General features: G+C 59.1%; 1 protein-coding gene across 1 annotated transcript; it reads right to left on the reverse strand.

Moving 5' to 3' along the window:
* Window positions 1-25,164: 25,164 nt before the first annotated feature.
* Window positions 25,165-233,816, reverse strand: HDAC4 (histone deacetylase 4). Its single transcript, XM_036254080.1, has 29 exons — window positions 233,655-233,816; window positions 231,971-232,098; window positions 231,032-231,331; window positions 227,438-227,632; window positions 129,103-129,174; window positions 108,228-108,472; window positions 95,295-95,445; window positions 88,809-88,929; window positions 85,924-86,045; window positions 80,084-80,215; window positions 77,043-77,155; window positions 73,392-73,508; window positions 73,111-73,309; window positions 70,232-70,452; window positions 63,360-63,614; window positions 60,483-60,669; window positions 58,508-58,641; window positions 57,319-57,439; window positions 52,503-52,549; window positions 48,633-48,740; window positions 45,280-45,335; window positions 43,083-43,170; window positions 41,522-41,641; window positions 40,744-40,841; window positions 34,475-34,593; window positions 32,936-33,069; window positions 26,876-26,960; window positions 25,974-26,115; window positions 25,165-25,600 (listed from the first exon to the last, which is right to left on the reverse strand). Exons 4-29 carry the CDS (start codon window positions 227,457-227,459, stop codon window positions 25,561-25,563), a joined length of 3,249 nt encoding a protein of 1,082 aa, XP_036109973.1. The 5' UTR covers window positions 227,460-227,632; window positions 231,032-231,331; window positions 231,971-232,098; window positions 233,655-233,816; the 3' UTR covers window positions 25,165-25,560.
* Window positions 233,817-284,042: the final 50,226 nt, after the last annotated feature.

Here is a 284,042-nt window from a genome sequence, read left to right on the forward strand (position 1 = left end):
TTTGTTAAGTGTGAGAGATTTGTCTTCACAGAATCAGCCTGGCAACATTTCTCTCGAGAGACACCCGTGGAGGCTTTCGTGCCCTGCTGTCCGATGTCCACGTACGTCTCCTTCCGGTTACTCTCAACGGGGAGACCGTTTGCTGAGTGAGTCCCCTTGCTCCTCAGTCCACGAGACAGCCCAGACGCGTCACGACCCGCTCCTGGGCCTCGCGGGGCATCCGTGCCCCCTCTCCCCGCGCCGACCAGCTCCTGGGCCTCGTGGGGCGTCCGTGCCCCCTCTCCCCGCGCTGGTGCCCCCTCTCCCCGTGCCGACCAGCTCCTGGGCCTCGCGGGGCCTCCGTGCCCCCTCTCCCTGCGCCGACCCGCTCCTGGGCCTCGCAGGGCGTCCGTGCCCCCTCTCCCAGCGCTGGTGCCCCCTCTCCCCGCGCCTACCAGCTCCTGGGCCTCGCGGGGCCTCCGTGCCCCCTCTCCCCACGCTGGTGCCCCCTCTCCCCAAGCCGACCAGCTCCTGGGCCTCGCGGGGCGTCCGTGCCCCCTCTCCCAGCGCTGGTGCCCCCTCTCCCCGCGCCGACCTGCTCCTGGGCCTCGCGGGGCCTCCGTGCCCCCTCTCCCCGCGCTGGTGCCCCCTCTCCCCGCGCCTACCAGCTCCTGGGCCTCGCGGGGCCTCCATACCCCCTCTCCCCCACCAGCGCCCGCGGCCTCCTGTGCGTGTCCCCGTAAAGGTGCTGTCTCTGCTCTCCAACTACCCCAACTTCTAAGCAGTCGTGGCTTCTCAGTCACTCTTTTATTTCAGCGAATTTGAGGATCATTTAGAAGTCTTTTGTGAGGTTCCCTCTAAAACAAAAACAGAAACAAAGAATTCTGTGAGACGCTCCTTGGAATTTAATTCAACATGTACATTAGGAAACTGGAGGCGTTTTACACCTTTACAGTGAACACTTTTTTCATGTGGTGCTTCTCCGCGCACTACATTTCTCCTTTATGTTCCTCATAAAACTTCTATAATTTTCTTCTGAGACTGATGTCATTCCAATAGAATGAATTTCTATTTTAAGAATACTTTTTGCTGCTGTTGCCAATGTAATTCTTTTATTGTTTATTATAACATATTTTTCTGATGTAAGAGAACAGATGATTTCAATGTATTTAATATGTAACACGAAATTGTCTCGTTGGTCACCACAGGGGCCGGTGACGCTGGAGGGACCTGCCATGGGGATGGAGCCCCGGGCACAGGACCCCCTGCAGGTCCAGGGCTTCGTGGCGGCACCCGTGTTACTGACCAGCAGGTGATGGAAGCAGAGCTCACGGGCCCTGCCCCTTGCCAGGGAGGCCTGAGGACGCCTGACGTCACAGGCTACACGCAGCCAAGGGAAAGAGAGGCCACCTGGGCGGGGCAACCGGGAGCTGTCAGGGGCCAGGACAGATGTGCCAAGGGCCCCCAGGCCACCTGCCCTTTGTGGTGACGGGGCCGGGCTGGCCCAGCAGCACACGGGTGGGGAATGGCCCCTGCCCCCCACCTCGCGGGAGCTCCCGGCTGGCCGGCCAGCACGGGTTAGTTCATCTGAAACCACTGTACTGGGCTCGGCACAGTATCTCCCCCTTTGGGACTCAGATGATTCATGCGGGAGACAGAACTCTGCCCTCGACAAAGGAGACTTGTGCACGAAGCATTTGACTCATGCGGGGAAAAGCCAAACAAGTCATTTTTCTGCTAAAATTAGGGGTGGAGGAGGGTTGCGTGTGACCTCACGGTTGCTGCATTTTATTCCTCAAGAACATTCATTTGGCTGTTTTGAAAGTCTCTTTAAAAAAAAATAGGCCCTGCCCTGGCCGGTTTGGCTCAGCGGTTAGAGCGTCGGCCTGCGGTCCAGAGAGACCCGGGTTTGGTTCCCGCTAAGGGCATGTACCTCGGTTGCAGTTTGTCCCCGGCCCTGGTTGGTCGTGTGGGTGGCAGCCACTCGATGTGTCCCTTTCACATCGATGTTTCTTTCTCTTCCTCTCTCTCCTTCCCGCTCTATCTGAGTAAAAAATGGAAAAATGTCCTCGGGTGAGGATAAAAAAAAAAAAAAAAATAGGCCCTGGCCGGTTAGGCTCAGAGGTTAGAACGTCAGCCTGTGGTCCAGAGAGACCCGGGTTCGGTTCCCACTAAGGGCTCGTACCTCGGTTGCAGTTTGTCCCCGGCCCTGGTTGGTCGTGCAGGTGGCAGCCACTCGATGTTTCACGTCGATGTTTCTCTCTCTCTCTTTCTTCCTCTCTCTCCCTCCCACTCTGAACAAAAAATGGAAAAATGTCCTCAGGTGAGGATAAAAATATTTTAAAAAAGTGGAACGTTCAGGATGTGAAGCTCCCAGGAATCCGTGTGGACTGGAAACAATGTAAACTCGCAGCTTCCAAGGAGGTGATTCATGCTACAGAACCGCATCGCGCTGCTTAGGGAGGACCTGGGCGTCTGCGAGACCCGGGTGAGAGCCTGGTGGGGGTGTCACGTGAACCTGGGGGACCCAGCGGTCACATCCGACAGGTGCGGGGGAGTCGGGACTGAGCCTGGGCCCTGCCCCACTGCTTCCGGGGGAAACAGAGAGCTTGTCTGGATGGTGAGAGTCTGTCAAACTTACTTTCAATTTCCTGTAATTTTCCATTGATTTACTACCAAACAAGTGAGTGAAGATTTTTAGTTCTTTAATGAGAGAAGATGAGCAGAGCTTGCCCTTTGGAGTGGGTCCCGGGCCCACTGCCTCCAGGCCCAGGAGGGCTCCGGGGTGTCCGTGTGCTCTGCTGGCCCCGGGCTCCCTCCCTGGGGACAAACCCCACAGCAGCACAAGCAGGCCACCTGCTGCTGCACCCGCTGGCCTGGGCTCAGGTCCATGTTGCTTGGACCCAGCAGGTCAGATGGGTGACCTTTGGGATGACCACACTGGTGGGCACGGGAGGCCGGGCGGCCATGGCTCCAGCCCATCGCCCTCAGCAGCTTGGGCTCCTTCGTCGTCAAGGATCCTCTTTGAGGACGGGGTCCGCCCCAGGCAAATGCCCTTCAGGACCCGCTGCTGTGGGAGGACAGGCACGGGGCTCGGAGTCCAGAGACCGAGCTCCCCTCCGGCAGTGGGCTCCGGGCCGGCGCTGCCCCGTGGAGCCTGTGTTCTCTGTGACAGAGGACATGGGTGTGGGGACCTGTCGCAACCAGACTGGGTGAGGGAGGAGACCTGGGGACCCCTGCGTGTTGATACCAGGCCAGGACTTGGGACGGGGCACCTGCGTGGGGGCAGAAGGACGTGGCCTGCTGGTTGGTGCCGAGGGGCAGACGGGCAGGAGGTACCAGAGAGAATCCCGTCTCCCAGGCAACCAGAATGGACCAGCGCCGGTGGCCGATGGAGCGGAGCCGGGGCCAGGAGCTCCGGACGGCAGTGTGGACACGGGTGGAGGCGGGGAAGTGGGGCGTCTGGTGCAGCTGAACTTAATCCCTCCACCCTGTCCCTCTGCCTCATGCCTTGTGTTACCGCGGTGACCCTGGACCGGTGTTGGAGGACTGTTGCCCAGGAGCTGGGGCCGAGGGGGAAGGGCAGTTTGTGTCCTGTCTGTGCAGCACTGGTGGGCTTCTGGGATGTCCTGTACCCTCTTAGAGGAAGATAAACCTCGGGCCACGGTGCTCACAGGTGGCAGGGAGGTAGGGGTGGCCCTCAGGTCTCCTGTGGCTCCGCTGGGCCAGGCGGGAAGCCCCCCCACCTTAGTGAGTCAGGCCCTGCACTGCCCCCCGAGAGCCCAGCTCACCCACTGCCGTCCCCGCACACCGTCTCCGTGCCCACCACCCCTGCCACCCTCTCTCCAGGGAGGACCCGCCCTGGTCCTGGCTGTTGCTTTCACGCTGTCAGCAATCAGGCGGGAGGGCCGGCAGCCCCTCCGCCCCCGCCCTGCCGACGCCCTCGCCCCGCACAGCCCATCTGCAGGGCCGCCAGCATCTGCACCGGCCCCTCCTGACCGAACGCCCAGCAGAGGTGCCCCAGCCCCAGCTTGTGCTTGAACCTGAGGTCGGCCATGGGTGGCGTCCACCCCACCAGCCACCTCGGCGCTGACTCACCATCTTGCAAGGTTCCGACCCAATCAGGTCGCAGCCCTTATCTCTGCAGAGCGGCTGGAATCTGTCCGCCGTGAGGTCATCGCTTGGCCGGCAGCCCCCCAGCGCTGCGCGCTCAGCCTGAGCCTGAGAACACTCGGGAAGTCTCGTTCAATCCGCGAAGCAGCCCTGGCGGGAGGAGCCCACCTCGGCAGGCCAGCTTCAACACCGGGGGCAAAGCGGGTGGGCGGGGGCCCTGCCCAGCCCTGGGTAGGACCCGCGGGGCAGACCCTGTCACCCTCCAGACCGGCCCCTGAGCACTCTGGAAAGAGGTTGAGCCCGGGGCCTCTGCTGGCTTCTGCCCACCATCAAGGGTGGTCAGCTGCCCTCGAACCTCCCGCAGGGCCGGCACCCACACACTGCTGGGACCGGGCCCCGAACAGGCATGTTCGGTACCTGACCACGTGACTTCCATGTGACCCTCTGAGAGAGGCACAGGCCGCCCTGAGGATGAACACACCACCAGGGCCGGAAAGGCCAGAGGCTGGACAAGCCCAGACCTACATCTGCCCCCTGCCCCATGGAGAAGGGGGTCTGGAGCACCCCAGGGTATGTCTCCAAGTCCACTGGGGCCTTTGCTGGGTCCTGCCTCCTCCTAAGGGCACCCCCAGTCCACACTGAGGAGAAACGGGGCCCTTCCACTCTGTGCCCTCAGCCAGGGTGGGGAGGGGCACAGATGCAGGTTGGGGGGGGACTGGAAATGGGTGCCCAGCAAGGCCTCTGTCCTGGCAGAACTGTTCTCCTACGAAGGAGGCACACGAATCCCTCCCTCGGGACAGTCCGCCTCTGAAGGCCCTGGGTGAGGGGCACCTTGGGGGCCCATCCTGTGGATGGAGAGCTTTTGGGGGGAGTGTCTTTACTCTCCCAGCTCCAGGGACTTTGGGCAAACATGCTTCTCCTGCAGAGGATGGCCCACCTGCACACACACACACATGCAGTCACTTACATGCACACGGGCATTCACACAGACATGCAGTCACGTACGTGCACACGGGCATTCATACAGACATGCAGTCACGTGCACATGGGCATTCACACACAGGCACTTACATGCACATGGGCATTCACACACATGCAGTCACGTACATGCACACGGGCATTCACACACACATGCAGCCATGTATGTGCACATGGGCATTCACACACAGGCACTTATGTGCACACGGGCATTCACACACATGCAGTCATGTATGTGCACATGGGCATTCACACACAGGCACTTATGTGCACACGGGCATTCACACACACATGCAGTCACATATGTGCACATGGGCATTTACACACGCATGCAGTCACTTACGTGCACACGGGCATTCACACACATGCAGTCACATATGTGCACATGGGCATTCACACACAGGCACTTATGTGTACATGGGCATTCACACACATGCAGTCACGTACATGCACACGGATATTCACACACAGGCACTTACATGCACATAGGCACTGACACACATGATCGGTCACATCTGGGCACACACTACATACTCGCACATGTGTGTGCACACGCACACTCTCAGAACGTCGTCATTCCCAGAAAGCAAATCTTTCGGGTCGAAGCCCCCACGCCCACCCGTCCACCCACCTTCCTGCCTCCTTCCCACGCTGATTTATCACTCCCAAGACGGTTCCCCGCGGAGCATGAAGAAGCCCAGACTCCCCGTATTTCCTCATGGATTTCACTTCCTTGCCAGAAAAGTTCAAGGTTGGGTCAGATGCCTCCCCTTCCACTCTGAGCTGAGTTTTCCCAGCCCCCTGCCCAGCTGGGTCCAGGGTGTCCCTCTGGAAAAGGCAGACCCTTGAGGACAGGGTCCCAGAGCTGAAGGTGTCCGCTTGCCAGGTGACGAAGTCCCATCTTCTCATGCACCGCACAAATGTGGGGGGCGGGGAGAAGTGGGGGTGTCTCCAGTGAGTCAGTCAGCAAACATTTCTGATGCCCCTTCTGTGTCAGCCCAGGCTGGACACGGCGCCGACCCTGTGGGCACGGGGTCTCTGCCTGGGACCAGCCGTGGCTGCCTCTGCTGCCCTCCTGCACCGGTGGCCCTGGCTCTGTCCTTCCTGGACGCCCCTGGGACTGGACACACCCCGAAGGCAGGCTCCCCGGCCACGTCCCCACAGCTGTCTCTGGACTCCGATGCACTCGGCACCCAGAAGGCCATTCCCAACGAGAACCGTTGTCCAGGGAAAGTCCTCAGAGACGATCCCCACCGGGTGGAGGTGAACTTGGTCTCGCACTAGGTGGGGTCCAGTCCCAGCTCTGCTGTCCCCTCATTTTAACACTGTCATTGTGTTTTCATCAATCATCACTTTTTTTTTTTTATTAAAAAGCAATATTCAGCCCGGCCGGTGTGGCTCAGTGGACTGAGCGTCGTCTCGTGGACTGAGAGGTCCCATGGACTGAGAGGTCCCAGTTCGATTCCCGGTCAGGGCACGTGCCCGGGGGTGGGCTGGACCCCCAGCAAGGGGCGTGCAGGAGGCAGGCAATAGATGTTTCTCTCTCTCATTGAGGTTTCTATCTCCCTCTCCCTTCCTCTTTCTAAAAGCATCAGTGAAAACCTATAAAAAGGGCAACATGCCCTGAAGAAGCACCGTGAACCTTGAGCACACTCGGCAGGCGTGTGGAGCCCGCACGGGGCAGCGCTGCAGTCGCCTTGAGGACGACACTCGGACCGCCGTCGAGTCAGCGCGAACCGCTCTGCACAACTGACCTTGGCTGGGATTTCCCCGGCTCCCTTGTCTGCTACGAGGAGCGAGGAGCCACTAAGTGTCCTTCGGAGTGACCTGCAGCCTTGCTCTCCTGGTGTCGAGCGGCTGAGCTCCCAGCCTCTCCTGCAGGGCACGGGGTCTCAGTCCCGCCCAAGGCTGGGCCACCTTCCTTGCTCCGTTGGAACTGAGAGGCGTGTCCCCTGGCGAACGCTCCAGCCCGAGGCCCGGGGTCACACCCTGGAGGAGCCGGTCCCCGGAGCAGAGACAGGGACGGCCGTCCGCCTTGGAGCTGAGTCCACACATTTCCCTGTCCCCCTCCCCAACCCGACAGAGAAATTGGAATGAGGACCGGCCATGACTAGCCTGGAAGAGCCTCCCCGTCCGGGGTCGTGAGAAGCTGGAAGAAAGTAAATGGGACCAACTTGGAGACTCGAGCGGAGCCCACGTCCACGGTGCCGGAGCACAGCTTCTCCCCGGGGCCCCGCAAGCCCACGTTCCCAGGTGGTCAGGCCAGGAATGGGGGCGCAGGCCAGACTGGCCACCCGACCGTGAGAACCGGGGCGTGGTGCTGACTGAGGGGGACGGTGCACCCCCAGGAGGACCTGGAGCTGCCAGTGGGGGCCCAGGGCTCAGGGCCTCCAGACGAGGGCAGCTGGACCCCCAGGGGCTGCCTCCCAGCCACCCTCTTCCTGCCTCTGTCTGGGGGACTCCTGCTCAGCCCGTTCCCACCCTCATCCGGCTTTTCCACTTAGACACGCATTTCGTAAGGTTATAACCGCCTGTGGCACAAAGACGTGCCGAAAGCTACTGGGCTGTGGGACACGTGGGTGTCGGGGAGCAGCCTGGCTCACACCCTGGCCGAGTGACTCACCCACAGCCACAGCCACAGTGGACCACCCGGAACCCTGCGGGTGGCATGTGAGGGCCCTTCGCTCTGTCCCTCAGAGTTCAGGGACTGGCCCAGGTTTGGGGGCTCGACGCTGCTGCCTGTTTGTTCTCTGTCCTGAAATATTCCGGATACAATGTTTCTGTCTGTGTGCGTGAGTCACAGGTAGGAAAAGCCATCAGACCTAGGAAGGACAAATGCCCCAACCCTGCCTTGCAGAGTTCATCTGACTTCATCACACACTTTCCCGGCAGCACAGTTGGAGTTGGGGCGTCAGCCCCGCCCGGTCAGTCCCGCCAGGAGAGGACAGGGAGTCGGTGGAGACTCAGCACCACATCCATTGCCAGCCACTCGCCGGTCATCAGAGTGACCGGGGCTCCCCCCAGCCGGGCGCTGTGGGGGAAGGAGCCAGGCCGTCACCCACCAGCCCCGCCACACGCGCCCCGAGCACCACGGCCCAGGGCACTGCGGCCGGACAGAGCCGAGAGAATGCCACAGTGAGACTTGGCCGTGGCATCTTGGTCGCCTTTCGCGAGAGCATCGGTCCTCGTGGCTCAGACATTCCAACGCGCTGGCCATTCATCACAGTTTGAGAAGCAGGCGTCTGAAACACGTCAAACAAGAATCGACCCCAGCGAGTGTCCAGCGCCTCAGGCCGCCCACCCTGGACAGCACACCTGCCTCACGCGAGCACGGCGGGCCGGGACCCGCCTCCGTCGCCCTGACGTGCACCGTGGGAGCACCGCCGGGGACGCCCAGCCTCGTTTTCTCAACCATGATTCATAAAGACCAACTAGACATTTGGACAAAACAATAATGTTTACGTTTCAAAGAAGAAGACAAATGAACAAACAGATCCCGGTGCCGAAGGAGCACCAGCGTGTGCTTCCTGCCGACGGCAGGCTTGCCCGCGGGTCCCCTGTGGTGGGGGCGCAGCGGCTTCTCCTCCAGGGGGTGCACCTGCCCTCTTCGCCGTCCTCACGTCCTCCCCAAATCTTGTGGCAAAATGCTGTTCGGCGGTGGATTGGGCCCACATCATTGGACTGTCAGAAAAGGTGTTTGAGCTGAGACCTGGGTGGGACGAGGTTGGAGCCTGTTTGGGGGAGTGAGGTCCATAGTGGCATCTGAGGGGCACAGTGGGGCCCGTTAGGAGGTGGTTCAGACACACTGCTGACTGGGGTGTCGGCTGGGAGGAGGTGGGATGGAGAACACGGGGAGATTTATTTCCAGAAACATCTGTGGATCACTCATTGTTTGAGCGACATTGCGGTGACCCTGTGGGGTGCAGAGAGTTACAAAACGCCACCCTTTCCTGGGACTAGTTAGTCATGTTTCCAAGTTACAGAGTTTCTTTCCTTTACCAGTCCTTTATTTTAAATCCGAAATCTAAGAAAAAGGAGCTAAAACCCCAGGGCCCCCATGGGTCATCCTGGAGGCTTCTAGAGAAATGGGGCCAAAGCTAGTTTCCCTCTTTGCTCTGACCACTGGGAAGCTCAGAGCCTCATCTGCGGCTCCCTCCAGCGGTGATACAGGATCACATGGTGTGGGTTTGGGACTCTGTTTTGATTCTGGTCATCATCTTGATTTCCTCTTCTTTGCTGCCCTTTGCCCTGATGTCACTCAGAGTGTCAGAGCCAATAAGGTCTGGAGCTGGAGGTGGGACACTGCCCAGGCCCTCTGGCTGCCTCGGCATCCCTCCCCAGTGCATGAGGGTGTGGCCTCCCCGGCCGAGCTGATTCGGGGACCAGGGTCCTCAGTCTGTGTAAGCCTCTCTCAGACAGAGACCCAGGCATATTGTCATGGAAATTCCTCTGAATGGTGACTCCGGCTGCATAGAGGGTGGTGGCGAGCCAGGAAGTCCACTTCGTCTTCAACCCCAGTCGCTCCCGCCTGGCAGCTCGGGACCTTCGGGGAGCCCTGGTCCCGACTGCTGCTGGCCAGGCAGGACTGCTTGTCCTCCGAGGAACAAGACCGCGGGCCATGCTCTTCCCTCAAACCCAACCCATCAGCAGGACAGTGCTGTTTGGAGACCATCTGAGCACTCAGCCCGTATTTTAGGGACCCTCATCACTGGTGCGTGACTTGTCTGTGCCCAGAGAATCGACTGGGCCATGCTGACCTGCACCAGACCTTATGGGAAGGATGCTCAGAAACTCCCGCCCTTGGTGATGGTCAGAGCTCAGATTTCCTGGTGTTTCTGAACAGCCAGGCCCTGCTTCCTGTTGAGCTGCTCGGATATTCATGCAGCCACCCTGGAGTTCAAAACGCTCCATCCTCAGGCTCGGTGCCCCCGTGAGGCCTCTGTGGGAAGGACTGTGTCCGTCGCTGGCTGGAGCCATGAAGGCTGCCCTGCCTGCTCAGGCCGTGTGGGTCCTGCCCCGGGGAAATGAGGCTGCAGGATCTGAGGCGAGAACACGCGGTTGATTGTGGGGCTCAGTTGTATGTTTCAGAGTATTTGCTTTTCTGTGTAGTGCTTGGGAGTCGGTTTTCTCTGACCCCCTCGCCGAAGCTTTGCAAAGGCCCGTGAATTTCTGGGGTCTTCCTAAGACCCCGTGTCTGTGGGCGAAGTGTCGTTCACACTCTATTGCTGCAGACACACCTACTGCCGAGACTGTGAGGGCACATTGGCACACGTCTATAATATATCAGCAGAAGGAAGCCCATGTCTCTATGTCAATTGCTAGCCACAAAATCTTATCTTAACGATTGTGTTTATGATCCACACTTGTGATCCTCGGAGACAAACGAGCAAGTCTGACACAAGTAAAGTGAGGGACCGGTTTCTTTCCCTCGATATCACAGTGAGTCGCATGGGACCAATGGAGTCCAGAGGAATTTTGCTGAATCTGAGCTTCCCCCAGACCTGCCGCTCTGTTTCCGGAATCATTTCTCACCACCTCCTAAGGGCCTGCTGCTCCCCTCGTCGGTCTGGCTCAATGCCCCGGCCGGCGGGACCCAGGGCCGCCTGCTCCCAGGCCAGGCGCTGGCCCAGCTGGGCCTCCTCCACCAGCCCACCAGGCCCTCGGCCCAGTCCTGGCAGCGGGCGTCACCTGCGCCATCCGGGGCAACACTGGGCCCTCCTTGCTGCCCCTGGACTCGGCGTCGCTGCTGATGGAGAGACTGGGAAGCGGGTATTCGCAGCCTCACTCGCCTACCAGCCCCCCACCCTGCCCTCAACAGCTTATTCCCCCCAGTGGGGTCCTCCGCGGTCGGGGCCCACGTGGAGCATGGGGGAGGGGCAGCAACACAGTTTTCTGCTGCTTCCTGTGCTTTTCATAAAAGAGAAAAACACCATCCGCATCCCCATCTGTTTTCTTTTTCAGATAAAATCTATTTTAGGACAGAAGTATGCGCTCCCCTTCCCCACGCTCGCCTCCCCCAGCGCTTGGACCTGGCCTGCGCCGTGGGTGGTTGCAGCTGCGGCCGCGAGTCCCTCCTCGGACTCGGAGCGGGCAGGGGTCAGGCCCTGGGGCGCCTCCCGCTCTGGCGAGCCCAGGGGAAGCTCACAAATAGCCGTGGGTGAGCCTGAAGGTGGCCTGTGCTGCCCAGGGCCCCACCACCTCCCCACGGGCTCCAAGACCCTTGGCCACGGGTCCCCTGGACTCAGGTCCCACTTCTTCTCTGTCACCGGCCGCTGTCTGTCTCCCTGACACCGTGCAGGCTGGATCTGGGTCTCCAGTGAGACCAGTGGGGGACCCCGCGAGAGCCCACGCCCGAGGGCCGGTGCCCGGCTAGGCCCCGAAGCCACGCGAAACTTCAAGTGCCTTTGCCGCCCCCTGAGCTGGTCGCGTGTCCCGCGTGTTAGACGGGCCGGCCGGGTGCCCGTCAGGACGCCCCTTCACGTGTCCACGAGGGTGTTCCTCGGTCCCCATCGCCGGCCTCAGCCTCCGAGGGTCGCCTCAGGCCGACAGGCGAACGTCAGTGCCGTGCGGGTGCCCGGGAGAGGAGACAGCCGACTCCCCGAGGGAGGACGGCCCAGCCCCTCCGCTCAGAGGGCACACAGTTCCTGGTCTGTCAGTGCCGTGCGGGGGTCTGTCCCAGAGGCTGGCGACGGGGTGCTGGGAGCAGGGGGACCCCCACGCCCGGAGGACCTCAGACCAAGGCCCCTGCTGCCAGCCTCCTGTGCTCCTGGGACGCGGAGCAGCTGGACCGGAGCCAGGGGGCTGGAGTCTCATTCAAGGCGGCATTTTGAATCTGGCAGGAGGTTTAGAGCACGAGGAAAATAAGAAAAAATGAAGTAACAAAGGGTTTAGACAACAAGCGGGGAGCAGGAAGCACCGTCGTGAGCTGCCCAGAGCAGGCGGAGGCTGAGCGGAGAGCCCGGGCCCCCCGACCACAGGACGGGGGGCCTGCGGACCCCGAGCACGGCCATGGGGCTGAGGGGCCTCCTCCGGGCTTTCGGGGAGACCTCAGCACGAGAGGAGAACAGTCTCTGGGGCTGACCACCCCGGCCCAACCACGGACCCGCCTCCAACCCCGGTCCGAGTCCTGTCCCCTGGCCTGAGTCCTGTCCCCTGCCCCAAGTCCTGTCCCCTGGCCCGAGTCCTGTCTCCTGCCCCGAGTCCTGTCCCCTGGCCCGGGCGCCTTCGACCCCGGCAGGCCCTGTGGGTGGAGGATTCTGGTGTCATTTGGCATCTCGTGTGGCATCTCTGTCCAGATGTGCGGAACCGAACAGCTTCTCACTCAGCCGCCCTGCGGTGGCCCCCGCGCCAGGTGAGGTCCTGCGGGCAGGGGTGGCGGCACAGCGGTCCCCGCAGGTGGCCCTCAGCAGCTCGGCAAGGCCCCACACGCTTGGGGTGGGGACACCAGAGCGCCAGGCCGCAGGCCCTGCCCGTCACCCAGGGGAGTTTCATATTCTGGGTCGACACAATCAGAACCACATGTTCCTGCGAATGGGAAGGGCCAAGGCACGCCCTGCTCTGTGCACTGGGCGCCAGGCCCTGCTGTCGTCCGGAGGGGGCCTGTGCCACCCACACAGCCAGGACCGGGGCAGCCTGTGGACCCAGGCAGCGCCGCACGCAGGCTCGGCACCGGCGGCTCCACCGCGGCGTCCCCAGGCTCCTGTCTCTGCTCCTCTCTCTCCGCCCGTCACTCTGCAGGCCCCGTGCCCCCGGAGCCTCTGGAATCCTCAGCCCAGCTCCCCACTGGCTGGCTCAGCCCGTTCCCAGACTCCCAGCCCCGCCCACCGCCCTATGCCAGGCTACGGGCCAGACGGTCAGGGGTGCTGGCCAGCGTATCAAAAGGTGTCCTCCGAACAAGGGACCCATGGTCCAGAAGGGAGGCCCGGGTGTGGCAGAGTGTCCCTCAGCCCAGTGTGTGAGCCTCTGGTCTCGGCCTGTCCCTGTCCCCTCACCGGCCACCTTCGGTGCTGGCACACGGAGCCCACAGCAGCGACTGGCCACGCCCCTGCCGCCCTCCGGGCCCTCCAGCCCCCCTCCTCTGGGAGTCAGGGCCAAGTACCTGCTCTGTGCCCGCCGGTAAGACAGGCTCGCCGTCCCCACGAAGTTGCTTCCCAAAGAGCAGTGGACACATCGCAGCAGAGGACGCACGTCGTGCAGGGGTCTGTGGCCTAAACCTCCACCAGCTGGGGCTGCCGACAAGTTCCGATGCGAGTCGTCACGTCTACGGAGCGTGCTTTTGGGTCCCATCTAAGAACACTGACTAAGCCAAGCTCCCCCAGATTTTCTCCTAAGAGTTTAAAATTAGGCCTATATTGCCCTGGCCAGTTTTGCTCAGTGGTTGGAGTGTCGGTCCGCGGACCAAAGAGTCGCGGGTTCAGTTCCGGTCAAGGGCACGTACCGCGGCTGCCTGGTCAGGGTCGTGCGGGAGGCAACCAGTCGACGTCTTTCTCTCTCTCTCCCTCCCCTCCCTCCTGCTTTATCTGAAAACAAATGAAAAAATATCCTTGGATGAGGATTAAAAAATAAAGATTAGGTCTATAATCCTCTTAAATTTATTTCGGTGAATGATGTCAGGGGAGGGTCTAAATCCAGCTTGTTGCCTTCGGAGCGCTGTCTTCCCCTTGCTGATGTTTTTCTTGGCACCTTAGCTGAAAATCAGGAGATCACAAACGTACACATTTCTTTACGAACTTTAATTTGTGTTCCTTCGGGCTGATGCCCACCCTATGCCCACCGCCTCGGGGGCCGGAGTGCAGCCATTTCAGTGTCTAGCGGTAAACACGCCCCCGTTCTGTTCCATGCTCGAAGCTGTTTGAGACTGTGCGAGGCCTTCGTGTTCCCAGTGAATGTCAGGGTCAGTCTGCCCGTGCCCAACCCCCACGTCCCGAGATCCTCATGGTTTCACGGACTCTGTGACCACGCTGGGGGGTGCACCTTGCGTCTTGCAGTCACACTCAGGGGGTGTCTGTCAGTTCCAGGCTCCTCGGCTCCTCCGCGCAGTGTGCTCGTTGTCGATGGAGAAGCTGCACGCCCTTCGCTGGGCGTGTTCTTCAGCCTCGTGTTCTTTTCTGGGGCAGTTGTGAACGGAGGTGTCTCCTTCAGTCCGTGCTCTGATTGTTTGTTGCTAGTTTATGAAAATACAATGCTTTTTAGAAATGTTTTATTGACTTGCAAGAGAGAGGGAGGGGAGGGAGCGAGAGGCTGGAGCATCGAAGAGAAGCAGCCACAGGAGCTGCGGCCTGGAGAGGCCCCCGCGGGGGTGAGCGGGTGGACCAGTGGTGACCTCCCGGTGCGTGAGCCCACACTCCGCCACCGAGCCACACGGGCAGAAATACAAGTGGCTGTGTGTGTCCATCTGGCATCCAATACCCTTGCAGACGCAATTATTAGATTTATTAGTTTTTGTGAAGTGGGCTTTTCTGAAATTATAAACAATCTTGACCACAAACCGGAACATTTAACGATTAATATTTATTCTAGTTGTTCCTGGTAAAAACAGGAGAGAAAATAGCATCAGCAATATGCTGATGATGTTGAGCAATGAAAACAAGTACGCAAAACAATGTTGAGTCAAATACACGGAACACGCGGACGGGAAATTCTCAAAATGCACGTGTAGCAGGTACTCGGACCAGTGCCGAGTGGCGTCCCCGGGAAGAGAAACGGAAAAGCCTCCAGCAGCTGCGCGGAGCCGGGGCGATGGTTGAAAAGCGTCAGGAGCCCTGGGGACAAGCCTGCGTCCCTCCAGGGCTGGTGGCCACATCCAGAGGCCACGAGGAAGGGCAGGAGCTCCTAAGGGGCAGACTGGGCACCCTCTACCTTTCGAGTGTGGAAACGACCCCCACTCAAGAATGGAGGCTTCCAACACATGGCTGCTGAGCACCTCAAGGCTTTCGGGGCGGGAGACGGATCGCGACACCTGCCTGTGGAGGGACAGACCGGCTCCCACCCCCATGGACACGCCCCGCGAGGTTTGGATGAGGGGACCTGCAGTCGAAAGAAGCACGTGGAAAGCGTCCGGCGTGGTCACTACCAGCTGGCAGGTGCCGCTCCCCGCGCCTCCGCAAGTCTCTCCAGCGCACAGAGGTTCACCGACCCTGCGACTTGGGAGGCCCTGCGGTGCAAAGTTCTCCGATTCTGATACTGGAAGGACTTGTGAATAGGCCGTGAGAGCGAGCCTTGAGCATTTTTCTGTCCTTTGTTGATTTTGGAGAGAGAGGAAGGGAGGAGGAGAGAGAGATAGAAACATCGATGGGAGAGATCATTGATTGGCTGCCTCCTGCACGCCCCCCACTGGGGATCGGGCCCACAGCCTGGGCATGTGCCCTGACCGGGAATCAAACCGGCGACCTCTTAGTGCAGGGTCGACGCTCAACCACTGAGCCACACCGGAGGGCAGCCTTGAGCATGTCTAAAGTCTTCTAGCGCGAATGTTGCGGAGGGTGAGGCACAGCTGTCCGGAAGGTGGTCCCGCTGGGCACCACCTGGCACAGTGCAGCTGGGGTACCAGGGACAACTCTGCTGCTGGGAACCAGTGGGTGACACCCCATTCCTTAGCCTCTGGGAGCCCCGGGATGTTCTGCAAAGAAAAACGCCTACTTCTCAAGATGGCTGTGAGTTTTAACTGAGTCAATTATTAAAAAAATTTTTTTTTTCTATCCTCACCCGAGGACATTTTTTCAATATTTTGTTCAGATAGCGCGGGAGAGAGAGAGAGAAACATCGACGTGAAAGGGACACATCGAGTGGCTGCCCCACACACGACTCCACCAGGGCCGGGGACAAACTGCAACCGACGTACGTGCCCTCAGCGGGAACCGAACCCGGGTCTCTCCAGACCGCAGGCCTCGCTCTAACTGCTGAGCCACACCGGCCAGGGCTGATTGAGTCAAATGTTTAACCACAACCACAGCCCCTGGAACATCGACCCCAAGAAATCGCAGCTCTTACTACAATCTCAGGCTGACGTACTAGCAGCACAGGGTTCTGACCGAGGGAAGGCGGCTGGAGCCGGCTCGTGCCAGGGATACCAGGACCACGCCGTTTGAGGAGCCGAGGTCTGGGGTGCTCACCTTCCAGGAAGGGGCCCTGGGGAACCCATGGCCTCAGCGCTCACCCTGTGCCCACTTCATGGGCTGCCCGCCATGGTCAGGGGCTCCTCTGGCTCCGGCTCGCGCCTCCTCGCTGTCCTGTGCTCGCTCTCACTCCGCATGTCACCTTCCAGCTCCAGGACGGGAGCCCCTCCATCAGTGTCTCTCTGGTCACCCAGGCGGTGCCCAACATGTGGCCCGCACCCAGAAAATCCACATTGAGCAAATGAGAGATTAGCATTGACCTGCGGGGCCACCAGGAGCAGAGCGGTCGCTGGGGGCAGGGGCCACCTTCAGTCCAGAGCACCCAGGTGTCCTCGCTGCCCAGAAACCAGTGCTGCTTCCTGGAGTGGGGGGCGCCTTGGGGGCCTCCACGGGCCCTCCTGCAAGAAAGAGCTAGAACTCAGAGTACCCTCACGCTCCCCACCGGGTGAGAAGACGCCCCTTTCGTGTTTGATATCCTGAGACAGTGGGGAAGGGTTTGGGATGTCTGACACAGTGGCCTCCAGCATCTGCTAACCAGGGCCAGGCTCGGGGACTCGGTGTGTGAAGCCGCCGCAGTTCTGGGAAGCACCAGCAGGTGGCGCCAGGATTGTACCGGCCTCCTCAGGAATCTGGTGCAGGTGGGGGCTCGCACCCAGCCCCTGCTGTCCCATTGCCCCCAAACACTGCCCCCGCTCTGCCCTGTGGCGCCCTCTGGTGGATGAAGTCGCCCCAAACCTCAGAAAGCCCAGGTTGTCCAGTGTGTCGAGCATTTCTGGCTGCTGCCCTCTTGCCCTGGGTGAGGGTGGGGAGGGTCCCATGTCCCCACCCCCAGGCAGAGAAGCCTGGAGAAAACACCCTCAACAGCAGTGACTGTGAATCCGAGGATTATATGGACAGTGTGTGAGACTGTCTGCCACTGGGCAAAGGGACTGGACGTACTTAATGATAAAAGAACTGTCTGGAGCCGGTGGCATTGAGCCCACTGCCCGGAGGCCTACCGAGCAGCTTGGCCCCCACACCAGCGTTTACAGGGGTGAGGCTGGAACTGGGGAGCAGCAGAGTCCAGTCCAGGGAGGGGCTGTGGCTTCCCACAGTGGCCAGACCCGGGGGAGGCAGCAGAGACTGGGTCCCAGTCCCCGGAACACAGAACCTGCCAGGCAGCTCTCAACCGAGAGGCCTGAACATTTCTCACACCGAGGATGGCAAAGTGCTGTCCCTCCAAACAGCATATCACAGGTGTCTGCAGCGCCTCAAACAGGCCCTGGCCAGGGGTCGCGTGTTCCTGCTATTGGGGCCCCTGGCTTCTCCTGGGGGGGCAGACCCCAAGTTGGCCATGGTGCATCCTTGGTGCACATGCAGCCCAGGCCCGGCCTCTGCCCAGCGTGCAGGCTGCTCCAGGCTGGGCCCTCGGCAGGAACTCACAGCGCCCATGAGCAGGGACCCCAGCCACCAGGAGGGCCGGGACTGGCTGCACCCCCAGCTGGCTCCTGGCTTCTCTTTGGGCCGCCCTGCTCTTGCTTCTCCCTGGCTGCCACCTGTCACGTCACAGTCCCTTCAATGGGGTGGCTGCCTGGGAGATGAGCCTCTCAGTCCTGCAGGGGTCCTGGGCGGTATGAGCATCTCCATGCAGAAAACTTACTGTGATTAGACTGATGTCCTTGGTATGGGCTCCCAGAGAAGCTGCCAGATCTGGGCACAGCCATTTGCAAGGCTCTTAGCAAGTGTCTCTGGCTGTGACCATCCCGCCAACCATGTCCTGACACTGACGGATGGAGTCACTGAATGTTTCTCAGGGAAGTGAGAGTCCTCACAGGCTGACTCGTTTTCTGTGTATTTACTGAGCGATCGTGTCATCTTTGGTGACTTGTCTGCTCACGATTTTGACCCTCCGCTGTGCGGGCTTCTCGGGGTGTCTGGTGAGTCCATTGTAACTAGAGCAGAAGTTTTAATAATTTCATTGAGTCCTTTATCAATGATCTTCCTTTGTGATCTAATTTCTACTGCTTCTTTTATGTTTGACGTTTTCCATTGTGAAAAAAAAGGAGGGAGACTCTAAAGACAAAGAAGACATTTGAAGCGTATGATGGAAGAATTAGCACCAACATGTGTTTCAAAGCTCTCCACTTCCCAGCTCCGGTGACCGGACAGGTACATGCACTCAGCCTGCTCAAGGAGGGTCCCTCTTGCACTGTCTCCGGGAAGCAGGCATGAATCTAGCGGCCTCAAAGCCTGAATCCCAGTGGGTGCGGCCGACACGCCAGCAGGAAGTGCAGTCACGGCCGTGAGACAGGTGTGGGGGTGTGAGCAGGAGCTGAGAGAGAGGCAGGGTCCTTTAGGCTCCCGTGCTGAGACTGGAGAGGTGACAGGAGGGAGAGGGCACAGGGTCCAGGTCAGAGGGTTGGGCCAGGGGTGGGGCTGATGTACTGTGAATGCAGAACCAGAGCAAACACCCTGTGAGAAGGTGAGGTAGGTGAGGTGAGGTAGGTGAGGTAGGTGAGGTGAGGTAAGGTAGGTGATGTAGTGGGTTAGTGTTAGATAGTTAGGATAGGTGAGGAGGGATAGTAGATGAGGTGAGGGAGGTGAGGTGAGGAAGGTGAAGTAGATGAGGTGAGGGAGGTGAGGTGAGGTGAGGTGAAGTAAGGTAGGTGAGGTAGGTGAGCTCGTAGGTGAGGTGAGGTGAGATAGGTGAAGTAGGTGAGGTAGGTGAGGTGAGGTGAGGTAGGTGAGGTGAGGTGAGGTAGGTGAGATGAGGGAGGTGAGGTGAGGTGAGATGAGGGAAGTGAGGTTAAGGTGAAACATGAGTGAGGGGAGGTAGGGAGGTGAGGAGTGAGGTGAGACGGGGGAGGTGAGGTGAGGTTAGGGAGGTGAGGTGAGTGAGGGTGAGAGGTGAGATAGGTTGAGGTGAGTGAGGGAGGGGTGAGGTGAAGGCGTGAGTGAGGGAGGTGAATGATGTGAAGGGAGGTGAGGAGGGAGGTGAGGTGAGGTGAGGGAGGTGAGGTGAGGGAGGTGAGGTGAGGGAGGTGAGGTGAGGGAGGTGAGATGAGGTGAGGGAGGTGAGGTGAGGTGAGGGAGGTGAGGTGAGGTGAGGGAGGTGAGGTGAGGGAGGTGAGATGAGGTGAGGGAGGTGAGGTGAGGGAGGTGAGATGAGGTGAGGGAGGTGAGGTGAGGTGAGGTGAGGTGAGGGAGGTGAGGTGAGGTGAGGTGAGGTGAGGGAGGTGAGGTGAGGTGAGGGAGGTGAGGTGAGGGAGGTGAGATGAGGTGAGGGAGGTGAGGTGAGGGAGGTGAGATGAGGTGAGGGAGGTGAGGTGAGGTGAGGTGAGGTGAGGTGAGGTGAGGGAGGTGAGGTGAGGTGAGGTGAGGGAGGTGAGGTGAGGTGAGATGAGGTGAGGTGAGGGAGGTGAGGTGAGGTGAGGGAGGTGAGGTGAGGTGAGGTGAGGTGAGGGAGGTGAGGTGAGATGAGGTGAGGGAGGTGAGGTGAGGTGAGGTGAGGGAGGTGAGGTGAGGTGAGGTGAGGTGAGGGAGGTGAGGTGAGGTGAGGTGAGGGAGGTGAGGTGAGGTGAGGTGAGGTGAGGGAGGTGAGGGAGGTGAGGTGAGGTGAGGTGAGGTGAGGTGAGGGAGGTGAGGTGAGGGAGGTGAGGTGAGGTGAAGGAGGTGAGGTGAGCGTACATATGTGAGTTGAGGTGTTAGGCTTCCTTTACGAGTGTCCCTTGGTGCTGGTGGCAATGTCCCCTAGATCTCGCTGGCCTCTTCTGGTCTTTAATAACAGTGTGGAGTGGAAGTGATGGCACATCGCCCGCCATCGGTGTGAGGACCATGGCTCTGTCTTGGGGTGCTGTCTCTCAGGGGTCTCTGCATTACTAGTGCTATAAATGTATATGTGAGAAACACAAAGACTTCGTAGAAAAAGTTAGGTGGCAAATATGGAAAAACAGGGACAAGAAGTCCACGGGCTACGCTCAGGGTGGGCTCCTCCGGGGGAGTGGGGGTGGCAGGGGAGCTGCCACGTGGGCAGAGCAGCACCTGCCAGGTCTGCGTCATCATAACAGTGGAGGCTGGATGGGAGACGCCTTCCGTCTCCACGGTGGGCCCACAGCCTGTGACTTTCTCCCCTCAACGTGGCTGTGAGTTCATATTCTCAAAAGGTAAGAGTAGCAATGCTTTGTAACATGCATTAAAGTCACTTGCAGATAAAATGACCCAAAGAGGTGTCAGAGAAACCTCTATTCTAACAAAGTGAAGAAAAGTGGCCCCCGGGAACTCCTGGCTCCAGAGCTAGAAATATTCTCAGTCGGTTTCAGGAATGAGAAGTGTTAGAGTAAGAGCCTCTCATTCTGGTACATGGATAATATCTCAGGAATGTCCGCCTCAAGCCTGAAGAGGCCCTGGGCACCCTGGAGCCTCTCACCAGCTGCCATCCCTCCGTCAGCGGAGGGCACTGTGGAACCATCCCGTCCACCTCCAAGCACTTGTGGCCTCCAGGGCTGTGGCTGGGCAGCTGGGCCCGTGCCCGGCTGTCCACTCGATGGCTTTGCTCCACACGCCTCATTCTGCGGCCCAGGACAGGAAGGGGCTTAGGGACTGGACTGGAAGCGGGTTACGGGCAGACTGGTCATCAGGTGCCCTTGGATGGCAGCTGTGACAGGAGAGGCAAGAACCGGACTGGACAGAGCGGCGGGCGGGCAGCACCTTGGACAGGCTCCCGGGGTGGGCTGGAACCCGTGTCTGCCCCATGGCCGGCCTTGACCCACCTTTCACTCCAAGGACTAGCGACAGGACCCGGGAGCCCAAGCGGGCGGTGGAGTGGTCTGGGGTGGCAGAGTGTGGCTGGGCTGGGATCATGGGAGGGAGTTTGCAGACTCGTCTGGGGGGAGCGTGTGCCCAGCCGTGGGAAGGTGGCCCAGCCCAGGCCCTTTGGCCTCGTCCTCCACGAGGTCATTTCCAGCCCAGCTCACTGAAGTTGGGAAGTGTTTTGGGGGAGAAAACAGTGCAAGGACTTAAATTATTGGACATGTAAAATGAAGACACTGCTGTGGGGCCTGCAGTACGGGAAAGGGGTTCAGGCCACCCCATGCCAGCCCGGGTGCAGCGGCCAGTCCTGACAGAAACCAGAGGGAGAGGCGACGGACCTGCCTTACCGACACGAGTAACAGGCTGCACTGGCTCCAGGGGAAGTGGTGTGGGTAGGCCGGCAGGACACCGTCAGTGGTGAGATCCTCCCACCGAAATGACGAGAAACCAAGAACCAAACCTCCAAACCCACACCGAGAGAGACAGACCCACTGGGAGGTCCAGGCGGTGGGACGACGGTCACGTTGCAGAGGAAGGGGTGCCAGGCCCCGGTGGGAAGCCACCGCAGCGGGGCAGGCGTCAGGCAGGTGTGATGCCGGCACAGCTCGGTTTCGACCGCCCTGCCGGGAGCGAGCCCTTGGGTGCAGGTCAGCCCCCCTGCAGCCGCTCTGTGACCTCCGCTGCGGAGCGCACACACGGAAAACAAACAAACTGTTGCTTTTTCTTTCCATAGGAGACTTTTAATCATGTCAGAGACAAAGTGAGCTGAGCTGGAACAGGCTCGGCTTCATTACAAGGAAGAAATGGTTTCCTTTCGGTGCAAAGGAGAATCTGAAACCACAGTGCTCACAGTTCACGATGGCTGAGCTGAAAGTGACGTCTCAGCCATGCGTCATCTACAAGGAATAGAAACGCCAGCGCGGCTGCGCGGAGAGAGGCTCTGGGGCCCCCCGGTCCCCGGCGGGACACGCGGTCACCAGGGCCGGGAGGGCAGCCCCGCCGGCCTGCCCGGTGCAAGAAGATAAAGGAAACAAAGGAAACCAAAGAAAACAAAATCCCTCCGAACCAAATGGACAGACAGCGGTTCCCGTGAGTTCGGTGCAGCTCCCCAGAACACTGTTCCCACATAAATACAATAAACTCTATTATGGGTATGTCACAAGTGTTCGATAAACTTTCTTTCTTATGACAAATGTTTAAGTAGTCCTTTTGATTTTTCTTACAATAAAAAGTACAATTTCTTAAGAATAAGTTCAATAAGACGCAAACGCCCCCCTCCTGCAAGGGCTTGTTCTGTTACAGAAAAACTCCATCTTCCGAATGAGCAAATGTCACGAGAGGGGAGCAAAGGCATTTCTGCTCCCCAAGCTGCCGGGTGCGGCGTGCAAATCCGTGTACAATGTAAAGACATGCCAGCCGTCCAGTCATGCAACCTCCGGGTGTAGGAAGCTTAAAAAAATAGATTCATATATATTTATATATATATTTATATATGTATCAATGCCCATAAAACACGTGGGCCCAAAAGTCTACAAAAAGAAGAAAGGAATGAGCACGTGGCGTGGCCGGGCAAGAAGGAATGTCCTGATGGAAAACCGCAACCACCAACGCCAAGGCTGGTGCCGCCAACCCGGACTCGCCACGTCAGACCGGTACAAACGGTCTTTCCACTGGGAACAGACTTTTAAAAGGAAGAAAGAAACAAAAACCGAAACATGTTGACAAAGTGGCCCTGGGAAGCCGGGCGCGGTCCCAGAAGGCCGCCTGCTGGTGGGGCTCAGACGTGTTGCGGCAGGAAGACCGCGGGGCAGGCTAACACTGTCGGCCCCCATGAGCCCCGTGGCACCACAGGGTCTCCCTCGAAGGGACACAAAGTGCTCCCAGCCGTGCCCCAAGGCCTTGGCAAAGGAAGAAAAAGGCTAAGGTTCAAGACCAGAGAGGTGGGTGGGTCTTGCCCTCCTCGGCAGGCCCTCCACCGTCTGCCCTGGACGTGGCCGTGCAGAGGGGCCGAGCGTCTTCGCAGAAAGAAAGGCTACACGGCAACGCTTCCCGCACGTGACAGTGAACAGGCCCCGGCCAGGCCGTCTGAGGGTCTCTGTGAGAGCAGAAGCAAATCCCCAGGGAGACTGTGGCCACCGAGAGGTCGTGCGTCCCATCATCTGTAAAAATGTCAGATGACGAGTTCCTTCCCAAGGGCCCGGGCTGGCAGGGGCAGGGCATCCCCAAGTGATCTCGTGAAGGGGCTGAGCAGGCCAGAGTCCCCGGGGGGCCCTGCCACGGCTCTGCACCATGCTGGGGACGGATCTGCCAAGTGGGCCTCAGTGCAGAGCGGCCAGTAGGGAAGAGTCAAACGTACCCTCCGATTCCTGTCCTGCTCTCTGACCGTGCCCCGGACCTGACCAACAGCATCTCGAGGACCAAGCTGATCCAAGAACTGGGATTCATTTGGCCAGCACCCGACCATGTCAGTGGCTCTCTCAGAAGCTACCCTGTAAATGTCACTAAACTCAGAAACGCGGTGGGGGACCCTCCCGTGGGCGCAATGCGTCTGACTTCCTCCCCAGGTCTGAACTCAATGCACTTTGGAATGAAATCGGCTTCAAGTGCTGAGAAATCAGTTACCAGTAAAAGAGGCATTCAGCTTCTGTCAGAGAAAAGGAGCGAAGGCGGCTGTCCCGCTGGGGCTGGTGTCCCGCAGGCTGGCCAGGCAGCGAGGGCCAGGGCCACGTGGCTGCAGCAGAAACCCGGGCGTGCCGGGCCATGCATTGCTGACATGCTTGGAAGGTCTTTGGAAAACTGAAGCTAAAATCCTAGTCTGACGACGTGGTCAGAAGTTTAAATGAAAGTTTCATGAAAGCTGATGGCCAGTGGTGTCTGGCAACCCGCCCAGCTCAGTGTCACGCGTGACCTCTCCACGCCACCCCGCAGTGCTGGCGTGGCAGGGAGCGCCGGGCCTGCCGCTCACGGGACGCTCTGTCTGAAAACAGACCGGTGGCGACGGGTCTGCGCGCCACGGAAACTGCTCGCTGTACAAACAACAATGAAAACAACAAAAAACACCTTTGAAAGTTAAAAAATGTACAAGCAAGAATTTAGAAAGGAAAAAGATTTAGACAATAGTACCATTCAGAAAACCACTAAATGGTGAGAAAAAATGTGAAATTCACAAAACAATGCTTAGTTAGGATCTTTTTGTGAAAAATTCATAAAAAAATCAACAGCAAATTTATATTCTTTGCTATAAAAACTCATTAGGTAACAGGTGCGTGGAGGTGTGGAGTGGGAGAGGGCTCTGTTGGAAAGTAATTAAACGAAAGCACACACTTGTGGTGGCCGCCAGTGGCGAATGTGTTGGTGACCTGACACAGTCCAGCCTGGGCGTCGAAATCCATGAGTTTCCAACGAGGTCCCTTTCCATAAGCACCTTGATAGCTAATTCACAAGTCATTCTCTCGCTAGGGACCCTTACAATCTGCATTTAATATATATATATATATATACACACACACACATATATATATATATATACTTTTTCTATAAATGCATTATAAATATTTTATCAAGATTTCGTAAGAATCAAGTTTCTTAGCTTGGAATACATTGGAATATATATTATACATATATATATTTATTTATACCTAAAATTTAAGCAATACTTCATGCTACTTGCTTTTAATAAAAAGCATTCCCACCGTAACACTGAGTGTGCCTTGGACATGCTTCACGACCAATGGAGATGCTTGATTGTTATGGGATGTCTGAGAAAAGAACACTTTGGATTCATTTAAAATTTGTTGGACTTCAAAACCCCCAACAGCATTGGCCACGTTTGGGAACCCTCCACTTCTGCCCCACAGCAACAGGGCGAAGGAGCGGCCAGCACGGCAGCACGGCCTCCTGCCCGAGGGCACTGCCAGCCCCCAGCCCAGGCCAGTCCATCAATTGTCTGTTTTCTTAAGGCATTGTTCCTCGACTTCAAAGACCCCGCACAGAACCCATCAGAGCGGTAAAAAGGCACAAACTCACGTCTCCCCTCGGCTCTGAGCAAGCAAAGCCGGGCCTGCAGGCTCACACTTCCTTTTGTCCAGTTTTTCCTTAAACGCGTCCCCCGTCCTACCGGCTGCGCACCCGCCGCGGGCTGCCCGGCTCGGAGCACGGGGCCTTCGCGTGCGCTCTCTAAAGAAGCTACGAGATGAGTGGTTTACACGGAGACTGTGGAATTGTGGGTAATCAATCATCAAACGTTAAGCACCAGTTTTAATCAAGTCTGTGTTGTGTTATTAGATCTTTGATTTGCATTTTCTCTTCGTAGGTCCAGCTAAGTCGGGCAGCTCGGCCATGAGCTGCCGCAGGCTTCCTCCCTCTTCCACCCGCAGGGGCCGAGGGAGCCTGGTGCCTGGCTGCCGTCTGCTCATCCCGCCAGCTGTCCCGGGCCCCTTGCAAGGTGGCCCTGCGGTAAGACCCGGGTCTGGGCCCCTGGTGCGCCTGCGGTTCTGAGAACCCCTGGCAGGACGCAGAGAAACAGGAGCTTGTCTTGGCGGAGCTTCGAGACAGACAGACAAGTAAGACAGTCGCCACGGCGGCGAGGCTACAGGGGCGGCTCCTCCTCCATGGGCTCCTCTTCGGGCCTGCGGGGTGGCCGGGGAGGGCAGCAGACAGCCAGGAGAGGACGGACAGAGGGTGAGCGGCGGCAGCACTGTGGGGCCTTCCCTGCCCGCTGTCCGCCCCACAACAGACTGGGCCCCACCGGCCTGCCCGCCTGCGACCCCCAGCTCCTGACTAGGTGTCGCTGGGGCCACCTGCTCGGGGGTGAATGCTCCCCAAAGGCTTCCAAAGGTCTTCCACACTGGAAAGACGTGGCCACGCTGGCCGGGCTGGAGTCGGACAGGGACATCGCCCCCCACCCCACGCCCTCCGAGGGCCAACGTGGATCAGCCTCGGGCCCAGACACAGGAGCCGCCCTCCGCGCAGTGCTGGCCGCCGGGGCGCCGCGGGGCTCACCTCTTCTCGGAGGGCTTCACCCCCACGGACAGGGAGGCCATGGCGGTGACGGTCTCGGCTTCTTCATTCTCGCACTTCTGGGCCTCGACCAGCGAGTAGGCAGCGGTGGGCGGGAGGCGCCGCAGGGAGCGCCAGTGCCGGCCTGGGGGGGAGCGCGGGTTAAGGGGCAGGGCGGGCCCAGCAGGCTCTGGGCCCTCCCGACTCTGGGGGCAGGCGAGCACGGGGGGCTGTCACCCAGTGCTGAGGGGCTCCCTTCGGGACCCTCCAAGATGATGGCTGTGTCCTTACGGGGCCTCTATGTGAGGGGACATGCAGGGGCTGGACACGGCCCAGAGCCAGCCTCAGTGTTTCGTGGCACCGAGGGCTTCTCGGCAGGGCGGGGCACAGCTCCAGGGCCAGCAACCCGGCGCTCGTGCAGAGAACACGAGGGCCCTGCTCCGTCCACCCAGATGGGCCGTCTCCAGGACTGGGTCACCCTACAGACCCAGGGCGAACGGAGCACGTGATGAGGGCAGGGCACTGCCAGCTCACCTGACACAGGGGTGCTGCATGGGCACCGCCTGGCTGTGTGCCAGCGCCCTCGGTCCTCAGCTCCTGCTGTTTGAGGGGCAGTGCTAGGAAATGGGGGCCTGTACCTCTGCCCGAGTCTGTAGGTGTGTGGGGTTCTCTGGCCGGGAGACCAGACGTGAGGACACCGCTCACGCTCCGGCCCACCTGACCTAGTGGCTTCACAGACTCCGTGAGCCCAGCTCTTCTGTGGGGTGTGGGGAGCTGAGGGGGTGCAGTGAGGGTCCCCAGCAGCTCAAGTCTGGCTGGAAGCGAGGCCTGTCCTGCAGGTTCGGGGACACGGAGAGGAGCCCAGGGCGAGGGCACAGGGCAGGGAGGCCTGGCCAGGGACTCACTGTGGACTTCGATGACCTTCTCCATGGACCGGACGGCGTTGGCATTGGGTCTCTGTTGCAGAACCTTTTCTGGGAGAGGGTCAAGCTGCAAAACATGCGACAGCACGATGAGCAGGGAGACGCAGCGCCCCCGAGCTCCACGAAGCGGCAGTTGCAACGGGCACCGGGGGCTCGAGCGCACTGCTGACAGCGAGGAGCAGCTTCCGCCGGATGTGGCTTCGAGGCTTGTTATCCGGACTTTTACAGAAGTAGGTCTGTCTTCCTCAGGGGGCTCTCGGGGTGCTCGTGGCTCCCACGTGAGCAGGACGGACGGTGTCCGGAGGGTCAGATCGGGGAGCGACCATCACTTCCGGGAAAAGCCCTTCCCGCCCCGGTGCCAGCGGGAGGCTGGCCTGCTCACCGGCCACAGCCTTCTAGTAACGGTGGGAAAGGGCCACAGCCGGGAGAGGGGGCCGCACAGTCAGGGGACCCAGGGCCACTGGGGCCCTGCAGGCTGCACGGCGGTAAACTCAACAACCGGACAAACCAACAACCGGGGGGCCCACTCGGGCAATCAGACTCGCTGGGGACAGGCCTGGGCTGACGTCCCGAGCCGAGCTGAGCCGGGGCGGGCCGGCGCACACAGATTTGCCACAGACGAGTGTTGGCAGTTTTGTTCTTGGTCTCGGCTCTGGGCAGAGCTAAGAACAAACCCCGAGACCCTAACAATGAGGGTGAAACTCTTAAATGACACACCGACAAGGTCCGCACCGAGTCCCTCCCGGGAACTCTGGGCTGTGCTGAAGGCAGAATGAAAACAACCCAATGGCCGAGGAACGAGGCAGAGAGCCGCTTAAGCGCAGGATGGACAGACAGACAGGGCTGCAGGGCGGTCACAGTGATGCCCAATCAGTGAGACAGGGAGAGGAACAGACATAATCCCCCAAACTGCAGAGAACTCGGGAGGAGCTGGGGCTCTGTGTACAAACAAGCACACAGACATGTTACACGAACTGTCTGATGAGTGAGTTGTTCCAAGTGTGCCCACCTGGGTGTCCTGCATTTAATCGGCGACACCCCCATGGCAGACCTGCCAGGACCCTGGCTGCACAGGGAGGGTGAGGTCACTGACCTCGTCAAAGGCACACACTGACATTTTTTAAGGGTCCTGACTGAGAAACTGCAATCGGCTACACCCTCCCCGTCAGGAGCGGGGCGACCGAGTCGGGGAGTCCCATCAGGAGAGGGGCGACCGAGTCGGGGAGTCCCAGTCCTGCTGAGAGCGGGCAGGACAGAGAGAGCCACAGACAGGGACACACGCAGAGAAGGTGGAAATGAATCCAAACCAAACCAAACAACGCACAACCAAAGTCCCCGAGGCACACTGTGGTACTAGACAGAAAGGTGACAGGTCCCCCGCGTGCTGGGTACGCGACGTCGGGCGGGGGAGGCTGCGGCACCAGTATGAGGTACGACAGAGTTAACTGAGCTTTGTGATAACAATGTCAGTTCAGCCTGGCTGGTGTGGTCAGTGGTGAGAGCATCGGCATGCAGACCAAAGGGTTTGGGGTTCGATTCCTGGTCAAGGGCATGTACCTGGATTGCAGGTGTGATCCCCAGCCCTGGTCAGGGCACGAGCGGGAGGCAACCAGTTTTTTGTCTCTCTCTCACATCAATGTTTTTCTCTTCCTCTCCTCCTTCCCCTCTCCCTCCTACTCTCTCAAAAAATTTTTTAATTCATCCAAAGATATGAAGATTTAAAATCTGTACATATTCAGGAAAATTACTTGAAAATGTGTAAGGTAAACTTGATGGATCTAGGAGGAGACGTGGGGAGATGTGCCACCACAGGGGGACTTGAGCGTCCTTCCTAGACGGAGCAGACAGGCGTCAACAGAGGAAACCGATGTGGGCGACGTGATCAGCAAGCTTGGCTCAGTGGACATCCACGAAGTCCACGACCAGATACCCACTTCCACACACGCGCATGTCTGTGCGGCGTGGCCACGCACCAGCCACAGTGCGGTCCCCACCAAGACAGCCGCTCACCGGGCGCCTTTTCTTCCCACAATGCAATCTGTTAGAAATTGGTAACAAAGAACCATGAGCCCTTGTGGCCAGGAATTAAAAAACACACCAATCATGGGTCACAGAAAGAATCATAACAAAAAAGAAGAAATGCTTAGAACTAAAAAATATTGAAAATGCCACGTGTCCATGTGTGAGATGCAGCACTGTGCTGGACGTGGCCAGGGGAACAAGCAGCCCAGAGAAAGGAGGGGACAGAGGAAAGGGGCAGAAACACATTCCGAACAAAGATACTGTAGCTGGAAGTTACACTCCAGCTTGGCTTCCCAGCTCTCCTGTCTTATATATATGTATTTCTTCCTTTATTGGCTTTAGAGAGCGAGGAAGCGAGAGGGAGAGAGAGACAGAAACATGGACGAGAGAGAACATCGACTGGCCGCCTCCTGCACGCCCTGCACTGGGGATCGGGCCCACAACCTGGGCGTGTGTCCTGATGGGGAATCAAACCAGCGACCTCTTGGTGCAGGGTCGACGCTCAGCCAGTGAGCCACACCAGCCGGGCAGTGTCTAGTACTTTTGTAGTTGCCTCTTGGAAGACAATGAGGTATTTATAAATAAAAAAAAGAAAAAGAAAAAGACCAGTCATCAAGCTGAGCACTGTGACTACGGAGTTTCAGGCTGCTGGGACCCACAGTGGGAGCTTGGCGGTCAGTGCCCAACATAACAGAACCTGCCGGGCAAGTGGGGACAGGGCCCGAGAGGACACCCTGGTCTCCACTGCGAGCTGCCCCTGCTGAGCCAGGTGGCTGGCAAATAAGACGTCTCTCACCCGTCTGAGAGAGGGAGCCCAGGAGGGCCAGTTGTCATGGCACCCCGACATCCCACTGAACCGATGACGGGGTGGAGGGCCGCGTGCAGGTGCAGCTCCTTCACCTTGATGGGGCCAGGGCCTACCTCCCGAGGGTCATCAGCAAGGACCCAGGAGGCACCCACAGTCCTAAACCAGACGAATGTGCCCTGGGCCCACCCTGTGTCCCCACCACGGGCCTGCATGTAACTGAACCACAGCCACTGCTGGCCAGAAGTGTGTCCGTGTGTAAGCATGCATGAGTGTGTCCATGTGTAAGCATGACTGTGTATGTGCATGAGCATGGCTGTGTGCATGAGCATGACTGCAAACAGGTGCAAGCATGACCAAACATGTGCAAGCCTGACTGCATGTACAAGCATGACGGTGGGTGTGCAAATATGACTAAGCATGCATAAACTCACATGAATGTGTACATGTGCAAGCATGCCTGGGTATGCGAGCACGGCGAATGTATGTGCAAGCAGGAATGAGTGTGTGTGTGTGTGCGCGTGCACGTGAGGGGAGATGGCTGACTAGAAGCAGACGCGGCTCCCAGCCTGATGCCTGTGTGCTCAGACACTCACACACACTGGTCCGATCGCTGTGCTGCCACAGCTGCCCCTTCACAAAGTGTAGCACGGAGAAGTCACTACGCCCCCAGGGCACCCTCTTCCCCCAGCACGACGGCGGACCTGACGCCCCGGGACTCCTCCGCTGATGCCAGAGTGGGCTGAATGAGGAGGTGGCACTGGACCCCAACGTGCCACACGATTAGACAGAAAACTGGCCCAAACCAAACGCTGCCCTTGGGTGACATGAGAACGCTGGCCCCACCTGCCCGGAGGCCCCTGCTCACCTCTGCCTACACCCCTCCTGCAACACGCGTAAGCGACTTTTCACTGCCAGCTGTCGCCGCAGGAAGCTGAGCTGTTTAGTGAAAGGCCCGGGGCACCGTGGGCTGAGGCGGCGCTGGTCCCTAGCAGAGGCCCTGCTCCCCTCTCCCGGAGCCACCCACCAGGCTGCCTCGCTGGCCACAGCTGGCTGCCCGCTGTGCGCGCCAAGCCGCCCAGCACGCCGTCCATCAACCCTCATCAAAGGCCTGCAGGGCTGCATTAGGGAGATTTGTACGAGGCCTCGCGAAGCCGCGCTTCCTGCCCTGGGAGGTGAGTGGAGGCGGCTTTCCGCTTGAAGAGGGAGAGGAGCAGGAGAGGGAAGGGCCCTCGCTGAGCTCAGCTCTCTACTGCTACTTGAAATGACTAAGGAATCGAGAAGGCTGAGGACGGGCTGAAGACTTTAACCAGCAGGGAGGACTGTTTCATGTCAGAAGGTGTAGCTGAGACGCTGTGGACACCAGGCAAAGCAGAGGCATTTCCCTGGGGACATTCAGCACACGGCCGACTGGAGGACCAGACAGGACAGGACAGACCCACCATCCACGCCCAGCAAGCGGGCAGGGGTGGGGCTGGGCTGGAGCACCGTGGCCACGTGGTTAAAACTCTCCGGGAGCTGGGACCACGCTGCTCTCCCCTGCAGCCTGAGCCCCACCATGACTGCAGCCCCAGGAAGGTGCTGGGTGCCACCTGCCCCTAGGACTGTGCTCACCAGTCCACCCTTCTCAGCAGTGGCCCGAGTGGGCAGACAGAGCCACGGCCTTCCTCCCGGGTGCCCACTGCCCAGGGTTGCCTGCCCGGCTCACCTCAGCGAGCCATCTCGCAGGGAGGACACCCCCCATCAGGTCACTGTCACACTAGCTGGGCTGGGCTGGCCCTGGGTGAGACCTCACCTTGGCTTCCACGTGCCCGTCATCTGCCCCTGTGCCTGGCAGGACACTGCACCTCTCCTCCTGCCACAGCCCACCCTGTGCCAGTCCCCGCAGGGCACAGGGAAGGTGCAGAATACAGTGGGCACAGTGGGCATCACTCCCGTCAGGCCCAGCTGGAGCTGGAGCCCCTGCTCGAGCCCTCTGCGCCCACGCGCCTCGCGGCCCTGCCAGCTGTTTCCCTGGTGGGGGCGAGACGGGCAGCCCAGGCCTGGCCAGGATGGCCCCGCTGGCTCTCCGCCTCACAGGGTCAGACCGTTTGGGACGGCCCCACGGGCAGCACCCTCACCAGGGCACTGTGCACGAGACGGCCCAAGCAGGAGCCTTGCCCTCTTGGTGTGGACCAAGGCAGGTGGGTGTGGGGACGGTGCCCCAGCTGGACACCCAGGTCGCCCTGACCCAGCGGAGGGGTGTCCCTGTACCTCGTGGGCTGGGGGTGGGGAGCCCCGGGGGACAGCAGGAAGGCAGAGCTGACGTGCCCGCCAGGGGCCCTGTACCTCGTGGGCTGGGGGTGGGGAGCCCCGGGGGACAGCAGGAAGGCAGAGCTGACGTGCCCGCCAGGGGCCCTGTACCTCGTGGGCTGGGGGTGGGGAGCCCCGGGGGACAGCAGGAAGGCAGAGCTGACGTGCCCGCCAGGGGCCTTGTCCGGCAGAGGCTTCCCTGTGCCTGGCACACTGGGGCCCGGGCGCCTCCCCGTGCGATCGGCCTGTGATCTCGGGCCCCCACCAAGCTCCCCAAACACCAGCCAGGTTGTTCCTAGGACCCACGTGTGACATCACAGCAACAAGGGAGAGCTGCACTTGGGGATCCTGGCCCTGACCCCATATCCAAAGGCCTGTGTGTGGGTTTCAAGTTTCGGGAAGTTCAGACGCTCAGTGGGCTGGACACCATCCAGTCCCTGGGACGCTCTCTCCTCCAACCTCGGAAGCTCCCTCCCGGGCCCAGACACCGGGACCCTCTGGGCGGCCCCTGCGTGTCCTTGCTGGGGGCCTTGGGGGGCCACCCTGCAGAGCCGGCCCTGGGTGTCCGAGACCCGCACAGCGACACCACGTGGGATCCTGCCCTAGAACCCGAATGACGGTCTCTGAAGGGGAAACCGAGTCCTCTCCAGAGGACTCAACCATGAAGATGAGCACCTTCAAAATACAGGGTCCCAAACCACCTGAGAGAAAGGGCGATGACCCTTTAGCTCACAGCCTCACGGCCAGTCGAGCAGCGTTGTCAGATGTGCGCCTGCTCGGTGCGGGGGGGGGACATCCAACTCCCAGCAGGACGCCGTGGAGGGCCCATGCCGCCTGGGGGACAGCCAACACCCAGCGGGACGCCGTGGAGGGCCCACGCCGCCTGGGCCGAGCCCGCACGCAGGGCCCTCCTGTCCTCCTACCTCGTTTCCCAGCAAAGCAGAAACACATGCTTCTGAGGCGTCGCAAATGGCCGTGAGGTCGTGGCCCCCCTCCAGGGCCAGAATGATCCGGCCGCCAGCCAAGCCCATCAGCTGCTTCGTCAGGTAGCCGAAACCTGCAATGGGAGACGGGAGATGCACGTGGAGGGCAGGCGGCGTGGGCCGAGGCTGGCAGCAGATCAAAGCGCCAGAGACGCATTACATCACGTCACAGACCCCGGGGCTGGCACGCTGTGTGCATAATGGAAGCCAGGCCCAATCACATAAATTCATCGAGGAATTCGGTTTGGGATCCTGTTTGATCTGTGTGAGAGCAGGAATTATGGTTTCAGTGCTTTGATTTCATAATGCCGCAAATCACCCCGTTTGGGGGACGGGGAGGGGCCGAGGTAGGAGCCTCAGCTCTCACATGGGGACCAGAGGCCAGGGCAGGGCAGCTGGGCAGCCTCCAGGCCCGCGTGTCCATCCCCAGGCCCAGGGCCCTGGGCACACGCACACCCTCCAGCACATCACGTGTGCCCGGGGCTCTGGGCACACGCACACCCTCCAGCACATCACGTGTGCCCAGGGCTGACATCCTGTCCGCAGCGTCTGGCTTCCGTCAGCAGCCGTGCTCCCTGCTGCACCCACGTCGCCCTCCTAGGCAGATGCCCCGATGGGTGATGACGACCAGTCTGGGCCAGAGCAGCCTGGCGTCCATCGACGAGCAGGTGAGAACCCACCGTGCTGGTGGGCGCCCGCCGCCCGCCGGGCACTGGGAGCCGTGGCCACCCAAACCCTCGGTCTGTCTCTGGTGGGCACAGGGATGCGGGCCTCCAGGCTGCCGCGGAACCACCCGGGGAAGCTTAGCCTGATCCTTCCCCGGCCCTGGACCGTACCCTGGGCTGCGGCGGATCTGAGGCCTGAGCGTGGCCTGCCCTGGCTGTCCTGTTCCCCTTCTTCTCTGGTGACCCACACTCTCCCTGCGGGAGGGACAGACAGGCTCTCCTCGGCCATCTGTGCCCCCAGGCCAGCACGAAGGGCTCTGAGGGAGCCCTGGGTGGGCCCAGGGGCCTTGACAACCACAGTGGTGGGCGGAGGTGGCAGGGCTGAGGGCGCCCGGGCCTTTCTGTGGCCTGACTGGTTGTGGCAGCAGAGGCCAACCCCTGCCTGTGGCAGGGCGGTTTCCATAGTCCCTCCTGTCACTCAACACGAATCCTAGACCAGCCGGTGACCTGGGCCCCGTTCCCTCCGACTCTGCCGGACCTGCTCGGGCTCCTCCCTCAGCATAGCGACGTCAGGGACGAAGAGCAGGCAGAAGGCCCAGCGCTCAGGTGGCTGGAGAGTGGCCCGAGGCACCCACGCTCCCAGCTGCGTGCCTCCTGTCCACAGCGCCCGGCCCCCTGCTTCCTGGGGCCTGCCAGCACGTCAGGTCTGGTGAGGTGAGGAACGTGTCCTATCGTCATTGATGGGGAGCGTGCGACAGAGTGCACCCCTGACAAAAACAGGGGGCCCAGGTAGGACCCTGCACACCCAACTTACACTTGGCGGAGAGGTTGTAGCCGCCCAGGGGCGTGGGGTGGCCCTCCACGGCGTCGAAGCCTGCCGACACCAGCACCACCTCGGGGGCGAACTCGCTCGCGATCGGCAGGACCACCGTTCTGCAAAGAGGAGGAGGAAACGACGCTGACGTGGCCGAGGACATGCTGCACGGCCAGCGGCTGAGCGCGCCATGGGAGCTGCAGTCCGACAGCGGGCACGTCTCAGCGTCTTAGGAAGTCTACGCTAAATGCTCGGTGCCCGCTGCACATGGGTGGCTCCGGAGGCAGGGTGCTGTGACCCCAGCACAGTTGCAGAGGCAGTGGGGCCACTGCTAGAGCTGCCCAGGTCCTCCCCAAAGGCGCGGCGGCTCTGCTCGCCCCTCTGCTCGCTTGACACTGGCCCTGACTCAGGTGGGTGCAGCACGGCCCAGCACCAGGACCCAAGGCTGCGTGTGGACAAGGAGTTGGGAGGGCCCTTGGGCAGCCCTGGCCCTGAGGGCACCCTCCTGCCCCCTTCCGCTCGCCCACAGGCATGCCAGCATCAGAGGACCACACACCCCTGCAACGCTGCTGCATCGGCTATAAAAATTCTGCACTCAAGATTTTTAGAGGGAAAACTGATGGTCACATTTATGAGAATTGATAGTTAAAAACACACCGAGAGCTTTGGGGGTTAAGTTACATCAGAGAAACAAGGAACTGGTTGGCTTGAAAGGGAAGAAACTCCGAACACGACCCACCACCTGGAGCCGGCAGCGGAAGCAGGCCGTGCGCCCCGTGCACCCGCGCCCGCTCCACACCCCGCCAGCAGCCGAGCAGGGCCGCCTGCCACTCAGCCCGTTTCATGGGACTTGGAGTGAATCGCACAGACTCTCCCCTCCCTCTGGATGAGGAGGCAGGTGGCAGGGTCACAGGAGCTGCAGGAAAAGGGCCAGCCGCCTCGCATCTCACTTCTAGAACAGAATGTCAATAAACTTCGTCCACGAAATTACTAAGACCTGAGGATTTGCTGCAGGTCTCTCACTCCGCCACTTTATGGGGTGTCTACGGGGTCCCGTTTTGCACTGCAACCTGGAGGCAGAGAGGGGTGTGCTGGGAGTCCGCGCAGGGGTGGGGAACGTCCCCGTGCCGATACTGCTCCCATCACACATCAAATCAGCCCGACCAGAGAGCAGGCTCGTCTTTAAGGTGACAATCTTGTATGGGCCATGAATGATGTTATGAATATCCAAAGGGCCCTGGAAAAAGGCTCCCAGCCCTGCTGGAGGGAGAACGGGGGTGTCTGAGAGCAGTGTCCGTCTGTGGCGTGCCCCTCAGCGGAGGAAAGGGTCCAGGGTGAGGGGCTGGTGACCGGGCCAGCACTGCTGAGCCCCAGGGGGCCTGAAGCCCCGCAGTGAGCCCTGGCTCTGGGGCTCCGAGAGCACAGGGCAGGGCGCCCAGGGGCACAGCCGAGAGCACAGGGCAGGGCGCCCAGGGGCACAGCTCCGCATGTGCGATGGGACCTCCCTGCCACTTTTTTCTTACTCCTCACCCAAGGACATTTCTCTGTCTTCAGATAGAGTGGGAGGTGGGGAGGGAGAGAGACACATCGACTGGCTGCCTCCCATATGACCCTACCAGGGCCAGGAACAAACTGCAACCGAGGTACATGCCCTTGACCAGAATCAAACCCGCGACTCTGGTCCACGGGCCGACACTCTAGCCACTGCACCACACCAGCCAGGGCGAAACCCCTCTCGCACGCCGAGCGCACTCTTGCTGAGGAAGGTGCTGGCGCTGGCGCTGGCATCTGGAGCCTGGCCCTGTGCCCGGCGTGCCTCAGTGCCAGGCAGCTGTGCTTCGGTGCCATGGGTCATAGCTTTTGAGAGAGCCTCCGAAATCCGGTTTGCACCGGCAGTGGGCCGCGCAAGCACCTGTCCACCAAGTGCCCGAGCTCTGCTGAGAGTCGGAATCAGAGTGTAGAAATGATGGGGCCCAGCTGCTCTGGCCTGGCTGCCACCGGCCGTGAAGCCCTCGGCCCAGTCCCGCTCCCACTCACCGGCGGGCACTGCGGCCAGAGATGGCGCACAGGTGGCCAGGCACACCTGGACCCTGAGGCAGGTCTGAGAAGACCAGGTCTCCCCACACCTGCCCCCTAGGTCCTGGGTGTTGCACCCGAGGTCCCCCCTCACGCTCTGGGACCAGGGCAGCGCTCAGCCTCTCCACCTCCCAGAGACCAACGGTGGAGGTGGGCACCCCCCTCCCCCTCCTCACAGCCACTGTGGAGGTGCAGGGGCACCTTCCCTGGGCCCCTGTCCCTCTGACTTCCCCTCCCTGCCTCTCCTTGCTCTGCGGACTTCCCCACAGCCCGCCCGTCTTCACGACGGCAGGCCTGGGACCCACGCACGACCTCCCCCATGGCTCACAGCCCCACTGCCATCGTTCCCAAGGCCCCTCCACGGCCAGGGCCCTTCGCTGCTCGAAGCTGGTCTCGGCCTCTGCCTCAGCACCCCCTGCTGTCTTCTGGTCCCAGCCTTACTCTGGTCAGGGCCCAGCTTCCCCACCGGGGCTCACCTCCGAGCCTACGTCTCCCTGAGATGCACCACCCTCCAGCCAACCCAGACCTGCTCCTCCTGGTTCTCTGCAGTATTCCCACCCTCCTCCACCGCACCTGACACCTCGATGGACCCCTCCCACCCCAGCTCTATCTCATCACCAGTATTTCCTGAGATGGCCCCTCCCACCCTATGCCCCATCCTGGTCAGGGTTGTCCTTCCCTGGGCTTGTCCGTGGGACCTAGTGCAGTCCACCCATCCAGGAACCAACTCTGTCACCAAACTGCACAAGACGGCTGTCAGTCATGCAGAACACACTGCTCCATTCACCTGGTCAGAGCCCCTGGAGGTGGCCATGCACGGGCAGGTGAGCACCTGTGCCAGCTCACTCCTGCAGGACTTGTGAGTGGGCACGGTACACGCACCCGCCTCAGTGGCTGCACCACCTGCTGCAGCCCTGTGGTCCCCATCTGAGCCACCTGAGGGGCAGGCACCGCGAGGACCCCCTGTTCTATCCCACTGCAGCCCAGGGCAGGTAAAAGGAAGGCCGGCTGAACACGAGGTAGCCCACCTCTGAGTTTCCAGCTTACATCTTTACTAATAAAATCACCATAAAATGTCCTAAGATAAAATTCAGGGACATTCCCAGCCGGTATGGCTCAGTGGACTGAGCGTCGTCCACACACTGAGAGGTCCTGGTTTGATTCCCAGGCACATGCCCGGGTTGCGGGCTGGATCCCCAGTGAGGGTGTGCGGGAGGCGGCCGATCCATGTTTCTCTCTCACCTGTGTTTCTCTCTCTCCCTCCCTTCCTCTTTTCTAAAAAAATAAAAAATAAATAAAAAAAAAATTAAAATTCAGAGACATGTTGAAGACGTGGAGAGAACGCGGGGTCTCAAGGATACTTCGCCCGATAACAGAAAGCAAAGCACAGCTCGCGGACTAACACCACGGAGACGTCTCAACCGCACGCCTGCCTGGAAGGCGGGGAAGGAGACGTGACCCTGCCCAGCCTCCTGCTCACCGGTCACTGGGGTCAGCAGCGTGGACGTGCAGGTCCCGTGCCACCTCCGACACGATGCCACACGGAACCCACCACAAGCTGCCAGCCCACGCCCTCACTGCGGACGAACAGGTGGCCCGCTCGGCAGCCAGCCGCAGGTAAGCGGGGGCCGAGGAGTCGCCACCGCCTCTCCAGCGCAGGTCTTCAGCCCCCGGAAACTTCAAAGCCTCGCCCGCTGGTTTGAATTAGCCCTTTCCCCGCGAGCCTCCCACCCCAGGAGAGAGCCCGCCGCTCCTGGGTTTCATTAGGGCCGTTCTCTTATCTCTTCCTCGTCGTGGGCTTGATCTCCTGAAATGCAACGTGGCAGGCGGGCTAAGGACACGGCCCCCCGGAGGCATGCACCGTCCGCGGGCCCCAAGGGGGCGGCACAGAAGAAAGGGGCGAACGGATCCTGACCCTCTCCCCGCTTCGATCAATGCCCAGGGAACCATAAATCGCAAACTTCAAAGTGCTATTTTACATTAAAATCAATAAAAAAAAGCCTGAAACAATTTTCCTTTTCAAAGAAGCTATTTAGGCTTTAAAAAGCCCATTTGATAAGGTATCATCATGTACACACTTGGCAGGAGATGAAACGGAAGGTCGGCTTTGCTCCGAGGGAAGGTTCATCGGGAAGGCTGGCCGAGGGAAGGCTGGCCGAGGGAAGGCTGGCCGAGGGACGGCGGCCAGGGCCCGCCCGCCCGCCCGCCCGCCACCACGCAGTGCCACCGGAGGTGACGGCACGCCGCCCAGGGTCAAGTGCCCAGGACACTGACTCGTGCCCAAGGGCTGGCCCAGTCGACCTGACCCTAACGGTCTGAGAAGGAAAATACCCAGTTCTCAGCACTTCAAGCCTCTGCCCGGGACCGCTGCCCTCTGCCCTCTGCCCTCTGCCCGGGACTGCTCTGCCCTCTGCCCGGGACCACTGCCCTCTGCCCTCTGCCCGGGACCGCTGCCCTCTGCCCTCTGCCCGGGACCACTGCCCTCTGCCCTCTGCCCGGGACTGCTCTGCCCTCTGCCCGGGACTGCTCTGCCCTCTGTCCTCTGCCCCGGGACTGCTCTGCCCTCTGCCCGGGACTGCTCTGCCCTCTGCCCCTCTGCCGGGATGCTCTGCCTCTGCCCTCTGCCCCGGGACTGCCTCTGTCCTCTGGCCCGGGACTGCCTCTGCCATCTGCCTGGCTCTTGCCCTGCACTTGCCTCTGCCCTCTGCCCTCTGCCCGGGACTGCTCTGCCCTCTGCCCTCTGCCCCGGGACTGCTCTGCCCTCTGCCCGGGACTGCTCTGCCCTCTGCCCTCTGCCCGGGACTGCTCTGCCCTCTGCCCTCTGCCCGGGACTGCTCTGCCCTCTGCCCGGGACTGCTCTGCCCTCTGCCCGGGACCGCTGCCCTCTGCCCCGGGACTGCTCTGCCCTCTGCCCTCTGCCCGGGACTGCTCTGCCCTCTGCCCTCTGCCCCGGGACTGCTCTGCCCTCTGCCCTCTGCCCCGGGACTGCTCTGCCCTCTGCCCTCTGCCCGGGACTGCTCTGCCCTCTGCCCTGTGCCACACCAGATTTTGGCCGTGTTGTGCCCTAGGCCCCAAGTGGCACCAACATTCACTTGAGCACTGTCCACGCCCCTCACAGCACAACTGGACATTTCTTTCTCACGGAGCCTCCTGAGGGGGTTGGTTCTCAGGCGGGAGGTGAGGGCAACGCCAAGATGCTGCTCTGCACGGGCGGCGACACGGGGTGGGCGCCCATGGTTCAGACGCCACGAAGCTGACATTTAACCGTGGACACGAGCGCATCTTCAGATGCTGTGTACGAGGCCCGCTTCTCTCTTACATCCGGCAGGGTGATTATCCACACCCCTCGCACCCCACGGAGTAGGAAGAAACGTGAAGTTACCGACGAGCCCGAAGGGAAAGGGACTCGGGAAGTCAGGGCAGGCCTCCTAAGGGCCACCTGCCTCCTGTGTCCACAGACCACCCCGCTCAGAGGGGAGCTGCCAGGGCCGTGTGACCCGCAGCCAAGCTCTCCACGTGCCCTCCGTGGGCGTGGGCGTGGACGCACAGCCGCCGGAGGAAAGGCGCTGGAAAGGCTCCGGGCACCAGCTCCTGGACTTCCTGACAGGCTGAGGGCTCAGCCTTCACCACCGAGCGACTCCCCTCCCGAGCACCCCCACCTCCTCCTCCTCGTCCTGCCTTTGTTAAGTCGACAGGAGCCACCTGTGCCGGGGGAATGACTCGTCTGACCCAGATGAAGGCAGAAACCACCCTTGACGACGAAAGCCAACGCCGGATGGGGGTGCTCCCCGGTGGCTGGATTCCAGGGCCCAGAGTAAACACAAACCCAAGAACAGGGAGCCCTTCCCGCGACCCGTAAAGGAGGGAGATTTATTTCTGTCTCCCATCTTCTCACAGAGGATTCTGGAAGCCAAGTCAGGAGACTGCAGCCTTCCAGATCTGAGCACCCGCTTTTCACGAACACCCACCTGCACTGAGCCCGGGGCCCGGGGGTGCAGCGGACAGGCCCTGCGCCGGGCCTAGAGGGCGGCCCTCCACATGCAGTGCCGGGAACTTCCGACTGCAGGGTCCTCTGCCAGGCGGGTCTGGGTCTCGTGAAGGAAAGTGAGGGCCAAAGCCAGAGGAACTGGGACATAGGAGTGGGGTCCCGAGAGGTCCCTAAATGCCCTTGGACAGGACATCAGGACACATACCTGAAGGCTGCCAAGTACTCTGCGTCTCCCATTGGGGGGTCCAGGCCACCGGTGAAAGCCATGTTGACATTGAAGCCCACACCTGGCCCTGTGCCCACCTGTGCAAAGGAGAGAAACACCTGTCAGGCCCTGGACGGAGCACCTGGTGGCCAGCAGCAGAGCTGGGGATGCTCCTCATGGGTGTGTCACTGGTCCCCACTACCCTGGCTCACTGACTTGGATGACAACACGGTTTCACGGGCTCAGGGCTCCCGTCCACCTGACCGGTGGGTGCAGTGGGGCTGCCCTTCCCCTCGGCCCGGAGGCCTGCAGTTCTGCACTGTGACACCCAGGCAGCAGAGGCCACCAGGACGTGCCTGCAGGGGGCTGCCCTTTCGACTTCCTCTGGGAAAGAAGATCGGGAGGCGGGCGAGCTGCTTCCTCGGGTGGGATCCCCCCACGGGGCCTCTGCTCAGAGGGAGGGCGGGCTTGGCCGGGGCTCAGGGCACCACAGGTGACAGTGCAGCAGACACGCTGCGGCGGCGGAGGGCACCTGCTGCCCGCACAGGGACACAGCCGTCTGCCCAGCCGGGACAGACATGGTCCTGGGCTCCCATCTGCATGTCACACACATCCAGCTGCCGTGCACACGCAGGGCGGGGTTCAGGCCTCACGTCGCCTCCGGGCTTCCGCGAGGGGCAGCCTTGCTTCTGATGGGCGAGCGTCTCCGCACCTGCCCCTCGGCCCCGGCGCCCTGCCTGGGCCTGGGAAAGCCCTGCACACCCACGGGGCCCGGTACCTCGTCGGGCGCCCCGCTGCCCGGGAAGAAGTTGCCGTCGTCGTAGCGATGCAGCGAGATGTAGAGGACGCTGGGGTCGCTGTAGAAGGCCTGCTGGGTCCCGTTCCCATGGTGCACGTCCTGCGAGCAGGCAGGGGCTCAGCGCCGAGTGCCGGCTGCTCCCCGGCCGACGCGCCAGCACCCACCCCCAGGAGTGGTCCCAGGGGTCCAGGGACAAGAAGGAAGAGGCCTGAGGCCGTGTCAGAGTCCCCAGCACCAGGGCAGACCGCAGGCTTCGGCAACAAAAGGCTGGTGGTGAAACCCCGCCTGGGACCATGATTTTCTAGACCATTTACTTAATTTTTGGCCACGGTGTCTGACAAGTGAGCCATTTCCTCCACCTGACCACGGCTGCTGTTTCCAAGGTGTCAGCTCTGGCCTGATGCTGGGACAGGGCGAGGACCACCCCGCAGGGCTGAGCGGCAGGCGCACAAGGCACACAGCCATGTGGTCCCAGGCCCCAAACTAAGCTGACAAACCACTTCTCCTGACCACACAGCGTCGCTCAAGGAGCTGCCCGCAGCCAGGCATGGGGACACCAGAGAACTGCTCAGAGCCCTTTCCGTCACCAGGGCCACCTGCGCTCACTGCGGGAAACGGCAGGGCAAGGAGCGGCGAGCAGCCAGGCTGCGGCGGGGAGCACAGGCGGCAGGTGGCACGCCGCACCCCTGCCTGGGGCACTGCCCCGTCTGAGCTGTCACAGGGCACGTGGGATCAACTACGTAGCACCTGTCGCTTCCCCAGAATTTCTCATTACTCCCTTAGGAGCAACCGAAGGGCTCAGGGCCACGGGCGCCGGGCACACTGGAGCCAGCGCTCTGGTTTCTGATGCTCCCTGAGCCAGAGCCTCGGCCACCTGAGGGCCCGGACCTCCGTGACCAGCGCCCACACACAGCCGCGTGCTGGGTATCCTGGGTCATATTCTTGGCTTTAACCAAACTGAGAAGAACTTTGCATTACAAATGACACTCCCACCTGGTGTACCTAATTTTTTTCCTTAAGATATTATAAAGTTAATTATAAATACCAAAGAGAACATCCCTGACTCCCTCCCTCTCTATAGAAAGAGTGACACAATGGACGCCTTGACTGCCCACCCAGAACGGGCCACCCTGTTCGTGAAGCCCAGGGGCCGCGAGAAGCGGCATTTCCTACAGGGAAACGGGGAAGGAGGTCACAGCCGCACGAACCGGCCGCCGGGCCGAGGCAGGAGAGGGGCCAAACACAGCTGTGCGTGGGCCCGGGGAGCGGCCACGTGCTCAGACGGAGGCGCGCCGTCCAGGCCGCACTGCGTCCCGGCGAGGCCCTGCCCCGGGCACATCTCTAGACACTCTGGGAACTCGGCTCTTGGCAGGACCAGCGGACGGGAGCTGTTAAGTAGGTCCGTAACAGGCCTAGGCTTTCATTTTCCACATCTTGAGGTAGTTTCCAGAAGTGAAGGCCCCCAAATCAAAAGGTCTGTGGGAGCAGAAAGCCTGCCGCTCCCCACAGGGGCAGTCTTCCTGTGGGGCCCACAGCTCACCCAGTCCACTATAAGTGTCTTGCTCACGCTGAGCCTCTGCTGGAGGAGCTTGGCTGCAATGGCCACAGAATTGAAGTAGCAGAACCCCCTGCAGGTGAGAATCAGGAGAAACAGAAAAAATAAGAATTTGAATCAGTTTTGTTTTTGAAAGGTTTTTTAAAATTGATTTTTAGAGCGAGAGAGGAAGGGAGAGGGAGAGCGAAACACTGATGCGAGAGAGAACATCAATTGGCCGCCCCCTGCACGCCCCCTACTGGGAATCAAGCCCACAACCTGAGCATGTGCCCTGCCTGGGCATCAAACCGGCAACCTCTCAGTACACTGGACAACACCCACCAACTGAGCCACACCGGCTGGGGCTGGATCAGTTTTTACACAACTTGCAACGGAGTCACTGAGACTCTGAGAAGGTCTGGTGACTGTCATTTCTAATCAAGCAGTTTGAGAACCTCACTTGATGCTTGTGATCGACAGGCATACAGACAGACAGCGTCTGGCGTGCAGACGGCCAGAGGTGTCTGTTAGATGCTCTCACTGGCGTCTTAAGAGACACGATGGGCCACAGAACAGAAACGTGATCAATGTCAGTTGCTCACTGCCCATCCTTCCACATTCTAAGACCCATGGCAACAACACAGTCACCCAGTGACGGGCTGCAAGACCCATGGCAACAACACACACGGTCACCCAGTGACGGGCTGTAAGACCCATGGCAACAACACACACTGTCACCCAGTGATGGGCTGTAAGACCCATGGCAACAACACACACTGTCACCCAGTGACGGGCTGTAAGACCCATGGCAACAACACACACTGTCACCCAGTGACGGGCTGTAAGACCCATGGCAACAACACACACTGTCACCCAGTGACGGGCTATAATTCCAGAGTCTTACTAGAGAGAGCAGGAGAAGCTAAGAAAGTGATTCAGGTCCAAATAAAGCTCTTCTCAGTCTAAACCTGCCTTCGCCCGGGTTCCCACAGAACCAGGTGGCCTGGCTGTTTCCTTCTGGAACCCAGGCTACGGTCTGGGAGCCGTGACCCACGGCGTGGCTGCAGCTTGTGGCACCACAGAGGAACTGCACTAAAAACACTCCTCTGTCACCCACTGGTCATCAGGCTTACACTCAGAATATCCACCAATGAGACTCGAACCAGAAGTCACTCTGCTCCCAGGTGGCGTGGGGCAGCCAGCAACTGCTCGGGTGAGGCTGCAGACTCCAAGCCAAGTCCATGCCCTTCCTCCTACACGAAGACCATTCCCCTGAGCTTCTGCTCTGACCCTCAGCCTGGGTTTGCCATGACGGGCTCCACTGGGCCTCGCTGCTCAGTCTACGGCTCCACCGTGGCCCAGTGGATTCGAGAGGGTGCTGCCCGCCACGCGCCTCCTTGCTGGAATCTGCGAGTGCCACCCGCACCTTCCTTGCTTTGCCAGGGGCAAACCACTCCTCATTCTTCAAGGCACAGCCCTGATGGCACCTCCTCCTGACTTGCCCAGGTGTCTCTGGGCCGAGAGCCTGCTGTGCTCCCAGTGTGGTCTCCTGGGCCCCCCAAGAGGCACCTGGAGCCCAGGCGGCAAAGGCAGTCTGCACAGAACCCGAGGCTGACAGCCAGCGCTGTGCCCTGCCCAGGGCAGTGTGTACAGTCACTGGCTCTCCACGGACACGCAGACAGGACAATCCACATGCCACACGCGCTACCTCGGCCAATGCCTCAGATGTGCACAGTCAGGGGAATCCAGAACCCGAAACAGAGTCCAGAGAGCTGGCTGTATGGCCACGACCCTGGGACTTCAGCCTCATCATCAGCAAACCGTAAGCAGCTGGCTCAGGAGCCACACTGGGAAGCACGCGAGGGTGAGTGCCCAGCGGTGAGGACAGGCCGCGGGGCCGCCTGTGCGCGTCCCGTTTCCTCTCCCCTCTTTTTGCAACGAACTTAACAACTGAAAGACTCATCTAGACTAATTTTGTGGATGCCCGTGTTCCCATTCTCTTCTCCGATTCATCCCTTCATAACACCCGAGGCGGAGTCGACCTCTGACTCTAGGGCTGTGCGGATAGTCACTCGTGCTAACGAGGGTCTTGCGGGCACTGTAGACATGCGAGCACACTCCACTAACAGGAGGGCTGCATGTGCAACCACAGCCCTTACGGGCTCAGAGCCGGACCCCCCGTGGGGCCCCTGTGCCTACTCACATGGGCGTGCTCTCCTCCGCGTGATGTCCTGGAGGTCGGACCACGGCGAAGCCGTTCTAAACACACCGAACATGTGGGGGAAACGGACGGTAGGTTAGTTCCACATCAGTGCAAAACCGTACAGATCACACTACCAGCAGGCTCAGAGGACACGCGAGGACGGGCTCACACTGCACCCGGGCGCGAGGGGACGGAGCACCGGCTGTGAGCATCGCTCAGGGCCGGCCCGTCTGGTGGAGAGTGCGCAGGTGCTCGCAGCCCCTAAGGGAAGCTGTCCGAGACGTCCCACCTCTGCAGGCCTGCGCCCAGGGCTGACGCTGCTCAGTGCGGGGACCTGGGAGGCCTGGAAAAACCCTCCTTACCCTTCTGTTCAGGACAGTTTCCCCAGGCAGTAACTTGACGGGGACCCTGGATACAGATGGAACAGGGGCTTGGCTGTGGGTCAGATATCAGGCCCCAGTTTGCGGTTAACGTGAAGGTCTGTCGTTATCACTGCAGCACAGATCACGAGGAGTGGGCCACACGGGAAAGCTGGCAGCACTGGGAACAGATGTCTCCCAGCTGGAGGGAGCTGCACACGCTCCTGCCTTCCGTGAGGACCTCCACGTCATGTATGCTCTGGAGAACCACCCACTTCAAGAATGCTCTGTAGCTGCTGTATACAACATATGCACCGAGGAGAACCCCATGCACCGAGGAGAACCCCTGCATCGAGCAGAACCCCTGCATCGAGTAGCACCTCCGAACTGCACCGAGTAGCACCCCTGCACCAAGTAGCACCTCTCGCCTGTAGCAAGTAGAACCCCTGCACCGAGTAGAACCTCTCGCCTCCACCGAGCAGAACCCTTGCACCAAGTAGCACCCCTACACCGAGTAGAACCCCTGCACCGAGTAGCACCCCTACACCGAGTAGCACCCCTGCACCGAGTAGCACCCCTACTTCGAGTAGAACCTCTCGCCTGCACCGAGCAGAACCCCTGCACCGAGTAGAACCTCTTGCCTGCACCAAGCAGAACCCCTGCACCGAGAACCCCTGCATCGAGCAGAACCCCTGCACTGAGTAGCACCTCTGAACTGCACTGAGTAGCACCCCTGCATCGAGCAGAACCCCTGCACTGAGTAGTACCTCTGAACTGCACTGAGTAGCACCCCTGCACCGAGTAGAACCTCTTGCCTGCACGGAGTAGCACCCCTGCACCAAGTAGAACCCCTGCACCGAGTAGAACCCCTGCACTGAGAACCTCTCACCTGCACCGAGTAGAACCTCTCACCTGCTCTCACCTGCACCGAGTAGAACCTCTCACCTGCACTGAGTAGAACCTCTCACCTGCACTGAGTAGCACCCCTGCACTGAATAGAATCCGTGCACCAAGTAGCACCCCTGCACTGAGAACCTCTCACCTGCACCGAGTAGAACCTCTCACCTGCACTGAGTAGAACCTCTCACCTGCACGGAGTAGCACCCCTGCACCGAGTAGCACCCCTGCACTGAGAACCTCTCACCTGCACCGAGTAGAACCTCTCACCTGCACTGAGTAGAACCTCTCACCTGCACTGAGTAGCACCCCTGCACTGAATAGAACCCGTGCACCAAGTAGCACCCCTGCACTGAGAACCTCTCACCTGCACCGAGTAGAACCTCTCACCTGCACTGAGTAGAACCTCTCACCTGCACTGAGTAGCACCCCTGCACTGAATAGAACCCGTGCACCAAGTAGCACCCCTGCACTGAGAACCTCTCACCTGCACTGAGTAGCACCCCTGCACTGAATAGAACCTCTCACTTGCACCGAGTAGCACCCCTGCACTGAGAACCTCTCACCTGCACTGAGTAGCACCCCTGCACTGAATAGAACCTCTCACTTGCACCGAGTAGAACCCCTGCACTGAGAACCTCTCACCTGCACTGAGTAGCACCCCTGCACCGAGTAGAACCTCTCACCTGCACCGAGCAGAACCTCTCACCTGCACCGAGTGGAGCCTCTCGCCTGCACGGGTGGAATGTGTACATTGTATAAAAGTGGTCTCCACTAGCACCTCTAGGTCTCACCAATGACAGAAAGCTGTGTGGTGAGGGTCAGTACCAGCCCCCAGGGCCAGCTGACCACTACACTGGGCTACGGGCAGTAGTGTGCAGCCTGCTCAGGGAAGGACACACTCACGGGGAGCCCCTGCCCCACACATTCTGCAGGCCTGGTCCCCGTGCTCCTCTGGGACAGCTGTCATAATGACCTAACCTTTCTCACTGTGCTGGGCACTGTGCAGACGCACAGGAGGCCCCTGACAGGTCACAGCAGGACTCAGGCAGCGGCTGGATGACCACCCCGCGCAGCGTGATATTCACATCTGCGGGGGAAAGGCAGCATGTCCTCGAAGCAGCAAAACTCAACGATTTTACAGACTCTCGACCCTGAGCAATGCCCTCCGCACCCTGTGCGGGGAAGCGGGAGGCGTGTGAGCAGCTCTGCCACTGGCCGAGGCCTGGCTGCCCGCAGCCGCACCAGCCCCTCCAGGGCACTGCCGAGGGCACTGCTCACACTGGGTGCGCGGGCTCCCTCCCAGGTAAGCGGGCGAGCTGCCACCTCGGGGAAGCAGCACGCAGCAGTGCCGTCAGCGCTAAGGTCCGAGGGCTCAAGGGAAAATGAGCCGAGTGTCTGGGGAGCTCCCCGCGCCTCCTGCACCCAGAGCACCGCCCCGATGGGGTCAGTGCTGACTGTGAGTAAGGGGCAGGACGGGAGGACACCTCTCCCAGCAAGCCCGTTGCAAATGCCCAGCGCCACACTGCACCTGTGGACTCGGGTCTGAACTCACTGCCCGTTCAGGTGCCACACTGCAACTAAACTCAGAGACTTCCACTTGAATTCTGGTGCAGATTCAAAGAGTAGCCATGATGATCTAAAATAGCTATGAAAACATCCCCTCCCCTCAATCCTGTGACTGTGTGAGGCACTTTCTTCATGTACTTCAACCAAAACAGCACGTCGCTAGAGACCCCACAGCAGCAGCTGTGAGAACCCAGCTGACCTGAGCCAAACAGATCTTCTCACGTTCGGAAACATTTTAGACGTTTCTCGGTTTCATCTCTAATATGGTCCCTGCTGAGGACATGACTCACATGCACAAAAGTTCTTGGGGTGCTTCAACAACTTTTAAAGATTTTTACAAAGTGCTCCGAGCACTGGATCTTTGAGGATGGTTCCACGGTGTGATTTCACGGAGGGGGGAAGCTCCCTTCGATCCAGTGCTGGCAGACAGGCCCCCTCTCTGCGCCTCGCTGGGTCTGTCTGGGGGTCGCAGTGGCTGCCCCTCCCCCCCTGGAGCGTCCAGCCCACCCGCAGCGCGCCCTCACTGACCTTCAGCTCCCCCGTGGCCACCTTGAAGACCAGCTCCACCACGCAGCCCACCGCCAGGCGCGCCGCCCCCGACGAGTGCACCTCGTTCCATATGGTGTCACTGTCCACCTGTGGGGACAACACCGGGCAGTGAGCCGCGAGCTCAGCCTCCGAAGCTGCGCAGCAGAGCCTGTCCCTTCTTCGCAGTTGCAGAGGTGCCCACAAGACCGAGCAGGCGAGCACAGCAGGCGCCGGATGAGCCGGACCCGCCCTTCCGGAGCCCCGTTCCCTCGGCTGCTCCAACACGCCTGGAGCTGCGAGCGACGACGCCAAGGTCCCGGTCAGCTCCTTCTTATCTACTTTCACTCCAACTGCAGCTGAGCTACACTAACAATTAGCAAAATGAAACGTGAGAGGAATTAAAGGTCTCTCCAAATTATGACCTCATTTTGTGCTGAATTTATTTAGAAGCACCAAATATTTGATAAGTTCCACAGGAACGGAGGCGTGGAGTCGGGGGGCGAGGGGAGTGAGGGTCTCGGGCACAGCCTGGTGGACCCTGCATCACACTCTGCCAGGTGACGGCATGTCTGCCCATTCCACTTCACACAGTGTGTGGGGCACGGACATGTCAGAAACTTCCGTGTGTTGGCTTATTTATTGAGGCATACCAGCTTTTTTTAAGCCCTGGGTAGTGTGGGCGAGAAAGACTTGAGGGCTCGAGTGGGGGGCCAGGAGGAAGCGCGCAGCCCCTGAATGCTGCTCAAGGGCCTGCGGCCGGCTGTGCACACACCCTCGCACCCTGCCCGGCGGAGGCTGAGAAGTTGTGCGGTCACACCGCTGTCCGCCTTTGAGTCTGTGAGTCTATACTGGGACCTCCCGAAACCCACTGCCTCTGAGCACTGGGCCCTGGGGATCCAGAGACAGGTCCCAGCAGTTGACACAGAGGTGTCGTTGCCACACCCAAGCCCGGCCCCCGGCAGGAGCGTCCAGGCACAGGCTCGCCCGGCAGGAGCGTCCAGGCACAGGCTCGCCCGGCAGGAGCGTCCAGGCACAGGCTCGCCCGGCAGGTGCGTCCAGGCACAGGCTCGCCCGGCAGGAGCGTCCAGGCACAGGCTCGCCCGGCAGGAGCGTCCAGGCACAGGCTCGCCTGGCAGGAGCGTCCAGGCACAGGCTCGCCCGGCAGGTGCGTCCAGGCACAGGCTTGCCCCCGCAGGAGCGTCACAGTGCCGGAGAGCGTCCAGGGTCACGTGGGGCAGGAGCGTCCAGGCACAGGCTCGCCCGGCAGGAGCGTCCAGGCACAGGCTCGCCCGGCAGGTGCGTCCAGGCACAGGCTCGCCCGGCAGGAGCGTCCAGGCACAGGCTCGCCCGGCAGGAGCGTCCCGGCACAGGCTCGCCCGGCAGGAGCGTCCCGGCACAGGCTCGCCCGGCAGGAGCGTCCCGGCACAGGCTCGCCCGGCAGGAGCGTCCCGGCACAGGCTCGCCCGGCAGGAGCGTCCAGGCACAGGCTCGCCCGGCAGGTGCGTCCAGGCACAGGCTCGCCCGGCAGGAGCGTCCAGGCACAGGCTCGCCCCAGCAACCACACAGGTCGTCACGTGGGGCAGGAGCGTCCTGGCACAGGCTCGCCCGGCAGGTGCGTCCAGGCACAGGCTCGCCCCAGCAACCACACAGATCGTCACGGGGCAGGAGCTTTCCTGAAGGGAGCCGCGAAACTTCATCTTCGAAGACAGAGGATTTAAAATACGTTTCTGAGGGGGTTGAGCTGTGGCCCGATGAGTGTGACTCCACAACAGCTGTTCCCTGCAAGGACCGAACCTCTGTGTTCTCTGAATGGTTCCCAAATGTCACAGGAACGCTTGTGCTTCCCGCTCTCCACAGCTTTGCTCTCCGACTCCCACACCCGGCTTCCGTGCCAGGTCGCGGTGCTCTGCCCTCCGGGCCAGCCGCTCGCCCGATTCGAAGGTGCCGGCCCTGACCGGGCAGGTGGCCAGTGCCTGTGCCTTCAGGCCAGCACCGTCCCGGGCAGGCCAGCGCCGAGGCTGCGCCTCTAAGGCCTGAGGGCAGTCTGGACAGAACCACTCAGGCTATTTTTCTTCCACAGGCGACGTTTTGGGCTTCAGGGGAGGGAGACTGAGCCAGGTGCTTTGAAGGTCGAAGGTCTCTGTGCGCTGCTCTCCTGCTGCCCACCTGGGCCCTGCACCATCCTGTCCAGAGCCAGGGACAGACCCCAGCCCTTCCAAGGCTCCAAGGCCGAGTGCTAGAAGCACAAGGTTGCGGGGGGGAGTGCAGCCTGGACACACGACCCTGTGGGGAGGCCGCCCTGCTCAGGGTGAGGCGGCAGGTGGTGACTAACCAGGAGTGGCGAGTGGGTGTGGCACTCAGCGCCAGGGCCTTGCTAAGGTACACCTACAGTAATGAAGAGGGGAGCAATGCAGCTCCACTTGGTTTGCAAAGGTCAACCACTTTAACTTGTATTTCATACAGCTGAGGGAGAACGAGTTACACACCTAACACCAGTTTAAAGTAACTCGGGAAGATGGAGCAGCCTCTCCGTACTGCTTCATGATGTTCCCACCCACTGGGGCTCCGAGGGTGGGCTGTACTCTTGAAGACCTCTGGAGGCTGTCCCTGACGCTGGAAGGAGGTGCTGAGGCCCAGGAAGGTGCAGCCGCACCAGCAACTCACTGAGAGCCGGGCAGGAGGGCGGCACGATGCACTCTGCCCTCCTAGAACAGGTAATTAGGACGCCCTGTGGGTGGCACTTTCTAATTACCCGGACACACTCCCTCTTCCCAGACCCGTGCTCCAGAGCATCCCCTGCCGGCAGACCTGGACTGGATCTGGACTGGTACTGGGGGCGGGGGCTTGGGGGTGGCGCCTGGCTAGAGGCCCCACTTAGTTTTCATTTGCAAATTATAAGTCCCACCTTGCCCCTCGCTGGCTGCAGGGCTGCGAGGATCCAAACCTTTTCAAGTCTGGCCAAAAGCTTGCCCTGAATGAAGAGGTTGCAGCCTACTTACAATTCAGAATAAAACAACCCTAGGAGGCCTGGTGGTGGACAAGTAGATGCCGCTGATGCCCTTCCTGACGGGATAATGTTCAAAGCAGCGATTTCTATAACGACTCAGGAAGAAAACAATTTTGCTTCATTTCCATAACAGAATCCAGACCTCGGGCTTCACCCCGTGACCTGCAAACCACATGCACACCCTGCTACACAGCTCCGCCGACGGCCGCTGTCCACTCGGCCATTTCCGGGGCCATGGGGACCTGGTGGCCCACAGACCACCAGAAGGAGGCCCGGCCTCACCTTCAAACTGAAGCTCTGTTCTCGCCCCCGCCCTCCTTCGTCCAGGGGGTGCGCAGGAGCCCTGACCTTCCTGCCAGCCCAGAGAGCCGTCCTAGCTCAGCGCAGTCCCGAGTGTCTCCTGACCGGAAGCGCTCAGAGGCACGGTCACCGGTGGAAAAGCAGTGAGCACGGCCCGGCCAGCAGAACGTCAGGCTTCGCTCTGAGCTTCAGGGGTGATGGGCTGGACATCGGCACAGGACCCACCCATGCCCGGCACGTGATGTCTTTGCCACCAGTCGGGCGAGCGGCCCTTGCTCTGCAGTTGCAGACCAGCCGCACACCTGGTCCCGTTTCCTAGGCGGGCCCTGGTGCCAGACGACCCTCCCCGGGAAGGTGCCCGAGTTCAGCCATCAGACGCTTGCAGGCTCACCAGGCCTTTGAAGCCACACGTGTGAGCAGTGGGGCAGCCTGGCCGCCAGCCCGTTTATGGAAAACACCTGGCAGCCATTATCCACTCTGCAGAGAGCGAGGCAGCGGTTTCTGTGACCACTGGGACCCGGAGAACAAACAGGACATTATTTACACATTAAAGAAATACTTACCCCAACACCGCCGCAGGGCAGCCTGACAAACAGGGAGGTTAGCGAGCCTGTGGGAGAAGGAGAGCCAAGGTCAGAGGCCAAGGTCACAGAGCGCTGGCTGCAGTGAGCACAGCGGGCTCTGGAAGTGCTGCGGGAGCCACAGGCTGCTCCTGGGACACCGGCACCCCCACGGAGGGCGAGCCATTTCTAAGGCACCACTGCACCCCCGTGTGGCTGCCAGCAGGGTGGCATCTGCTGGGCAGTGGGTCCTGGGCCTGCGGGACCCTCCTCACAGGGCCGGGGAGGCACCCGCAGGCGGCTCCCTTCCAGCTGGAGCTGTGCAGCTGTGCATGGTGCAGTCCTGGCTGCTGTCTGCCCAGCCCTCAGCCTCACCGGCCCTCGCGCTGGGTTGAGTCGCAGGAGCAGACCTGCCCGGCCCACAGCCAGCCTCACTGCCTCACCGGCCCTCGCGCTGGGTTGAGTCGCAGGAGCAGACCTGCCCGGCCCACAGGGAGCCTCACTGCCTCACCGGCCCTCGCGCTGGGTTGAGTCCCAGGAGCAGACCTGCCCGGCCCACAGGGAGCCTCACTGCCTCACCGGCCCTCGTGCTGGGTTCAGTCCCAAGGCCCTAGCAGATCCCCCATCTGTAAAAAAGGGGAAGGATCTGAAATATGATGAGCCCTTCAGACATGAGGAATCTTTCTAGAATGTGCATAAAGACCAGCCCCTCCCCCGACAAACACTGAAGTTCCCTTGGACAGTGCGTGATGCTGGCCACCTGGGAAGGCCTGCCTGGCCCCCAGTCACAGGAGCAAGCTCCTCCAGCCCTTTCCGCGTCGCTGCCATCAGAAGACGACCCATCTGACTTCCAGGAACACCCAGGAGGGTGACAGCCCAGCCCCTCGAGTGTCCGCAGTGCCCTCCAGCCCAGCGAGCTCCGTGCCATCGCCAATCGGGAACGCGTGGACTCGGTCACGAGAGGAAGAGAAGCTGCCCAGCAGCGTTTGAACACGAGTCAGGGCTGAGCTGACCTCCGAGAGAGTGGCCAGCGACTGCTGCGTCTGGGACACCCAGACCAATGGCAGTGACGTGTCCGAGTGAGGGCAGCCGTCAGAAACTTCAAGGAGACCGAGCAGGTGTCCTCACAGCCATGTAAACAGAGTTCAGCGCACAGAGCTTGGTGAGAAGGCCAAGTGACTCCCAACGTCACGACTGTAAGCCGCACCCGGCCCGCAGCGGCTGTAGGCGGCTGGTTCCGCGCCGCCGCAGCACCAGGCACAGCAGGGACCTCGCTCCTCCCCAGAAGGACACTCCAGCGGTGAGCGTCGCTGGAAGCACATTTCCTGGAGGACCCTGGAGACTCCGGGGACCAGGCACTGCCCGTCACGCTGTGAGGCCACCTTCTGCGTGTGGCCTCCTCGTCCGTTCCTCCTGCTGAGGCCGCACACGGCCCCCACTGCCCACGGTCCTCACCCTGGAGGCTCTTTCTACAAAGCCTGGCCCTGCAGGTGCCCTTTCCTCTGGGGCCCCGTGGGCCGTCTCGTGCGTGGTCACGTTCTGCCCCTCTTGGCACCACAGCTCTGGCCTCCAGGCTCTCCACGCGCCATGTGTCCATCTGGAGCCCCGTCCCTATGACCTGGGGTGAGGGGCCTGGGCACCCTGAACTTGCCCCACAGCTGAGACAGCTGCCTTTTGGGGGTGAGTAGCAGGATTATCCACACTGAAGGTGTACATGACATCCATGCGGTCTCTCCCACTCCCGTGACCGAGGACAGACCACCCCAGCCCCCTCACGGCCCCCACACTTCTTTGCCTCCGAAGCCACGGGGCTGAGCTTGAACAAGCGTGTGAGGCAGCGAGAACAGTGCAGAGAACACAGTGCCTGCGAGCTGACAGCTCCTGGGCCCCGACAGCGGGGTCTCCCTCCCCCACGCCTGCTGCCCCAGATAGCGGGGGGCTCTGTCCTCCCCCACGCCTGCTGCCCGGACTGAGGGGGGCTCTGTCCTCCCCCACGCCTGCTGCCCCAGACAGCGGGGGGCTCTGTCCTCCCCCACTCCTGCTGCCCCAGACAGCGGGGGGCTCTGTCCTCCCCCACGCCTGCTGCCCGGACAGCGGGGGGCTCTGTCCTCCCCCACTCCTGCTGCCCCAGACAGCGGGGGGCTCTGTCCTCCCCCACGCCTGCTGCCCGGACAGCGGGGGGCTCTGTCCTCCCCCACTCCTGCTGCCCCAGACAGCGGGGGGCTCTGCCCTCCCCCACTCCTGCTGCCCCGACAGCGGGGGGCTCTGCCCTCCCCCACGCCTGCTGCCCCGACAGCGGGGGGCTCTGCCCTCCCCCACGCCTGCTGCCCGGGACAGCGGGGGGCTCTGCCCTCCCCCACGCCTGCTGCCCTGACAGCGGGGGGCTCTGCCCTCCCCCACGCCTGCTGCCCTGACAGCGGGGGGCTCTGCCCTCCCCCACGCCTGCTGCCCGGACAGCGGGGGGCTCTGCCCTCCCCCACGCCTGCTGCCCCGGGGCGCCTGGTGCGGATGAGAAACAGGCTCAGCACAGCAGAGCACCGGCAGGGCGGCCTGGAGCTCTCTGCATGTCCTTCTAAAGCCAGTCAGTGTGGAGCAGCTGTGAGGATGGCGTGGGCGCCCGCCCGTTCACCCGGCAGCAGCCTGGAGGGAGGAGAGGAGCTGCATGGCCAGGTGAGAAGGACAGACAGGGCCCTGGCTGGCCCTCAGAGTCCTGGTTCGGGCAACACGGAGGTCCAGTGGCACCTGGCGTCTCCGTGAAGACGGCCGGCAGGAAGGCTCTTGCCCACACTGACCTGTCCACTGCCTGGATGCTTCTGCTCAGGGAGCACGGCCGCCTGGTGGACCTGCTCTGCTGTCCTGTGGGGTCTGGCTTCTGATCGCTGCGACCAGAACGCTGTGTCTCCCCAAGTTCACGTGGGGCCTGGTGCCCAATGTGAAGGTGCTGGGTGGTCACTGGGTCGTGCGGATGGAGCGCTCATGCGGATGGATCAGAGGCCTTCTCCAGGGCACCCCGCAGAGCTCCCTCAACCATCTGCCACGGGGGACACCGAGAGGACAGCGTGTGCACGGGGGGGGCCCTGCCCCTGGAGGTGCAGCCTCCAGAACTGTGAGCAGCGAGTCCCGTCCATAAGCCCGTCTGTGCTGTGACGGCGGCCGCACCGAGCAGATGGGCAGAACGCCCTGCCCGTGGCCCAGCTGCCGCCTCTGAATCTCCCCTCACGATGGTGGTTCATCCACCGCAGCCTTGAGCAGAGGGGGAGACGGCCCTGCAGGTGCCCGTGCCCCTCACCGGCCAGCAGTCTGGCCGAGCAGACGGGGAGACGGCCCTGCAGGTGCCCGTGCCCCTCACCGGCCAGCAGTCTGGCCGAGCAGACGGCAGGCTGGAAACACCCCCCTCGGCAGCAGCGAGGCCTCGTGCTGACTCCCCAGCAGACCCGCTCTCTGGACCTGCTGGGCGGCCCCAAGGGCTCCCTGCCCCTCTCCTTGACTCCTCTGAAGCACGGCTGTCAGGGCACCATCCTCAGGGAAGGCCTTTGACCCTCCCCTCGCTCGTCCCAGTTCTCGTCACTCTGGCTCTGCTTCCTGGGGACTGCCCCACTGTCCTCCAGCCCGAGGTCTCCATCCCTGGGATGCCGGGCCTGGCGGCTCTCTCTGGACGCCGGCTCCGCACCGGGTGCAGCAGCGCCTCCGCGGGCTTTGCCAGGGCTCTGGTCCCCCACTGCGCCCGGCCTCCCCACAAGCCCACCCTCAGAGCTGTGGTGTCAGGCTGTCTCCCTGCCGAGCCCCTTCCCAGGCAGGATAATCCTGGGTCCTGTGCTGGTGCCTAAGACCAAGGACCTAGAAGCCCCTAGAAGCTCTGGGCAAATAGTGGGCTTATGATCTGTGAGCTCCACTGCTGGGGATCTTGGGGGGCGGTCTGTCAGGGTGCCCTCCCATGTTCTCAGAGCCCACTCCCACCGGTGGGGGCCCCGTGAGTGTGCGCGGGGGAGAAGAAAGGAGGCAGCGGCGGAACCCTGAGACTGCCCGCTGCAGGGCCCGGCGCAGGGCGGAGCAGACTCCCCGCTGCTGCCATGGCAACGAGTGGGAACAGGCCCAGCCCACCCCCTTCCTCCCTGCCCAGTGACCCAGTATCTGAAATTCTCAGGCCCGCTGCCTGCTTTTGCTCCAGATCAGGAAGGAACCCATGGGGGCGTCTCTCCCCGGGGAGAAGAAAACCCATGACCGGTGGCTGTCCCAGTACGAGGTGGCAGAAAGGCCAGAAGTCCGAGAAGGGTCCTGACAGGGTGGGACCTGCCTCTGGGAACCCCAGGGACTGTCCGTGCAGGACCCACTGTGGCGACTCCTCCCACCCCCAGGCAGGACGTGCCTATAGGAGAGTTCTTTCCGTCGGCCCAGAGCCCACTCCCGCATGCGCCGCCAGCCAGAGCCGAAGCCCTGGGCCGAGCACCGCACATCGCAGCGACGGGGCCCAGGCTGGAGCTCCTCAGACTCCAGGCCCATGCAGGCGAGGCAGGCGGCAGGCCGGGGCTCGAGCACCTAACCTCCACCGTCTCAGGTCCTGTGAAGCCGGAGGACACAGGACACAAGCAAGACGCTAGTGCCCGCCGACGGCGAGGGTGAGCGCCCCTGTGGCACCGCAGCCTGTGCGGGCTCGCAGAGGGCTCCCCTGCCTGTGCCCGGAGCCTGGCGGACGACACTGCCGGTCAGGCCGCAGCCTCAAGCCCGGGGCGGGCACCCTCCAGGCCCAGGCACAGAGCTGCCCTGAGCGCACCCAGGCCTGGAGAGCAACTCAGGCAGGCAGGGCGAAGCCTTGTAGTACCTAGGCGCTTCTGACTGTCCAGCTTCTGCCTGTTGAGCGGGTTTGTGCCGTAGAGCAGGGTGTGGGCCTCCGAATGCACTGTCTGCAGCTCCTCCAGCGTGGCCTTCCGTCCACGGATGCACTGTGGGGACACAAGGGGAGAGGGCGCTCACATCTCCCGTGTGCGTGGGGCTCAGGGTCATAGAAAACCGTCACCCAGAGGAAAGGAAACTGTATACGTGCAGAAAACTATTAGGTCTTTGAAAATAAAAAAGCAAACATCACCCAACACAGTATTTTTTAAATGTTTTAGAATATTTGAGGGTTTACATTTTAATTGTAACAGAAACACATTTAAAAAGCAATTCCCATCTTTGACGCTTTAGCCTTAACTGCCCCACACACCACCTGCCTCAGATCACTGCTCTGCGCCCACGCCTGGGTCCGGTCCCACAGAGGACTTGCCACGGGCGTGGGCTGCCTCCGTGTCCTCCCCGAGAGAAAATGGAACCCGAGTCCCCGGGCACCTCCCACGTCAGGGAGACGCCACCGCACAGGCCTCCTGGGGCCGTGGGGGGGACAGGAGCTATTCCTGGGGGTCTCCGAGGCCCCGGCAGCCCTGTGAGGAGCAGGGCCAGGGCTTTGGCAGGAGGAACAGGAATAACAGCTGCGTCCACTGGGGCGATGCTGCCCCCCAGTGGTGAGGTCTGGAGACTGGGAGCAAGTGCCCAGCTCTACTCACGAGTGGGCACTGCCCTCCCCCGAGGACACTTCATACTTGGTGAAGCGCTGGGAACATTGAAGCGAGGGCACTGAAGGAAAAGCACAGGCCCCTCGCCCTGGGGCCTCCCTCCTGCGGCAGAGACCCGCGTGCACCCCGGTGCTGCTGGGGCACAGCCTCAGCAGATGGCCCCAGGCAGCGAGCAGAACGAACAGCCACGGCTTCAGCGAGGGTGTGCCGGATGACAGCAGAGCAGGGGTGCAGGGGAGCAGGGGATGGAGCACAGGGGGACAGGGTACATGGGGAAGGGGTGCAGGCGGCCAGCGGATGCAGGTCAGAGGCGGGCCTTCCTTCAGGGAGGACTTGGGCTTCAGGGACAGTCTGAGCACCCCAAGCTGCCAGGCCTCACAGGGGACATGCTCACAGGCCCTCCCCACGTTGCTCCACACCCCACCCGACTCCCTCCCGCTGCCCTCGGCCCGGCCTCACCTCGCATCTGCTCCGGAGGCCGGTCTCCTGCAGCCGGGACCAGATGCTCTGGATCCTGCCGGCATGCTCGGGGTGGCTGTTGCTGTTCCCACAGGTGCACTGGTGCTTCAGCATCAGCGTGTCGTACACCAGGCCTGTGGGGAGGAGGGTGCCCGTCAGAGTGCGGCTGTGCCGCCGGCCCCGGGAGCTGCGGAGGCGGCCGCTTCTGCAGACATGGACGGAGGCTCACGGCGCGTGCCACCCTGCAGGGACGACTCATTGGAGAAGTCGAGGTTCACCAGGACCCCTCAACTGCTGTTCACAGCGACGGAACCCGAGGAGAGGCCAAGCGGGCGAACTGGCACTGGTGTCGGCGCACACCTGCCCAGCGGTGGCGCCGACAACTCTCCTGCCGGGGCGCCCGCCAGCCTGCACGGCGGGGAAGGAGGCCGCCCTCGGACTCCTGTCTCCCGGGCGGCAGTCTGCGTGCTGCAGAGCTCAGTCACTTCCAGGAGGGAGACTGGTCCCGAAATCCTGCCTCTCCACCAGCCGGCCCTCGAGGGTGGGTCAGAGGGTGACAAGGCGGGTCTCTGCTGGGCTGGGCCCCTGCTCACCTTGGCAGAGGCCAGGACCCTTCCCTGTCCCACAGCCACACTGACTACGGGAGCCTGTGGGGTCAGAGGGTGACAAGGCGGGTCTCTGCTGGGCTGGGCCCCTGCTCACCTTGGCAGAGGCCAGGACCCTTCCTTGTCCCACAGCCACACTGGCTACGGGAGCCTGTGGGCTCAGAGGGTGACAAGGCGGGTCTCTGCTCTGGGCTGGGCCCCTGCTCACCTTGGCAGAGGCCAGGACCCTTCCCTGTCCCACAGCCACACTGGCTACGGGAGCCTGTGCGGTCTCTGGTTTCCTCCTGGGCAACAACACTTGAACTTCTGGAAAACTGCTACTTAAGTTTTTCTCTGAAGTGAACAGTATCCTTTTAAGAGCTGACAGCCCTGCCGGTTTGGCTCAGCGGTTAGAGCCTCGGCCTGCGGTCCGGAGAGACCCGGGTTCGGTTCCCGCTAAGGGCATGTACCTCGGTTACAGTTTGTCCCCGGCCCTGGTTGGTTGTGCGGGTGGCAGCCACTCGATGTGTCCCTTTCACGTCGATGTTTCTCTCTCTCTCCCCCTTCCACTCTATCTGAACAACAAAATGGAAAAATGTCCTCAGGTGAGGATAAAAAAAAAAAGAGCCGACTAAAAGAACTTGGGCATACTCAGATGTAACTGAAAGAAACGAGACACGGCATAAGGACTGTTTGGAGAAGGATGAAACCACTGTGTCGAGATCGTTTCTTAGTGTATCACTGGAAAGAAACATCGGTGACAGAGCTGTCCCTGGCGGGGCGCCCTAGGCTCAGTGCCTTGGACCATCCTGGCTCACTCCTGGCTCGTGGGTGTGGCCTTGTCCCGACTCTGGCAGGGTGAGGGGCAGTGCAGGACGGCAGTCAGAACCAAGACCACTGCCGCAGCACAGCAGGGAGGAAGCAGAGTCCGGGGCTGGCTGGGGGCACCGCGCCAGGTGAGTGCACCGTGCAGGCCGCAGCCGTCACTGGGCCTCACGGCCAAAGCCCTGGATGCAGGCTCAGCTCCAGGGACAGACAAGACAGGGCAGGTTCCCTGTACCTGCTGCCAGGCAGGAAGCAGCCAGCCTCACGCTCATGCTGGCCTGGGGATGGCCTGTTCTCTGGAGAACACTGACTCTGGGAGGGGAAGGTGGGCTTCTGCGCCCAGGAGAGACGCCCCAGGATCACCGACGAAGGGTAGGAGGAGCCTCAGCGAGCCGTCCACTTGCGCCCCCTCCCCAGTTTGAGGCTGTCCAGCCCTCCAGCCCCGGGCGAGGCCTGTCCTCCACACCACGTCTGGCTGGACGCCTCGCCCTCTGGACGGTGCAGGCCCCAGGCGCACCTCCCAGACACTCGCACAGCCAGCCGCCCGCCCGCCCCGCTCACGTTACCTGTGGTGAACCTCGGCTTGCTGGGGGGCTCCTGCACAGACATAGGGAAGGTGGCCGAGGCGGGGGAGGACTGGGCCCGGGACAGCGGCCGGTGGCTGCCGAAGGACACAGGGATGCCGGCGGCGTCCATGGAGGCCTGGTAGCTCCTCAGCTGGTGGATCCGCTGCTGCTCCAGCAGGAGCGCTTGCTGGGGGGACACGTGTGTTGCTGGAGGGCTGGGTGCCCTCTCCTCCTGCATCGCGCAGCCCCCCATCTGCTCACCCCCTGCCGCACACGGTGGCAGCCGGACGGGCACTGATGGCCAGCAGATGCCCTGGCAGCCCCAGGCAGCCCTTCTGGTTGACTGTTGTCTGTTTTGACCAAGAGCACTTGCTCTGTGCCCAGAAACCTGGGTCGAAGAGCCCATCACAGAGGGGAATGCTGACTCGACATCACCTGCCGGTTCCCCGCCCTGGCCCCTCACCGCCCAGGTCCCTGCTCGAGGACAGGAAGGGCTGCCGGAGCAGAGGAGACGTGCCGTCGGGTTCCTGACGCCCAGCCAGCGGGGTGATGGGCCAGGAGGGTGTGGACGGATCTCTGAGGAGGTGGGGCCCACATGGACCATCCCAGGACCCCAGAAAGACCATCTTTCAGCAAAAACCCCAACAAAACAGAGTTCTAAAATGGGTGAATTAAACACAGACTTCCATGGAAAGTTTTTCTTCATAAAACCAGTTTGCACGTGGCAAGTGGCTCCGGTGAGAACAGACAGCACTGGGGCTCATGGCTCTGACCCTCTCGGGGCAGGTGCGTGGACGCTAGGCCCCCGGAGTCCACAGCTGGCTCATCACCTCTCCCCTCTGTGCAGTGAGCCAGGGGAAGGAGCGGCGGAGGCCGGCGGGGCGAGGGGCTCAGACCCAGGGCCACGGAGGGTGAAGTGCGGGGTCTGTGGAGTGGGCTGCTCAGCAGGGCCCGAGGGAGATAGGCCCCGATGGCACACTGGACAGGCCGAGGATGTGTGTCCTCCAGGAGGTGGAGGAAGCCAGAGGGACCCTGCGGCTAGCCCAGCCCCGCCCGAGCAGCTGCTGACCCGGGGGCCACAGGGACAGCACAGCTCCTCGCCCGCCAGGCCCGCCAGGCCCGCCGGGCCCACCGCGAGGTGCGCCTCCGCTTTCCCGAGCCTGGGGGGGAGGCAGGCGCACAGCAGGCTGAGGGCAGAGAGGAAGAGCCCCGAGGGGCACACAGCCAGCTTCACAGCTACCTACCACCAACCAGCCCTCTTCCCAGGACTCGGGGTTCCCACAAACTCAGATACGCCGTCTCACACTGACATCTGCAAGTTGCCACTCGCACCACTGAGTTCCCGGGTAAGGACTTCTGCTAATCACCCTCCAAAGGGCACAGAAAATAAGTGCTTCCAATGATCGTCTTGGGCTCGGGGTACAAGGCTATCCTAAGTAAATGCTGGTGGCTCTGCCATCTACGAGGTGTCTGCCCTAAAAACTCACATAAGTATTTTCCAGTCTCGTATCCGCATCCTAACGACACACTGAATTCCAGCTGTAACGAGATCTGCTTCCTTCCTAGACCCCAGGACTACACTGCGGGGAGCGAAGCCCAAGGAGCCCCCGGCCAGGAGAGCCGCCAGGCTCGTCCCCGGAGCCGCGAAGCAGGAACGGCTTCCTCTGGCCGAGCCTGTCGGTGCTCGTGCGTCCCCAGGGCACTCTGCAGGGCAGCGGTTCCGAGCCGGTGCCGACTGCGGCTGGGAGACGAGCGAGCGGCGCTGAGTGAGGGACAGCACGAGCGGCCGCCCGGCCCCCCGGGGCCCCGAGGGATCTGAGATCCTGTGTCCTAGGTGGTCCCCAGGTGCTGCTGGGGAGGCTGGGGGTCAGCACACTGTCACCTGTCCAGAAAGGAGGGGACGAGCCAGGGGACCTGCACCGGACAGAGCTTGTCGCTGGAGGGCACGCTCAGACGCCAGGTCTCGAGCCCTGGCCCCTGTCCTGCCGAGGAGCAGGCAGCCTCGGAGGAGCACCCAGGCCTCTCACACGAGGCTCCACCTCGCTGGCTGGCTGACCTGCAGTTTTATTTTCAGTGAACCGATAAACCGTTGATCAGACACATGCATCAGCCTCTTGTGAGTTTAGTTATTGGGTGGGTGCCCAGAACCATTACTGGCTCTGGGCACCTGAGTGACATTGTTTTTCTGGATCTGCAAGGACGGTCACTTCCACCTCCTTGGCCCCCAAAGGTCCTGCCTACCTTTGTGATCCGCTAAGAATTAATCTTGCCCTGGCCGGTTTGGCTCAGTGGTTAGAGCGTCAGCCTGCGGACCACAGAGTCGCAGGTTCGATACTGGTCAAGGGCACATACCTCCGTTGTGGTTCGGTCCCCGGCCCCAGTGGGGGTCATGCGGGAGGCAACCAGTCGATGTGTCCTTCTCATGTTGATGTTTCTTTCTCTCTCTCTCTTTCCCTCCTTCCCACTCTTTCTGAAGATAAATGAAAATATATCCTCGGGTGAGGATTAAGAAAAAAAGAAACGATCCCCTTCCCCCACTGTCAATGCCCATGCTGGGTCCTGCCCACACTTGCACCTATGCTGACCTCAGCCTGCAGACCTGAAGGAACCGTCCCCAGGGAGTGCGGGCCAGTGTTGGCTGGAAATGGCAGTGTGTCCAGACACAACCGAGGTAAACAGGGACTTCAGTCACCTCCCACACCACCCAGATGGGCGAAGACTGGGCAGGAGGGAGTGGGCGAGACCCTTCGGTTCCCACTGCCCACCAGGAACAGGGCCACCGTGTGAGCGGGGCCTGTCCCTCCCGCCCGCCCCTCCAGCTCCTGTCCACGCCCCTTCCCTGTGCGGCTTCCCCCCCTGCCGCCCCCGCGTGGTCACCTGTCTGAAGAGCAGCTCTTGCTCGGTGGGTGGGCGCTGGCCCGGCTCCGTGTCCCGGGGCGGCTCCTCCTCGCCGTCGCTCTCCGCGGGCTCCTGCTTCACCTGCACGGCGACCAGCTCGTGTGCCTCCTTCTGCCCGGGGAGCCGGTCCAGGTAGGGCTCCTCCAGGAGGGCCTGGTGCTCGCGGAGCTCCTCCTCCGTCTCCTCGGGGTGGCTCTCGGGCTGCCGGGCCGGCTCGCTAGCTTTGGGGATCATCTGCGGAGGTGGGGGTGACGTCAGGGCAGCCAGGGCGACTGAGACCATCGCAGCAGAAAAGTGCCTCCCTGAGACTGCCTCTCAGAGACGTGGACGACTCTGGATGGCCTGTCAGAAGCACAGGCCCCGGCCCCTGGCCGGCCACGCACTCAGACACGTGTGCCGGGCGCTGTCCGCGGTGCTGAGAGACGCCAAGGCCCCGACAGGGGAAGGAGACAGACTGCATTGGGCTTGAGCTCACGCAACTGTGTGCCAGGTGAGAGAACAGCAAGGGCAGCCAGAGGTGCCTGGACGCGAAGGGAGGAGGCCAGCGCCACACCACAGCTGCTGAGGGACGTCGCCTGCCCTCCTGCCCAGAGCCCAGTCACTCAGCTGGCCTAAGAAGTCCCCTTCCCGTGTCCGTCCTAGTGTAGCTGAGGTCCTGACAGGAAGGGATGGGCAGAGTGCCTGTATCCTCCTCCTCCTCGGTCTCCCCTAAATGACCAGGACCCAGACCCCGGCCCAGACTCTCAGAGCTCAGAGCCGACACAGCGACGGGCTCAGACAGAGGTCACGACACAGCGTGGAGGCTCCAGTGTGTGAACTTCGCCCTGCAGACCACAGGCACGAGAGGCTGTGTTATCTCAAAAGGGGGTTCATGCCCCTGCCTGTACATGGTCAGACTGAAGATGGGTCACTAGAAAGTGACACTCTGGGCCTCACCCAGGCTGAGTGGAAGACTAGCAGAGGAGCTGGGTCCAGAGAGAGGAAGGAAGGGCCGCAGCGGGGTGGGGGTGGTGGTGGTGGTGGTGGTGTGGACAGAGGGAGGGAGGGCCGCAGGGGGTGGTGGTGGTGGTGGTGGTGTGGACAGAGGGAGGGAGGCCGCAGGGGGGGGGGGTGGTGGTGGTGGTGTGGACAGAGGGAGGGAGGGCCGCAGGGGGTGGTGGTGGTGGTGGTGGTGTGGACAGAGGGAGGGAGGCCGCAGCGGGGTGGGGGTGGTGGTGGTGGTGGTGGTGTGGACAGAGGGAGGGAGGCCGCAGCGGGGTGGGGGTGGTGGTGGTGGTGGTGGTGTGGACAGAGGGAGGGAGGCCGCAGCGGGGTGGTGGTGGTGGTGGTGGTGGTGGTGCGGACAGAGGGAGGGAGGCCGCAGCGGGGTGGTGGTGGTGGTGGTGGTGTGGACAGAGGGAGGGAGGCCGCAGCAGGGTGGGGGTGGTGGTGGTGGTGGTGGTGCGGACAGAGGGAGGGAGGGCCGCAGGGGGTGGTGGTGGTGGTGGTGGTGGTGGTGTGGACAGAGGGAGGGAGGCCGCAGCAGGGTGGGGGTGGTGGTGGTGGTGGTGGTGCGGACAGAGGGAGGGAGGCCGCAGCGGGGTGGTGGTGGTGGTGGTGGTGTGGACAGAGGGAGGGAGGCCGCAGCGGGGTGGTGGTGGTGGTGGTGGTGGTGGTGTGGACAGAGGACAGCTGCTGCCCAGGAGACGGCTGCCAGGCGGCATGGGCAGGGCGCACCGCGGCTCAGAGAGGCTGAGATCCAGGTGCCTGTGGACCCGTGAGCAGCTGTCGCATGGGAAGGAGACCCCCGTGGGGGTACAGGAGACAGGTCCGGGCTGAGAGGGCTGCCAGGAGGAACTGAGCAGTTGGGAAGTCGAAACCTGGGAGCAGAAGCTCACAGATGGCTCAAGAGCCTGTCCTGAGAGCAGAGGCCACACAGACAAAGGGAAACTCGCCAGCACAGCCAGAGGCCGGGAGAGGAAGACGGACCACCGGATCCTGCCTGGCGAGGACTGGAGGACACTGGGCACCGGCAGGCTCAGGCTGGGACACTGGGAGGCATGCAGGCCGGAGGCCCTGATAGAGATGCTCTCCCACACGCTCTGCCGAGAGGTGTCTGAGCAGGTGGGAGCAGGTGTGGGGGAGCAGGAGGCTGTGGCCACCTGGGCGTGACCTGGGGGTGACTCCGCAGGGAGGTAACCAGAGACTAGGGTAACCCAGGGCCCATTCTGCAGCCGCTCCTGAGGCCCAGCTCTGAAGTGGGTGTGTCTGCAGACAGAGCGCTGGTCCCTCCGGAGGGAGGCCGGGGGACCGTGACCAAGGACCACAGGAGCACGCGGGGAGGCTGGTGCTGAGAACACAGCACTACACTGAGGGTGAGCGTGGCCGTGAGGACGTGAAGAGCAGACGCTCCGAACCTTGCCCTCTTCCCTCATTTTCTTCTAAATTTCAAACCTACAATTGTCCCTCGCCACTTCGCGTTTCGACTTTTGCGGCTTTCGCCCTATTGCAGTTTTTCAAATACGTTCGTTAAAAAGTTGATCGAGAGTGAAAATAATACAGCGCACGCTCGGCTGTCCGAGGCAATTATACACCCTGTATTGCAATTAAATTAAAGTTACTGTACGTGTGGGCTGTAGGCCCATGTATTCCAGCACCCCAGGACTCCTTCAACGCCAGGCGTACCCGCTAGAGTCTGGAGCTGACCAACCGCGGTAGATGAGGGATGACTGTACTATATTGGAAAAACCCGCGATAGAGTGAAGTCGCGAAAGTCGAAGTGTGAAGTGGGAGGGACGACTGTATCTAACAAAGAACCCACTTGGCGGGAACTCATTTACCGCAGCAGAGTCTGGACCTGATCAACCACAGTGCACGAGGGCCGACTGCAGACACATCTAGAATCACCCAGAGCCCACGTCCTCCTTGCACGGCAGTCAGCGGGCGCAGGGACAGAGGCGACCGCTCCGGCTGGCCTGCCCGAGGGCTGCTTGCGGCTGTGGGGTCAGCCAGTCTGCCCTCCGCACAGAGCTGGGAGCACCCTGGGGAGCTCACCGGCAGGCCCAGGGACTGTCTGCTGTGCTGTACGAAGTCAAGTTTTCTCAGTTGCCGGTAATGCCAAGAAATGGCCCTTCTTGGTCCAAACCAGGTCAGGCCACTGCTCACACGTGGTGCTTGGGTGGCCTGTCTGAAGCTGCTGTGTCCAGAAGAGTCCGCCGTGTCAAGCCCCCCCACACACCCTGTCTGGGGCAGGTGCTGAGGAGGCCGGTGGTGTGGGTGGACTCTCCGTGGGGCGGGGCTCCCGCTGCTGCCAGTGTGCACCTGGGCTGGCTCTGTCCCCCTGCCAGTGCACGTCCCGGGCTCCCTCCCACATGCAGTCACAGCTCTCCTGCGGGGCAGCAGTGTGGAGCCTTAGGGAGCCCCTGAGGCACGCCCGCTCCTGCAGCCCTCGGGAAGGGGGGGCGGCTCTGGGCCACTGGGGGAGGAGAGGGGCTGGGAGATGGCGAGGCCCCGCAGCAGCTGTGCCCGGAGGAGCAGAGCAGAGGGACACGCAGCCGCCTGCTCACGGGCAGGTGCCCAGGGCTCCCGCTGCCCCCTCCAGCGCCCTCAGGCAATGGGGGCGCCATGCAGACTGCAGGCCTGCAGAGCAGCTGGAACAGCTGGGCTTCCACGAGGTGCCCAGGCAGGCAGAGGCTCAGAAGTCAGAAGGCCCAGAACACTGAGACCCCGTGTCCTGAGGGGTTCTGGGCAGGGACACCTGAGCTGCCGCCAGCTCCTTAGAGCTCAAACAGAGGCTCCCGAGTGTGGCCTCAGGACAGAGGGTGCCCGGGAGGGTCACCAGCGTAGCTGCAGGTGGCCTGCGCCAGCAGCCTCACGGGTGCAGGAGTGTCACAGCTGCCAGGGCTGGCTCAGCGGTGACATGGGTGCTTGTGCAGCCGCTCCTTGGGCCAGGTCTGTCCCTCCCTGTCGATGACACGCTACTCTGCTTCCCACTGGCCACATGGCAGAGCCCGCAGTGGGAGGAACATGTCAGGCAACATACTGGTGGAGACGCTGGCGAAGCACGCTGTCTCCTCGTGGCCTCTGGGCTCAGGACCCCGCGCGCCAACAATTCTCTGAAGCCGGACTGCAGCTCAGGGCAGAGCCCCGGAAGCAGCTACGTCTCATGGTGTCGGCCATGCTGGTGATCAGACCACACGAGCAGCAGAGCCCCAATCTCCGTGCTCAGACCTGGGGAGGTCGGGTGCGAGGGAAGTGCTTCCAGCCCAGCTCCACAGGGCTCAGCTCTGCGCAGCTCAGCCAGCTCCACGGGGCTGCCGCAGCGCCGCCTCCCGCCCTCAGGGCCTGCGCGTCCCCTCTGCCCCGCACACTGCCCCGCACACTGCCCGACAGCCCTCGCCCGAGGCCAGCCATCCCCTCGCACGGCAGCGCTCTCCAGACCGGCCCTGCGCGAGCCTTTCCTGAGCTGACACTGCCAAGGCCAGGGCCACAGGGTGGCTGACACCGATCCAGAGCGCGGTGATGGCCCCGGGAAACCGGCTCCTCCTGGGTCCGGCTGCCCTGCCTGGCGGGTGTTCTCAGCCGATGGTCGTTCCCTTGCTGTGGACCTCGGGGAAACGACAGTGGTCGCATCGGCTGCTGCCGTCTCTCCAAGGGTGACACTGTTGACACCGCTGCCCTGGGGATGAGTGACAGCAGACCATGCAAGCAAGGCCACCCCCCCCACCTACAGGCGTGGTGCGGGGACCCTGCCAGGACCTGGGCTCCAGTGCCATTGGGCAATGAGCCCCAGGAGCAGCCCAGTCCAAGACAAAGGGCAGAGACTCGACGCCAGACGGCACTGGGCACGAGAAGATCTCGGCTCCCAAGTGCCGGGAAACGGAGCATGAACATGTCAGTCACGTAGCAGAACACAGGAGGGGACCCAGCTTCCGGATGGCTCTGTTCAATGACACACCTGAGAACAGTTGTTTCCTGCCTTCAGAGCCCCTACCCGGCCTCTCAGGTGACGACATAGCAAAGCAGCTGGCTGGACGAGGGAAGCCCAGTTCCCCAGGAGCAGTCCTCTCCTCCAGTCAGGGCGGGCTCTGTGCGGCCTGGTGGGAGGGCCCGGGGCCAGGGCTCTGGGGGTGGGGCGGAGCCCATTTCCCAGTGCCCAGCGGGCAGAGGGGTCTGAGCTTGGCTGCCCTGGGCAGCTGGCCATCAGGAGCAAATGCCCATGGCCCTGCCACAGGGCACACTGGGTGACTAAGGCAGCGTGGCTGTCATCCCCGCTGTGGGCCCTTTGGGGAGCAGCCCCAGGACAAGCTGGCATGTCAACAGCAACTCTTGACAAACCGCGCCAGCACCCGGCACCGTGCCAGGCAGCTGGGCCCGCAGGGAGCGCACCGTCCCTCCGCAGGGGCTGGCACGCCAGCGGGGAAGCAGACAGGACGCAGAGGGAGACGTGGGTGCTGCGGACAGCGGGCAAGGCGCCACGAAGGGCCTCACGAGTGGCCAAGGCCACGCCGACACAGGCAGTGGCGTGGGAGACGCTCCTCTTGAGACGAGCCTCCTGACCCGCTCCTGACGGCCGGGACGGAGGCTGGCGGGCGCAGGGCAGGGCGGGCTCCCTTCACCTCCCCCCTCGCAGCCGTGCGGACCCTTCCAGTCTCATCCTGGTCCCCCCCCACTCCTCAGGGAGCGGAGACAAGAGCCTCACCCTGTGTGACAAGTGGACTGATGACAGTCTCCCCGAAGGAGGGGACGTGACCGGGTTCAAGTCTGCCACTCCTCAACCTGCCCAAGTCCCCAGCGTTCTCCTCAGAAGTCTCCAAGGCGACCTCTGGCGCCTCATCCCTTCCTTCTAACAGCTTCCCAGACGCGTCCCTCCCGCCCCAGAGCTCACTTCACACTGTGGCCACCGGCCGCCGACAGCTACGCGCCACTGCCTCCAACTCAGAACGTCCTCCCCGGCCCTGGCGCCCACCAGTCTACCTGCCTGGGTGGGATCGCACCCGGAACCCCACGAGACAGCACTGCTGCCAGGCTGGTCTCACTCGGCATGTGTCTCGAGCGAGCACCAGGCTCCGCTCCGCAGCTCGAGCTGACGTGCAAGGCCCGGCTGTGCTCTTCTGTTCGACCGTCACCCGCCGTCCCACCGCCGTGTGCGGGCCCCCGTGTGTCCCGTGGTCAGCTCTCCTGGGCACAGGCCTAGCAGGGGCCTGCTAGTCACAGCGACTCTGTGCTGGCCCTGGGAGATCGGGACCGTGTCCCACGGGCTCGCCTCGTTCTCTGACACTGAAGACGCTACTGCAGACGTCAGCACTTGGGAAAGTGACTCGAGATCACTCTTCCTGCTTCACCCACGAGCACAGCCTTTCCTACCACTTCCTGCTGGGGCGGCCCTGCAGAGACTGGGGATTCCGGGAGCGAGGACCTCTGTGGGCTGGCCTGGGCGACACTCGGGCGATGTTATTGCACCAGGCAAGCACACTGCATGTGCCAAGTCATCTGGAAAGGTGCTTCTGGGTGCTTCTGGGAGCGTCGGGCACCGTAAGTTGGGGGCTTTCTGTTTGAGTTTGTGTAGAGACAATGGGTACGCTTAAGAAACACGTGTTGACGGAGTGAACTGACTGCAGTGATACACACGTGTCACATGCCTAACACTGACCAGGGACTCAGGCACTGGCCGTGCCAACGCCGGGCATCCCCAGGAGGACGGGCCGCTCCACGGGCCAGCTCCACACAGCCCCTGCCGCGGCGGGGAAGCCTGAGACCCGCGGCTTCTCTCTGGCTGCTGGCCTCGCGAGGTCAGGAAGGAGGGCTCCGGACGGCGAGGCCGCAGGGGACGCTAACGGGCGCGAGGCCGCGGAGGCCGGGCGCAGACCCACCTTGTTCATGTGCAGCTGCTGCTGGAACTGCTGCTTGTGTTTCTCCAGAAACTGCTGGTGCTGCTGCTGGACAACCAGGTGCTGCAGGGCCTGGGCGTTCTGGGGCAGCGGGGCCGACTGCGTGCGCCCCAGCGGGCGGTGCTGCCGCAGCTTGTGGATGGACGGGGGCACCCGGTCCGCGCCGACCAGAGGCTGTGTGTGCAGGGGCAGTGCGCCCAGGCCTGAAAGATACCAGTCTGAAGATAACACGGAGGGAGCAGCAGAGGAGAAGAGGAAGAGGAGAGGGGAGAAGGCTGTTGAGTGACTGAGGAGCCGCCTTGAGCTGCAGCTGCCAGCCCAGGTGCCCCTCCCTAGAACCCAGCAGGGGGTGGCCCCAGGCACACAGGGAGCGCCCTGAGCTGTCACTGGGAGGGTGCTGTCTCTGACACCCAGGTCAAAGCCATCCACAGGCACTGCACGTGACAGGCCTTGGAACAGTGCGTCCCGCATGATCGCCCTCCGAGGGGCCCAGGCCGTCACGGGCTTTGATCCGACAGCACTGCGGGCAGGGAGCATGGCACACGCGACCTGGGGAAGGCGTGGGGGCTCTCCCTGGACGGTCACGGGAACCCAACGTGAGACATGAGCTGGCCTCAGTGGGCAAGCTCTTTAGGGCCTCCTGAAGCGCTGACTCATGCTCAGAGGGCATCACCACTTAACATCCTGATGGACACGATCAAAATCTCTTTCCACAACTTTCTAAAAGGCTTTGCCAACTTCCAAGCCCGCTGGCCGCACAGGCCGGCGCTGCCCCACACCTACACCGGCTGAGTGCCAGACTTGAGTCTGCACTGCCAGGAGGCTCTGGCTTCATCTGCATCCGAATCTCGGCTGAAACTGCAACCTCTCCCCACGAACCCAGGAAGTCTGACATTTTTCCTTCTAGGCTCTTCATCCGACTTTTTGTTTGTAGACTGTTGTTTAGGTCACTGACCACTTTCCAAGATTCTGTGAGCAAAAGGGTCCAACAAACCCCTTCCCCTGCTACCTGGGTATGTTCCCCTGACAACTCGAGCCAAACAAACAGTAAACATCACTTAGGCCCCTGGTGAAGGGCATCCGGCCCAGAGAAACGGCAAATGAATTGAGCATACCAGCTCTTGGCTAGACTGACTCGCTAGGCACCTGCACCTGCTCCTCTCCGTAGCCTTCTTCCCACCTAGCCACCTGCTGAGTCCCACCTTAGGCCTCTTGTCCAAGAAGCATTCCCTGAAGCTCACCCGCCCCAGCGCCCAGACTCCTGCACACGCCCAGCTACCAAGCGTGGGGCCCATCTCTTGGGGCCTGGACCATAGGAGACACTGGTCTGAAGGTTCTACTCGCTGGCCACACTGGCACTGTGCTTGGCTGGGTAGCCAGGCCACGCAGAGCCCATGGTTCCGTGTGGAGCTGCCGAAACAACCCAGGGCCCTGCAAACAGTCTCCTTCTCGCCGGGAGTGCCCACTCTCCTGCGCTGCCCTGGCTGGCTGCTGGGCTCGGCTGGGGAAGCTGGGACTCTGCTCTTCCTGTGACGGTGGCACTGCGTGCGGCTGCCTCACAGGGGGATGATGATCGGGGACGGGCGGCCACACGGGGGCTGACACCTCAGGGCCCTCGGGGGGGGGCACAGCACTGAAGCCCGCACCTGTTCGCACGACCCAGCCAGCTGCTCCGCCCACAGGAGCCTGTTTCCAGAGCAATGTGGACAGAGCTGGCCAGTCGGTCAGCGTCCGTCTGTCCACTGAGATTATCAGCAACAAAGTTTATCTGTGGACCGACCACTCGGAGAAATGTAGATGAACTGACCAAGGGAACCTGCGGTCACTCTTCCTGGGTCTGGCTCAGATATAGTCACCTCAGAAATGGTGACTCTCAGGGGTTCAATCACAGAGAACATTTACTGCACCCCTGCTCAATGCATCCCACACTGTGGGAGCCGGGGGCGGGGACGGCAGAGCTGTGGGAAAACGCAGGTCTGGGCTCCAGGAGGAAGGTCCCACAGACAAAGGCCGTGCCACAGAGGCTGACAGGGAGCCGCAGTGGGTGCGGGCCCAGCACGTGGTCGTAGGACGGGACTCAGGACAGGGCTTCCAGCACTACCCTGAGGGCCACTCGGCAGGAAATAGCCTAGACACCTGGAGCCTTGGAGCTCTGGGGCCCTAGGCGGGTGGTGTCCAGCCGAGAGCTGGGCGTTACCCCCGCCAGCCGCCCAGAGCTCTGTGCACAGAGAGACCGGTGCACTGCTCCGCACCGGCAGCCGTGGGACACTCGCTGTACCCACGTGTGACTGGAGGGGTTTCGACCGAGTGCTCAAGAGGGACAAACGAGCACAGAACAGGGAGACACACCCAGTGCCCGCCAGACCCACAGGTGCCCGGCTCGGGCTCTGCCGCCTGTGGCTCCTGCGCTCCCCGAGGTCAGACTCTGGAGGTGTGGCATTGAGGTGACTTCTGAGCAGAGAGGTGCCAGAAGCGACATGGAGCCGGGGACAGTGCCCAGACGAGGATGGGCGACCACAGCCCGCGCACCCCAGCGCTCTCGCTGACCCTGCGCCAGCCCCACTGCTCTGGGTGCAGCTGTCCCTCAGCCGGCACTGTCCGCGCCATTTACTGCTCCCGGCTCGGGGCTGTGCTCCCGGCTCGGGGCTGTGCTCCCGGCTCGGGGCTGTGCTCCCGTCACGTGCTCAGCCTCCTCTCGAGAGGGCAGGACCCGAGACCCACATGTCGTCCACCCGGCTCTGCGAGGGCAACATGGTGCGCCACGTCACGTGCTCAGACGTGGGCAGCAAGGGAACAGGCTGGACAGGCCTCTGGCCGGGCCCCAGGAGCTGGCAAGGCCCGAGGCTGCACTCAGCGCTCACCTGTGACGAGGGCCGTCTGCGCGGGCTGCTGCTCCAGTAAGACCATGTGCTGCAGGAGAGGGCTGTGGGCCGCCCCGCCGTCCCGCTCCAGGGGCGCCGTGCTCAGGTAGGGTGTGAGGTGGGTGCCGGGGAAGAGGGACAGCCGCTGCTGAAGGGCTGGGAGAGCCAGTCGCTCGGCTTCCTGCTGGCCTGCTGCCCCCTGGGGAGGCATAACGTCGATGTCCAGGCTGCGTGCCCGTGACGGCCGCCCCACGCTATGCAGACCCTCGGAACCTACTTACAGCGGAAGGGCCGGTGGCAGGAAGTCCCAGAGTGATGTTGGGCAAGGATGGTGACGTGTAGAGGGGGAGTGGGGCCACGGAGCCTTCTCGAGTCACCAGTCTGTGTGCCAAGCTGGTCTGGGGACAGAGCACAGGACGGCCATCACAGTCTGCTCCCTCCAGGTGTGGGCAACCACACCAAGGGGAGGGACGACAGAAAACAAGAGCTGGGAAGGTCTTTCCAAACATAACCTCAGAGGCAGAAACCAAGGACTGAAATATAGATGGAAAAAAAAAATCTCACATTAAAGGCAAAGAATGGCGCCCACAGCGCTGGCCGATGCAGGACAGACAGAGGACGACACACAAAGAGCTGCGAATCGAGCACAGTTACAAGCAGAGGCTCCTGTGTGGGCCCCGGAGTCATGTTCGTGGGAGCCGTTAGTCAGAAGGAGCTGCAGACCCCGCACATCTCGGCAGCAGACACTGCCAAGTGCGTGGCGAGAGCGAGAGCGAGAAGGCACAGGGAGGGTGAGCGGGCAGCGTCTCCCAGGAGTGAGCACTAAGACATTTAACATCTATTTTTGCTTCTAGAATACATATACTTTGATAAAAAAAAAAAAAAAAAAAGGCTCTATATTAAGCAGCACACCCCTGCACAGCACTCTCAGCAAACGTCGCTGAGCCGGGAGCAGTGGGAGGTGACGGCCACGGGGCGGGAGGGAAGGTGGCAGAGTTGGCAGGACGGAAGCAGCAGGAGGGGTGAGCGTCCCGCCCTCCTTGCATCCTTCTCAAGTGGCTGCTGCGGCAGCAAGGGTGAGAACCCTCCCATTTCCCGGGGATCCCTCTGGGCTGAAAGCTGTGATGCTACTGCAGACAGTGGTGACTGCAGCCCCGTCGTCCTTCGGGGACAAGGGCCGACTCGCAGGGCCCATGAGTGGCCGTTCCTGCCCTGCAGACTCCCCAGGTGGCTATGCTGATGGTCTCGCATTTCGGCGGCATCGGGAAACACACACCCCTCACATTCTGTGTCGCTCTGCCAAAGGAGGAGCAGGAGGGCGGCCCTCAGGGGAAGGACTCAGCGCAGCCCCAAGACTGGCTGCAGCCGAGCAGTCACTCGCGTAGCAAGTGGTGCAGGGACGATGGGAGGGCGACTGCGACAGGCTCCCCCACACACGAGGTCAGGTGCAGGGACGATGGGAGGGCGACTGCGACAGGCTCCCCCACACACGTGGTCAGGTGCAGGGAAGGCCAACAAGCTACGCTCCGGGGAGCAGACTGGGATTGCCAAGGAAACCACGGCCGCTGGACCACTTCTCCAGGAACGGAGCGAACAGACGTCTACTGCTCCCAAGGTGGTAACTTCCTCTTTATAAACAGGGCTACTTTTTCTTTAACCTAGGTTATTTTTAGAAACAAAGCTGCCCTGAGAAATATCTGGTAGGTGGATTTGCCCTGAGTCTTCAGTGTCTCCACCAGCTTCCCAGTTCTGTGTCAAGTCCAGGGCTGGGTCAGAGAGCCTGATGCACCCCGCCAGACACGCCCCCTCCATCCCAGGCTGTCCTGTCACAGGCACGCCCCCACCGCAGGCACACCCCATCTCAGACACGCCCTCTTTGCAGGCACGCCCCATCTCGGACACACCCCCACCAGACACGCCCCCCTCCATCCCAGGCAAGTCCTGTCACAGGCACGCCCCCACCGCAAGCACACCCCATCTCAGACACGCCCCCATCGCAGGCACGCCCCATCTCGGACATGCCCCCACCAGACACGCCCCCCTCTATCCCAGGCAGGACACACCCCTGCCAGACACGCCCCCACCGCAGGCACGCCCCATCTCAGACACGCCCCCACCAGACACGCCCCCCTCCATCCCAGGCAAGTCCTGTCACAGGCACGCCCCCACCGCAGGCACGCCCCATCTCGGACACGCCCCCACCAGACACGCCCCCCTCCATCCCAGGCAAGTCATGTCACAGTCATGCTCATCTCAGGCACTCCCCTGTCACAAGCGGCCCCCATCACTGGCTTGCCTGGCCCGTTACAGGCGCACCCCAATCATACCCAGCCTTCTGAACTGGGTGGAGCTGCTGTCTGCTGAGCTCCGCGCCTCCCTGCCTCCCTCCCACACAAGGACCCCCACCTTCTGGGGACTGCTAAGCAGGAGGTTCTCAGGGAGCCGTCCGACCCCAAACAGGACACCCACGTACCATTCCATTTTCCAGGACTACCCTGCTGATCACAGTGAGGATCCAAGGCAGAGCATGAGCTGTCCTCACGTTTTTTGAGAACCCCCTCACATCTCGTATTAATTTGCAGTAAATTTATATTAACACGTGACTTGGAAAAATTAACACAAAAGTTAAGTGGGAACTGTGTAGACCCATCCAAATAAGAGGCCCTGACAACATGAAGCATGAGGCACACACCTGCCCACTTTAAGTAACGGTCAGGACCCAGGACTGATACTGCCCACACGTGGTGATCCTGCCGCCTCCTCCTGCAAGCAACTTCTAGGCTGACCTCTAAGCAATTTCAGATAACCCTGCACTGCGACCTCCTCTACCCAGGACACGCAGGTGCACAGGCAAGTTGAAAAGGAAAGGTCGTAACGGAAAGAGCTGCAGAAGAAGAAAGAATTCGGAGGAGGTGGGGTCAGGCAGACTAAGCAGTCATCTTAGTTTCCAAAACCCTGCTCATGCACCAAGTGTCTGGGAACCGGCCAGCCCTCTGGAGGGCAGGCTCACTGCTGAGCACCTGAGGAGGAGAGTGAGATGCTGTCTGCAACAAGGGCCGCCTCCTGTGGGCAGAGAGCGCACAGACCTCCCGCGGCAGAGCTGTCTGGGTGTGGAGCGGACGGTAGCTCTGCCCAGTTCACTGGACACTCGGTGCTGACGCAGTTCTCACGAGCTCCCAGCCCACATCCCACTCAGCAGAGTTCTCTGCCTTCCCCAAAACTGGTCCACTGGAGTCCCTCTCCCAGCCAGTATGGGTGGAGGTCCTGGCGCCTACTGCCAGGAAAGTCACTCTGACTCAGGTCTGGTCAAGGGCAGGGCAGGGCCGACAGCTGGCCCTGCGGCCCACCACCTAGCTGAAGAAATCGTCCACCTCTTCTCCAGGAGACCTCTCCTCTCTGCCACCCCTGCATCTGATGTGCCCTCCCCGTGGTCCCAGAACCCTCTCTGCACCCCACGTGAGGCCAGCTGACACCTGGACCACCTGCCAGCGTGGCTCCAGTGTTCCCTGAGACAGGGACATGTGGCCTGTGGGCTGACATTTTAAGTTGTGCATTTGTCAATACACAACAGATATGTCAATCCTCAGCAGGAACTCCAGTGTGCTCCTGCACCCAGCGCCACGCAGAGCCCATGCTGCACGGGAGTGGTGGCTGGCACATCAGTGTGCCGTTGCGTGAGGATGGACCTGACGCCCCTGACCATGCCCTCCCACGGGGAACACCCGTGTCCACGCTGGGAGGAGGTGGCCCGACGGCAGCAGGTGGACAGGAAGGTCACACGAGTGCTGTGCAGGCTGCTCGCCCCTCAGCTCCCCTCGCCACGACCTGGACGGTCATAACCGAAAGCAGTGTGAGCTGCCGTCACCACGAGCAAGTCAGCTCCCCAGTGCCACCTCTGGACGGCAGGAAAGAAACAGGAAGGGGGCACTGACCTCGGCCGGGATGCTGGGGACCGCGGGCGCAATCCCGTTCTCCGTGCTGACGCTCCCGGAGCTGTTGTTGGGCGAGCTGGGCGCGGAGCCGGGGGCGCTGCTGCAGGCCGAGTCTGGGCGGAGAACAGGTGCTGTCAGCCACGCAGTGCAGGCCCGGGACGGCCACGGGCACGCCTGCCGGCTGGGGCCTGGGCTGCGGGGCTTCGGCTCACCCACTTGTAGAGGAACAGAAAGCCCGGCAGGACAGAACATGGCACTGTGCACCCCACTTGCCATTTTCAGTTCTGTGGACACCGCACGGAAGACTTTTGAGCTGTGCACATTATCAACTTTTTTCTCCTTTGAATTTTAAGATGATCTTAAACACCAGAAAGGCAAGCCCTTGGACACTAATATTCTGACAACAAGGGTTACGAAAGCCCGGCCAGTGTGGCTCAGTGGACTGAAGGTCGCCCATGGACGGAGAGGTCCCGGTTTGATCCCTGGTCAGGGCACAGGCCCGGGAAGCGGGCTCGATCCCCAATAGGGGGCGTGCAGGAGGCAGCCAATAGATGTTTCTCACATCAATGTTTCTATCTCCCTCTCCCTTCCTCTCTGTCTTAAAAAAAATCAGTAATAACATAATTTTTTAAAAAGCCAGCCAGGAAACAAAGCAGTCACTGAGAGCAGAGAAAGGGCGCTGTGGTCACCAGGGACGCACCCACGTCAGTGACCACTCTGACCACACCCTCTCATCCTTCCTGCACAGCGTCCATGTCCAGGGAAAGCAGAGCTCAAGGCTTCTGACCAGCCAGTGCCCGTGGAGACACCAGGGCTGACCGAGTAGCCGTGGAGGCACAGCGGCTGCCCCTTGCTCGTGGGGACAGGGCTCGTGGGGACAGGGCTCGTGGGGACAGGGCTCGTGGGGACACCAGGGCTGACCGAGTAGCCGTGGAGGCACAGCGGCTGCCCCTTGCTCGTGGGGACAGGGCTCGTGGGGACAGGGCTCGTGGGGACACCAGGGCTGACTGAGTAGCCGTGGAGGCACAGCGGCTGCCCCTTGCTCGTGGGGACAGGGCTCGTGGGGACAGGGCCCGTGGGGACAGGGCTCGTGGGGACAGGGCTCGTGGGGACACCAGGACTGACCGAGTAGCCATGGAGGCACAGCGGCTGCCCCTTGCTCGTGGGGACAGGGCCCGTGGGGACAGGGCCCGTGGGGACAGGGCCCGTGGGGACAGGGCTCGTGGGGACAGGGCCCGTGGGGACAGGGCTCGTGGGGACAGGGCCCGTGGGGACAGGGCTCGTGGGGACAGGGCTCGTGGGGACACCAGGGCTGACCGAGTAGCCGTGGAGGCACAGCGGCTGCCCCTTGCTCGTGGGGACAGGGCTCGTGGGGACAGGGCTCGTGGGGACAGGGCTCGTGGGACAGGAGGGTGCTCTGTGCCGGTGGCCTTCGCAGTTCCAGGCACGGACCCTGAGCGCGGGGTCTTCTTCCTCTGCCCCAGGCCCTGACCACGGCCACCGCCAGCCCTGTCTGCTGGGAAGAGCTCTGCTCGGCTCTCCTCCAGCCCCTGGGCCTGTGCGCCCAGGACACCCGCTCGCGTCTCCGTGGCGCTGCGCCTGCCCCCCAGCTCTGCCTGGCCCTCGCAGCTCCTGCCCCTCCCGGCCTGGGTTCCTCGGGGCGCACTCGCCAGGGAACGCTCTCAGGGTCCTTCGGGTGCTGTGCCCCAGTCTGCCGCTTGTCTCATGGGTGACAGTCTGGTCTCTTGAATTAGACGGAAGTTCCTGGCCAGCGAGGACCTGTGTTGTCTTTGTGCCCAGACAGGTCCTGCCTCGGGAGCACCGGCAGCTGTGGCTGACGGCACATGCTCACTCAGAGAGCAGCCTGGGACAGTCCCGTCTCACCAGCAGCGTGGCCAGAGACAAAGCACGGGCAGGCGCTGCCCGAGGACACCAGGCTGCGACTGCAGGCGGACCAGCGCTTTAACGCACGGGGTGCCCGGATCCGCGCGAGAACCCCGGCTGGGGAGGCCAGAGGGCCTTCCGACAACAGTCTTCACCTCTGTGCACCAGACCAACCAAAGGACAAAGCCGGCGAAAAGGAACACGACAGACCCAGGGGACTGCCACTGATCGGTGCACAGAGGCAGGCCCGGGCTGGGGCTTCCTGAGGAGCCCAGCGTGGCGGGCAGGGCACTGGGCACACAGCTCACCCGCAGTGCTTGGACTCAGAGGGTGAGGTCTGGGTGAGGTCTGGCTGCTCACACAGGGAGGCCCAGGGCCAGAGGTGCCTCCTCCTCCCGAGCGCGCCTTGGTTTTCAGACCAAACACTGTACTTGGTGCAAATGTTTCCCAGCTGCCTCTGACCAATCCCTTTGTCCTGTGCTCCCAGGAACATGGACATGCGCCCTCATGACAAGGTGCGCCCCCAGAAGTGGGGTATGCTCTCAGGGTAGGGGTACGCCTTGAGGTGGGGTACATCTTAGGTAGCAGATGCACCCTTGGGAGGGGGTGCTCCTGAGAACTGGGGTGTACCTGGGGACATGGGGTACATCCTTGGGAAGGGGCTGCACCCTTGGGAAGGGGCCCTGCCCAGTGGGTGTATTGTGGGAGTATTCTGCATGTTCACCACCAGGTGGGGGCCAAGAGCAACATGCTCACTAGGAGGAAGTCCTTCTGGGCCTACCTGCCAGTCCCCTACAGGAAGACTTGGCTGCTCTAGCAGGGTCACTGGAGCAGGCTCGGCCACATGACTCCCCACCGACAGGCAGGGTTGACTAAAACCCTGCCTTCACAGCAACCTGAACCTGAATTCCTGCAGACGCTCCTGTCCCGTCAGCCTCGCTGTGCGTGCTGGGCCTGCTGACGAAGCCGGAGCGAGGACAAGCTGCGCAGGGACAGTGTTCCTCGAGGGCACTGCTGGCACATGGGAATGAGCACCCAAGGCCGAGCGGCTGTGCAGGGTGGGCTTCAGCCTCGGAGATGCTAAAGGAAGAGCCTCGTGCACAGGAGGTGGCAGGTAGACTGGTGGGCAGAGGGGTTTAGAATCTCCTCCAACATACCTGTGACATCCAAGGGACGCTTTTTCAGAGCAGCGACGACGGGCCCATCTTTCCTGCGCAACAGGGGGCTGCTCCGTCTCTCAGCCACTTTCTGCTTTAGCCGGGACCGTAATTTCAGGTTGGGTTCCGAAGCTGCGTGAAAAGGAGATGTCGTTACGGCCCAGCAGACACGGCCGGGGTCAGGCCATCTCGTGGTGGCTTTGAGCACACGCTGGGAAGTATGTGCCAACACTGGCTGTTGCTCCGGGGCTGGGTGCAGGCGCTGCCCTGAGGCCTGGAGAAGTTTCGTGCTCATCAGACAGGGCACAGCACAGAGGATGCCTTGGCTGCACGGCTCTGCACGGAGGTTATAGATCTGGGCTGGCGGTGTCACCAGGAACGACGGACACTGCTTCACCAGCAGGCCGGAGGAAAACTGATGACCCTGCTTCTCGGGGTGTTGGCCCCTGGACATTATGACCTCCCACACCTTCCTGCTCACCTGCTACGTGTCTGAACCCCAGAAGCAAGCTGCCGAGGCGAAGGCACTAACACCAGCCCCACCGTGAGGAGCAATAGCCAAGCCAGGTCTCAACACCTGAGTTTGCCTGAACACGGGCACAGGTGTTTTGGCTTGGTTTGGATGGAGCCATTTGCAAACCTGGGACTCAGCCCACGGTGGTTCCTAAGTCTTCTGCACCTAGAGCCCAGACCAAGCCCACACCAACCAAGTCACCTCTGTGGGAAGCCAGGGCACCCTCCACCTGGGCTCCAGACACAGGTGCCTGCAACTCCAGGGCCATCAGCACGGAGCCAGGACCGGGAAAAACCGCTGTGGCGGGCCCTTAGGTGCGAGGCTTTACTTCATGTCCGAGCTCCAACTACTTGTAGATTTGCAAACAAGCGTGTTTATACCTGTTTGTTTGTTTGTTTTCAATGAGCAACCCTGCTGTTCTCAGTGTTTCTGGGACAGGACGTTCACCCCTCTCAGGAGCAGGAAGTGCACTCTCTGTTTTCCCTGGAGCCAGGCGCGCAGGACTCCGGCCTCGGTGCACCTCACTGAGGGCTGCTGTGCTGTGCTTTGGGAAGCACGGGGGGACAAGTCCTGGGTGGCAGGGGACCCGGAGGAGGCTGCAGGCAGGAGCAGGGAGGAGCAGGGCCCTGAGTGAAGCTTCCAGAGAACTCAGACGAGCTCAGGAGGCCAGGCTTTTCCTGCTGCTCAGCGGGCGGGTCTCGGGAGAGGCCCCCACCCTGCAGCTCATGGCGGGACCTTCCAAGGCGAGCAATGGGATGCCTCCAGGGTGACAGCACCCCCTCCTGCCTGCTGCTCATCCTGAGGTGCCGCAGATGCATGTCCCAGTCCCTTCTGCTCTCACACGGAGCCCTCAGCGGTACTTGGAGGCAAAGCAGCAGACCCCACCTGATCACAGGCAAGGAAATGAGTTCTGCTCCCGCAGCAAGCTCTCGGCCGAGACAGGACAGGCTTCAACAGCGTCCGTCTGACCTGGACAGAGCTGGAGGAGACACTGCTTCTCCAAGCCCAGGGCGTGCAGCCCCCTGGAAGGAGTGTCAGCCCCTGACCCGTGGAGGGTCCCTCTCGGCAGCGACCCCCCTACCGCCCACACTGCTCTCTTTCTGCACAGCAGTGGCCCACTGCTGAGACGCCGTGGCTCGTCCCTCTCCTTCCTGCGCTCCCTCCCATTCCCCAGCACTTGACCACGAAGCGGCAAGACCGGAAGGCTCTGTCCAGCCCGCCTGGTTCCAGTGCCCATGGCAGAGCTCGGCCGCAGGGGCCCCCACACAGGCCTCACCCTGCTCCCTGCACCAGCCCCACCTGACCTGCGGACCCCATGCACAACGCAAACAAGGCCCAAATTAAACACTAGCCTCGTTCCAGCTGAGCAGTGGGCCACCAGGTGGGTGCTTCTCCTGCTGGGAGGGGCGGGGCTGCAGCCAAGGCCCCCCTCCCTCTGCCCCAGGAGGGAGAGGCGTGCTCAGCACAGTGAGCAGGGGCAGTGCGGCTCGGCAGGCACGCTCATGAGCACTGCAGGACACGCGCTCCGGCCCGACTCCGTCTTCAGGGGTCTGTCTACACAGACACTCACCCAGGAGCCAAGGTACCATGTTTGTTGGAAAATAAAAACTAGAGAAGTTACACTTTAAGTCACATCCACATATGGGAAGAATAGAGAAAAAGGTACTGATCTTTACACACCTATGTAGAATGGGACGGACAGTGTAACATTAACTGAAAAGTAAAGTTACAGGACAAAATGCAAAGTAGGCATTTCTGTTAACGAAAGACAGCTACACACACATCACACACACAGACACACCCGGCGCAGACACCAGCAGACCCCACAAGGTTAGCAGTCGCTGTCTCTGAGAAGCGAGACTCAGTGTGTACTTTCCTGTGTTAATTTAGGACCAGCACATTCTACTCATGTGGTTTCTCAAAGAAAAACGTCCTCTCCGTGATGCTTCGTGGTGCGTCCTCTAGGCCCCGGCCTGACTCCATTGGGCCCGGGCAGCTCTCCCGGAGCAGTGGGGCCTGAGGAGCTGAGAGCACCGCGAGGCTCTGCTGGGCTCCCGTGCTGGGCAGAGTTCCGGGCTGGGCAGACAGCCGGAGCAGGCGCAGGCCCTCCCAGAGCACAGTGCTCCACTTCAGAGAGGGGCACGGCGCTCGGTGGGTCCGGATGGGGCCGGGCTGGGCAGACAGCCGGAGCAGGCGCAGGCCCTCCCAGAGCACAGTGCTCCACTTCAGAGAGGGGCACGGCGCTCGGTGGGTCAGGATGGGGCCGGGCTGGGCAGACAGCCGGAGCAGGCGCAGGCCCTCCCAGAGCACAGTGCTCCACTTCAGAGAGGGGCACGGCGCTCGGTGGGTCCGGATGGGGCCGGGCTGGGTAGACAGCCGGAGCAGGCGCAGGCCCTCCCAGAGCACAGTGCTCCGCTTTAGAGACGGGCACAGCGCTCAGCAGGTCTGGATGGGGCCAGCTGCGTGGGGGTGCCTCCTTGCCCAGCACGGCAGCTTCACCCAGTGACGGAGGGAAGCCCGCCAGGTTTCCCAGCACAGCAGTCGGCCGACACTCCCGTGAGCACTGCGAAGCCACCTGTGGCGAGGTGCAGAGCTGGGTGCGGTCCCGGGAGGGAGGCAGCAGCAGTGACCCTGGGAGCCGTCTTGGGCACACTGCCAGGTCCAGCGCGGTGCAGGGACTCGGGAGCTGGGTCCTCACCCAGCCGGCCCCCCTCGCTGCAACAGTTCTGCACCAGGCTCAGGGGAGAAGCTCCGCACAGCCCTGGGGACGACCCTGCGACACCAGCGACAGCGCCCTGCTGGGAGAGCACTGCTGTGTCCCAGAGCCAGGCAGGAGCTGGGCGGGGCTCCGTGCTGACGCAGCGGGAGAGGGTTGTGGCGGGGTGCCGGCCGACTGCTTGTGGCTCTGGTCTTGTCTCATCAACGGGAAGTCAAGTTGGAGTCTTTACAAAAACTCTCGGCAGCTGACATCCTCAGAAATAGGAGGGCCAAGTGCTTCTGGACAAAAGTCACAGCCCGCGTCCCATCGCTGCAACGGAGCTCAGCTGCTTTTGACGGGGACGAGCCCCTCTCTCCAGAACCACTGTGAACTGAACGCTGCGCTTCACTGGGGTCTCGGGCCAAGGCAGTGGCTGCCCCACCCATGAGCCCTGGGAAGGCTCGTCCACGAACGCTCCGGGACCTCTCGGGACCTCTGTCGCTGCTGCACTTGAAGAGGCTCGGAAACCAGGGTCAGGGCAGCTTGAGGCACCACCCAGAAGACCCAGGGGGTGGGCGCCATCTCACCTGCTCTGTACCACTGCCCAGAAAATGACCCCTTTGCATTCCGGTGGAGGTGGAGGCCACTCCACTGTCAATCACCAGGGACGGGGGCAGGGCCAGAAGACGAGCCTACTCCCCAGCAGGGTGAAGCACACCTCGAGGCCAGACTGCTGGTGTAAGTGCTGGTGTTTCCTCCCATGAGGTCTTCCTGAGGGGTGTCCAGTGTTACCCAGGTTTCTGGCTGACGTATGGCATGGAGGGAAGGGCTGAGGGTGCGAAGTCGGCCAGACAGTTGCTGTCGGGGTGAGGGTCAAGGTCCCAACATCTCAGGGACGCACAAGCAGAGGCCTGTCGCCACGCTGACGGAGGGCACAGGAGGTCGAGAGCCCCCCCCTCACGAGGCCGCTGGGTGCAGGGGCAGGAGGGAACGCCAGCTCCCCTGGGGATGCAGAGGCTTGGCCGGGGATGAGTGTCTCACGAGACAGAACGGGGAGAGCCACCCACAGAGGCTGCCAGAGCACAGGTGCGGAGCGTGAGCCGACGGTGTGTCACATGTCACACGTGCTGGAATTGCCCCTTCCAGCCTGACAGGTGGACACACTGTGTGCAAGGTAACAACCACTCAAAGTAAAACCAGGACTACTGAGCACACATCGCACCTATCGAAGGTGGCCGTGTAACCAGCCAAGGCGCACTGCAGTGACCAGACATCCGTGCTCGAGGTCCACGTGCGGACGTGGCAGGAACAAAACGTCACTCAGCAGTGGCGACGGCGAGTGTCTGAACGCAGGCGCCTCTGGGACGGCACACGACAGACACCTCACTGCCCTATCCCTCACGTGGCCTGCACCCCTCCAGTGCACTGCCGGTACGTCTTGGGAACCCACTGCGGCATCAGCTCCTGCTCGAGGTCCCGGGCGCCGAGCACCCTCAGCACAGGAGGCAGGGCCTCCTTCCGGGTCTCCCTGCCAGCCAGTGCCCACTGCTCACCATGGACTCCGGCTTGGCGGGTCTGTTTGCTTAATTAGTGCTCCTAAGGGAATGTGGAGGGCAACTGGAGGATGGGCCTCCAGACACTTTTCTGTCCAGTTGGTGGGCTCTCTTTAGGGGAAACTCAAGACCACTCTTGGCAGAGAAGGAGAGAACCGCACCCTCAAGGTGAAGAGGAAGGACAGAAGCCCCAGTCCGTCTGCAGCAGTCAAGGGCTCACACACATTTGCAGAGCTCCCCCTCTGACTGGGAGGGGCTCTACCTCCCCCCAGTATCCCGGCAAGGCTCTGGAGTTAGCACCAGGGACATGGCCGCCCTGCTGTGGCCCCTCCCCCTCACCCCTGTCCTGTCTTGCTGGGCGGAGCTGCAGTCCCCCTCCCTGTAACTTCCGGCTCTGCATCCTGGTCTCCCCTGGTGCGGAGCCCTCTCGGGCACCGCTCTGCCCATGGAGAGGCCCTTTCTGAGTGGGGGGGCAGGTGCGCTCTGGGGTGTGACTGCTGCAAAGCGTGTCTTCCTGAACCCACCAGAATCCTCTGACTAAGTCTGTGCTGATGGAGACACAGCTGCGCAGACCCCTCCCGGTGAGCAGGGTGTGCAGCACCGCCCACTGCTCCGCCAGGCCGCCCACCTTCATCGCGCTGCCCCTGGAACCACCGCCACTGTGCCCGCCCTGCCAGTGCCCTCCCTCTCCGTTTCAACTGGGGGCTGTGCAGTCCCGAGAAGCCCCTCACTGTCCCTGCAGGACACTGAGCTTCCTCCGACTCCGGGGCCAGCCACCCCCACTGCCCACGCTCGATGAAGGCACTCGGCTGGGACAAAGCACAGTCTCCGACCTCAATAAGAGCAAGTCTGCACGTTTACAGACGGGTCGCGAGCTTCAGAAACAGGTGCACACGCACGAGGGTCACTGCCGGGCTGAGCCACGCGGGAACGTGCAGACACCGTCGGAAGCAACGCCCTGACACAAAGCAGCACGCACTGGAGGTACTCGAGGGCCTGGTAGGCCTGGGGAGGGGAGGTGCAGGCGCAGAGCCCCCCCCCTGCCCCCCTGTACCAGCAGGCCCTGGGCACTGACCTGTTTTTCTGAGAGGGAAGTCGTCTTTGGCATCGTACATGCCCAGGACTGGGTGGTTGTAGGAGGCCGACACCCCACTCTGGGGTGGGGAGCTCTGGTCCAGGGAGCTGTGCTGCGTCTTCCTGGGGATGACACGGAGACACGGCTGAATGAGCTCGGGCAGGGACCCGGTGCGGCCTGGCCCTTAGCACCAGCCAAAGCGCAGCCCAAGTCACTGTCCTGTGCGTGGTGCCCTTTGATACATCATCCCAGCTCAGCTGGTGGCCTCCTGGGCAGACCGGCCTCCTCTCTGGAGCAAGACTGAAAGGAAATCAAAACCAACGAGACCGAGGGCAGACACATGCAACCACGCCTCAGGGCCTGACCCAGAGTGGAGATCTCCGCCCGGCCGCTGCTGTCAGGTGGCGCTGCCCTGGTCTGCGCTCTGGCCGCCAGGGTCAACACCAGCACTGGGGCTTGTCCCAGGGGACAGGCCAGAGGCAGCAGGCGGCTCCAGGTGAGGAACCAAAGGTGTGTTGGGGAGCCTCGGGGACACCTGGGCCCTGGAGGGTGGGAGCCGTGTGGCCCTTCCCCCAGCTGAGAACCTGCAGCCCCACCTGCACCCCCTGGAACCAGCCCTTCTGTGGGGGGGCCGGGCCCCCTGGGGCTGTGCTGTAAGTTCACTTCCCTAGGGCCAGCCGGGTGGGACCCAGAACCTAGAGTAGCCAGCGGACAGGTACCACCAGGAGACTCGGGGGGGGGGGGGCTCGGGGGAGGGTGCTGGCCGCACCACCAGCCACTCTGTCCTGAGGGGCTGTCAGCGCCTGCGGCGTTCAGACTGTGAGACCTTAACTGGACTGTTAGACTGTTTGAACACAGTGCTCCCTGTCCGTGCACCTGGTGTGATCTGCACTAAGAACATGAGCTCCTCAGTGCCTCCGGGTGGAAAACCCAGTGTCCGAAGGCAGAGGGGTGTAAAGAAGGTGCTGCTCAGGAGACCAGCTCAAAGAGCACGGCCAGCCCCCAGGACGTCCAGCACCCGCCCCGCCGGCCGCACCGCACACTGCAGAGACACTCTCCGGCAGGGCGTGCTCCCAGGCCCGGGCCACCTATGGCTAGGGCGGGAGAAGGCATCCGTGGGCTGGCTGCACCCCTGTCACGGGTCACCCCCCTCAAGCACAGAGCCCTCCTGCCCACCTGCAGTGGTGCTGAGACCCGGCAGGCCTCCCCTCGGCGGGGACCGTCTCCCAGTCTCGTTCAAGGTCTGAGGGTCAGTATCTCCACCGAATCAGACTCACACGCACCCTCTGGGGCGCAGCCCGGACAGCTCCAATCTCAGGGCCCTGCCCTCAGGTGGGGAGCCCGGGTCCTCCCCGGCCCCTTCCTTACTGCCAGCCATTCCGTGTGGACCCCACTTGGACCCTCACGGCACCTGCGGCACCTCCTTCGCCACAGCACCCAGGACCGCGGTGACACGCTCCTCCAGCCCGCAGGGTGCACGCGCCCACCCCCGTGGCCACTACTCCCCCTGCCTGGTCTCCCAGCCCCATGCTGAGTCGCCCGAACCCCGTCCAGGGCACTGTGGCTGCCACCCAGCAACACGACTCCCACTTCCCACCATGCCTGCCTTGCCGGGCTCACCCCACGCTGCTCCTCTTCCGGATGGTTCTGGGGCTCCCCACCCTCTGGACTCTCCTCCGCCAGCTGTCTCCGCCTCCTCCAGCTGCTGCCCTCACAGGTCCGGGGTCCAGGCCCCGCTGTGCTCCCTGGTCCCTGCCCCGCCCCCAGACTTCCCTTGCTGCTGCCCTCAGCTCCGCACCGGGGCTCTGCCGCCGCCGCTCCCCAACTGCGTGTCACTGCAGTCCCGTCTCCCCAGCGATGGTCTTTCCTACGGCAACTCCCGTGACTGTGACTAGTGGGGAGACCACGGGTCCGACCGGTCCGAACGTGGGGTCTCGGGGTGCGTCGCCCCTCTCAGGTGGTTCTGGGCTCAGAGCTCCATCACGCTTCCCATGGGCCCGTGGCCTCCCGCCCCTGTGCCTGTCCTGGCCGAGCTACGACGCCACGGGCAGCCACGCGTGAGCACAGACGGGGTCCCAGCAATGAGCAGCCACAGGGGCCTCGGGAGCAGAAAGGGCCTGGAGGCAGACGCCTTTGGGTTGCACCGTGACTGTGACCACGGACGCATCGATGGAAGCAGGCAGGCCACCTCACAGGGCTTGGGGTTTCAGCGCTCTGGGGCCTGAGGACAGCAGTTTCTCCCAGTGAGACGAATGACGGCCACATCTGAGTTACAGAAACTACCCTACGGGCTCCTCCACGCGACGACATTACCCCGAGAGCAGTAGAAAACAAAACGTAGAGCAAACATCTGGGAAGCACCCTCGGTCAGTGTTTAAAGCCACAGGCTCGCCACGCCCTTCCAAATGCTGCCTGCGTCCACAGCCGGCCCCCTGAGCCCTTCGCCTGCGGAACACTCCCCGACTCCTGGCACAAGCGGGCTCGTTGGGGCGCCTGTGGCTGCGCGGGACCTGGGAGGGCTCCTGCGTGAAAACGATGGAACTGCGCAGAGGCTGGCTGACTTCCCGGAAAATCAAGACCGGGGGAAGAAATCCAGGTGCATGTGGGGTTCCAGCTCAAGTAGCTCCTTGCATGGTCTGAAAAGACCACAAGAACCTGAGAATGACGAGCAGGCCCCAGCCCCAGTGTCCCTTGGGCCACAGAGAGACAGGCCCACGCCCTCTGGAGACCGCCGTGCGCCTCAACCACCAGACCACATGGTTCACGCCATACTTGCTCCTTGCCTTGGGAGTGTCGGAGTCCACACCGCCCTGCCTCTCCCGGGGAAGAGCAGGTGCCCTCCATCTGTCAGGACCATGAGTCGGGCCCCGCCACACCCCACTCACCCGTACCAGTAGCGAGGGTCACTGGACAGGCAGTGGTTCAGGCTCCGGTGGGCCAGCGCCTTCTTCTTGTTGAGGACAAACTCCTGCAGCTTCATCTTCACCTCGGTGCTGGCCACGGCGCCTGCACGGGGAGAGCAGAGGGCGCTGGAGGTGCTGCCTGCAGGGCGGCCCACCCAGGGACGGGGAGAAGGGGCGGGGACGGACGTTCCAATTCAGGAGGCTACGCACTGTGGAGCTTCTCCAAGGAAGGAGAGGCCGGGAGGTGTGATAAGGGAACCGTTCTGAATGAAGCTCTGATATTCTTACAGAAAGGAGTCTGGCCCTGACCGGTGGGGCTCAGGGGGTTGGGGCATTATCCTGTACACCAAAGTGTGGCGGTTTTGATTCCCGATCAGGGCACACACCCAGGTTGTGGGTTCAATTGCCAGTCGGAGTGCATGCGGGAGGCAGCCGATCGATGTTTTTCTCTCTCTCCCTTCCTCTCTCCAAAATCAATGTTAAAAAGAACATTCTGGACAGAGCACTGGCAGCAGGGCGGCTCCCTTCCCATAGCAGCGCACGGGCAGAACCCCAGAGGTGCCGTGTACACCACACGCCCTCCCGCGGGGACATGAGGGAGGCCCGTGCCCGGGGCGGGCTGCTGTCATGCTCCTGCACCCACAAGGCAGCAGGCTCCTTCGCAGTCACCTTGAAGGTGCGTTCTGCTCCTTGCCACCTGCAGCTACTGGGGCAGAGAGCACGTCACCAGGGACTCAAGTCAAGGCCATGTGCTTTGTGCTGTGCTGAGGCTGCTGGCTGGCCACAGCCCTCTCCCACCCTGGAGCAGGTCACAGGAGTGACCTGCCTGGCCTCCTCTGCCACCATCAGCTGGGGGCTGAGGTCCAGGTCCCTCCTTACACGGGCTGGTGGGCATGACCAGAGTGCATGTCCTCACCCTCCCCACAGCCTGGCCTGCAGCCAGCACAGATGAAACACAGACACGCGACTCTGAGAGCAAAGGGAATCCTCTTTTCTTCCTCGTACTTTGTGAGGACAAGATTGAAAAGGAAGCTGCTGGCTCTGGTCCTCACCCTGGGGACCCAGCAGATGGGTGGGGGGGCCAGGCCAGGTGGGGCCAGCAGATGGGTGGGGGGGGCCAGGCCAGGCGGGGCCAGCAGATGGGTGGGGGGGGCCAGGCCAGGTGGGGCCAGCAGATGGGTGGGGGGCCAGGCCAAGTGGGGCCAGCAGATGGGTGGGGGGGCCAGGCCAGGTGGGGACACAGCAGATGGGTGGGGGGGCCAGGCCAGGTGGGGACCCAGCAGATGGGTGGGAGGGGCCAGGCCAGGTGGGGACCCAGCAGATGGGTGGGAGGGGCCAGGCCAGGTGGGGACCCAGCAGATGGGTGGGGGGCCAGGCCAGGTGGGGCCAGCAGATGGGTGGGGGGGCCAGGCCAGGTGGGGCCAGCAGATGGGTGGGGGGGCCAGGCCAGGTGGGGCCAGCAGATGGGTGGGGGGGGCCAGGCCAGGTGGGGCCAGCAGGTGGGTGGGGGGCCAGGCCAGGTGGGGACCCAGCAGATGGGTGGGAGGAGCCAGGTCAGGTGGGGCCAGCAGGTGGGTGGGGGGCCAGGCCAGGTGGGGACCCAGCAGATGGGTGGGAGGGGCCAGGCCAGGTGGGGACCCAGAAGATGGGTGGGAGGGGCCAGGCCAGGTGGGGACCCAGCAGATGGGTGGGGGGGGCCAGGCCAGGTGGGGCCAGCAGATGGGTGGGGGGCCAGGCCAGGTGGGGCCAGCAGATGGGTGGGGGGGCCAGGCCAGGTGGGGCCAGCAGATGGGTGGGGGGCCAGGCCAAGTGGGGCCAGCAGATGGGTGGGGGGCCAGGCCAAGTGGGGCCAGCAGATGGGTGGGGGGGCCAGGCCAGGTGGGGACACAGCAGATGGGTGGGGGGGCCAGGCCAGGTGGGGACCCAGCAGATGGGTGGGAGGGGCCAGGCCAGGTGGGGACCCAGCAGATGGGTGGGAGGGGCCAGGCCAGGTGGGGACCCAGCCAATGGGTGGGGGGCCAGGCCAGGTGGGGCCAGCAGATGGGTGGGGGGGCCAGGCCAGGTGGGGCCAGCAGATGGGTGGGGGGGGGCCAGGCCAGGTGGGGCCAGCAGATGGGTGGGGGGGCCAGGCCAGGTGGGGCCAGCAGGTGGGTGGGGGGCCAGGCCAGGTGGGGACCCAGCAGATGGGTGGGAGGAGCCAGGTCAGGTGGGGCCAGCAGGTGGGTGGGGTCCAGGCCAGGTGGGGACCCAGCAGATGGGTGGGGGGGGCCAGGCCAGGTGGGGACACAGCAGATGGGTAGGGGGGCCAGGCCAGGTGGGGACCCAGCAGATGGGTGGGAGGGGCCAGGCCAGGTGGGGACCCAGAAGATGGGTGAGAGGGGCCAGGCCAGGTGGGGACCCAGCAGATGGGTGGGGGGGCCAGGCCAGGTGGGGCCAGCAGATGGGTAGGGGGGGGCCAGGCCAGGTGGGGCCAGCAGATGGGTGGGAGGGGCCAGGCCAGGTGGGGCCCAGGTGGAGGGGCTGCAAAAAAGCTGTTGGACACAACAACCTGAACAGTGGGTCTCTATCCTCGCCTGCCTCTGCCGGGGACCTACTGTTTCTTGTGCCCACGCTCTTCTGAGGAAGGCACGTGGAACAAAAATTACTTCTAGGGTCAGGTGTTCCATCTTATGGACTGCAGCTGTCTGAGCCCCTTTCACAACAAGTGGACGCCTTTCCTCAGCAGCTGCACGACAGAGACGGAGCCGTCCTGGTCGCTGCGACCTGCTGGGACCTAAGACGTCGCTCGGATCTGCGTTCAAGACGGTGTCGCTCAGCTGCTCACAGGCCGTCCACTCAACTAGGATTTTACTAACTCAAGATGCTGTGTGGATGCTGACACCTAACTCCCACCAATCCTGAGAATTCACCGTTCCATCAAATGAATGGCATTAATGGTAACAGAAATAAAATAACTGCAGAACTACTTAAAGTTAAAAGTACTGTGTAAACGTTTACAAGTGCAACAAAACTCTGAATTAAATTTTTTTTTAAAAAATGTACTTTCTGCCCCGCAGGGACCACTGAGGCTGTCTCTGACTTGCAGGCAGATCGGAGGTGTCTCCTAAGGTCAGGTCTCGTCCTACTTCGTGAGGCTTAGCTGTGCTTCGCACTGGGAGGCCGTGGTGAGCGAGCCGATGCAGACAGCTCACTGCGTGCTGGCAGCTGTGCACAGGCCAACGAGCCGACACGCACAGGCTCAACTCGCACCCTTGGACGAGCAACAGGACTTCCTCACCCCAGAGAAGAGTGCAGAGGACCACTGAGCACCAAGCACAGCCAGGAGCATGCGGACAGAGAACCCCGGGGGAGCCCGTGTGCGCCAGCGCCCGGCACGCACGCCCCGTCCGGGTGCACGCAGGTCGACAGGCCCCGCGAAGCCCGTGCTGCTGTCTGTGGTGGCGGCTCTCTGAAGTGGAAGGCAGCCCCGCAGGGTGGGCCGCGTGTGGCAGGCCCCAGAGCCTCCAGGTGCTCAGATTCCTGACAACGAGCCGGAGGGCTCAGACTCCCACTCTCACTCTGGCCACACAGCACTCGGCCGGGACTGTCAGGGACAACAGCACTGCTGCCACACCCACTCCAGATGAACACATGGGCGCCTGCTCCACGTGCTGCGCCTTCACGGGGCCGGCGCCCTGGCTGCACCCGCAGTGTGAAAAAGTCAGCACCCAGAACAGGCAGTGGCGTGGAAGAAGGGTACCCTCTGAGCCAGCAGGCTGAGCAGTGAGAGCAACGAGCGAGGGTGATGGACCCTGGGTCCCAGCTAACCCCTGCAGGGCCATGCCTGCACTCCAACACTGGGGTGCCCCCCTGCGCTCCCACACGGGGTGCCCACCTTGCTCTGACACGGGAGTGCACACAGCCAGCCAGTCTGCAGTGAAGCATGCAGTGGCCTCGCGCCCTCACGCTGTGACAGGACTGAGCGGCTCCTTGGATGCAGGCGTTGTTCTCACGCGTCACTTGCAAGGCAGACCTCGCGGGAGCACCCGCTCTCCTGATGAGCTCTCTCTACTGACGCGCCATCAGGTTTAAGAAGATATTATTTTAAGAGTAAACTGCTGGCCCTAGCTGGTTTGGCTCAGCGGTTAGAGCATTGGCCTGTGGTCCAGAGAGACCCAGGATCCGTTCCTGCTAAGGGCACGTGCCTCGGTTGCAGTTTGTCCCCGGCCTTGGTTGGGTCGTGTGGGTGGCAGCCACTCGATGTGTCCCTTTCGTGTTGATGTTTCTCTCTCTCTCTCTCTTCCTCTCTCTCCCTCCCACTCTATCTGAACAAAAAATGGAAAAATGTCCTTGGGTGAGGATTAAAAAAAAGAGTAAACCGCTGTAATAACAAACACTTGCGGAAATATAAATTTTATGTATAGAAACAATCACTACGAGCTTACAAATAGCTCAATAGGTAAGTTAACTAATAATAAAGGAAATAAAAATAGATCTTTTCAGGACAAAAATAATCCCCGTTTGAAGAGATAAGTTCACAAAGTGTAGAAGACAATACAGGCATGATCATAGACTAGACTGCATTCTAACCCTGACTCGGGAAAGACGGGCGAGTAGCCGTCAGGGCTGAGCCTGGGCGAGAGGGGAGGGGCGGGGTGCGGAGGAAGGATGTGCTCTGTGCGAGCTGCCCGCGGCTGGTCCAGGACGTGGGCAGAGCCGCTGCACCCCACCCCCGAGAAAGGGACATGGGGGTCGGCTCCCCACACACTCACCTGGGGCACCCTCTGGCCCATCGCACAGCCCCCGCGCCCAGAGCCACGAGGAACTGCTGCGCCCAGCAGGACAGTGACTGAGGAGTCACTGCTGGCGGGACACGGACCACAGAACTGCTCTGCAGCTGGTGGCCGCGACACTGGCACAGCGACTTGGATAAGCACCTGGCATCGTGGACGACAGCTGAGCACCAAGTACCCGAGGTCCCGCAGCGCCCGGTCGCAGGGGCCGCCGCCCCAGGCCCGGCCCGGACGCGCACAGCGTGGCGGCCCGCACATCGGCGGAGAGAACACCAGTGAGGACGGCTCGGTGAGCCCAGTACAAGTGAGAAGGAAAGTGCAGGAGCCCCGATAATGACCCTACTCATTTCAGAAGCAAGAGAAGTTCCTGGGGTGTCAGGGAGCAGTCACCCTTGGGAAGGAGAGCGGGTGGTGACTGTCGGGGCCCCAGGGGCGTGCCTGGGGACAGTGACACAGGGTGGTCCTTGAGCTGCGAGCTCCCTGGACACTGCGAGCTCCCTGGACACTGAGGTTGGGGCTTTTCTATATGTCTGTCACATGCCAGTACAACTCTCTTTAAAAAAGCTTCAAATGGCCCGGCCGGTGTGGCTCAGTGGTTGAGCGTCGACCCTGCACCAGGAGGTTGCCAGTTCGATTCCCGGCCAGGGCACATGCCCAGGTCATGGGCCTGATCCCCAGTGGGGGGCGTGTAGGAGGCGGACAATCGATGTTCTCTCTCAATGTTTCTCTCTCTCTCCCTCTCACTTCCTCTCTCTGTAAAATCAATAAAAGAAAAAAAATTTTTTAAAAAAAAGTTTCAAATTGACTTCGCGAGAAGGCTGTAGTGCATACGACATTAATTTTAACAAGCGCTTGTTAAAATGACTGTGCAGATGGCCAGCCGTTTTCAGAAGCTGAAGCTGAAGGACCTTTGGGACTGTGAGGTTCTGTCTTGGTGAAGCACGTCAAGTCTTCTACTGCTCGTCGTGGGCGCCGGGCGGGCAACTCGCCTGACTGTCGGTGCCCAGGCCCTGCCAGGGACAGAGCCGTGCGCCACTCTCAGCGAGGCGGGGACAAGCGAGCGCAGCTGAGCACGGGCGCCGGGCGGCAGCGGGAGGCGGAGCCACGCTGCGGAAGGAAGCGGCACGACGCCCAGGGAGTGCTCCCTTCTCACGGTCGGGGGGGACACCGCTGCAGGGGACACACCGGCCTCACTCAGGCCCGTCACTCTGTCCAGTGGCCAGGCGGTCAGCAGAGGGGCTGTGGCCTCTTCCCTGAGATGTGGGGGATTTTTCGGAGGACAGGACAGCACCTAGAGTGGCCTCCAGGCTAAGACCAAGTCTGGCGTTTCTTAGGGTGACAGACCACACTGGTCTTCACACCTGAGCACAGCACGGCGCCTGCCGAGCCCGGTGTCCTACCAGCCAGCACCAGTCCCAAGGCACTCACACTACGCTCTCACAACAGAGCCCTGACACACGCGGGACGGAGCTCGTGGCTGAGAGGCACTGTCTTCTGTGCGCTGCGGCTCAGCCTCCAGGCCTCTAGCATCTGCCGAGCAGTCGAGCCAAAAGCCCTGCTGCACGCCCGCAGCCCCAGGAGGAGGAAGCCACGGTGGAGACAGAAGCTAAGGTGACTAGGAGAGCCCCTGGGAGGGGGGACACGGCACTCTAGGACCAGGAGGAAGGACTGGCGAGGGCCTGGGCGTGGCACTCACTCTCTTTGCCTTTCTCCTTGTTCTTGAGCTGCTGCAGCTTCTGCTCCCGGTGCTGCTGCTCCAGCTCCTGCTCCTGGCGGTGCCTCTCCAGCTTCCGCTGGTGCTCCAGCAGCTCCTGCTGGTGCTTCATGGCGAGCAGCTCCTGCTGGTGCTGGGAGGAGGGAAGGGGAAAAGAGATCAGAGCCGGGGCGAGACAAGATGACACGCACGACAGAATCAGCGAGGGGCCAGCTTGTCTCGGCGCAGGTGCCGCGGCCAGGGCAAGTCCTGTCCGCAGCCAGCGCTTCCACAAGCCCACCGACTCCGCTCAGTGTGCCGCAAACAGGCTACTTGGAGCCCAGAGGTCTCCTGACCTCTGAAGTGTTAGAATGACTGGATCCCCAGGAGAAAACAGGACGATCTCTGTTGCCTTGCCAGCTGGGAACGCCCTTCTGAGAACGACGGAAAAGAGGCGAAACTCGCAGCCAACCGCTTGTGGGGCTCACGAGACACGGGCGCATCTGCCCACAGCCCCGTCGGGAACGTGCACGACGGTCACACAGGACAGCCGCTCCACGCGCCCCGACGTGCCTCCCAGCGGAACACAAGTGGCGCCCACGCCGGAGCACTAGCTCGCGATGGCAAGGGGAGCAGCAGACACGGGGACGGCGGCAGACCGAAGAGCACGCCGGAGCAGCCCAGCACGCCAGCCTTCGACTGCTGTGCCGCTCGAGAGCAGGACACCCTAAGACCTGGCGATGCGAGTCAGAGGCTGCTCCAGGGCTGAGGCGAGAGAGGCAGGCAGGCAGGCAACTCCCAGTGTGGACCAGTCTCAGCTCACGAGGGTCACGCGCTCTGGAGAGAACACCCATGGGCACTGAGGGTCACGTGGAGAAAACTGACATCACAGTCGACTTCTTGAGCTGGGCACAGTGGGCATGAGCAGCACTTTCCATGCCCTTCCTCCCCGGTCTGCCGTCTGGTCAGTGGAGGGCCTAGGCCAGCCTACTCCATGGGGACCTGGTTCTGCCCCTCCCCGCTCCCAGGTGGCTGCTGTGACGACTGCAGGAGAGCCTGTGGGAGCACCTGGAGCAGTGTGGCACACGCCTCTTGCCGGTGCGCTGCTGCCCCCTGGAAGATGACACCCAGGGAGCTTGACTTCTCCCAGGCACTGCAACGTCACCCTAAGGTCAGGACAAGGCCCCGCGGGGACAGCACACACAGAACAGTGGGGCTGGATTCCAGGAGCGCTGACTCGGAGCCCGGCTGCACGCGCAGGATAGCAGGGGTGCAGGGGGTCCTGCTCCTGTGTCAGCCTCTACCCGACACCCGTGCTCAGAGCCGCATGTGCGCCAGGCTCATGAGGACAGGCGCACGCCAGGGAGGACGTCCGTCCGAAGGTGCGCTTGCAGATCTGAGCAGACGCCGGAGGGCCGCCGTGCCCTTGGTGGAGGCACGCCCCGCCCCGCCCCGCCCCGCCCCGCGTCCCAGGCCCTGCCAGCCCTGCTCTGGCGATCTCCGGAAATGGGCACCCAGTGGCCCGCTGCGGCTCTTCAGGTCAGGACAGCAGGACGGCGACATTCTGAACAATGGGTCCCCCCCATACTGCCTACACCCCAAGGGGCCGATGTGCAACTCGGGGTCCCTTTCAGTGGCTTAGCACTCATGTACTGCCTAAATGAGGGGCAGGCAGAAATACGCTTCACAGTCTCACAATATTTACTTTTGGGCCAAAAACCAGAAGGAAGCGAGATCTTTCAACTATTACAAAAAGACTGGAAACCACCGCCACAGACACCGTGACTGAAGTCCACGGCGCACAGCAGCCCTAGGGACAGTGTCATCCTGGAGTCCGAACGGCGGCTCAGGTCCCCGGGGCACCCACAGCGTCACTGCACACTCGCACCCGCCTCCCGTCTGGGTGGACACCATCAGCTTACATCACAGCCACAGAACAGAAGCACGGGGACGGTCAGCCCTGCAGCCTCTGCACAGCACCACGTCTCCGTGTCCCGTCGTGGGGCAATGCAGCCCTCCGCACGCTCAGATCTGGGGAATGAGGGCCGGCTGCTCTGCTCCCCACTCACACACCCGCTGTGCACCGCAGCAGGGACTGCCCGTCAGTGCCCAGGAAGGCTCCCGCTGCCCTCCATGGGGATGAACGAACGTGTCACAGGCTGAGCTCGTGGCTGCAAAGGTCTCTAAGATGAGCTGACTTCCATGTAAGGTACAATCTGAGTTCTCTGCACCCAGTATCTCGTTAACATGTGTGAAGAGCAAGACTATTCTATGAAGAAAGGAAAGCTGCTGACAAGCTATTTTCTGCAGATTAAAACTATTATGAGCAATTTAAAATAAAACGTCTACAACTTAATTTTTCTAAGGAAAAAAAAACACAGTAAGAACAGATCCCATACTCTGATGAGAGCTTAACATGGAACTGACCTGGAAGCAACTCTGAGCTCGGGTCCCTAGAACCCCGCTTCTCTGACTCTGGCCTCAGAACTGAAGACAGGGGTGTTCGAGCGGAACCCAGCCAAACGTCTACTTTCAAAAGTGAACTAAAATAAATCCTGCTACGCGGAAGGACTGAAATTGGGAACAGGTACGCACCCACAGCCCCGGCCCAGAACAGAGCCCTCCGGCCTGCAGGGTGCGGCCCCTGACCCGCTCAGGGCGCCTCTGCTCCGTCCCAAGGACCAGGGACCGCTGGCTCTGCGAAGCGGCGCAGTCAGGCTCCGTCCGAGCACGTCGACGCCACACAGGCCACTGCAGCGCTGCTCCCACGCCACTCTCCCTGGCCAGCTGCCACCAGCACTCACTGAGGCAGGAGCGGCAGGGGGGTATTTCAGCACGGGGGGGGGGGGGTTTCCATGGCCCACATGTGCACGGGAGGGTTTCCATGGCCCACATGTGCACGGGGGGGTTTCCATGACCCACATGTGCACGGGGGGTTTCCATGGCCCACATGTGCACGGGGGGGTTTCCATGACCCACATGTGCACGGGGGGGTTTCCATGGCCCACATGTGCACGGGGGGTTTCCATGGCCCACATGTGCACGGGGGGGTTTCCATGGCCCACATGTGCATGGGGGGGTTTCCATGACCCACATGTGCACGGGGGGTTTCCATGGCCCACATGTGCACGGGGGGGTTTCCATGGCCCACATGTGCACGGGGGGGTTTCCATGACCCACATGTGCACGGGGGGTTTCCATGGCCCACATGTGCACGGGGGGGTTTCCATGACCCACATGTGCACGGGGGGGTTTCCATGGTCCACATGTGCACTGGGGGGGGGGGTTTCCATGATCCACATGTGCACTGGGGGGGTTTCCATGGTCCACATGTGCACTGGGGTGGTTCCATGATCCACATGTGCACTGGGGGGGTTTCTATGACCCACATGTGCACTGGGGTTTTTTTCCATGACCCACATGTGCACGGGGGGGTTTTCCATGACCCACATGTGCACGGGGGGGTTTCCATGGCCCACATGTGCACGGGGGTTTTCCATGGCCCACATGTGCACGGGGGGGGGGTTTCCATGGCCCACATGTGCACGGGAGGTTTCCATGGCCCACATGTGCACGGGGGATTTCCATGACCCACATGTGCACGGGGGGGGTGTCCATGGCCCACATGTGCACGGGGGGTTTCCATGACCCACATGTGCACGGGGGGGTTTCCATGGCCCACATGTGCACGGGGGGGGGTGTCCCATGGCCCACATGTGCACTGGGAGGGGTTCCATGGTCCACATGTGCACTGGGGGGGGATTCCATGGTCCACATGTGCATGGGGGGGTTCCATGGTCCACATGTCCACCGGGGGGGGTGTCCAAATGTGCACGGGGGGGGGGTCCAAATGTGCACCGGGGGGGGTTCCATGGTCCACATGTGCACTGGGGGGGGGAGGTCCATGGTCCACATGTGCATTGGGGGAGGTTCCATGGTCCACATGTGCACGGGGGGGTTCCATGGTCCACATGTGCACGGGGGGTTCCATGGTCCACATGTGCACGGGGGGGTTCTATGGTCCATATGTGCACTGGGGGGGGGTCCATGGTCCACATGTGCATTGGGGGAGGTTCCATCGTCCACATGTGCACGGGGGGGGGGGTTCCATGGTCCACATGTCCACGGGGGGGGGGGTCCAAATGTGCACGGCGGGGGTTCCATGGTCCACATGTGCACTGGGGGGGGGGGGGTCCATGGTCCACATGTGCATGGGGGAGTTCCATGGTCCACATGTGCACGGGGGGGTTCCATGGTCCACATGTGCACTGGGCGGGGTTCCATGGTCCACATGTGCACTGGGGGGGATTCCATGGTCCACATATGCATGGGGGGGTTCCATGGTCCACATGTGCACTGGGGGGGATTCCATGGTCCACATATGCATGGGGGGGGTTTCATGGTCCACATGTGCACTGGGGGGGGGGGGCAAGACCCATGGTCTGCTAGGAGCCCGAGGATGTCTAACGGTCTCACACACAAGGACCCCACGGAGCAGGGTGTCTTCCTGAGCTTGAGCACACTACAGACTCGGCAGCAGCCGCAAAAGTGAGGGCAGTATGGGAGGACCCCGGCCCACACCTCAGCAAACGGGACCTGTGTCCAATGGTCCCTGCGTCCTCACACAGCTAGATCCTGGCTTCGGAGGAAAGCTAGCCCACCTGCCGGCCAAGGAGCACCTTCCGTGCTCTGGGGTACGGACCGGCCCCAACAGAGCTGGTCTTAGCTGGGTTGTCATGCACCATCGAGGGTCCCACCTGCTCTGTGCCGTCTGCCCGAGTTACGCTGTCGTCACTGGAAGCAACATGCCATGAAAGGGCCTCGGAGCCTGTCCTGGGCATGCAGTGGAGGGTGGCGGAGGGCATGGCTTCCGTGGCTCCTTTGGGACTGAAATGCTGCTCCTCACAGGGTCCTCGGAAGCCAGCCGCTCCCCGTCCCTCACCGGACGTGCTGGCGCACACCGAGGCCCCATCTCAGTGGGCTCCCAGTCCTTCCCTCTGCCCCGCCAGGCCCACCCTGAAGTGGCCACTCAAATGTTACAAGACAAAGGGTCAGCCTTCAGCACCACAGTCCACGAGAGGAGGGTGGGCCAGAGGCGCCAGCACGGCGTGGGGGCACTTCGGACACTTCTGAGGCCGCGGGGCAGCGCACTGAGGAGGGCGAGGCCGAAGGGGAAGGAGGGGCACTGAGGAGGGCGAGGGGTGAGGACAGGAGGGCCAACTGCAAGCATGCACCCCCCCGCCTCCGCGTGCCCAGGGAACTCTCCTCCGAGGCTGGGCTGCACAGCCGCTCCCTCCTGAGGACCAGCACCACGCCCGCCAGGAATCCTGGCCCCTTCCTTCCCGCTCCCAGCACCGGCACCCTCGTGCTGGGCCCAGGCTCTCTTCCGCCCTCAGCCCTGGCCACAGCGGATGTGAGGGACCCAGAGGGCAGGACCAGTGAGGAGGGGAGCTCACGCAGGCAGGACGCCTTTGGGCACACACAGAGATCCTTCTCTCCTACTACAAGCAGCCTACAGTCAACGGCACCGTCGGCAGCACTGTCAGGACACCTGCTAAAGAAGACACTCTGCGGCCAGCGCGCAGGGCCCAGCATGGCCAGCACTGCCCACAGCGAGTCCCAAGAACCGCGGCAGGGCCAGCAGTGCATCCCAGCATGCATGTCAGGCACAGACGGCTTTAGGGACGACACAGGGCTCTTGCATGCAGCCCGAGCTTTCCCAGGTACCACAGTCACGACAAACTGAGTGCACCCCACTGGCTCATTGATGTCTCCTCGGGTGACCTGGAAGCCAGGGCTCCGGGCAGCCTCTCTTCAGCCACCTGGGCAGGTGATCGAGAGAGAACATCCCAGCTGGGCTCCCAGTGCCGTAGAGCCAGGTTCCCTTTCACTGTCTCCGTCTCGGCAAGGAAAAGTCACACCCTCAACTAGGTACTTCCTGAAATCCTGTCCTACCCCTGGGAACAGCACAGCCATATGAGCAGACATGGGAGAGAGAAGCTCACCCTCCCCAGCAGCAAGCACGCAGACTCAGACGGCGTGGGCCGGTCCCCACTCCCGCGGCCCACCTGTGGAGGCGCCACTGCTCGGCACTGCCCTCCCGGCCTGCCATCACACCCACGAGGAGAGCTGTCCAGACACGCTCGCCACCGCTCACACGAGGTCCGCAGGCCGTCCTGTTTGCAGACAGACAGCCAGCCAGCGAGCTGGTGCCAGGGCTGGGTGGCAGTGTTCGCGGGCACAGCGTTTCCGTTCGGGCAGACGTGAGAACTGGCGATGTTGCAGACAGTGGTTGTGCCAGCAACACTGAACTAGGGCCCTGAGATGGCCTGAGGTGACAGCGTCCGGGCTGAGTGCAGTCGTCACAATAAGAAACAGCTGAGGGCGTCCTGCTGGTTTGGCTCAGCGGTGAGAGCGTCGGCCCACGGACCAGAGTGTCCCAGGTTCGGTTCCTGCTAAGGGCACGTACCTCAGTTGCAGTTCGCCCCGGCCCTGGTTGGGGTCGTGTGGGTGGCAACTGGCTGACGTGTCTCTCTCACGTTGATGTTTCTCTCTCTCTCTCCCTCCCGCTCTACCTGAAGGTAAATGCAAAAATGTCCTCGGGTGAGGATAAAGAAATAGCTGAGGGGTTCAGTGGTAATACAGCTACCATGTTACCCAGCAATTCTGCCCTAAACAACTGGAACCGGGCTCAAACAGAACCTGTGTGCGACCGCTCACAGCGGACAGCGCGACCGCCCAACGCCTGCCACGAGGTGATGGGCAAACCCACCTGTGTGCCCCAGGAATGCGCTCGTGCGACGAGAAGTGCAGCACCGCGTGGGCAAGCCTCGAGCACACGGAGCTGGGGGAAGGAAGCCGGCCAGCGGCACGCTGTGTCCACTCTGCACGCCCGCACGGGCACACGGGAGGCGGAAAGCAGGCGCGTGTTGCCGGGGTTGAGGAAGGGCACAGGGAGAGACTTCTCTTTGGGGTAACAGCATGGTCTGGACAGACAGTGGTCATGGTTTCACGACACTGTAAATGAACTAATTATGTTTCACTGAATGGTACGCTTTAAAATAGTCAAATGCTGAATTCTAAGTTACGTGATTTTTACCATGATAAAAAAAAATGGCTAGGAAAAAACTAAGAATTTCCCATAAAAGAAAAGGAAAAAGGCACAGCTTCTGTCACGTGGAGGCGCCCAGGTGACAGTCAGTGTGGCTCTTGAGACCGAGGACAGCAGTGTGACGCTGCCACCTGGGCTGCGCTCTAGAGGGTCCTGGCTGTTCGGGAGCGAGGCAGGAACGGGGACGGAGGAGGAGAAGGCCGAGTGCTCCGGGCACAGCCTGACGGGCCCTGGACACACAACCGGACCAGCACGAGGAACGGGGAACAGGAAGGCGCCCTGGCCAGGAGCAGACGGGTCCTGGGAGCAGTGGGAAACGGTGACACTGCTCTGAACAGCGTGCTCACCATTCACCTACTGCCGCCGGGAAACAGCCGTCCTGGGAGGAGGCCAGTCTCTCACACGGGACCCAGCATAGGCCTTCTGTCCTGGGGGACCCGCAGAGGGGGCCCGACTCAACCCCACAGAAGAACCAGGAGGGTGCTCCTGGTGACTCCGAGGCACACACTCCCCCCGAGCCCCTGCCGGAGACGAGGCCTTCAGGAGACAGCCTCAGCCTGCCAGGTCCCCAGGGCAGCGGGTCCCCTGTGCTGGGGTCCTGCCTTGACGGGAGCTCCGGCATGGAGCAGGCCGGCCCCGCCCAGGCTGCCAAGAAGACCGGCACAGATAACTTTTCAAGATCTCAGTGTGGCTAAGGAAGTCTGAGCCCCAGCAGCTAAGGGAAGGGGGAGGGCGCAACCACCCTGTGCAGACGGCGAGTCCGCCACCTAGAGGACAGGGAGCAACGACGTGAGTGTGTGGAGGTGCATCGGGCACTGCGACCACTCTGAAAACACACAAAACGAGGCTTTTAAAGACAGAGGAAGCCTCAGTCACCAGACTGCGCCACATGGTCTCAGAAAGAAGTTTATGCCAGGAGCCTAGCAGACGTGTTCCTTCATGAACTTGCTGCAACTTCCAGGAAGCTCCAGCCCAGGTCTGGAGGGCTCCAGGGAGATTCTGCAGTTCCCCTGGGAGAGTGAGGGACCCGCTGGCATGAAAGACTAACGCACGTGCCCGGGTCCTGCCAGCAGCCGCGTGGCACCAGCACGGGGCAGAGGGAGCGCTGAGACGCTCATGGGTGAGGAGGCCCTGGCGACACCTCTACCCATCCGGAAAGCTCTGATTCGCGAGTGAGGACAGGACGAGCACATGCTGCTGCGTGTGGGCAGAGAGACAGCCCAGGACCAAGGGAAATGACACCCCTGATCTGTGAAGAGCACTCCTACACCCACCAGAAACAACCAGCCCGGCAACAAGGACAGCGAAGAAAAGGATCATCAGTAGGAAAGTGCAGACAACCGAGGGGACATGGACACACCTGACACGGGAGCAATGGGGACAAGTCCAGCTAAGGCCTTTACCCCGCAGGCACAGGCATCCGCTCCTACAGGCTGTGGGTGCAAGGGAGGGTGCCTGGGCAGTGCCCAGCACCAACGGCCCCCGCCGGGACTACTCACTAAGGGCCGCCTGTCGTGATTACTGCTGCTTTGCTAGTTTGTCCACAAAGTAAGCAAAGTGTGTGTGTGTGTGTGTGTGAGAGAGAGAGAGAGAGAGAGAGAGGAAGAAGGGCAGACGCATGGACACTAAGGGCTAGTACAGGTTTTAGAGATAAAGGTGGGTAACAAAAGCCATGGAAAGGTACTTATCTTGGGTCAGCAATGCTCTTCCTACTTTGTCTAGAACCAGGAAGACAAAAACGCGAAAAACTGAAAACAATCTTAATGTCCCACTACTGAGCTGTTGGTGCTGGTTTAAGCGTGGCTCCGGGTGAGACGACAATGAACCAGCAGAATCAGCTCTGCAGGGCACGCCGCATCTAGGGAATGCCCACAGCAGGGGGTTAAACGCAGCGGGCGGGCCCTGCTCCGCCGGCCAGGCAGAGCGCAGGCCTCACAGAAGCCCGGCCCTCACTACGGCCCAGGCCCAGCTCCGAGGTCCAGCCATCACGCTCAGGCCTTCGCCATCAGAGATTCACGACGGCGAGAAACTCCTTGCGCGAGTGGCTGGCCTGGGCCCTGGGCCCTCCTCCCACTCACGCTCAGGCCACCTATCAGTGGGCTGTCCCTTGAAGCGTGCAGTGAATTCACCATCTGGGGCGCTGTGGGGAGGTCCGTGGGAACAGTCCTGAAAGCTAGTGGCTAAAGAGAAGGGCCGACATCTGGGTGAGCGTAGCTGACGGAACACAGGCCCGCCCTGCGCAGCTGCCCGAGCGCACTGACGGGGCAGAAGAGCGTGTTCAGGAGACACGGACCACAGCAGAAAGGGCTGGGCCGCAGCACCAGTGAGGGCAAGAGATGCCCCAACAGAGAAGGCTGTGCTGCCACCACAGAAATGAGACTGCTCCCTGTGCACCTGGCATTAGTGTCAACACCCCTGCCCACTAAACGCGCCACGTGCATCCCTCAGTGGAGCTAAATGCCTGACCAACACAACACACCAGCACCTGCAGACGCGTCACAGACATCGCTGCTGGCGCAGGGAGGCACCCGCCCGGGCAGAAGCAATGAGAAGGCGGCCGAGAAGGCGGCCAAGACGGCGACCTGTCTTGCACTGGGGGCTTCCAGGGTCCTGTGCCCCTTCTTCCTTGTGTGCACCTGGTCCTGGCACAGGCAGTGCTGCCCTGGCCCCGTCCCCTCTGGATCAGAGCGAGGCCCTCCTGGGTGTGCGTCTGGCGCTGTGTGCTGCATGCGCCCAGTGCAGCTCCCGGGGGTGCATTCGCATAGGATTCTCACATGGCTGTGAGACCTGCTGCAGCCAGCGAGGCGACAGCATCCTAGACTGAAAACTCCCTTCCCCTGCTGAGCCTGGAACTCTGAACCAGCCAAGGCCTGGCCCCACAGCCCTCCCACCGCCAGGGACTGAGCAGTCAGGGCAGCCAGCTGCGGGCCAAGGAAAGCCCACACCTGAAGAGCAGCTCAAACACCACGCAAACACGACGACGGCTGTGGTCGGTGCTGGGTTTCGGGCTGCTTGCTGTGCGGCCAGAGGGAACCGGGACCCCCTGCCGCAGCCTCTCGGTCCTATGAAGTGGTGGCCATCACCACTCACGCAGGAAGGACCTTGTAGGGCTCCGATGTGAAAGTTGTTTTCCCCTTCGTGTGAAATGAGTATTTAAATGAGTGATCCTGACCTGACGATGTAACAAATTCCACATGCCGGGAAAGAAAGCATGACGTGACTGTGTCATCATGCTCAGGAGTGGCCGCTGACACCACGGCCACCCCTCCAGTGAGCGGCCAGTGCGAGGAGCGCTGAGCCTCGGGCTGCGGGGCTGGCGTGTATGGAGAGGGCCCCAAGCCACCGGGAGCGAAGAAATGCTTCACTCCAGGGAAACCCCAGAGCTCCATCAGGAAGGGCACGCGGTCACTGTGTGCTGGTGTGAGCCACGAGACGGACACGGAGAGACTGAATAGGTCTCTTGGCAGACTGAGGGCTGCGTGTGTGTGGCCCGGAGGAGTGCGGTGCGCCGCGTGGGGAGGGGCAGGAGCGCAGGGCTTCCCTCAGTGGGAACTGGCTCCCTGGCGGCTCGGCTCCCTGCGAGAGGAAGCCGGCTGCCTAAACAGGGACGCGGCCTGACCAGGGCTGGGGTCTGGGAATCCGGGAGGGACGGCAGGGGGGCAGCTGTGTTGGCTAACCTCACATCACTTTCGATCTGAAACACTAAAAACATCTATTTCTTTGATAAATGTGCATGCAGCCACCCCCAAAGCAGATCTAGAGAACAGTCTAACCATCTGCGCCGTCGCAGTTGACCAGAGTTAACCATTTCTGGGCACAAGCACTGCCACGTCCTGCCTCGGGCACTGCTCACTGGGACCCCATTCTGGGCAGGACAAAAGCAGACGTGTGGACCTGAACCAGCCTGACTCGCAGAGACGGTCAAGGTCGCGGGCAGTGCTGAGCACCGAGACCTCGTTAGAAACCTGCACCCGACATGAACAATTTGGTATGTTATAAAAATGATTCCTTCCTTATTTACAAGTTTCTATTCAAACTCACTGCTGATCAGATGACACCATTAGGCTGTGTGCTCAAGCAATCCGTCTGGCAAACACTGCTGCCGAATGCCACTGACAGTCTGATAGCTTATGAGAAGTTTAAGTCATCAAACAAAAGCCGGCTGATGTGACGATACAATTACAAAATTTAAAAGGCTTTTATGATCTCCATTTTAAATAAAGAGGCAAATGATCACAATGCAGCAGCATGTAACCTTGAGGTTCTCCCTGCGTGTGGAGAGCCGGGCCTGAGCTCTCCTGGTGACACCACGTGAGGCGCCCCGACCACCAGGCCACCCCGCACAGGCTGACATGAGTGCTCAGGAAGGACCCTGTTCCGTCTCCATGGCAGCAACACAAACTCCCGAAGGGCCAGTGCAGACAGAATCGGGGTCAGCGAAGCTAGACCCACCACAGGTGGAGGGCCCAGGCCGGCGGAAGGCAGGCCCACGTGGCCTGTGTGGCAGCACCCACCGCCCTGGGGTCTTGATGCTTCCCGATGCCTGAGGACCTCACATACATGGAGTCTGTTAATTTCTCAATATCTCATTTTTTCTACAAGCTACACATTCAACTGACTCGTACATGACATGGACTCTACCAGCAGATTGAGGCAGGAGAAGGTGCGTCACTTCCAAGTTGAGGCCACAGAAGACACCGAGGCTCCCACCGTGGTGGCCGGCATCATCACTCTGGGAGGCCCGCTGCGAGAGGGCCCACGTGACCGGACCCAGCCTCCCGCCCAGAACCACATGTGAGCTTGGATGTGGATCCCGTGGCCCCGAGTGCCAGCTCGACCACACCCTTGGGAGAGCCTGAGGCCCGACTGCCCGCTGAGTTGTTCCCGGGCCCCCGACCCGCACAGCTAGGGGCCAGCACACATCTGCGGGCGCAGGCTGCTAGGTTTTGGGGTGACTTGTTACACGGCAATAACGACTTATAACCTGGGTCTCTGCCTGAAGGTGGTGCAGAGCTGGTGGCCTACCCACACCCTGCAGCCTGCGCACCACTGGGCAGCGCCGCTCGGTACATTGAGATCAGCACCACGACGGGCCTGCCAGCCACGGCTGTGACTTCGCTACATGTCACTAATCATGCGCCTCTCCCATGTAATAATTTAATTTTATTTTATTATTTTATTTTTTTTCATCCTCACCCGAGGATATTTTTCCATTTTTTGTACAGATAGAGTGGGAGGGAGAGAGAGGAAGGGAGAGAGAGAGAGAGAAACATCGACGTGAAGGGACACATCGAGTGGCTGCCACCCGCACGACCAACCAGGGCCGGGGACAAACTGCAACCGAAGTACGTGCCCTTAGCGGGACCCGAACCCGGGTCTCTCCGGACTGCAGGTCGACGCTCTAACTGCTGAGCCAAACTGGCCAGGGCTCCCATGTATTAATTTTAAAATCTGGGATCCAATTAGACATTTATAGAAAGTACCCCTCCAAAAGATCTATGTTAGTTTTTCTTATCTCACTGCAATGCAAGAACACCGTCTCCTCCCGGTTAAGAAAGGTCAGTGGGATGAAAGCAGACATCGGGAGCTGGTCGCTCCTCCTGCGGGTGCGTCTCCTGCTCCAGGATGTGCACCTCCAGGGGGACTGAGGTGGGACGTGTCCTCCCTGCCTTCAGTATGTCCTGCCCTGGGGTTGCAGACACAGCTCTGGCCGCACACTGCACCCGCCCACTTTACTCAGGCAGCAGGGGAGGCCCCTGCCCGGGAGGCCAGCAGTGCGGCTGGTGGCAGGGTGGCGCTCAGCGCGAAGCTGCGCCGGGACCCACCTGGATGTGCTCGTGCAGCTGGGCCTCATGCTGCCGCGACAGCTGCTCGTGCTGCCTCTGGAACTCGGCGATGAGGAGCTGCCTCTGCAGCTGCTGCTTCTGCTTGAGCGCCAGGAGCTCCTGCTGCAGCTGCTGCTCCCGGACGGCGGGCTCTGTCCCGGGCAGTGAGAACGGGCGGTCCAGGCGCAAGTCCATGGGCACTGCTGAGGGCGCCACCTGCAAAGGCAGGGCCGAGGCCACGTCCACTGCAGAGAGAGCACAGCACAGAGCGTGGTCACTGCAGGCCACAGCACCCTCCTCCCAGGCTGCCGACTCCTCTCCCACCCAGGCCCCGGGAAGCAGCAAGGGTCCCGGCATGCAGGACAGTTTACATCTCGGACACCTTTCCCCGACTCCTGCCCAGCAGGCTCACAGCGCAGGACTTGGTGGCCTCCGCAGGGATCCACTCCTCAGGTGCAAAACTCCCAGGCTCAGCCAGGGCCAGACCAGGACACAGGCGCACGCACGCTCCCTGCCCCCCTCCCAGCGGCCAGCCCTCCCCGAGGCCACTGCAGGCCTATCGCCTTTCCCGACAGCACGTTTGACAGTCACAAAGAGGGAAGGGAAAGAAGACTCTGGAGAGGATCAAACAGCACTAAGGAGGGCGGCGTGCTCTCCCTCCTCCTCAGTCACTGCAGAGCTGTGCGCCCGAGCCACGGAACAGTGTGTGCCACAGAGTGGTCCAGAGAGGCGCTCAGGACAAGGGCCCGTTTCCATGGCAAAGCGAGCGCCCTCTCAGCAACATGTTTACCCGCTGTAGCCCAGGGAGCGCCTCCCAGCTGGCCTGCACAGAGCCCGGTCTTCCCGGCTCACGTCGGCCGAGGACAGCACCAGTGATCGGGATTAGAAATAGCAGCGGAATCGATCTTAATGCCGACAAATCAATACCAAGTTAAAGCGAGAAAAGGAACGCGAGAAGAAAGTAAGTTTCCAGTTCTGGACATCACCAGACAGCCCGCTGCGGGAGCTCCTGCCGGGACGGGCTCGCACTGCGGCCCCGGGCCCTCCGTGGGGGCGCTCAGAGAGCGGCGGCCGCCCCCTGGGCTCCGCTCATAGAGCCCCCAGAGGAGCTGAGGGGAGAGCCTAGCACAGAGGCCACGGCTCCCTGTCCCTTCCAGAAAGGTCCCCCCACAATCTGCTCCAGGCCCGTCTCTTCATCAGCTAACAAGCAGCAGACTGGGGGCCAGGGCAGGAGACGGGTGCTTTGCCCTGCAAGGATCGCAAGACTCAGCAGGGAGCCCCGGCTCACCAGCCCAGGGCCACCAAGGACCGGCTGCCTCCCCTCAGGGCCACGTCTGCCTGGACCCTCACTCAGCACAGGCCACGCTGTGCACATGACCTGGTCCCAGAGTCTGCCTGGAGGTGGCTGACACCCCCACCCATGCAGGGGACCTCACCGCCAGGCCACGGAGCCCTCTGGTCACAACAGTTCCTGAGGGATCCTGAGCTCCCAGCCCCACAGCCCACAGGTTCTGATAAAAGAACCCACACGTGTAACCACCCCCTTAGCACGAACATATCTCTGTCACTGCCCAGGTGGCAGGCCCCACGCTGGCCGTTCCGACAAGGCTACTGTGCGGAGGCGACGCAGGCACTGTGCCCGGGGCCTTGCCGTCCTGATGGACGTGTCGCGGCTGCAGCGTCCAGACGCTGCTGGGACGAAGTGCGGCCAGGACACGCTCCCTCGGCCCTGCCCACCCAGAGCCTGGAGCAGCTGCACACAGGGCACGAAGAAGAGACAGGGCTGCCCAAGGGCGGCCGGCAAGGTTCCTACTTTCAATTATTCTAAGAAACTACCCAGCCCTGGCTGTCCAGCTCAGCGATCAGAGGGTCGGCCTGCGGACCAGAGTCGCAGGTTGGATTCCAGGCAAGGGCAGGTACCTTGGGTGCGGCGCGGCCCCAGCCCTGGTCGAGGTCGTGTGGGAGGCAGCCAGTCGATGTCTCTCTCACACGGATGTTTCTCTCCCTCCCCCCCGCTCTATCTGAAGATAAATGAAAAATGTCCTCGGTGAGGAGTAAAACAAAAGAAAGAAACTACTCAATCTCCTTTCTTTTAAGCACTGACAAAAAGGGGTAAACACCAGATGACTGTTTCCCTTCTGTCCCCCAAATTGGTGAAGTGTAACCCCAACTTCTAAAACGTACGCATTTTTGTCTGATCGGGTATTGAGCTTGACCGATCAAGAGCTTCTCATTTGATCTTTACGTGAGAAAATTCTCCACAAGTGAAGAGTGTTTCCGTGAAAAGGCCAGGGAACAGCGGTATGCATCCTACCCACCCCACTACAAAAAGCTCAGAAAACGGGCTTTCATTAATTACCTTGCTTCTTGATCATTTTTATTATAAAAATACAGCGAACTGGTCAAGCTGGGTGAGCAGCAGCAGTGATGCTGAAGCCCGTCCTCCTGTGGGCTGCAGGCGTCCCCTTGGGGAGCGCTGTGACGGGCAGGGGGGCAGGGCGCCAGCTCAGACAGGGCCACGCGTCTGCGGTGTCATCCCGCTGACACCTATGGGCAGTGCCGCGTGCACACCAGGCCTCACGGCCGTGCCTAACCAGGCTTCGTGGGCTCCCTCTGCACCCAGATGCGACTCGAGAGCTGTCCTCCATGGACCTGCTGACCTGCCCGCTACCTCACAGAGGACAGGGGGGTCTCCCTTTGCTTTCAAAGGACAGCCTGACCCTGCCTCTCTGGGCGGCACACACGGCCGCGGCCCACGGAGGACGTCCGAGTCTATGTCAGAGTGAGAGTGGCCGACGGTCTCGCTCGCGCTCTGCTTGCTGAGCAAAGCACTGCGGCTGTGGCTTCAGTGAGCAACCAGAGAATCAGTGGGTCACCGCGGCGCCTGCATTTGGTGAGCGGTGTCCCCGTGGTAGCCCCCTCAGAAGACCCACCAAGGGGACCTGGGGCCTCAGGCGGCAGCAAGGCCACCGTGCAGAGGCCAGGCCCGGGCCCCTCACTGCAGCGCGTCCTTCCCCGTCTAGCTCTGCACAGGGGGCAGGGGACCGTCCGGAATGCCCAGCAGCTCATCTCTCAGAACTGAGCACACCCTGGCCGGTGTGGCTCAGCGGGCTGAGCACTGTCCCATACACTGAAAGGGCACATGTCCCGGCTATAGGTCTGATCCCTGGTGGAGCATGTGGAAGGTGGGCTCACATTAATGTCAGTTTCTCTCTCTCTCACCCCCCCTTTAAAAAAACAACATAAAAACTTTGAAGGGGTGGTTTTCCTGAACTCAAACCTGTGCTGGCACATGCCCACGTGCCCCTCTGCGCAGTGTGCAGGCCACCTGCAGAGCTCAGATCCCGCCTTGTGGACCCCCGGGGGGTCCGGCAGTGTGGGGAGGCTGGGCCTCAGGCAGAGGGCGGAGCAGCCGCTCAGGTGGCCTCTGCCGTGACGACACAGACAAGCAGGGCACACCCATCAATGTGAGCCAAGGTTCGTCCTGTTAAACTTTCCTGGGCCTCCCAGTAGGGGGTCCCAGGGAACCGTCTAAGGACACCCTCCCTGGCAGCCGTCAGTCCTTCCGCAGACACCGAAGAGTGACGGCGAGGTGAGCAGTGTGCCCAGGTGGCTGGCCTGCAAAGGAACCTCCCCGCGCCCAGAGGGGACAGGGTGGGGTGTGGAGGTGCCTCGCTGGAGCAGAGCGTCCTCAGCGGACGTCCTCACTGTTCTGACTGCGGCAGTTTCTCCACATTTGCTAACTGTTAGGAAGGAACGGAAGTCCTGCCTCGGCCTACCTTTCTGAGGTATCACAAAAAACTTCTCTCTCCTGCTACAGAAAGTTAAAGGCAGAGCAGAGAATGAAAAGGCGAACATTACCTCTCAGACACACCCAAACCAGCTCCTGTGCCACGCAGACACCAGGCTCCAGGGCTGCCTGCTCGCCCCAGCGCGCCCACACCGACACGCCAGGTGGGGGAGCGGTGCGCTGTCCCGGCCCTGCCCTGCACCCCGGTACCGGGAGAAGTCACAATCCCCGTTCACCCCAGTCTCCAGCGGATGCGTCAGATATGACTGGCAGTGATTCAGGACCAGAAACTATGTGAAACGCCATGAGTTCCCAGCAGAAGCTGCTGGTGCCTTTGACCCAGAGCCGAAGAAAACAATAGCCCTTCTCTGCTGAAGAATGCAGCTGCGCAGAAGCCCGCACGTCCAGGGCTGCTTGTGGTGGGGCAGAAGCTGCCTCTGTGGACTGCGCCCCGGAGACATGCGGACACAATCAGGCTGCTGACGTCAGCAGAAGCACAAAGAGCGTGTTCAGAGCCCGCGGGCAACGCAGCCTGCATCGCGCACCCAAGCTGTCCCTCACGGAGGAGATCTGGGTCTCTTTATAGTAGGGATCACAAAGACGGTCACTGTCCTGTCCCGTCCGTGGGCAGCCCTGTCCCTGCACCGCGCCAGGCCACCGCCGAGACGGGACACAGAGGGGCACTATTCCCCAGAGAGCACGGCGAAGTTCAGGGTCTACGCGAGGAAGAAGGACTCATTCAAATCCCGGGGGGGCACCGATGCCTCAACTACGTGACCACCATTTCCTCTCACTGACATTTCGCCTGTGGCGGGGGTGGGGGGACGCACGGGTGCAGGGGGAGGAAGAGGAGGACAGGGTGAATGAGACGTGCCCAACTGACCCGCAGCACGTCCACACCCTGAAGAGCACGTGCTGGGACCGCAGAGTGATGATGAAGGCCGCGCGCCCTGCACATGGCGCCACCCCACACTCAGGCAGGCAGCCGCCTCTTCACGGCCTGAGCCCAGCGCTGCCCACGGCGGCAGTGGGCACAGGCGGGACGCTGCAGTGACAGTGCGTCCCGGGCCAGGTGAGACCTGAGCCCCGCCTGCCCAGTCTCCAGGGCAGTGGACCCACCAAGGGCCCCCCCACTGTGGCATCTGGCAGGGCGGTCACTGGGTGAGGACAAGGCCCTGCGCTCCCGCTTCGTGTCCACGGTGCCTGCCTCCTGTCCCCAGCTGTGAGCCACACAGAGGCCCGTGAGAAACGTGTCCCCGGGGGAGTGGGGCTGTGGGGACACAGGACGATGTGGTCCGGACAGGTCAGCAGCAAACAAGAGTCGGGCAGGCTCACAGGCACAGAGCACAGGCAGCCTTGGGGGCCAGCCCTGCTTCTAACACCTGCCTGAAACCCAGGGGCTTGGCTCTGCCGGGGCCCAGGGCCTCCGGCTCGATGGCTCGGCCTCCTCATCCTCTAGGAAGTCCCTTGTCTCTGTCCTTGAGTAGGTCACCGGGCTGCTTTGGCCCACTCATCTTTCTCGGTCCACTCTCATGCTGCGGGAACTCAGGCGCCGTCTGTGCCTGGGAGAGGGAGCACGGAGGCCCGAGTGCCCGGAAGTGCACCGTCTCCCGTGCTGCCCCTCGGCTGGCCAGGGCTCGCGCTCAGGGCTGCGCCTCCCTCGGGCGGAAGGCCCTGCTCTCGCCTTGTCCCCAGCCCGAGCACCTCTCACGCCACCCTTCCTCCGTCACGATGACCTGTCTTCTTTAACCCCGGGCACTCCCAGGTTTTCGTGGGACTCCCAGGTTTTCTCTGCACAGCAGGCCCTCCTCTTGCTTCGCCTGTTGTCCCGGCTGGGGCCTGGGTGGGTGCTGGGGTGGAGTGAGCCACGAACTCCCGTGGAAGCTGCCGGTCGAGTGGGAGCCCATGCTGGGCTTCAGCGGCGGCTGAGGGAGCCGACACAGGCCAGGGCCTCCTGCTCAGGCAGACACACGTCCCCCGAGGGGCGTCTCCCACCTCCGCCGGGGCAAGGCTGGGACTTCAGCTTACGGGGTCCCCGCACTCAGCCACCATCACTGCTCTTTCACAGGCCGCGCCCCCCACTGGCTGTCCCCAGGCTGGGATCTGACTGTCTTCTCCAGTGAAAGCACCTACGGCCGGCCGGCCGGCCGGCAGCTGGTGGGGCTCCATCGCCCAGAGCAGTGGGGCAGGCGGCCAGGGCCCAGCTGCGTCTGCTTCTAACCCCTCCTGCGGGCCACCCTCCTGCTCTGAGGAGGCCGCACTGACCCAGGGCCTGGGCGCCGCCTCGCTGGTGGTTGGCATTCTCTGGCCACGCCAGTGTGATGTAGGCTCTGCCTTCCGACTTCCCGGCTGTGGTTGATGCTGCTTCTTCCATTCTCATCTTTGTGACTTTATGACTCTTCTCTGGAATATATACTTTTATTTTTTTATGGAAAATTTCAAAAATACACAGCGGCAGAGAGAACAGCATAACTGACTGCCGTGGATCCATCACCTAGTTCTAGGGACTGTGCCCAGCCAGTCTCCGGCCCCGCCCCCGGCCCCTTCCAGGCCGTGCTCCGCAGACCAACCGTCACAGCATGGTCCCCACACGTGTTCACTTAGGTCCGGCTCTCTGGATGAACCCTTTCAAAAACATAACAAATACCATTGACAGACGCAAATAAACAAACAATTCCGTGATGTTATCAAAATGGCAGGAAGTGTTCCTATTTTTTAGAGACCCTCACGAATGATTTTTAAACTTCATTCAAATAAAGATCCAAACAATGTCTATGCGCTGCAGCCGGCTCACCTCTCAGATTCTCTCACCCTCCCTTCTCGCCTGCCCTGCACCCCTCCAATGTGGCCGCAGACCCCGGTCACCGCATGCAGTCGGCACCTGGGGAGCAGCGGGCTCCCTGTCCCAACGTCCTGTAAGCGCCAGGGGTCTGGAGGCCAGGCCAGTTCCGGCTTGATTCCCGGCAGGACCAGCCCGGAGGCTCTGCGCCGGCCCAGGGGCCCGTCCGCAGGCTTCTCCTGTGCTGCCCGCCACCCCTCTTCCGGTCAGCCCGCGTTCCCGCACTGCGGGAGGTCCCCACCTTTCTCAGGTAGCAGCCTCGGGAGGAGGGGGGGCAAGGGCTGGACTCTCCTGCCGCCTCGGACCCTCACGCGGCAGGGAGCCTTCCTCCCAGAACGGCCCCCAGTGGGACCAGTGCGCAGGGCCGCAGTCTGGGTGCTGGGAGGGCCCTGCTTCCGCCGTGCGCCTTCACCGGAGCCTCAGTGCAGTCAGGGGAGAGCAGAGCTGCAGCCAGGCGTCCGCGCTGCACCTCGCAGAGAGACCCCGAGTGCTCTGCTCACTGAAGTGTCAGTGGGGAGACCGAGCAGCCACGTCAGGTTGTACTCAAACTACTGCCTCCCAGGCACTGTCGCATGCCCCAGAGGAGGTCCTGCCTGAACCACCGTCACGCTGCTGCACACGTGCGGAGGGGCGAGGAGGGTCCTCGTGCTCCTCCGCGTGAAACAGAACCTGATTCTCCGGGAATGTCAGTGACTCCAGTGGCCCCACCGTGGCCTCGTTTGTCAGTGAGCACACATCCTCTCTCTGCCTATTCCCACGTGGATATGCGATGCCAAGGACACAGGCTCACGGAAACCATTCACCCTCATTTTAATTATCCTTGAAAAGTAAGAATAAAAATGATTACGGCACAAGAAAAGGCAGTTTCGCTTTACCCTGTTTTCAACTGAGACAACACAAATACATATATAGTTGACCACAGCCTTCGGGAAGGTGTCACCTGCGCGGGGCAGGGAGAGGCCTGTTAGCCGCCGTGTAAAGGGCCCTCGGCGTCCCGTGCACAGTGCAGAGACCCCGCAGCAGCAGCCTTCAGTCCCAGGCTCACCCCACGTGTCTGCCTTCCACACGGGAAGGGAGTGGACTGGTGCCCAAGCCAGCGCTCCGTGTGGCAGGCGGCAGGCGGCACTCCGCCCTCTGCACCCCCCACGCTGCTGCCGGGCATTGTGCAGGTCCTGTGGCTGCGCTGAGCCTGGCCTCGCTCCCCCAGTGCTCCTTCACGTAATGTACGAAACAAAGGCCCCGCAAGACGGTGAGGCACAGCTGTGCCCGTGTGACAGGTGGGGAAACACGCACTGAGTCTGAGCAGTTTGCCCAGGTCACCCAGCAGATGCAATGGCCCGGAACCGGGCGCCGGGCACCTCGCCACGCTGCCGTGGGTGCTGGTGGGCTCCAGCAGATGCAATGGCCCGGAACCGGGCGCCGGGCACCTTGCCACGCTGCCGTGGGTGCTGGTGGGCTCCAGCAGATGCAATGGCCCGGAACCGGGCGCCAGGCACCTCGCCACGCTGCCGTGGGTGCTGGTGGGCTCCAGCAGATGCAATGGCCCGGAACCGGGCGCCGGGCACCTCGCCACGCTGCCGTGGGTGCTGGTGGGCTCCAGCAGATGCAGTGGCCCGGAACCGGGAGCCGGGCACCTCGCCACGCTGCCGTGGGTGCTGGTGGGCTCCAGCAGATGCAATGGCCCGGAACCGGGCGCCAGGCACCTCGCCACGCTGCCGTGGGTGCTGGTGGGCTCCAGCAGATGCAATGGCCCGGAACCGGGCGCCGGGCACCTCGCCACGCTGCCGTGGGTGCTGGTGGGCTCCAGCAGATGCAATGGCCCGGAACCGGGCGCCGGGCACCTCGCCACGCTGCCGTGGGTGCTGGTGGGCTCCAGCAGATGCAGTGGCCCGGAACCGGGCGCCGGGCACCTCGCCACGCTGCCATGGGTGCTGGTGGGCTCCAGCAGATGCAGTGGCCCGGAACCGGGAGCCGGGCACCTCGCCACGCTGTCGTGGGTGCTGGTTGGCTCCAGCAGATGCAGTGGCCCGGAACCGGGAGCCGGGCACCTCGCCACGCTGCCGTGGGTGCTGGTGGGCTCCAGCAGATGCAGTGGCCCGGAACCGGGAGCCGGGCACCTCGCCACGCTGCCGTGGGTGCTGGTGGGCTCCAGCAGATGCAATGGCCCGGAACCGGGCGCCAGGCACCTCGCCACGCTGCCGTGGGTGCTGGTGGGCTCCAGCAGATGCAATGGCCCGGAAACGGGAGCCGGGCACCTCGCCACGCTGCCGTGGGTGCTGGTGGGCTCCAGCAGAGCTTGTGATCAGTTTCCCTGAAGCTGAGGACCCCTGCCCGAGCTGAAGCTCCAAGTAAACACCCCTGTGAGCACTGTCCAGCAGTGGGCCCGTCTGACCCCTCGCACTCTCCTGCGGCTGTGGCTCTGGTTTCAGTCTGCCCGGGACCGCTGGCCTGCTCGAGTGCCCTGCAGTCAGCGCTCTCCTTGACTCTGCTCCTGGCAGGTCCTGGGCCGGTGCGGCCCCGGGATCAGACCTGCAAGGCTCTGCTCGGGCTGAGGCGAGGCCCTGAAGCGCTGGCCGGCCAGGCTGGGCCTCGCCACCCACCAGCACCCTGAGGAAAGGGTTACAACTGCACCTGAGCCACTGCAGCCCAAGGAGCAGAGCTGGAAAGAAAACCCTGATAACCTCTTTTCACTGCTGAAAACAGGCTGCAATTCACGCCAGGTGCAGGCTTCACCTAAGGCAGCTGGCGCCTCCACTCAACTCCACCCCTGCCCAGACCACACGCTTCCAAAATGTTTCTCCCTGGGGACGTCTGAGATCCGTCAGCACACTAACAGGGCACGGACCTTGGCCTGTTTCGGTCCCCGAGGAGAGGGGCTTCCCACAACTGGTCAGGACTCCCCTCCGCCAAGGAGTCAGCACCGCAGCCGCAGGGCCTGGCACCCCCAGCAGGGAGGGCCGAGTCTGCCCGCAGAGCTGCGATCTCCCAGAACAGGGCGACATGGATGTGCAGGCGTGAACGCCCAGCCGGAGGACGGAACACACACCACGGCCACTGCGACGGGCGCCTGCAGACACCCAGGGCACACGCAGCCCAGGTGGGAGCAGTCGCCCCCGAGGGGCCGCAGAGACAGCCCGCCCGCCCGCCAGCCCGAGGTCTCGAGCCACATAGGGCAGCTCGCTCCAGGCGCCCGAGTCCTACTCCCTACGGCCCTGGCGCGGGGAGGGAGGCTGGCGCTCAGCTGCCAGAGAGGAGCCACGAACCACTTCCTTCCAGCGACAAGGTCCACGTTCTCCACGTGTTCTTCCATCTCTTCAGCAGGTATCGCTGTTAATCTCCTAATGTGCCTAACTGCTAGGTTAAACTCTACCACAGGTGTGTACGTAAGAAAAACCTGGTATGTGCACAAGGACCCACAGGCTTCGGTTCCCTCCGCGGTCTCAGGCACGCACCCTCGCAGACGAGGGACCACTGTGCTGACCGAGGAAGCCGACCCGGCAGAACGGACCCACCCGCGCTGTGGACAGAGTCCGCCCGTGCTGATCAGTGACGGCGAACACGCAGAAAGAAGGCTGCGGAAAGGAGGGTTTCCGAAACCAGTCTGCAGCGGTAAGGAAACAATCTTCCGTCATGGAAATCTCCGATGATACACAGATGAGAGAGGAACAGGGTGAACACCCCTGTGTCCAGCTTGAACAGCTATCAACTTTTTGCCATTTTGTTTTATCTATAAACATCCTTTTTTTTTTTAATTCCATGGAATAAAATAGCTCAACTTTAACTTGGTACAAGGATGGAAACAAGCCACACACTTTTTAAACCAGATCTTTCTCATTAATACTATGGGGCTTGTTTTTAAACGAAAGAGAGGCTAGTTGCAAAGAGTGCAGAGAGGCCCCCAGGGCCCCTCAGCCAGGTCCCAGCAGGGCTTCCTCTTGCGTGGACAGTGGTACATGTGGGGACAGGAGAGCCGCTGTGTCCACGTGTCAGCAGGATTGCTGCACACGTACGACCCCCAGACCTCCCTTTCGGCAGTCCCCCGTGGAGGGCCATCTTCTTGTTACCCGTACTATCTGGTCTGATTCTCTTCAGGGCATATTTTTTCAAAAAGTCCTATTAAATGACAAGCTGAAATGACTGGAGTTATACAGGCTTTTAAGAAACAAAACTTTTCTTAACGAACCATTTAAATACTTTTAACTCAGAGTAATAAGCTGTACACATGACGCAGAAAGCTTCCCTCAGAACCAGGTTCCAGGTCTGATTCCTGAAGCACAGAGGTGTGTCCCCATGGCCGCCTCCTGGGAGCCCCGAGGACCCGCCACACAAGGCACCAGGACGCCACCTGCCCCGGCAGCCCAGCCAGAAACACGGCAACATCGGACAGGTGCTGTCCGCGTGGCGCCCCGTGTGCCCCACTCCTGTGCGCGCTGAACGCCCAGGTCTCCGAAGGGAGCAAAGCCATCCGCACCGCGCACCACGGGACAAACTGTGACGCACGTGTTGGATGCCCCACGCCTGAGCCCAGAACCACCCTTAAAGCTCTTTGGAAAACGCCCTCGCTGTTCCTAACCCTGCCGTGTCCCTAGGAAGCAGGCTGTGTTCTGGAGATACCCGCACACCAGATGGCAACAGCGGTGCTGGAACCCCGGCAGCGCGGAGCTCGGCTTCCACGGAGTGCGCACTCGTGTTCCCAGAAACCGTGAACAGAACCCCCCGCGGTGAAGACTGCTTTACGTCCTCACAAACAGAGGCAGCCACCAAAGATAAACCCAGCCTCCAGAAAGAGGTGACAGGGCGCTCCTGTGGGGCTGCGACCGCACCTTAGAAACAGGGCACCGGCAGCCGGTGCTCCAGCGCAGCGCGAAGGCAGAGTGTGGCAGGAACGCTGCCGCGTCGCTGCCGAGCACCCCATGAGAGCTGTGCTGTGTCACCGGCTGCAGTCCTCAGCCCAGGAAGTGACCCCAAGGTGACGGACCACAGGCGGGAAAGCCCAGGCGGGGGGTCGCTAGCAGCGCGCCAGGGCATGCAGCCAGTGACTGTTAACTCTTGAGCTCAAATTCCATCACACCCCTGAAACACCTGCTCCCACCCCCTGCAGACCCACACCTGGGCCTTGGTGGTGCTCACACCTGCAAGTTCCTGTCTGAAAGCCATTTAATGGCCCTTACTCCATGGATAAAAAGACAATCTAAAAACTAAGGAGAGCCCAGTGGTCTAGGAAGGCACTGTCCTTCCACCTCGGTTACACAAGGTCACTTACGTAACAAAGAACACATTTCAGAACTTCCTTCTTAGCAACCTCCAGACTTCTCCTTATGCATTTTACCTAAGAGCTGGGCCGCAGAGGAAGCTATGTTACTCAACAGTAACAGCTGAAACATTTAAAAATAGAAGGTGTTTCTTCCACTCGGTGGCGAGCAGACGGGCAGCGAAGAGGCCACCCTGCAGCAGCCGCACCACTTGGGGAGCTCGGGAAGGGGGAAGTGGCCGCCTCCTGGCCAGAAACAAGCATTCCACCTGGCTTCCTGGGAACCACCTCGCCCCACGGACCTCGAATGTCCCACAAGGAATGCAGCCTCTTCCACGGCCTGGAGGGTCATGGGGGTGGGGTGGCGAATGCGAAAGCAGTACGTCTAGTGAGGGGCAGGGGCAGGTTCGGACTCAGGGTCTGGAAGACACAGCTGGGACGCTCGTCCAGCGTGCACGGTGCACACTTGGTGAGGCAGCCTCAGGTGCCCCGCGGCCTCCGAGGAGGAAGAAAGGAGGAGCACAGTGCTGGGTGCCCCTGGAGTGGCCCTTTGCTGTTCTCGCTGCACCGCTAGGTGGCCGTCAGCGGCCCAGGGCTGCAGCGCTAAGCTCTCCTCCCTGCTGGACACACACTCACCGCAGAACAGACCGTGTAGGGCACCTCCACTGAGGAGGGACACTGCACGTATGAGTGGGCAGAAGACTAAACAAACGCTGTCTGTAAACATTCTGGCTGTGCATCGAGGTCCGTTCCCTGGCGGATTCCGTTCCACACGGTCTTCAAGCCACCGACTCCCAGTGTAAAGGCCCCGGCCCCTCTCAAGTTGGGGCTCAAGCTTCCAATTGCCTACTGAGCATCGCCAGGGGCGCCCATTTTCAATCCACAGGTTGACACCTGCCCTCTGCTCCCCAAGGCCAGCTTCCTGTTCCCCCCACGGTGCCTGGCAGCTCCGCCTCCACGAGCTCTGAGCCCAAACCCGGAGCCTCGCTGGAGGTCTGTCCCCGTCTCCGAGTCCTCGGACACGTCTAGAATCACAACCGTTCTCACCACGTGGTCTCCCGAGCTGCTGCCAGGCCCCGTCCTTGCCCTGCCTCGTGAGGTCAGCAGTCGGTCTGCGGCACAGGTGGGGGTCACTCCACTCAGACCTGCGGGAGCTCCCCTTCCACTCAAAGACAAGCCTTACTGCTGACGGCGGCCGGCATGTCCTCTGGGCCCAGCCGGAGCCCGAAGCAGTGAACTCCCGTCCCAGGGCCCTCACTCCCCTCCCCTCCCCTGGTGTCTGGGCACCTCGCCCTGCTCCGCGCCTGCAGTTCTTCTCCACGGGCTCCTTCCCGCCCAGGGCCTCCCCCCAGGCCTCCTCCCCCACCCCGGATGTACAATCACCACTCCCGGGCCTCTGCCTGCTCCCTGTCTCAGTTCACTCACTGTCCCCTCCCCCACAAGGCAAGGATGTTTCATTCCTAGGTCTGTGTGTGCCAAGGACAGGACGGGCACCAGAGGCCCAACTGCCACTGAGGACTGAGCGAGCGAGGACGGAGCGAGCGAGGACGAGCGAGGATGAGTGAGGACGGAGTGAGCGAGGACAGGGCGAGGACGAGTGAGCGAGGACGAGTGAGCGAGGACAGGGCGAGGACGAGTGAGCGAGGACGGAGCGAGCGAGGACGAGTGAGGACGGAGTGAGCGAGGACGAGCGAGGACGAGTGAGGACGGAGTGAGCGAGGACGAGCGAGGACGAGCGAGGACGAGTGAGGACGGAGTGAGCGAGGACGAGTGAGGACGGAGTGAGCGAGGACAGGGCGAGGACGAGTGAGGACGGAGCGAGCGAGGACGAGCGAGGACGAGTGAGGACGGAGCGAGCGAGGACGAGCGAGGACGAGTGAGCGAGGACAAGTGAGGACGAGTGAGCGAGGACAGGGCGAGGACGAGTGAGGACGAGTGAGCGAGGACAGGGCGAGGACGAGTGAGGACGGAGCGAGCGAGGACGAGTGAGGACGAGTGAGCGAGGACAGGGCGAGGACGAGTGAGGACGAGTGAGCGAGGACGAGCGAGGACGAGTGAGCGAGGACAAGTGAGGACGAGTGAGCGAGGACAAGTGAGGACGAGTGAGCGAGGACAGGGCGAGGACGAGTGAACGAGGACAGGGCGAGCGAGTGACCACGTGAAGGCCTAGTGAGTGAGGCCTGAGTGAGCGCATGACCGACCTAGCCTGATGGACACTCATTTAAGATCGCAGGACCCACCCCTACAAGAATGCCTTCTGTCCTCTGTTGTTTTCTCTCCACAACTCTTATCACCTTCTCACATCTGATGTCCTGCGTCACTGACCCCCACACGTGTGAATTAACGCGCACACTTAGGACTCAGCTCTCTCCAGCACATGAAGAAGATTCATAAAAAATGGCTACAGAGCAAGTCTCAACAAAATTCAAAGGCTTAGCCATTTCCAACATAATACAATAAACTGTAAGTCGACAATAGGATTACTTGAAAAACCTCATATCTTCAGATAAAAAACACTTTTAAATATTTCATTTTTTCAAAAAAGGACCATCACACAAACTTAAAGAGGCTACAGAACAAACCTATAAATTAGAACTCGATCCTACAAGTGATCCAAAGCAGCTGCACTTGCGAAACGGTGCACAGAGCTCACTAGCACATCGGACAGGAAACGTGGAAATGCGGGCGCTGTGTTCGAATCTAGCTCAAATTGAGAGCCAGACCGCTGGCTCGCCTGGGAGAGCAGCGACAAGGACAAGAACAAACGAGGCGGAAAGTGAGGGGCAGTGCCGCAGAGGCAGGGCCGGTTCTCTGAGTTAACAACACAACGCCGGACAGGCCTGGCAGAGGCTCCCTGTCCCCACCACCCCAGAGCTGCGTGCCCCACGCCTGGAGAAGGGGCTGGAGAAACACAGCAGCATGCCGCCGCGCCCCACCCAGGGACCCTTCCCCGAGGCTGGCTGCACAGGGTGCGCAGTGGGCATTTGTGGGACCAAGGAACACCAGCCTCTTCCCCGGGCTTCTTCCTGCCTCTGCTGCCGCCACCCAAGGGCACTGGTGAGACAGTGGGAACCACCGAGGTGACACGGAGGTCCTGGAGTGGGTGCACAGCACGTGGGCCAGAACCCCTGCTGGGAGTCTCCAGAAATGGGAACTGCTCCCTAAAAGACAGCATTTTATCCTCCTAGATGGGGATTTGTGGACAGGACTGAAGCGTCCCGTGACATTAAGGTGCGACCACAGGAAACAAAAACCGTCTCAGCCTGACAGTAACAAGAGGACGGACGGCAGTCAGCCTCTCCCCACGCTGGCTCGGTGCACATTTAGACCTTGTTTCTGGGCACCCTGCCTGCAGGTGCAACACCCTCTGCACACACGGCACGCCCAGCGCAGCCAAGTGCAGAGCGCAAGGCTGGTCGTGCAAGAGGACAGAGACAAAGGCACTCTCCCGGCGGCTGGGGCCCCGCCGCCGCCCACCACATCGCTCACACACCTGTCATCTGGGCACCTGTGACGCAGACAGAGCACAGCGCTGACTTGGAAAGCGCTCTTCCCTCCGCCTAGTGACCACACAGCATGCCCCACGAGGACACGGGAGGGCCTGCGTGCCAGACCTCGGGGTCACTGCCCTGCAGCCACGTGTCCTGTAACAGGGAGACTCGGCCTGTTTCCGGCTCACCAGAGCACGGGGAGACATCAGTCACCGGCCACTGAAGGCCCACTGCGACATAGCCAGTGCGGGTCTGCTTCCCGATGCTCGCTCCCTTTCCCAGGGCCACGTGCTTAGAAGAGCTTCACAGCTCAGCGGCCGGGCAACACCACAGAATGTGACGGAACGGCTCGTGCTGGTCAAACGCCCCGGACAATCTGATTTCCACCTGGAGGGGGAAGGCCCTTCCCCTCCCTCACTCGGGACAAGACAGCACGCTGGGGTCCAGGCCGCCCCGTCACTGGCAGAGGGGCCTCAGCTGGGTGGCAGGCACAGGCAAGGCAGCCTGAACACCACCACGTGTCCCCGCAACCCAGGACCCCTCCAGGACAGCAGGAGGGCTACTGAACAATCACCCACACAGACGCAGAGAACACGTCCTCGAAGTCAGGGAACACGGTGAGAAGCGGGCACGGGCCTCACCGGACGCAGGGAACCGAATCACACCCAGGCCGGGGCAGGCAGGGTCGGGACCCCAGCCCCAGAGACGGAGCCCTGTCCCCTGGAAAGGCAGGGGACTGGCTGCAGTGCTCCAAGGGACACTTCCCTGGGCCTGGTCACATTCACAGTTGCAGGCTGGTGTCCACAGGACAAGCCAGGCAGCAGGTCCCATCGTCATCAGAGGGCAAATGCCACTCACTTCACAACCACGCCGGGGGTCACCACGCCCAGATAAGGACGGGCCGCAGGGGAGCGCTGTGGCACCCAGCAACACACCGTCCCCGCCACTGCAGTCACCTCGGCCCGCTGCTGGCAGGAGGCCTGTGGTGGGACGTGTCGCGTCCAGCAGTGCGTGGCCCTGCACCGGGCAGCAGACGGGCTTCCGGCCTGTGGGCGCACCTGCACGCCTGCGAGCTCCCAGCACAGCAGGGCCGGGCCCGTGAGAGGCCCTCACGCCGCGTGAAGGCGGTAGTTGCCGGGCGTCCCTGCGCTGCCCGGTGTCTGCTCCACTCTAGGCAGGGAGTCCTAAGTGGCGTCACGAAGGGTTCCGGGCTGGCGAGGGGAGGCCGAGCCAGAGGGCACCAGAAACACAAGAGGGTGGAGAGTCGCCTCGGCCAGGACAGCAGCTGCGCTTCCCAGTCGCCTGATGCCAGAAAGACAGCTGGGCTCAGGACAGGCCGCCTGCTAAAGCCACGCCACCAGTCGGAGGCAGGCCAGCCCTGCTGCCCGGGTCTGCTGACCGCCTGGCCACAGCTCAGCTGGGCCTGGCCCTGACCCTTCACTCACAGCTCAAGGATGGGGCGAGGGGGTGGAGCACGCCCCAGTGAGCGGGAGGGGAAGGGGCAGAAAAGCAGACCGCGGTGCTCAGGGGAGGCAGCCGCTGGCGCTGCCAGACAGCACCGCCCAGGGCGCTCGGCCAGGAGGGCGGGGAGGGCGTCTGACAGCGCAGGCCGTGCAAGGTCGCACCTTCACAGACCCTGGGCTCCTGGGCACCGCCCACGAAGCAGGTGGTGACGAAGCCGGCAGAGGACGGTACCCTCTAGTCCAGAGCTGTTCGCGACTAGTTCACCTGTTCCCCAAAGTGACTCGGGCATTTCCAGAAACTCATAAAGCACCCACAGACCGAGCTGCAACTGCACTCGGGTCCCACAGCCACATCTGCTCCAGACTCTGAACCAGCCTGCAGGTCACGGCTGTTCCCAGAGCCCCGCCCCACGCCCCGTGGACCTCGTGGAGGGAAGGGGAATTCTCAGTGCTCCGCTAGGCAGATGGCGCTGTGCTGCACACGCTCAGTGTGCACACGTGCCCTGTGTCCCTGCCCACACCCCCCCACAGCCAGTGCCGGAAGGAAGCTCCTTCCTGAGCGACAGCTCCTTCAGCCAGAAGCAGGTGGCGGCTCGGGAGCCCAGCCGGGCAGCAGCATGAGGAAACCATGGCATGCCCTCTCCCCGCCCACGCTGCCTGGCACTGCAGGGTCCCCCTCAGGAGCCATCAGAGATGGCCACTGCCCTTGACTGTGCCATCCAGGATGCAGCTCAGGCCCCATCCCCAGGGGTCTGTCTGAGGTCACTGACAGCTTCCGGCCCAGGGAGGAGGGTGGCCCAGGATTCCCGAGACCATGGTGCCGTCAGAGCTGCTGGGAGGCCACAGGCTCTAGAGCCAGCGACCCTCAAACAGCTCCTGCTCACACACCCGAAAGGCGTGTCAAGAAACAATAACCCTTTGACAGAGCGGTGGTCCAGCACCCTGTAAGGTTTGGGAACCCACGGCTAAAGCCAAACCTCACTTTTTTAATTAGTTTGGATACGTTTTCTAGAGTGTCTGTAGTGCTTTAAGATTCCACACTTCCCTTTTAACAACGGCCTGTCGCAGAGCTGGAGGGGAAGCCCCGCGCTCGCTGACAGGACACGCGTCACAGGGCACACGTGGAGGGCGACAGGCCAGCCCGTCGGACCCGGCCGCCTGCACGCGGCTTTCCCTGGGCGCAGCCGCCCGAAGCCAGGGCCACTTCCCCTCCTGCGCCAGGGGCAGGCCGTTTCCTGAGGCCTTCTTTCCCCAGAAGCACCCTGGACAGCGGAGATGGGTCCTGCCCACTGCACACCTGCCTGGCAGCCCTGGGACAGGGACACGCCTGGGAGGAGCCTGTGGTCCTCCCAGCAGAGCTGCTGTGGGTCCGCAGTGGCGGACGGCACCCTTGGCGTGGTGCCCAGTTACAGCAGTGCCCGGTGTGTGCCCTGTGTGTGCCCTGCTGCTCCTGAGGCTCTGCCCCGCCCCCGGCTCCGGGACGGCTGGCTTCTCCTGGAGCCCTTCACCCGTCAGGCTGGTGAGCACCTACACTGCCCGCGCCCCGCGGCTCCCGTTCGGTGCTGGAAACCAGCACCCCACACATTCGGTGCGATGTCTCTTTTCTATAATAAACATGGTGACTTTTATAATTAACGAAAAACTCTTACTTAAAAAAAATTACAATGATTCAGAAACAAAGGACTTAACCGACCGTTTTATGTCCCCACACCCAGCACACAGCGCAGGGGGTGTGGGGCCTGACCGTGTCTGCTCCCCCGGGTGACCATCGTCACCTCCTGTCCTGAACCCCGGCATCCCCCACCTGACTGAGCTGAGGACCTGGCTTCCACAGGACACCCACCCAGCCCAATCTGCCCCGGCCCCACTCGGGAGGGGTGATGAGTGGCCCCTGGGAAGAGGAAGGCTGCGGCCCACCATGATGTGCGTCACTGCTTCAAACCCAGGAAGCAAGACGCTCACCTGAAAGACTAGTGATGGGACAGCCGCCGCCATGCAGGTGTAGACACACGGGCACGTCTGCTCCCTCCAGGACAGACGCCTTTGTAGTAAAACGAGGAAAAGCACAATGGGGACCGAGGGGCATCTACACAGAGGTGGGATGGGAAGGGAAGGGAAGGCTGGTCAGCCCCGACCGCGCCGAAGCCCACGCTCTACCTCTGCAGGAGGCTAGGGGACAGCCCACGCCAGGTCTCAGGCCCACGCCAGGTCTCAGCCCACGCCAGCCCTCAGCCCACGCCAGCCCTCAGCCCACGCCAGCCCTCAGCCCACGCCAGGTCTCAGCCCACGCCAGCCCTCAGCCCACGCCAGCCCTCAGCCCACGCCAGCCCTCAGCCCACGCCAGCCCTCAGCCCACGCCAGCCCTCAGCCCACGCCAGCCCTCAGCCCACGCCAGCCCTCAGCCCACGCCAGCCCTCAGCCCACGCCAGGTCTCAGCCCACGCCAGCCCTCAGCCCACGCCAGCCCTCAGCCCACGCCAGGTCTCAGCCCACGCCAGCCCTCAGCCCACGCCAGCCCTCAGCCCACGCCAGCCCTCAGCCCACGCCAGCCCTCAGCCCACGCCAGCCCTCAGCCCACGCCAGCCCTCAGCCCACGCCAGGTCTCAGCGGTGGCTGCCCTGGTGCAGGTTCGCCTGAAGCCCACCTCTTCCAGCTACCTGGACACGACCCGCATTCACCACCTCCTCACAATCTGTCAGCTCCCTGAAAACCTCGCTCCGTCCCACACCTAGGTGGGCACCAGGAAACTGTCTCACAACGTCCAAGTCTCAAGGACTCTGCTGACACAAAGGGACACGGAGAAGCGGAATCGGCACCATCAAGGAGAGGACAGAAGTGGGAGAGCCGGAGAGAGACCAGCACCCTGCAGGACCCGAGCCCAAGCCCGAGCCCGGATGAGCACCTCCCGGGAGGAGAGGACGCCCAGCTCTGTGGGGAAAGGCGACGGCGACCCTGGCGGACCTCAGAGGACCGCGTGCCAGGAAGAAGCCCCTCGGACACTCACAGCCTCGCTCCGAGCTTCGCCTTCTCTTCAGGGGCCTGGGGGAGGCGATGGATGAGAGGGTCTGATGGGCAGGGCAGAGGAGGGGTCGGCGCACCCCCACCCCAGCCTGGCACAGAGCGAAGGCCACAGAGACAGGCCTCAGGACGCAGCGCGGCCAGGGCCGAGTGCCCCCAGCGCGCATGCGGGCCTTCGGGGCCCTTTCCTCGGGGTGAGGCCAGTGCCTGTGAACAAGCAGCGCCACTCAGCCGACACCTGTGGGGCACCACGGGGGATGTTTGCAGAGCAAGGGAAGAGGAAAGTCCCACGGCCATGTAGATTCGGAAGCCTTTTCTGAAAGCCCAGTATTTAGAAATATCATATACGGAATGAAAGATTTATCAACACCGTTGATGCTTTTTTGTTAAAGAATCAAAAGGAGCTTAGAACACAGTATCATGGCCCTGGCCGGTTTGGTTCAGTGGTTAGAGTGTCGGCTCATAGACAATAAGTCTCGGGTTCGATTCTGGTCAAGGGCACGCACCTTGGCTGCGGTTTGTCCTCAGCCCTGGCTGGGCCATGCGGGAGGCAGCCAGTCAACGAGTCTCTCTCACATCGATATTTCTCTCTCCCTCCCTCCCTCCCTCCCTCCCTCCCTCCCTCCCTCCCTCCCTAGTACTCTATCTGATGGTAAATGGAAAAATACCCTCAGGTGAGGATTTAAAAAAAGAGAAAACAAGGTCATGGACTCTTCACCACCACAAAGCCTGGGCGTGGACACAGTATCACTGCCCATGGCCCTGTGGCCACACCCGGCGTGGGACTCCTGGCCCAGCTCCAGCCCAGACACAGCCGCTGCAGCGACAGGACAGCAGGCCTCTGCCACCGGGCAGCCTCCGGCTGCGGCCCATTTCATTCCCGGGACAGGCTCCTGCTTCAGCCCAGGAAAAGGTCCCCCGTCTCATGGAGCTGGTAACCCCACCCCTTTCTCTCGATGCTCCCCCGAGAAAGCAGAGCCTCAGCCCTTGGGGAGCTGCACCAGGGGCTGGGGTGCCGACTTACCAGGGCTGGGCACGTGGTCCACGCGGGCAGGGCTCAGCAGCTCCACGGGCTGGCCTCGGCCAGAAAGTCCATCTGCAGGACAGAGAGAGCGTTGGGCTTCAGAATTGCAACGAGGACACTTTACACTCAGGCCCTCCACGGAGCAACTCCTCACTAACAATGAAAATGCATGTGTCCTTCTCACTTTAAAAGAAGATGGATTTAGTTCTATCACTTGGTAGAGTAACCAACACAGTCCCCAGGTGAAGTTCCCAAACCGACAAATGCCAATTTCTGGCCAGAAGTCTGGCTGAGCTGTCTGGCCAATTCCGTCAGCACCACACGCGTGTGCCCTGGTGTGCATCAGAGGGGAGCTCTCCCGTAGCCCACGAGCACACAGGTGAGCAGCCCCGGCACATGCGTGTGCCCTGGTGTGCATCAGAGGGGAGCTCTCCCGCAGCCCACGAGCACACGAGTGAGCAGCCCCGGCACATGCGTGTGCCCTGGTGTGCATCAGAGGGGAGCTCTCCCGCAGCCCACGAGCACACGGGTGAGCGGCCCTGGCACATGCGTGTGCCCTGGTGTGCATCAGAGGGGAGCTCTCCCGCCGCCCACGAGCACACGGGTGAGTGGCCCCGGCACATGCGTGTGCCCTGGTGTGCATCAGAGGGGAGCTCTCCCGCCGCCCACGAGCACACGGGTGAGCAGGCACATGCCTGCTTGTTCAGGGAAGCAGCCCAGAGGCAGCGTAGCTCAAGGCAGCGTGGGGTGCGGGTGGGCAGCCGAGGAAACGGAGGAAGACATGACCCTTTTGGAAAGCACCTGCCCAGAAACGGACGGTGTAAGGGACTGTTTCCGTCACATCCTGTTTAGAGTGGACTGTTTTGGGAATGGCGGCTGTGTTCAGGCCCCTGCGGAGCCGGGCCTGGAGCCCAGCACCACCCGACCTGCAGCAGGCCACGTGGAGCCAGCCTGAGATTTTCCTCATTCTCTCAGACAGAAACAAAGAAAACTCGGGCAAAACGTCCAGGAATCACACTTCCTTAAAATTAGCTCCTGACAAGTGCGTAAAATGGCCTGCGTATAGGCACCGTCGTCACCGGTTCAAGGGAGATCCCGCGAGTTGCAGAGAGCGGCCACCAGCTCCCTCAGGTGGACTTTCAAATCATGACAGAGCAACAACTTCAGGTTTACTGACCCCGTAAGGGAACTGTGCTTTTTACCCCAAACGGAAACACTGCGCAGCCTTCGCATTGTGTTACACAACACCCCGCGTGTCTTTGGAGACGTGCAAGACCCAAGAAGCCCTGAGAGGGTGCTCCTGGGAGCTGAAGACCGTCGAGGAAGGACAGAAGGCCTGTGAGGCTCCAAGGCGCCCTCCTCAGGGCCTGCGTGAGCCCCCGGGCCTCCGCCATGCCCACGGAAGAGGACGGAGCGGCTCTGACTGCACCTGCAGGGACAGCAGTTCCTGGCACATTCGGAGAACCGAATGCTGGTAAGTGAAGTTTCTCCCACCACCAGCACCCCAATTGTGACCACCTGAAGGTATCAAAAAAGTTATGAGAAGATGGGACATGTGGGGGTTAAGACAGCCACACCCCTGAGTCAGGAGAAGGGTGGAGGCCACTGCCAGCCCTCAGCAGGCCCAGCTGCTGGCATGGAGGGCGCTCTCCAGGAGCGCGGCCCAGCGGGCCCGACCGCTGGGGTGAGCTGCCTGAGGCCGTGAGCACCTTCCCTGCCACTCACACGGGCACCGCGGGACAGCGAGGGGAAATACGTCTCAAGTCTCTTCTGAAAAGAAATGTGAAATTGATTTCATTTATAAATGTAATGATTCATTTTCAAAACTGAAAAGTTCAGGAAAGCATGTATTTATTCTGACTTCTCACCCACTGTGAACACTTCAGAAACACCGGAGGCCCTGATCCTGAGCTCCCACCCGGCTGCAGCTCCCCACGGGCAGGTGGGGCCCAGGTGCAGGGACAGCACCTGCTCAGCGCCCTGCAGTGGCCCAGGGAGCTCAGGCTGTTCTCTCCGGCTCCCCCAGCCAGTGCAGGCCCCGGACTGTCCTCCTCCAGGCACTTCCTCCTGTCCGCCTGCAGCTTCCGTCTGAGTGAGACTCTTGAACCAGAAGTAGTTCAGATGCCCAGTGCCAGCCAGTCCTCATTTCACAAACGAGGGAGCTCCAGCCCCCGTGGCCCAAAAGGCAGCGTCCAGCTCAGGTAGAGATTCCTTGACTTGGGGCAGAGCTGCTGTGTGCCCCCATCCTGAAGACCCAAATGCCCCGCAGCCCATGAAGAGATGATGCCAGCACCACACTCTTCTGCCCAGGCAGGAGCTGGACAGTGCCTGGAACCTCGTCAAGCCCAGAGTGCAAGCTGACACGCGGCGGCGCGCTCGGAGCCTCCCACGGGCGTCAGCCACTGAACGCCAGCTGCCTCGGCCCACGTCTGTGGGCACTGGCCGAGGGCATGCTGCACGAGCACCAGAAGGACATGAGTCGTGTGCGTGGCCCAGCGGGCAGCCCAGAAAACACTGCCATTTGCCAGGAGCGTGACAGTTCCATACGCAAACCTGGAGCCGGGCACACCCCCGGCCAGGGCGAGGGGCTCTGCCTGCAGCTCAGCCCAGCCCTGGCCTGTGCACATTCCTGTGGAATGAGGCCCGACTCAGACCAGCGGGGAAGTGTTCTGAGCCCACACTGGTGACTCTTACGCGCGCTGCCTCTCCAGAAAGGAGCCCCGTGTGAGGCTGCCTGCGAGCAGCAAGAGGGTCTCTAGCACACAGGCCCCTCAGAGTGGTGAGCAGGGGGCCGGGGGCGGTCACCGACCCTGCAGCAGAAGGCGGGGCAGCGGCAAGAGCCCTGACAGCTGGAAGTACGGCCCATGGCTCCTCCCACCACTCACTCGCCAGGGCACTGAAAGCAGACCCAGTAGCCTCATCACTAAAGAAGGAAGACGAAAGCCAAAAACAGGTGCTTTCCAAGAAGGCAGTTGACAGGCCTCATGGGCAGGCATTGGGAGCTCAGCAGCACAGTGTTTGGGAGGCACCTCTCAGCAGAAGCAAAGAATGGAAGGCCACCAAGAACAGACTGGACACTGGGACAGGGACACATAGAAAGACATGCGGACAAGCAGTGCTCCCTCCACAACTGGCCCGGGTCCTGCCATTACCTGGTTCAGGTGCCCAGACTAAGTCCTGGGTGCATGATCCCGGGCACGTGGTTGATGAGAACACCAACATCACAGGGCAAAGACCCAGACCTGGGGCCACAGGGGACAGACAGGTAGGCAGGCAGGCACTCCCCGAGCCCCTGGAGGAGTCGACTCTAACGAGGAAGGACAGATGCACAGGTGGGAGGCCACACATACGCCATCGAAGGAAGACAAGAAAGTCGGCCTCTCGGACGAGTGTGGCACCGGCACCAGGACACCACCGGGCCCAGAGCTGGTGATGCACCCAACCAAGGGCCTGACAATCCAGTTCCATGTCTCAGTTGCCATAAAGCAGACTTCAGGGTGTGCAGCTGGGACCAAACCCTGAGACAAAGCGGAGACTACACTGAGGGGGAGGGGCTGCAAGGGCTGAGACAACAGTTTAGGACCCAGATCTAAGGCATCGCCAGCACGTGACAGGTGGCCAAGAGCAAAAAGCACACTTCACCAAGAAGAAATGGGACACGGTGGGCACAGCGCCACGTGGGTGTGCTCAGTGCCCCTGGAGACCCACGAGCCCGCGCAGGCTCAGACTTCAACGTCGTGCTGCTCCGGAAAGCGCGTGCCAGAGGGAGGGGGGGCCAGGAGTGCTCCCCACGTTTACGTCCTCTGCCGAGTTCTCAGCCTGGGAGGAAACAGTGGCAAGAACCTAACATGTCACAGGAAGAAGGCGACCCAAGTCCTTCCTCTCAAACCCTGGAACAGCCATGGCGGGCGGCTTTTCTCCTTTCCTCCCTCCCCCCTCCCTCCACGGGAGAGCCTACTGTGGAAGCCCACTGGAGGGGACTGGGTACTTCATGTCCCCAAATGGTGATTTAATGAGCCCGGGAACTGAAAATGAGCCACAGGCAGAAGACAAGCAGCAGGGAGCAGGCCTGTCCCCCGAGGCCCTTCACGGGCGACTCTCCAGGTGCCCTGCAGTCACCCGTGCCAGGCAGCTGGCCGAGCCACATTTGCAGACACACAGCATGGCCGGTCCCAGGTCCCAGGTCCCAGCTCAGAAATGCTCGTCTGCTGTCACTCAGGGTCACCCCGATGGACGGCAGAGCTGGCTCCGGAGCTCCATCAGGCGCGATGAGCCCCGTGGTGTCCGACTAGACACGGCCTTCGGAGCAAAGGAACCTCACTTTCGACTCGCCTGGCCTGCTCCTGCCTTTCACACACGGGGGAGGGCCCAGCGGGCTGAGCCGTGCCGGACAGCAGGCGGTTGGCACCCTGTAGCCCCAGTCGGTCCCATCTAGACAGTCACAAGCCTGAACTGGACCGGGGGCAAACACTCACTCACCAGGACCTGGGCCATTCCACCCAGGGCTTCGGTCATGAGCCGACTCCCTCACCGCAGGGCCTGTGCTAATAGGGGTAAAAAAGGAAGGGAGAAGGGAGAAAGCAGGAAAAGACAGACAACACGAGGAAAAAGAGAAGAAAGGGTGTGGGGATGGAAAGCACACCCCAGTTATGACTCGCCCTCTTTCACTTTTCAGGCCCAAGCTCCCCAAATTTCTAGAGAACAGAAAAGGGTTCACAGGGTCTTCCCGCCAGAAAACTCGGGCAGGTGCCAGGGACACAGGCCCAGGGAGGCCTGCCCCCAGCTGCACTAGAAGACCTTGCCCAGGGACAGCTCAGCCACCCCTCTGAAGGGCTCTCGGTCAGACCAGGCAGTCAACCAGCGGGTACTCAGGTAATGTGGACCGAAGCGATTTCTGGGACAACTCCCACGTCATCTACAAGATGACAAAGCCAGCCCTTCAGACACTTAACAAGAAGGCCCCGCCCCTTCCTGGATAGACATGTGTGTAGCACATAATCAGGAACATCTGGATTTCACTACCAACAAGGACATTCTGCTTCTTGGACCAATAAGGCAGTAAGTACAGGAGACACACACCCAGGTGCTACCTGTGAGATGGGGAGGGGCTGTGGGAAACAGCCCCCATACCCCACCCACCTACCCGGGTGGGGAGGAAGGGGCATCTCTGAGGTTCGGTTCGCCCCCTGGGAGGACAATGCACCAGGCACCGTCTCGCGTGCTCACTGCAACCCGGATTCGAGTCTGTCCGTTTCTCTGCCAGCTGTGCCGTCTCTCACCGCCTCGGGAACCCTGTCACCACACAGCGCAGAGCTCCCCTCTGGGCCCGACCGCGGGTCTCAATCCCGTCAGAGTGCACACCCCTGCGGCAGGTTCGGGAAAGCCTGCCCTCCCGGGACAGCGCGGATGCTCTGCCACGTGCCCTCGCGAGCCCCGTGTCCCCCCGCGCCTCCCAGCTGCCAGCACTGACTTCTGGAGAGGCACACACAGGTGTTCTGCTTTCATTTTTTCACGCCAACAGCCCAGTGTCCCACCCGTAACAAGTCTGACTTTCCCTGCTCATCAGCCAACTAGTTCTGACACTTGCCAAGTCCTGGTCCTACGGCCAATGTATTTAAAGCTGTGCAATAATCATACTAACTACCACAGCTTTACAATAATTCTTAATGCCCAGGAAGGCAAAAGTCCCCACCTCCTTCTTCAAAATTATCTGGGGCAGCAATGGTCCTTTATTCCATCACGTAAACTTCAGAATCAGCTGGACAAGGCCCACCGAAAAAAGAGAAAGCAAACTCTGGGACTGCACTGTGCCTAGAATTTGGGGGGAGGAGAACCTTAACAATATTACATCTCCCGGTCCATAAACACAAAATGTCAACCACTTTGCTTCACTTCTCAGAAGGTTTTAGAATTTGAGTGTAGAGGTCTTGGACTTCCTTAGATTTATTCCGAGATGTTTGATGTTTTAAGTGAAATTGACTGTCGGTATTTTAAACTCAGATTTGTGTCTGCGGGTATGTGGACACAATGAATTTTTGGACACTGGTTGTGAGCACCAGCATCTTGCTAGACTCGGACCCTATCACCCCGCTGGAGCTGCTCTGCATTCTCTGCGGCAGGCAGCGCCGTGAACGGTGCGTGTGCCTTCCTTTCCAGGCCGCGGGCCTGTCGCCTGCTCTGCCGTCGTCAGTGGGACTGAGGCGTCCTGCCTGGAGCACACGCACAGGCGCCTGGTCTCGCTCCTGAGCGCACCGGGCAGCGCCAGGCTGGGCGAGGGCTTCTGAGAGGTAGCTGCGCCAGGTGAAGGACGTTTCTGCCCATTCCTAGTTTACCAGGACTATTTTAAAATCACGTATGTGTGCTTAATGTTATTAAGTTTTTCTGTATCAATTCATGTTAATGCATAATTTCCCCTTCCACCTGGTAAGACGGTGACATTCCTTCTATCACATCCAACCAACTCCACATTCCTGGATGGAAGCTCTGGTTAGGTCCAGGGGCTTTGAGGCAACGGAGAGAACAAGGTCCTACAGAGGTGAAGAGCTTCCCACGAGGCCCCAGATCTTCGCTGCTTCTGTTCCAGTTGGAGTGCAAGCCTCCCGTGTCCACGTTACCTACCCCCACCTTCTCCCTGAACAGGAAAGGGCTGGATGGGTTCACGTTCTGCGCGGTGCTGGGGGGACAGGCCAACGCAGTGAAGTGCGTGCTGGGGCGAGGACGCTGCCTGTCACCCACTACAGAACAGCAGTGTAGGCCCCGTGCGTCCTCAGCGTGCTGTCACCCGCAGTAACAGGACCGTGGTCTTCAGCAGCACTGACAATTCAGGCTTCATTCCAGCCCGTCTTCCCATCCATTATTTTTACAAACAATTTCTACTACAACAGCTGTGAAAGTACTGAGAAATTAAAGAGTACAAGGAGTCCTCGCATCCTCCGCACCCCGCCTGCTCTACCACCAGCGCCCGACAAGGTGGTTCGTGTGCTACTGACCGAGGTCCACACTGTATTCAGGTTTCCTGGTTCCCCGATGTCCTTGTTCTGTCCCAAGAGCCCCTCCAGGACCCACGTGACCTTTAGGTGTCACATTTCCTTAGGCTCGCTGGGCTGTGACCGCCCCTCATACTTCCTTGGTGTGATGACCTTGACCGGTTTGAGAAATGGTCAGAATGTGTGGAATGTCCCTGAACTGGGTTTGTCTGATGTCTTCCCAGTGATTAGACTGGTTTTGTGTTTTCAGAAGGAAAACCCCGGAGGGGAAGTGCCCTTATCACCCATGTCCAGGGGCACCATCTCGCCATCCGAGCCAACCCTGGGGTGTCTGGCAGGCCTCTCCACGGTGAAGGTGCTCTCCCCCTTGCACACAGCACTCTTCAGGAGACGTGCGAGCACAGCCCACACCGGTGAGCGTTCTGACCTGCTTCTCAGGAGTCAGTGGGGGCTGCCTGTGGGCGGGCACGTGGACACCAGAGGCAGAGGCAGCCTGGCCGAGAACGGCAGGGCAGAGACCACCAGCCGCGGCCCTGCTCAGAGAGGCGCTGTGGGGCCTCAAGTCCCTGCTCAGTGGGCAGCGGCTTCTGCACCGAGCCTGGCCCAGGCTGCTCGGCTCAACCCCTCAGACTGAGCAGGACCTGCGGGCAGGAACAACCACCAGCCGACTGAGTCTCCAGGGTGACCCGGGCCTGGCGAGCCGTGAACATGTCCTCTGCAGTGAGAACACCGGTCTTGCTCTCCTTCCCCTGCCCGTCTCTGGTCTCTGCCTTGAACGCAAATCTGACAGAGAACCTGCCAGAACGGAAGCAAAGGAAGCAGGTTCCTCCCAAGGAAATGTCTGTGGCCCAGCATCTGAGTCCCGGCCTTCGCCCTCCTGCTCGGATCCTTACTGTCCCCGTGTCTGTGATGAGCAGGTTCTGGAGAGTTCGATGGCACCAGTCCCTAGACACAGGGACAGACGCTCTGCCAATGGAGGCACCTCAGACGGAGCAGCTGTGACATGCCATGTCCTGGATGGGAAGCCTGAGCTGAGGCGGCGGCAGCCAGTGCTCCCCTGGCCCTTCAGACCCGGAGTCCACCCAGACGCTCGGATGGGTGCTGGACAGGAGAGGTCGGTGTCCTGCAGGAGAACGCGGAGAAAAGGCGCAGCTCCTGCTGCAGGGCGTGTGCTGCGCTGTTGCGAGACTTGACGCAGGGACGAAGGTTTTTAAGCAGGTTGTCCTTTCTGCACGGACAAGGACAGGGCTCTGCAGCCTGGGGCGGGCCGGCTGCGAGTGGACAAGGACAGGGCTCTGCAGCCTGGGGCGGGCCGGCTGCGAGTGGACAAGGACAGGGCTCTGCAGCCTGGGGCGGGCCGGCTGCGATCGGCCTCCTGTCCGGGCAGGCCCACCTCTGGGCCCTGCACAGCAGGTGTCAGCGGGACTAATGCAGGTGGGGGCTCGCCCATGGACTCGACCCCTTTTGGAGGGCACAACCCCCTCACATATTGTGAAGTCAGTGCTGAATCAGTGGGGTGTCTGTGTAGACTTAGGGGTCAGGGGCCTCCCCACAAAGTCAACATGAAGCCAGTATTTCTGTGCACCTGACCTGAGTGACCTATGACCAATTTTACTGGGAATTTCACCCCTTATTCAGCTGACTTGTAACAGGGAGCACAATACCCTCAAGTGTCCTGGCTCAGAGGTGGAAAGGGTTCATCAGGTCAGCAAAAGTACTCAAATCCCCACTACGCCCTTAGCCTGGCATGAGCCACCCAGCGGGCAGAACTCCTGCCCCAAGCACGAAGCCTCTGGGCATCGATGCCCCCTCTCCCAGCCACATCCAGCAGCACCCGCTGCTCCACGAAGCCACACGGCGCGCCCCGGTGAGACCTCACAGCCTCGGGCCCCCAGTCCATTACACGTTTCTTCTCAGCACTCAAGTCGTTGAGAAGCACCAACGTTCTGTGACAGAGCTGCATCTGCCCATTAATGGGGGTTAAACTTGAAAGAGATTAAGTACTGTGTGTGGAAATGGTGTGGAAGATTGGGGTTCTGAAGGCAGGAGATGGGCACGGGGGTCACTATGTCAATTAGTCTCTTTTCTCGTATGTGTTCAACATTTTTCATAATAAAAGTTTTTCAAGAAATGCCGAGAATGGAGCCAGGCCCACGTGCTCCCGTGGCACTGCCCTCCCGTGGCACTGCCCTCCCGTGGTACTGCCCTCCCGTGGCACTGCCCTCTCCAGCCCCGCAAAGCACCATCCACTGCCCCTCGCCTGCTCCTCACAGCCTTCGGCACGTCCAGCCCCACCTCTGCCAGCCAGCAGCTGCAGGCCGGCCGTCCTGACCGTCCGGCAGACGGCACAGCCCAGTCCAGGCGCGACCCCACGGGCCGGGCCCTGGCCCACTGGGCACACGGGCTGGTGCGGCGTGGCGGCTGACTCCCCGTGCCCAGCGGAGCAGCGGGCAGAAAGGCTGGCGCTCAGGAAGTGCCCCTACTCGAGAATTCTCTTTGGGAAAACCCAGACGTGGGAGAAGCTGCCACACGCACACCTACATGGAAGCGCCGCAGCGAGGAGAGGACTCTGGCCACAGGCCACGAGGAGGAACGCTGGCGGAGGGCACGGTGGGGTCCGTCCTGCCCCATGGCCGGGCTCAAACACAGAGCTGGACAAGGCTGAGCCAGTGAGTGACAGGCGGGGACACGTGGGAGCGAGCAGTCAACAGCGTGGCGGGCACTGCTGGTGTCTGGGCAGCAGAGCTCCGGACCCAGACAAAGCCAGGCTCTGTTGTCTGGTCGGAGGCAGCGTTTCCTGGAGGGAGCTTCTCATCACGCCTTTCAGCTGGTCCTCCAGGGACCAGTCTGTCCCGCTCCCTGCCCGAGTGAGACAGCTCGAAGACCAGCGCTCAGCTGCTCCTGGCTGAGCCCAGCCCGGCTCAACCACTAACAAGAGATTCAGACGAGCCAGGAGACAATGTCCCAGCCACCTCTGAAAACAGATCCGTCCCTGCCCGAGGGGGCGTCCATCTGCCCCATGGGGACGACAGAACTGGGTGAGTCATTCCAAAGCTGTTTCGGGGCACTAGAGGCGTAGGAGGGGACATTACTTTGGGTGTAAACTCTGTAGATTTCTGAGTCTGTATGAGAAGCGACAGACAACAAAAGTCCCACAGCAGCGCCACAAAACCACCCGGAACCCGCAAGCACTCACTGACTCATTCAGAAGCGTCTTCTGCGCTGGCTCCCTGGACGAAATCGCAAGGACCAGCCGAGCCCTGCGCAAACACGAGAAGCCAGCTCTGAGCCCTGCCTTGGTCTGTGAATGACCCTTCTCCCGCTGCCAGGCTCGCCCACAGGTCTGTGCAGCCCGGAGCCCACTCTCCTCGGACCTACCACTGCATTTCCGCAGGAGTCCTGGAGGCTGCGGGGCCTGAGGGAGCTAGGGCTCCACCCCATCCACTAGCGGACGGCTGCTTCCCACCACAGTGAGCTCCACTGGAAAGCATGTCACTTACACTCGGACCTGGTGGCATCTGCTCAGTGGAGATAAGACTGACAAAGGGGACAAATAAAAGAACATGCTGTGAAGAGCCGGGCCCGACCGAGCTCCTCACCTCCCCTGCACACCAATGATGCTCCCGAGCTACCCCACCTGGACGCGTGGACACAGGACGTGGTTGCCTCCAGCCCAACGCATCTGATGGGGCAAGAGCATCTCCATGTGATGGACGAGCCCTCCTCCCTGAACACTGTCTGCACTGCCGAGCACTAAAAAATGAGCTCAAAGGTGTTTGTGGTTAAGTGACAGGAAGCTGACAACAGGTACGTAGCAATGAGCAGCTCAAGAGAACTGAGTCCCTACCTCCTAACAGAGCAGGAACAGCGGTCTGGAGCAGGTCCTCGCAGGCACGTTACCTGTGTGGCTGGCGAGCGTCCACTGTCCGCCCTGGACAGTGGACTGAAGACGGAAACAGAGCAGGGGCCTGCTCATCCTTTCCCAGCATGCTGGCCTCGCAGGCATGTCTTGTCCTTCGTGCGGAAGAAGGAGCCTCTGCCCTCTTCCTTCAATGCAACATTTCAGAAGTGACCAGCACACTCGGGGAATGCTTGACCCCACCGGCCACGGAAGGACCAAGTGCCCCAGGTCAGAAGTGACCCAGCATCCAGCACACTCGGGGAATGCTTGACCCCACCGGCCACGGAGGGACCGAGTGTCCCCAGGTCAGAAGTGACCCAGCACACTTGGGGAATGCTCACCCACACTGGCCACAGAGAGACCGAGTGCCCCCAGGCTGGCCACCAGCAGCAATAGCCAAAGGGATACTCAGCCCTAAAGGCTGCATCCGCAACCGTCTGCCGCCACCGTGCTGTGCCCGCAGCCAGCAGGCGCCCGGGTGGGAGACTCTCACCTCGCACTCCTTAGGGCAGTATTTGCTCCAAGTACTGAACGTGTGTTAGTTCTTCTAAACTCGCGTTCTGGCTAGATCTTGCCAGAACCAAACAACCACCACCAAGTTTACTTTCTACTTTCTAAATCAGAAATAAGAGCTCACTGGCACTTCCTATAGGTCCGGCGTTCATCTGAGAGTTTCCTGCGGTTCAGCTTGCAGAGGCCTCACCAGGAAAACAAATGGTGTAAGTACTATCCCTGCCCCCATTTTAAAGATGGAGAAAGTAAGCAAGATGCACAGTGAAGGTCAGCGTGCTCAAGGATGGAGCAGCTCTGCAGGTCCGGCTGTCCACACTGTCCACTCGACCTACAAGGTCCGCTTCGTTTGTTCTGTTTGTTCAACAGATGTTACTGAATTAGTTACTGAGCAACCATCATAACTCTGGGGGTAGAGTCTGCCCCGCCCCCAGTGGGTGGAGATGACACAGAGCAGACCATGCGGTTATCATGCTGGGAGTAGGAACCACGGGGTAGGATGTGACTGGGGGCCATTCCTTTAGATAAAGCGATGGAGGAAGCCCTGTGAGGGGGTGACATCTAATTAGACACCTGAATGCCATGGGAGGAGGAGCCTGGAACCCACCCCAGGCAATGTCCTTGGGAGGGGCTACAGGGCGAAGGCCCCGAGGAGCAGACGGATGGGCTCCAGCAGCAGGAGCCGAGGAGCCGGAGCAGCGTGAGGGGACAACGGCAGGCCACAGCCTGAAGGCTCATCTCCGCTGCCGCCAAGGACGTGAGCAGGGCTGGGCACCGAGAGGGTGGCTAACAGCAGGGAGAGCCGGAGGCTGTTCCTGAGGTCCAGGGTGAGGATGAGGGCCCCGCCACACAGCTAAGACGCGGTCCGAGGGGGCTGGAGTGTGCAGGACGTCTGCTGGGCCTTCTGGGCGGGTGACATGTGGCTGCGGCAGGACAAAGCACTCACCCAGGTGTGGCGAACCCGGAGAGCCCGGTGGCTGGACACTTGCTGGGCAGAGGCCGCGGATCCAGAAGGCAGGTGTCACTTGCCTGTTCATTCTGAAAGACCTGCCCATCATTTTGAAGAGAAAACGGAACTTAAAACCTCTGCTCATCATTACTTTATGACTTTCTCAGGGAAAAAAACATCAAAATGTTAGATTTATCAATGATTCAAAATGCAAAACAGCACATACTTCAGCGTAGATAAGCCACTCACTTATAGGGGCTGCCCCTCCCTGCCCACCCTGACACCCGTGCCCTCGCCCCCGCCATCGGACGCCCTGCATCCTGGGTGGGGCCCTCCTATTCAAAATATGTACGGGTCTGTAGCTGGGCCTCTAAGGGGAAACGGGGGACTTAACATTACTGGTGGCCGCTCTGCCCAGGAACTCTACCAGGAAACAAGTGCGCGGAGCGCCCGGGACGGGAGGGTGGCGTGTGCGTGGCTGGTGCCTCCTGCTGCTCCGCCTCGCGCCCTGTGCACACTCGCGTCCCTTCCTGACGGCACTGCCCAGACTGCGCCTCGTTGGGCACCTCCCTTCGCGGCAGCACCTGCCGCCGCGAGGCTGCTACACGTTCCCCATCATGACGCAAAGACATCCCCGGGTTCAAACGCCCTGATTTAGTTTCATGTCTGACAAACACTGTCGGGGCCAAGTGGGCTCCAGACATGGCATTCGGTTCTGGGAACCCCATGCTGGCGGAGGCACAAACCGCCCTCAAGGGCCACAGACCACAGAGACAGCGAGCAAGCAGCGGAACAGCACCACTTCGCCCTCAGCACGCAGGTCTCCGACCTGAAGAAATGTTCAAAGCCCCTGGAACCCCTGGGAATCACAGACCGGGCCAATGTGACAAGTACCATGTCTGTGTAGCCCAAACCACTGGGGCTCCCCGTGTCTCCCTGGGGCAGCACCGCACTGTGGCTGCTCGGCCCCAGCTGCGGCTCACAGGCTGTCGGCGGTCAGGAGCTCAGTCTCCCTGCAGCAGCTCCTCTAGGGGCAGGAGCAGCAGGCACAGAATCGAGGTCCCGTCCCACTGGTGTGAAAGCACCCAGCTGCCCGACCGTCTCAGTGCTCACCATCACAGGGACACGTGACACTGGGCTCTCCTGACATCTCAACCTTTCCCAGGGGAAGTGGATTTCAAGGGGTCCAGCCCTTAAGGTCTAGGAAAGGTGCTTCCGCCCTGGAAGCTGCCACGCTCCACCCACCTGCCGCCACCCAGATGGGATGGCGTTCTGCAGCCTGACACTGGACTGTCATGCTGCCAGAGGTGGTGGCAAAGGAGCCGGGAGAGGACATCTCGTGAATCCCACCAGGAGATGCGCTGCCCTCAGAAGGGTCCGTCTGCCCAGGCGCCCACGCACAGGTCTGAGCCTGCCCCTGCCACAGCAGACACAGGCACCGACCCGTCTGCAGGCCCCAGAGCCTCCCCACTGAGTCCGCGGGAGGGGGTTCCACAGGAGCAGCTCTAGTGTCCGAAGCTTTAAACCATTCCCAGTTTTCCTTTCTTTCATTTCTGTACTACCTAAGAATATGCAGAACCCTGTTTTAAAAATATCTATTTTGTAATATTTTTAAAACAAATTTTTTTTATTTTAAGAAAAGAGGGGACACACCAATCACGCTACCCAAATGCCACAGCTGTTGGCATGTTAGCAGACTTGCAGGGACACCCGTCTCCCAGGCCCGCGTGTGCGTGACCACACTGACCCACTGCACGACACAGGCCTCCCTAGAGTCTAGCACGCGCATGCCCTCTGCACAGGCGCCGAGTGCTCCGAGGCCTGCTGTGCTCAAGGTCACCCCATGACTACTCTGTCACTTGAGACCCCGCAGCACAGCACTCCCTCCAACAAAGCCAGCTTTCCTGGGTGCCCCCTGAAGAGTTGGCATGGTCTACAGAGCTCACACTCACATTTGTCACACACAACGTGGGCATACTCTACAGATCACAACTCCCCCAACAAGACTCACTGAACCTGACTGTCATTCCTTCTACAACCATTTTTATACAACACTAGCTCCAGTTCTAAAAATACAGTGATTACACTGTATCACGTTCTATTTTAAACTTCTAAAAATAGAGCTACTGGCAGGAGGAGCAATTTGCTGTTAGATGTTCATGATGCCAACGCCAGTGACAGGATGTGAATTTCTGTCCTTTTGACTCTTTCAGCCTGTGGTTTCCGCATGACTACTGAGGAGTCCAGGACACCTGTGGCTGGTGGTACAGAGGTTCAGCTGTGAGTGCAGACCCCTGGCATCTGGTGCCAGAACCCAGATCCACTCCTAGATGTCTCTGACCTCACACAAACGACCGGGCTAGTCTGGGCCTCGTTTTCCACATCTGTAAAATGGGTGACATGATACCGTTCACTTCACGGGACCAGGAGGATTAAATCAGGCCACGGTCTGAGCCCCCAGCCCTGAAACCTAGCTCACAAACATCAGGACCATGTGCCACCAAAGTGTGGAAGAGGGCCCCTGACTTTCTCCTCCCTCAGCAGGTGGGTTACTCCCCAGGTGTCAGCAGTCATGAAAGGAACACCAAGAGGCACAGGAAGGAGCCGCACAATGGGAGTGTTTATGTCCCCCCAAGTCCTTCTCAGGGATGGGCAACAGGCCTATGCATGCCACCTGCCTCACTGCCTCTCCTCAAAAGGACAGGCCTGGCCCGGGCCAGGCCCGAAAGTAGTAGGCTGTGTCCAGTTAGCCGGGTGGCTTAGTAATTCTGAAACCTTCATAGTTCTAAAAATATACGTATATTCTTAGATATCTCCAAATTTTTAGACTATTACTCCTTATCGTCTATGTTTTATAACAGAGTGATCTTTGAATTAAGAAAAGAGTAGAAGTAGCCCTGGCCAGTTTGGCTCAGTGGTTAGAGCGTTGGCCTGTGTACTGGAGAAACCGGGGTTGGGTTCCCACTAAGGGCACGTACCTCGGTTGCAGTTTGTCCCCGGCCCCGGTTAGGGTCATGTGGGTGGCAGCCACTCGATGTGTCTCTCTCGCATCGATGTTTCTCGCTCTCTCTCTCTTCCTTCCTCTCTCCTTCCCGCTCTATCTGAAGGTAAATGCGAAAATGTCCTCGGGTGAGGGTAAAGTATATATATATAATCCCAAACAGAAGCGAAGGGCCAACCTTCTGGCTCAACCACAAGCAAAGAGGAGCTGGAAACAGGAGCCGCCGAGTCTGCAGACTTGGCTGACAGGGACACCTGCGGCCAAATCAATGTCACACCCGGGAAACACAGCACCACGCGTGTCCACAACACAGAGTGGAACAAGTTACAGAGTCATCACAACCGGAGGTCCCTGAACCTAGCCAGACAGTCCATCCACCCCACTTCCCTCTATAAGAATACAGAAATGGTGAGTATAAGCAGAATAAAATCCTGCCCCAATTCTAAAAGAAAGAAAAGACCCAGTTACCAGGGACAAAACAAAAGGAGGGTGCTCTCTGAGCAAGTGTGCAAGACCCCAAGTCATCATTACTGGCTGCAGGGGTGAGCTGCAGGCCATGACCTTGTCCTGGCGGAGAGCTGGGCTGAGACCCTGCATAAGGGTAGAACTCTGGAGGGCTCTCCGGTCTATGAAAATGGGGCTGGGCAACTCCACCCACCAGGCCAGGGCTGCTGGGAAGTCTCCTAGGAGAAACTGAAGCCCTAAGCCTGGCCCAGGTAGGTGTGTCGCTTGGGCAGCTCTGGAAACCTAAGTCTAGAAATCAAGGAAAAACCTAGAACTCCAAGGAAGTCAAGAAAAATGGCTTTCATGGGAAACAGCCACAACCCAGGGTACGTGAGATGCCAAAGGAGGACGAATGAGAGGAAGGGAGGGGCGAGGGGAGGGAGGCGGGGAGAAGGAAGAGGCCTCCTGCTGAAGAGTTTGCTTGCAAGTGGGAAAAGGCAAGACACATGGGAACAAGCCTCCAGCAGAGCCCAAAGAAAGGACTTCGACGTGTCTGCAGATATTAGAATCTAGAAAAATCTATGAAGCACGCACATTTTTCAAAAGATGTAAACTAAAGACAAAAAACTATAATAAAAGATAGGAACCCTGGAAAAAGAAAAATAGAAAACCATGCAAAAGAAAAAAATCTCCCAGAGTGAAATGGATGGCAGGTCTGTAGAACTAAGCGGAATGCAGCTCCCAAAGGGGGAAAGCTAGAGGAGAGAAGGATGGATAACAAAGTAAGGTGGAGCTGGGTGACTTCCTGAAGCAAAGAATGAGAAAATGCAGAAAAGGTAATGTTCGAAAAGGTGATAAAGGTGGATATTCCAGAATTCCAGACAGAGGAGTCCTTAGATTAAAAAAGCATGCTAAATCCCAAGCAGAGTAACTGAGTACAAATCCACACCTGGACACACTGCAACAAAGTATCAGAATATCCACCAAACATGGAACAGAAGCACTGAGGTGAAAACACAACTTACCTAAGAAACAACACTGGACTGAGAGCTAACTTTTCCACAACAACACAAAAAGCCAGAGACCTTAAAACAGCTTCAAACCACTGAGGGCAATACATCACCTATAATTCTATACCCAGCTAAACCATCATTCAAGAAATAGGGCTCTTTTGGAGAGTTATCTACCAGCATTCGAAATGGTCCAGCATTTAACACACAGGCAGAGGCTGTCCTACAACAAAGCCTCTAACAAAACGAGGCTGTCCCAAACCCCTGGCAGTAGAATTGTTCCCCTCCCAGTGGTTCTCCACCTTCCTGATGCTGAGATCCTTTAATACAGTTTCTCACATTGTGGTGACCCCCCAACCATAAAATTATTTTCGTTGCTACTTCATAACTGTAATTCTGCTACTGTTATGTCCTGGGTGACCCCTGTGAAAGGGTCGTTCGACCCTAAAGGGGGTCGTGGCCCACAGGCTGGGAAGGCACCACAACCCGCAGGAGTGTGCCTTGCGGTCCGTGAGACCCGCAGTTCTCGCGAGGCTGTCTGAAATGGAAAGCCTTGTCCAGAGGGCCAGTGGTGGGTGCGCGTGTGCTGAGAGTGTGCGTGACAGGATCAAGCGTGCTTTCCTTATTGAGGGTGGAAAATGGTTGTGAAAGTGTGGGAGGCACAAGCACAGTCAGAAAGCTAAATTTAAAATATGAAGCTTTGAGTAATAAAAACAATTAAAAGGCAAACGAAGAAAAAAAGGAGACCCTTTTTTTTTTTTTTGGCAAAATTTGAGAATGTTCACCACTCAGAAACCATTGCTGAAATAACAACTGAAGGACTACTTCAGAAAGAAGAAAATCCTGGCCACAGTGAGAGTGAGATGCTGGAGGTGGAGGTGAGGTGCCAGCAAACCGTAAGTCACTGCAGATAAGCTCTGAGCACCAAGCTAACAGCTTCGTCTCGTCACCGAGCCCACTTCCGTTCTGTGTAATTCTGTGTCCTCAACCTTTCGTGTGTGTTTCAAAGCCATTGTCTAAACACCTCATTGGTTTCCTCTTAAGAACAACATAAATACTAAAAATAAACAAGGTTCCCTCTTCGCTCTGACAGCGAGGAAACTCTTGGCTGAATTTCAGTTCGTTTTTTTTTAATTATGCAGGATTGACAACATGCATTTCTGGGGTCTACTTCTCTTTGGCAGACCATCCTTTTTCCTTTGCTCTGATTTCTTTATCTTGATTCACATCGCCCTCATTATGAAATAAGAACTAAGAACAGATGTCTCTGAAACTGCACTGCACAGGTACGGGGGCCCTCACACCACAGCCTGGCTTCTCCTTATGAAGTGGAGGCAACCACTGAAACTGGCCCCGTTTGAGTAACTCTTACAAAGCTCTGCAGAAGCAGCGGAGAACAGGAACAGGATCAACCCTCCATTCAGCACAGAGAGCATGAGCGACAGCACAGCGTGCGCGGCACTTGTCACCACGTTTGCATGTTGGAGCGCCCTTCTCTGAAATCAGCTACCCTTGGGCAAAAGCAGCTATTTTGGAGAAATGATCAGCAAAGGTTCCTTTGCTGCACTCGGAAATTAGTTCCAGATAACAGCTCCTGGAGAGAACAAACCACTTCATGCGCACACTTTTGAAAAGCTCTATTAATGCAAATGTTGTGTTTGTCTTCTATTTGAATGCAAACAGCATCTGCTTCGCACAGTCCCCTCCCTCACTTTGTAGTCTGTGCTGAGCTGCTCTGGTGCATTCCAGCTGCCTTTCAGACTGGGAACAGATTCCCAGAGAGCCAGAGAGCCAGGGGCACAAAAGGAAGTTCGCTGAAGGGAGGAAGCGAGTGTGCTGGGTTCCTGGGAAGGCTTCTTCCCTCTGAGAGCAAGAGAGAAACAAATCCAAGAATGAATTCAGAACTTACTTCTGGAGAGGTTTAGCTCTGTGTGTGGGATTTTCTTTTTTTAATAGTTTTGAATAAGGAAGAAATTAGGATTGCTTTTTATATATTTCTTTGCTGGAAAAATATACTTGGAAAACACATGTTGGAAAGGAGAAACTGGGCGGCACCAGGCTGCCTGAGCAGAAGCCCTGACCTCACCCCCCAGACCCCGGCAGACCAGGGTGGTGGCTCCAAAGGCTCCTTGCTAACACTGACGTCCTAAATACGCTTTCTCCTCTGACATAGGTCAAGAGCTCCTGAGAGGGGCGAAATCTTGCTAGTTTTTATATCAGTGATCCTAAAACAATGACTAGTTCAGAACAGTAGAGACTGGACGGATGGGCGGACCATGCTATAAATAAATGAAGAAACAGTTCATCTGAAAAACTGACCTGAGGTCCTTCAGATTTCAAATATATTACACTTCCAAAATTTCTACCCAACCAAGATCACCTGGTAACAGCCTGACCCTTCCATTGCCCGGACGGCAGACATGCCACCAGTCAGACCCTCTACCCCGATTCATGGCACAGGCCGTGAAGAAAAAAGGGGAACATGGGTACTTTCAGATACCCCTCAAAATGAACTTGCCACTGAAACTCCAAATATCTATTTGAACAAATTATAATTTGGGTGAATAACAGGCTATTGACCTCTAATAACACCCTTTAATAATCAACTTAGTTATTAATTTTATTTCAAATTGACTACTTTTCCCACATACACTGCTTATTTATTCCTCTAAGTGATACAGGAAGGGATTTTGTTTCTGAAAAATACAATTTGAACATCGACATTTGATGATAAACATGACTCCTTAAAAACACAAGTGCAACATAATGGAGAATGAGGTCCTCTGACCTAGTCTCACGCAGAGAACCACCAGAAAGCCACGGACGTGCAGAGAAAAGGGGCCTTAGAATGCATATATTAGGTTCCATTTCTAGGGTTGAGAAACAAACCCCAAAATAAACTCAAAATAAGTTTTAAAAAAGTAATAAAGAACAAACATTATTGAAACAGGAAGATGTAAACAGGATGAACAAAACCAAGACTTGGCCTGTAAAGAGACTGATAACACGGAAGGGTCCCGGTGAGACTGACAAAAAGGTGGTGATGATCACAGCTGAACAGGGGCTGCTCCCGGCACCAGTGGACACCTCGTCCAGGGAGTGTGAGGGCCTTCACGCAGAGGAGTGGGCTCTGGAGCGCGCGTGCGCAGCCACAAAAAAAGCTCTGCTCCCAGTGTGGAGGGCGGGGCCCCTGGGCCTGGTCGGAAAAGGGCTGGCCCACCCCCTCCCGGGACCTGAGCACACCTCGGAGCCTCAGGCCCCACGCTGAAGCTCTGAGCCGGCACCCGGCCCTCCCAGGGATGCCTGTCTGTGCTGGAACGGGCGGGCGGGGTGAAGATAAGATGCACGCCATGCAGCCCCCACACAGGTGAACACACAGGAGGTGTGCACGTGAGGCGGGGACTGCCACATGGGAGGCGGTCCCCAGCTCCATGCACTCCAGAGCACACCTTCAGACCCAGGAAGTGTGCCAGAGACGAAGACAGGGAGGGAGGGCAGGTCTCCAGAACGGACATGGCAGAGCCCGAGTCCAGACCCACCGCCCAGACCACTGCTTCCACAGCTGAGAGGGCAGCACCACGCGGCACCACCCCGGGGGGACAGTGAGCCTGGGCCCAGCTTGGGAGACAGGGAGTCCCTGAAGATCCCTGTGTCATCTGCGGAACACCCTGCGACCATATGATGAAATGCTTTCCAACTCTTACCGAAACCCTGCCGCAGCTCCCCAAGGACAAGCAGGCCCACGGGGACGCCTGGTTTCTTCCATGGCCTGAGGAGCGAAGGGGAACAAGGCCAAGTGTGGATGTTGCTGTCCTTCCGCCTGAGCACCAGAGCCCGAGAAAACCAGGCGACCACTCCCACACTGGGGACAGCCCAGGGGCGGAGAAGGGTCAGGGTCAGGGTCAGGGTCAGGTGCTGATGGCCGCCCTCACAGGGCCGAGCCTTCCCACAGGGTGTGCGAGCCCCCGGGGGGGGACACACCTTCAGGGACCCCGCAGGCGCACCGCATGGGCCTCGGGGAAGCATTTCCCCAGGGAGCACCGCCTCCCCTGGCGTGTCCTCGGGGTCCTGTCCTCATGGAATCGCACAAACTCGGGTTTGATCAAACTCCTTGGAACTAGAGTAACATTTTGTTCTGTGCGGAATTAGAAAAGGAAGGGGTGCATTTTCCTTGCAATTTTTTAAACAATTAGGAGGAAGAGGAGAGAGGGAAGCTTTGTGGAGACGGAGATTACAGTCTAGCAGAAAGACTGGGACCCTCACTGGCCCGTCCCCGTGGCCTGGCTCACGCTGTCCCCGCCCAGTGCCCGGGCGCTGGGAGCCTCAGGAGCCGGGCAGGACACCTGCTGTCGGGCTGCCTTTGAAATGCCTGTTAAGAATGTGCTCATGCCAGACTCATCGGGGAGGTGGCATGGACGATGCCATGGTTCGCCCTGGAAAGCCCGTGCTGCCCACGGCAGGCGGGACAGCGGCCACATGAGGCAAGACGGGCGCGTTGCGGCTCTTGTCGTGCCGTGGGGTCAGCAAGGGGCTACGGACAGCTCTGCATCACCACGTCTGTCCAGCTGCAGAGGAGGCGGAGGCACCGAGAGCGCAGGGTCCTTTCTAGGTGGAACCTGGTGCGCTTCGCAGGCACCCGTCTCTGCCCTTCCCTCAGAAAAGAGGGCGCAGTTTCTAGGGCTGGCAGGGTCTGTCTTGTAAGAGGGCTGCACTCTGCTGGGGTCCCCGGGGACCCCCCTTCCTTATTTGGCGTGATGCTGACGAGACCCCCATGCTGTCTGCAGCACTGCTGCCCTGGAACTCGCAGGCTCAGAGAGCACCTCGACTGGGCTCCCCCTCCCCCCCCACGGACCACCGAGGAGGGGCGAGGCACAGGCCTGGTCGCCCAGGGCCCACTGAGGCCAAGAACAGAAGTGACCCTGCAGCCTGGCCACCTCCTCAGCTCCTGTGAGCCAGCCCCCCACGAAACCTGGTGTCATCAAGGGAAGGAACTGCTGCAGGGTCAGCCTGTGCACAAACGGCCCCTCCCACACAGGTGTGGTGACCCCAGGGTCAAGCACATCTCTCAGAGGAGAAATCACAGCTTCTAACAAAGTTCCAGAGGTTTCATAAACAAAGCTACAAAAGGCTTCCTTTTTAAACTTGTGATTTCTCAGTTAATCAGGAAATCACTCTGAGACAGTCAACGGGTGTGGTTCTAAAGAAAGTCACTCCTCCCAAGAAGCCAGGGGCCGGCACTCAGAAAGAGGCCTCCGAGAGACAGGGAGGCCTGCTGCCGGCCACTCCGCACCAGCCTTCACAGCCCCAGAGCCCAGTGCCTGGCTGTCCCCGGCTGCCAGGGTGAACGCGCTGGCCTCGCTGGCCTCAGGGGGCGACCCAGACCCCTCCTGCCAGAGCTGAGCCCTCATGTGGAAACGGATCAAGTCTGAAATGCATTGGTGTCCACAGCCCCTAACAGGCCACATCACAGCCTGGCCACCACCCAGGGGTCCACGAAGTCAGCAGAGACTTCCCGACCCACGCAGGACACTGTGAAGGCAGCAGGAATCTGACTGTTCATGGAGGCTCCCCACACGACAGCAGCTCCAGAGAGAGCTGTGCGCCCCAGAGACTGGCCACAAACAGGAAACGGCAACCACAGCTCAGGAGGGTCTGGGAGGGCGCAGGCGGCCGAGCAGCCCACCAGGGCGCTCACACAACAGCAGCCCACCAGCAGCCCTGTGCCATGTGCTCGTGGCAGGATGAGGGCTGAGCGCAGGGGGCAGCCGGCCGGGGGCTCCTCCCCGCCTCGGCTGCTGGGTGCAGGCCTCTCCCTCGGGGACACAGCCTGCTGAGGTCAGCGGCCGCTTTGCCCATGGTTCTCTCTTGTGGATTTCCAGATGATTCCAAACACGTGGTCTCTCAAATGCCATCCCATCGAAGAATGAAGGCATTTTCCTAAAAAGACAGAGACCATCAAGCAACATTTAAAAACCGAAACACCGCCCTGGCCGGTTTGGCTCAGCGGTTAGAGCGTCGGCCTGCGGTCCTGAGAGACCCGGGTTCGGTTCCCGCTAAGGGCACATACTTCAGTTGCAGTTTGTCCCCGGCCCTGGTCAGTTGTGTGGGTGGCAGCCACTCGATGTGTCCCTTTCACATGGATGTTTCTCTCTCTCTTTCTGTTCCTCTCTCTCCCTCCCACTCTACCTGAACAAAAAAATGGAAAAATGTCCCTGGGTGAGGATAAAAAAAAAAAAACGAAACACCACACTGTGAGCTACCCTGAGCACTATGTACACACCGGACTTCTCTCTCATCTAAATTAGAGCTAAGGGTCGCCAAAACAGTCAGACAACGTTTGTTCAACTATCATTTTCAAGTTTGTCTAATTCGCCACTCATTCCCTCTGCTGAGCCCCCTCTACAAGGTATGGCTGCGTCGGGAAGGGGCAAGAGCTCTCAGCGACCGGAGAGCGGGCAGCCCACCCAGGCCGGGGCCTCTCCTGGGCCATCCCGGACGGGGTACCCAGCTCTGCACCTCAGAAATGAAAGCAAGCCAAGAGATCACAGAGACTGGAGGGAGGGTTAGAATTTCTCGGGCAAAGTGTGAGTTTGAAAAGATGCTGAGTAAATAAGCCACATGTCCTGGAGAAAGATACTCATCATGACAGTGAACAAACATCTCTCCTCCAGTTCTAACTTATCATAACAAGGAATCAAAATACTTCCTCTGCACTGACTTTTCCCAAGTATTTCCACAAACAAACAAGCTCTATCTCAGAACTGCCTGGAGGCATGGGGCCCCACCCACTTCGTGTGGAAGCACTCAGAGGTCACGGGAAGGTGGGGGTCCTGGTGGTGGTGGGGTAACCAGCTGACTGCCCAGTCTCCTGTCCCAGACATGAGGGCCTCCGAATGAGATGTCCCAGGAAAATGTGTAAACCAGGTTACGAGAGCTAAACTTCTTTATACTTTTTCATCCACCATTAACCAAGACCAGGATCAACAGAGAAGAGAAATATAATGAAAGGTTCTGGGAAGAAACAGCCTCAGCCCTCCAGCAGAGGGGCCCATGGGGGACCCCTGGACACTGGGACCATGATGGGCTTGGGGCCAAGCAAGGGGCTGGCTGGGGGACAGGCACAGGAGAGCCCTCACTCACCCAGGGCTCAAGCAGACAGCTAAGGAGCCCCCCCTCGCCCGACAAGGAAAGGGGCAAGCAGCTGCGAGGTGGGCGATCTCAGCTGCTGTGAAGGAAGCTGCCAGCACAGGGCCCATCACCTGTGTGCCAAGCTCCAAGCACTGTCTTCTCAGCCGCCGTTGTGGACAGTTCCACGTCAGCACTTCATTTACTGAGTGGAACCATCCAAGCACCCGTCATCTGCTCTGTACACGCAAACATACCTGAGCGTGTGTGCACATGTGCATAACAAATATAATGGGGATTTGCAAGCCCGAGCAAGGGCTGGGAGACCTCCAGGCCTTTGGACTCAGTGCCTCTGTCCTGGAATCAGCAATCAGGGATGCCCTCCAGCCCACTCAGGACAGAGAAGCTCTCAGAAGCCCACAGGCCGGCCCCTGGGAGGGAGCCCTTTGCGGGCTCCGACAACTCTCCGCGTGCTCGGCAGGTTTTTATGGGAAGATGACTCAGACCACATCGACGTGCAGACAATGCCAATCGCTCGCATCAGCGATAAACAGGAAAGGACACCCTGCACATACAAGGGCAGTTGCAAGGACACACGCTGGGGTTGGGTCTGCGTACTGTCACCTAATTAATGGCTCATCGCAACTTGCCAAGGCCTCCTAGCACCCGCTCCTCAGACAACTCAGTGGTTGCACTTGATCTCTGCCCTTCACTGATGTCCTTGCACGATACAAATAGGTGACTCAGAAGGAATCAGCTCCTTACAGCTGGCCCTAAGGTCACAGAACCCCACAGCCTTCCTGGAGCCTGGACGTCCCCAGGGCAATGGACGGGCGGCTGGCCCCGAGGCGCTGCCTGTCCCACTGGTACGTGTGGAAATGCACGGCGACAAAGCAGAGGCCGGCTGGTGCTGAAGGCAGCTCAACGGGGGCAGACAGGCAGGTCCCTGGCCAGGAGAAGGCACGGACTGCTGCCTCAGGGGGCGCTCACGAGCTGCCCCCACCCGTGTCCCACTGGAAAGGGAAGAGCACGCTGACAACGTGTCAGGAACACTGCAGGGAAGGAGCCGTGCAGTGACAAAGGAGACTCCTGAGAGGAGAGAGGGGTGTCACGTCGTCGGGTGCTCTGACACTCAGCACTCACTCCCTAATTAGGGATGTGATTAACCTTTACATCACCTGAGACTTGAACCACTGCCCCCTGCCCCCCAAAGTAAGTCCTACTTTCACTGCGGAGCCAAGGGCACGCGGGTCTCTGTCAACCCCCAGCCCAGCTGCTGGCGGGAGAGGACGAGACGACCAGCCGACGCTGAGAGCAGCGCGTGGGCAGCACGTGAGAGCCGAGAGGCCCTTACTTCAGAGCAGTACACCGAGGAGACTTCGGGAAAGGCAGTCAACTCTGTGCTGGGGTGGCGGGGCAAGGGAAAGGCAAAGCGACACGTCCTCCCGGGAAGGGCGCTGCTGTGTGGGCCGATGCCGCACACCGACTGGTGAGACAGCTCAGGAAGTGCTTGCAAGTCAAAGGACTGGGCTTCTCTGACAAACCAAAAAGACTCAGAATTTAAAAGGTTGGTGTTCAGTATGTTTTCTCTTTAAGTGTCCTGAGACGGCAGCAGCCTACCCCAAAGCTTCCAGACCTCACGAGGTGCTGTCTCAGTCCCAATGCTGTCCCTTCTCAAGCTGCCAGGGCACGCACCTGGGCAGTTCAGAACTGCCTCCTCTTTCGGAGTGACAGCTTAGGAGAAACCCTTACAACCAGCAGCCTCCCAGGGGCTTCCACCCACCACAGCGAATCCTCCTCACTCTCAGGCAGGCGCTGCCGTCACCCCACTGTACAGACACTGGGTGGCCGAGACTAACGACAGCGGGTGACTGGGGAGCAGGTGTGCACCCCGCAGGCAGGCCGCAGAGTCCCGGCCCTTGCCTCCCTCCCAGGACACGGTCTCCACGTGGAGTTCCGAGGGCTCTGTGACCCCCAGGTGACCTGCTGACGAGGACAGGTCTATCTGCATGTCACCTGGAGCATTCTGAAGGGTGTGGAATTGTTCGGGGAGAGGCCTTTCTGATGCTGGGATATTCAGCGAGACCAGCAAAACCAATTCAATGAAAATTCACAACATGACGCCAAATGCCAACCAACTGCCCACAATAACGATGGAAAACCACGGATTAAGAATCAGCAAAGAAACTTGGTTCTCTCTGTGAAACCTTCCATCTCCTTGGCCATTTTCCACAGCTGTTCAATTAGGAACACTGTGGGAAAGTGGGTGGCCAGAACACTGAACCAGGCAGGAAAGCAGCCTCTTGCTAACAGCCCCAGAGCCCTGAGCGCGTATCCACATTCTGACCACACCGAAGCCAGCGGCCCTAGGAGACCTGTGTTGCCATTTTCAATCCAATTGGACTTTAAATGTCTCATGACACCAAAAACACAAGCAACAAAAGAAAAAATAAATAAGCTAGACTTCCTCAGAGTTAAAAACTTTGTGCTTCACAGGTCCCATCCAGAAAATGAAAAAACAAAATCCACAGAATGGAACAGAAGACTAGAAAATCACAGATCTGATTAAGGACTTGTATCTAGAAGGTAGAAAGGATCCTTCCAACACAACAATATAAAGGCAAATAACCCAATTTAAAAATGTCAGGCAAAAGATCTGAATAGACAACTCTCTAAAAAATAAAATACAAAAATGGCCAACAAGCCCATAAAAAATTTATCTGAGTGAGCACTCCATAAGATATATAAACACTGCATCACTATGTTGTACACCTGAAACTAACAAAATACACTATCGACTATACTTAAAATAAATTAATTTTTTTAACTACAAGTTGACACTTGAGCAACCAGAAAAAAATTGAAGCAATATCCATATAACTGAGTTTTTCAACAGTGACCCCCAAGGGCACTGCAGAGTCGACGCCCCAGTGAGATGACAGGATTGTAGCTGCACATCCAAGAGCCCTAGTCTTTCAGGCACATGACGACAGCAGGAATCAAGCCCGCAGATGGGCCCTGGCGGGGTGTGGCTGAAGCTGAGGATGGCCACCTGGTCATTCCTGGTTGTCTTCCTTCACGTTTGTGTCTGGAATTCTCCATAGTAAAGGGGGGAAAGCTACCTCATGACAGGGCTGGGTTTGGATTCGGGGTTCCTCTGTCCTGTCCAGTGGCTGCTGCTCTGGTGTTTACTGGCTGTCTGCCGGGTGCCCCCAGTCCCGGGAGGCCACCCACAGCCCACTCAGAGACACACATACTTCAGAAGACCTCACCGCACTTAAGTTTCTCGGATCCCCTGCGGCAGCCGCACCTACCCTGTTCTGGTCTCTGCCCGAGTACCCCGGGGTTTTCCCTCATTTCAAGGGCAAAGGTAAGGGGTTCACTGAGAGAGGATGACACTGGGAAGGCTGGGCGGGAGCAACGTCCTCCTCAGAGTCAACCACATAGCTGGAATTAGCCAAGTAACCAAGACATCAGCTATGACTTAAACTACTGTAACAACAAAAGTTACCTTTACAGTGAAAAATAAAACTTGCCTACTTCAAACAAAACAAACAGTAAAGTGGTAATGCCATGGGACTCGGGAGCTGTCCTTGGGGGGCGCGGGCAGAGCGAGCAGGGCCCACAGAGTGCACACCCTGACCCATGGATTCCCGGGCGTCCGTGGGGGGGGGTGCGGGCAGAGCGAGCAGGGCCCCCGAGGGCACACCCTGACCCATGGATTCCCGGGCTTGGGGGTGAGGGGCGCGGGCAGAAACAGCAGGGCCCCGGAGGGCACACCCTGACCCATGGAATCCCGGGCGTCCTGGGGGGTGCGGGCAGAGCGAGCAGGGCATCGGAGGGCACACCCTGACCCATGGAATCCCGGGCATGGGGTTGGGGGGCGCGGGCAGAGCGAGCAGGGCCCTGAGGGCACACCCTGACCCATGGATTCCCGGGCGTCCGGGGGGGCGCGGGCAGAGCGAGCAGGGCCCCGAGGGCACACCCTGACCCATGGAATCCCGGGCGTCCGGGGGGGCGCGGGCAGAGAGAGCAGGGCCCCGAGGGCACACCCTGACCCATGGAATCCCGGGCGTCCTGGGGGGCGGGCAGAGCGAGCAGGGCCCCGAGGGCACACCCTGACCCATGGATTCCCGGGCGTCCGGGGGGGCGCGGGCAGAGCGAGCAGGGCCCCGAGGGCACACCCTGACCCATGGAATCCCGGGCGTCCGGGGGGGGCGCGGGCAGAGAGAGCAGGGCCCCGAGGGCACACCCTGACCCATGGAATCCCGGGCGTCCGGGGGGGCGGGCAGAGCGAGCAGGGCCCCGAGGGCACACCCTGACCCATGGATTCCCGGGCGTCCTGGGGGGCGGGCAGAGCGAGCAGGGCCCCGAGGGCACACCCTGACCCATGGATTCCCGGGCGTCCGGGGGGGCGGGCAAGGAGCGAGCAGGGCCCCGAGGGCACCACCCTGACCCATGGATTCCCGGGCGTCGGGGGGGCGGGCAGAGCGAGCAGGGCCCGAGGGCACACCCCTGACCCATGGATCCCGGGTCATGGGGGGGCGCGGGCAGAGAGAGCAGGGCCCCGAGGGCACACCCTGACCCATGGAATCCCGGGCGTCCTGGGGGGCGGGCAGAGCGAGCAGGGCCCCGAGGGCACACCCTGACCCATGGATTCCCGGGCGAGGGGGGGGGGGGCGCGGGCAGAGTGAGCAGGGCCCCGAGGGCACACCCTGACCCATGGAATCCCGGGCGTCCTGGGGGGCGGGCAGAGCGAGCAGGCCCCGAGGGCACACCCTGACCCATGGAATCCCGGCGGGGGGCGGGGGCGCGGGCAGAGCGAGCAGGGCCCCGAGGGCACACCTGACCCATGGAATCCCGGGCGTCCTGGGGGCGGGCAGAGCGAGCAGGGCCCCGAGGCACACCCTGACCCATGGAATCCGGTCGCGGGGGGGGCGCGGGCAAGAGACAGGGCCCCGAGGGCACACCCTGACCCATGGAATCCCGGGCGTCCTGGGGGGCTGGCAGAGCGAGCAGGGGCCCCGAGGGCACACCCTGACCCATGGATTCCCGGGCGAGGGGGGGCGCGGGCAGAGTGAGCAGGGCCCCGAGGCACACCCTGACCCTGGAATCCCCGGGCGAGGGGGGGGGCGCGGGCAGAGTGAGCAGGGCCCCGAGGGCACACCCTGACCCATGGATTCCCGGGCGTCCGGGGGGGCGGGCAGAGCGAGCAGGCCCCCGAGGGCACACCCTGAAGCGGGTAGACCCGCAGTCCCAGCTCCGTGGGACAGACCGTCCACACAGTCTCCCAGGCATCCCGGTCTGCCCCTGCCCCTCCCCCTCTGGGACATCCCTCCGCCAGGCTCAGCTGTGGCGGGGGCAGGGACCCCCTTTTCGGGGTCTGTGTCCCAGGGAAAAGCTCGTCCTAACCCGACCCCAGGAAAGGTCAGGCCGCAGCTGAGGGGCCTCCTGCGGCCGGGAGCCGGCGGAGAGGGGCGAGGGGCGGAGAGGGGCGGGGAGGGGCCCTGATCCCCGCGGCCGGAAGCCACCAGGCCCGCGGCCCAGACCACCGCGAGCGGCGGCCCCTGTGGCCTCCCTGGAAGGTCCCCACGCCGGACGCCGGGCTGCCAGCGAAGCCGCGCTCACGGCCACTTTCTTCACATGTGGTTTGACTGACGCAAATCAGGAGGCGAGCCAGTAATTCAGCCCTGTCCCAGCCCGGCTCGCGCAGTCACCCCACACGTCCCGTCCCGGGGTGCTGGGGTCGAGCCTCACGCCAACGTACCGGCACCGAAGGCTCCCGAAGGCTCCCGAAGCGCGAAGTGCCCAGCACAGGCGACGCCAGGCACTGACCCCGCGCGGGGCGGCACCGCGGAGGCATAGCGAGCGGGGCGGCGACCTGCGCTGCGCCTGCGCAGCCGGGGCCTGCGTGCCTGCACGCGTGCATACCTGTGTGCTTGCGTACATGCCTGCGTGCGTGCGTGCGTGCGTGCGCGTGCTGGGGTCGCTGGGCGTGGGTGCTTTGTTCACCAGCGCGGACCTCAGACCTGGTCCCACTGCCAGCCCCGCAGATGCCATGCTGGCCTTGGCATCTGGATGGCACCTAGGATGGCAGGAGTCAGGGGCCCTGCCTTCCAGGGGAGCCTGCGGGGGTGGGGGTGGGGTGACACGACGAAGGGCCCCAGAAATCCCCCTACGGTGCCTAATGCCACCCCAAGGGGCAAAGAAGACACAGTCCCCCATCGCCTGCCTCGGTGGGAAAAAAGTCCCAGAGGAGGTGAGCCCTTGAAGTATGAGCAGGAACCTGCTAGGTGACGGGGGTGGGGTTCTTCCAGACAGACGGGGCCAGCGTGTGAGGGGCGCAGTGGGCTCGGAGAGGTGCCGTGCGGGGAAGGTGGCCCTGCGCATGAGGGACAGCGCGTGAGGCCGGAGGGCCACCAGCAGTCAGGAGGGGCCTGGATGCACTGCTCGGTGCAGCAGAATCATGGAAGGGCTTTGCCTAGAAAGCCACCCAGCCCACGCTGTGACGATCACTGAGATCGGAGACAGCAGACCAGTCAGGACTGATTTTCTGAGCTTCCCCGAGAATGGGCACAGCAATTCCTTTTCCGTTTCCTGTCTTGTTAGGCCCTCTTGAAGGCACAAGGGTGAGGGCCAAAGGCCGAGAGGCAAGGTGCACAGGATGAAGGGCCTCTGTCCAAGCCGAGCGCAGGTCCAAGTGGGCACAAGGGCCATACCCACCAGAGGCACACGCAGGTTGAGAGGGAAAGAGCAGATGATGGTCTCGCAACCCTGACACTAGTGGCACAGGAGTGACCCACCTCGGATCCCACCACAGGTCCCCAGGGCCATGCTGGGTCACACTGCAGGCATCAGTGGGTCCACTGAGGCAGAAGAGCAGCCCTGGCCTGGTCACCTCTGCACCTCTGTACAGACAGGCGACCCACGGCCCCTACAGCACGAGGCCGGAGGGCGGAAGCGCTGCTGCTTCCCTGCAGCTCCATCCAGGGCAGGAGCATTCCACAGGGAGCATTGACCTGAAGTAACTCCAAGCACTCAGGTCCTCAGGGCTGGAGGCACAAACAAGTACGACAACTCTTCTCCCAAGAGGACAACCTCCACACCGAGTTCCCCGCCAGCCAAGGCCACCTGGAGATGGATTCTCAGAAATAAATGTGTGCTCACCACCGGCTTCAGACCGTTCTGTCGTCAAACCCTCCACACAGATGGAAAACAGAGCAAACAGCTCAGTAAGAGCGTGGCCAGCCAAGGGGCGAGGAAGGCGTGGTCCACGTAGCTGAGTGAGTCTTCCAGGGCGGTCTGCCGAGAAGTGACTCCCCAGCCAGTGACTCCCCAGCCGGTATCCCTGCAAAGGAGGCTACCACAGCATTGATGCTTTCAAAAATACTTGACAGTCTAACTTGAAAAAAAAATTTTTTGAGTATGGAGACGTATCTCCTACCATGTATCAAAGTAACTCGCCAAGAGCTTTTTGACTTGCTTTAGCTAAGAAGTTTCTCCACCCTCCCTCTAAAATCACGCCCCTGCCCCTAGCATGTGTGCAGCAGTGTTCCTCCTCAGCCAGGAGAGACTGAGTCGGGAGCAACTCCAGAGAGGTCTGGACACCTGAGAGAAGGCCAGGTGTGTGGCCACATCCCCAGGCAGGGAAACGGGCTGAGAGGTGACTGCTCAGAAGCAGTGGCCCAGAGGCCCTGAGACCTCTCTAGACCTCAGAGCACTTTCAAATCCAAGAGTAAGAATAGCCTTTACTTGCAAATACAAAGCCATCATTTGCAATCCCCAGGAGACTTGCCTCCTGGAGGGTGAGGCCTGAGGTCCGCGCCTGCAGAGGAGACTGCTCTTATGAGCTGAAACGGTGACTAACTGAATTATTAACTGAATCAATGAACAAACTGTCTACCTGGCACCACGCTACAAGCTTACACTCAATCCCTTAAAGCCCTCGGATAAATGCACGAGGGGGTGTGTTCCCCCATCTGACAGAGGGAAAGAGAGGTACAAAAAACTAAAGCAACGTCCCACTATCTGAGCAGCACAGCGGGATGCAGACTGGCCGTGTGGGCGCAGTCAGTCTCCTTCACTGTGCCCGCAGAACCGGAGCCTTGACTCTCAGCTGGGGCGGGGAGGGAATGCCCACCAGAAGGGAGGTGTGACAGAGGCAAAGGGGAGGGTGGGCTTGGAAAAGAAGCAAAATCAGTGGCTGCAGACCTCCAGCGAAACATCCACTGAGCCTCCTGCCAGCAGGTGACAAGTGGGACCCAGCCTCGGCCCCTGCCAGCCAGGCTGCTGGGAGAAGGCTCTTCTGTGAAATGTTCTGACGCCCTCCCCAGAAGGGACAGGGTGGCAGAGGAGCCGACTACTTAACTAATCAGAGGTGTTCCTTCTGGGAAAAAGAACAAATGCAAATCCCTCTCCCTGGGTTTCCCCAGCCATTTCCAAATCCAGGGGTGCAGCCTCTGGAACTCCCCTCCCACACTCCAGAACCCGTACCGGGCCCGTGGACCGTGTGCAGCTCCCCACGGACCCACACTCACAGGGCCCCTGGGCCTCTCCCCAGAGCACACCTGTCTCCACAAGCCCGAGACTGCAGGCTTGTTGCTGAGGGGCGGTCAGTGTCTCCTACCACCTGGGGTGTGCACTGGCACTGTTCTGTAACACAGAAAAGACGCGGGTGGAAACACAGAACAGAAATTCACACTGAACAAGCTCTCATTCGTAATTACGCCCATGGCCCATGAGACGGCGACCGGGCGAGAAGCCAGTGTGTCTCACCTGAAGAAAGTGAGCCACAGCCCCTCAGACACACTGTCCCAGACTCCTCTGTGACATCCCCCAGCAGGCAGACGAAGGCAAAGCGTTTCAGGTCCCCAGCCGCCAGGGAAGGAGCATCTGGCACCCGTGACCAACCAGCCACAAGTGAATGACAGGGCAGTTGTGAGGAGATGAGCCGCACGTGGAGGCAAAGCTGAGCATGAACATACGGAGAGGCAGGAACATGCAGAGCAACACGGGACGGCGTAGCACCCTTTTACTCGGGGCACGGGGTGTGAGAAGGGACAAGCTGAGGATTTCTAGCATTAATAAAACTTGCAAATTTGCCCAGCCCGTGGGGCTCAGTGGTGGAGCGTCAACCCTGCACCAAGAGGTCGCCGGTTCAGTGCCCAGTCAGGGCACATGCCCAGGTCGTGGGCCTGATCCCCAGTGGGGGGCGTGCAGGAGGCGGCCAGTCGATGTTTCTGTCTCTCTCTCCCTCTCCCTTCCTCTCTCGAAAATCAATCAAGAAAAAAAAATTATTTTTGAAAAATAAAAGGATGCAAACTCACAAGCACAGAAAGAAAACTTATACCACGGGACAAAAGCATGTCCACACCTACGAACATCTGCACTGCGCTGGAGCGACACTGTGCGGCACCACACTTCACCGCACCACAGGGCCACAGGCCGGAAGGACACCCTGCCTTTGGCACAAGGAAAAGAAGGGCCATCTTGAGATTTTATAAAATCATCCTTCAAGAATGAAGGTGAGACAGAGACATTTCCAGGTGCACAAAACCACGTTAGCACCAGCCTCCTGGCGGCGTCCGTTCGGAGGGACGTGCGCCAGGACCGAGCGGAGGCCCGCGGGGCCGGAGATGCAGCCCTGCGCTGGGAGGCCGGGCGAGGGGCTGGGCGGAGGCCCGCGGGGCCCGGAGAGCAGCCCTGCGCTGGGAGGCCGGGCGAGGGGCTGGGCGGAGGCCCGCGGGGCCGGAGAGCAGCCCTGCGCTGGGAGGCCGGGCGAGGGGCTGGGCGGAGGCCCGCGGGGCCGGAGAGCAGCCCTGCGCTGGGAGGCCGGGCGAGGGGCTGGGCAGAGGGGCGAGGGGCTGGGCAGAGGCCCGCGGGGCCCGGAGACGCAGCCCTGGGCTGGGAGGCCGGGCGAGGGGCTGGGCAGAGGCCCGCGGGGCCCGGAGAGCAGCCCTGCGCTGGGAGGCCGGGCGAGGGGCTGGGCGGAGGCCCGCGGGGCCGGAGACGCAGCCCTGCGCTGGGAGGCCGGGCGAGGGGCTGGGCAGAGGCCCGCGGGGCCCGGAGAGCAGCCCTGCGCTGGGAGGCCGGGCGAGGGGCTGGGCGGAGGCCCGCGGGGCCGGAGACGCAGCCCTGCGCTGGGAGGCCGGGCGAGGGGCTGGGCGGACGGAGCCCTGCGGGAACACGTGTTCGCTACACCTGACGTTCGGACTGCCCGCTAGATGCTAACGAAGGGCAAGGGAACAAGGCTGGCTGAGCCTAATTAAGTCTGGAAGTCGCAGCGGGGATTAACATCGCTCTGCCCCATGCGGGAGGAAGGGCCAGCTTCCCAGGCTCCCCGGGACAGCCGGGCTGCTGGGGGCGGGAATGAAGGGGAATTCCTTTGCGGGGGGGGACCCCACCGGTAGAAACCAAGAAGGCGCAGGAGGAGCCAAATGGCAGCACAAAGTCAGCCTGGGAAAATCTGAGGAAAGGACTGGATTGGATAAGGGGCCGGAAACCCTGGAAGATCCAGGAAAGGGATTGGTCAGGAAGGGCCCAGCACAAGCCCGGAATGAATTAGGAAACCGATGGGTGGCTCAGCGGTGTCGACCCTGCACCAGGAGGTCACTGGCTGGATTCCCGGTCAGGGCACATGCCCAGGTTGTGGGCCTGATCCCCAGTGGGGGACGTGCAGGAGGCGGCCAATCGATGTTCTCTCTCATTGATGTTTCTCTCTCTCTCTCTCCTTCTCCCTTCTTCTCTCTCTAAATTCAATAAAGAAAAATAAATGGTTTTTTTAGAGGAAAAGAAAGCAAGCCTGCTCTCTCCCAAACCTGAGGTAATATAATCAAGCTCAACAAAGGCCTGCTGGGTAGCCCAGGCAGGGTCACCCACTCCTTCCTGCGCGTTCTCTCCGTAGCAGCCCTGCGGCCCCAAGTGTGAGTCCGAGCGTGGGCCTGGGTGTGGCAGCGGAGCGCAGGCCAGAGTGCAGCCCAGAGCAGAGGACGGGAGCAGGCTGTGCTGGACTAACGGGGTCCAGGGTGACAGCGGTCCAGTTCTGGATCCTGACCCTCGGGGTGGGCACTATGCTCACCAGGCCCAGGGACGGAGCTGAGCCACCTGTCATGGATGAGACACTGGGCACCGGAGAGTAGGCCTTTCTTCCTGCCCTATATAAAGATGTGTGTAGTGGTGAGAACTACTACACCTCAACCTGCTATGTGTGCCTCCCTGGAATGCTTTCCTAGTGACACCGGGGAAGAATCCTATTGCAACAGAAGGGCATCCTTGTCACAATTAATGAGCCAACAGTGAGACATTATCATTAACTAAGGTCCATGCTCCATTCAGATTTCTGACTGTTCCCTCTCTTCCGGGACCCCACCTGACACCTAGTGGTCACATCTTCCTTGGCTTCTCGGGGCTGCATTGGGCACGCACTCTGTGGACTGACCCTCACTGAGGATTTGTCTGATGTTTTCTCATGGGGTTATGTGCTTTTAGAAAACAGACCCCAGAGATGAGGTGCCCATCTCCTTACATCCTACCGAAGGTGTACACCTATCAACACGACTCTCACAAACCAGAATGAAGCACAAATGTTAGTGCCAACACCTGCTGGATACACCTCACACCGGACTTCAAGGAAACGTGTAGTTTATGTAGGAGAAAGGCTGAGATCTAACGAGCTCAGTTCAACAGAAAAGCAAAAATTTAAATATTTTTTCTTTATTGATTTTAGAGAGAGAAGAAGGGAGGAGAGAGAAACATCAATGAGACAGAACATCAAATGGCCGCCTCCTGCACGCCCCTCACTGGGGATCTGGCCCACAACCTGGGCATGTGCCCTGACTGGGAAGCGAACTGGTGACCTCCTGGTGCCTGGGTCGACGCTCAACCAGTGAACCAGCCGGGCCAGAAGAGCAAAAATTTAAAAACTAGAAAGCAAACTAACAGGAGAATCAATCAAGTCAAAAGTTGGTTCTTAAGACTTTAACAAAATACAGTCAAATGAAGGATATATAATGTTTGAAATAAAAATGGGTACCTAACTCAAAAACTAGCAACGATATCAAAAGACAAGAAAATATGAACAATTCCCAGCTATGAAAATAAAGATTTAGATGAAATGAACAAATTCCTAAAATATATCTTAAACTAATAGTACCAGATTAGAAACTCAGCCTACTAGTACCTATTAAAGACATTAACTAGTAGTTAAGAATAAATCCACTAAGAAAACCTGAAACCCAAATAGTTTTATAAGTGAATTATTCCAAACTTTCAAGGAATGGATCACTCTAATTTCATATAAACTCTTACAGAGAATAAAGAAGTTTAATATTGCACAAAGGAAAATTACAGGCCTATACAACTCAAGGACTGAGAGGGAGAAGAACTGAAGTACTACACCAAAGCTAATCTAGCCCCGTATGAAAAACGCAGCATCTATCACAAGCAAGGGGGGACCATCGCCGAGCACCTGAAGTCAGCAGTGTGGCCTCTTCGGGGCGACGCAGAAGCTCCACCTGCTGAAATGCACTTGCCGCGCACCTGGCCTGGAAGGGGACCTACCAAACCCTGGTAACTGGGAAAGGCCAGCGCCTGCCCTGCAGTGACGACTGCTGAAGAAAGCCCGGTACTCTGCTCCTGTCGGAGCTGAACTGGGATCCTCAGCCCGCCCAGGAAGACACGAGTAGGAAATACGAGAAAAAGTGAACAATTCCCAGCTATGAAAACAGGAGAAAGATGCAAAACTGCCGTCACTACGGTTAATGTTCTTTGTTTTAGAAATCCCAAAGATCCAAAGAAAAACTTTAGAAATGATAAAATTTTAGCATAGTGATTGGATATGAAAAAACAAAAGACAAACAAACAAAAATCACTCTATTTTCATAGACTAGCCACAGAAAACTCAATCTAAAAAAAAAGATTATCTACAACAGGGGAAGAAAACCCTAGAATCTACCAAAGACTAAATCTAGCCCAACGTAACATGTACAGGGTCTTTATGAAGAAAACCAGGAAAACAAATGGAAAGGCGCTGGAGATGCCCTCAATGGAGAGACAGCACAACAGAACATTGGGGTCTGGACTGCAGGGTGCAGTCCCCCAGTTCACCCACATACTCAGTGTTACTCTGACTCCTCGGAGGAGTCAGAGCCAGAGAGCTGGGACACTCGAAGGGGGAGGGGCAGAGTGGGGACGGAGCAGAGAGTGTAAGGACAGGCACATGTGCACCTGAGCGAGGCAGAGGGGCCAGAAGCAGACCAACCTGGACACTCGGCCAAGCTGGCCAAGCAGCCGTCCTGGGGGAAGGGTGTCCAAGTCCATGTAGTGTGCTTATCACAACGAGGAGAAAAAACTAATCTGATCCCTACCTTGGCACCATATACACAAATCAAAGACTTTAATATGAGAAACACAACTTGACAAGTTGTAGGAGAAAACACAAGGTCACCATTATGACCTTGAGGTATGGAGGGTTTGTTGTTGTTTTTTTAATAAGCACTAACTACAAAAGGACAGGTCTGGTTTCAGCTTAGGCAAGTTGTAAGTTTAGAGGAATGGTTTTTGCACCTAACCTTTTCTTCTTATTGTGTGCGTGTGTTTCCAGACAGAGTAGGCTGATACAGACGTTTTGAATAATGCCATTTTCCTCCTTCACCCACTAAGCCTTCACTGACCTCCCCCATGTGCCCAGCACTGTGCAGAGAAACGGCGCGAGGACACGTCCAAGGCAGGGCACAGGCACACGTGGGAGGGCTCGAGCTCCCCAGCCACCCTCTGCCAGGCGTGGCCACTCCACAAACAGGGCCCACTTCCGCCCGCGGAGCGCGGGCCTGCAGGAGCTGACGCTGCCAAGCTCACCCAGCGAGTGGGGCAGGGCCCCGGACTCCGTGCCCTGCCTAAACAAGGTGCAGAAACGCACACGGGCTCCCACCGTGCCCTCACCCCTGCCATCACTCCCCAGACCAGCCCTGGCGCTCACCACCTCTTGCTTGCACAAGGCTTCGTAGTCTTCCTTCACCACTTCAGCGTAGGTCTGTCAACTACAGCGAATGCATCATTTCCTGATCACAGAGCTTCAAACAGAAAACAGCTGTCGAGAGTTAATACGAATACAGACTCCAAAACTTGGCTTTTTCCACAGAAACTCTTCATTTAAAATCTCAAATGTATCAATAATTTTTATTAAATTTAATCCATTATTTCTTTTCCAAATGCAAGTGAACATTTTCTATACTATCAAACTCTACTCATTTATGGTTTCTATCTTCTGAATTAATTCCTTGACTATAACCAGGTCAGACAACGGGGACCCACAGGACCACTGACTGGGGGGCACACAGGACCACTGACGGGGGCACACAGCAGCAGTGAGCAGGTCCTTTACATTGTCGAAAGACATTGCTCTGAGTGAAGGGCGGGTGGGTGGCAAAACTGAGGGCCTGGGAGCCTTCAGTATCACCAAGAGAGCAGGCAGAAACACAGGCCCGAAAGGGTGACTCCTCAGAGCGAGCAGACAGACGGAGCAGGCTGCAGCCATGGAGGGCCACCTGCACGCACACCCACTACCATGCTGTGTCTGCACCACCAAGTGTGTTTGCGGGGCGCGGGGCAGTGGGTATACTTCATTAAGCAATTACCCTTCACACAGAGAGGGACGGGGTGAGGTTTATACTTACAAGTTTTATGCAGTCATGACTACGGAGTGAGTAAGCTAGGCAGCAAGAAAAATGATGACAAGAGGAAAAAACCACCTCAGAGGGTCGCTGCCTGCACCTGGTGGCACACACAGGACACAGCTGACCCCAGATTTCACCTGAGCACCTTCAAACAGAAACTCAAGCCACCAAGGAAGAAGAGCCGTAGCAGAACCATCCTGGGCTCGGACAACAGCATTTTACTGTGAGCCTCTGGCCTGTGCCAGGGGGCGCTCTGAGAAACCTGAGGCTGGCAAGGAAAGAGGTTTAAGGTCATCGCGGGCCTGCCAGAGCTGGCGCCGCTGGCCACAGCCAAGTGCAGGGCTGGGGGTCATGCGGCGTTGGCAGCGCACAGGCCGTGAACAGCTGCGATGCACAGGGCCACTGAAAATAGCCGAGATTTGTTTGTGTCGCCTGCGTTGACAGTGAGCCCTGCAGCCCCGCAGGAAGGGTGTCGGGGGCTGTGGACTTGTGCCGACAGCGGGGACTTCAGGAGAATGTCATCTGGAGACTGTGGCGCAAGAGTGGCCCGGGAAATGACCAGATTCTGCGGCTCCTTTCTGCGGCCTTGGCTCGAAGACGAGCAGATGCGCAGAGCGGCAGGGTAGGCCCAACGCCAGCTGCTGCTGAGCCCTCGGCACTGAACACGGCTTTAAAGGACAACCCACAATAGCACGGGAACAACTCTCTCCCTAATTTAGGTTAACCCTGCTGCACAGTGCTGGCTGGCAGGTGGGGGGAGTGCTGGAGACATCCACGTAGGGGCTTTTATTTCCTTCTCCCAAGTCCACACCTTTTAAATATCATGAAGAGTTAAAACATCCTCCAGAACCTTCTAGAAAGAGCCGAAGCTCCTGACAGCTCCTGATGCAGGCGAGGGCCTCCCCCTGGAAGCAACTGCCTGCATGTGCAAGGACACAGAACCTTCGTTCTGGGGAGCCCAGCCAGCCCTGTCTCAGCTCCCGTGCAGCCCCAGCAGGCCGGAGCGCAGGACACGCTCAGCCCAGGCGGCAGGGGCCCGGACGCGGGCGCTATGACAGGACGCCACGCCCACAGCCCGCAGCCCGGGAGGCCCCGGCCCAGCGATGCTGGCACTGCAGAGCGTGTGCGGGAACTCAGGCGGAGGCCCTTCCCGGAACACCCTCGAGGCCTCGGTGCGTCAGGGCGAGGCCCTGGGGCCCGGGCCGGCCCCCAGCTGACGGAGCGCTCCTGCCGCTCAGAGCGGGAACTCAGGCCTTTCGGCACTTGTTCTGTGTCCAAGGCCTGACGCAAGGCCGTGAGTGGCCGCGACGGAGCGCAGCAGGGCAGGCACTGACGGCCTGGGCTGGCCGGGAGTCAGCCAGGCGGCTGGGGCAGCCCAGCAGGAAACAGCAGCCTCAGCTGCTTGGCAGGGTCTGAAACACCACCCCTCCGGGGCCCTGCTTAACATGCGTCCCTTTACCTCCCGACGAGCAAACAGTACTATCCCATCAGCCTCGAGCGCCAAATCAGAGGGAAGGTCAGAGTGGGGGCATATCCCACGTGGGGGCAGGTGGGGCCATATCTCACGTGGGGGCGGGTGGGGCCATATCCCATGTGGGGCCTAGTAAGAGGGGGCAGTGGTGGAGACGAGACTTTTTCTTTTCTGGAATAGGGGTGGGAAGGGGCGCCCCCTGGAGCCGGGGAGGCTGTGCTTCCTGTGGATTTGGGGTGGGCAGACCCCTTTAAAAGCCATCCTGTCAGCACAGCCCATTCGGCCCTCCAGTGGGAAGAGAACATTTCAGCTTTAGTTACATCCAAACAATAAACAGGAAGCGTCATTAAAAGATTATTTTTAATACAAGGAGCTGCACATCCCTCTAGACCTGACATGGGACCACCTAGCGGCTGCCTGCAGCCCTCGCCTGGCCAACCTTCCTCCCAGGCCATCCACGCCCTGCACTGGGACAATGACCTGCGTCACCTAGACACACAGTTCAGCTGTGTCCTGACATGTCTCAGTGGGCGGCATGTACACCCTGCAGACAGGAACACGGGCTCCGCCTCCCTGAAAAGACCAGAGGGAAAATGTTGGAACAAGTCTGTGCTGAGCACCAGCAGGCCCTGGATGCGGGAAGCAACAGGAGGGCTCTCCACCATGCCCTGGCGTTGAGAAAAAGGAAGTAGCATTTACTAGAAGATGTTTCTAGAAAGAGCTGGGCCATCTGCAGCACCCTCCCTGCCACCCTCCAGCCCAGCGCGCACAGGGGTCCCCTGAGAGCCTGGGCGGCTCAGATCCCATTCGAGTCTCCTGCCACCCAATGGCTGGGATGAGGACCCACGACCGTGCACGTGCCCCGGGCAGGTGGGCGCGGCCCTGCGGCTGGAGAGCTGGGACCTGTCCTTGTTCCCAGGGGCGACAGCATGATGGGAAGTTGAGCTGCAGTGGGGTAAGAGGAACGCACAGGAGTTAAAAGATGTTTAGAAGACAGGATGAGTGCATTTGGAAAAATAGACATTGAGGAAAGAGTCCTGTCTGGGTTAGGGTTCCGGGTGGGTGGGCTGTCTCCCCTGGGAGGGGAAGAACAGAGGTAGGGACAGTTCAAGACACAGAGCAGTGTTCACAGGTGACTCAAAGGCCGTCGTGGGTGAGGCTGAGGGAGACAGCAGAGCTGGTCACAGAGGAGGCAGCTGCCGGACGGAGCCGCAGGGCAGGAGCACGAGGAAGGGGTGAGCCCTGCTCCGGCCCGCTGCTCAGCATCTCCCTCGGGGCACTGGGAGGGCTACCTGGTCCCTTCGTTCGCCTCAGGACAAGGCCAGAGGTCAGAAAGCTCTGCTCCTGTTCTTACCCACAAGATGGGGGTCATCAACAAGTAACCTCGGAGACTCTGCGCCCAGCCTGGAGCACCTGGCAGGTCCACTCTGGGACGACGCCCACCCAGGCGACACGCACTACCCAGTCCAAAGGGCTTCTTATAACATGGAATTGCAAGATATAAAGTGTAAAATGCAAAAAGAAGCTGAATCTCACATCCATGGAGCTAGCCCCACAGGAACCAACAAGACACGGCAAGGACACAGCAGTGGACCAGAGGGAACAGGGACGTGGCCACAGCGACGGCCGTGGCGACGGGATTAGGAGGGAATTTTTCCCATCTTCAGGTGTTTGTATTCTTTTCAACATTTCCACCAATAAACAGTTCCCCCCTCACGGTCAGAGACGAGAACACAGACCGGCCATCCTCCTCTGGAGCGGGCGATGCCCTCTGTGCCCGCTGCCCTCCCGGGCCACACTTCGTTTCTTGAACAAGAAGTTCTCACCAGAACCCAGAGTGGCAACAGAATCACTCCCAGCGATCCGTGTCTCCCACGGCCACCTCCTGCCTGCACTGAGCAGGAAGGGGCGGCTCAGGAGCCGGAACGCAAGGACCCTGGAGACGCTGCCCTGCCCTGGTGCCGACTCCTGCTGCCCTGGCTTCCCACGGGCCCACTGCTGGCCTCTCCCGAAGGGACAGCCAGCCGAGCCACGAGCACCGTAGGAACTGACCCATCTTCACTTGAGAACTAAGCTGGACACACCCCCTGTGCCCCTTCAACAGAGGAAGCGGAGAGGCTCGGGGACTGCCCGAGGTCGCAGGCAGGGAAGGCCGGCACACGAGCGACAGCCCGAGCCGACTGACGCCAGGCGCTGGGCGAGCCCACCTGTGCAGTCCGCACGTGCCCGTGTCACACACACACACACACACACACACACACGTGTGCCTGGGGGACAGACGCGGCTGCTGTCCTACAGAAGCCTTCCTCGTCGGCCGTCCCGGGCAGCACTGCCCAGCTCTCCTGCTGTCTGCTCGTCCTGCTGCTAGTCTCTCTCCAGACAGCAGACGGCCAGCTGAGCGCTGACGCTGGAGTATAAGGTCATGAAGTTTCCCATGGCCTCAGATGGGTTTCCTGGGGTCAGGGTCACAGCGCTGGCTGGCCTTTAAGAGAAGCCTCACTGTGTTCTTAGTGCTTACCATTCATCTGCTCGCTTCTGGCTCTTTTTCCTTGAACAGCCACTAAAGAACAGACTTCGGGGATACATCCCAGCCTGCCTGGGGCCAGTGACTGGTGCTTGTCAGACACCCAGACTTGAGTCCAGGGCTGGGCTCCACTGAGCCTGGAGAGTCTGGGTAGCAGATAAATGTAGAAAACGGGGCTCAGCGGAAACCTCGCTCACCAGGCCTGTCTAGACCAAGCCACCTGGAACGGGTGCTCTGACTCCCCGACATTCCGTCTGTGCTGGGTTCTTGCTGAAGATGTGAGAAGGTGACTTAGACGGCTTCCCAAGGATGTGCCCTGGGGCACAGGAAAGAAGTTACTAAGCTTTTGTTTTTTCATTTTAAAAAAGGAACTAGGTTTACATCTACTTAATATAAGGGCTGGAGGCATCCTCACCCTGGTCCCAGTCAGGGTGTCCCTCCCCACTGGGCCTGACCCAGCTGTGCTGTGTAGGCTCTGCTGGAAGTGGGGACCAGGATGAGCAACCAGGGAAGCCCTGTGTCCCCAGACCTCTGAAATGGGGACGTGAGGATCGTTGTTCAGCCAAGGCAGAAGCCTACTCGGAGGGTGGACATGCCAGAGAGGAAGCCACGCCACTCGGGGGCCTGAACTGCCACCATGTCATGGGGGAGCTGTGTGCGAGACGGGGCTCAGCACCCGGGGCCTCCTAAGGGCACAGCACCACCACTGTGGACCCCAAACCTCAACAACGCCGATCCGCCTCTGGAGCAGCGTGCTGCGGAAGGCACTGGCCCTCTGAGTGAGGCACAAGAGTGCAGAGCCAGGGCCACCTGAGGACAGCACAGCCTGTGCATCGACACAGTATCGGCTGCTGGGGGGGGCGCACACAGGGTGCTCTGCGGCATCACCTTGGGGCCGCTGTCACACTGAGGGCCCCTTCTGAAGCAGTGCCGACCTGCTCCTAGGAAAAGCCACCCCTCCTTGCAGTGGCCGCGGTGCCGCTGGAGGATGAGCCCACAGGTCACACTCAGCACCCCGATCTACAGTCACTTCCAGCTCAGGACAGCAAGACAGGCTGGAGAGGGCACAGTGGCTGGGAGCCAGGCCTGGCCTAGGGCACTACCCAGAAGTCTTTGGCTCAGACACCCCAGGAGAAGCAGGAGCAAAGCTCTTCCTGTTTTAGTCAATAACCACACACACTCACTCTCACTCACACATACACTCTCTACTCACACACACACACTCTCACACACACATACACATACTCACACACATACACACACTCACACACACATACACACACTCACACACACACTCTCACACACTCTCTACTCACACATACACCACACACTCACACACACACACTCTCACTCACACATACACTCTCTACTCACACACACACTCACACACACACATACTCACACACACTCACACATACACACACATACACTCACACACACTCACTCACACACACTCACACCCTCTCACACACACACTCACTCACACACACTCACACACTCTCACACTCACACACACACTCACTCACACCCTCTCACACACACACTCACACCCTCTCACACACACACTCACTCACACCCTCTCACACACACACACACACTCTCACACATACACTCTCTACTCACACATACACCACACACACACACTCTCACACATACTCTCTCTACACACACACACACTCTCACACACACACATACACACATACACACACACTCACACACACATACACTCTCACACACACACTCTCACACACTCTCTACTCACACATACACCACACACTCACACACACACTCTCACTCACACATACACTCTCTCTACACACACACACTCTCACACACACATACACATACACACACTCACACACACATACACACACTCACACACACACACTCACACACTCTCTACTCACACATACACCACACACTCACACACACACACTCTCACTCACACATACACTCTCTACTCACACACACACCCTCTCACACACACATACACACACACATACTCACACACACATACACTCACACACACACACCCTCTCACACACACTCACTCACACCCTCTCACACACACACTCACTCACACTCTCTCACACACACACACTCACACACACACTCAAACACACACTCACTCACTCACACTTTAAAAATGAAAGCCTAGCCCTGACCGGTTTGGCTCAGCGGTTAGAGGGTCGGCCCATGGATCAAAGAGTCTCGGGTTCAATTCCAGTGAAGGGCATGTACCTCGGTGGCGGTTCGGTCCCTGGCACTGGTCAGGGTTGTGCAGGAGGCAACCAGTGGATGTGTCTCTCTCATGTTGATCTTTCTCTCCCTCCCTCTCCCCCTCCCCCCCTCCTACTCTATCTGAAGATAAATGGGAAAAGATAAATGGGAAAATATCCTCAGGTGAGGGTTAAAAAAAAATAGAAAGAAAGAAAACCCAGATGTCCCTGGAGAAATCTGCTATACACGGAGTCACCAGTCATGACTGAAGGGAGGACAGCGCCCTCCCTGGCTCAAGCCCACAGACAGAGTTGGGCCGTGCCTGCTCAGACACGGCAGCACAGAGGCCCTTAGGAAGACTGTCACCACTCCAGAACTCTGGAGAAAACTGAGACCCAGTGAGTGACAGCTGATTTTCAAAGCAGAAAGGTACAAGGTGTTTCTCCAAAGACCACAGGCCAAGCCCCCAGCTGGCCGCTCTGAGTCAGGAGCACAGCAGGTGGCCGAGGCCTCACAGCACGGCCAGCCCCAGCACGCAGGGAGGAAGGACAGGTCACGAGGTCGCTGGGATCATGGTCTGTAGGTTTGTTGAAACCGTCATGGGGCCTGTACACACAATTTATTCACACAATTAAAAAACAAAACCAATGGACTAAATCAAACAAGCGCCAAACTGAGTGATGTCCCGACCCAACGTCTGGAGGAAAGCAAGCCCAGCTTGGCGGGCGACGTCTGCAGTCTGGCGGCACAGACCAGGGACCCCATCGAGGTTCCACACCAATCTGGCTGGTCTCCTGGCCAAGTGGTGGCTCCTCAGAGGCTGGCAGACCACCTGGGTCTCAGGGACCCTGACTCACAGTAGGGACCCAGAACACTCCCCCCCGGCATCTCGGGGAGACACTGGGCACTGCAGTTCAAGGTTCCACACTAAATACTGCCAGGCCAGCAGCCCCACGGTTGCAGGCCCTGTGCCACGGCGTCTCTGGAGCTCAGGGGTCTCCCGTGCCGAGCACCGCCTGGGAAAAGTCCTCACCACCTGGGAGGCCTCTGGTCCCGGCCCCACCTCCACTCCATCTAAGCCCCAGGGACAGCACAGTCATGACCACATGAGCAGAAACACGTGCCAGTCCCAAAGCCCCGAAACCAAAGAAGAGCTCGCTCACCCAGAAGCCAACAGGGCAGCATCACCGCCCTGCACTGGCCGGGGCAGGACACAGCATCTTCCTGATGGCAGTACCATCTTAGAATTACTCTCATCGTGTTGCTAAGAGCCTCCCAGACACGTAACCGTGTCCTACTATCAATGAATGTGCATTTCCTCAAAAATGTGCAGTGTCAGGAAACCTCCACTTGTCAAATATTTAAAAATTGGGCCCTGGCCGGTTTGGTTCAGTGGTTGGAGTGTTGACCTGCGGTCCAGAGAGACCCGGGTTCAGTTCCCGCTAAGGGCACGTGCCTTGGTTGCAGTTTGTTCCTGGCCCTGGTTGAGTCGTGTGGGTGGCAACCACTTGATGTGTCCCTGTCACGTCAATGTTTCTCTCTCTTTCTCTCTCTCCCACTCTATCTGAACAAAATATCAAAAAATGTCCTCGGGTGAGGATAAAAATAAATAAATAAAAGTAAATAAATAAATAAACATTGGGATTAAGTGACACCCTGCCATCATGAATAGTCCCCAAAAGCTGACACATCAACGGTCACTGTCTCTTAACAGCAGCGAGGCCCTGGGAAGCCCAGCCGTTTCGGAGAGCGCAGCACAGCACAGCAGCCAGGACAGGGCCGGTACCTGGGCGCTCAGTCCGCACGCACACGGTCTCATCCCAGACAGGAGCTCCGAGCCCGTCGGCAGCTAAGGGCTTGCACGCGGACCTAGCAGAAGAGGTGCCCCACCAGGAGAGGAGCCTCCACCACACGTGCACCTGAGGGTTCCCGGGCTAATGACCGACGCTGACTTCCCGGCTGTGACTCTCCAGTGTTTGCAGTGGCGGAAGAGAACTCCCTGCGGGAGTGGGTCAGGGTGGGGCACAGAGAGGCCCGTCCACACCGAAGGACTCCCAGGCTCTACAGATGCTGAGCTCAGGAAAGCCCATCTGGATGCCCACCTGCCTGTGTCTCTGGCGTCCCCGCTCTGATCGGGCCACCTGCTCCTGAACGTATGGCACGAGAGGGACACAACAGACAAGCCAAAGCCGCGACAGCCTCAGTCGAGAGCCTGCGGGGGCACAGCTGAGGACACTGCAGATGGGAGAAGGGCAGACAGATGGAAGAGCGGTGACTGCCCACAGGGCGCCCAGTAGCCTCCCCTGAGCTCTACCAGTGAACCCGCTCATCATGCCACAGGTCTGCTCCTTGCGACAAATGAACCCGCTGGAGCACTCGTGTCCCTGGGCACCACTGCCCCTCTGCCAGCAGCCGTGCTCTGAGGAGGCCCAGGCCGCCCACCGTTCACACATCCCGTCCCAACACATCACCGCACCTTCCCCCAACCAGGATGGTGAGGGGGCTGAGCCCTCTCTTCTGGAACAGCCGCATGAGGGGCAGGTCCTCCTGGGAGCCTCCGTGGTGCTCCGCCACCAGCCTCATGTGGCTTCTGTCACGCACCACAATGGGATGAAGCGTGAAGCTCAGTCCCTCAGTCACATGATCCGCATCTGAAGTGTTCGCCAGCCCGAGGCCGAGCAGGACACCTCTACTGTCCACCACGGGAGAAAGTTCTGGATTGGCCCAGAAGTCTCTTCTTCACACAGCAGCCTTTGTGTCCCATCCCCTGTCCCTGATGCGCTCCTAGAGCTGTGGACGGAGCCGGACTGAATTTTCCTGCAGACATGGAAATAGCGCAGTTCTGGTCCCCAGTGAACCCGGAGCCGTGAACACGCCCAGTTCCCCTCCACAGCTCTTGCAGAACTTTTCCAGGCGCCCCCCCCCTCTTTCCCCTGACTGCACACTGCTGGGGCGGGGGGGGGGGGCTAAAGCCCCAGGCTGTCCGGAGGGGCCATGGACCTGGACAGGGCTCTGCTCTGCGCCTCTCCTCTCTGCAGGTTATACTTAGAAACAGTGCAGAGCCCAAGGCCGGGCAGTGACAACCAAGGACCACTGCTGGGACCGGGGCGGGGGCCTTGGGGGCCCTTGGTTTGGACCCAGTGTCAGAGGTCGGGCCTCCACATTGTTTCAGCAGCACCCCTCTCATCAAGGAAGCACGGCGTCTGCCTCGCGGCCCTGACTCATGCCAACTCCAAAGAGGCCCCTGCAGGACAGCGAGTCTGCTGGTGCCCGACTGATGACTCCCCCACAGCCACACGGGGCCCGCGAACCCTGGGGTTTGAGTGCTCTTGTAGAGCGAGCAGAGTGGGCCGAGGACATCTGAGCCTTTCACGCTCTCTCCCTGGACCACGATTTAGGAATGGTCCCACACGTTCCTACAGCGTCACACTGTGTCACACTGTCTGCCCTTCACTTCCGACATTCACAGCAAACCAAACATGAGCCCCAGCAGCTACGTCAGTGAAGGCCCCTGGTCCACTCAAAGCCAATGGCCACAGCCACGAGCTGGGAGAAGACAAAGAAGGCCGGCCATCTCCTGTGGCCCAGCCTGGGCTGGACCCCAGCAGCAGCCCACCTGGGAGACGGCCCTGGGCAAGGCTCACCCTATCTGGGTCTCAGTTTCCTCTTATGTAAAATGTGGGTCATAAAAATACTAATTTTCATAGGTTATGTTTTAAGGATTATGTGAGAAATTTCATGAATTTCTCACAGCAGCCGAGTGCCCGTGCCCAGGGGCCGTGTTTATTTTAGCATGAGGACTAGCACCCAGAAAGCAGTCCATTAACATGATCATTTAATAGATGAGAGCGTGGGAACCCAGAGAGGGAGGGGTCCCCACTGGAACTAGAAACCACAGACCCTGCCCTCCTCATGGGGCCGGTTCCAGGGACAACAGTGACGGCAGCACCTGAGCGGCACACAGCACCTGCCCTCCCAGGAAGAAAGCAACACTTCCGTGAGGCTGTGCGGCAGCCCAGGAGGGAGGGGTCACAGCCAAGGCTGCTTCCGGAGGGTCTCCCTGGAGGAGGGTCTGCAAAGGAGTGCATCAGCAGCTGTTCACGTGGAGAGAGAGATCCGGGCCACTGAACCCGGTGGCTTCCGCGTCCAGCGAGAGGCACAGTGCTTCTGCCCAGGTGGGTCAGGTGAGCGCGATCCGCGTTCATGGTGCACCCGAGCGGAGCATGGTGGAGGAGGCCGCTGGTGTCCCAGGAGAGGCGAAGCACCTTCCGGCAGCTGGCGCAGGGCCGCATGAAGACACCTACAGCAGCCGAGTGCCCATGCCCAGGGAGCCGCTCGTGCTGGCCACGGCCTCTCCCCAGACCTACGCTCCCCATGGTCCACTCCCTGCCGGGAGACCAACCCCCTGGATGCTGAAACGCAGTCCTCCTTCTTCACTCTCAGACCCAAAACATTTAAGAGCACGGAGACCATGAAGGTGGCACGAAGCCACGGCTCAGCCCTCGCTGGGTTCCAAAGCTCTATAGGTTGATTCCAGGCAGCAAGGCACTGGGTTACTCAGAACGACACTGCAGCTAATAACAGGGCATGGAAACCCCGAAAGGTGTTCATCGCCCGAGTTTGTACTTCCCCTCAGCCAAGGCCTCGCTGCAGCTCCCAGAGGCCCCCATGCCAGTCCTTGGGGGCACTGAGCCTGCGTGCGGAGAAAAGCGAGGTGCGCCCTCCGCTCACCGCGCGAGCGCTCTGCCGCCCTGCCCGGCATCTGGTTTCTATTATCCCTGCTGTCGCATTACATAACAAGCAGATGCTACTCGGATCGCCAGACTCGGCCCAGGACTCCTGCGAACGCCCCAGAACTGCTGTCTGTCCCGGGCCCGTGAGTGCACACCCCACCAAATTCAGTGTGCAAGCTGCACCGTCCAAGAACCTCATCAGCACTGACAGCTGGCACCCTGGGCACGCCGGCTCTGCACCTCTGATGCGGGCAGCTCATGCCGAGCTTCTCCTCCGGCACCGCCCTGCATGCGGGTCTGGAAAGAGGCCTGGGAGGGACCGACGAACGAAGGCCAAGAGCCCCCTGCCACGGGCACGTGGGACCAGCCAGGGAGAAGGCCATCGAGGCGCCCAAAGGGAGCACACTGCAGGGAGTGTCCTGGGAGCTCTGGAGCCCAGCCGAGGGCAAGGCTGGCCCGCTAGGAACATGGGCCAAGCGCACCTCAGGCCACAGACCCGGCTACGGAGCACGGAAGTGAGGAGCCTCTTCCAGCACGTGCTCCTTCCTGAAGCTGCCCTCCCGGCTGCCAGCTGCGCCTCCAGCCACCTGAGCCGGGGGAGCGTGGCCTAGGCAGCGCAAGGGGGCCAGGAACCCCAAGTTTCTCCAGAGTGGCCTGGATGGCCCATCAGCCTGATCTAGAAGAATCCAGCTTCCCAGTGGAGGTGGGCACCTGATAGCTGGCCCCTGGGAGTCTCCGTGCAGCAGAAACTGAACCACTAACCACGGACAGTCTTAGCTGCCCAAGGGGAAGCGAGGGTTCAAAACGTTTTCTCACTAACACACAGACGCGGCAAGGCCACCAGATGAGAAGACGTCGTGCGCCAGTGGACCGGGGCTGCTCTGTCACAGCCACGCGGGGAAGGGCGTTCCTGTCTCCCTGGCTGGGTCGGGGGCCCAGGACACAGGGCACTCTAACTCAGAAGGTCTGAGATCCACGCTCTTGGCCACTCCAGGGACCGCGGATGACAGCCGGGGTGGAGCTATATCAAGTGTGACAGGAGAGGGGTGAGCAAACAGAGGTCCCCAAATAAAGCAAAGGCCGACCCTGCGGCCACAGAGCAGATGCGAGAAGGTGCAGGTGAGCAGGGCCTTCAGAGAGCTGAGCGGCGGTCAGGACCCTCTGCGCTGACGAGCGCACCCTGCTCCCCAGCCGGGGCTCCTGGAGATCGGCCTGCACACGCTGTCTCCCACCCTGGGCTCCTCCTCCCTCCTGTGCCTCGTTCTCTGTGCTGCTCTGGGCAGGGCGGGGCGGGAGGAGCAGCGGGAGGGGTCCAGGCATAGTCAGCAGCAGAGCCAGGCCAGGCTTGCGCGTGCAGAGCGGGACCCCAACAAACAGCTTTCTCTCAAACAGACCCAGATGAAGGGCCTCCGCCCACCCTGTGACCTGACATCAGGATTGCCCCATCCAAGGCCACGGCCCCCTGACTTTAATCTGCCCATGCCAACGTGGGCCACAGACTAACCAATGCTCTTCACCACTCAGTGGGCACCGACAGCCGCCTGGACAGGTAGGGACCAGGCACCACGGTGCACGCGGGCCCTGCTCCCACAGAGTGTTGTGTGCAGGGCAGTCGGACCAGAACAGAAGGTCCCGTTGAGACAAAGAGTGGACAGACCCCCTGCCCACACGGGCAGGACCCCCGCGGAGCTCTGCGGGCCGGAGAGCACGGAGAGCGTGTGTGCGCATCAGGGCCCCCGCAAGCTTGGCTCACACAGCGAGGTGGGGAGGCGAGTCCAGCCTGCTGAGCCTGCTCCAGGAGGCACTCCCAGGCCTTCCTGCCCAGCTCCCTCCTGGACCTCCCCTGGACTGCCTCCTGAGGCCCCCTGCTGACCCAACGAGGCAAGACCAACCCACGCTGGGGGCAGGCCACAGGCGCCCTCCCTTCCCGGTCCTGCTACAGCAGGCTCAGCCCGAGGCCGAGGCCTGTCTGGCGACGAGGATGGAGCCCAGAGCCGCACCTGCATGAGCAGCAGAGGCTGCCTGACACCTTGGGCAGCTCCCAGAAACCCAGAGCCCACGCCTCTGGGAACGCAGGCACCGGGCAGCTGGGAGCACCACCAACTTCCCAGGTCTGTGGCCATGGTCTGCCCGCTGGGCTGTGCCCTCTCCTTCCCAGGCACTCAAGCCTGAGTGGGCAGCTCCTGGGCCTCCCTGCCCCAGTTCGGCCTCGCCCCAGCCCCAGTGGAAGACTGCCAGGGAGGGCTTGGGGCCACGGTGGGCAGGGGCGGGGAGCGCATCTCCTCTAAACACAGACAGAAGCAGTGCCCAGGACAGACCCTCCGTGCCCGAGGCCGTTAGAGAGCACAGGCACCAGCTGGGCCCGGGTCCTCAGGCCAGGCCCGAGGAGGTGCCCACCGCACCACAGGTGTCTGACCTGCCGCTTCACACCCTGCTGCTGCCTATCACCAGGAAGCTGGCCCTGGGCTGGGCCACCAGGCAGGCCCCGGGGCTCGGGGCAAAGGTGACCATGACTGGCGTTCACCACTGCGGTGACTCAGACAGCTGCCGAGAAGGACTCCCTCCCAGGCCGCATGGCAAAGCAGTCCCTCTCGTCGCCGCCAAGATGCTGACGGTGTTTACCTACGTGGAGAAGCATCACCCGGGCCTGGGGTGAACCTCCTGGCTCGCAGTTTTCTGCCAGGTCAGGCAGTGTTTGTCCACGTTACCAAGAAGAACAGAGTCTCAGAGTGGGCGACCACTCGGCAGCCAGGGGCCACAGCCGGGCAGCGCCTGGCCCACCCAGGGCGGCCCGACTGCTGAGCGCCCGCCACCTTCACAGCTGTGAGTAAACACCTCGGTGTCAGCGGCATGCTGGCTCTGCTCCGTGTCGCAATGCCTGGCACCAGCCGTGCGGCACAGCCTGCAGCCAGCCAGCCTGACCGTGGTCTCGGGCAGCGTGTCCCGGCCACGCCCATGTGGGATGAAGTGTTCTGAGCCGCGTCAGCTGTCTGATCCCGACACCCAGCAGGAGCCTCCCCGGCACCTGGGGAGCGAAAGCCTGAGTGTCACCGCCAAGTTGGAACTGCAGGTTCAGGGAGGCTGACACTGAGGGCTCTGGGCGGGGCGGGCACCCGGGGCGGGCAGGCTGGGCCCCAGAGCCCCGCCGGGGGCTTGGTTCTCAGAGAACTCCGTGTTTCTGTTCCAAACCAACACTAAGAAGCACATTTTCACACCACAGTCCCACAGACGGGGAGCCGGCAGCCCCCCCAGGGTGGCGCAGCGGGACTGAGTCCAGGCCAGCCTCACCCCGCCCCCTGGAGGCTCTGGGCCTCCCCTGGAAACAAAGATTCAGAGACGGTTACTTTGCAAGTCCCCAGAGCCAAGGTCCTGTGGTCTCCTCCAGCACTAAAGTAATACTTGAGGGATGGAGGGGGGGTTCGATAAAAATCAATAAAATTCTTCATGAAAACTCCCAACTCAAGAATTCACAGCCAGGTATTCCCATTTTAGACTTGAGGGATCTCAGCAGTGAGATAAAACTGTCACCATCAAAAGCCACCGGAAGCCAACGCACCCTCACTGCTGGCCTGACGCAGCACCTCCTTGGTGCGGGCCAAGCAGGGCACCCTGGCAGGGCAGCTCTCTGGCAGAAGGGCGTGGTGCTGGGAGACACTCACCGGGACGCCGGCAATGGTTCCTCCTACGTGACCTCAGCACCACGGCCACCTCTGCCCTAGGCTCCAAGGAGGACGCTGTCACATGGCTGGGAGGCCCGCCTTCCCTCCCACTCGCCAGGAGGCCAACACGCAACCGCCTTCCCACGCCGTGCCTCGGGGACACGGCCCTGCGCCTCCTCTCCACGTGGCCACCAAGGGCACGGAGGACGCATGGCACTCCACACGCAGGCCTGCTCCCAGTTTGCCCCTTCCTCCTCGGCTGTCTGAAAGAAAGCCAGAGCCAGGCGGGAGACCCAGGAGAAAAAATGTCCCCTATTGTCCTCCCTCTGAAGCAAACACTCGGTGTCACTGAATTTTGTTAAAAAAAGGGAACCACATGCCCTGGCCGGTTTGGCTCAGCGGTTAGAGCGTCAGCCTGCGGTCCAGAGAGACCCAGGTTCGGTTCCCGCTAAGGGCACGTACCTCAGTTGCAGTTTGTCCCCGGCCCTGGTTGGTCGTGCGGGTGGCAGCCACTCGATGTGTCCCTTTCACGTCGATGTTTCTCTCTCTCTCTCTCCCCCTCCCACTCTATCTGAATAAAAAATGAAAAAAAAAAAGGGAACCACTGGCTGCTGCAGAGGAAGCCGAGTCCATCCTCTCCGTGTCACTACACTGAACCCCACACTCGCCTTCCGCTGGAACAGAAAACTGCACGAGGGACAGGACCGTGGGAGTTTCACCAGTGCGTCCAAGTACACGCAGTTAATTCTTCTGTGGTGGTCCCTCAAGGCCCTGACCCCAGCTCTGCCCTGCAGTGCTGACCCCAGGCACTGTCACTCCGTCCTGTCCCCAGGGACACGGGCGAGGTGGAGACAGGGCTTCGGTGGAAGGCAGGGCCCGTGGGCCAAGGCCCGGGGCTGACACAAGCTGGTGGCCGTGGGCAAACCAGGCTCCTTCTGGGCTTCTTCGTCTACAGGGTGAAGTGTCCTCTTCCTCCCAGCTCTGAACTGTGTGCGGAGGTACTGCTGCTGGCAAGTGCTCTGGTCCCCTGTGGGCCTCATGCTGGCCAGGCCAGAGGACACTCCCGGGTGGCCAGCCTGACACACAGGGGTACCCAAGGGCAGGGACGATGGGATGAGCTGATGGTAAGAAGCCCCTTTTATCCGGTGTGAGCTCTGGGCCTGGGGCCTTGAGTCAGGGAGGCTGGACTCTGCCCCACTCACCCCTGCCCCCTCCAGGCGCAGGGTGTGCTGAGTCGAGCCCCTGCACTCACTCGCACTCAGACACACACTTCCTGGGAGGCAGCACAGGACTGGAAGACCAAGGTGTGCGCGACCCCGCCACCGCCAGCAACTGCCTGGGAAGCACGGAAGTAAGGGGCTTAGAGCAGGGCCGGAGAGGACGCCCACACCCTCTGCTTGGGGTGTTCCAGGCAGGTGTGCCGGTGGTCACACCGGAACTGTCTCCTCTCAGGAGACAGAAAGATCGGGATTAAGCCGAACAGAGCTGCAGGGCCCGGCTTCATGTCGGTGTGGCCTGAAATGGGGCTGTGACAGCAGGGGGCCTGCGCAGCGTCAAGATGACAGCAGGAATGACTCGCAGGCTTCCACATCCCTCGGCAGATGCAGGGCCAGGCCCTCCGCAGCCCGTACCCCAGACCTTCCAGGCTCTTGCCTGAAATCATGTGCGGATAGTTTGTGGCTTGGGAGAAGGGCCTCAAAAGAAAGCCCACTCACAGTGCTGGCAACAGCGAGCGGAGACCTGTTCAAGACGACATGGCAGGCGAGCCCTAGCCTTCCCCGGAGCCGAGGGGCCCGAGGGAGCCCTCGGAAGGCAGGAACCCACAGGGGGAAAGGGCGTGGAGGCCAGGGCTGGTTCTCAAGCTGTCCTGGGGCCACGCGGCAGCGGCAGCTCACCGGGCCCCTGTGAAAGGCCACTGGGCCAGGAGACCTTGCTAGGGCCCAGCAGAGGGAGGGCCTGCGGCTCCCGGGGGCCAGCTGGAAAGCAGCACAGCTGGAGGGACGTGCCCAGGTCTGGGCCCCGCTGGGAGAAGGCAGGGCAAGATGACTCCCCTGAGAATCCACCACCAGAGGTCACCTGGAGGGAAACGGGAGAATCCAGACCAGCCTGGTCACACCCAGGCCTTGCCTTCCTGGCACCAGGCAGAAACACACACATCTGCCCTGCAAAACTGTGCTACCAACACCAAAGAATGTCCGCAAAACATGACCATGGCATAAAGTCACAATCGAAAATCAAAAAGCAGAAAAACTCAGAGTAGGAGTCCAGCCAGGACAGACTTCAGTCACAGGGAATCTGCTCTGACCACACAGCGTATCTCAGCCACGGGCTGGGGACATTAGGGCTGCGCAAGAGCCACACTGCAGCAGGCGCCGGCCTAGGACTGCGACTCGGCAGCTGGGGACAGCAGGGCTGCGCAAGAGCCACACTGCAGCAGGCGCCGGCCTAGGACTGCGACGCGGCAGCTGGGGACAGCAGGGCTGCGCAAGAGCCACACTGCAGCAGGCGCCGGCCTAGGGCTGCGACGCGGCAGCTGCGAGCCCGTGCCCTGGCCTCTGCGCTCGGCCCGCCAGCCAGGTGCTGCGGCAGCAGACCTTCCCCCGGGAGCAGGTGAGCAGCGGGTGAGACTTACCGGCTCTCGTCGCTGATATCAAAAACGGTCAGCCACATTTGACAAGATCCAAGGAGAACTTGTAGAAATGAAAACTGTAAGGATTAACATTTAAAGCTGCATAAATGAGTTAACTAATCAATTAGGTAGAGCTGAAGAGAGAATTGGGGAACGGTAAAATGACACTAAGGAAATAACCCAGAATGCACCCAGAAACACGAGGCGATGAAAAGTGAGAGGCTGGGGGCCGGGCCTGGGGCCGGGCCTGGGGCGGAGGAAGTACGCTAACAGGCTCTGTCAGAAGCCGGCAGAGACCACGGACAGAGACACGCGAGATAAAGGCATGGGGCCGCAGACGCAGTCAGGGGAAAGCGGGGGCTGCCCAGACCCGAAAACGTCCTAGGAAGCCCGTGCCGGAGAAAGTGCAGGACGGCTCATAACCAGGCCCACGGCCAGGCCACGAGCGCCAGTGCACAGCAATCCCCGGGGCGTGCACGCTGCTTCATCAGTGGTGCTCGGACAACGGGGCCACCTGGGAAAAAGTCCAATTGGACCCAGACCTCACGCACGCCAGAGCCCCCTCGGCCCAGCCGGGCCCGGAATGTGGGAAGGAAAGCACACCGGCAACCAGAAGAACACGTGGCCTGGGACTCCAACCCAGACGCTCCTAAGAGAAAAAAGATAGAAACTCTGAACCATGGCAGGTAAAGGCTTCCGTGGCAAAAGAAGTATTATAAAGAATTCAAAAAAATAACTGACAAAACTGGGAGAAATCATCTACAATGTATCTCCCAGACAAAGCTAATATTTCTTATGTAGAAAGACTCTTAAAAAGCGTGGAAACAAAGACCAAAATCCTTACAGGAAAACAGGCCAAACACATCAAGATAAAAACAGGCCCTACACTGCAACCGCACTTACCTATCGGATCAGCTCAGATCGGCAAAAAAGGACCCTTCTGCTCTCCGGACCGCGTGGAACAGGCACGCTTGTATGTTGCTGGTGGGAATGCAAACTGGCACAAGCTAAACACAGGAAAGTTTGCAGAATCTAACAAAATTATGTATCTGCTCATTGTCTGATAGAAGTCTCTGCAAAAGAAGTATGAAGAGCACCCACCAACAGGAAAGCGCATGGGCACAAGCTTACCCACTGAGCGCTGGTCTGGAGGCCAACACTGTCACCTGCCCTGATGTCCGAATGCAGGACAGAGCAGTGGGACAGTCAGTGACGACGGGAAGCAGCTCTGTGGAGGGAGGCGGTGGTTTCCAGGGCAGGGTCTGGTAGAGAAGCCAAAGGCAGAAGGAGCTACTGATAGGAAGTCCGTTTGTGCAGAGAAGAGGGCAAAATGGAGCACACGTTTGCTCAGCTGTCCAGAGGCGACTCCGGGGCCGAGCGGGGGCCAGGGGGGCACTGGCGGAAGGCAGAGGCATGGCACCATGGGGGCACCACCTCCCTGGGCCTAGTTTCTCACTCAGTTCAGGCTTTAGGAACCACACTCTTATCTCACACACTCAAAACATGAAAATAAATAAAATAAAAAGGTATGAGGAGGGAAAAACTCAAAAATGAAATAGAAACAGAAGCAAATGAACCAAACCACATTTTAAATGGATAGCAACCACACTGGGGCGGGGGGGGGGGGGGAGTAAGAGCTGTCCCAGGTGGCTTTGGGACACGGTTTTGGACTCTATTTGACCACATGCCCTAAACAAACGCTGAACTCTGGGTAGCGGGTTTTTCACAGAGGCATAAATTACTTCTGCGGAGCATTCCGGGCGATAAACATCTCGGTGTGGGAGGAGGGAGTACAGCATGCAGAGGAAAGACAGTTAACGGACCTGCCGACGCTGGGCTGAAACTGGAGGGCGAGCTCACGGGCTCACGTGCAGGCACAGCCACAGATGGAGATGGCAAGGTGTGGTGTGGCAGGTGTGCGAGGGTGTTGTGTGATGAATGTGTGTGCTATGTGTTGTGTGATGGGTGTGTGTGCTATGTGTTGTATGGCAGGTGTTGTGATATAGGTGTTGTGTGGGGATATTGTGTGGTGTGTTTTGTGTGGGGATGTGTGGCAGGTGTTGTGTTGTGTGGCAGGTGTTGTGATAGGTGTTGTATGGGAATGTTGTACAGTGGGTGTTGTATGGGGATGTTGTGTGGAGGGTGTTGTGATAGGTGTGCAGTATGTGTTGTGTGGGGATATGTGGTGGGTGTTGTGACAGGTGTGCGGTATGAGTTGTGTGGCGGGTGTTGGACAGGTGTGTGCTATGAGTTGTGTGGCGGGTGTTGTGACAGGTGTGTGGTAGGAGTCGTGTGGCGGGTGTTGGACAGGTGTGTGCTATGTGTTGTGTGGCGGGTGTTGTGACAGGTGTGTGCTATGTGTTGTGTGGCGGGTGTTGTGACAGGTGTGTGGTAGGAGTTGTGTGGCGGGTATTGGACAGGTGTGTGGTATGAGTTGTGTGGCGGGTGTTGGACAGGTGTGTGCTATGTGTTATGTGGCGGGTGTTGTGACAGGTGTGTGCTATGTGTTGTGTGGCGGGTGTTGTGACAGGTGTGTGGTATGAGTTGTGTGGTGGGTGTTGTGCTATGTGGCAGGTGTTGTAATGGGCATTATGTGGGGATGTTGTGCGGTGGGTGTTGTGTGGGTATGTTGTGCGGCGGGTGTTGTGACAGGTGTGTGCTATGTGTTGTGTGGCGGGTCTTGTGACAGGTGTTTCGTGTGAGTTTGTGTGGCGGGTGTTGTGACAGGTGTGTGGTAGGAGTTGTGTGGTGGGTGTTGTGTGGGGGGTGTTGTGTGGCAGGTGTTGTGATGAGTGTTGTGTGGGGATGTTGTGTGGTGGGTGTTGTGACAGGTGTGCTATGTGTTGTGTGGCGGGTGTTGTGACAGGTGTGTGGTATGTGTTGTGTGGCGGGTGTTGTGACAGGTGTGTGGTATGAGTTTGTGTGGCGGGTGTTGTGACAGGTGTGTGGGATGTGTTGTGTGGCAGGTGTTGTGACAGGTGTGTGCTATGTGTTGTGTGGCGGGTGTTGTGACAGGTGTGTGGTATGAGTTGTGTGGCGGGTCTTGTGACAGGTGTTTCGTGTGAGTTTGTGTGGCGGGTGTTGTGACAGGTGTGTGCTATGTGTTGTGTGGCGGGTCTTGTGACAGGTGTTTCGTGTGAGTTTGTGTGGCGGGTGTTGTGACAGGTGTGTGGTAAGAGTTGTGTGGTGGGTGTTGTGTGGGGGTGTTGTGTGGCAGGTGTTGTGATGAGTGTTGTGTGGGGATGTTGTGTGGTGGGTGTTGTGACAGGTGTGCTATGTGTTGTGTGGCGGGTGTTGTGACAGGTGTGTGGTATGTGTTGTGTGGCGGGTGTTGTGACAGGTGTGTGGTATGAGTTGTGTGGCGGGTGTTGTGACAGGTGTGTGGTAGGAGTTGTGTGGTGGGTGTTGTGTGGGGGTGTTGTGTGGCAGGTGTTGTGATGAGTGTTGTGTGGGGATGTTGTGTGGTGGGTGTTGTGACAGGTGTGCTATGTGTTGTGTGGCGGGTGTTGTGACAGGTGTGTGGTATGTGTTGTGTGGCGGGTGTTGTGACAGGTGTGTGGTATGAGTTGTGTGGCGGGTGTTGTGACAGGTGTGTGGGATGTGTTGTGTGGCAGGTGTTGTGACAGGTGTGTGCTATGTGTTGTGTGGTGGGTGTTGTGACAGGTGTGTGTTATGTGTTGTGTGGCGGGTGTTGTGACAGGTGTGTGGTAGGAGTTGTGTGGCGGGTGTTGTGACAGGTGTGTGCTATGTGTTGTGTGGCGGGTGTTGTGACAGGTGTGTGCTATGTGTTGTGTGGCGGGTGTTGTGACAGGTGTGTGCTATGTGTTGTGTGGCGGGTGTTGTGACAGGTGTGTGGTATGTGTTGTGTGGCGGGTGTTGTGACAGGTGTGTGGTAGGAGTTGTGTGGCGGGTGTTGTGACAGGTGTGTGCTATGTGTTGTGTGGCGGGTGTTGTGACAGGTGTGTGGTATGAGTTGTGTGGCGGGTGTTGTGACAGGTATGTGCTATGTGTTGTGTGGCGGGTGTTGTGACAGGTGTGTGGTATGAGTTGTGTGGCGGGTGTTGTGACAGGTGTGCTATGTGTTGTGTGGCGGGTGTTGTGACAGGTGTGTGGTAGGAGTTGTGTGGCGGGTGTTGGACAGGTGTGTGCTATGAGTTGTGTGGCGGGTGTTGTGACAGGTATGTGCTATGTGTTGTGTGGCGGGTGTTGTGACAGGTGTGTGGTATGAGTTGTGTGGCGGGTGTTGTGACAGGTGTGTGGTATGTGTTGTGTGGTGGGTGTTGTGACAGGTGTGTGTTATGTGTTGTGTGGCGGGTGTTGTGACAGGTGTGTGGTAGGAGTTGTGTGGCGGGTGTTGTGACAGGGGTGTGCTATGTGTTGTGTGGCGGGTGTTGGGCAGGAGGGTGGTAGGAGTTGTGTGGCGGGTGTTGTGACAGGTGTGTGGTATGTGTTGTGTGGCGGGTGTTGGACAGGTGTGTGCTATGAGTTGTGTGGCGGGTGTTGTGACAGGTGTGTGCTATGTGTTGTGTGGCGGGTGTTGTGACAGGTGTGTGCTATGTGTTGTGTGGCGGGTGTTGTGACAGGTGTGTGCTATGTGTTGTGTGGTGGGTGTTGTGACAGGTGTGTGTTATGTGTTGTGTGGCGGGTGTTGTGACAGGTGTGTGGTAGGAGTTGTGTGGTGGGTGTTGTGTGGGGGTGTTGTGTGGCAGGTGTTGTGATGAGTGTTGTGTGGGGATGTTGTGTGGTGGGTGTTGTGACAGGTGTGCTATGTGTTGTGTGGCGGGTGTTGTGACAGGTGTGTGGTATGTGTTGTGTGGCGGGTGTTGTGACAGGTGTGTGGTATGAGTTGTGTGGCGGGTGTTGTGACAGGTGTGTGGGATGTGTTGTGTGGCAGGTGTTGTGACAGGTGTGTGCTATGTGTTGTGTGGTGGGTGTTGTGACAGGTGTGTGTTATGTGTTGTGTGGCGGGTGTTGTGACAGGTGTGTGGTAGGAGTTGTGTGGCGGGTGTTGTGACAGGTGTGTGCTATGTGTTGTGTGGCGGGTGTTGTGACAGGTGTGTGCTATGTGTTGTGTGGCGGGTGTTGTGACAGGTGTGTGCTATGTGTTGTGTGGCGGGTGTTGTGACAGGTGTGTGGTATGTGTTGTGTGGCGGGTGTTGTGACAGGTGTGTGGTAGGAGTTGTGTGGCGGGTGTTGTGACAGGTATGTGCTATGTGTTGTGTGGCGGGTGTTGTGACAGGTGTGTGGTATGAGTTGTGTGGCGGGTGTTGTGACAGGTATGTGCTATGTGTTGTGTGGCGGGTGTTGTGACAGGTGTGTGGTATGAGTTGTGTGGCGGGTGTTGTGACAGGTGTGTGGTATGTGTTGTGTGGCGGGTGTTGTGACAGGTGTGTGGTAGGAGTTGTGTGGCGGGTGTTGGACAGGTGTGTGCTATGAGTTGTGTGGCGGGTGTTGTGACAGGTATGTGCTATGTGTTGTGTGGCGGGTGTTGTGACAGGTGTGTGGTATGAGTTGTGTGGCGGGTGTTGTGACAGGTGTGTGGTATGTGTTGTGTGGTGGGTGTTGTGACAGGTGTGTGTTATGTGTTGTGTGGCGGGTGTTGTGACAGGTGTGTGGTAGGAGTTGTGTGGCGGGTGTTGTGACAGGGGTGTGCTATGTGTTGTGTGGCGGGTGTTGGGCAGGAGGGTGGTAGGAGTTGTGTGGCGGGTGTTGTGACAGGTGTGTGGTATGTGTTGTGTGGCGGGTGTTGGACAGGTGTGTGCTATGAGTTGTGTGGCGGGTGTTGTGACAGGTGTGTGCTATGTGTTGTGTGGCGGGTGTTGTGACAGGTGTGTGCTATGTGTTGTGTGGCGGGTGTTGTGACAGGTGTGTGCTATGTGTTGTGTGGCGGGTGTTGTGACAGGTGTGTGGTATGTGTTGTGTGGCGGGTGTTGTGACAGGTGTGTGGTAGGAGTTGTGTGGCGGGTGTTGTGACAGGTGTGTGCTATGTGTTGTGTGGCGGGTGTTGGGCAGGTGTGTGGTAGGAGTTGTGTGGCGGGTGTTGTGACAGGTGTGTGGTATGTGTTGTGTGGCGGGTGTTGGACAGGTGTGTGGTAGGAGTTGTGTGGCGGGTATTGGACAGGTGTGTGGTAGGAGTTGTGTGGCAGGTGTTGTGACAGGTGTGTGCTATGTGTTGTGTGGCGGGTGTTGTGACAGGTGTGTGCTATGTGTTGTGTGGCGGGTGTTGGACAGGTGTGTGCTATGTGTTGTGTGGCGGGTGTTGGACAGGTGTGTGCTATGTGTTGTGTGGGGGGGTGGTGCTGTGCTGGGTGCCGTGAGACGTGTGTGCAGACACCCAGGCCCCAGCTCTGCCTGGGAGAGGCCTACAAGCAATGAGCACGTCCAGCACCGGGACTTGCTTTCTAAGTACCAACCCCTGAGGAAGGAACCAGGCCTCCTGGGAGCAGCAGCAGACTGCAGGGTGGCACAGGGGGCACAGAAGAGGCCAGCCCATCTTCTTGTACCAGAGAGTAAAGAGGGGCTCCAAAATGTTGGGGCCCTGCCGGAGGAGCCAGCATGAAGGGGCAATCTGAGCCCCGAACAGATAAACGGACTGTAACCCAGGGGCGCGATGAGAATCCGGAGCAGACAGGGAAGGAAAGGACGCTGTGCAGCAGAGGCCCCGAGCTCAGCGAGATGGTGGCCGGGCCGCACTGTCGGGCACCACCTCCTGGTAGCAGACTCGTGGGTGTGAGCGGGGCCAGTGCTGCAGACTGTGGGGCCGGCACAGCCCCCGAGCACCTCCCCTCGAGATGCTGGTGAATGATGGAGGGAAGAACAGGAACTGTGCAGAAGAGAAGCCTGGCAGTACCCCTTAACCGAGTGGCAGGGTCAGCATCCCCAAAACAGGCCAGGTGGACACACGGCCCCCGGACGTGACGTGTGATAGCAGGTCACTTTGGGCTCCAGCCCCAAAGGCACCACACAAACCTCACCATGAGCAACACCAGAACATCCCAAGGGAGGGACATTTTACCAAGCAGCTGCCTGGACTCTGTTCCTCGCCAGGCTGTCCAGAGTGACAGGCATGGGGCAGAAGGTGGCACTGGGACCACAGGCCAAGCATGAGTGAGGCCTATGGCTGGAAGGCAGCACGGCCCACGGGTGGCCTGATTCTGGTCAAGTCCAGGGTGGCCGACAGGACGCTGCCCTTGCTTCTGGGTGGTACCTGCTGGATTAGCTGGGGGAAGGGCAGCATGTCACCCACTAACCTCCGATGGTCCTGAAAAAATTATTTGTATGAATAAATGTATAAAGTAATTCTTTGTGCTGTTCTTGCAGCTTTTCTGTAAGTCTGAAATTATAGCAAAGTTACAAGGAAAAACAGAAAGACTTAAGGGCTAAAAGTTCCCAGAATTTTTGAAAGACACAAATCTCTAGATTCACGAAGTCCAGAGCATCCTGACATGCGCGGAAACATCAGCGCAGTGCGTGGAAGACCGAGACGGAGCGAGCGCCTGCAGAGGGGCGGCCGGCACACCGACACAGGGCTCTGCGCCATCTAACGAGCCAGTGATGCCTTCAAAGAAAACACAAATGTCCACACAGAAGTGCCTGCCTGTGGCCGCGGCGGGAGCGCAGGTGGCCGCGGGCCATTTCAGACCAGCACACCCGAGGGGTCATGACCATGGCAGCTGCTCGGAAACCTCTAAGGGCACTGCCTTCAGCAGAAGAGGTAAGACCCAGAAAATGGCAAATCTCATAGACATAGGTAAATACTGAGCAAAACTACAGAAATAACAACGTAAGACTGGGAAATACATTAGAATTCAGGAGCTGTCTGCACTGAGAGAGGGCAGAGTGAAAAGAGATGTGTCTTTAAAAAGCAACATGTATATGGAACCAACTTTGTATCCAGCTGCTGCAGGGAAACACACACACACACACACACACACACGTATGCCCACACATGTGCGCACACTCAGATACACCAAGTCTACAAATCAGTAAGAAAATGAAACAAACATCCAAGCAGAACAATGAATGCGACACATGAGAAGATACAAGTGGCCAAAACAAGATGCTCAAGTTCCCTGGCAATCTAGGGCAAGTTCAGTGAGATCCAGTTCCACTCCCAGGACCCGTGTGGTGCTGGCAGGGGCTGGGATGAGGGCGGGGCAGCCAGGCAGGGCAGCAGGAGAGCGGAATGTCCCTGCCCACGGCCACACGCCACCCACAGGGAAGTGAGCTATGAAAATTCAAAAACTGGATTACTAAACACCAATCAAATCAGCCAACTCACAGCACAAACATGGGTCATTCTCCAAAATAGTTTTATTTTCTAAAAAAATCTAAAGTAGAAAACATACAGTCTGATTCCGTTTACATGACGTTCAAAGCCAGAGGGAACTGAGGACTCACACGGGGCCACGCGTGGCAGGCGCGGGGGAGGGGAGAGGGCACACAGCCGGGCTCCTTTTTGCTGCCTTCAGGGATGCCACAGGATCTAGACAGTCTTTAGCAGGAAAACTCTTCTACAATTAAATTTAAAATAAATGTGTGGCGAAAATAAAGAAAGAGTGAGTCAAGTGAGCTACGCAAGTGACGAGCCGTTTGCGCTAAGTGTGGAGGCGCGGCAGAGAACAGGGCTGGCCGCCACACCTCTGCGGGCCGGGGCAGTGCCGGCGGCCTAGGATGGATGGAAAGGGAAGCCGGGTCCTGAGGTCCCTCTGTGATGCAGAAACCGGGAATTTTACACCATCTTCCGTACTGAACTTTCCCATTAATTACTGGGAAATACAAAATAGACTGATGACAGTGGGTTTCGTCTAAGCTGCGAACTCACTGAATCTTGGGGGCCTAGTTCCGTCTGGGCCTTTCACGCCCGTGAACCCCGGGCCACTGGAAGCACAGGAAGGTCTGCGGAGCGCAGCGCATGGCTCCATCTGGACCAGGCCTTCAGCTCCCCGGCGCAAAAATGGTCTGCATCTGCCTTCACATAACCCTAACCTCCTTATTGAAGCCATGCTTCCTCTCAGTTTGGGGACATTTCTAGTTAATTATGAAAATGGGAGTCCGAATCTTTAAACATTCTCCCATGCTTGTTTTGTTTTTTATCCTTACCGAAGGGTATGTTTTTGCTGATTTTAGAGAGAGGGGAAGGGAGAGAGAGAAATATCAACGTGAGAGAGAAACACTGACCAGGGGTTGAACCCGTAACCTTTAGGAACACTGGACAACCGCAGCCCCTGCGCCCCCTGGCGGGCGCCCCCATGTGTACACGGTTCCACAGCTCCCTTTGCACCGCAGTGGGTCTGCAATGACACCCCTGGGACAGCCCCGGCGACACCCGTCCTGCGCGCTCATGGGCTTTCCAGCGTTCTGTTTAGGGTTTGACACCTGCGCTCACGGAGAGCCTGCTGTAACTTCTGCCCCTTGCTCTCAAGCTGGTTGCAGGGCGAGGCACCTTCACCCACACCTCACTGACGCTTTCCTCGGGTCAGAGGCAGTCTTCAGCAGGGCGACCTCGCGGAGCTTCGGGAGGACCCCGTGATGCCGAGGGGGCGGTGCTTCCTTCTGAGAGACGTCGGCTGGTTCTTCGCCAGCAACCCACGTCCACAGCACGTCGCGGTCACGACCGGTGCCCATCTCCCCCCGCAGAGGGGGTGCTTCCTTCCGTGGGGAGCTGGGGCGGTTCGTCACTCTGAGCTCTGACGCGCTTCTCACTGGGGCAACCTGACTCCATCGAAAAGCCGAGACCCTTCAAATGAAGACCCATTTCCCACGTTTCCCCTCAGCGTCGTCCCTCCAGGTCGTCCTCGCTGCTCCCCCAGCAGCCCCATTGCCACCCGTCCGCCCGCAGGTCACTGCTGTCTCGCAGTCAAGGGATCCCTCCTCTGAATGACACCAGCTCACGGCCGGTGTTCCCACAAGCCTGTGCTTAAATGTCTAAGAACAACGTGAAGTCTCCTTTTTATGGCCAAAACGCAAGTTCGTTTATTGAGAATGTTTCTACCTACACTTCTTACTGAATGGATTTTCCTCTTTGCCCTTGAGTTCTCCTGGCTCTTCCTGTTTGGTGTCCTCCTCACTCTGCACTTCTAACATTGTCATCGCTGGTCAGTGTGACTGCACTGACCCTGACAGTTGTGTGCAGAAGAAGCATCTGAAGACCCTGAAGGTGGCCTTTCTACAAAATGTTAAATGACAACAAAAATCCCGGCAAGTTCATTCTTCATCCTAGAATGTATCTATGTAACAAGCCCTCATAATTTGTAATTAACTGGAACACAAATACAATGCAGACATCAAGTCCTCAGTCCCTGGAAGCAGCTGCAAGTCCTGTTAGGCGGCGCCGGTGGGCTCTGTCGCCCTGCAGAGAAGCCCTCAGTGTCCCCGACGACACGGCACTGCCCCATGCAGCACAGAACACCGCTTGGCCCCAGGGCCTGCGACAGATCCAGGGTCAGGTGCCCCAGAGCCCGAGAGCCTGTGCCGTCCACGGCCTGCACTCTCACAGCTACGGCCGCGGGGCCCCCCACCCCGTGAAAGTACCGAGGACCCCAAGGGCTTTTCTTGATGTGGCTATTACTGTTGATATTTACCACCAGAAGTGAACACTGAGGATTTTTTAAACTATTTATTTAATTCATTTTTAAATGATAGTGAATGTCACTGAACGTTAACATAAATTCCCTATTTTTACCAGAAAGCAAGCACCTTTCCACCATGCAGACCGTCTGAGCGGTGGCACCGTGTGCGGGTCTCTGTGGCCCAGAGGAAGTCGGCAGGGTCACTGTCCGTGTCCCGGGTGCTGAGAGTGAGTGAGTGGAAGTGATGAAGACGCCCACCTCAGACCCGCACAGCCTGTGTGGGCACCTGCGGGTCACCTCGCTTGATTCCAGTGGAGCTCGGCCGGGTGCAGCCCGGCTGGCCCTGTGTGCGCCGTGAGCCACGCTGTGCGCCGTGAGCCACTCCGTGCGCCGTGAGCCACTCCGTGCGCGTGTGCCGTGAGCCACTCCGTGCGCCGTGAGCCACGCGTGTGCCATGAGCCACTCCGTGTGCCATGAGCCACTCCGTGCGCCGTGAGCCACAAGTGCGCCATGAGCCACTCTGTGCACCATGAGCCACTCCGTGCGCCGTGAGCCACACGTGCGCCGTGAGCCACTCCGTGCGCCGTGAGCCACTCCGTGCGCCGTGAGCCACGCGTGCGCCGTGAGCCACGCGTGCGCCGTGAGCCACTCCGTGCGCCGTGAGCCACTCCGTGCGCCGTGAGCCACTCCGTGCGCCGTGAGCCACGCGTGCGCCGTGAGCCACGCGTGCGCCGTGAGCCACTCCGTGCGCCGTGAGCCACGCGGGCGCCGTGAGCCACTCCGTGCGCCGTGAGCCACGCGTGCGCCGTGAGCCACTCCGTGTGCCGTGAGCCACGCGTGCGCCGTGAGCCACGCGTGCTCCGTGAGCCACGCTTGCGCCGTGAGCACTCCGTGCGCCTGAGCCACGCGTGCGCCGTGAGCCACTCCTGTGCGGCCGTTTTTGCCACGCGTGCGCCGTGAGCCACTTCCGTCGCGCCGTGAGCCACTACGTGCGCCGTGAAGCCACTCCGTGCGCCGTGAGCCACGCGTGGACTGTGCCTGTGAGCCCGCGATGTGCCGTGAGACACTCCGGTGCGCCGTGAGCACGCGTGTGCCATGAGCCACTTCCCGTTGTGCCATTGAGGCCTACTCCGTGCGCCGTGAGCCACAAGTGCGCCATGAGCCACTCTGTGCACCATGAGCCACTCCGTGCACCAGCTGTACCACCACCCCCGGCAAGGGCCTCCTGAGTGCGCCTGCGCCATTGGGACTTGGTGGTGGGGACAGATGGCCTCACTGAGACCGTCCCCAGGATGACAACATGTCTCACTTGGAAGCTGGATGTGGTCACTGGCCACACAGGGCATCGCTTCACTGTGTTTCAGGTGACGGCCTCGCTTCATTCCTGAGAGAATGTCTGGCAGGTACTCAAGTCCGAACAGCCATAGTATGTCCGTGAGTCATTCTTTCAGGTGAAACTGTGCCCCTGAGGAGCGTGGTTATCAGTTCAGCCGGAATGCGGCCACGGGAGCTGTTCCTGGAGACAGCCACACACGTCACCAAGCGTCAGCACCAGTGCATCCCGCGTCACACGTGGCATTAAGACGACGCTCGCCTCCAAGGCAGAGCCGGGCACGCCCGGATAGCCCTCGCTGTCCTGCTCATCAGGAGCATCCTACTGGCGTTCTCCGTGCGAGCAGCTGGCACTGAGGAGCCTCCATGCAGCGGGTGCCAGGGCCCCATGCCTGCCTGACACCCACACCTCTGCCCACAATGGCCCGCCCACCAGCAGCCGCGTGGACAGAGTGAAACAAAAGTGACATCTCAGCACGCGTACAGACGTGGTTCTGACCTCAGACCACTGAGGGTCAGGGCGCGGAAGTTGGCAGACCACACCTTGAGAGTAGTGGGATAAAGCAACACTATATATTGATTAGCATCACATAGCCCAAAAGGAGAAAACATCGTAACTCTTGCAATGAGGTTCAAAGAAAACAGCCCTTGCTAAAGCAAGAGATGGTGTGTGAAAGAAAATGCATTTCTGTTTTGGTACATGCCCCTAGCGAGAACCGAACCCAGGACTCTCTGGTCCACAGGCCGACGCTCCAACCGCTGAGCCAAACCGCCCAGGGCAAGAAAAGGTGTTTTTTAATGATTACTGCCTGGAAGCCTAGTTCCCTCTGTCACAGTCACTCACTGAGTCATGCGACACCTCGAGCGTGGAGCGGAGATGCTCCCGAGGCCTCGGCGCAGCAGACGCCAGCTGCCCTGCCTGAGGAGGGCAGCCGGCAGCGGGGAGGCACGCCGGCCCTCTGCCCTCCATGAGAAGATGCTCCATCTGCCCAACTTCTGGCCCTGCTGGAAAACAGGCCCAGGCTTCCCCAGCATGTCCCATGCCCACCTGTGTCCATGCCCAGCCCCTGCCAGTGCCAGGAACACCTCTTTCCTGCACATCCTGTCCACACGGGTCCCCTCAGCTCCACCTCCCAGCCACTTGTCCCCAGCAGCTCTCCCAGGCCAGCAGCCCTGCTGACACTCAGGGCACTCCTACAGCCAAACTGCCCAGCAGCCGGGTGCACACCGGGAAACACCCCTGTCCCTCCCCTGGTCCCACCCCAAAGCCTTCCCAGAATACCCCACTCCGACTGTGCCAGGCCCCCCATCCTCCCGGCTTCCTCATCCTCAGCAGCACCAGCGATACCTGCAACCACACACGGACGGTAAGTTTAAAAGCAGCAAAGCGCTACGATTAAAGACAAACTGCCTGCAAAATTCCTTGGGCAAGGGACTTCCTTTCTCAGTGCCTCAGTTTCCTCATCTGTGAAATGGGGACATCGCTGAGACCATAACCCACCCATTGCTTGTTAGAAGAATTTAATCCGCAAACACTCAGCACTTAGAACAATGCAGTTGCACAGCAGACTCACTCAGTGTAGCCATTTTTACTATCAGATAGTTATTTACTTATCTACTTTGTTCCCCGCGTGCCACTGGCTGGGAGCTTCTCTGTGTGGTCACCAGTAGACCCCGGTGCTCAGAACAACCTGGCAAAGAGGAGATGCTCAGCGAATGGCTCCTGGTTGAAAGATGAGAGATGTGGGGCGGGGGCAGCTGAGAAAGCATTCTTCGGAGTTCCCACCCTGCCAAGGTCTGCCTGGCCCCTGGGATGGACTCCTGTGGCCCTGGCCTCTCTGACCTGCAGGGAAAGAGTCTGTGAAGAAGCGCTGCTGCTGAGACAGAGGCCAGCACTACTGGTGGTGTGGGGCACAGTGGGTGGGGGGGCTCATTGGCTGTGGCACACCAGCCCCGAATCTCTTAGAGGGCAGCCTGATAACCGGCAGTATGCAGACAGCCCTGAAATTGCCATTTCTAGGGTTTATCTCAATAAAACAATAATGATAAACGCAATCAACCACAAACACGAAACTGCGTCCAAGAATGTTCCACTCAAGTGCTACCTTCCACAGAGGAAAACCTGACGCCTTCCCAGCCAGGGTCTCCAGTGCTGACACCGCTCAGCTGTCAAAGCACTGCCTGCTCTGTACCGCAGGAGCGGCTCAGGTGCACACACTTCCTGGCCGAGGGCCCTGTCCCTCTCTGTACCGCAGGAGCGGCTCAGGTGCACACACTTCCTGGCCGAGGGCCCTATCCCTCTCTGTACCGCAGGAGCGGCTCAGGTGTGCACACTTCCTGGCCAAGGGCCCTATCCCTCTCTGTACCGCAGGAGCGGCTCAGGTGCACACACTTCCTGGCCGAGGGCCCTATCCCTCTCTGTACCGCAGGAGCGGCTCAGGTGCGCGCACACTTCCTGGCCGAGGGCCCTATCCCTCTCTGTCACTGTTGAAAATTGGGGGAGGGGTGTTTTCCATTAAAGAAACTGCTCTCAGGAAACAAAAATCAGCACAGTAAGTCTGGCTGGGCCCGGGGCCTGTTGTGGCCAGGACACGGGGCAGCACACAGGGCAGAGGCGCAACACAACCTGCAGGAGCCGGGAGGAAGGCGACACTCGCCCTCTCCCCCAGCCCGCACCCCCACACTCACCCAAGCTCCCCAGCAGGCCCAGAGGAGAGGGAGCCTGTGGAGGCCGCATGGAGGAGCTCGGGGACAACAGGTGACGGCTGGCTCAGGGCCTGGGAAGGGAGTAAGTGCCTGTCTCCCAAACAGGCGCAGAAGTGTCACAAAACACCCAGTTTTGTTTTTTTTAAAGACAAGAACATGCATTGCTGTTACATTTTTTAACCTACAAAAGAAGGAAAATTTCAGAATGAATACCTTCTCTGTAGCTTCTGGATACAGTTATGAACAGTGTGTCTGCAGGTGCACACGGACACAGCCTGATGTAACTGTCAACACCAAGGAATAACCACTGACAGTGTGCATTGAAGGCAGAACAAAAACAAACAGCTGTAGCAAGACAAGAGTGAACTGCATCCGAGGACTAGGTCCAGACATAAGGTGCTCAGACAGCCCTGAACTTCAAACCCGAATTTTGCCTTTGCAAAGGTAAGAATTCAGCTAAAACGAGCTGAAAGAAACACGACCCTGAGGCATCCCGAGGGACACCAATTCTGCCGCCGGTCACGATATGGACGTGACCAGGAACACCTCCACGGCACACCCCGAGACCCCAGGGGCTGTGGGTGAAAATTAAAAGCAGAACAGCAGCAATTGGGGTCTCTAAGTAGTTTCAATTAAATATAGGAACAACAACATTTAGACAAATTTTAATTTAAAAATGCGCCATACACTAACTAAAGTCCCCGGGAGCTGTGGTGGGTCTGCTCTGGCCAGTACAGCCAGGCCCAGGGGTCTGCACACTGCACCTCTCTGCACAGCCCACCCCACCTGGTGCACCTCTGCGGCCAGGCCCAGGGGTCTGCACACTGCACCGCCCTGCACAGCCCACCCCACCTGGTGCACCTCTGCGGCCAGGCCCAGGGGTCTGCACACTGCACCGCCCTGCACAGCCCACCCCACCTGGTGCACCTCTGCGGCCAGGCCCAGGGGTCTGCACACTGCACCGCCCTGCACAGCCCACCCCACCTGGTGCACCTCTGCGGTCCAGGCCCAGGGGTCTGCACACTGCACCTGCCCTGCACAGCTCACCCCACCTGGTGCACCTCTGCGGTCCAGGCCCAGGGGTCTGCACACTGCACCGCCCTGCACAGCCCACCCCACCTGGTGCACCTCTGCGGCCAGGCCAGGGATCTGCACACTGCACCGCCCTGCACAGCCCACCCCACCTGGTGCACCTCTGCGGCCAGGCCTCAGGGGTCTGCACACTGCACCGCCCTGCACAGCCCACCCCACCTGGTGCACCTCTGCGGCCAGGCCCAGGGGTCTTGCACACTGCACCGCCCTGCACAGCCCACCCCATCTGGTGCACCTCTGCGGCCAGGCCCAGGGGTCTGCACACTGCACCGCCCTGCACAGCCCACCCCACCTGGTGCACCTCTGCGGCCAGGCTGAGGGGTCTGCACACTGCACCTCCCTGCACAGCCCACCCCACCTGGTGCACCTCTGCGGCCAGGCCCAGGGGTCTGCACACTGCACCTCCCTGCACAGCCCATGCCACTGGCGGCACCCCGGCTGCAGGTCCTGTGCAGACCAGTCAGAACTCCGGGCAGCACGCTGAGACAGTGGCCAGAGAGTCCCACTCGGGCAATGGGCAGCAGCAGCAGCAGTGAGCTCAGGCGCCGGTCTTGCCTTCTATAGACACCATGCAGCCGTCCTCCAACTCTCCATCCCCAGAGACGTGGGCAAAGAGAAGGGGTTGGGGGAAGGTGCCAGCTGAGGGACATGGCAACAGGAAGTGGAGCCAGAGAAGGAGAAACTGCAAATGTGGCTGTAACTTCCTGGCTGAGGAGGAGCAAGACGGACACCAACCTGAAGTGTTGCTCATCACACTTTCAGAGGAAAACTCGAGAAGCCAGCCAGGTCCTGTCAACACACGGTGCTGGGACAACTGGGGACCACAGGCAAGAAATAAAGTTGGCCCGGACCTGGCACCATATGCAAAAATTACCCTGCGATGGCCTGGTAACCTAAACACAACTAAAGCCAAAGACTCTTAGCAGAAAGCAAAGGAAAATCTGCAAGACTGTGGATTAGGCATGAAAAGGACAAAGAAAGATAAACTGGATTTCATGCAGTTTAACAAGGGTACGCGTCCGAGGACACTGCAGAGGGGACCGGCAGCACGCAGAGCGAGAGAGAATGTTCAAGAGCCAGAGCAAATGGAGAGCTCCTAAAGCCCCACCACAAACACAAACCCCTCAATAAAATCTGAGCAGAGAGCATGAGCAGACATCACTCCCGGAACGACACTCACAAGCGCGCAAGCCCATGCAAGACGCTCAGTTCTTCAGTCGATAGAGAAGCTCAAACCAGGGGCCAAGCAGATCCCGAAAATGGCCACTGGTTTTTCAAATGAGGAAATGATGAGTGTTGGTGAGGCTGTGGAGGGACGAGCCTCCTGCGCTGGCCAGACGTAAACCGGCACAGCCACTGTGGAAACAGCTGAGCAACTTCTCAGAAGTTCCACAGAGTCACCACGTGCCCCAGCAATTCCGCTCCCGCATACACACGGATGCGAAAGAGACTCGGAAGGAGACGCGGACCGGCAGTGACAGAGGCCCATGCACAGCTGCGGGAAGAAGGAAGCTGCCCAGGGTCAGCGATGGACAAATACTCCAAAGGTGGCAAGTCCACGTGCGGAAGACCAGTCAGCCTTGAAAGGAGGAAGATGAGATACGCACAATGTGGATGGACCCTGACATGCTGCACCAAGTGGAATAAGCCAGTGTTAGGACCAATGCGGTGTGATTCCACCTGTTTGAGCTCCCTGGAGTAGACAGATCCACAGACAGGCGGACTGGAGGTCTGCAGGGGCAGGGAGCAGGGAGGAGTGGGGATTTGTGTTTCTGTATGGGAAAACGAAAACCTTCTGGAAATGGACAGTGGTGATGATTATACTTAATGCCACTGAACTGTACACTTACGAATGGTTAAAATGGTAAATTGATGTTATTTATATTTTACCACAATAAAAGAAGAGACGCAGAGAGAACAGAGAAATCGATACATGCTGGTGAATAGAAATCACACCCAGGGTCAGAGAGTGAGAGACTGCGAAGTGGGCAGCTCAGGCTCTCCAGCCCAGAGCATCACATCCGCAGCACCTGGGTTCCCACGGCGACCTGGGGCAGGTGAGCAGGCGGCAGCCAACCCTGACCATACGGAAGACACTCCGGGCCTGCTCTTAAAGCCCGGACTCCACCTTCTCCAGCCCTAGGCATGAGATACAAAGAACAGGAGACCACGTCACTCACTCGGGGTTCCCAGCGGCCGGCACCTGTTTCTAGAGACACTGCACTCGCACTGTCACAATTAGCCGACGGCCTCCCAAACATCTGTTCCGCCATCTCCGGCGCAGAGGCCCGGAAGCCACGGGCTGGGCTCAGACAGGCCGGCCCTGCCCTCACCACCGGCCTCCAAGCACACGCTGAGCCCCCTGCCCGCCTGGCACGGAAGCTGCACTGTCCGCATTCAAGAGCGAGGGCGTGAATGAGGTCGTCTCAGGCCTCATGAGCACCGTCCCCTTCCCAAGGGGCCAGGTGCACCCCAGCAAGGTGGCATGCCCACCCCCTCCTGTAGAGGTCACACGGTCTCCAGACATCTGCTCTGCTGCCTGCTCTGTGGGGCCCGGGCTCAGGGAGCAGGGCTGGGCGCTGCTCCACTGGAACGGGGTGCGCTGCTCAGCTTTACGCAAGCCGACATCACAGATGCCTCGCATGTGTGTTTATTGACGGGTCTTCCTTAAAACCGTGGTCCCCACAGCTGTGTACACAGGTGGACACTGAGGATCCTGCAATCGGACCCTCGGCTCAGCTCCCTAGCCGGGCATGGCTTGACCTGGAGGCTGTTGTCCCACCTATGGGGGCGCTGTATGGGGATGGCCTGATTCACAGGATGGGGTTTGCCACAACTCCCCCAAGTGTATCCTGTGCCCTGCAGGTGCCCAGAAACTGAAGCGAGAGCGCAGAACCACTGGCCAAGTTCAAGGGCACGGCCAGGCCTCACTGACCCCCTCCCCGCCCACTCTGCCAGCTAGCACCCAGCAGGCCTCCCTGCCCAGACGCCTCCGCCCTGCCCTCTTCCAGCTGCTCCCGCATGCCACCACCAGACCAGGCCGCACAAGGGCCCGGCACATCCCCCAGTGCCCGCAGCCACTGCCTCCGTGCTGCCCTCTTCCAGCTGCTCCCGCATGCCCACCACCAGACCAGGCCGTACAAGGGCCCGGCACATCCCCCAGTGCCCGCAGCCACTGCCTCTGCCCTGCCCTCTTCCAGCTGCTCCCGCATGCCACCACCAGACCAGGCCGCACAAGGGCCCAGGCACATCCCCCAGTGCCCGCAGCCACTGCCTCCGCGCTGCCGCCTCACCGCCCCCGAAATGTAAGCTCCTGAGGACACCTGGAAGCCGGGATTTGTGCGCCGTCCACCTTAGCAGGGCTCAGTTTCCATCTGCCACAGCCTGAGTCACCATGAAAAACTAGAGGCACAAGCTGTCTCTTCCAGGAGCCCCGGAAGAGCCGGGACACGGGACGTCATGTTCCGTTTCGACCCCAGCACATCAGTGTGAACGAGGGCTTTGGACAGCAGTGCCAGTGTCCGGCCCGATGAGACACGCAGAGCACCACGAGGCACCTCACATGAAAAGGTTCTCCAAAAAGTTAGGCCCGGGGACCGGGAAGCTCCCCAGGGCCGATGGCACAGCTCAGCGCAATGACAGACGTGTGCTGCACCCACCTGGGCTCCACAGGGCCTTTCACTCCCTTCTGAAAGACCCAGTGGAAACAGGCACACTTCCCAAGACGGGGCAGCGGGAGGAAGCCCTGTGCCCGCACCCTCCTGACGACGGGGTGCCTGCCAACAGGGCCCTGGGAGAAAGGGCTTGTCATGAACACAAAGGCACTGCCCTTCCCCTCCGCTGCCCCGCCTGCAGCTCCCAGGGTGGCCAGCGCTGGCTGAGGGTCAGGGCGGTGGAGCTGGGTTTGGTGTTTATGTCTGATCCAGACAGCGGAGGGTTTATGACGATTTACTGACGCAAGAGCCCCAGCCACATGCCAGGAACTAAGCAGGGAGGAGGATTCTTTTTAAGAAACCACTTGGCAACTGCTGCCCGGCCTGAGAGGCGGAGAGTGTAAGCTGAGCTCTTCCTCCAGGCCCCAGGCCACCAGCAAGACTCACAGGCCTCACAGGCACAGGGTCAAGCTCAGGCGGAGCTCGCCGGAGGGAGGTGAAGGGCTCCTGGCCTGGGTGGGGAGTCCTGCTGCACGGCCCGCTGCCCACCTCTAACTGAACCTCCTGAGGCCGGGCCGCTGCAGGGGCCTCGTTCCAATGGTCAGCGTGGACCTGCGCCAGCTGTGCAGACCCTGCAGGAATGAGGGTGCCCCCAAACATTGTCACCTGTTGCAAAAAGCCCTTCCCCAAGAGGTGGGTTTCTAAGTTTACAATCACTAATCACCAAAGAGAAAAAAGTTAAAGTGCATGAGTTTGACCCTGGTCCCCTGTCTCAGTGCAGAAGGACTTGGGGGGCAGGGGAGCAACTCTGCACACCCCTTCTCTGCTGGGCTCCCACATCGCTCCCCCACCTGCACTGCCCGGGGACCATATGGCCCAGGCCAGCAGGTTCTCAGCATGTGTGCAAACACCTTGGCTGGAATCGGCCTGAGAAACGGCGTCATGCATTCTGGGGTCTCAGACGTGGAAGGGCACAGGGTATCTACCCACACTTCTCAAGAAGGGCATGAGTCTGACCAGGTCAGCTGCGCTTGCCAAGCGCTCTAGACTGGTCCTGGGCTACAATGGCTCCGGATTCCCGCCATGATGACAGCAGCTGACGTGCTGGGCGTGACCCGGCACTGGCCACAGGCTGCCTCAGGTACCCCTCGCAACGAGCCTGCAGGGTGAAGCCTCCATGTCGCTTTCCAGGAAGGAAGTCAGCCCCAAGGGAAGGCCCTGCTCACACGGGGAGGGCAGGTGTCTGAGCCCGGACACCCACGTCCAGAGCTGCAGGTGGAAAACAAAGGGAAGATCAGAGGGGCCCAAGGGACTCACATGGGGCTTTCCACAGGCACAGAGCCACACCCAACAGCCAAGCGGCCGGACTCCTGATCCTGCCCCCCCAACTGTCATGCACCTTTGCAGGGCTTCTGAGGGGAGGGCACCACCTCCACCATCGCTAACTAATGACCTAGGAACTGCTCGCTGCTCCATGACACGCAGTGGGGGAGTGGGGGGCAGCTTCAGCACCTCCCAGACCACAGGCAGGAGCTCAGGCCTGCGAGACAAGGCACGCAGAGGCCACGGGGAGAAAGGGTCATAGCCGGTGCTCTAAAGGGCACCCACGCGGGGGAGGGGCGTCATGCATGAGTGAGAGTGGCAGTGCTTTATTCTGCCCGGCCCCAAAGACCTGGACAGGACCGCTGGGGACCCCGGCCAGCGGCCTGGACAAGGGCCGCAGTGCCCACCCGGGCCAGCAGGCTGCAGGCCGGCAGGGAGAAGCGTGGCTCAGCAGCACTGCCGGAGCCTGCCCGCCACCGCCGCCGAGTGGCAGCGGGCCGAGCGACCCTGCGGAGCGGTCAGCTAACCTTCACACTGGGACTGTTCTGTTGTCTCTGAAGAGGGCCGGGCCCTGGACACAAGGCAGCTGTTTCACTGCCCTGCTGAGGTGGTCTTCTGGTCCCTGGGCCTGGCTTCCTTAAAAGTGAGTAATCCATGATTCAATTTGCAAGTAAAATTATATTTCTTCTTAAATGATTTAAATGACCAATTATATGAATAAAATGCACTTCAAAATGTAATAGACCAAACACGGCATTTATAACCTAACCATATTACATAAAACACGTGGGCTAGAAAACAGAAAAGGTAAATCTTAATGTGGAAAAATAGTTCCCACCCACAGCCTCCCCACCCCAAAACTGCATTAAAGAAGAGAAGCTGTTTGCACCCCCACCCCGAAGTATAAAAATTCCTAGAATGTTTATTGCCAGCCTATGGCTTCCTTCCAAGATTTCCGGATTTGGCTACCACTTGGATGTGAGGATCACGAAATCTCAAGAGTGGAAAGGAGTCAAGAATCATGTAATGTGGCCCCAGCTCGACACATGACAGACGTGAGGCCCAGAGAGTCCGCGTGTCCCGTCCGTGCTCCGCCCCACCTGGTACAGTCACATTAATGGCATGGAAAGCAATGTCCTACAAATGGCTCCTCAAGGTAAGTCTGGGATGAATTCTTCATTCATATTGGAAGAAGAAAAAAACAACGTGGTAAAAACCAAGGGGGAGGGGTGGGGAAGGCCGGAGGCAGGAAGGCGCTGAACAAGCGTGCCCTGCATTCGGACCTGGGAGGTTTGACCGTTTACAAGGTGCGACATAAACCACCTCGTAAACTCTGCGAATGAAAGTGCTCTAAGAGCAGCTCCAGGCTGCAGGTCTGCCTCAGTCACTTCCACACACCCGAGCGGGGTTCACGGCCACAGAAAGATCAAGATGGGGGGAACCGGCAGAGAGTGACACGGACGAGGGACGAACCAGAATCGCACGTCCCACCGGGACACGGCACGAGCCCGGCACTGCCAGGTCGGCGCCCCTTCCACTCTGGCTGCAGCTATCTAGCGACAGCGGCCTGGTTCCAACATAAATACACGGACAGATGTGTGTACCACGAAGGCTGGAATCAGAAAGCTACCAAGGCAGCCAGGAAGGAAGGAAGCAAGAAAAGGGCATCTTTTGAGCCCGTTTTCCCCTGAGACCTTTGCTGACAGCCTAGCCCCTGCCTGGTTGGGGTGAAGGGCTGAGCCTGGGGACGGGAGACGGAGCGGAGCCTGCCACGTGGAGGGGTCCGCGGAGACACGAGCTTCCACGGGGCTGGCGAGGTCGAGGAGAAGGCCCTCAGACGCTGAGATCGGCATTTCGTTATGAAAGTCTGAATCTTCACAGGCTTAAAACACCTTCAAATATGCAAAAGTAAAAACTGACAGGGGGCCCGGCAGGTGTAGCTCAGCGGTGGAGTGTCGCCCTGCACCAAGAGGTCGCCTGTTTGGTTCCCAGTCAGGCCACATGCCCAGTTTTGGGCCTGATCCCCAGTGGGGGGCATGCAGGAGGCGGCCAGTTGATGTTCTCTCTCATCGATGTTTCTATTTCTCTCTCCCTTTCCCTTCCTCTCTCTCTAAAATCAATAAGGGAAAAAAACAATTAAAAAAAAACAACTGACAGAGGTACAAGGAGACATAGTACTAACCCAGCACTGCACTGGGCATCCCCACCACCTCCCTCAGTACAGGGACACATAGTACTAGCCCAGCACTGCACTGGGCACCCCCAACACCTCTCTCAGTACAGGGAGACATAGTACTAACCCAGCACTGCACTGGGCATCCCCACCACCTCCCTCAGTACAGGGAGACATAGTACTAGCCCAGCACTGCACTGGGCATCCCCCCACCATCCCCTCAGTACAAGAGAACCATAGTACTAGCCCAGCACTGCACTGGGCATCCCCACACCTCCCTCAGTACAAGGAGACATAGTACTAGCCCAGCACTGCACATGGGCATCCCCACCACCTCCCTCAGTACAGGGAGACATAGTACTAGCCCCAGCACTGCACTGGCACCCCACCACCTCCCTCAGTACAGGGACACATAGTACTAGCCCAGCACTGCACTGGGCATCCCCACCACCTCCCTCAGTACAGGGACACATAGTACTAGCCCAGCACTGCACTGGGCATCCCCACCACCTCCCTCAGTACAGGGAGACATAGTACTAGCCCAGCACTGCACTGGGCACCCCCACCACCTCCCTCAGTACAGGGAGACATAGTACTAGCCCAGCACTGCACTGGGCATCCCCACCACCTCCCTCACTACAGGGACACATAGTACTAGCCCAGCACTGCACTGGGCACCCCCACCACCTCCCTCAGTACAGGGAGACATAGTACTAGCCCAGCACTGCACTGGGCATCCCCACCACCTCCCTCAGTACAGGGACACATAGTACTAGCCCAGCACTGCACAGGGTATCCCCACCACCTCCCTCAGAACAGGGAGACATAGTACTAGCCCAGCACTGCACTGGGCATCCCCACCACCTCCCTCAGTACAGGGAGACATAGTACTAGCCCAGCACTGCACTGGGCACCCCCACCACCTCCTTCAGTACAGGGACACATAGTACTAGCCCAGCACTGCACTGGGCAGCCCCACCACCTCCCTCAGTACAGGGACACATAGTACTAGCCCAGCACTGCACTGGGCACCCCCACCACCTCCCTCAGTACAGGGACACATAGTACTAACCCAGCACTGCACTGGGCATCCCCACCACCTCCCTCAGTACAGGGAGGCATAGTACTAACCCAGCACTGCACTGGGCACCCCCACCACCTCCCTCAGTACAGGGAGACATAGTACTAGCCCAGCACTGCACTGGGCATCCCCACCACCTCCCTCAGTACAGGGAGGCATAGTACTAGCCCAGCACTGCACTGGGCATCCCCACCACCTCCCTCAGTACAGGGAGACATAGTACTAGCCCAGCACTGCACTGGGCATCCCCACCACCTCCCTCAGTACAGGGAGGCATAGTACTAGCCCAGCACTGCACTCGGCACCCCCACCACCTCCCTCAGTACAGGGACACATAGTACTAGCCCAGCACTGCACTGGGCAGCCCCACCACCTCCCTCAGTACAGGGACGCATAGTACTAACCCAGCACTGCACAGGGCACCCCCACCACCTCCCTCAGTACAGGGAGGCATAGTACTAACCCAGCACTGCACTGGGCATCCCCACCACCTCCCTCAGTACAGGGAGGCATAGTACTAGCCCAGCACTGCACTGGGCATCCCCACCACCTCCCTCAGTACAGGGACACATAGTACTAGCCCAGCACTGCACTGGGCATCCCCACCACCTCCCTCAGTACAGGGAGACATAGTACTAGCCCAGCACTGCACTGGGCACCCCCACCACCTCCCTCAGTACCTGCCAGAAAAGGCAGACAACAAGACCGGTGCAGATTCCACAGTACGATGAACAACTTGAACTGACGCATCTTTTTTTAAATATGTTTTTATTGGTTTTTTAGAGAGAGGGGAAGGGAGAGAGAGAAACATCAATCAGCTGCCTCCTGCACGCCCCCTACTGGAGATCGAGCCCACAGCCCGTGCACGGGCCGTGACTGGGAATAGAACCAGCCCCTCTCAGTCCATGGGACCACGCTCAACCCACTGAGCCACACCGCTGGGCTGATTGACGAATATTAATGAACATGTTCTCTTCAAACAGACATGAAGCATTTACAAACTGACCACACAATGATGAAGCAAAACTCAAAGAATGTCCAAGATCTGAAATTGTGTGCAGTGAATTCAGTGACCACGGTGCAATTAAACTAGAAGTCAACAACAAAAGCAAAACCCTAAGAAATTCACATATGGCTAAAATAAAGAAATGCTTTTATAAGTAACCCATGGATCAAAAAGAAATCAGAAAGGAAATTAGATATTATTCTTAACTGTATTATAAGAAATGACATTAAAAAATGTGTGTAATCCAGCTAAAACCAGATACAGGTGAAAATTCTAGTCCTAAGTGTACATACACCTTAAGAAAGTCTGGAAAAAATCTAGTATACTAAATATTTATTTCAATTAGTTTTAAAAAAGCAAAGTAAAGCCAAATAATAAAAGAAAATTACAGCAGTAAAAGCAGACATTGATTTATTTAAAAACCCAATAGAGAGAATCAATAAACATAGACATGGTTCTTTAAAAATATTAATGTAGCAAGTCAATGAAGGAAAAAAGAAAGAGAACAAATAAGCACTATAATGAATGAAAACGATGTCACCACAACTCCTACAAACTTTACAAAGATGATGAGAGGTCATTTAAACAACTTTACACCAACACATTTAAAATTTAGAAGGAATGAAAACATTTCTGGAGAAAACTGAACACATGAAAACTGACACAAGAAAAAACCAGAAAATCTGAACGGCCCCCCATCAGTAGGGGGTGTACTTCTTAAGTCTTCCTACAAGGAAAACGCCCAGAGCGGTTCCCAGCGAATTCTTCCAGACATCTAAGAAGGAAATAGCATCGATCGCATGTAAACTCTCCAGAGAAATGCACAGGAGCCAGAATGATGACCCACGGCCCACACGACCTGCCGAGCCTGCGAAGAAAGGCTGGTTTTCACTTCTAAATGGTTATTTTAGAAAATAAAAAATATGTCCAGAGGCCACAAAGCTGAAAACGTTCCCGTCTGACTCTAAAGAAACTCCGTCGCCCCGGCACAGAGGAAGAGGACAACACCGTGGCATTTAAAGGCCAGCACGACCTTAGCATTAAAACCTCACGAGAATATTTCAAGACAAGAAAATGGCAGGTCAATCTCACTCCTGAATTTACATGAGAAAAATTACACCAAATATAAGAAAACAAATCCAGTAAGTACAGAAGAAGAAAACATTAAAATCAAGTTGGAATTACTAAAAATTGTAAGACTGGTTAAACATTAAAAAAATCTATCAAGAAAATTCATCATACAAAGAAAATAAAGGAGAAAAATCATATGATCAGCCCTGGCCTGTCTGGCTCAGCAGTCAGAGCATCGGCCCGAGGATCAGAGTCTTAGGTTCAATGCCAGTCAAGGGCGCGTACCTTGGATGCAGTTCGGTCCTGGGCCCTGATGGGATGTGCGTGAGGCAACCGATCGATGTGTCTCTCTCACATTGATGTTTCTCTCTCTCTTTCCCCCTATCTCCCTCCCTCTCCCTCTCCCTCTCCCACCCACTCTGTCTGAAGATAAATAGAAAAATATCCTCAGGTGAGGATTTTTTTTTAAAAATCATATGATTAATAGATGCAGAAAAAAAAACCTATGAAGCTGAACCAAATGAAAGTGTCCTTTTGTACACTGAAAAAGGCCCACAAGTTGCTCTATCTTGTGCTTAACCCAGTATTTTAGCACCTACTCATGAGAATGATCAGCAACCAGACAGAGGAGAAGGGCGCTGGTCTGACGACCCTGATCACACGGAGCGACAGCAGCTCCCACAGAATGGTGAGGGGCTAGGCTCTCCCTGTGGCTGTGGTACAGGACAGAGGTGTCCACTGGCACCGGTTCTGCGAAGAGTAGGCTCCAGACAAAGCAAGGAAAAGACAAATAGGTTTAAAATTAGTGCAGAAGAAATACAACAATCACTAGCAATATCCGCTAAAAATCCCAGAAGAACCTACAATTAAGCTAGTATCAAAATTAGCCGACTGTGCAAGCTGTCTAGAGAAAAGACAGCTACACAAAAATGGGCTACACTTCTAATTACAAACACGCAAACAAAAAAATAAAATTTTAAAAGCAATCCAGTATTGAAAAAACTACCAAGAAGTAAATCTAGCCGAAGAAATGAAAGACCTCTACACTGTGATCTACAAACTGTAACTGAAGAAATTAAAGAAGACCCAAACAAATAGAAAGATACATTCACGAATGGGACGATTCCAATCAAATTGATTTTATATGCAAACCAATGCACTTCCAATAGAGGTCCCAGTGTTCTGTTGAAACGGAAGAGCTGACCATAAAATTCATATGGAAATGCAAAGGGTGACGAAGAACCAAGGCCACCTTTGAAACGATCAGGAGCTGGAGGACCCACATTACCAGACATCGTGACTAATTACCAAGCTACACGTCAGTAAGACAGTGTTGTGCAGAAACAGGCCCATCCAGTGGACCACAATAAACTCCAGAAACGCACCCCGATACACAGAAACCTGCCTGCGGTGAGGCAGCACCTCGAGCCGCGGGGAAAAGGGGAATCGTTCTCATACACGTGTCAGGCCAACTGAACACCCTAACGGGAAAAGTAACCTCAGTTACCACGTCACACCATGTTTCTTAAAAAACCAGTTCCGGGCAGGCCGGAGATCCCAATGTGAGTGGCCAAACAACAAACCTCCCGGAAAATAACACAGAGCATCTCCATGACCTTCAAGGAAGCTTCAATGAAATGACCAACAAATTGGACGATGTTAAAATTAGGAACATCTGTTCATCAAAGAGCATCATGAAGACAGTGAAAAGGCAGCCCACAGTCAAAGGGAAACCATAGTCAGAGGGAAAATGGCAAAGGGAATAAATAACCAACAAAGAACTTCTCCCTCGTGCATACAAGTAACTGCTCTGGTCACTGAGAAAAATAAAGACAACCCATGTCTTTAAGGGAGCAAAAGCCTAGAACAGGCACGTCACTTCCCTGTCAGTCCGAGTGCGGAGATGCTCAGCGTCTTGAGCAATGAGGACAGTCAGAGGCCACAGCAGCCACAGTAACAAAGAACGAAGGGCCCAGCACAGCGGGGCGCAGCCCCGGGTCACTGTCCGTCAGAGCATCAATGGGGACATTCAGTGGGACCCGTTTGGCACACACACGCCTCATCAACAGAAAGGCGTACTTGCGCAGCCCCAACACACACACAAGAACGGCTTAGTAGCGTGAGATGTGCCACCCAAACTAGACACCACCCAAAAGCCCTCAACAACTGAACAGGCAGACAGACATGTCCACGTGGCGAACACCATGCACTCACCCATGGGAGTGAACACACGGCTGGAAGTCACTCCGCCAGAAACCCGCATAGGCATAGGGTCAAGTGAAGGAAGCCAGACAAAAAGCCCAAACCTCTTAGGAAGATTCATACCAAGTTCAAACACAGGAAATGCGAACCCACTTGTTAGAAGCTGGAAGGTGACTCCCAGGGCAGGGCGGGCGGTGTGGGGATCGGGCGGGGCGCATGGGGTCTCGGGTGCCGGACGCTCCGGTGGGCTGTGGGCTGGCGGGCGTGCCTTCCGTGAAAACGCGGAGGCCGTGCTCTCTCCCAGACCCCTGCCCGCATGGAAGCCCAGGAGGGTGCAGTCACGCCCGCACCTCACGGCGCAGGGGGGGCTGGAAACAAGGCTGTGTCCACCAGCGTGAAGGTGTGGCGACCATGCACAACCACAGAAACGGACCACAAACCAATTTTGCACCAATTTAGAAGAATCCCCAAAAGAGAGGCTTCAAAGCAGATGCGGATGCATCTCCGGGGCACCGCCACTGCGGCGGGAGCACCTACAGTCTCCTTTACTGTTTCTGCTCACTTGACCACGACTACTAGGAAATGAGCAGACAGTACAGTCCCACACACCCTGCCTCCAGCCTGCACCCAGTGCCCCACGTCACAGCTCACGATATAATGGCTCACGGGTCCCAGTGAATGAACCAGTTGTGACATGTCATTAGGAACTGAAGCTGGCATTTCTGCCAGGTTTCCTTGGTTTCCCGAGCCCTTTGCCCATCCCGGGACCCATCCAAGATCCCGCACTGTATTCCTGTCTCCGTGGGTCCTCTGAGCTGTGACAGCTTCTCAGGTTGCCCTTGTCTTTGGTGGCCCTGGCAGTACTGGGAGACCGGGCAGGGACCGTAACGGACGTGCCTCTCCTGGGACTCGATGTCCTTCTGGTCAGACGGGCTCTGGGTCTCGGGAAGGAAGAGCACGTGGGTCAAGGGCACCCTTCTCGCACAGGTGTGAAAATCATGGCCTCCCGCAGCACTCGGCCCGACTCCACTGCGGAGCTGATCCGTCACACAGCAGCCCGGGGAGGGCAGCGGAAGCTCTTCTCCAGGCCGCCTCCGCCAGGTGCCCCAGGACTCAGCAGAAACTCAGCCCTGGGGGCTGGGGGCTGGACCGGGGCCAGCACCACACTGCTGGGAGCACGGGCCCTCCCCGCCTCCATCCCCCCGCGGGAGCCCCTCTCTGGACAGCCCTGCCAGCTACCTCTTCTTAACCGGAAGGGACCAGGACTCGTGAGAGTCGGCAGAACGAGGCCCGCATTTGGCAGACAAGGAAAACAAATCAAATGCCTCTGTCTCAGTTACACGCGGTGGTGGAGCAAGTCAGATGGCCACTGCTGGGCCTGACATTTCCTGGCTCTTCCCAGATCCACCCAGAGCCAGTTTCTGCTCCCAAACATACGGCGACAGAGGGGACCGGATGCGCCCGGCCCTGGCTGTGTGAGGCCAGGCTTTCCAGGAACGGTGCGAGCCCGGCCACAGGACAGCTGCCGCGGCTGAGGGCTGCAGACCGCCACTGGGGAACAGACAAGCGGCCCGGGCCCGCCCAGGCGGGGACACGTGATGACCAAAGAGAACAAGGGCACGGGCTTGCGCCTGGGCACTGCTGTGTCTGCAGGGGGGAGAAACGGAAGGGAAGCCGCAGGTGCGCGACCACAGGGGCTGCGCCGGGGAAAGAAGCCAAGACGGCCGAGCACAGGCCGGCAGGCAGAAGGCGCCACGCGATGGCCGGAGTAAGGCCGGCCCAGCCCTGCCCACTGGCCCTGAGCCCAGGCGGCTCAGAGAAGAGCTGGGGGCCACAAAGAGCAGTGAGACCCCAGCCCTCAGCCAGGGGGTCCATGCCACTAGCCACATAGGTGAGACCTTGGTCCCCACAGGAATTGCTCCGAGACCTCCCAGGTCACCTCCTGGAAACCCAAAGCTGGTGTACCCCAGGGATCTGCCTGGCTCCCCTCCCTTACCTCTCTCCTGTCACCCTCTTCTCCCCCTTCCCCCCAGCCTGGCCACATCCCCCGCCTGGCTTTTTCCAAACAGTCCCTAAAACCCCTTTGATGTGACACCTTTCCAGCCTCTGCAGAGCACCCCAAGTTCTGTGTGACCCTCCAACGCCCCCGCCCAGTAACCACGGACTCGCTAACTCACGTGCTAATAAATAACAATGGTGCATTCAAGTTCAAAGTTTACTCATGTTTGATTTTTAAATCCCAAACTAAAAATTGATGTTCAAAATTCACATATCACTATATAAAATATGAGAAAATGACTTTGTGTTATTTTTCCAGGCGGTTTTCTCAACCTGCCACAGCTATCGTGGGTTCTCCGTGGATTCTAACATGTGTCACACAGCTGATGAAGCCACTGTGTTCCGTGGACTCTGAGCTCAGTCAACCCAGAAGAGTCCGTAAGCGTCCAAGGTCAGAGTGAGGCTCCACCACAGAGCACTGCACAGGCCCCAGCACGGGGCCTCGAGACGGTTCTGGAGTGGGATCAGCCTTGTGGCCCAGCCCCGGAGCGTGGCTTCCATGTCCCAGTGACACAGCCCTGCTTCTAGCAGGGACATACTGCAGAACTGATTTGAAAGGTGTCCAAAAAGAGCTGTGAGCATAGGAAACCTGTATTTAACAAAAACTTGTGAAAACGATGTATTTAGTTTACATAAACCAGAAACGTGGAGCTGGCTTGTAGAAACAATGGTAAAGATGTTATCTCGATGGATTTTAACCCATGTCTCAAAATGAATATAGGAACGAACTCAATGAGCTGCCTGTCCACGCCTGTCCAGATGAAGGCTTGGACCCAAAACTCCCCAGCTGAGAAGGAGTGTGCCCATCCACCCAGTGCGGGGGCCAGGCCCGGGATACTCTGGATGCCACCCCTTTCTGTTATACGGTCTGGGTCGTGACTGTCAGTACAGGGGCCATCCTACTTGGAACGCTGACCCCACGGCCCCAGTGGAGGCCTCCAGAGGGAGAAAGACACAAGATCAACTACTGGCCACACTGCTAACCTCTCTCATGTTGCGACACAGGTGCCACCTGAAGGCAAAACCCAAAAGCCAGGTGTCCTTCTGAAGGGCCAGGGCCTGCACAAGCCAACTTGGCCCCGCTCTTAGGAGGGAACCAGGCTAGGCCAAGAAATCCCAAAGACGTTCCTTCAGCAGAGATGGCATGGGCACACGCAGACGCCAACGAACACAGGGCTGCCTCTGCCCACTGGCTCACCCAGCCCCGCCCCCTGCCCATCCCCCAGGTGAAGCCCCAATATTTCAGAACTGGAAACTGTTGAGAAACATTAAAACAATGTTCTCTCTGGCAATTTAAGTAACTCGAGACAGACCCAAATTGTTCTTTTCTTCTCGTAAGTAGTACTGACGTTAGAAATAGTATCTCTCAGCCAGAGCAGGCCCAGCCCATCGGGTCACACACATGCCCAGAGTTTCCCAAACTGCTGGGCACAGCATTAAGAAAAAGAAAACACCATCTCCTCAGGAACCACAATCCAACGCTGAGGCCACACCTGTGCAAACAGGTACACCAACTCCACTCGTAACAGGATCAATGTAATATCAAAAGACATAAGGGCACCCCCAAACACAAAGAGTCCCCCACCCCCACCCAGCTCTGCATCAAGTCCTATGGCCCCATGGAGAGGTCAAGAAAAGCCCAGCCGAGAACCACCAAGTCAGCTTGGTCCAGGCCAGGGCCTCCAGGCTGTGAGTTTCACCCTGGACAGAGCTGCTGGCCAGCTGAGCACAGAGGAAGGAAGAGGGACCCGGCCCACAAGCGAGCAGAGTAGGAATCCCCGGTGCCTCTGAGCTGGGACAGTCACCGCAGTGTCCAGGGCACTGACCTCCTGCCAGGTGCTGCTGCTACCCCACCGGCAAGACACCCCAGCGCTCCCAAGAACCACAGCCATGCCAAGCTGGCCACAGAGCGACAGACCTATGCCACTCGCCTGCCAGAGGACACCCCCCCCCACCTTCCACACCACAGTGAGAAGTCATGTTCACAAAATACTACCAACCAGGGGTAACAGAAGGAACAGGGTCACAGAGAGATGTGAGAGCAGACAGACGACTGGACTTCCCAATGAAAAGCTCTGCCCAATGGCTCAGTGTCCCCTAGCACCTTCTCAAGTCCTCGGCACACTCGGAAACCACACGCCCCACCCTCCTCCCTCTGCTGATCCTTGCAACCAGGCTAAAGCAAAGCAGGTGGTGCCATGGACCCGAGTGAGAGGACCTGAGCGAGAGTGACCGGGAAGGGGTGGACCCGAGCGAGAGTGACCCGGAAGGGGTGGACCCGAGCGACAGTGACCGGGAAGGGGTGGACCCAAGCGAGACTGACCCGGAAGGGGTGGACCTGAGCTAGAATGACCCAGAAGGGATGGACCCGAGCGAGAATGACCCAGAAGGGAAGGGCATGCTGTCACACAGCCACGCGGCGGTGGGCACTCGGGCCTGGACGCGCTGGGCAACACCAAGCGCCGGCGGATTTGGGTTGTGTCGGACCGTGATGAAGAGTGACGCCTCAAGCTGGATGAGACCAATGTGAACCCGAAGAGGAACGTCGGAAACCCTCCATCACACGGTGTGACACCGGAGGCTCGCCCCTGGACCCCACTGTGATGGGCCTGAGCAGGTTAGGGGCTCTCGGAACAGTCCGTGGAAATGTCCTTAACAACAGCGGCACCGCACAAGTCATACTCGGTCAACAGGTCTGTGAAAAACACGCTCACAAAGAAAGTCCACTTTCTACAAAGGGTTTCCTGGGAAGATCCAAGTGTGCTTCAAAGGGATCCACGTGGCTGGGAATGCAGACGACCCAGGAGCGCCTCTGCTCCGAAAGCCCCGGGCTGCCTCTGGCTTCAGCCCCGAACACCGGCTCGGGAGAAGCCACCGTCTCAGAAACGGCCCAGGAGCTGAGAGCTCAAAGAACACATCGCCGACCGGGTCACAACAGGCCTCGCGCAGGCCGATGACAAGCCTGAGCATCGGTGCGTCGAGCCCTGGGCCTCGGGATGTAGGGAGCTGTGTGCAGAAAGCCAGCTCCCCAACCGTGACCGCACGGGTTGACCATCCAGACGCTTCCACCAGCCGGACCAACTCTTCACAAATGCGCCTTCAAATAAACAGATGTGAGAGCAGTGCATTGCATTTCATTTTAAAATAGATATCACTTTTAAATAAGCAGTGCAACTTTGCAGAAGTTTGCAGTATTAGTAAAAGTTAGAAAATGGTTGTACTGTTGAACATTGTTCTTCATGTAAAAATCCCAAAAGTTCTAATGCTGCATTTCAACATGGAACGTCCGGTTACCAGGTAGGACCAGGGGTAACAGCAGTGAGGACATGGGGGCAGTAAAGGGTAACGGAGCCTGAGTCCCGCAGGAGGGGGGGTGTCTGGGCTCATGACTCTGGCAGAGGCCCCAGAGTCACACCCTGAAGGTCTTCCCGGGAGGCACCTGCACGCGTGGGGGTCCTGCTGCCCAGGCTCCCGCCTGCCAACGCCTCAGCCCCAGGAGGCAGAGGTGGTCTTTTCCGTTTCTGTGGGTCGGCAGGACGGGGAGTGGAGGGAGGGGCGAGCAGGAAAAGAACAGGATAGATTTCTTTCTTTTTTCTTAATTGTTGAAAGTATTACAGGTGTCCACACTTTTGCCCCATTGACCCCCTCCGCCCTGCTCCCAGCCCTCTTCTGCTTTCCCCACCTACAATCTATGTCCGCTGGCTGTGCATGCAGGCGTGTAAGTTCTTTGGTTTATCTCTTCCCGTTCACATACTGCTTATCACTCCTTCATGAAGGCAACATCGTACTCAGTGCCTGAAAGCCAGTTTAACACGCGGTCAGATACCATTCTAAAAGGTCTAGCTATTTCCCTCATTTGTTTTTTTTCTTTATCATTATAATTCCCTAACAGTGTCCATTTTTTATCATGTTCTCATGAAATAAGCAACTAAAAGGCCGTTCAGTGGAAGTTTCAACCCAAACCTCCCAAATGAGCCTGGCACACCAGCTGCCAGCAAGCCTCGCTCCCAGCTTGCTTGGGACAGGCAGAGCGGTCAAGGGAGTTCCTAACACACTCACGACATGTCGCAAGCAGTGCAAAGCCGAGAAGTTCACCAGCAAAACCACACTCATCTAAACTGAGGGGACACGCACCCTGTGTGTCCCAACAAAGGGCACAGTGCAGGGAGCAGGGTATCAAGGCCCACAGTCCCTTCTCCACACCTACAGGGCCATGGACCACGTCAACCTACGTGGCAGCAGCCCTCCCTGCTCCCGACGCCCACCCTCCACTCTCAAGCTCCTTCCTCCTCCAAGCCAGCTCTCACCTCCAGGGGCTGGGCCCAGCCCTCGAAAGCCCACCTAGGGCAGGGAGCCCTGCTCCGCTGTCAGCTCAGTGTACCCTTGCCTGTCCCCTCTCAACACATGCATCACGCTGTACCAAGGGCCCAGGTGCCTCTCCCTGGCCTGGGAGCTCCATGCACACGGGCAGGACTAACTCCTAGTCAGGCCCAGTGAGCCCTGCATCTGCCAGCAGGGGGTTCGTGGCCCTTAAGGACAGATGACCCACTCTGGTTCCGGGTTGGCCTCTGATTGGCTAAGCACTGACAGCAGTAAACGCTGACTTATTTAGCTATAAAACGGGAATAATGTCATTAGAGCTCCCTACACAGGGTTTCGTGCAAAACAAATAAACTAACTAGAGAGCATGGCTCGGAACAAAGGCCATTCATTCTGGCCTCCGCGCAGCAGGCTCCGACCTGGGGCAGGCACCACCCAACGTGCTTCTCACTGCAAGTCCTGAGCACCGGGAAGGGAGCAGATCTGCGCACCAGCGCTCTGCCCCAGCCCAGCGTGGGGAGGTGGCGGCGCACCTGCACCCTGTTCGCGTGGACCTGCCCTGCCACCGGCGCCCCGATCACAGCATCCGGTCCCGGCCCCAAGCTGCACTCCACCGGCGCCCCGATCACAGCATCCGGTCCCGGCCCCAAGCTGCACTCCACCGGCGCCCCAATCACAGCATCCGGGTCCCGGCCCCAAGCTGCACTTGGCGGTCTCTGATGGGGATTTGTGTGTCGGATCCTACGGGGAACTCATTCTTAAATTTCAATGTCACTAATCATCCCACATTCAGCATCTCAGAACTCAGAAATTTGCATTTCTACAATGTGGCTATGGAAAAGGACAGAAATGCAAATGCTCCACAAACTGTAAGAATGTTCAGAGAATTGCCAAAACAAACCATCAATGCGCCACTGACAGGGAGTTTTCTGAGCTCTTCATAATGACTGAGTATGCGGGATTTTTAAAGACAAAACACAATTTGAGGATTAAAAAAAGCAGTGGGTTGAAAGAGAAGTCGCTCTGTCTCCCTGATTTCCAGAACAAACCCTGACTGATGAAGCTCCCCAAGAGTGGATGTCTCAGAGGATGGGGAGTGACAGCTCAAGCTACAAAGCATCCGAGGCTCGAGAGGGCCCCAGGCCTCGGGGAGGGCTCGGGCATTTCTGAAACCCTCCCTCCAAGAGCAGCAGAACCAGAGCGCGTGGCGAGTCCGCCCACATTCAAGTTCTGTCTTCCCTCCGATGCACCTGCAGGGCGGCCCGGTGTCAGCCCTGGTCTGCCCTCCCCTCGTCCTCCAGGCGGCCCTGCCAGGACTCCCCCAGCTCCCAGAGCCAGGAACTTTCTCCTGACTTCACAGAAAAGTCTGGAAGCTCTTGTCCAGCTGTCAGCGCTGCTCTGTCTTCTGCTGGGCGTGAACCAGGCCCAGCTCCTGGCTGAGCACCCAGCACTCCTGTGACCAGCAGCGCACCGCCCCTGCTCAGGCACGGCCACTGTGCACTCCCCAGCTCTCCCATCAGCCACTTCTTGTGACCCAAGGCCTCACTCAGGGTCCAGAAGCCGCCTGGCACCAGCAGCTTGAAATTGATGTCTTCTCTGTGCTAACTGCAGGTCCTCAAAATTCATTTTCTCTTTTTAAAGGCCTTAAAACTTTGCAGAATCTCTGAAACATTCTATCATTGCAAAGCATGATTTAAATGACAAAAAAAGTTTTCTTTCTAAGGTAACTTCTATATTAAAGTGTAATAATCTTGGCAGCCACTCTTTTTGCAATGAACAGACTCAAGACCAAGCACAGGAAGACGGGAGCACCAGACCGAGGGAGCCACCCCAGCTCAGACCAGCACAGGGCGGAGCCTCCTCCAGGAAGACCTCTGGGTGAAAATCTTACCAGGTTCTAAAGAAACCAAACCCTGTCAAGACTTAACCAAGCTATTGTTGACAGACTTTTTAGCTTTTGTGTGGATAGGGTATGTCAGACTCAACAGAATGTTAAGAAACCAGAGAATGGTCCAAATTAAAACACTGATCTTAAATATACAAGTTTCCCCCGAAACAGTCATTGACTTTTAACTAAACTCAGTACACACCTCTTCGCGAGATGCAGGGGGAGATAGGACACCCGAGTTTCCCGATTCCATCCTGCTCAACCAGTTCTCTATCAAGAGTCAGGTCGGCGTGGGCACATACAGGTCCTGAACGTCCGCCCATCATGGGCCCTGGCTGCTCCTCTGCAGAAATGGTACAAAGCAAGTGAACTGCAGGGCAGGCACAGGCGGTGTTAGAGGCAGCAGAAGGCTTCTGGTTCTCAGTAAGCCTGCCGGGCTCCCACTCCCAGCACAGCGCTCCCGGGCTCCCACTCCCAGCACAGCGCTCCCGGGCTCCCACTCCCAGCACAGCGCTCCCGGGCTCCCACTCCCAGCACAGCGCTCCCGGGCTCCCACTCCCAGCACAGAGCTCCCGGGCTCCCACTCCCAGCACAGCGCTCCCGGGCTCCCACTCCCAGCACAGCGCTCCCGGGCTCCCACTCCCAGCACAGCGCTCCCGGGCTCCCACTCCCAGCACAGCGCTCCCGGGCTCCCACTCCCAGCACAGAGCTCCCGGGCTCCCACTCCCAGCACAGAGCTCCCGGGCTCCCACTCCCAGCACAGCGCTCCCGGGGTCCCACTCCCAGCACAGCGCTCCCGGGCTCCCACTTCCAGCACAGAGCTCCCGGCCCACTGGGCTCCCACTCCCAGCACAGAGCTCCCGGGCTCCCACTCCCAGCACAGCGCTCCCGGGCTCCCACTCCCAGCACAGCGCTCCCGGCCCACTCCCAGCACAGCGCTCCCGGGCTCCCACTCCCAGCACAGCGCTCCCGGGCTCCCACTCCCAGCACAGAGCTCCCGGGCTCCCACTCCCAGCACAGAGCTCCCGGGCTCCCACTCCCAGCACAGCGCTCCCGGCACACTGGGCTCCCACTCCCAGCACAGAGCTCCCGGGCTCCCACTCCCAGCACAGAGCTCCCGGGCTCCCACTCCCAGCACAGCGCTCCCGGGCTCCCACTCCCAGCACAGCGCTCCCGGCCCACTCCCAGCACAGCGCTCCCGGGCTCCCACTCCCAGCACAGCGCTTCCCGGGCTCCCACTCCCAGCACAGAGCTCCCGGGCTCCCACTCCCAGCACAGAGCTCCCGGGCTCCCACTCCCAGCACAGCGCTCCCGGCACACTGGGCTCCCACTCCCAGCACAGAGCTCCCGGGCTCCCACTCCCAGCACAGAGCTCCCGGGCTCCCACTCCCAGCACAGCGCTCCCGGGCTCCCACTCCCAGCACAGCGCTCCCGGGGTCCCACTCCCAGCACAGCGCTCCCGGGCTCCCACTCCCAGCACAGCGCTCCCGGCCCACTCCCAGCACAGCGCTCCCGGGCTCCCACTCCCAGCACAGCGCTCCCGGGCTCCCACTCCAGCACAGAGCTCCCGGGCTCCCACTCCCATCACAGAGCTCCCGGGCTCCCACTCCCAGCACAGCGCTCCGGCACACTGGGCTCCCACTCCCAGCACAGAGCTCCCGGGCTCCCACTCCCAGCACAGAGCTCCCGGGCTCCCACTCCCCAGCACAGCGCTCCCGGGGACCAATCCCGCACAGACCTCCGGGTCCCAACTCCAGCACAGCGCTCCCGGGCTCCCACTCCCAGCACAGAGCTCCCGGGGCTCCCACTCCCAGCACAGCCGCTCCCGGGCTCCCACTCCCGGGATTCCCAACTCCCGCACAGCCGCTCCCGGGCTCCCACTCCCAGCACAGCGCTCCCGGGCTCCCATCCCAGCACAGCGCTCCCGGGCTCCCACTCCCAGCACAGCGCTCCCGGGCTCCCCACTCCCAGCACAGCCGCTCCCGGGCTCCCACTCCCAGCACAGCCGCTCCCGGGCTCCCACTCCCAGCACAGCGCTCCCGGGCTCCCACTCCCAGCACAGCGCTCCCGGGCTCCCACTCCCAGCACAGCGCTCCCGGGCTCCCACTCCCAGCACAGCGCTCCCGGGCTCCCACTCCCAGCACAGCGCTCCCGGGCTCCCACTCCCCAGCACAGCGCTCCCGGGCTCCCACTCCCAGCACAGCCGCTCCCGGGCTCCCACTCCCAGCACAGCGCTCCCGGGCTCCCACTCCCAGCACAGAGCTCCGGGGTCCCACTCCCAGCACAGCGCTCCGGGCTCCCACTCCCAGCACAGCGCTCCCGGGCTCCCACTCCCAGCACAGAGCTCCCGGGCTCCCACTCCCAGCACAGCGCTCCCGGGCTCCCACTCCCAGCACAGCGCTCCCGGGCTCCCACTCCCAGCACAGCGCTCCCGGGCTCCCACTCCCAGCACAGCGCTCCCGGGCTCCCACTCCCAGCACAGAGCTCCCGGGGTCCCACTCCCAGCACAGCGCTCCCGGGCTCCCACTCCCAGCACAGCGCTCCCGGGCTCCCACTCCCAGCACAGCGCTCCCGGCCCACTCCCAGCACAGCGCTCCCGGGCTCCCACTCCCAGCACAGCGCTCCCGGGCTCCCACTCCCAGCACAGCGCTCCCGGCCCACTCCCAGCACAGCGCTCCCGGGCTCCCACTCCCAGCACAGCGCTCCCGGGCTCCCACTCCCAGCACAGCGCTCCCGGGCTCCCACTCCCAGCACAGCGCTCCCGGGCTCCCACTCCCAGCACAGAGCTCCCGGGCTCCCACTCCCAGCACAGCGCTCCCGGGCTCCCACTCCCAGCACAGCACTCCCTGTACACTGCTCATGGGTCAACCTGCAGTCTGCATGAGAGGGAACAAAAGTGGGGGAGGAAAGGAAGCCTCCATGTGTCTGGCAATAGGCCCACATGGGGTCAATGTCCCTCCATCTCAGGCAGAGATGCGCCGTCCAGGCAGGAGCCCTGTGTCCTATGCATCTATCCTGATCTGTTTAGCACATCCCAACAGGAAAAGGTTTGGAGCATGGAATTAGGCAATAAACACAGTATTTCAGAGCCTCTTCCCAATCTTTACTGTCCAAGAAGAGTTCTGTGGGGCTGAGTCAATCCAGGCCCCTTGGGCAGGCTGCTCACACCAGTACAAGCATTGATTGAGAACGATAAAACCCCAGCAGTAGCGGCTTTACGTCAGGGAACCAGGGCCCGGCTCTGTGGCGTTCATAAAGCTCGGCAATAAAACCCTAATGCGCGCCTCACCCACCAGAGGGAGTGTGAAAGGAAAACAGAACAGAGAATCACACACATCAAATAAAAAGGTCATTTTATCATCGCAGCAAAGGCAAACTGCACTGAAAGTATGCAGGAGGAAGGGGACAGCAGCGAGGGTTCAGGGGGACAGTGAGGGCCTGGGGGGGTACGTGAGGGTTGGGGAGGGACAGTGAGGGTTGGGGGGGGACAGTGTGGGTGGGGGGGGACAGTGAGGGCCCCATGGTGAGTGAAGGCCTTGGGGGGTCAGTGAAGAGCCCCGGGGGGACAGTGAGTGCCCTGGGGTCAGTGAAGGCCTCAGGGGACAGTGAGGGCCTGGGGGGACCGTGAGGCCTCGAAGGACAGTGAGAGCCGCGGGATTATAGTGAGGGCCCCGGAGGGGTCAGTGAGGGTCCCCGTGGGGGGCAATGATGCTCCTGGGGTGGGGACAGTGAGGCTCCCAGGGGTCATTAAAGGCCCCGGGGGGACAGTGAAGGCCCCGGGGGGACAGTGAAGGCCCAGGGATGTGTGAGGGTCCCTGGGGGACAGTGAGGGCCCCTGAGGGCAAGGTAGGATTGGGGCACAGCCAGAGAAAAGACATTTAGATGATGAGGGAGATGGGGGCCCATGGCCAGGGAGGCTGAACAGTCTGGGTCCAGAGAGGATGAGACAGAGACAGGGCTCCTCCTTGGGTTGAAGAAGAGACATTAGAAACTTCCTGTTCAAAATGGCACACTAAGGAAGTGAGTATTAATTTCTCTAAAATCACTAAACAGAACAGAACTGTAAAAGGGTGCACTGCAATGCTAGACAGCGGGGACGGAATTAACTGACACAGACTCAAGGAATCGCCTAGAAAACAAACCTGATGTGATCAAAGAGACAGGAAAACAATCTCAACGATCGGTCCACCACCGGGCAGGACAGACAGCAGCCCGAACACGGGGAGGGCACAGGTCCACAGCCCAGCCCACCCTGTGGCGGGGCCAGCGCCAGCCCCTCTCTGCCTGCAGTCTTTAACCCATCGGAGGGACAGAGAGGCAGGGGTCAGCCGGTGGCAACAGCACACGCAACCGGACAGGTCGGCGACTACAACAAACAGACGGCAGACCCTTGGGAGGAGAGACGGCAGCGCAGCTCTGCTCCTCACGCAGAGGAGCCGAAAGGGAAAGAAGGCTTCGCAGGCTGGGACAAGCACCTGGGGACATGCTGGTCGGCCCCGCAGCTCTGGGCAGAAATGCAGAAATGCCTTCAGGAGACAATAAACTTCTGGGCAAAGGAACAGTTCACAAAGAGCAATGCGTTTCCTTTACTGAGAGACCTGGGCTACCCAGGGTAAGTCGACAGTTTCCAGAGCAGTCTGAGAGCAATCCTCCTGTTTTAAAGGCGCACAAAGAGCAATGCGTTTCCTTTACTGAGAGACCCGGGCTACCCAGGGTAAGTCGACAGTTTCCAGAGCAGTCTGAGAGCAATCCTCCTGTTTTAAAGGCGCACCCACCGTGCCCACCGACCGAGCGATTCTGCTTCTTGGAATCAATCTAGCACAGATAGATACTTACAGAAGTGCAAGGACAAACCATATGCATAATAATTGTCTGATGCCAATTTGGGGCTGCGATAAATAGTGCTGCAACCACATAAACACTCATCCACAAGCTACCAAAGAAGCTAGACTTACACACATACTGACATCGAAAGACGCTCATACTACATTGAAATGCAAGGAAAATAAAACAGAAGCCGCATATGGGATGACTGCACGTCATGAAAACATTCGCGTGTGGACCCCTGTGCGCAGACACGGAGGGAGGCCTGGCTCCCTCGGCGGGAGGGAGAGCGGGGCACCTCTTGAGGTCTGCTTGACACACTTTGATCCAGACACTTAATTTTGTTTCACACATGCTATCAATCAATACATGGACAACTCAGACCGTTAAAGCCTTCTTATCTGCATGTGACTGCGTCACCGCCCTCCGGGGCTTCAGACAGCTCCAGCTGGGCCGGGGGAGAGTGTGGGAAGGTTCTGGGCAATCCCAAAGGTGCAGGCCCCGACTCCACAGCCCAGCTGACAGAGGTGTGGGCAGCTGAAGGGGGTCCAGCTCTGCCCACGAGGTGGACACAGGACGGAACTGCTGCAGACCTGCCCCGAGGGCCAGGACTGGGAGTTGCGGAGGAGGACCCTAGGCTTTCGTCAGCAGCTGCTCTGGGCTGGTCCTAAAGGTGTGTGCCCACAACACACTTCTGAAGCAAGGCCACCCGACGTGGCTCCCAAAGCAGTTCCCAATGCCGCCCAGCCACTAACTCTGGGACCCAGACAAGGCACTGTTCCCTCCAGGCCTGAGGCTTCAGGGCGCTGGGAAGACCAACATGGGGACACGCCTCGTGCAGGGCCTGACAAACTACACTCCAGCAGCAGGACCTGCACAGATTCACCCGCCCAAGGCCCCCAGGAGCAAAGACACTGGGTAGGAAATGAACCCTCCAGATCACAAACTGACCTTTCAACAGCACCTCGATAAAGCGCTGAGGACACGCCTCTGCCACACGAGTCAGTGTGCCTCAGCAGAGCCTGCGCCCGGGACTCCCCAGGGCTCTACCCGCGCGTCTGTCCTGAGACGAAGGACAATCTACTCTGCGCCAGGCGCTGTCACAGACCACCAGGGGCCACTGTCCTGCAAAACCAGCCTACAAGCCGGAGACAAGCTGCAGCGCCGAGACGCCCTCCCCCCGCACCCCACGCTCACGTACCTGGATGGCTCTGGGAGCTCATCGCTGGCAGCGTCTTCCTGTCCGCGACTCAGTGGCTCGGAACTTCCACGGAGACAAGGCCCCACAGAGCTCCAGGGTCCCGCCGACACATCCAAGTACAGCGATGGGCAAGGGCCACGGCCACGTCAACGCCAGGTGGCCTGAGGCAGTGTGTGTACCGGTTCAGGGGAGGACCTGGGTGGGGAGACAGAATACAGACCAGTCAGGAGGTGAACCAGGGCACCGCGCTTGTTCGCACTCGTTTCTCCACCTGTCGGCAGGACAGTCATCTGGACGTTTCTGCTGACACGGGGCCCTTGGGCTTGGTAGTGAACACGCGTGAACACGGGTGAAAACAATCTGCAGGGCAGTGTTTCTGGCTGACACGGGGCCCTTGGGGCTTGGTAGTGAACACGCGTGAACATGGGTAAAAACTACCTGCAGGGCAGTGTTTCTGCTGACACGGGGCCCTTGGGGCTTGGTAGTGAACACGCGTGAACATGGGTAAAAACTACCTGCAGGGCAGTGTTTCTGCTGACACGGGGCCCTTGGGGCTTGGTAGTGAGCACGCGTGAACACAGGTGAAAACAATCTGCAGGGCAGTGTTTCTGCTGACACGGGGCACGTGGGGCTTGGTAGTGAGCACGCGTGAACACGGGTGAAAACTACCTGCAGGGCAGAGTTTCTGCTGACACGGGGCACTTGGGGCTTGGTAGTGAACACGGGTGAACACGGGTAAAAACAATCTGCAGGGCAGCGTTTCAGCTGACACGGGGCACTTGGGGCTTGGTAGTGAACACGGGTGAACACGGGTGAAAACAATCTGCAGGGCAGTGTTTCTGCTGACACGGGGCACGTGGGGCTTGGTAGTGAGCACGCGTGAACACGGGTGAAAACTACCTGCAGGGCAGAGTTTCTGCTGACACGGGGCACTTGGGGCTTGGTAGTGAACACGGGTGAACACGGGTGAAAACAATCTGCAGGGCAGTGTTTCTGGCTGACACGGGGCACTTGGGGCTTGGTAGTGAACACGCGTGAACACGGGTGAAAACTACCTGCAGGGCAGAGTTTCTGCTGACACGGGGCACTTGGGGCTTGGTAGTGAACACGCGTGAACACGGGTGAAAACAACTGCAGGGCAGAGTTTCTGCTGACACGGGGCACTTGGGGCTTGATAGTGAACACGGGTGAAAACAACTGCAGGGCAGCGTTTCTGCTGACACGGGGCACTTGGGGCTTGGTAGTGAACACGCGTGAACATGGGTGAAAACGATCTGCAGGGCAGTGTTTCTAACCACGGCACCATGGGTGGGGAACATGTCACAGGGAGTCACTCTGGCCTTCTCCCACAAGTTTCCATGCGTACACACCCCCGCCCCGCCCACAGCCACGCGCACCAGCGGCAACGCGTCCAGTCTGCATCAGCTCTCCTCTCCTCCATCATCCCTGCGTCCCCACCTCCGTCATCCCCCTTTCCTCAACTGGTTTCCATTTTCTCCTGATAATGTAGCACGCGTATCACAGGGCAGCATTTAAGTCACCCATGATGTCACAGCAGAGGCAGACGTTTGGTCACGTCCTGACAAGTTTTTCTTGCCTCTTGCCCACACCAGGTCCCAGCTGCATCTCCTCTCTGTGCCGACATCACAGCCCATTCTCCAATGTCCTTCACACCCCTGGCAGCACAGACTAGAAGGCTTTGTGACAGCAGCTGTCCCTCCCCCATCAAACTGTCTCTCTAAGACCACACTGGTCCACAGGTCAGAGACCGAGACAAGTCCAGGACTCCCACATCAAGCCTCTGCTCCACGCAGTGGCATCACGAGAGACTTTTTAAACTTTGTGATGAGCATGTATTACTTTTTGCATCAAAATATAGAAATACACTGGAAAAAATGGTACTTCTAAAAATTCTCCTCCTGACCCTGGCGTAGGCACTTCTGAGACCTCTGGCACCTGTTGCTTTGCTAGTGAGACAAATTCCTGCTCTTGATTAAATTACTTGAGGACCTTTTTTCCCTCTTCCTCATAACCAGGGAACTCAGGCAGCACACCATGGAAGGGATCCCTCCTCAAGGCTGCTAGTTAGGTGGTTTCCAAGGACTCGTATCTGTACCTCTGTGGTCAGTATCTTTATGATTATGGTTCTGTATCTGGTTATTTCCCTATGAAACAGTGACACATTTTTCTCAGGCTCAGAATTTTTATTCATCTCTTGGTCAGAAGGAACACTATTTTCTTAAAGGCAATGTAGATGGTATGTTTTGCAAACCCTTGCCAATCTCAGGTGGCACTGTATCCTTCACACAAGGCCACCTTGGCTGAGTATAAGAGTCTTAGCTCGCAGACATTTCTCGCTGAAATCTGTAGACATGCCCCACCCTCTGCGTTGCAGAAAACCTGTCAGCGGAGCAATGTTTTCTTCCCGGAGAGTCTCTGGGGCTGAGTTATGATGGTGCTGCTGTTATTGTTACTTTATTCTGTCTGGATTCCACTAGAAACTTTTTTAATCTTGAAATTCAAGCACGTTTTCAGAAGATGGCGGTAAGAGCCTCCTTTCATTTCTTCTGCTCCAAACAGGAACCTTTCAGTACACGTAGGTCTTTCCACTCAGGAAATGCTCCTCACTGACGTTCTTCAGGGACCCCTCCATGTCGGGCAGACCGCCCGTCACCCCGGGATGTCTGCTGTTTCTCACGCCCAGGCGCCTTCTCGAGCGTTCTCACGTCGCCCTAATCCATGCGATCAGCTGTGCTCCCGTGGCTTCCACTACAGGCTCTAACCACACCGTCTGTCCCCGCTTCCCTGTCCTCCATCGCCTGTGGTCTCTACTGACCCGCTCGCCATAGCCGCCTCTCCTACCCATGGGCACGGCTTCTCCTCGCCTACTGACCCGCTCGCCATAGCCGCCTCTCCTACCCATGGGCACGGCTTCTCCTCGTCTACTGACCCGCTCGCCATAGCCGCCTCTCCTACCCATGGGCACGGCTTCTCCTCGCCTACTGACCCGCTCGCCATAGCCGCCTCTCCTACCCATGGGCACGGCTTCTCCTCGCCTACTGACCCGCTCGCCATAGCCGCCTCTCCTACCCATGGGCACGGCTTCTCCTCGTCTACTGACCCGCTCGCCATAGCCGCCTCTCCTACCCATGGGCACGGCTTCTCCTCGCCTACTGACCCGCTCGCCATAGCCGCCTCTCCTACCCATGGGCACGGCTTCTCCTCGCCTACTGACCCGCTCGCCATAGCCGCCTCTCCTACCCATGGGCACGGCTTCTCCTCGTCTACTGACCCGCTCGCCATAGCCGCCTCTCCTACCCATGGGCACGGCTTCTCCTCGCCTACTGACCCGCTCGCCATAGCCGCCTCTCCTACCCATGGGCACGGCTTCGCCTCGCCCACCTTTGAAATTTGTTTCCTGATTTCAACCGTGAATCATTTCTAGAGGGCAGGCTGCCTTCGCATTTCAGAGGAGTCCCTCTCCCCGCCTCCAGGGACACCGGTCTGAGGCCCTGGTGGTGGTTCTTCTGTATTTTACCCTCGATGAAAACAGCTCCAGCCCAGAGCCGGGTTTTGCCCAGACGCCGTGCACACCTGCTCCTCGCCGGCGTCCCCGCGAGGCTGAGACCCTTCCCCGGGCTCCGCGCGGGCAGCCTGCATGCGGCCAGCTGCCAGGCACAAGCTGGGACAGAAGCGGCGGACTGGCAGGGTGCGGACAGAGATGCTCAGCGCTGGCAGAGCCGCACGGACAGCACTACCACGGAGACCTCCAGGCAGAAGGAAAAGAATCCCAGACGGAAACGCAGCTCCACCCACAGGAACGGAGAGCCTGCAGGTGGGAGCTCCACAGATCAACAGACGTCTTCTCTTGCGATGACTTTCTCTAAAAGAGAACTGTTTGAAGCAAAGATAATAATACACTGAGACATTTATATCGTAGTACTAAGAAATGCCAAAAATAACCCGGACTAGGCGGGGCATGGGACGCACAGCCCTACGCCCCAGGTGCGGAGCGTCCCAGGTGCGGAGCGCAGCACACTGTCACCTGCCGGCAGGCTATCCGCTACCAACCCGAAGCAGCCCGAAGTTCCAGTCAGCAAGTCAATAAAAATATACGCTCAGAAACATTACCCAAAATGAAGGCAGAAGAAAAAAGAACAAAAAAAGTGACAGAGAGAAAACAAACAGAAAGATGGTAGCTTTCAACCCACGTCTATCAATTACCGTATCCACTGGTCCACCCAACCCCCAGTTAAAGGGTGTACACAGGTTGTGTGATTGGATAAAAAAAGCAAGATCGATCTTTGCCAGGGTTCAAAGAGGAATCGGTGAGGCAGGGCTGAGGCAGGGCTGAGACCGATTCAGAGGAGGTCATGCACTTGGTATTGTGAAATGAATCTTCCCCAGGTTCACAGACCCGAGTATAATGCTGCCTACAAGGGACCCATTTTAAGTGTAAAGATACAAATAGATGGAAATTCAGAGACATCGTGCAAATACGAATCAAAAGGAAGCTGTAACAGCCACACTCACATGGGACAAAGGCGATGCCACAGAAAGGCTCTCCCCAGGGACAGAGAAAGCCGTTCCACAGGATGACGGGTCAATTCGTCAAGAGGACACACAATCCCAAACAGTCATGTGCCCGATAACAGAGCTCCCTACATGAAGACAAAATTAACAGAAGTGTACGAAGAAATGGACGAATCTAGTTACAGCTGGAAATTTCAACACCCTGCTCTTAGTAATTGCTAGAACAAGTAGACAGAAAAATAGCAAGAACAGAAAAGCTATGACAACACGATCACCCAGCTTGACCAGAAAGGCATTTATAAAACACTCTGTAAACAACATCACATTCTTTTTCAAAGCACCTAGAACATTCACCAGATACGCATCTTTGGGGCTATAAAATAAGTCTCGGTACATTTTAAAGGACTCAAGTCCAGCCGTTCAAATATGTTTTCCGACTAAACAGAAACTAAGCTAGAAATCCAGCACGAAGGGGTATCTGAAACACTCCAAGTATCTGGAAACTAACATACTCCATGAGGCAAAGAAGAAATCAGAACAGAACTCAGTCACGTGACAAACCTCCACCGACACTGATGAGAAAAAAGAGAGAAGACCAGTTAATATCAAGAATGAGGGAGGAGATCAACATGGACCGTATGGGTATTAAATGAAAGTTTATGCCAATAACTGACGATGTAGATGAAATCAACAAATGCCTTAAAGTCCCAAACTACCAACGTTCGCTCAGAGAGCGCCCCCGTCGGTGGCAGTCGGTGCCCTGGGTGGCACGTGGCTCCTGGGCCGTCGGGAGATCCCAGCAGCAACTCTTCAGGTTCACGTCCCTGTCTCATCCGTTTCTTAGAACTGCAAGGGGACCTGCCACGTCTCCACCTCTCACTGAATCAGCTGTTTATTCACATCGATGTGGGCTTGTGGGTGTTTACTTCTATCGTGTGAGAGTCCAGTCCTATCATTATTTGTTGTGTCACTCAAGCTTGGCTATTGAGAGTTCCTTTAGGTCAGCTCCTACATTTTTCTAACAAGCCCCCTCCCCCATCTTCTTTTTTAATTTTTTTTTTAAGATTGTTGATTGATTTTTAGAGAGGAAGGGAGAGAGAGAAACATCGATGTGAGAGAGAAACACTGATCGGCTGCCTCCTGCACGCCCCCTAACCAGGGATCAAGCATGCAGCCTGGGCATGTGTCCTGACCAGAATCGCACCGGCAACCTTTGGGTGCACAGGAGGATGCCCAACCAACTGAGCCACACCAGACAGGGCATCTTTTTCTTTTTTTTCAAAGCCTTCCTTACTTTCTGGTGCCACAAGATGGCCCTGTCACAGCCCTGGAGTCAACCACTTCTCCGAGGAGCCTGGTTCCTTCCTTTGGAGATCTGTGTTAGACACCAAGGTCTGGGTGCTCAGTGTGCCCCTCACTCCAGGTGCCACTGTCACGGGCCCTCCCAGCAGGCAGTGAGCACGCACGACTCCCACATTCACGCGTCTGCCTCTAGCTATTGGTCTGTATTTCCGAAATCCTAAGTTCACACAGATACCTCCTACTCCAACCCAACATCCCAGGTTGATTTCGCCCGTCTCCTGATCATTTCTCCACCAGTGAGAAGCCCTGGGTTGTATTCTTTCCAGCACCATTACTTCTTTGTTCAGTTCTAGCACAGAGTAGCTCAGAACTGCGGACCCACCTGCATGGGACACGTTCTCCAGGACGCTCCAGCCCCGTGCACGCGGTCCAGGCGGGTCTGCCCGCACCCCTTCAGTAGAACAGGTGCTGCATTCGGGGTAGAGCCGAGTCACTTGTCAGTACCTGTATTTCATTTTGGGCGCTCCCACATCCTGGTTGGTTTTAACTGTTTATTTTTGGATACATGTAAGAAATACAAACTTTAAGTGAAAAAAGAAATGTGTTCCTGTTGATATTTGCAATTTAAAATATCATGTTGATATTTGACACAGTTTCAATGCCAGTGTCTCTTCTTTATACGAAGTCTGTATTACGGGGCGCTTGGACACGTGAGGAGGATGAGAACAGGGCGCCCCGGCAGTCTCAGGAACTCCGCACCCCGCCTCTGCCCCACACCATCCCTCACAACGAAGCGCCCAGCACCCACGGTGCAGCTGTGCGAATGGCTACAACTGTGTCGCCACACGGGTGTTCTCACCTGAGCGCGCTGCCTAACGGGTGAGACACAGGTATCTTTGATATGATCTATTCAGAGTCCAGTTCTGTTATAAACAACAGGACTTTCGAAATAGCGTGTCCCTCGTCCCGTGGGAACAGAAGCCCCGAAGGTGTCTACACACAACAGAGTCTGGGGTGGGCTCTAGGACAAGCCAAGTAACAGGGCCTCCCCGCCAGGAGGGACCTTCCGCAGAGCAGGGCTCAGGCCCCGGAGGACACCCGCACTCAGCCTGGTCGGAATCAGCGCTGCCCTGCGCCATCGGCCGCCCCTGCCCGCCCAGAGATGCTCATTCCCTGGCCGTCTCAGAGCCGGGTCGTGCCAGGGCCCGCAGCCCCGAGAAGGCAGCGGAGCAGAGCCCTGGAGCAGCAGACACTGGGACACGGGAAGACACTGGCCTGGACTCGGAAGCTGAAGAACCAGTTCCAGAATCTGACAGACAGAACCTCAGTGCCCAGTTAGAGACTATCTTTCTAGAAACAAGTAACCAGAACAGTGTGTGAACCAAGGAGGTAAGAAGTCAGGGTCCAGCCCTGGCCAGTTTGGCTCAGTGGTTAGAGCGTCAGCCTGCGGTCCAGAGAGACCCGGGTTCAGTTCCTGTTAAGGGAGCGAACCTCGGTTGCAGTTTGTCCCCGGCCCTGGTTGGGTCGTGCGGGTGGCAACCACTCGATGTGTCCCTTTCACATCGCTGTTTCTCTCCCTCTCTCTCTCTCTCTCCCCCTCCCTTCCTCCCTTCCTCCCTCCCTCCCTCCCTCCCACTCTATCTGAACAAAATATCGAAAAATGTCCTCGGGTGAGGATAAAAAAAAAAAAAGGCAGGGTCGAGGCGAAGGCATGTTCGAATGAAGGTATGTGTGCCAGGGGCCCAGTTACAAGCGAGCCCACTGGGCAAACGAGGAAAGAAGCGGGCGCACCCAGGAGGGTCTTCATGCAGGAGTCGGGGCAGCCCTGCAGGAACCCTGGCCCAGACGCTGTTCCCAGGGCCCCTCTGCTGGGGGTGGGGGTCACACCGCCGGGCCAGGGCAGGACACCTTGCTCAGCAGCCCCACCACAGTGGCTCCCACAGGGAGGGGTCATCCCACAGAGGAGGACGGAACAGGACTGGGCAGACAGACGCCACAGAAGCTCGAGGGGCCGGAACGCCCGCCCCGGCCGAGCAGGGCCCCGGCCGCCAGCAGCGCTGCCAGGCTGAAGCGGCGGCTCCCTGCGGCCGAGGTCCTCCCGCTGCCACCCTCCCACCACGGGACTCCGCGGGTTGAGGAGCACAGGGGTGGGCCCCCCAGATCACCGCCTGCCGTCTGCACTGCCGGGCCCTGAGCGCCAGGACACCCACCGCCCAGCCTGGGAGAGAGCGCGGGACTGGGGGTGGAGAGGCCGACTGCACCCGGCTCGGCACGGCCACCGCGAGCTGACGACCTCGGGCCAGGCTCGGCCCACTGGAAGATCGCTGGGTTCCAGGAAGCCGAGCGCATGGCACTGCTTTGGTGGAAATCCAGGGGGACAAAGGCTCAGGGGCTGACTGCGGCTGGGACACCAAGTTCTCCAGCAGGGCTCGAGTCCTGCCACAGCAGGAGGCCCAAGAGCCGGTGCCAAGAAGCCGTGAACTTGCCGTGCCCTCCCCTCCCTGGAACCCCGGCCCTGGTCCCGGTGGGCTCGCTCTGCACTCACTCCACACTTTCTCAGAAGTGTCTCCAGAGGTTCCCGAGCCCCCGCTTGGCAGGCGGCCTCCGGCACCTTGCTCCGTCACCTGCGCTCCCCCCTCCGAGCTCCAGGTACAGGGTTCTGTGCCGACGGTGCGCACTTGTTGGTTCACTTCCGCACTGTCAGCCCCTCACCCAGTGACAGCACCTCTTGGTTGTCCTGCTGGAGCCCTGCTGTGTGACACAGTGAAATGAACTCTCAAAGTTGTCTTGTGTGCGTCTCCAAAATCACCTCAAAAGGGGCTGAGGTCAGAAGTGAATTGTGGGGAAAACAGTGTTCTGCCTTTGGGAGGTCACAGGAGAAAAACCAAGGACATCTCACACAGAGGGTTCCAGAGAGCCAAAGCCTCAGGAAGCCACTGCCTCAGGGGACAGCGGGGCTTCAGCGGGGCTTCGGGCAGAGCGGCAGGTGACAGGTGACAGACTCCTCCACCCTGGGAATGCCTGGCTAAATAAGTAGTTTGCATATCTTAACGAAGATGGTGGGACAGAGAGAAGAACATTAAGAACTAATCATTCCATAGCCGAAAGCACAAACTCCTGACCACCAAAATCCCACAATGAAAACAAAATCTATTCCCCTCAGAGGACGGCCTCTCGACAGTCTGACCCGTTCCACCGTTTTCTCCTCTTGCCCCTTCCATCAGCATCCCGGGAGGCGGAAGGTCCCTGAACAGCTCAGTGCAGTCGTCACACTGTAAAGACACACTAGAAATTTTACATTTAAATGAAATAAAATTCCAGTGCGCTGCAGTTCCTTTCACCTTGATGTGCACGTCTCGGACGCTTGACTGCGGACAGGATCGCGGAGGAAACAGCAGACAGCACGTGGCTCTGAGCGCTCAAAAATCACGGGAGCGGCAGCTTTCAGAAACCTAGTGCGAAGCACACCTGACATTCACGTCTGTGCATCGCTCCCTGAAGTATGTGCTTCTGATAGATACTGGATACATGGCCAACATACTGTGACTGAAACACAACTGCTTTTATGAGTGCAGTCTTTCCTGATTCACGATGTGCACTTACAGCCCACGTTTAGGGGTGAGCGGTAGAGAGGATCTGTCATTTTGATTTACAAGCTGCTTTAAAAAGGGCACAGTCCCTCCACTAATTAGGCAGCCTCTGACACTATGCATGTATTTATATAAAGACATCGTTTTCTTCATTTTTATTTCCGTTCCACACAGAATAAATGAAACCAAGTGCGTCACTATGGCTTAAGCGTGTGCTAGTATTTCCTCCACCAGGGGTTTTGAATCTAGGATTACCTATAGTTCTTCCACCCTCAGTTGCCCTTGGAAATTTTAGTTGACCTAATTTCATGGAATAAACCATAAACCTTCCAAAGAGTAAAAGTCTTAATTATAAATCCTTAAGAGAACACTCCTCTTAAACTCTTATTAAATGGGCACAAATAAATGCAGCAGAGAGCAAGGAGAACGTGTTCTCACTGACCAAAACCTTCCGCATCCCGTCACATGGGCAAAGAATGACCACAGCTCAAAGTCTGAAAGCCTCCCAACCATGGCCTCAGCCTGCCAGGCTGCTGGGTGAACAGCAAGCTGTTAGTGAGGCCAAAAAGACCAAAACGATACCACGCAGTCTACGGCACCCCAATGTGGGAGAGCACGTGCAAATCATCAGAAGGCAACAAGAGAGCTTTCCCTGAATCGGGAACAAGGCCAGGATAACCCCCTCTCACCACTTCCAGTCAACAGCTTGCTGGAGATGCTAGCCAATGCAACAAGGCAAGAAAAGAAATGAAAGGCAAAAGGATTGAAAAAGATGATAATACTGCTTTATTCACAGACAATATACAGCGTACACAAAAAATTCAAAACAACCTACCAATAACTATCAAAATTCTTAAATGAATTTAGCAAAAATACTAGGTACAAAAATCTACTATATTTCTACAAAGCAGCAACAAACAGAAAATAAAAAAGATACCATTTACGATAGCATCCAATATTGCCAAATATCCAAGGCCAAATCTACCAAAAGATGTACAAGAAACTTACACATCAGCCCTGGCCAGTTTGGCTCAGCGGTTAGAGCGTTGGCCTGCAGTCCGGAGAGACCCGGGTTCGGTTCCCGCTAAGGGCACGTACTTCGGTTGCAGTTTGTCCCCGGCCCTGGTTGGTCGTGCAGGTGGCAGCCACTCGATGTGTCCCTTTCACGTCGATGTTTCTCTCTCTCTCTCTCTCTCTCTTCCTCTCTCTCCCTCCCACTCCATCTGTACAAAGGATGGAAAAATGTCCTCGGGTGAGGATTAAAAAAAAACAAAGAAAGAAACTTACACATCAAACTATGAAATGTTATAAGTGAAATTAAAGATCTAAAGAAATGGAAGAATATACCATGTGCATGGATTGGAAAACCCAATATGATTAAGATGTTACTGTTTCCCAAATTAATTGGTAGTCAATGCATTCTTGATCAAACCCCACCAGAATTTCTTTAAAAACTGAAAAGTTCATTTTAAATTTTACACAGACACACAAAGGACCCAAAATAGCAATCTTGAGGGGGAAAAAGACCTGGGGGACTTACACTACTAAATATCAAGATTTATTGCCCTAGCTGGTGTAGTTCAGTGGTTAGAGAGCCGGCCAGAGGACTGAAGGGTCGTGGGTTTGATTCCCAATCATGGGCACACACCTGGTTTGTAGGTTCCAACCCCAGCCCTAGTCGGGACATGTGCAGGAGGCAACCAAACAATGTGTCTCTCTCACATCACTGTTTCTCTCTCTCTCTACCTCACCCTCCTCCCTCCCTTCTAGTCTCTCTAAAATCATGTGTGTGTGTGTGTGTGTGTGTGTGTGTGTGTCTTTTTTGTTGTTGTTAATCTCATCTGAGGATATTCTTCTGCTGTTGACATGTGAGGATTAACAACAACGAAAAAGACACATCATACACTTATGTGATTAAGACAATTGGTATAAGAATAGACAAATAAAACAAGAAACAGAATGTTCCAGAGACCAACCAGAATATTCCAGGGTGAGAGGAACAAAAATGCAGTAATATGATTAAGGCAGAACTACTACACTCCAAACCCACAGGGAAACCGGCCAGGTGCTGAGTTAACTGCTACCTGTATGGAAACAAACCAACCGTGACCTATCGCCATGAAAATTAGTGTGAGATGGAGGGTACCTGTGAGAGGTCAGACAACAAAGCCAAGCCTGAGGACAGCCAAGGGAAAGACCTGCAGGTAAACAAAGATTCTTAAATAGATTTTAACCCTTTTTTTGAGGCACTGACCATAAAGGGGGGAAATGATCCACTGTACTCCCAAATGTACATATAATTCTTACAAATCACTAAGTTTAAAAAGTCAGACAACCCAAATAAAAAATGGGTGAAAGCCACGAACAGGCACTGTTACAAAGGAGCGTTCCAAACAGTCAGTCGCCACAGGAAGAGGTGCTCAGCATCTGTCCTCACAGGGACTGCAGTTAAACCACACAGGGTACTACAAATGGCTAGAATTTCAAGGCAAAGCAGAATCAAGTGTTGGCAAGGATGTGGAGCAACCAGGATTCTCCTCCGTGGTGAGCGTGAGTGACACCATACTGTAGGCACCATTGGTAACACGCTGAAGCTAAACCTACACACGCCTGTGCCCCAGCAAGGCCACTGCGAGGTGCATACCCCACAGAAGTGCATGGGTTTGCTCACCAAAGTCATTTACAGGAATGACATGACTGCCAGGAACTGGAAGTGCCCCAAGTGGCCAGCAGCAGCAGAATGAACACTGTATAGTCATTACACAGGCTACTAGGCAGCAAGGAGAACAAACTACACCTGTAAGCAGCAACGAGATGAGTCGCACAAGCAGAATGCCGGGCAAGGGCAGACAGACACACAGCAGCACACACCGCATACCCCATGTGAGCAAGTCGGAAACCAGGGGAAAGTAATCTGTGCTGTTAGAAGACAGGTTATCCCCTTGAGAAGAGAGCTGGGGGCGTGTGGAAGGAGAAACGGGGCTGGCGATGTTCTGTGAGATGTTTTACCTGGTGGAAATCCACCCACTGAACACTGCTGGTGAGACAGGGGACAGAGAGACAGAATGAATCAGCTCCTCAGAGACCATCTTGCATCAAAGAAAGATCCCAAACTAACCCCTCCTTGCTGGCTCGTCCACCTGCTTCCCTCACGGCCTCTGGTGTGGATGAGCACAGCTCTGCTCCTGTACCTCAGCCAGAAGGTACACAGGGACGCCTGTCAAATTACCCCTCCTGGAACCACTAAACCTCACAGGGTGCGGGCCTCATTCGCAGGGTGGGCCCTGAGTCAGGTGATCAGACAGAAAAATACATACATGAAATAATTGTTGTTTGTTTCTTTGTTAATCCTCACCTGAGGATTGTTGTCTTCCACTGAGTTACATAGAGTGGGAGGGACGGAGGGAGAGAAACATCGATGTGAGAGAGACACATCGATTGGTTGCCTCCCACTTGACCCCAACCAGGGCCGGGGATCAAACCTGCAACCCAGGTACATGCCCCTGACCGGGAATCGAACCCGCAACCCTTTGGTCTGCAGGCTGACACTCTAACCGCTGAGCCAAACCAGCCAGGGCTATGAAATAATTTTTAACTTAAATGTTCCCCCATTAAATAGTTCACTGAATTTGGATTTAATTCATTTGAATTAATTCAAATTTTACTTTTAATCAAAAGACGAACTCTTGCCAGCGACGTTCCTGAGCGCTCCTAGGACGACCTCCTAAAGCCCCGCTCCGCTCGCGCCCCCCCGGACAGGCCGCAAGGTCTGGCGGTCGCTCTGGAGGAGTGTCATCTCGTGATAGATGGTCACATAGCAGAAGACTTAAGATTTCTTTCCCCATAATTTGTTGGGACAGATTTATATTTTAGTTTCCTAATAGGCTCTACACTTGAGAGTAATAAAGCTTCGTTTCAGTGCCCTGTCACGGGAGCACTGCTGTCTGGGCGATCCGGAGCTGCGCGCTCCTCGCAGCTGAGTCCTCCCGGCCATTCCGGAGGACCAGCCTGACACGGGACAGCGGAACCGGCACTGGCAGCGGGCAGCGGGCCACGGGGCTCTGGTGCCGACACGGCGCGTGCTCACACGCACACACGAGCTGTCTGGCAACCCGCCTCGCGGCCCTGGCCCCCGTGTCCAGATGGCTGCATCTACTCACTGATAAACAGCCGCACTGCAGTTTCAACGTGTTTCAACCTTTTGATAAAATAAACTCTTTAGATTAAGGGTTTGAATGGATAAAGCATCTACTAGATAAGACAATACTTGTTTTCTTCAGCTGCTAAATAAGTAAGTTTAAAAATTCTGGCAGGCGGGGGCCTGGAGATTTGGCTTTTCTGTGTAAAATTCTGGATCATTTAACATCAAACGGCCATGAGCCCACAGAGGCCAGCCACAGGCCAGGGGACAGTGTCCTAGGCAGACAGACAGCTGCACCCCATAAGAAAAACGGGACTTGATCAGTGCCTACACAGGACACCCCCGGGGCGGGGACCAGCAGCCTCACAACCTCCCAGCTGTCACCAACATAAACCCAAGCACATGGGCTTCATCAACAAGGTGGAACCGCAGTCACCGACAGTCACACGGGAATGGAAACCAGCTTGGTGACAGGAGGCTCCGTGGGCCGAATGCCCACCACGAACAGGGGTGAACCTCGCTTCCTCCTCCGCCCAACCACACGGAAACCACTGCCTGTTAAACTGTCGTGGAAGCGTCTGGGGCCCGTTTCCGTGGCAAATCTAAGACTCTGTGTGCCGTCCTCACTCCCCTGCCCTCGGGGTGCACAGGAGTTTACTCGAGGACACAAGTCGTGTGACATGAGGATGGCAGGACGCAGAGGGGCCGCGAGAAGCCCTGTCCGCCACTCAGCAGCCATTCCCGAGGCCGGCACCAATGTGGAGAGGTGTCTCTGCTACTCTGCCTTACAGAGCAAGTCCTCTCCATGGAAAAGCGTGTGACCTGTATCAGTATGGGATGGGTTTGGTTTGGTTTGAAATAAATAAGATGTTTTATAAGTCTCTGTATTCATTTCCCATACAGTAAGTAACACAATACCAGCCACTTAAACAACAGCTCAGTGGGGCCCACACTTCTCTCTAGGAGCCCAAGGGGGTGGGAAACATAGCTGTGCAGATGTTCCTGCAGTCTGCTCGGGGACGGCTCTGCAGCAGGCACAGCAAGTGCAGACCTGGCTGAGGACCCAGAGGACCAGGGATGCGGTGGGGGAAGGAGGACCTGGCTGAGGACCCAGAGGACCAGGGATGCGGTGATAAAAGGAGGTCCTGGCTGTGAGGACCCAGAGGACCAGGGATGTGGTGGGGGAAGGAGAACCTGGCTGTGAGGACCCAGAGGACCAGGGATGCGGTGATGGAAGGAGGTCCTGGCTGTGAGGACCCAAGGACCAGGGATGTGGTGGGGGAAGGAGGACCTGGCTGTGAGGACCCAGAGGACCAGGGATGCGGTGATGGAAGGAGGTCCTGGCTGTGAGGACCCAGAGGACCAGGGATGGGTGATGGAAGGAGGACCTGGCTGAGGACCCAGAGGACCAGGGATGCGGTGATGGAAGGAGGACCTGGCTGAGGACCCAGAGGACCAGGGATGCGGTGATGGAAGGAGGACCTGGCTGAGGACCCAGAGGACCAGGGATGCGGTGATGGAAGGAGGACCTGGCTGTGAGGACCCAGAGACCAGGGATGGGTGATGGAAGGAGGACCTGGCTGTGAGGATAAAGAGGACCAGGGATGTGGTGAAGGAAGGAGGACCTGGCTGTGAGGACCCAGAGGACCAGGGATGCGGTGATGGAAGGAGGTCCTGGCTGTGAGGACCCAGAGGACCAGGGATGGGTGATGGAAGGAGGTCCTGGCTGTGAGGACCCAGAGGACCAGGGATGTGGTGAAGGAAGGAGGACCTGACTGTGAGGACCCAGAGGACTAGGATGCAGTGATGGAAGGAGGACCTGGCTGAGGATCCAGAGGACCAAGGATGTGGTGAAGGAAGGAGGACCTGGCTGTGAGGACCCAGAGGACCGGGATGCGGTGATGGAAGGAGGACCTGGCTGTGAGGACCCAGAGGACCGGGATGCGGTGATGGAAGGAGGACCTGGCTGTGAGGACCCAGAGGACCGGGATGTGGTGATGGAAGGAGGACCTGGCTGTGAGGACCCAGAGGACCGGGATGCGGTGATGGAAGGAGGACCTGGCTGTGAGGACCCAGAGGACCAGGATGTGGTGATGGAAGGAGGACCTGGCTGTGAGGACCCAGAGGACCAGGATGTGGTGATGGAAGGAGGACCTGGCTGAGGACCCAGAGGACCAGGATGTGGTGATGGAAGGAGGACCTGGCTGTGAGGATCCAGAGACCAGGGATGTGGTGAAGGAAGGAGGACCTGGCTGTGAGGACCCAGAGGACCAGGATGCAGTGATGGAAGGAGGACCTGGCTGAGGATCCAGAGACCAGGGATGGGTGATGGAAGGAGGACCTGGCTGTGAGGACCCAGAGGACCAGGATGCAGTGATGGAAGGAGGACCTGGCTGTGAGGATAAAGAGGACCAGGGATGTGGTGAAGGAAGGAGGACCTGGCTGTGAGGACCCAGAGGACCAGGATGTGGTGATGGAAGGAGGACCTGGCTGAGGACCCAGAGGACCAGGATGTGGTGATGGAAGGAGGACCTGGCTGTGAGGACCCAGAGGACCAGGATGTGGTGATGGAAGGAGGACCTGGCTGTGAGGACCCAGAGGACCAGGATGTGGTGATGGAAGGAGGACCTGGCTGAGGACCCAGAGGACCAGGATGTGGTGATGGAAGGAGGACCTGGCTGTGAGGATCCAGAGACCAGGGATGTGGTGAAGGAAGGAGGACCTGGCTGTGAGGACCCAGAGGACCAGGATGCAGTGATGGAAGGAGGACCTGGCTGAGGATCCAGAGGACCAGGGATGTGGTGAAGGAAGGAGGACCTGGCTGTGAGGACCCAGAGGACCGGGATGCGGTGATGGAAGGAGGACCTGGCTGTGAGGACCCAGAGGACCGGGATGCGGTGATGGAAGGAGGACCTGGCTGTGAGGACCCAGAGGACCAGGATGCAGTGATGGAAGGAGGACCTGGCTGAGGATCCAGAGGACCAAGGATGTGGTGAAGGAAGGAGGACCTGGCTGAGGATCCAGAGACCAGGGATGGGTGATGGAAGGAGGACCTGGCTGTGAGGACCCAGAGGACCAGGATGCAGTGATGGAAGGAGGACCTGGCTGAGGATCCAGAGGACCAAGGATGTGGTGAAGGAAGGAGGACCTGGCTGAGGACCCAGAGGACCAGGGATGCGGTGATGGAAGGAGGACCTGGCTGTGAGGACCCAGAGGACCAGGATGCGGTGATGGAAGGAGGTCCTGACGGAGCTGAGTGTCAAGGCGCAGCCTCACCTGCACCATCTCCCCTTCTCATTCTTCACGGGGAGGGCGTCTCACCAAGGCAACAGAATAGCTTCTGGAAGAAGCCAGGATAGCCAGAAGTCCAGCAAATTGGAAAACGAAACCGACTGCTTCTAGGTCTGAAATGAACAAGCTCACCCCACTGCCCCACCAGCTCCCTCCTGACAGAGCTGCAGCCCGAGACAGAGCAGGTGAAGGGGCTGGGCCTCAGGCGTCTGAACTGCCCCAAGTTCTGAGTTCCAGTCCCAACAAATACGTATCTGGACCAAGTCGAAGACTGTGCCCAGAGCTCACGCGCTGGCATCAGGGGACACAGGCGGGAGCCACAGGGGCGGCAGCAGACATCGAGCCGTCCGAAAGGACATCCCCACACAGCCCCAGTTTCCTAGGGAGTGGGGGTTAGAACTCAGGGGTTTCTTTAAAGTCCCCCTTTCTAAACTTCCTTAGCGTTGAGTACAAGGAGCACTCTCATTATAATGAAAACAACAAAGCTATTTCTCTTTAAAAATAAACAACTGTTGTGGATAATCAAGACAGGGTACCAGTCAACCCACTGCATACAGGTACCACTGTACATGGCAGGTGCACCCTGTTCACAGAATCAGGGAGCACGGGCACCCTGTCCCCCTGCAGGCTGGCAGACACGCTGCCAGGAGGCAGAGAGCCACAGCTGCCCTTTCACAAAACCCTGCCAGGACTCGAGAAGCGAGGACCACTGGGGTGCAGAGCAGGGACCCGCACGGAGGGCACCTGTGGAACTGCGTCTACACTGGTGTCTGTGCCCCCACTATGACTCCACCTGGACGCCTGTGTCCCCTTCCTGTCTTTCTCACGAACAGTCTGCAGAAGGTGGCTGCCCGCTCCACAGGCAGGCTGGCCACCCAACCTAGGATCCTCGGACCAGCAGCCCGGTCTTTCCCAGGGGTCACTGGGGAAAACAGACTTAAACACACAAGTGTGACATGACAGTCCCTAACTGCGAGAAGTCTCCTGTGGAAGACTGCAGAGCGGTGGGGAGCCAGGCCGGGCCTCCACCATGGGCCACCCAGGAGGTGGAGCCGGGTGTCTGAGGACCAGCAGGCCCGGCTCCACCGCTGCTCAGCCCAGGCTGCCTGCCTGTCAGAGAACAGGGCCGGGTGCCTGGCGCTGCCCGCCTGACTGTAGGTGCCACTGCAGCGCGGCCACCACAGCTGCTGGGCGCTCCTGGGCCACTGTCATCTCAGTCATTCCCACACAGCCAGCCTGCACCTCTGCCGCCCCGTCTGGACACCGGTAGCCCGCCTGCCCTGAGGAAGGCCGTGCTCTGGGCTGCGGCTGTGGCCATGCGAGGCAGGCGCTGCGCTCTGTTGACCACCTGGCCCCAGAGCACGTGTCCAATGACAGCTGTCATTAATGTGCTTTCCCCAGCCACTGCACACAGTGGCCCAGGACAAGGCGAATAACCCTGATCAGCCACAGACTAGAGACCAGGGCCCCAGGTGGGTCCTGTTCCCCTGCCTTCCAACCGTTTCATTTGCCTTGAACCTGACACTTCTTAGCCCCATTCCATGTCCACAAATACAGCCTGAGTGACCACACCTGAGTAATGGTTACACTCCAGCAGGCGGCAAGGGTGGGGCCACAGGAGATGCTGGCCAAAGGTGAGAACCTCCAGCCGGGAGCTGGATAAGCTCTGGGCATCTGACATACAGCGCGGTGCTACAGTTAATGATGCTGTGCTGGGTACAGGAACTCTGCTAAATGGAGTGATGGCTGGGTTCATTTGCGGGATTGTGGTCATCACCCCGCCAGTGCACATACATCCAATCCTAGTGTGCACTTTAAGTGGACACAATGTTATCTGTCATCAAATGGATACAATGTTATCTGTCAATCACACCTCAATAAAGCAAAGCAAGGCTAGACTAGCTTGCAAATCACTAAAATACACACTTGTTACAAATTGTTAAAATGCAACTGGGAAGACCCTTTGTACCTGTCTGGAATAATCCAAGGGCAAAAATATTCCTGCCCCGCCGGGTGACTACACAATATGATTGCAGGGCAGTAAGCGCGAGGAACGAGCCATCGAGAGGCGCTGTCAGAGGGGCCTCAGTGAAAAGGGAAGCGACCAAGTCAGCCCCTCCCGGCCGACACCCAGCCTGGGCCGCACCGCAGCAGGGCTGAGGGCAGTCTTGGCTGTTAGTGATTCTTCTTCCAAATGTCACCTCCCTCATTCTCTCTGGTCTTGTCACTGAAAGCAGTCACCTTTCACATCAGCTTTACAAGCCCAGGAAGATGTCACCGGACAGCTCCGTCTTGCCAACACAGGCCTGATGCCATCTGCTAACTGCAGCAGCATGCTCACTTCCCCGTCGGCCCGGACTCCCCACACTCAGGCCGGGCCCAGCAGGGTCTCAGTGCGTTGGCACTGGAGGCCCCACACTCTCAGGAGTCCAGACCCCCTAACCAAAGCACTCTGTCCTGCTGGCTGTGCCCAGTCCCAACGTCCTACCGATCAACCTGCTGAGATGCCCCCACATCTATGTCACATCAGGTAAGGGGAGGGGGGCTTCAAGGTCCTGCCCTCAGCCCCACGGAGACCACCAGTGTGTGTCTCACTTTCCCACAACCAGGCAGAACGTGGTCCAGCCAGGGCAAACCTACACCGGCCTTGAGGTGAGCGGGCAGGAAGCTCAGTGCCCTCGACTCCTGCATGTCCCACCTGGTGCCAGGGTGGCAGAGGCCCAAGAGGCGAAGAGGCGAAGAGGCCGCCAATGGCAGCACACTGACCACGCCTTGGGGCCGGGGACTGCAGGCAGGTTCCATGCTGAGACCATTCCCCGCCCTGTCCCGCAGCTTTGGGCTGGGGCGCCACCTCCAAACACCAGCCTGAGAACCTCGCCTGCACAGTCTGACTCACCCCAAGGCCTTGATTTCCTCTGGAAACTGAGTGCCACGGAAATCAAAGCGCCCGGCTTCCCAACTGTCCTTGCTTTCCAGAGACTGTGGAGGAGACAGTGTCAGCGGCAGTGGTGCCTTCGGGGAAACTGGCCCCAGAGCAGCACCTGTGCCAAGTCAGTGGCAGGACACACCCGTGGGACGCACAGCTCCCACAGAAGCCCGTCCACGTGGCTCTGACCAGGCCACTGCCCGTGCCGCACAGCCAGCTGGGTACACGGAGGGCAGCCCCGCCCCCGGTCAGCGGCAGGACACACCCATGGGACGCACAGCTCCCACAGAAGCCCGTCCACGTGGCTCTGACCAGGCCACTGCCCGTGCCGCACAGCCAGCTGGGGCCACGGAGGGCAGCCCCCGCCCCCGGTCAGCGGCGGCAGCTCTGGGCCGCATTTTTCTAGGACACAAGCGGGCAGACATAATGTTGGGGTGACAAGACATGGGAGAAAATTAAAGTCGTCAGGACAGGGGTGGGGGCCAACCCTGACCAAGTGACGACAGGTAAAAGCAAGGGAGGGAGGGGGCTCTGGGAACCTGGGGATGAGGATCCAGTCACATGTCTGATATACACTGGTCCCTGGGCCCCCAACATTGTCCCCGGGCCCCCTCTTTCACTCAAGCGCTCGCCTGCAGCTCACGCTCTCCTGTGCCTTGGCAGAGCCCGACAGTGTGGCCTCAGGTCACAGGGCCTTTCAGCAATGATAAGCCACAGACCTCGCTGCAGAGCCGACTGTCCCGGGACCCAGGGATCATCTCCTCCCCTCCTCTTCCCAAAGGAGAACAGCCCCGCAGCTGAGCCCCGTGCCGCGCACGGCTGAGAGCATCCACGCAGCACTTCAGCACACGCGTGCTTTCCGCCACGCGCCACGCACGGCTGAGAGCCTACAGCGCAGGTCACACGGGTGTGACTGTATCACACAGACGACACTCACACAACACTTCAGCACACGCGTGCTTTCCGCCACGCGCCACGCACGGCTGAGAGCCTACAGCGCAGGTCACACGGGTGTGACTGTATCACACAGACGACACTCACACAACACTTCAGCACACGTGTGCTTTCCGCCACGTGCCGCACACGGCTAAGAGCCTGCAGCGCGGGTCAACACATGTGACTATCACACAGACGACACTCACACAACACTTCAGCACACGTGTGCTTTCCGCCACGTGCCGCACACGGCTAAGAGCCTGCAGCGCGGGTCAACACATGTGACTATCACACAGACGACACTCACACAACACTTCAGCACACGCGTGCTTTCCGCCACGTGCCGCACACGGCTAAGAGCCTGCAGCGCGGGTCAATACATGTGACTATCACACAGACGACACTCACACAACACTTCAGCACACGTGTGCTTTCCGCCACGTGCCGCACACGGCTAAGAGCCTGCAGCGCGGGTCAACACATGTGACTATCACACAGACGACACTCACACAACACTTCAGCACACACGTGCTTTCCGCCACGTGCCGCACACGGCTGAGAGCCTGCAGCGCGGGTCAGCACGGGTGTGACTATCACACAGACGACATCCACGCAGCATTTCAGCACACACGTGCTTTACACCACGTACTGCACATGGCTAAGAGCCTGCAGCGCGGGTCAGCACGTGTGACTTTCACACAGACGACATCCACGCAGCACTTCAGCACACGCGTGTTTTCCGCCACGCGCCGCGCACGGCTGCTGCCTCTCTGAGCCCCTCTCCTTCAGTGAGTCAGCGCTGGCTCCGTGTGGGGTCCACGTGACCTCGTGCTTCAAAAGAACCACCCATTTTTGTGAAAAAAAATCTAGAATTAGTGTTTAATGGGTACAGTTTCAGTTTTGCAAGAGGAAAGGGTTCTGGAGATTGGTTGCTCAACAGTGTGACTATACTTAACACTACTGAACACCTAAAATTGGTTAAGATGGTAAATTTTATGTGATGTATGTCTCACAATTAAAAATGAAAATATTTTTAAAAGCTACACACACACATCCTGTGTACTGCTGAACGGTCTCCTCTGTGGACTGAAAGTGTCCCCACTTTGTCCCCAGCTCCATGGACGCACGCTGAGCATCCTTCTCCACTCCGCCTCGCGACCTGGCTCAGAAGACACGGTGACCGCAGGCTCACACTTCCCAGCGCTCAGTGCCACTCACACGGCATGGCGTCGTGGGTCAGTGGCACCTCCAAGATGTGACTGAGCAAACAAACGTCTGTGTCCCAATAACTGAAGAAAATGACTGGCAGCAACTAAAACAACACCCCGCCCCCACCACACACATCAGGATGCTTAAGTGTACTCGTGGTCACTGAGCTGTCACCGGAGCACGTGACTGACATGCAGGTGTGACGGAGAAACAGTTCTGGGAACGAGCAAGGGCACCACCTTTCTGGGCCTGGGTGTCACAGGGACCCGCACAGCACCGAGGGCAGGCGGCAGGGGACTGGCGGGCCCCCGCAGTAGCAGGTTCCAGAGCCGCCGTTGCCCTCAGCAAGCCCCTCCTCTGTGTCCCCACTGCTGCACACACGCCTCTCCGTCACCCCACCGCTGCCGTGTGCAGAACACACTCCTGCTCGCGAAGCCGAAGCTCTGGGGACTTGCACGGCCCTCTCTGGGGGCTCCGCTGGCGGGGACGAGAGAGGAGAGGCGGAGGCACGTTCTACTCACAGGCAAAGTGGGGGAGCGCTGACCTCCCCTCCGCGCCCCACGCTGGGACGTGTGTGGTGTGTGTCACTGGCCCCGAGCGGCTCCAGAATCACATTCGCGTTACGTGGCTGTGCAGGGGAACCAAACCCAGCTCGGCCCAAGTGCAGGTCCCTGCTCTAACACTGACCACCTGCCAGCGCTGGACTCTGCCCCAGTGACAGCGACGGCGCCTCGGGCAGGAGCCCCTGAAGCAGCCTCCGGCGTGCGTGACTCTCCCCGAAAGGGAATGTCACTAAGCCAGCACCCCGATTCCATGCGATACACACACGCTCCCCGTCAGCGAAGACTGGCTCTCTAGGCACAAGGAAGCTCCTCAGCTGCTCAGGGCGTCAAAGCGGCCAGTGATGGGGATGGCACAGGCCCCGCACAGGCCCCCGCACAGGGCCCCCCAGGGTCGCCGGCTCTGATTCCAGTTAAGGCCCCCTGGACCTCCTCAGGGCCATCAACTACGGCACAGAGGCACACCAGCACCAGCTGGGAACAAGCCCGGCGGCAGGCATGCACCCAGCCACCCATTATCAAACTGTCACCAGAAAAGCCGGGAATACCTTTTTTAATGAACAGGAGAATTAATGGGTTTCTCTATTTGCTTGCATTTGTAATATGCAGCCTGTCTTTTATTATCACGGCGGTCATAAAAAATGCTGTTGCCATATATGGAAATTAAGTCATTAGTATTTTTCCCAATTACAGTAACTAATTATTGGTATTACTGATCTATTCTCCCAATTTAGTGCCTTTAACATGAATGATATTGGAAATGCTTTAATAAAATGCAGTCTCAGGCAATACAAGAGAAATAATTTCCATTATCTACCCTCCGATCCTATAACTGCAGGACCCCAGTGAGGACCTGACCCGTCACCCAGGGACTGGCTCCGCAGCTCGGCCTGGGCAGAGCTGGGCCAGGAGAAGCGGCCCACCCAGGTAGCAGCTTTCTCTCTGCTGCACAGCACGTGCACACTACGTGTGCAGCTGTTCCAACACGACGGCGTTTTACGTAACTGTCCGGCTGGCTGATTTCACTCCCTCCCAGCCAGTCTTCCAGTGCCCAGGAGGACACACCCATTTCCTGTGGCCCCGGCCCAGCAGCGCAGGTGGGGTGCTGCCAGATGCAGGGGCACCTCCACCGCAGTGCCCTCCCTGCCCTGCGCCCCAGTTCTCCGGCCAAGGGCCCAGCCGCTGGGCAGACCCGTTGTTCACACCTCACCGCAGAGGTCTGACAGTGTGCATCAGGCCTCGGAAGGGAAGGACACAGGCTGCTGTCTGCCGACGAGCCAGGCTTGTCAGACCTGACAGAGTGTGGGCGAGGCCCAGGGCCAGTTTCTTAACTTTGGGGCTAACTCGGGCCCTCCATGCCGGGCCTTCCGTAAGGATCACAGGGTCCTCAGGGGAGAACAAAGAAAAGTTTGTCTACCAGATCCACACACAAAGACTGGCTGCCTGAGTCGATTACAATGTATTCCTTTCTGGAACAAGTAAGGGAGCCCCGCCAGGCCCCCGAGTCCACAGTTCAAACACCAGGCACAGAGCCCCGAGGCCCAGTAAAGGCAGCCAAGGCAGGAACGATCCCCACTGCTGGAAAATGAGGCAAGCAGCCGCGAAGTAGAGTGAGAATGCGAAGCGAGGCTGAGACCACAGAAGGCTGCAGAGTGACAAGGAGGGACCCCGAGTGGGGCGGGCCGCCGGGTGGGGACACGGAAAGATGCGAATGCTCAGTGCCTGCAGGCAGGCAGTGGGGCGCCCGCAGGAGCCTCCGCCTGATTCTCTCCCCTTCGCTCAGGCACCTGCTGCCCAGGCCCCAGTGGTGTGGGCACAGGGCCTCGGCCCCTCCTGCTGTGGGAGGCACCCTCTCCTAGCCCTCTGGTGAATGCTCTGCTGCAGGCCCCAAGGAGAAGAAACTCGACCCTCCGCTTCCTATGGTCCGCAGCTCCCAGCCTTGCCCCGTCAGGACCCGCAAGGGAAGTGAGCTCACACTGCCCACTGGGGGAGCAGCGGGCTGCTCTGAGCGGGGTGCAAGGACTGAGGAAATGGGCACAGCGGGGAAAGCTGGGATGGCTCTGTCTGGGCCAGCCCGAGGGGCAGTGCTGGCAGGCGGGTGGGCTGTGGGAATGGGGACCACAAGGGCCACCTGCTTCCCGAGTCTCCACCTGCAGCCGTGAGAGGCCCTGCAGCTCCCTGTGGCGCAGAGCTTCGGGGCAGGGCAGGCCTCCGCAGCAGTGAAGAACAGCACACCCGGGGACGGGGTCAGACTGACACAGCGGGCTCAGGCACCCTGACTGTGGCCTCATCCACTGCTCATTACAAGGCATGGAGAGGACAGAGGCCAGGAGAAACAGGGGAGGACCAGGGGCTCCCAGGAGACTCGGATCACAGGTCCATCACCACAGATCGAAAGGAGCTGTCCAGCCCCAGAACAAGTCTGAGTCTCCCCACTGTGAACCTGGAAGCCCAGGGCCGGAGACCCCAGCAAACAGACTGAGCAGGTCCATCTGGCCAGGCCAGAGGACACCGATGGCAAATCTGGCAAAGAACAGCTGGACCAAGCCCTGTAGACCCGCAGGTGATACCAAAGGACCCGAATTTCATTCTAGGCAACAAGGAGCCACGTTTGGGCAGGGGCACCATGACCAGCAGAGGCAGAAGGCTGACAGGGCACAGGTGTACAGGGTCAGAGACTGGAGCAGGGACCCAGGGAGCACGGTTCATGGCGACTGTCGGGTGCAGCTCTGACAGCTGCAGGGAGGTCAGGACACCAGCCCTGTGAGAACTGTTAGAGGGGTCATCACTATGAGAAAGAGTAAAGACCAAAGGTGAGAGGGAGGGGTCACTGCCACCGCCAGGTTAGAGTCCTGGCCCCTGCAGGAGCCATGTGACATGGTCCCAGGCCACCTCCCGCAAGGTCTTGATGGCTAGGGGGGCTGCAGTGAAAGAAGGGGCACCCTCCGCTGAAAGGGCTTGGAAGAGGAGTGCTGCCGGAGGGTGCGGGGCCCCGGGTGCCGGGGGGCGGCGTGCGAGGCTCAGAGGTCGGGTGACTGCCCTCCACTGCAGCTTCCCCGGCACCAGGACAAGCCTCCAGACCCCGTGGGAGCCCTGGAACAGCAGCGCACTCGGCACTGCTGTGCTCGAGGAGCCGTCAGCACGCCGGCTCCACAACCGCTGCGGTACGCGTATCAGGAACACCAGTCCGAATCCAGAAGAGGGGGGACCGCGCCCCAGGGGCCCGGGGGAGGCTGCTCTCAGCAGTCCTGGCCAGCCCAACCTGCAGCCCCTTTGATGGGGCAACACACTCAAACTCCCACATGTGGAACTACTGTCCTACCGTCGAGACAAAGCCAAACTTGTAAGGATTACAAAACAAAGGATCAGCCCAACCAGTGTGGCTCAGTGGTTGAGCGTCGACCCTGCACCAAGAGGTCACTGGTTCGATTCCCAGTCAGGGCACATGCCCAGGTTGTGGGCCAAATATCCAGTGAGGGATCATGCAGGAGGCGGCCAATCAATGTTCTCTCTCATCGATGTTTCTGTCTCTCTCCCTCTCCCTTCCTCTCTGTAAAATCAATAAGGAAAAAAAATTAAAAACACAGGATCTACACCTAGAGATGAGGAACTGGGTGAGAATTGCACTCCATGGAGGGAGAATTTCATCACCCCAACTGTCATCAGATGTACCTCGTTCCACAAACTCCGCCATTCCTCACCAAGTGATGGGCACGTAGACTAGGCTGCTGAAATCAGCCAGAGGATCAGAAAGGGAAACTGGGCTTTCCTATTGCCCATGCGGCACATAGCACATGCATGCCTGTGTTTGCATGACCAGCCTATGTGGGCATGCACTGTGTACCTGTGTGTGCGCCCGTGCTGCCCATGGGGACGTGCACTGTGTACCTGTGTGTGTGCCCGTGCTGCCTGTAGGGGTGTGCATTGTGTAACTGTGTGTGTGTGCCCGTGCTGCCCATGGGGACGTGCACTGTGTACCTGTGTGTGTGCCCATGCTGCCCGTAGGGGTGTGCACTGTGTAACTGTGTGTGTTCCCGTGCTGCCCCGTGGGGGGTGTGCACTGTGTACCTGTGTGTGCGCATGCTGCCCCGTGGGGGTGTGCACTGTGTACCTGTGTGTGTGCCCGTGCTGCCCGTAGGGGTGTGCACTGTGTAACTGTGTGTGTTCCCGTGCTGCCCATGGGGACGTGCACTGTGTACCTGTGTGTGTGCCCGTGCTGCCCCGTGGGGGTGTGCACTGTGTACCTGTGTGTGCCCGTGCTGCCCCGTGGGGGTGTGCACTGTGTACCTGTGTGTGCCCGTTCTGCCCCGTGGGGGTGTGCACTGTGTACCTGTGTGTGTGCCCGTGCTGTCCCGTGGGGGCGTGCACTGTGTACCTGTGTGTGCCCGTGCTGCCCCGTGGGGGGTGTGCACTGTGTAACTGTGTGTGTGCCCATGCTGTCCCGTGGGGGTGTGCACTGTGTACCTGTGTGTGCCCGTGCTGTCCCGTGGGGGAGTGCACTGTGTACCTGTGTGTGCCCGTTCTGCCCCGTGGGGGTGTGCACTGTGTACCTGTGTGTGTGCCCGTGCTGTCCCGTGGGGGCGTGCACTGTGTACCTGTGTGTGCCCGTGCTGCCCCGTGGGGGGTGTGCACTGTGTAACTGTGTGTGTGCCCATGCTGTCCCGTGGGGGTGTGCACTGTGTACCTGTGTGTGCGCATGCTGCCCCGTGGGGGTGTGCACTGTGTACCTGTGTGTGTGCCCATGCTGCCCCGTGGGGGTGTGCACTGTGTAACTGTGTGTGCCCGTGCTGCCCCGTGGGGGGTGTGCACTGTGTACCTGTGTGTGCGCATGCTGCCCCGTGGGGGTGTGCACTGTGTACCTGTGTGTGTGCCCATGCTGCCCCGTGGGGGTGTGCACTGTGTACCTGTGTGTGCCCGTGCTGCCCCGTGGGGGTGTGCACTGTGTACCTGTGTGTGCCCGTTCTGCCCCGTGGGGGTGTGCACTGTGTACCTGTGTGTGCCCATGCTGCCCCGTGGGGGTGTGCACTGTGTAACTGTGTGTGCCCGTGCTGCCCCGTGGGGGTGTGCACTGTGTAACTGTGTGTGTGCCCGTGCTGCCCCGTGGGGACGGGGGGCACTCTCCTGGGCTGTGCATCCAGAACTTACCAGGGCTGAAGCAGAGAAGGAAGAGGGCACTGGGAACAAATGGCTTCGATAATGTCACCCTGCCCGTAAGCAACAGTGACCACACACAGAGGTGGCCCTCAGGGGCTGGAGAGGGGTAGAAACACCCTCCCGCCCACCTGGCCAAGAGGCCCAGGTCCAGCCTAGCCCTACCATACAGGCTGCCGGTTCCTCACACTGTCCCCGTCCCCCTGGCCGGCAAGGCCACAGGGCCGGCCACCACCAACAGCACGCAATGCCAGGAAAGCCTCCCCGTCCCACCTCAGTGAAAGGCCCCTCCCTCCCTGAGAAGAAACTCCAGGGGTGGGGCACCAGGTGCAGGTCTGAGGACTCGGCCTCTCCCTCTGGCTGGGACACCCTCCACATCTGGGCATGCGATAGGATGCACACCCAGCCCCTCACCACTCGGCTTGTCCAACCCAGAACTGCATCCCAGAACAAGCCTGGCACCTCCCACTTGGGCGTGGACAGCGGTACCACACATTCCCACCTGTGCAGGAGAGACAGGCAGGGGCTTGGGACCCAACCCCCACCACCAAGCCATCTGCTTCTGCTTCAGTGTCAGCGTCCTGAACACTCAGTGGGGAGCAAGGGTCTCCATGCCACCGGGGTCTTGAAGGGCTAACAGATGGTATTTATAACGGTACAGTGCACCTGGGCAGGGTCTGCCCAACCCATGGCAAGTGAACCTAAGGAAGGGTGACAGCATTTCTTCATCCTGTGCCTATCGGCTGGTGCTGACGACAATCATCCCTGGCAGAAATTCTCATGCCCACTTTGCAGGTGGGAAGACTGCAGTGCAGGGAGGCTGGATAACCGGCCACCTGCATACTGGAGGGCTGTGAAGGCCAGATTCTAAGCCTGTCTATCTAATCCCGAAGCACATCCCTTCCGATGCACCCCTTGCTGCAGAGAGGCGAGTGTGACTGGGGGTCTCCAGACTGCCAGGACTTGCCCTCACCCTTCCTAGGATATCCTTAGCATTTGCCTCCCTAGGCATCTGTCCCCTTGACACAGGGCAGGAGCCCTTCCTGAAGCATCCTCAGACCACTGCCTTGGTCCTCTTGGGTTGCTGGGGCAAGTCCTGAGGGCAGTGGGACTGGGCAGCGGGAAGCACCCACAGGCGTGGGACGCCCCAGCCCCTCCCACCTGGCGTCTCCGCCATCCCATTCTGAGGGCCCCTCCCTGAGGGCCTCGCCAGCCAGCTGCAGAGGGAGAGAGTGGAGAAATCTCCCTGACCTCTGTCCACCTTGCCAACTGGCCAGTTCTAGCCACATGCTTAATGTGCAGGGCCCAGGTCACCCCAGGAAGGAGACGCAGGGAGGCTGGAGTGCCCTGACATCCATGCCACAGAAGTCCTGGTCGAGGCCCCACTTCCCCTCTGTGGACGGGCCCAGCCCTTCCTCCATCGAGGGCGGCAGCGTCCCAGGAGACCAGGTCTGTGAAGCACCCAGGACAGCACGCACACAGTGGGCTCACAGGAAAGGCCATGTGGTGTGCTGCTGGGGCTGCTAAGGGCAAGGAGCTCCGAGGAGGGTGCTGTCGACTGGTTCCCTCCCCGCCGCAGTGGTCTCCACATGAGGGAAGCCGACTCCCCAACCAGCCTCTGGAAGAGGTTGGACCACTCAGCACATTTCATACCCCTGGCCACAGTGACAGTTCAGAGGTGGACAGGTGACCAAAGGCAAACCAAGCAGAGTGAATCCAAGACTTTTGTTGGAACAAAGATACTCTTTTCTGGTGGCATGAACTAGCAGGTGTGCAGCCCTGACAGCAGCTGGCAGGACCCGCTTAGGAACAGGAAGCTGACTCTCCCAAGATAAGGGGGAAAAACAAGCCTGTCTTAATGATGGTGTAGAGCAGCTGGATCAAGCTGTACCTGAACTCTTCCTTCACCTGAACTTCCTAAGGAAACAAGTCACTCAGTTCCTGCACGGTGCTCTCTGAACTGCCTGGAGAGATCCTAACTGGTGGAAAGCTACCAGAACTTTCCTCCTACTCAACACTGGGAGCCACTCACAAAAGACTCCTTTAAAGTGTCTTTCCCATAATCCCAGGGAAGACTATCTGGGCTCCTGCCTCCATGCTCCTCCACTCATCAGAGGCCATCTGTCCTATAATACAGTCACACTTGCCCCTGTATACACACCCACAGGGCACCAGCAGCACCCAGCTGCTCCGAGCTCTAAGTCCTCACGCTTGCAGCCCCTCTGCCCAGAACCCAAGCACCAAGGCCATGCAAGATCCCTCAAGCCACTGCGGCCTCATGGAGTGGCCTTCCCAGTCTTCCCATGCTGCCACCATGGGGGGTGGGAGATAGGACGCTCTACCCTAAGGCTCCCTGCCAGTGCATGATGAAGAACAGTGACCGGAAGGGAAGCCTGGCAGGGAAACCGGCAGCCAGGATTGCACCACGCAGCCAGTGACTCGGGACACCAGGCAGTGCCACAGCGTGAGGACTCAGCACAGAGTCCCCATCACTCCAGGGCCTCGGCAGTCCTGGCCCAGGGACCAATCCCACCATGGCCAAGCCAGGCACCTCGGGACAGCACTGCTGTGGCCAGCCCTGGGTGGGGCACACACAGCAGTGCCCTCACAGCTGATGGTGCTCCACGTGCCCCGTGACAGGTGCTGCTGAGCTTTCAAGAACAGACCTCCAGCTAAGACAAAGACAGACGGCTCGCTCCCAAACCAGGTCCTTCGGGGAGGTGCTCACCCTGCCAGAACTTCAGCAGACAGATGCCCGCTGTTGCCCTGGGTGGCCTAAGCCTGCACAGGGGCCTCAGGGAGTCAAAGGCCCAGTCCCCCACACTTCCCTGCAGAGGACAAAACCTGAAGGCTGCCAGAGAGAGGGGTGGAAAAGGGCAGGACCTTAAGGAGAGGGCCGCCTGCCCAGAACCCCATTCAGCCTCCCCGCGACTCCCAGGGAGGAGCCAGCCCATCTCCCATCCTACAGAAGGACATTCAACTTGAAGAAGGGGAAACCAGCCAGTCAACAGTGTCACAACAGTAAGGGTGGGATCTCAACCCAGGTCTGACTCAACAGCCACGCTGTGTCCTCAGCACCCAGAGCCATGGAAAGCAAGATGTCTGCAACGGTGGAAATCCTTCTCGGCACGACAGGCGAATCGGCAGCGTGATGAACAGCACACCACCTCCACGCTCTGCCCCGTGCCCCCCGCAGTGGAACCTCAGAGGCCCGCCGAGGAGCCACAGGAGGAGAAAGAAAGCCTCCGGAAGGAGCAGAGCCCGCTGCACGCCTTCAGCTCCGTCCTCAACTTCATTAAGGAATTCTGAAAATAATAGCTTCCCCCAAAGGCAGCCCACACTTGGCCGAACACTACGCATGCTGACGCAGAAGGGCATTCTTCTTCAGGGCACGAGCTGGGACACAGTTTGTACTGTTGTTTGTTAACTCCTTGTCCCCAAAGGTCGGCTCTCCATTAGCCCGGGGAGGTGGCCAGGAGGTGACCTCGCTGCTCCTCCACTGGGGGCTCTGGGCCGCTGCAGGCATTGGCGGTCACTCCAGCTGCCCAGAGAGGGGCAGGCCGCCCAGCCCACTGCCTCGGGGACCTTGAGGAGGTGCAGGTGGGCTGCTGCCCAAGCTGACAGTGGGGGATGGGCTCAGGCTGCCACCAAACTGGTTAAAGGTGAACCCCAGCTTCTGAGAAGGTGGCAAGGATGCAGAGCCAGACTGAAGTGCCCCGGGGCCATGTCCTTCAACGAGTCCCTCAGACCTGGAGGCCCAGGAAGGAATTATGACCCAGCCCTTTAAACTGCCAAAGAACAGGGTCTGAAACCACCTACTATGACCTTTCCGGTGCAAACCCTTACATACATTCTGCAGCAGAGGTTTAAGCCACTCCGTGCCCGCCAAGCAAGTCTGTGTGCGCTCGAGGCCCCAGCCCGAGTGGCTCTGCCCTAGCACTCACCACCTAACCACACACCGGGCTGGTGTCGCAGGCCTTGGTGGACGGCCACACCTCCCTGGGTGCTCACAGCCCCACCGGTGGGCGGGGACCAGGTTCATCGGAACTCTCTCAGCCTTTCGCCTGGCAGGGCTCACACCAGTGCTGAGGGGACAGCCACGAGCACCAACCGGGAAGCCCCGAGCCCTCCACTGACTTGCTCAGTGTCCAGCTCAGGCCCTGCAGACCTGCTTTCTGCCATGGTCCTCCCAGAGCCCCGCAGGGGGCCAGCGCAGCGCAGAACCAGCTCCTGACTCCAGGTGGACCAAACAAACAGCTGGGTCAGGGGATGGCTCAGGTCCTTTCCAGAATGTTCTCCAGAATGACTCCACGGAGCTCAGGTCCTGACAGCCACGCTGAGGCGTCCCGGGCCTAGAAGAGGGCTCTCAGTGTCACTGGCTGAGGGAAGGAGGGACAGAAACAGCCACCTCCCTTCAGGACGCCCCCGCCCCCAGTGTGAGCCACCCTAGGGCCCTCCGTGCCACAGTCTAAGCACGTGCTCCAGAGAGGGCTGGCTGTCCCCAGGCTCTGGGGCCCCTGACCCTGATCCCTCAGCCAGGTCAGATGCAGAGAGGTCAGGTACATGGCACCTGGCAGGAAACAGAAGGAACAGTTCAGAAACCGCGATGAAATACACAAGCAGACTGCGTGCCGGGAGCAACAGGGAGTCCTCCGCAGAGACCAGCCCACCAGCCTGCCCATCTGGCTGTCCAGCTCACCCTTCCTCAGCCCTGCAGCCCTGGAGCCTCAGAGCCCGCCACCACCCCACCACGATGGCCCTCCCACCCTGCTGGGGCCCACAGCTCGGGCTCTGGCTAAAGAGGACCACACCCCATTGCCAGCCCTGTTTCTGCCTCCCTCAAGGTGGGCCCAGCTCCTCTACCATGGCAGCCCCTGGCCCCCACCCCAAACCCTTCCCCCAGCCTGGTGCACCTGTGGGTGTTTCCTCTTCCTCCCAGACCCACCAACGGCTCGGCTCCTGTGGGCAGAGGCCAGGGCTCCCGAAGATACTGGGTCCACAGGACCTGCCACCGCGTCCGCACTGAGCTCCCTCTGCGAGGAGCCTGCATCTGCTCAGCTCCACCCCCTCTCTGCTCCTCACCTTGTACTTGAGGTTGGGTACAAGCTTAAGATTTGCAAAATAATAATGGACCAATTAACAACTGCAGGAAACACTCCCCGACACCACCAGCACCACTCCCTACCACAGAGAGGCCATGGGGTCACAGAACTCTCTCTCAAGTCTGAAAGAGACACTCGAGCAAACAGCGCCACAGAGAGCAGATGACGCGCTCTGGGAGGACCAATTCTCCACCGCGGAACACTCCCACCGGGGAGGCGGGCTCGGGCTTTCAGGCCCGAAGAACTGATTTATTGTTTCAAGAACAAACATCAATCCAACAAAAGCACTTGGCTCACACAGACGGGATACTTCATAAACAATAGTAAACTCACACAGCCTCACGTTCGCCTTTTTAAACAGAGCAGACTCCAAAATGTTTACATACGCAACCATATTAAGGTGCCCTATTAAAATTACGAGGTTAAATAAGAAACGACTCAACAGTGTCATTAACTCCAATGGGATACAAATGGGGAAGTGCCACCTGGACACTGGCGCCCGGGCCGAGGCGTGTGCACAGGGCTGCACTTGCCACTTGACAGCTGTGTGCGGGGCCGTTCCTCGCTGGGTCACAGAATCCACTTCGCTGTATTCATGGCATCTACTTAAAAGCATGTAATCTCCAAAATCAAAACCCCGAAGTTCCCGGTGCGGCGGGGAGGACACAGCTGTGCCAGGGCACAGGCAGCAGCCGGGCGCCGGGAGGACCAGTCCTCGACCAGGCTTCCCACCAGGGCCTGCCCTGTGCCCTTCCCACAGTGCCTCCCTCATTCACTCACAAGGCCCCGACGGCCAGGCCCTGGGCACAGAGCAGGCATGAGGCCCTCCACCCCATGAGCCCCCAGCTAGCAAGAGAGGTGACATTGGACTACTCATGTCACAATGAGCTCCTGAAACTGCACAACTGGATCCTGTCAGGAAAGAGCAGAAAAGATGGTAGGCTTCTGGGAGGCACGGCAGAGGACATGTATGGACTGAAGGGCTGCAGAAGAGGGAGATGAAGAGAGGTGGTTCCAAGAAACAAAACAGTGTGTGTAAAGGCCCTGGGGCCAAAGAGGCACACAGAGAGCAAGGAAGCAAGCAGGGAGGGACCACAGCTCAGCACACAGGGCAGGTGCTCTCAGAGGAGTCTGATAAGTAGAGGCCAGCATCAGACAGGCCTCCAAGTCCTAAGAACGACGGGAAGCCATGACAGGGTTTGAGCTAGGGAATGAAGGGTACAGTCCTGCTTTTGGTCGAGACCACTTAGGATACCATTTGCAGCACGGACTGTACCAGACACACCCAGACCCAGGAGGCCAGCTCTCTGCTCAGAGAGCTCACGAGCAAGTCGGAGAAACAAATCCCCTAAATTCTTCTAATGCTAAGCATATTTATCAACTTCCCAAGGACTTGGGTTTTCTCCTTTATAAATAATGTGATTGAAGAGTGCTTTCCCCCAGTGGAAACATCAGCTTTCTTTTTAAAAGTACTACATGCTCAGAGCAAAGTTACATAACACCATTATATATAAAAAGACAAAGTTCCTCGCAGCTCATTTCCCTGAAACCCCAGAGGATCACCATTATCACTTTAGAGACCCAAATACTCAGAAAGAAAGAAAGAAATGAAGGAACCCGGGCACTGCGCAGGACCTGCTTTCCACACACGGCCCCTGCCAGCGGAGGCCGCCCACAGGCGCTCTGCGGGCCAGCGGGCATTTCCGAAGTGTCACCTTTATAAATCACGCGGCAAACATCCCGCGCACACCTGGAGAGCCACACGCTCATCACGGTCTTTTCTAAGAATAAATATCCTAACAAGTAGAATTGCTCGGGCAAGGGGAATGACCGCTTCAAATTTTGACACATAAAACTTTTCTGGAGAGTAATTAAGTAATTATGATTATTTGCTCTCCGCAGAGCAAATAATAAAATAATAAGAATAGCAGCCAACACTTATATTTTGTTTACTATGTGCCAGGCCTTTCTGAGCACTTTCCACATATTAACTTCAATTTCTCAAAAACCATAGAAGATAGAAACTATCGCCACCACCAGTGGGTGTTACCAGACTTAACCTCTGCTGCTGTGATGAGCGGACACGGGATCTCCCTTCAGCTGAATGTATTAGCGAAGCGGCAGTTCTATCAGGAGCCACTGTGATCTGTATATCCATACGCTTTGCTCAGCTTGCAACAGAGATGCTCATCTTTTTCTTATTGGTTTGTAAATGCTCTTTACATATTTATGATTAAGCTCACATAGGCACATTTTTTGTATGCTTTTTCTCCCTTGTCTCTTAACCTCACCTATGGAGTCTTCTGCCAGAGAATTTTCTTTCATTCTTATGTTAAGTCTGCTGATACTTTTTTTTTAAGTTTTCTGGCTTATTATTATAATAAGAATAGATTAAATTGATGGTTTTTCAAAGTTTTAGGTCCTTGGAGAGCATTCTTCCAATAAAATCTTCCAAGGTAACCCTCCAGACAAAACACAGAGGGCCACCGGCTCTGGCTGAACCGGCCGTGGGGCACCAGGTGTCTTCCAGCCCGCGGCCTGGTTCCGGCAGCTCAGGGCACCGACCACCACCCGCGGCTCGGATTGCTAAGGTGCCTGAGAGTCAGCTGCTTCCCAGCCTGCCACGCTGTCAGCTAGGACAGCTCCAACGGCAGTGAACCCACAGAGCCCACAGAGGTACCCCAAACTGTCACCTTCTCAAAGAGGCTGGGCTCTCCCGAAGGGCTACCTACAATGAACTTCAACTTCAAGACCACGGCTGGCCTGCAAGCAGAGGCACGGAAGAGGGGACCGGTCCTGGAGTGCCAGGTGATGCCTTTGCACCTTTCGGCGGGTCCCTCCCTCTGCAAACTGGGCAGAGTAGTGGCCACCTCAAGCTGTGGGGAGAGTAATGGGGTGTACGTGGCATGCGACCCAAGCAAGTGCTCATTAAATGTTAGCCACCGGGCTGTGTAAGGGTGACGTTCACCTCGCGGGAAAGGCATTCTGGCTTCTGCACTGGCTGATTCCAATCCTGATCTGTGCACGCGGTTCTGAGAGGCGGCAGCAGAAGCGACCTATGCTGGGCACAGACGGCCCTTCCAAAAAGCATGGAGGAGGCATGTCGGAAAGGCAGGCAGCAGGGAGACCCCGGGTGGCAGCAGATACCACAGCCCACGCTGCACCCCAAACAAGCCCCACCCACCCCTTCTCCTCGCTCACATCAGCCCAAGAGAAGAAAAACATGACCTTATGAAAAAAACTCACAGTTCTTACTTCAGTGACATTTTTCCCAAAAGCATCGCTCTACAACATACCCGCGTCAGGCACACTAAAATGCAGCGTTTGACAGGAGGCCCTCATCTGACTTGAACCAGAAGACACTGGACTTCCCCCTGAAGTCAAGGCCAAAAGCACCGAGCCCACTGCAGTCCACAGCATATGCTGACTATCTGAGACTGAAACAAAAAAACTTCCAAACTCGACCCCTGTCCCCCACCCCAGGGCCAAGGTGAGGGCTGCAACCAACGGGGCAGGGACTTGCCCTCTGGCTAGAACAGGAGGGACTAGGGCCCAGCTTCACAGGCTGCAGAGCCAGGTTCCAAATCTGAAGCTCCCACAGAGACTGGGCACCCCTATCCCCAGCTGCAGTCATGGATTCTGGTCCAGGGACTGAAAGCCCGGCGCGGCCTGTCGCCCGTGGCCGCCCGTCAGAGCAGTTGTCCTTCCTTCCCGGCGTCTGGCTCACTCCCTACATCAGGTATTAATCTATTACTCATGGCAGCTTCCGAGCCACGAAAGCCCAGACGTTTCCAATAGAGAACGGTATGGACGGATTCTGCAGGAGTGATGAAATGTTTCTTCTGCTCTGGCAATTAAGACGGCACCAAGTCCCCTCTCCTCTATGCCACCCCCAACATCAAAGGATGAGAATTCAAAGCCATTCACGCTGCATTGAAACCTCACAATGAAGCTGGAAAATGGAAGTCGATTACTGGGCATAAATATGCAGTAGTTAAAAGGAAAGAGTTATAACGAAATTAAACTGCAGCAACCCCACAACGTGTGGAAACTTCCAGAACTGGAGTCTTCCTGGTAAACATTAAGAGGGGCGTCCTCATGAAGCAGGTTCCAACCACCGAAAGGCAGGCTCGGCCGCTCCAGCGGCGCGTGGCCAAGGTGCCATGTTCTGAGGATCTTGCTACAGCTCCAGCCCCAAGGCCTCGGAGAACATGGCACTTGGAGATTTTTATTTTGCACGGCTGTGAAGCTGCTGACCACAGAGCATTCTCTCCGGCTCAGGGCTGCTAAGGCCACATCTGTCCTTGGTCCCTAGGCCTTCTGGGCCTACAAGCCATCCACAGTCATCCACCGCAACCCCAGTGCCAACCCCAGGGCTGCCCCAGGGGCGCGCAAGCTGCCTGTGCCCCTGGCAGAGGACGGGACCCTCCGAGGGCAGTGTTCCATCTGCTGCCACAGAAACCCTGCTTCTTCCCTGACTGATCACTGCTCTTTTGAGGAAGGCATTTGATCTTTGAAATAAAAGCCCAGAACACAGAACGCTGTGGAAGTCTTACAATGTGTCAGGGTGTGTGTGTTTTTAAATCAGGAAAACACTCCCCTCCCACACAAAGGCGAGTTCTAGGGAAAGATGCCACCGATCCAAGCGAGTAGACTATCTGGGAGAGCTTGATCAGGCGTAAAAACAGGTAACTGAACACAGCGTTCAGAATTCCCAGGAGCTACCTGACAAAAAATTAAACCTCACACATTTCCGACACCCAGGACTCCATTCTGACGGAACTTCTAGCAGGGTGGCATTTTGCATTTCCGATGATAATAGAGTAATCGTGTTGCCATAGCGACTGCAAAATTCGGCAATAACTTTTGTTGCTGTGTAATCGCTGTAGTGTATATCTGTGCACAAGCCGCTGAGTTTTCTCAATTCAACGTCTCTCCCTCTCCCCGGTGGCCTCGGCCACCTTCCCTGGCTGGATTGTGAAACCACCACCATCCCGGCACAGCCCCTACCAGAACGCACAGAGTGATCAGAAGCGATTGAAAGAAACTCCAGGTGACCACGATCGGATTACAAAAGAAAAAGTGAAACCAGGCCAAGGTACCAGCCGCGCAGCTGGCCCCCAGGCCGGCCGCTGGCCCTGGGCAGCGCCGCTGGCGTGTTTACTCCCAGGCCCTCCATGCTTAGGTGGTTTGTGGGAATAAACAGAGAAGCCCGAGCGGCGAGGAGAGGAAGCGAAGTCACTCGCAGGCCCCGTCCTCCCTCGCCAGGCAGCCAGCAATCAGGCAGGTCTCCACGGCCATGCAATTCGGATTGGGGGAAGAAAGTCATTAGTTTTAAAATCACTGAAGTTTAATTTCTGCAACGCCGGATCGGAAACCCGTGTCGCCCAGGTCCATTGACAACAGGCCCTAAAGAAAACACTTGTGTCAGCCGCCGCCAGTGATCGCACACGCCCGAGGCGCGTCCGGCGGGTGCGCGGGTTCCACCCCCGGCCTGCCGACGGCCCCGGGCTCCTGCGGGAGCGGGGTCGAGTAATTCCACGGCCGAGGGGGACGCGAGACCGTTCCCTCCGCTGCCGGGTGCGTGTCTGCGACGCCGGGGCCGCGCTCGCGCCGCGGGCAGCACCGGCCACGTCCCGGCCTGTGGAAGCCCCGCGGGCGCCCGGTCGGGGTCGCGGGCCGGGGCACACGCAGGGGGACGGCGCACCCCGCGCCGCGAGCCCGGGAGGGACGGTTTTCTGCAAACTCACAGCCCTGACAAAGTTACATAAACGGCGCCCGCCGGGCGCGCGGCGCCCCCGGCCCACCTGCCGGGCACTCGGCCTGCCGGGCGGCGGAGGCGCCGGGCGCCCCGGAGACGAGCGGCCGTGCGGGCCCCTCCCGGCCCGGCGGGCGCCGTCGCTGTTCGGCTGCAGGGAGGTCCGGACCGGCGGCGGCGGCGGCGGCGGCGGCGGCTCCGGCTCGGGAACCCCCGGCTGGGCGCGCGGCCTGGGCGCACGGGCCGGGGCCGGGCCGGGCCGGGGGCGCGGACCGGCGTCCACCTGCCGGCTGGGCGGCGGGCGGGGGGCGTGGAGGCCGGCGGCCTGCTGGCGGCGGCGGACAATGGCCCGCGGGCCAGGCCGGACCGGGCTGCGCTTACCGCGGCGGCGGGCGGGGAGGCGGCGGCGGCGGCGGCGGGCGCTCCGAGCCGCATCTCCTCAGCCTGCGCCGCCACCACCACCGCCGGCGGCGGGCGGGCGGGCGGGCGCTCGGGCGGCGGCGACAGCAGGGACGCGGCCGCGGCGCGCCGGGCCCAGGCAGCTGAGGCGGCGGCGCGGGCGGGCGAGCGGCGGGCGGGCGCGCGGGCTCGGGCGCGGGCGTCGGCGGGGACAGTGCTCCGCGGCGGCGGCCCCACAACCTCCCCTCCTCATTCACAAAAAATTGACCCACGTTGAACCATGATGCTGCTCCCCCCTCCGGCACCAAGCCGGGCTCTGATAGGCGAACTCCAACGCCCGTCAGCCGCGATGGCCCCGCCCCCCAACCGAAGGCTCTGTAGCCATTGGCTAGGACAGCCTTGCATCACCTCCCCTCCCGGGCTCCTCCCCCCTGCCTGGTTTCTAATGAAGAGCTCGTCAATTACGGCTCGGCCCCGCCCTCCGCCCGCCCTCCTCGGGCGCCCGGCCGTCCTTCTATTGGCCCGCTGGCACCCAGGGTACAGCCCCGTCTGCTCCCGCCCCTCGCCCCGCAGAGGCCAACCGCCAGGCCAAACGCCCTAAGAATGGCAGGGATGCTCCACCCAGCCCGCCTTCCCTCACACGTCCTGAATCCCATTGGCTGCTGGAGCTGCCCATCTCAAGGGGCGGGGCGACCAAAGGACGCTCCAGGCATCAGCCGCTGGGCGTTTAGCGATTGAGAAAGCGCTCGGAGGTGGCGCGGGTAGTGACTGTAAACACGGGCTCTGGCCTTGGCCTGCCCCACTCGGCCGCCCCGCGCCGGCCCGGCGGCCAAGAGCGCGTGCCTGCAGACCTAGCGGGAGCACGCCGGGGCTGGAGCTAAGGCGGGGAGCCTGCGGGGCCTGGCCACCACCTCCATCTTGGATACTGGCAGCGGTCACGTGTTGCTGCGTGCGCCCAGATTCGCTGGGGCGGTGCGAAGGGGTAGTGCGCAGGCGTGGCGGCCCCGCCCTGCCCCGCGGCGGGAACGCGACCCGTGGGCCTTCCCGGCGGGCGTGGAGCCGGCCTGCCTGCGCCTGCGCCGGAGGGAGCTGGCTGGGCCGCGCTAGGTGCCAGCCCCGTGGGCGCGCGGCCGTCCGTCCAGGCTCTCCGGGTGATCGCAGCCTCGCCCGTGCAGCGCGGGGTGACGAGCGGCCCGTTTGCACCAGTGCTCAGCATTTTAAGGCGGCTGGGTGGTTCGTGCGGTGTCCCACGAAGGCCTTTCGGAGGCCCCGTGGACTCAGTGGGGCACCAAAGTCTGTCCACGCCGCGGCCTGGAGGGCTCTCCGACGCCCACCCCCGGCCACGTCCTTTCGGGGGGCATGACAGCCTTCCAGCCGGGCGGCGCGTTTTCAGAAGCCAGTGTGTGGACTTGACCGCGTGTAACCCGGGCGTGGAGCTTCGGGGCCGCGATCCCCGCGAGCTCCGCCCTGCGTGCTCCAGAGCGGGGTCGGGAGTTCTTGGAGGGAGTCTTGATAGAAGAGAAGACTATAAAACATTGGTATTCAAATTACAGCACTTTACAATTGTTTTGTTTATAAAACACTTCCTTTAATCAGAGTGCTGTGTGGAATCCATATTCTAAATTAAAAGGGTTGTGTAATTGATTTGCTTCCATAAAACCTATACCTTCAGGATACTTCGAAATCTCAGGGTGTTACACAACAACAACAACAACAACAAATGGTGACTGCTGCTCAGAAAACTTGAGCTCTTAATGGCCAAATTTGGTTAAATATGTTGCTGCTTAACTAAAGCAGCTTTTTTCCTAGAAAGCAGAATCTAGGTAGATCATTGAAAAACTGCCTTGAAGGGATTTTTTTTCTTCCTCAGTTACCAAAATATCCTAACTTGTGGGCTATGGTAACGGGGAGCCCAGGGACAGCATCTTACTGAACTGCCCAGAAATCTATACAGGCAGAGCAGGTGGTACAGGAATAATGCTCATGGGGACTTGGTCGGGAAAGAGAAGCCAGTGGAGGAATTACCAGAGGTACTAGGTCATCTGAAATTACCTGCTGGATTAAAGGACAGAGAGGAGAAGCCTGGGCTGCCCAAGTATCGACACCCTTAGTCCTCCCTGTTCCTTGGAGGAAAAGAGACGGTGATGTGCCTTCTTCACTCCAACCCTTACATTGGAGCTTCTCCAAGGTTTATGGCCCAGGTGGCTTTTCAGGAGAGAAACAAAGCAGCGTTTCTGTTTTAGTGAAAATCAGTCCTTTGTGGTAGTATGTCCTGTTTGTTCTGTAAGGAGGAATTTGAATGTCTTTTAATCCTGCAGAACAGACAGGAAAATCAGAAAGCAGATCCGCTTATCGATCTCAGAGTAATCGTCAAGCAAACCAGCTGAAACAAGTGTCTGTGACCTACTCAGCCCGAGGGGGGCTGGCAGAGACTTGGAGTAGCTGATTTTTGTCCTTTTAGAAGTGAACAGAGATTCGTTTTAATATCATTCTTGATCACTGATTCTTGGGGGACTGGGGGATGTAGCTATGTAGATTAAAATACAATTTCAAAATGAAAATGCACAAGTTTACAGTATCTTAAGTATCTTGAAATAATAAGTAATGAGTAGGGAGCCTTGGGCATTCGAGGTAGAAATGCCTACCCTAAGTTAACTTTAGAGTAAATGAATGGTAAACTGCAGAATGTTCAAAGATATAGCTGAAGAAAATCACCACCAGGGACCTGGCCACTGACAGAAGCAGCGCACTTACCACAAGTTCGCATGCGGAGAAAAGTGGCTGAGTAACATGTAAGTGATAAAAATTAAGGTGCAGTGTTATTTCACAAACGATTAAAAGTGTAATAATCAGGAGAAAGAGCATGTAAGTCCAGTAAGATTTTGCAAGTGCAAAATGGGGGAGACGTGCCTGAAGAGCAGAGGAAAGAGTTCTGGGGTAGAATCGTAACCGATTGGCTACAAGGTAGGATTGCCAGAGGAATGAGTGGGCCCTCTGCTGTGTGCCAGTTAGGCCTCGCCTGCAGTTCCGAGGACCCCTCCAGGCAAGTGAGGCACCTGTAGATGCTGGGCCCTGTGGGCAGAAGAACCCCGCTTGCCTCTTCTGGAAGAGGAGCTTGGGAGGCTGGGCGGCCGTGTCTGTCTCCAGGTCTCTGAGGGGCTGTCTGGCTGAAGGAGACTCCACAGCCAGTAGCAGAAGCTCGATCCAAATGGAGTTCGCGCAGTGAAAGGAAGTGTCCAACACTGGAGCCGAGGAAGACGGGAAAGGCGGGGCAGCTGACACCAGGGAACATCTACCTGGGGCTTCACCGGAAGGCGCTTTACAGTCCCAAACTCAGAGGGTTTTGTTTCAAAAAGAAAAGGAATCAGTGTTAACGGAAGGAAACAAATCCTTCAATCTGAAATGAAGACAGCTCCAGTGATTCAGTTTTTTAAAATCTATAATTATAAGTTCAGCAAGATAGCCAATTAAAGGTATACCCCCCCCAAAAAAAGAAAAGAAAAACCCAACACCTTTCAGATATACTAACAACTGTCCATCAATAATTATAAATGCTAATATTTGTTCAGCATTTCCTATGTGGCAGGCATTGTGCTAAGCACTTTACATACATTAGAAGAACATGATGGAAAATTCCCAATCTCATTAGCAAAAAAGCATCTTAAATTCCTAAATGTAACACTGTCCCCACAGAACTATGGGAATTGACAAACTGGCGGCGGAATTCAGCTGGAAGAATATACATTTGAGAAGCCTTAGAAAGAGCGATGAAGGAGAACTGTGCTCCCTGCAAACAAACACAGTATCTGGGCTTCAGAATGAAAACAACGTGGTACTGGCTGAGACTGGTGGAAAGTGATAGGAAATAAAGAAACGGCCCCAAGCAAATGGAAGAACTTCGGCTGATACCCAGAAAGAGTACCACCAACAACAGTGAAGGAAAATAATTGATAACTTTGACTATGTTACAGTTAAAATTTGGGGTACAATCAGCAAGGAAATAGGTAAATTCCAATGGTGGCATAGTTCTGCAAAGGAATGTTACTCAGCAATAAAAAAACGAATGAACTACTGGTGCAGATGGCTGAACATCATAAAAGTAGTCCAGACCCTGGCAGGTTTGGCTCCGCAGTTGGAGTGTCGGCCTGCGGTCCAGAGAGACCCGGGTTCAGTTCCCGCCAAGGACATGTGCCTCGGTTGCAGTTTGTCCCCGGCCCTGGTTGGCCATGTGGGTGGCAGCCACTCGATGTGTCCCTTTCACGTCGATGTTTCCTCTCTCTCTCTCTTCCTCTCTTCCTCCCACTCTGTCTGAACAAAAAATGGAAAAGTGTCCTCAGGTGAGGATAAAAAAAAAAAAAAAAAAAAGTAGTCCAACACCAAAGAGTATATGCTATGGGACTGTTACTGTGACATTCAGGACCCAGCCTAAAGCATCTATGGGGATACAAACCAGAAGCCTGGTTCTGTGCAAGGTGGAGGAGGCAGAAGACTGGGAAACCGGCACGAGAGAACTTTCCAAGGAGATGGAGATGTTACATGTCCTGCTTGGGGTGGAAATCTCACAGGGGTGAAGACTGACCAACACTCACTGAATTCAAGAGCAGTGCCTTTCACAGGGAGGTTTTACCTCAAAAGCAAAACGAATGGAGGCCCCGATTTGGGGGGGGGGGACCTCTTGGTGCATCAAAAGCACCATTTTTAAGTTTAGAAGACAGAACTAGGGAAAGAGTTTGCATGGTATGTCATAAAGGCTTAACCAACCCCACAGGTAAGAGGGCTTTCAAAGCTGAGAGCGAAGATGAACATTGCAGAAACAAGACGGGCAGAGACATGAACAGTAGACACAAAAGAAGAAATGCCCAATAAACATGACAAAACACGCCACTTCCTAATAACAAGAGAAGCACAATGCTTTATGTATCTGATACGAACAAATGAGAACAAACTATTACACGCGAACCATGAGTGCTGGTAAGAGCTGTTAGCTACTCAACGAGACACAGGTAAAACCTCAACATGTTGCACCTTCTTCCCTAGTGATTTCCCTTGCAGAACTTCATCCTAACAAAATAAATATGGGTGCTGATAAAGATTTAGCTAAAAGATGCGCACCCACAGTGATTGCAACATATGTCAGTATAGGTACCTGGAGATCTATCAATCGATCTCCAAGCTTCCAAATATATGGGGTTTACTCTCATAGAAAGAAATTCGCGTGTAGTTTCCAGTGGAAAGGAAAACTATGAAACATCATTACAATATGGTGCAGTTTTTATCGATGAAGACATTGACAGTCACAGAAAAGACGGGAAGATGCCCATCAGAAAGTGCCAGCGGTTTCTTCAGAATGTGCGGGAGTCGGCAGATTGTTCTCTTTCGCTCATTCCAGCCGTCCAGACCCTCCAGTAAATGTGCATTTCTTCCGTATGTATGCAAGGTGTCCCCCCACAGTGCATACAGGGTGTCTGTAGCTTCTATTACATTTTGAAAATGAAATATATTTTAGTAAACACTGGCTTTGTAATGATTCAAAGTTGTGTATAGATTTGGGAGGGCACCCTATATTTTTTTTAATTCCCCAAAAGGAGATGAAGTTTCCTGAGGACCCCGTAGGGTGAGTAGCTGAGAGAATCTGTCGGGGGTCGTCACTAAAGAGCAGGGCCTTTGGACAGGTGGGGAGGAAAGAGGCCAAGGGGGATCTCAGGGCAGGGGAGGGGGAGTTGAGACTCATTTCCCAGCCCCGAGACGTGCTCCCCTGGCTCTCTCCCCAAACCCCCTGAGGACGCCCAGCCAGGCGGTGGAGCTACGACCCACAGAGTAGCCAGCAGGGAAGCCCACCTGGCTCGTGTGGTTCGGATCATCACCTCAATGGAGCTGACCTGGGCGAGCCAATCAAAAGCTACTGAAGAGGACGATACTGTCTTGTGTTTTTATTTGCCAGCCGTGCCCCCGGGCAATGTGGAGGGCCAGAGGGAAACTCCAGAACAGCCCTGGCACACGGGGCCTGGTGCCAGGGGCCAATGGAGGCTCTCCCACGTCTGAAACCTTATAAAGGGCAAATCAAGCTGACAATGGCTCAATCAAACATGGTCTGTGTGTCCCCCCGACACGTGTGCGTGCACACACACATGTGCTCTGTAACTATCTCCACTTCAGACCTCCTCCTCCAGGTTCCAGCCCTGGCTTGCCTCCACCTCATCACACACCTGCAGGCACATCCGTCACCTGCATGCGTGTGGTACCCCGTCCACTGGTCCAAGCTACCCCTGACCTGCACACTGGCCGCCCCTCAGCCCTGGGGACCTGAGGAGAGGCCCCTGCAGGTGTTCGGGAAATTGGTTTTGGCTGTTCAGACAGGGAATCCTGGGCCCCAGTTACCTGGAGCAGGGTCTAGGGCAGGGAGCACGGGCCCCAGGGGGGCACCATCTCTCGGCCCACAGACTTCTCACTGGGGGAAGACACGCTGGAGGGGGCAGAGTGGGGCCTGGGGAGCGTGAGCCCAGGCTCGGACCCCTCCAGCTCAGGTCTGAGGGAGGTCCTGACAAGCCCAGGTACAAAAGCCCTGGACCAGAAGTCTCCACAGGGAAAGAGACCAAGGGCAAGACAATGGCTGGGAAGTTTCTAGAGCAGATAAAGACGACATCCTCAGACCCAGGAAGTCTGCAAGTCCCAAGGAGGAGAAATAAGCGTATTCCACACTGGACGTGCCCAGGAGTGGCAATGTGCGACGCCAGCCAGAAAGATGTACCCCCGAAGGCACCCTGAGAGAAAGGGCGACCACCTCCCGGGATGACCGTGGGCTGCCGGAAGCCAAGTCGCATTTTCAAAGCACTAAGAAAAAACACTGGTCAGCCTGGAATTCTGTGCCAGCTCGACTCTTCTGCCTCGACGGAGGTAAAATCACGACAAACCCTGAGAGAATGTACCTCAAAGACTCCCAGGAGGACTGAGCGTGGCAAAGCCAGGGAAGGAGGGACACTGGGCCAGGTAGCAGACACCGTGGGTGCACAGCTCAAATCCTGGGGTACCCGGGCTCCTGCCTCGAGGGCAGCCGTAGAGATAATGCCTTCAAACAGCCTTGTGATGACACCAGGTCCCTCGCCCCTCAGGTGAGACACCCTGAGAGGTGCTCTGGGCATCTTCCAAGGTCCCATGGGATGAGCCCCATTGTCCTTAGCAATGAGCTGCACACATTCCCCTCTCCTAACCCTTGTCCTGGGGTCACCTCCCAAATAAACAACTTGCATGCACACCCTTGCACTCGAGACGTTTTAAGACGTGGCCCCAGAACTGGTCCTCGGAAGCTGACCTTCAGGATGGGGTCCCTGCTGGGGTAACGTGGGTAGTAAGCCGGGTGTGCCCTGGCAGCACAGTTCCTAAGACTCCCGTGGGAGGGACGAGAGTGGGCGCTGCGTCCCAGTGCCCGCTCCGGTACCTGCACCCGGCAGACACTGAGGAAAGGGCAATCACACGGAGGCTGGGGAGGGTTTCCAGGCCATTGGCGACGCAGAAGCCCGGGAGGAAGACAGCGGCCCAGCCAGGGGACGCCTCCGGGCATGGCGCAGAGGCAGCTTGGAGGGTGCCCTCAGCTTCTGCAGCTGGAGGGCACACCGGGCAGAAAGTCCGCCTGAGCGCTGAGGGCCAGGGCAGCAGAGTGAACAGGAGGCTGACTTCACGCCCAGGCAGAAGGAGTCCGGTCATGACGAGAAGGGGTCTGCGAGCCTCCAGCTCCACACCCTCCTGGGTCCTGGGCCAGCGACATGCCCCCGCCCAGCCCCACCTCCCTCCTTTCTACAGCAAAGCCAGCTCCAGGCTGGGCTCCTGCCCCGGGAAGAAAGGGGCATCGCACGAGCCCTGCAGGGGGCGACTACTGTACGGGAAGGCACAGATCTCGAGGGTGCTGGCCAGGGAGAGCAGAACAGAAGCTGGACCAGGAGAGGGGTCCTGGTGACCAGGACTGCACATCCTGGAAGTGACCCCCGGAGCCAGAGCAGATGCGCACTGTGCCCTGGAAACGTGGAGACCGTGGCCAGCAGTGGCAGAGCGGCCCCTGGGCTCTAAGAGTCGGGCGTCCCTGCGAGGCGGGCAAGCTGGACGGGTCAGGGGCAGTCAGTCTTGGGGCCACATAAGAACTCTCCCCACCACACTGAGGTTTGCAGACACACCTCAGGGTCGTTCTCAGTCCCCACACGATGGTATCGATTCACGGCACCACGCGTGATTTGCAGTGTGTGGCCATGGCCGGTGTTCGTAATGTTCTGTGCAGAGCGGGGCAAGTAGGTCTACAGTTGCTCGTATGGAAAATGACACAATAATTAACGAATAATAAGACAAGATAAACTCTGCATTTTGCGCACTCACAGTTGTAACCTACTTTTGGCCCCTCCCTCCCTGTATATTCCTGAAAAGAATGTGTCTGCTGATTCAGGAGTGATGTGTGAGCTTCCCTTACGATGGGGATGGATGTCCGGAGCAGACAGCGGGGCCCTCGCTTTGGCTCCCTCACCTGTGGAGGCACCATTATGATGTGGGAAAGACCAAATGGGACCTCCTTAATGTGCCCCCTGCCCCCTGCTTCTGCCCCCGGCCCCCTGCCCCCTGCCCCCTGGGCTCAGCCCCTCCTGCCCTCTGCCCCCTGCTCCCTGTCCCCTACCCCCTGCTTCTGTCCCCCAGCCCCTGGCCCCTGCCCCTTGGCCCCTACTCCCTGTCCCCTGGCCCTTGCCCTCTGCTCCCTGTCCCAGCCCCTGCCCCCTGCCCTCTGCCCCCTGGCCCCTGCACTCTGCCCCCTGCTCCCTGCCCCCTGCTTCTGCCCCCAGCCCCCAGCCCCTGGCCCATGCCCCCTGGCCCCTACCCTCTGGCCCCTGGTCCCGGCCCCTAGCCCCTGCTCCCTGCTCCCTGCTCCCTGCCCTGGCCAAGGCAGCAAATCAGCTACAAGAAAATGGGAGCAGAGAAACTGTAACTGTGTGAGTAATCCAAGCGGGATGAGCATAGCAAATAAGGATATAAAATAAAATGATTGGAGACGTGAGAGTTTAAGCATTTTAAGATCCTTGTATTGTCCGGGAAGTGCAACTCTAGATTTTGTTAAGCAAAATTCTTGTTACAAATTTTAAAGCAAACACAGAGAGACTTGAAATGGAATGTCCAACTCTGAACGGGGTGGGGGGTCGAGAAAAGAGAAGAGGGAATGAAATCCGCCAGCCAGTAGAAGTTGGGGGAGCAGAACACGGGCAGGGAGGGGGCAGGGCCCGCAGAAAGCCCGGACAGCCCGGCGCAGAGTCCAGATAGCTCCAGTATCACAGTGAACGTCAACAGACTACAATTTTCAGTTACAGTTCTTCAGGTTGGGTCTGAAAACACACTCTATCTTCTTACTGTGGTCACCCCAAACATGAGAATGCCAAAAAGCTGAGTCTACGGAGGCGAACGTGTTCTAGGCCAGCGCTAAGCAAACGATGGACCAGTGTCACTCTTTAATGCCTAGTCATTTAGCCTCAAAGTTACATAGAGCAAAATGTTTTGAGTTCTCAGGAGAAACTTATAAACCCACAGTAGTGGAGAACACTAGTCTTTCTACGATTACTATGCAAGAATCGAGTAGTTGATAGTAATGTTCTCATGTTGACAGAATTCTGCACTTTTAACTCCGCAAACACATTGTTTTCAGGTGTATGGGGAACAGTGGCCGTGGCCACCTATGAGGCCACCAAGCAAATCTCAACACATTCCCCCAAATCAAGGCCAAACAGACCTTCTTTAACCAAAGTGTGGTTGAGTTAGAAACCAGTTACAAAAAGATTGCTCCACAAACAAGTATATAGAAACTACTGGAAGTACCAAGAGAGCTCGTAAGATTGTTGGGGAACATCGACACATCAAACAAAAACCTCATGACGGCTGGGGACAGAGCTTACAAAAGTGTGTATCTATGGAGACAATTATGAAACTTTATTGAAAGATATTTAAAAAGGACCCAAATAACTGGAGACATACACCAAATGTCATCCATTCCGAAACACGCTCCCCCCACCACAGTTTTGACATCTCAACAGTCTCAAAATCAACAGTGCCTTAGCTCTGTGTCAGAGGTCATGAATCAATGCGACTTTTTCTTTCTGCGAAGAACACAAAATAATGGCGCGTCTTTTACGAGGTGGCATCTTGAGTTAAACGGATACTATGTCCATCAAACGGATGGAAGGGCTCAAAATGGTAAAAATGGCCATTCTCGTCGATGTATTTTATCATTTCAATGTGCTTTTTTGGTGAATTGCTTGTGAAAATCATTGCGTACTTAAGAGCTCAGAATACGCGAGGCCGTTTTGATAAATACATGGTGGGAGGGGGAGGGGGCTACCAGATGTCAAGATCTCCTCTGAGCTTCGGGAACCGCCCACGTGGCATTTGCTGGGGAGAGAGCAGTGTAACAGAGTCGAGTCCAGACAGCGACACGTCTACATGGAGACCTGACTCTGAGCGATCGAGTTACCCGGCAGCGGAGAGGCTGAGAATAACCGATGGCTGGAGAAACCGGCTCTCCGTGGCGAAGTAAACAAAATGCACTTCGGATCTCCCACCGAACGCATCAACTTGGCGGGAGAAAGACCTATGTAGAAAAAGCAAAACCTTGAAGTGTTAGAAGTAAACACAGGATGGATAGTTTTATCATCCATCGCAGGGTCTCGTATAAAGATTTATTTCACGGAACACGAAAAGCATACATCACAAAGGGAAATATGAAGAAAGTTGACATCATTGTTCCACATCATTAGACATTCATTTGGACCCCAGTCTGGCTGTTTCAATGTATACTTTTTTTTTTTCTTCTTTTTATTTTTTTTGAGCCAGCACCACACATTTAGTTATTTCCCTTCCTTCCACTCCAACCCTTTGCACATTTTCTTCCTAAAATGCTCTCGCCCATGTTCGATGTCACACAGACGTACGTACCCCAGCCACACCCCCGAGGCGGGAGGCCCGAGCCCACGGCAGATCCGGCCCGGCTACCCAGGAGGCCTGCAGGGTAGCCCGTGCAATCGCTATATAAACACCATCACAGGACATCTGGCTTTTTTTGTGTTTTTTGTTGTTTTTTATTTTACTTTAATTTTACTTTTTCCCACTAAAATATTCAAGTGAGAAACATTTGGAGATTTATATTCAGGGCACAAGGCCAACTGGCATCCGAAGCATTTCTTTGTTACATTGTAATTAATTTTTCTTGGCTTCCTTCTTCATCTGTACCATTGATCCTATTTATAGGTGAACAGTACCCCTCCCCAGAGATCCTCAACCACAGCCTGGAGACCCGGGACGGGACGGGGGCAGGTCTGAGTCCTTTCCGGTTTCATATTGGGGCAGCAACCTGAGCCGGGCAAACAAACAAACAAACAAAAGCCAACTCTCAACTGGCTCTCTTCTTCTCTGAAGAAAGGGCCTGCTCATTCCCTTTCTGCTTGAATGGGCCGCACCCGCAGCTCCGGCAGCTGGGGAGAAGCGTGTGGGGGTGAGACAAAGACAATATTGCTTCATTCTTTTCCTTGTTTTTTCCTAGGAAACAGAAAAGACCTCTTTGTCACACACACACACACTTAGAATCTAAAGAACCCTAGAAAGAAAACCGGGTAGAGAATGTTATTTTTCCAATAAAAGATATATGTGATCTGGCCCCTGGGTGTTGGTTTTAAGCGGAGATATTGACTTCCAGCTGACTGATGAGCGGAGCATCTTTCTCCTGAAATATTGATAGTAGATTACACGAAACCGCAAACTATCTCCATAAAGCACGCCATTTCTAGTCCTAATGGTGTTTTCTTTCCTCCGGGTGACTGCTACATTCATGATATGATGGCTTTATTCTGTCTTGGGGAAAAACTTTTTACCATACTGCTAAATTAACTTGTCAAAAGGCTTCAAACTTCGGAAGCTTTTACAGCTCAATTCAGCGCTATTATTCGAGACTGAATGGAAGGCCGTGGACTAGAAAGCTTGCAAAAAATAAACTCCCCAAGCTTCCGCAGACCGGGGCAACCGTCACCTCTTGTTCAGGTTGTGTATCTTTATTGAAAAGTCTCAGAGCAGCTGCATTTTGCCTATAAACCCCTGCTCTTACCCTGAAACACGGGGTGTTGTCTGTTGCCCTCGAAGGCCCCGTCGGGCACACGCCCCCTCGCTGGCAATCCAACCCCCAGAGCCCGGCAGGGACAGGCGCGCTCTCGGGAGCACGGGGCAGGAGGGCAGATAGCATTCCCAGCTCCCAGAAGGAACCTCAAGTTTTTTAAATGCTTTTTAAAACAGATTCAGGAGGGCCCTGGCCGGTTTGGCTCAGCGGTTAGAGTGTCGGCCTGCGGTCCGGAGAGACCCGGGTTCGGTTGCCGCTAAGGGCACGTACCTTGGTTGCAGTTTGTCCCCGGCCCTGGTTGGGTCGTGCGGGTGGCAGCCACTCGATGTGTCGCTTTCACGTCGATGTTTCTCTCTCTCTCTCTCCCTCTCACTCTATCTGAACAAAATATCGAAAAAAATGTCCTCGGGTGAGGATAAAAAAATAAAAATAAAAAATAAACAGATTCAGGAGGGATTTGACAACCAGTTACTGCTTATGACCGTCATGGCCCTTTCCAAGGGTTATCTCTGTGGCTCAGGGGGTCTGGCATCAAAGGGAGCTCAGTGCCGGCCTCCCCACACTCGGCCCACCAGGACTTAGGGAGATGCCACCCGCCAAGCATTGATCACTGGCCCCGTGCAGTCGCACCCGTACGCCGGGCACCGAGTGCCCGGAGCCTGGGAGTCCTTCCCCTCGTGCGGCTGACATGGAAACCGCGCACCCTCCGGCTCTGGCCTCCAGCTGCCCCAGCACAGCGGGTCTCGTGGTCCCAGTGGGCTCTTGCTCCCTGGGCTCACTCACTTAGAGCTTGGGAGCCCACAGCCTGGGCAGTACTGGCATCGCTTTGCTCTGGATTCCGAGGCACCTCAGGAGCAGAGACGTGCAGGCCCGGAGGCTGTTTGTGGAACAGTTTCATGGCAGGGGGTGAAGTAGGAAAGACCTGCCCTCGACCTCAGATTCTGCCCTGCGCAGGTCGGCTGAAGCTGCTCCGACGGCCGCTGCTTTCTTGACTCTGTCCCCGTCTGTCTTCAGCAAGACCTGCTTGTCCACGCGCGGTGGTCCACTCTGTCCTCGGCACGGTCCTGACTGCCGACTGGGGCCTTCGTCCTTCACGGAGCTGGTCAAACTGGATTAACACTCGGACTCCACGGTCTTAAACCCAGAAGCCCCTGGACAGTTGCTGCGGGTTGTCCTCACTCCCCTGTTCCTTCTCGGAGCTGCAGCTTCACCACAGCGTCTGCTCAGCCCCCTGTGAGCTGAGTCTTTCACGAAGGCTCTGGGAGGGCGGCTGGGAGAGGCCCTGACGCCGCCTGCACCCAGTGCCCCTCCGGGAGCACAGACGTCGGCCACAGGACGGGCACTTCAGCTGTGAGGCTGGCGGCGGCGCCCACTCTCCGGCGCCCAGGTCTGCACTGGACGGGCCTCACGTCGGTGCCGGGAGGATTGGGTCATCACGGAGAGAGAGGGGGCTTAGGACGTGCCCGGTAGCACGGCCTCCCGTTTCTCTCCCCATGCTCACGAGGGGCTCTCCTGGCCCACAGGAAAGCTGCCCACACCCACCCCCACACCCCCACATCTCCCTGGCTCCCACGCCCCCTCCCAGCAGCACAGTGCCCTGCCCGGGATCCCGGTGAGCGCAGCCCTGCCTTTCCTGCCACTGCCCAGGCCACTCCGCGCGGCCTCCTTGGGAGCAGCGACTCGGGGCTGATGCAACAGGACAAAAGTGTTTTGTAGAGTCGATGAGAAAATAAAGGCAGACGCCCTAAATCTCAGGGACATTCAGCTGCTCCAGCCATTACTGGTCTCTCGGGTCCCCTGGCAGTCCTTGGGCCCAGGGCCACCAGCAGTCCCAGTGCCAACAAGAAGCCATGAGGAGGGTCTCCAGGGGCCACCACCCCTCCTCCTCCCTGTGTTCTTCCCTAAATATTTGTTACTGGACATGGGTGTGATGGCGGAGGTGCAGCAGCCTGCTGGAGCCAGGAGGCCATGAGCGTGAAGGTGGAAGCTGGGTTTCGAAGGGTCCCAGAGCACAAAACGCAGAGGAGCCCACGCTCCTGGAGGACACCAGCAAGGACCGTGCAGCCTCGGGCGCTCCACCTCCAGACGCCTTGTGTGTGAGAAAAATAAACCCAGTGAGTTTAAGCTTCTGGGGTTGGACAATCTTTACTTGCAGCCGAAAGCATCAGGTGTCCTAAGTAATAGGAAGCATAATTTAAATTTTTTCACATGCATTCGGAGGTACCAGGACCAGGGGGAAGGAATGGGGCGGCCTGGAATCTGGAAAAGTCCTCCCCAGTCCGGTCACGGTCATCTAGCATGAGGAACACCTGGTACACGCGTTCACCGAGGGTCAGTTCCGTGTCTCGGACGGAGACACCCTCAGATCCGACGCTGAGGACCCGGGGTCAGCGTCTCCCAGAGGCGGGCGTGTGCCGAGGATGTGGCCGCAGCGGGAAGTGGGGTGAACGCTGAGGGGTGCGCGGGACAAACCTCCCGGCAGCCGGGGCCTCACACCTGCTCTTGCTCCTTCTTCAGCTTGCCCCCGTTAGTTCTCCGGCCCTGGAATGGGGACCCTGCCTGCAATCTGTCCTCTTCCAGAAGATTCCATCAGAGCCAGGGGCAAAAGCTCCCGGGAAGCCCCCGCACTACGTCCCTGGCACGAGCGCCCTGTGGCTCTGTTCTCTCCGCGCTGCGGTCCATGCTGCGGGGAGCCCGAGCCCACCAGAACTCTCCAGAACTCTCCAGAACTCCGGGCCGTGCCCTCAGACGGCTGTGCCGCTGGCCTGGGAGCAGACCTTTCAGTACACGTTTTATAGGTAGTTCCTCCTTCGCAGAACGGTTCCCATTTCAATGAAAAGGGAAACGCTGTCGGAGCCGGGGGTTCACGGTCTCAGACGGAGACACAGACGCCAACCTTTCAACAACAACTCCTTCTGCTGCATTTCCTTGAAATAAAAGTTCGCACATCTGAAAACTTCCTAACGTTCTAAAGTAAGTTACGTGATGGAGCCCTGGCCGGTGTGGCTCAGCGGTCAGAGCGCCGGCCCTCGGTCAGAGGGTCGAGGGTTCGATTCCGGTCAAGGGCATGTACCTGGGTGGCAGGTTCCATCCCCGGCCCTGGTCAGGGTCGTGCAGGAGGCAACCAGTCGATGTGTCCCTCTCACGTCGATGTTTCTCTCCCCGCCTCCCTGCTCCTTCCACTCTCTCTAAAACTCAATGGGAGACATATCGTCGGGTGAGGGTGAGGATTAACGAAAATAAATAAATAATATAAAATAAAATAGGTTCCGTAACGGAGGTGAGCCATGAACCCACAAACAATAGGCATGTCTGCATGTCTGAGGACAGAAACCCCTCGGGACTGCCTTGGCGCTACCTCTCTCCGTCGATTGGTTAGAGTTGATTTGGGATTTACAAAAACATACAGTTTTTACCCTGATTCAGGTAGCATGTCTCTGTACATAGGTGATCAACCAGGTTTAATAATTCAAATTAAATGGTCCCTGAGACTCTTTATAAATGAATCATCACCTGACATTGCATGATGTGGTTTTCTTGTTGCTTCGGGTTTTCCTACGAGAGAGGAAGGTTGACTTTCCTTTTCACGGCTGGTGGCCGGCGCGGGGAGCACGCCGGGCACGCGGTAAGTGTGCAATAAAAGTCGCATGCAATAATTATTGACAGTGTGAGTGCCTTCCGGTGTCGCCGCGGCTTCTTTGTGGCACCACACTGACTGTCAGAGTCGCTATTTTCTACAACCCGTTTGGTTTGCGCTGCAGCTGCAACATCCCCCGGGATTTCGCCGTTCCCGGATTCCGGCGGGATTTTTCGCCGGAGACTTCTGCTCTGGGGTACTGTCAGGAGGAAAGCACGGGGCTATTTATTCTGCCGTTGACACGGAGCCTGTGCCGGTGGCCCCGGGCTGGCCCTGCGCGCTGGCTCCCGCCCGGGCTAAGTACAGCTGCCAGTGTGTTTATTTTGGTCATGTATTTCAAAGGACCGTTTCTCCCCGAAAGTAAACAAACAGAATGGAACAGCTGTGACCGATAAAAATCCCAGGCATAATCATCACCCTCTCGTACATATCCTGTGGTTTCAGATTTAATTTTAAAAATCTCCCTTAACTCTTGATTCACGACAGGGACAGCGGGTTCAATGGAAAATGAGGGAAAAACTGTTCTCCCGAGAAGGACCCAGGTGGGGAGAGCCATCAGCCGCAGTTCCCCTCCCAGCCAGCGTCCGGGTGACACGCTCGGAGGCTCCTGCCTCGGGGGTGAGTGCGGCTGGAAAGTGGGGCGCAGATGGGTGTGGATGGGTGTGTGCAGGGGCCCCAGCACCCTGTGGGAGGGGCCCCGGCGGCCGTTCCTTTCAGACACCAGCGTGCAGTCACCCGCTCCCGGAATGGTGGGGATCTGTTGTGCTGAGGCCGTGGGGTCCCTGGGACTGTGTTTGTTGTATAACACCGCACTCCTATCTGAAAATACTGCTCCTTTTCCCAAACCACCCCAAGTTTGGGGACTCTCTGTAACCACAAAAAAAGTACAGGGGTACATCTGATAGAACTAACACATTGCGGTAGATGAACAATGCATTAAAAAATGGAAGTACCCCCGCCCTGGCCGGTGTGGCTCAGGGGTTAGAGCGTCAGCCCGCGGACCGGAGAGACCCAGGTTCGGTTCCTGCTAAGGGCACGTGCCTTGGTTGCAGTTTGTCTCTGGCCCCGGTTGGGGTCGCGTGGGTGGCAACCACTCGATGTGTCTCTTTCACATCGACATTTGTCTCTCTCTCTACCTCCTTCTATCCCTCCTGCTCTAACTGAAGATAAGTGCAAATAAAAAATAAAAAATAAAAAAAAATGGAAGTATCCCTGAAAGAACTAAACAGAATTATCATGTGACCTAGCGATTCCATGTCTGGGTACATAGCCTGGATTCAAAGCGGCGTCTCCAAGAGACACTGGCACACAGCAGCACCACTCACAACCATCAAAAGATAGAAGCAGCCTGCGTGTCCATCGGGGAAACACCAAACGTGGCCCGTCCACACGTGGGAATATGGCTCAGCCTTAAAGCGGAAGGAGAGGCGGACAAGAGCTACCTGGACGCACCTTGAGGACCCTGTGCTGAATCGAAGAAGCCAGTCACAGAGGACACACACTTCCGGTGACCTCCACCTGCAGGAGGTCCCTGGAATAGTCGGATTCTTTTTTTTTTTTTTTTATCCTCACCCGAGGACATTTTTCCATTCTTTGCTCAGATAGAGTGGGAGGGAGAGAGAGGAAGAGAGAGAGAGAGAAATAGCGATGTGAAAGGGACACATCGAGTGGCTGCCACCCGCACGACCGACCAGGGCCGGGGACAAACTGCAACCAAGGTACGCGCCCCTAGCGGGAACCGAACCCGGGTCTCTCAGGACCGCAGGCCGACGCTCTAACCGCTGAGCCAAACCGGCCAGGGCCGGATTCTTTTCATTGATCTTTTAGAGGGAGAGGGAAAGTAAGGTAGAAAGATTGATGAGAAAGAACATCGACTGGCCGCCTCCTGCATGCCCCCCACTGGGGATTGGACCCACACCCTGGGCATGTGCCCTGACCGGGAATCGAAC

Source organism: Molossus molossus, unplaced genomic scaffold (assembly GCF_014108415.1).
Source record: "Molossus molossus isolate mMolMol1 unplaced genomic scaffold, mMolMol1.p scaffold_m16_p_11, whole genome shotgun sequence".
NCBI lineage: Eukaryota > Metazoa > Chordata > Mammalia > Chiroptera > Molossidae > Molossus > Molossus molossus.

What these genes read in the sequence shown, in the direction of transcription:
- HDAC4 (XM_036254080.1), bottom strand. Translation starts at nt 227,459, where the DNA reads ATGAGCTCCCAGAGCCATCCAG. An exon ending in GAGCTCCCAGAGCCATCCAG is followed by an intron (nt 129,175 to 227,437) that starts GTACGTGAGCGT and finishes TCTGTCCTGCAG; the next exon opens with ATGGACTTTCTGGCCGAGGC. An exon ending in GCAGCGGGGCGCCCGACGAG is followed by an intron (nt 40,842 to 41,521) that starts GTACCGGGCCCC and finishes TCCTTTGCACAG; the next exon opens with GTGGGCACAGGGCCAGGTGT.